The sequence below is a fragment of the Bos mutus genome, chromosome 19 (assembly GCF_027580195.1).
Source record: "Bos mutus isolate GX-2022 chromosome 19, NWIPB_WYAK_1.1, whole genome shotgun sequence".
NCBI lineage: Eukaryota > Metazoa > Chordata > Mammalia > Artiodactyla > Bovidae > Bos > Bos mutus.
This window is the reverse complement of record NC_091635.1, coordinates 8580886-8867559: the sequence shown is the minus strand read 5'-3', so window position 1 is coordinate 8867559 and position 286674 is coordinate 8580886. Positions and strand designations below refer to the sequence as shown.

General features: G+C 53.5%; 1 protein-coding gene and 2 long non-coding RNA genes across 10 annotated transcripts; 2 read left to right on the top strand and 1 right to left on the bottom strand.

Moving 5' to 3' along the window:
- Positions 1-84675: 84675 nt before the first annotated feature.
- On the bottom strand, positions 84676-263854 carry SEPTIN9 (septin 9). Of its 8 annotated transcripts, XM_070389144.1 has the most exons (12): positions 263725-263839; positions 243593-243649; positions 164849-165490; positions 97441-97632; positions 96669-96797; positions 96230-96311; positions 95800-95937; positions 93252-93369; positions 92395-92490; positions 92008-92104; positions 87587-87638; positions 84676-86467 (listed from the first exon to the last, which is right to left on the bottom strand). In XM_070389144.1, exons 1-12 carry the CDS (start codon positions 263741-263743, stop codon positions 86332-86334), a joined length of 1758 nt encoding a protein of 585 aa, XP_070245245.1. In that variant the 5' UTR covers positions 263744-263839; the 3' UTR covers positions 84676-86331. The 8 variants fall into 8 exon arrangements, with proteins under 8 accessions (XP_070245245.1, XP_070245247.1, XP_005908079.1 ...); XM_070389146.1 differs by lacking the exon at positions 243593-243649 and having other exon boundaries at positions 263725-263854; XM_005908017.3 differs by lacking the exons at positions 243593-243649; positions 263725-263839 and adding an exon at positions 232863-233760.
- Positions 193050-196166, top strand: LOC138992007 (uncharacterized). Its single transcript, XR_011467820.1, has 3 exons — positions 193050-193342; positions 194434-194630; positions 194770-196166. It is a non-coding gene; the product is annotated as an uncharacterized lncRNA (long non-coding RNA).
- A 7490-nt stretch (positions 263855-271344) lies between the features above and the next one.
- On the top strand, positions 271345-272777 carry LOC138992006 (uncharacterized). The gene is made up of 3 exons (XR_011467819.1): positions 271345-271641; positions 272183-272331; positions 272644-272777. It is a non-coding gene; the product is annotated as an uncharacterized lncRNA (long non-coding RNA).
- Positions 272778-286674: the final 13897 nt, after the last annotated feature.

The window sequence follows — 286674 nt, the reverse complement described above, 5'->3', positions numbered from 1 at the left end:
GTCCTTAGTCATCTGGTACGTGCTCCTGGGTGGTTGAGGGCAAGCAGATAGCATCCCAGATTGCAGGATTCTGATAAGAGGAGGCAGAGGAGAGCCTTGACTCAGGACTGGTTGGTTTGCATATAGAAGGTATGCTCCCGTTCTCTAGGTTAGTAACCCAGGGAGAGACAGTCCCACCCAGGGTCCCAAAGCCCAGAGAGATCAAAGCATCAGAAAATATAGAAAAATTATAGGAAATTCCCTGGCAGTATAGTGGTTAGGTCTCTGAGCTTTCACTGCTGTGGGTCCAGGTTCAATCACTGGTCAGGGAGCTAAGATCTTACAAGCTTTATAGTGCAGCCAAAAATAAATTAATTAAAAATTTAATTCATTCATACAGTTACATACTGTATGAGTCCATGTATCTAACATTCATGAAATGACAAAATTATAGAAATGGGAACAGAATGGTGGTTGTCATGCTAAGGTGAGGGTCAGGCTGGAGGGAAGTGGGTGTGGCTGTAAAAAGCGGGAGAGAGGTCCTCCTGTTGAAGGAGGTTCTGTATGTTCATGTTCTGTATCTTGACTGTATCAATTGTGACATGGTGCTATAGTTTTGCAAGGTGTTACTATCCGGAAAACCTGGCTGCCAGGTACACAGGGTCCCTCTGCATTGTATTTCACAACTGTGAGTCTACAATTATTTCAAAATTAAGTTTAATTAAAAAAAATATGGCAGAGACTTCCCTGGTTGTGTAGTAGTTAAGACTTTACCTTCCAATGCAGGGGGTACGGGTTCGATCCCTGGTCGGGGAGCTAGGATCCCGCATGCCAAAAAACCAAAACATAAAACAGAAGCGATACTGTAACAAATTCAATACAGACTTTTAAAATGGTCCACATCAAAAAAAAATCTTTAAAAAAGAAGTAAAATGGATAATCGAGTTCATTAAAAAAAACACACACACATGGTAAAGTGAACCACCTTCTCCCTATCTTCTGAACCCCAACCCCACCTCTCACCAAAGGCCACTTATATTAACATCTTCTGTGTAACTTCTCCCTGATTTTTCTCTGTATGTATTTATACACATATGCACTAACTTAGGTGAGTGTTTCACAAATGGAATCAATGGATGGTCCCATGACTTGTGTAATAAGAGCTAGTTGACAACGAAGTCACAGAAGCCCTGAGAAAATGACTCTAACCTCTTCATTTCAAAACGGCAAGGAAAATAACTAGTGTGGACCGCCCAGTTCCCTCAGTTGAAGGAAAACAGATTCTAAAGAGAGACAGAAGCCCGTCGTCTGAGGCTGTCCCAGGACGCGTGACTCATGGAACATTTCTGTAAATGATATCTGGCCTTGCAACTGTGAACCCTCTTTGGGGAGAGATGGGAGTGGCAGTTACAGAAGTGGATGGGGCTGCATGAGGTGCCTGCCTACCTTTAAGAGATGAGCCTGGACAAATCCATAAAGAAAATGTGGTTGTATACTGAATACACGCGGTGGAATATTATTTATTCTTAAAAAAGAAGAAAATCCTGACATTTGTATAATAACAACATGTATGAACCTGGAGGACATAATGCTAAGTGAAATAAGCCAGACATAGAAATACAAATACTGCATAAAACCACTTATCAAAGAATCTAAAATAATCAAACTCATAGAACATAGAAGGTCAGGGACTGGGCGTAGGGAGGGAAACAGGAAGACATGAGTCAAAAGGCACGACGTTTGGGCGTGCAAGATGAGTAAGTCCTAAGATCTTCCGTACAGCATGTGTGCAGGAGCTGTCAGTCACTCAGTCGTGTCCAACTCTTTGTGAATCCATGGACTGTAGCCCACCAGGCTCCTCTGTCCACGGAATTCTCCAGGCAAAAATACTGGAGTGGGTTGCCATTCTTTTCTCCAGGGGATTTTCCCAACCCAGGAATTGAGCCCAGGTCTCCTGTATTGCAGGTGGATTTTTTTTTACCATCTGAGCCACCAGGGAAGCCCACTGTATGGCATAGAATTCATAATACTATTGTAGACTTAAACATTTTTTGAGATGGTAGATCTCAAGTGTTCTGATAATAATAACAACAATAATAAAGAAGGTAGAAGGAGCCTTATGGAGAAGATGGGTATATTTATGGCATAGATTGTGGTGATGGTTTCACAACTTATTCCAAGCTTAAGTTGTATATATTTAAAATGTACAGCTTTTTGTATGTCAATCATACTGCAATAAAGTGTTTGTTTTTTTTTTTAATAAACCAGAAGAGCTGGAGGGAAGAGAAGAGGGTATGTACTTGATGGCAAGCATCAGAGAGCTGGGAACAAATTAGAACCTTCAAAGTACAAATACACACACACAAATACACAATACACACCTTCTAAAGCAGATCAAGGTGAACAAGGACAGCCACGGCCCCCCTCAAGAAGAGAGGGCTGCTGCTGCTGCTAAGTCGCTTCAGTCACGTCCGACTCTATGTGACCCCACAGATGGCAGCCCAGCAGGCTCCCCCGTCCCTGGGATTCTCCAGGCAAGAACACTGGAGTGGGTTGCCATTTCCTTCTCCAATGCATGAAAGTGAAAAGCGAAAGTCAAGTCGCCCAGTTGTGTCTGACTCTTCGCGACCCCACGGACTGCAGCCCACCAGGCTCCTCTGCCCATGGGATTCTCCAGGCAAGAGTACTGGAGTGGGGTGCCATTGCCTTCTCCGAGAAGAGAGCGCAGAAAAGCTCAATTCTCATCTTGTTTCTGCCTATCCCAGTAAAGAGCATGATCTTCAAACTGGAAAGGGGAAAACAAGGGTGATGCCTGGCATCTTATAGGAGCTGGGAGCTGCTTATTGAATCAAATGCAAAGAGGGGATTTCAGCAGACACAGTGAAGAGAGAAAAACAGCCGCCTGAGCTGCTGGAAATGATTCTTTTCCCCAGAGCCTGATGAATCGCATCCTGGTATGTTTAACCAGCCAGTAGCCTTCACTTTCACTTCTCACTTTCATGCATTGGAGAAGGAAATGGCAACCCATTCCAGTGTTCTTCCTGGAGAATCTCAGGGACGGGGGAGCCTGGTGGGCTGCCGTCTCTGCGGTCGCACAGAGTCAGACACGACTGAAGCGACTTAGCAGCAGCAGCAGCAGCAGCAGCCTTCATCTCAGGGCTTCCCAGGTGTTGCTCGTGGTAAAGAACCCACCTGCCAATGCAGGAGATGTAAGAGACATGGGTTCGATCCCTAGGTTGGGAAGATCCCCTGGAGAAGGGCATGACAACCCACTCCAGTACTCTTGCCTGGAGAATCCCATGGGCAGAAGAGCCTGGCAGGCTACAGTCCATAGGGTCGAGCACAATTGGACACGACTGAAGCAACTTAGCACGCGTGCACAGCCTTCATCTCAGGCTGTTACTGGTAATTTCAAGAAATTATGGAAGGTGAGGGAGGTGTGGGAAAACTGACCATGAACCACTCCTGACCTGATCGTCAAAAAGAAAGGAATAAAAAAAATTTCTAGAAATAATAGGCCAGTGAATGTGGTGCAAATCTTTAGAAAAGGATAAGACCATTACAGTGCTGGCTCATGAATGCAAAAGGAGGCATGACACAAAACTGGAAACGCTCTAGAGCTAAAACAGCCGCATGAATCTCATTTCCATTTTCAATGAGTTATCAGATTGATGGATGCAAAGAATGTCTCAGGCAATACACTGATTTGCATAAATGTGTAAATTAGGTGGTCGGACAAGGACTAGAGGATGGAATTGTAGGGAAATTCACAGCTTGTTGAACACTGCAGAATGAATCGGCCTGGAAGGAGGGCCAGAGTGGAGGGCCACAGGGCTCTGTTCTGTCCTGGAGCCAGTCAGCACTTCTATAGCGCCTTGGATTAGAAGCAGGTCTGTGCTCTTCAAATCTGCAAATGGCATGAGCCTGGGAGGGACGCTTAAAATGAATGACGATGAAATCCCAAATCCAGTGGGTCAAACATTGCCAAGATCATTCGCATTTCCTATTGCGTCATTACAAACCAGGGAGGCTTGGCCTGGCAGGAGGAAGTTGCTGATGATGTACAGAGGCGGCCGCCTTCACAGTGGTCACTGGAGACACTGATGGGAGGTGAAGCCCACACAGCATGGGTTACATTGCTAACACTCCTAGAAACTCCCTGCACAGAGCAGATTGCAGCTGCAAGTGGGCTTTCAGATCTGGACTGCCTCGTTTAAGGGCAGGAGCTAGCTAGAGTGCATGCTGGGGAGAGAACCTGGAAGGTGAAGGAAGCAGGAGGGATGATGAAGAGACGATGTCAGCTGGACCTGGAGGAGAGATGACCGCGGCAGGGAGTGGGGTGGGGGACCTCATCACAGGCTGCGAGTATATCAAGGCTACAGAGAAAAAAACAAATGGTTATCAAAAAGTCAAAGTGACTGTGGCTGGACCTGCCTCCCAGGGAGGGTGGTGTAAATCCTGTCGGTGGGAAAATAAATCCCACTGGAGGCAGGGCTGGAACACAGGAAGAGGGACGTAGGTGCTTGGGCTGCTGGAGGGGGAGGGCAATGGGGTGGGAGGGGATCTCTGTTGGGAGGGGGGCCAGCCACAGGGGCTCTGTAAGCCTGAATCCAGGTGGTGCTCTGGTGTGAACCGCCTTCCTTCCTTGCTGCCATACGGATGCTCCTGTGATAATGTTTGGAGAAAACGACCTGAGTTTCTGAATCTCGGAGGCTGTGGGAGGACAGTGAGGGGGAAGTTGAGGTGATCGGTTCCCAGGCCCCAGCCAGCGAAGGTAGGGCATCCCCAGGAGGTTCCAGCGGGAGGTGGGGTGCCACCACGTGCGGAGGGAGTTTGAGGCAAGTTTTTCCAAAGTTCAGCAAACAAAGAGGTTTGACCCGAGTTTGGTGCTGCTCCCTAGAGAGAAGTAGGGAGCAGGAGGAGGGCAGAGCGGGGAGAGCCTTCTGACATCAGGCGCAGGGATCTGACGATGGACCCCCGCGGGCAGCTGTCCATCCTCGTGAAGTTTCAGAAGAAGACGGCAGCCACCTCACATGAATGCTGGAGGGGTCCTTTTTGTTCGTTTCTGAAGATTTTTTTTTTTTTAATGTGGACCGTTTTTTAAAGCCTTTATTGAATTTGCCACAACATTGCTTCTGCTTCATGTCTTGATACTTTGGGCACAAGGCGTGTGGGATCTTAGTTCCCAGACCTGGGATCGAACCCACACCCCCTGCCCTGGAAGGAGGAGCCTTAACCACTGGACCACCAGGGAAGTCCCAGGAGGAAATTACTGGTGATGAAGGACCAAAGACCCGTTCAATTGGCTGAAGATTTAAAATAAATAATAATAAGGAGGTGGGGAGTGTTGCCTCCCATAACTGGAAGTTCAGAATGTCCCACATGACTGGACCAGATGTGCAGAACATACCTTCAAGGACTGCTGTCTGTCTCTCAACTCTGCTTTCCTCTGTCCAGCCTTCCTTCCAGGCAGACCCTGCCCAGGTGCTAGCAGAAACAGCAGCCTCTGGCCCCCATCTCACTGACCCAGCAAGCCCACGTGAAGGCCCAAGGCTTTCTTCTTTGCTTCTCCCAAGGTCCCAAGACCAACCCATACTGATGCCTCCACCTCAAATACATCAGGAGGATGGGGCTCACTGATTGGCCAGTCCTGGGCCAGGGGTTCACTGACTGGCCAGTCCTGGACCAGATCATCTCTGGAGCAGGTGTGAGTGTGAGGGCAGCCCCCTACACCTAGGGCTTGACTGGATGGCACAGGACGAGTTTCCATCTCTGAGTAGAGGACTCTGTACCTCTCGAGTGTTCCAAGACCCAAAGAAGAGCCAAGTGTACAGCAAGACCTGAGCAAATCATGGGTGGTGGTTGTTCAGTTGCTCAGTCCTGTCTGACTCTTTGTGACCCCATAGACTGCAGCAAGCCAGGCTCCCCTGTCATTCACTATCTCCCAGAGTTTGTTTAAACTCATGTCCATCCAAGTCAGTGATGCCATCCTACCATCTCATCCTCTGTCATCTGCTTCTCCTCCTGCCTTCAATTTTTCCCAACATCAGGGTCTTTTCCAATGAGTTGGTTCTTTGCATCAGGTGGCCAAAATATTGGAGCTTCAGCTTCAGCATCAGTCCTTCCAGTGAATATTCAGGGTTGATTTATTTTAGGAAGTACTGGTTTGATCTCCTTGCTGTCCAAGGGACTCTCAAGAGGTTAGCTGACTTAGAAGCACAGTACCAGACTTTCTGTCGTCCCTGTTCACATTCTTACCGGACTTGATCTTCAGATGAGTTAGAGTCTCTTGTGCCTATTTAAATTACTGGCCCTCCCCATTTTAAAAACAGTTTTGCTAAGATGAGGCCAGAACTTTCTTGCTTTGGGCTCAAGGCCATTCCAAAATTCCTGGCACACAGAACAAGCACAAAATACACTTCAGAAGAGTCTTAAGGTTTCAGGCAGGGCAGAGCTAGACAAAGGTTTCAGACTATATGACAGGTGACGTTTCAGAGGAAGGTGGAGGGAGGGTTCATTATGTACCACAGCTGCTTGACTCTGAGCCGGAATGATTCCAGCTCTGACTCTGGAGGCCGAATTGAAAATTCATAGTCTTAACCATGGACTTCCAGGGGAGACCCCATAGGCATTTTTTTGTTTTGTTTGTAACTTTCTTTTTATTTTTTAAATTATGAAAATATGACAACACCTTTATAGGAGACTTGGAAAATACAAATGGGACCTAATTAACCTTAAAAGCTTCTGTACATCAAAGGAAACTATTAGCAAGGTGAAAAGACAGCCTTCAGAATGGGAGAAAATAATAGCAAATGAAGCAACCGACAAACAACTAATCTCAAAAATATACAAGCAACTCCTACAGCTCAACTCCAGAAAAATAAATGACCCAATCAAAAAATGGGCCAAAGAACTAAATAGACATTTCTCCAAAGAAGACATACAGATGGCTAACAAACACATGAAAAGATGCTCAATATCACTCATTATCAGAGAAATGCAAATCAAAACCACTATGAGGTACCATTTCACACCAGTCAGAATGGCTGCGATCCAAAAGTCTACAAATAATAAATGCTGGAGAGGGTGTGGAGAAAAGGGAACCCTCTTACACTGTTGGTGGGAATGCAAACTAGTACAGCCACTATGGAGAACAGTGTGGAGATTCCTTAAAAAACTGGAAATAGAACTGTCTTATGATCCAGCAACCCCACTGCTGGGCATACACACTGAGGAAACCAGAAGGGAAAGAGACACGTGTACCCCAATGTTCATCGCAGCACTGTTTATAATAGCCAAGACATGGAAGCAACCTAGATGTCCATCAGCAGATGAATGGATAAGAAAGCTGTGGTACATATACACAATGGAGTATTACTCAGCCATTAAAAAGAATACATTTGAATCAGTTCTAATGAGGTGGATGAAACTGGAGCCTATTATACAGAGTGAAGTAAGCCAGAAGGAAAAACATAAATACAGTATACTAACGCATATATATGGAATTTAGAAAGATGGTAACAATAACCCGTGTGCGAGACAGCAAAAGAGACACTGATGTATAGAACAGTCTTATGGACTCTGTGGGAGAGGGAGAGGGTGGGAAGATTTGGGAGAATGGCAATGAAACATGTAAAATATCATGTAGGAAACGAGTTGCCAGTCCAGGTTCGATGCACGATGCTGGATGCTTGGGGCTGGTGCACTGGGACGGCCCAGAGGGATGGTATGGGGAGGGAGGAGGGAGGAGGGTTCGGGATGGGGAACACATGTATACCTGTGGCGGATTCATTTTGATATTTGGCAAAACTAATACAATTATGTAAAGTTTAAAAATAAAATAAAATTAGAAAAAAAACAAAAACAAAGTTATATTACCGTTGTTTGTTTTAAGTAGATAAATTAAGATTTTTAGTTGGAGTTTCAATATCAAGGGCTTCCTTGGTGACTCAGATGGTAAAGCGTCTGCCTGCAGTGTGGGAGACCTGGGTTCGATCCCTGGATCGGGAAGATCCCCTGGAGAAGCAAATGGCACCCGACTCCAGTACTCTTGTCTGGAAAATCCCATGGATGGAGGAGCTGGTCAGCTATAGTCCATGGGGTCGCAAAGAGTTGGACACGACTGAGCGACTTCTCTCAATGTCAAACTCTCAGAAATTAATAGAATGAATGTATAAAGAAGTAGAAGACTACAGTAGACCCGAAAAGCATTACCAACCAATCTGGCATAATTCCCCTAAATATTCTTAACACCGTCCTTTCCCGGCAGCCTTCTCCTGGTTCCAGCCTCGGTGTTTCTCGGGTGAGCCGTCTGATGCCCCCTCCTGCTTCCCTGCCCCCTCTCCGCTTGTCATCTGCACCACCATTTGTGCGAACTTTCTCAAAAGTCAACGGTGGCCCTCCCTCCTCATCTGAAAACCCTCCTGCGGCTTCACCCCAGCTTCTCTTTTAAACTGAGATGAAATACATATACGATCACATTAACCACATTAGCCTGTGCAGCCCACCGAGGACTGTGCAGGCGCTAGTACATCACAATGTTGTGCGTGCATCACCACCGTCTAGTTCCAAAACACTTCGCCACCCAAATGGAAACCCTGCACCATTAGCAGCCGCTTCTCCACTTTCTGCTCTCCCAGACCTCAGGCAACCCCCATTTGCTTTCTGTTTCTACAGATTAGCCTATTCTGAACATTTCACACGAAGGGGACCTTACAATATATGGCCTTTTGTGTCTGGCTTACGAATCTGCCTACAATGCAGGAGACCTGGGTTCAGTCTCTGGGTCAGGAAAATCCCCTGGAGGGGGCATGGCAACCCACTCCAGTATTCTTGCCTGGAGTATCCCATGGTCAGAGTAGCCGAGCAGGCTACAGTCCATGAGGTCGCACGGAGCCGGACACGACTGAGCGACTGAGCACGCACACACGTGTGATCTTGGGCTCTGACTTCTTTCAGAACACAGCACTGGCCTGTTGAAGTAGTTTCACTGCAGCATCTCCAGCATCGTCTCTGCATGGCATTTGGGACGCTGTCTTCGCCAGCTGCCAGCAGGCTCAGGGACACCCCCTAACAAGAGTCAAGACGGGTAGTGACAAGGGGTGGTGAGAACGTGTCACCTGCTCATGCAGGTGTCTTGCTCTATAATAAAGAATTGGCTGGCCTTTGTTGCTGGGAGGCAACCTTTGAATTCTTGGCATCTCCTGAGTGGTAGGCATGCCTTCATTATTCATGGTGGGTCCTGATGTTTGTGCCACAGAGCTGACCCTTGGTGAGCACAGACCGAGCCAGAAAGACCAGCCGTGAGGTTAGAGGGAGCTTGACTTCCATCCGTCCTGCCTCCATAATAAAGCCCCGGGAGAAGCTCTGGACATCGGGCGAGTTTCCTGGTCAGTGATCATACATCCTCGTGCCTGGAGGGCACAGAAGCTTTGCGTCTGGAACTCTCTGAGAAGACCTCACGCTGAGTGTCTCTCCTTGTGGCTGGCTTTGATTTGAATGCTTGGTAATAAAATTGTAGTCATCCGGGCAGGGCTTTCCCAAGTTCTGCTAGCTGCTTTAGTGAATTATTGAACCTGAGGGGTACATCTCAGATTTGGGGGGCTAGGTGGCCTGAGATCCCGGAGACTTGTGACTGGTGTCCGAGGGGGGCAGTCTTGTAGGACTCACCTCTTACCTGTGAAGTTGGTGTTGACTGTGGGTAGTCAGGGTGACCATCAAACTCTGGGTATCACCCCCAGGTCTCCCTCCCTGAGGCTGTTAACATAAAGCTGCACAGAATGGACGGGGTGGGGGCGGAGAACAGGGGGACGCAGGGGAAGATACTCACACTTTTTGCCTATTGGCCACTTTGAGAAATCCTTCCTCGTTTGCTAAAAAGCAAACTGCTGGTTAGGATTGAAGAGGAAATCCAGAAACACGTGGACACTGAAGCCTCTGACATTGGGCTGGGTCATTCACCTCCTTAGGTCAGAAAGCAGAACCCGAGGGCGGGTGACCAGTGTCACCATCGCTCCGTTGACCTCCCTCCAAGCAGTTTATCAATGAGGGGAATTGAATGAGCTCACGTCCTGGTCCTCTCTTGGGCAAGTGTGGGGGATGGTGTGAGAGAGAATGCGTGCCGGAAAGATGACGGGGCGTGCAAAAGCTAATAGGAAACACTCCTGCGCCGATCTTAGCAGTTTGCAGTGGTAGCTTGGTAGAGAGGCTGCCCAGTAAAGTCACCAGGAAAGGTGTTGGAGACCAGGTGGGGCCGCAGATGGAAGAGGACGTTAGACAGAAGGAGGGACTGGGGACAGCCCCGGAGGGAGGGATCGGCTTGATCTAGGCACCCCTGGGAGGCGGTAGACACCTGCTGGCCTGAGGGCTGGAGCACCAGGAATCTGGATTCTTACACTGGCTCTCAGAGCAACCCTGGGGTCCAGCATTATTTCCATTTAACAGATGGGAAAACAGAGGCCCAGGGGCATTAGAGGAAGTCTCCTCAACCGGGGTTCACGCGAGGCTCCTGGTGGACTTGAAACTCAGTAAGATGACATCTTCCTCCTCCATCCGCGACAGAGGGCCATCCTATCAGTCTCGAGGCCTGAACTTCAAAACAATTTCTAGAGCAGAGGGCGTGACTCTCCTTAGCGGCACCTCCAGGGTTAAGAAGGTCCTTGAAAGCTCCTCCAGGGCAATGTAAACTGTCAGAGAAGCAGCCAAGTTCTGGAAATCAGACCTGGGGAAAGGGAAACTTCAAATTACACAAGAGACCACAGAAGGTCTCCACATTTCCCAAAGCCCCAAACTCAGCAGGACCCAGGATGCTTCCTGGATCTCAGGGTGGGACTGGTGAGCCCACCTGATTGAGGGGCGAACTGAATACCATCTGGGGCTGCTAATTCTTCGTTCGCCCGATCCAGCTGTAAGCACAGTGCTGACCCAAGAGGGCTGCTCAGAGCCTATGATTGGGGCCACGTGGAGAGCAAATTAAAAGCTTTCTGGATCTCAAGTTACTCTTACAAAACAATGTTTCTAGGAGTTAAGCAATTAATCCAAACACACATGGGCTCAATTTCCTTGAAACAGAAATGGCTTCAAAAGCAAGAAAGAAAAATGCCCAGGGACAAATTGCCTCTGAGTTTTGTGATCCCCAAGCTTGTGGGAAGGATGGCCAAGCTATTACCCTGCTCCCCATGACACCAGAGCCCTCCCCAAACCTGGTCTTGGCAGAGGGAGAGGGGCTCTGGAGTAATCTCGTGCTAACCTGCTGCCCCGCGCTGGGGGTGGAGAAGGGAAAGAGCTCACTTCCCGGGGGGACGGGCAGGGACTCAAGCCCCCCACTTTCATGTGGACTGTCTTTGGGCAAAAAGGATACGAACAAGGACATGAAACAAACAAGCCCCCTGGATCCTGGGGCTTTTTCTCTGCAGAAAGCTTTCTTCCTTCTGATTTTCCTTGAGGCAAAGGAAGGGATTTCAAAGCCTTGTCTGTTTTCCCCTTGCAAAGTTTTATGACTTGGCCTCCACGATTCACTTGGGAGACAAGTGTTTTAATAGAATTACGTCGAGACCTTTAATTGACCTCCCCAAACAAAGGAAATTAAACACAAGATGATGTTTGTATAAAACTTCTAAGGTCCAGCGGGAATCAAGCCATCCACTCCAAGTGCAAAAAGAAGCAAGGAGTTCAGGGCTGCCCTCCACGGGGTCATACGTTCTGGTGAGAAAGAGGGAGGTGGGCTGGGGTGCCTGCCGGGCTCCGCCACCCACAAGCCAGTTCTCAGACAAATCATGTCACTCGGTTTCCATCTGAAAGGTTGGGGAAGAGAAGGTGAAGTAATTTTGAGTTTAGAAAGCTAAATGTGTATGAAAGATTATGTTTCTGTTTTTTTTTTTTTAATGATGAAACATCGGACAGATGTTTGTGATTTTTACCTGCTGAGGGCGTGGGGCCCATGCTCTCTGACCGCCCCCGGTGATGACAGCCCATGATTTATTTATTTTTCATCCGTTCCTTCCTCACCCCACTCAAGCTTCTTTCCCTCCCTTGGAGAAAACAAGCTCAGAGTGTTTCCGTGAGATACTCCACTTCACAGCTGCAAGGAACGGGACTCAGGGCCCAAGGCAGGTCTGACTCCAAGGCTACGGCCCCGCTGTCCACAGAACTGACCCCACCAGCAACGACTCCAAGCTGTGCATCAGTCACTTGTCCTCTGCCCCCTGGAACTCCAGACTCCCCCATCCAACTCTGTCCTCATCGTTTTTACTTGGATGCCGAGAGCTGTTTTAGATTTAACGCATCCACACTCCTACCCTGCCGCCAGTCCATGCCCATACTCCAGCCTGCTCCACCTGGGTCTTTCCATCTGAATTAACAGCCTCTCCAGCCCCCCACCCGCACCCCCCGCCCACTTGCTCTTTAGCCTTCTCCTTGACTGCTATCTGTCACTCACACCCACAGGCAATATGACAGCTCCTTCTGGAATTCAGGGGCTTCCTTCGTAGCTCAGTTGGTAGAGAATCCACCTGCAATGCAGGAGACCCCAGTTCAATTCCTGGGTCAATGCAACGTGGGAGACTTGGGTTCGATCCTTGGGTTGGGAAGATCTCCTGGAGAAGAAAAAGGCTACCCACTCGAGTATTCTCACCTGGAGAATTCCATGGACTGGACTTCCCTGGTGGCTCAGACGGTGAAGCGTCTGTCTACAATGCGGGAGACCTGGGTTCCATCCCTGGGTCAGGAAGATCCACTGGAGAAGGAAATGGCAATCCACTCCAGTACTATTGCCTGGAAAATCCCATGGACAGAGGAGCCTGGTAGGCTACAGTCCATGGGGTTGCAAAGAGTCGGACACGACTAAGCGACTTCCCTTTCCTTTCCTTTCCATACGGTCCCTGGGGTCACAAAGAGTTGAATACAACTGAGCGACTTTCACTTTCACACCTGGAATCCAGTCCTTCCTACCTTCCCCACCCTGGTGCAGCCACCACTACCTCCTGCCTGGATTCTCCCAGATGCCTCCTGTGGGTCTCCTTGCCCACCCTCCCCCACCATAGGCTCTTCTCCAACCTCACAGCCAGTTACATCAGACCACATAACTTAATCTCCAGTGGTGACCCAAGCCCTCACCCCCACCCCGGTCTCCCCAGGCCAGGCAGTTTCCTTCCTCTGAGCCATTGTGCTTGCTGTTCCCACTGCCTTGAATGCTCTTCCCCAAAACATCCCACAGCAACTCCCCCAAACCCACCCCATCTCTCAGACCTCCTCAGTAGGGTTCCCTAGATTCCCTAGGGTTCCCATCTCAACCCTGCATTCCTCCCCCAACTGCAGCCCCCTCTGCTGTGGCTGACTTTTCTGCATGGAGATGCTCACCCTCGGAGATGTACTGTATTTAGAGTTGCTTCTCACTCCATGGGAACAGGTTTGTTTGTTTTTTATCCTTATTCACTATTGTACCTCATTCATGTGTAGCCACTGATGAGCACAAGCATCTGTTGAATAAGGGCTTCCCAGGTGGCGCTAGTGGTAAAAAACCCACCTGCCAATGCAGGAGACATAAGAGACCAGGGTTCAATCCCACAGTTGGGAAGATCCCCTGTAGGTGGGCATGGCAATCCACTCCAGTATTCTTGCCTGGAGAATCCCATGGACAGAGGAGCCTGGCGGGCTGCAGTCCCTGGGGTCGCAGAGTCGGGCACAACTGAGCACACATGAATGCACTAACTTCCACCTGTTACTGGGAGGCCAGGTCCGATGGCTGCAGGCATCCCCCAGCTCAGGGAGGAGCAGTCAGGACAATGCCAGGGGACAGAGGGCTTATCCGACAGCCCTTCTTGCCTCCCCCCACCACCTGGACCTGGGGACATGTCCGTAGGGTCAGAAAGAGTCGGACACAACTGACAATGGCCTAGCACTGCTGAATAAAGACTGCGTGAATGAATGAGTGAACAAATGAATGAAGACAACACTGGCAAAGATCTCCTACTCTGCTAGCTATGAAGAGTGCTCAGTTAGGGCCCCATGCCCTATGGGGTCCTGTGTCTGCCTCTCGTGGGGTGCGACAAGGGCACAGACCTCAGCTGGTGCAAGCTCCCCCCAGACGCAGCCATCTCCTCCCCTGGTCGGGGGGCCTGTGCCTGTTCACAACCCGCTGAGTGACCTGGAGCCCAGCCTCCCATGCAGTGACCGCCCACCTGCATCCTCAGTGCCAGGAGTCCCTTCACCATTTCTGTGCGCTTTGCCTCTTGCTGAGAGGGTTGTCCTCCAGCTGTTGGGGGCCAGATCGCAGGAGGATGGGGAACTTGCCCCCCTCAGCCCCTGACTGACGGGGGAGCTCTACCTCCTCAGCTCCCGAGCCCCTGATCAGGACCGCTCTTGGCCGTGACCATCACCTCCAAACCGTGAGCCTAGCCTAATCCCACGCCGTAGACTGAGCCCCTGATCAGGACCACTCTTGGTCATGCCATCACCTCCAAACCATGAGCCCAGCCTAATCCCATGCCATAGAGCAGCCCCTCCTCCTTGGTCTCACTTCCCACTCCATGGCTCCACTTTCTGGAAACACCTCCTAACAAATGCGTTTCACGTGAATCCTCATCCCAGGACCAGCTCATGGAAATCCCAGTCGAGGACACATCTTCCAGGGTCGTGAGAATTCAAGTGAGACTGGGGGCATGCACACACCAGACACTCTGCTATGCGCCTTCGCCCATAGTCTCCTCCCAGCGTTCCAAGGAAGGGACAGCATGACACCCATTTAAAAGATAAGACAACTGAGGCCCATGGTCCCATGATAAAGGGCATCACCAGCACTTGAATATATGTACTTTCCTGACGTGAATGTCCTTGCCTTTTACCCCCTACAAAGGATTGGCAGCCTTGAAAGGCCACCCTACGTACCAGAAGGCATTGGCTCACATTATGAACACAGTTGTGTGCATTCCTTTCCAACCAACACATTTTTTTTTCTGGTCACGCTGCCTGACATGTGGGATCTTAGGTCCCTGACCAGGGATCAAACCCTCAACCCCTGCAGTGGAAATGCAGAGTCTTAACCACTGAATCATCAGCGAAGTCCCATCCAACCTAACACATTTTTAAAAAACTACGATGTATTTCACCTTTTCGCAATGAAATGGACTCAAAATTGTACCCCATCCCATCCCTAAAGAATTTGCTACATGCGAAGAAAGAAAAAAAATCACCGTGCCATATTTTTAACTGATTGCTTGCGTGTGCCTGTTTGGTGAGATTTATTCTGTCATTAATCATTGCCCTCCCTTCATTCATGTTAAATATAAAATTGATTAGGAAAGATCCCCATCATGGTTAAAAAAAAATAATTAGCTGCTACATCATACTGCCCACAGTGCGACAGAAAGGAGTGATTAAATTAGGAATATTAAAACCCCATTAATCTGCGCTCAACTTAAGCTCTGCTTGTTCATCTCGTGGTGGCGCTTATTATTTCTGACACTGAAAGATATTTGAATTACCAGCTGCAACAAGGTCACTCGCTGAAAGATGTCAGGTCAGCCATTAGTCAAAGGCTGGAGAGGCGACCAGAAGTGAGGGCTGTCCATGTGTCCAGGAGGCCTGTCCTCACAGATGTCACTCTGAAAAGCGGGAGACACCCCACCTCTGGGCTGGCTGGGGTACAGGCACCCGCAGAGCCTTGATGCACACCTGCTCTCTATCACCCTCTGTGGGTCACCTGTGACTCTAGGGACCTGCCAGGCATCCGCTGGGCTGGCATCCTCTGCCCCTGCCCCACCAGGGTCCCTGCCTTTTGTCTGTGGGCACTTGAGAGCCCCGCTTCCGTGACAGGGATTACACTAAATTGGCCAGTGTCACCTGCTGGACGCTTGTACCTGCCCAGCCTGTGCTGGACAGTTTTCATCTTACCTCATTTAATCCATCCACAGGCTTTCCAGTGGTAAGGAATCCAACTCCCAATGCAGGAGACAGAGGAGACGAGGGTTCAATCCCTGGGTTGGGAAGATTCCCCTGGAGATGGAAACAGCAACCCACTCCAGTATTCTTGCCTGGGACATCCCATGGATGGAGGAGCCTAATGGGCTACGGTCCATAGGGTTGCAATGGGTTGGACAAGACTGAGCAACTGATGCCATTAATCAGATGAGGGGCTAAGGTCATACAGATGGCAGGTGTCAGAACTGGCAGTCAGCCCCCAAAGGGGACACATTTAGCCACTTTCTAGATACTTCCTCTACCAACAGACACTGGAGTCCTCCCTTTGAAGGATGCTACAGCGCCAGAGTGAGTGAAGGTGATCAGGAGTACAGTCCCATTTTGCGGGACTTAACCATTAGATCAATAACCGTCACAAACCACGTACCACAGCCAAGCATCAAGTTAGGTGAGCCAGAGCCTCTCCCGGAGCCTAGCAGAGGCCTCACAGAGCCGTTGCCTGGGTAATTGGGGCCAGGTCACCAACAAGGGGAGAGACCGTCTCACCTCCTCGTCTTTCTTTAGAATAAAAACATGCTTAACCTCTGCCTCTAGACGTCTGTGTCTGAATTTATTTCTTCTCTCCCTTTAACATCACTTGCTGCTCTGTAATAGAACCCAAATCAGCCCCCAAACCATTTGTTCCTCAGGCCCTGGAGGGAGGGGTAGGGAAGATTCCTGTCCGGTTGGCAACCTGTGTTCACAACTGCTGTGCCTGCTCTGTGTTTGGGGTTCCCAAACCTCCAACACCACCCTAAGGGACTAGACTGGACCAAGAAGGGGTCTCCCTAGGACAGCTGGAAGTGGCTGCATCAAAAGAGCAAAGGTGAGCAGAGCTGGGGGAGGAAACTCTAGGGTCCACACTGCTGGGGGTGTATAGGGGCCTGAGATGAACAGAGAGTGGGAGGCACTGGATAGATCCTTCCTGAGTGGATGAACAAATGAGTGGATGAATGAGTAAGCGGATGAATCCATGAATGAGTAGGTGAAAGAATGAATGAGTAGGTGAATGAATGAATGAGTAGGTGAATGAATGAGTGGATGAATGAATGAATGAGTGGACGAATGAAATCAGGGAATAGGAACTGGGAAGTCAGGTTTAAGTCAAGGCAGAGAGCAAGAGTCAGGGCCAAAGGTTCAGAGTCAGGAGTCCATAGGGGTGTGCCGGCCTTTCCTATCAAATCATGGCCCAGGGGCTCCAGGGTGAAGGCCTTTGTCCTTGACTGACCTTCGCACATGTCTTGTATCCAAAACTGGGCTGCGCTGACCCTCCACTCGGGCCGAGACTCCATCTCCTCTTCTCAGGCCCCTGAGCACAGTCTTGCTTCCCTCGGAGTCTTCCTCTCCAGGGTTAGCCAGCTGTGCTCACAAGCGAGCAGCCCTCCTTCTCCTGTGAGAGGCACAGCCCTGCTCTGACCTCTGTGGCCGCTCTCCACCCTTGACCTCTTGTCTGCAGGGCCCAGAGCACTCTCTCCTGGTCCCCGCTCCTGGCTGGCTGGGTGCTGGAGTGCCAGCACTCAAGCCAGGCTGTTGAACTGAATCCAAGTGGGGCTGGAGACCTCCAGGGCCGCATCTCTGTTTCACTGGGGAGGACGTGAAGCGCGGTGGGTCATGGGTTTTGCCCATATCCCACTTTTGGCTCGTAACCAGCTGCTTAGAAGAAATGCATGGAGCTTATTTAAGAGTGGAATTCTGACTTGGTAGGAAGGGTTTTCTTATAAGGGACGCCTGGAATGGCCCAGAGTCGGTTCCTGTTATACAGTGTTCTCTATCTCTTTTTGATGCTTACCAGATGTGTTGGTGAGGGACAGGCATAAGGGAGACTGCATGTGGACTTGGGGACCAAACCTTGTCCCACATAACCACGGTCACGAGCTGCCCCCAGCGCCGAACTCAGTCCAGGGCTCATGAGCCAAGCAGCCTGGCAGCCTGGCCACTGAGTCGTCCCTCCTAAATGGCAGGGACAGAACTTGCCCTGCTCCCCACCCCCTTGTTCTTTGCTTGCAGCAGATGTGGGGTTGTCCCCACCCTAGCCATGGTCCAGGAGTGCTCAGCTGGGTTACTGGAAAGACGAAGACACCAACCTGTGAAAACAGGCCACACTCCTGGTTAATGCCTGAAGCTGGCTGTGTACAGGGGTAGTTTGGAACAGCCTGGGGCCCTCCCACAGGTCTCCTCAGAACCACCTCGAAATCAGAACAGGGAGCATGTGACAGCTGGACCAAGAGTTTACTTGGCAGGTAGGCTCCGAAACCCAGGGCCAACTGCCTGGCCATGTGGAGGAGTGGATTCTGTTTAACTTGCCTCTGGCCAGTGTAGCTAAGGGCACAGAGCAGGCGTGCGGGCACCCATTCTCCAGGATGAGGTTCAGAGCAGGGCCAGACCTCAGACCTCTCAGAAAGCTGGTGTTGTCCAGGCTGGAGACCACACAGGGCTGCATTTCTGAGAGTCAAATTTAAGGCCCGTCATCTCTGGCACAAGGACCAGAGGGTGCGTGCTAAGTCGTTTCAGTCGTGTCTGACTCTTTGTGACCCTATGGACTGTAGCCCACCAAGCTCCTCTGTCCATGGGATTCTCCAGACAAGAATACCAGAGTGGGTTGCCGTGCCCTCCTCCAGGGAAATTGTCCCGACTCAGGGATCAAACATGCGTCTCTTGAGTCTCCTGCATTGGCAAGTGGGTTCTTTACTGCTGAGCTGGACCAAAGGAGAATTTAAAATGCCCCGAGGACACTTGGCTTGATAGGTTTGTCAGTGGCCTAAAAGATCCTGGAGAAAATGTATGTTGCGGGTGACTTCTGGGAAAAGGACTTAACAAGAATAAGAGACACGTCTCAGCATCTTGGGGAAGGGCCCAGCGGGAGGAGAGTGCGCATGTGCAGCCTGGCTGCCCCTCCACCCCACCTCCCACCCTCTCCTCCTCAGGAGCACAGGGCTGGCCTTGTTTTCTGGCCCTGGGCCTGCACAGAGCATCATATTGTGGGCATCATGAGGCAGCCAGGAGGAAAGGGCGATGAGGCACAGGCCTGAGGGATCCTCCGAGCGGGAACCCGGCCTCCCGGATGGCTCCCCAGGCCCTGTGTGAAGCCAAAACCAGAAGGAAAAGAAAATGGACACGGTAGCATGCTCCTGGCTCCTCAGATTTGCGAGGATGGAGAATTTGGTGCTTCCGTGTTCTCGGCAGGGGGCATGACCTGGGTGGGCAGGGGCAGCCCTGGAAGGCGATGCTTGGTTTTTAGAGGGGAATGGAGGGGTTTAGTGCTGTCATGCAGAGCAGGGGCCCACGACCTCCGGGATCTGATGCTTGATGATCTGATATAATAATAACAAAGTGCAGAGTAAACAGTGTGCTCGAGTCACCCTGAAATCACCCCCCACACTCCAGTCCAAGGAATAACTGTCTTCCACAAAACCAGTCCCTGGTGCCAAAAGAGCCGGGGACCCCAATTTAGAGTGGTGACATGGGGATGGAGTTGTGGGAGGGCTGGTGGCCTTGAGAGGATGCTTCACAAGGGGGATGGCAGGGACAGGGGATGGGGCGGGGGGAGAGCTGTGAACCCCACCGACACTGAGGGAGCCCCATGCCAGCAGGGGCTTGAGGAGAGGGAGGTCTGTGCCCAGGAAGGCATCTCCTGCTTGTGGATCTCACAGAGAGAGACTAGCCCAGAATGAAGCTGTAAAGTCCAGAGAAAGGGAAGTAACCAGGGCTGAACTGAAAGTCCAGTCTGGGCTGGGGAAGACCAGGGGACCCTCCCCATGAGTCCAGGGCAGGGAGGGAGCTCAGACAGGCCCAGCGGATCCTGAACAAGGGCCTGGGCCTCCAGATAGAAGACCAAGGCCCTGGTCCCCATGCTGCCATTTACCAGTTGGGTGACCCCCTTACCCTCCAGGCCTCAGTTTTAGCATCTGGAAAATGGGTTCATTGTGAGGAATGAGGGAACCTGGCACAGAGCAGATGCCCCATAAATGCTGGGTGAGCCCAACTCATTTGCCTATCTGTGTGTGTGTTGGGGGGGCACATTCAGTTAGAATTAAAGTTATATTTGAAAGTTCCAGAAAGGTGGTCCACAAAGAAAATGGGAGACAGAAATGGACTGGAAATGTGGCCCCAAGTTATAAACCACTTTGGGAAGTGTGCTCTAGAAGGGTGTGGTATGTTGAAAAAATGTCCCCCTGCCCAGCCCCAAGATGTGTCCATATCTTAATCCCCTGATGGCTCAGCAGTGAAGAATCTGCCTGCCAATGCAGGAGACACAGGTTCGAGCCCTGGGTCAGGAAAATCCCCTGGAGGAGGAAATGGCAACCCCTCTTCGATATTCTTGCCAGGAGAATCCCACGGACAGAGGAGCCTGGAGGGCTACGGTCCCTGTGGTCACGTAGTCGGGCACAACTGAGCGCACACACGTGCCTTGCTTGGTAGACATGTGGACGCACCCTGCCGGGGAGAGAAGAGGAAAGTTTGCCCCTAGCAGGTACAGGCCAAGAGGGGAAGCAAAGTCAGAGACACAGTCCTTTAAAACGTCCCAGGGAGAATCCTCCACAACCACCCAGACCAGCAAAGGTGGCTGCTGCAGGAGGCCCCTGGAAGGATGAAGCCAGTGAGCCCAGGGCCAGCCCGGCTCCAGCCCCTGCTCTGTCTTGTTACACACCTCCCCAGGCTCCCAGGCCCCCAGGAGGAGGACGCACGTCTTCGGTAACATCTTTCCTCAACACGACTCTCTCCTGTGTCCAGAATCTGCCTCAGCCCAGCCTGTCCCTGGACGGCACCGTCTCTGCAACCCCTTCTGGTCGCAAAGCCCCAGATGACAAGACTGGCTTGCCTGACCTGATGATGCTGGGGCCACAGCTGTGCAGAGAGGCCTCCTGATGGCCATGGCGATGGGTCAAGACTGGATTCTGACTCCAGGCACCAAACTCATCCCTGGGGGTTAGCAGCCAGATCGTTTGTTTACTCTGTCACTAGGAGGGGATCCCAGAGGGGCTCAGTTAACACTTGTGGATGGGCTTGGCTCTCGAGGCTGCTTCAGCTTGGGGATCCTAACTGCAGCACCCGCCCTGGAGGATGGAGCAGCCTCCCTCCAACTCAAGAATACAGGAAGAGACAGGTCCTGATGGTGCATCCTGACAGAGCAATGGTCCCACCACCGAGGGTATCGCTCTCTGCTGGGGAACGAGAGCCGCATGGGATTGCCCAGGATCGAGACTCACCTGGGGCTTCCCTGGTAGCTCAGTCATGAAAGAATCCACCTGCAAGGTGGGAGACCTGGGTTCGATCCCTGGGTCAGGAGTATTGCCGGGAGAAGGGACTAGCAACCTACTCCGTTATTCTTGCCTAGAGAATTCCATGGACAGAGGAGCCTGGCAGGCTGTAGTCCACGGGGTTGCAAAGTGTCGTACACAACCGAGCGGTTAATACACACGTACAACGAGACTCCAAGGCTCACCTGACCCAGGAGCAGAGGGCGCGGCCAAGCCATGGGGATGCTGGACGCTCTTGAGACTCTGGGAAAGTGTGCTCCCAGAGGATGGAGTCTGAGAGGGAATCACAGCTCACTCTGCCCCAAAGCAAAAAATTATCCCAGCGCAAAATCCTGCTGGGTAGCCTCCATCAGGGGCTTCCTGGAAATCAGCTCATCCCAGGGCTGTCTGCTTTCCCATTACCCCTGTTTCTCATCCAGAGTAGACCATTAGCCCTACTCTCCTGGGAAGCCTACATCTAGGCTAAATTCATAAAAATTATGCAGCAGTTTATTTTATGGTGTCTACCAACTGCTCACTCAGTGGCACAATGGTAGAGAATCCGCCTGCCAATGCAGGAGACACAGGAGAGATTTGGGGTTTGATCCCTGGGTTGGGAGGATCCCCTGGAGTAGGAAATGACAACCTGCTCCAGTCTTCTTGCCGGGAAAATTCCGTGGACAGAGGAGCCTGGCAGGCTACAGTCCATGGGGACCAAGTCAGATACAACTGAGTACACACGCATATACCAACTGCTCATCTCTCTTCCACCTGTTACCAGGAGGCCAGGCCTGAGGGTCACAGGCATTGCCCAGCTCAGGGAGGAGCAGTCAGGACAATGCTGGGGGACAGAGGGCTCATCTGACGGCCCTCCTCACCTCCCCCCACCACTTGGACATGACATGTGTCCTGGGGAGAGGCAGCTGAAGAGGGCCAAGGCCAGGAAGCCTCATGATCTGTCAAGCTCAGGCCTGCACCAGCCCCAGATGGACACTTTTATTATGTGCCCTCTTTGGAGAAAGAAGAGAAGAAAAAAAAGTTTTGAGTCTCATGCCAGTTTTATATTTAAAAAAAAACAAACCCACCTATGATTTGTGCTCTGTCATCCCAGCTAATCTAGCTCCAGCTGGCTTATTAAACAGAGAGTGAAGTCATAGGGACCACTCCGGAGAGTGCGAAAAGGAGCACCATCAGCCTATGGTCACCGCTCACCGTGGTCACCTGAGCTCCCTGTGGTCACCGCTGCAGCCCCAGGGCTGCCCCTCCCTTCTCCTCTCCATCACGGTCGCCTGCATGGCTCCTTGGGAAGTGTCTGATTAGCAGGTACCCGCTTCCCTGGCCCCACGCAGGCTGGCTGCAGGAACAAAAAATGGTCAGGCAGACGCGGCCAGGGCTGCAGGCTGAGGCGTTGATGTGACCAAGGAGGGTCTCCTGCACCTCCTCCAGTGAGAGATGCAGGTGCCAGCTGCCGAGGGCGACAATATTCACGGAGGAAATGAGTCTCCCTAGAGAAGCAGAGGTGACAAGATAACACTTGTCATCTTTAATCAGAGACAGAGCCAGGGCAGCTGCTTCCGAAATAACTGCTCCAGCATCATGGAAAGCTGGACGCAGTGTGGCGAGCTGCCCATTTCAGGGGAAAATCGTCAGAGCCCAGACTACAAACAATAGATGAGCTGCCCTCGCGGTCACTCCTGGCTTCCCCCGCCAGGTGCCTCGTGAGACCTCAGCTCAGTGGGTCAGAGGAGTGGTTTGGGGGTGAAATAGCAGGGGTGGCTTTGCTTGCTGGTCCCCTTCTGGGGTCCAAGGTTGGTGGCTGGATTCACTTTGACCGGAAATAGAATAACCAGCTCCTTGCCTTGGGGGTGTGGATATTGCTTTTCATCTCTCACTGCTCAAAGTACCAACTGCCAGCATCTTTATCAGTGATGACATGGCAGCTGTAGCTCTTGCTGTACCTCACCTCCCATGGCACAGACCTGCGCGGGACTGGGAGGAGAGGCCCTGCAGGCACGAGCAGCTTCTAGAGCTGCCCTGGATTGGGTGGAACAAGCGCGATGCCTGTGTTCAGTTCCCCCAGGAAGGGTCTCCCCCACGACAAAGGACATTGGGGCTTGATGCGGATTCTGTATCAACCGTCCGGCTCCCCCTGTTCTCCCCACCCTGAACAGCCCCCGACACTTGAACCTGCATTGCCAGCCCTCTTTCTTGCTCAGCCCCTTTACTGCCCCAACTGCTCAGAGAAGTGCCTCTGGCAAAAGAGGACACCTTTATCCCCCCCAATTTAATTAATTTATTTATTTTTGGCTATGCTGGGTCTTTATTGCTGAGGGCTTTTCTCTAGTTGCGGCGAGCCTTGGTTACACTCTAGTCGTGATGCTCGGGCTTCTTATCACGTTAGCTTCTCTTGTTGCCAAGGACGGCTCTCAGGGGTGGGGGCTTCAGTAGTCGAGGCTACCAGGCTCTAGAGCCAGTCTCAGTACTTGTGGGTGCAGGGGCTTAGCTGCTCGGCATTTAGGATCTTCCCGGATCAGGGATCGAACCGTGTCTCCTGTATTGGCAGGCGAACTCTTTACCACTGAGCCACCAGGGAAGCCCAGAAGAGGGCATTTTTGTTACCGCAGCTCTGTGTTGCAAAGTGGCTGCCATCTCCTTTAACAGTCCATGCGGAGGCCAATGGAGCAATGGCACCCTGCAAACCAATCCAAGCCAAACATAAGCCAAGCTGACATTTTTTTTTTTTTTACCTTAAAAAGTTCAGCAGGCATGTACTACCAATTGGAGACAACGTGACCAGACTCTCTCTCTTCCCATTTTCCCATGTAGAACTGCGCAGGGGGACAGAGCAAGAGGAATGTGGAGACAATTGTGTTAGCCAAGCACCAGAGAAGAAAATCACAAGAATACTTGACTAAGGTTCAGAATAGGCGATGGGGTGTCCACAGCTGGAGGTGCAAAGAAAAGTGGGTGTTTGGGACCCTGAGCAGCATGCAGTAGAACCAATGGATGTGGCTGGAGGCAAACTGCGGTGCCAAGACACCAAAGCAGGACTCAGCCTGCCACAGCCTGGCTGTGTGGCTTTCTTAAGCCACTTGACTTCTGTGGGCTTCATTTCCCTCTGTGCAATGAGACAGCAGGACCCAACCTCCTATTTTCTTTCCAGCTTGAAGATCTGATTTCATGACTAGGAATAGATGGAAAACAAGGATCGTTCAAGAGAACACATGAGCCTACCTGCTTGTTTCTTTAAATCCTGCTCACCTGTGCTATCTCTTGATTCGAATAATTAGAAATATCGGTTTAAGTTATTTTGCCTGTCATGGTAAAGAGCTCAACTTTCAAACAATGTCTTCTCTTTTTACTATCTTTGATCTAGTAATTCCACTTCAAGGAGTCTGAATAACAGTCGAGATAGTGAGACAAAGAATCATGTACAAAGATAAGCCACTTATCCTTACTAGCAAAGATAAAAAGATAAAAATAACTCCCCAAATGGATATAACCAAAATCAATTGACATCAGGACTTCGCTGGTGGTCCTGTGACTAGGACTCTGTGCTCCTAATACAGGGGGCCCAGGTTTGATCCCTGGTCAGGGAACTAGATCCCACATACTGCAACTAAGAGTTCACACGCTGTAGCTAGAAGAGTCTGTGTGCCACAGCTAAGACTGAAGCTCCCAAGTGCCTCACCTGAGTGGTTCAGCCAAATAAGCAAAATAAATAAATATATTGGCACAGCCGTGAAAATGTCTTCAGTGGTATTTTAAAACATTGGAAAGTATTCATGCTATAAACACACGCATACCCACATATATGACAGATGTTTCTAATGGTACTCAGCCTTCTTCTCCTCTTGGAGGTTGCATTCAGACTCAGCATCCTTCTCAACACAGCTCTCTTAACGGTTGCTATCAATTACAGTTGGCATTCAGATGAAGTCTACTACCATCTCAGTATGAGATCCTTCAGCAATAAGGATAACAGACAAGGTCAGGATGAAAAAAGCAGCTAAGTTGAGATTCAGAGCTCAATTCACAGGAGGTCAAGTGAGGGCATTTACAGGGTTATCATAGCCCATCGGGAACCAGAGATGGGCTGGGATGGGGATGAGACTATTGGAAATTCAATACATTTCCTGCTGTGTTGCTTGGAAACCCCAGGAGCAGAAAGTTGTGCTTTTGAGACAACAAATTGAAAAGGTCTGGGATTTTCCTTGTTTTCCTCATCCTACAGGGGGCAAAGTATCCTTTGAGATGTAGCTGCTCAAGAATGCCAGGCTCCCAGGGCTGGAGTGGATGAGGTGGAGGGCTCTTCTGAGTTGTCTGAGAATTGGTAGACTCCAGGGAAAAATTCCTTCTGAAATGGGTTAGCTGCAGAAGTGCAGTCACCACGTGACCAGCTTCCACTGATAACTTGGGGTGCTGTCCGAGGGTCTCCGGGTGGACAAATGGGGAATCAGTGGTCCCTTTGGGCATCCCGAGGAGGAAGTTAGGAAGAACCATGTGCCTAGTCCCTCCTCACTGAGGACTGATGCCCTCAGGACAGAGAGACAAAGAGGCTGAGCCATGGACATCTACAGAGCTTGCAGAGGCAGGCGGAGAGACTCCTGCAACTGGGGGACAGTGAGCCCACTGCCCGCATTTCAGATGAAGGAGCCACTTTTCCGGGGGGTGGTGTGGATCGTGTGTCCCTTCCCCCCACCCCCAGCAGAGACTCCCCACTCCCCTTGTGAGACTGTCTGACTGCAAGGACTGGATTTTCTAGATTAGGCCCTTTATTAACCCCAGGTTGGGAGGGGGAGACGGGTGGAGACTTGAGTCTGCCTGGCATCTTCATTTCTTCTCTCCCGTCCTCCATAAATCCATTCCAAGGCGATGACATTTGCGGAGTGTATTTTCACGGGTTTCCGTAATCCCTTCAGAATATTAAGGCCACATTACTTTATCTTTGGTTACATTAACTTCAATTTTCCTTATGAGTTAGTATTTGGCTAAAAATTAATATAGTGAAGTTGAAAAGAATCTTACGATAGGAAAAAGACTAATTTCATCTCTGACTGCTCAGATCCTGGAGTACACCGGGGTTAATGTAATTAACTTACAATTTGAGCCCGGGTTGTGTACATACACTGAATCTCCCTGCTGGAAACGAGATTAGATTTTATTACTCTATATATCCTGGTTATCTTCACCGAGCCTGCTCGGTGCTACAATGAAAACGCAGAACCATCTGGTATTGAGCCCGTGCAGTTTATTTAAGGATTTAATTAAATGCTCTAAATGGAGAGCTTCTCTGAATTAACATTTTAAATGTGACTTATTGCAGGTTTAATATTGTCTTAATGCCAACCTGGGAAACTCCATAGTCAAGTTGTTGACGTTCAAATTGAATTCATTTGGGTGGCTCCGGGGGGACCCATTAATTAATCTAAACAACTAATGGGGATTGGTTCTGACTTTTGATGAAGATTATTTACTGAGACAATTTGCAATGAATAAAGAGTCACAGTAGGCAAATGCTTAATTGAATTCAAAAAAGTCTCATTGTGTTTAATATCATGGATGCATCATGTGAGTAAGCTTTGAAATACCATGAAAGGGGCGATTGCTTCAATCTTCTTAGCTGAGCACTAATAACAAAGCGAATGGGTAATTACATTTTCCTGGGTAATTTGCTGCTTGCAAAAGGACAACAGGTCTGTCTGGCTAATCGCTTCCTTGGAAAGAAATTTCTGAAAGCATAAACTTGGCCCTTGGATGGCAGGTGGCCTCACTGGCGGCTCAAAGGCGATGACATGGACAGATCTGGGCTGCACACTGCTGGATTCTCACCCTCATGCGGTCAGGAAGCTGCCTGGATGAAAAGGCCTTCCTCCACCCTGCAAAGGCCCTAAATAGCCACCACTTTCCCTCTGCTTTGCTGTCCGACTCTTGAGTGTCTCTTGTGAATCCGAATGACTCAAGCGAGGAAGAGCTTGTCCAGCCCTTCTTGCTCCAGGTTTCACCTTCTGGATCACACAAGGCAGACCTCTGTTTCCAGGAAATTGGAAGGTTGCCCCAGCAACCAGTACGCCCTCCACCCTGTCCATCCTTCACGGTCGAGGGCAGCATCTCAAGATCGCTTGGCTCACTCTGCCCTTTCCCTCTGTTTCTCCAAGTTCGATTCAGGACCAGCAGCACGGGTCACCAGGCATCTTGGGAATGAGGGTTCTTGGGCCTGCCTTGTCCCCCTGAATCAGGATCTGCCTTTAACATGAACCCCAGGGGACTATGTGCACATCCTAGTTGAGACCCTTGATCCACAGCACTCTTTCTGTGAGGGTCTATGCCATCCTGCTGAATGAGCTTTTCTTCTCTCTGGTCCTCCTGGTATCAGCTCCTGGGGACCAGGGCTCAGGTCTCTACTTCTCCTGGATCTGCCGCGCCACCGGGGACCATGGAGAGCCATCGAAAACGGCTGAAGCGATTGGTGATTTCTCCCCAAATCTCTCTTCAGCATGGCCTGGTGGGGAGTCCTGAGAGCCCACTCTATTGCATTGGGCACCACAGAGACCCAACCAGCCAAGGTCAGACAGCACCTGCCTCCACCATGACCCCCTCCAAGCCCAGGGCCTGGGGGCTACTCAGCAAATATCTGCTGGGGTAAACAAGCTATCATTACTGTGGGACGATTCTTTACATCCACATGCTGACCAACAGCCCAGTGTGCACCAGTTCAACATGATGGCCTGTCCTCAAAGTCAGGGACTTGTGTCCCCAAGAAAGTCCCCGCCACTCCAAGTCCTGCCACCAAGATCTCTCACCTCCCTAATGCAGGTTTGTGAATATTTTCATGGAAAGTACACCTGGATTCTGATTTTGTAAAGCCCGGCCTAAGGTGATCTTACCAAACAAACCATGATGTAAATATGGTCCGGGTGACAGAGGCTTTGTTTGACAAAATCATTCACCGCCCCCCGGAGGAAGTGGACTTTCCACGCCTGCATTTTGTTTCAGGCCACCGCTGGCTGAACCAAGATCAGAAGGATACAGGTCATAAAGAAATAAAACAAAAGTGATAAAAAGCCAACTGACAACAAAGAAAACAATCAACAGAGAGAAAGCAACCTAAGGACAGGAGAGGGTACCACGGACCTGACAGGGGGTTAACATCCACAATAAACAAGGAACTCCTCAACTCAATAGCAAAGCAAAAATAAAAAACCCACACAGCCTGTCCTGCCCCAAGGCCACAGAAGCGGAGCCCAGAACCAAGGTCACCTCTGAAGCTGACTGAGCCCCTTTGTGACGGTTGCCAAAAGCCCCCCGATCATCACTAGCAGGCTTCCTGACCCCATATTTGGCAAAAATGCCCACCCCAGTGCACCCTAATCAATCACCTAAGGTCAACCTTCCAGCAGGAATTTTCTTTGTCTTGAGGTTATGGAAATTGGCTACTAAGCCACAAAATCCACAAATCCATAAGCACTCTCCCTGATCTATCAGGAGGTGGGCCCGCTGGGCTCACAGTGCCTTCATCATCTCCACTCTCTGTTCTTCGTAAACTCACTCCCTTCTGAAATTCTCTGTGTTTGGAAACTCTTTTCCAACCCGAGCTTGGACTGCCTCAACACAACCCAAATAGCCCAGTTTAAAAAATGGGCAAATGACCTGAAGAGACCTTTCTTCATTAAAGGCACACAACCAGCCAATGGGGACGTGAAAGATGCTCATCACTACGTCACTAATCGTCAGGGAAACACAGAAAACCACAAAGAGATGCCTCCTCACGTCTGTCAGGATGGCCGCTATTAAAATAAATAACAGATGTCGGTGAGGATGTGGGGAAATCGGAACCCCTGTGCACCGTTCCACCTGCCACAGAGAACAGTGTGGAGGTCCCTCAAAAAATTAAAGATTCGGGACTTCCTTGATGGCCCAATGGTTAAGAATCACCTTGCAATGCAGGGGATTTGGGTTCAATCCCCATTCAGGGAATTAAGATCCCACATGTCATGGAGCAACTAAGCCTGCTCACTGCCACCACTGAGCCCACGAGCTCCGGACACTGTGCCAAAATGAAAGGTCTCGAATGAGGCAATGCAGATCCCAAGTGCCGACACTAAGGCCAGACACAGACAAAGAAATAAATATTAAAAAAAAAAAACACACACAACTAAAAATAAACTACCAGCAATCCTGCTTATGGGAATTTACCTCAAAGAATTGAAATCAGTATCTTGAAGAGATAGTTGCATGCCTGTGTTCACTGCAGCATTATTCACAATAGCCAGGATATGGAAGCAACCTAAATGTCCATCAATGGATGAATGGATAAGGAAGATGCGATCTATTCATACTGGAAAAATTACGTACTCTGCTTTAAGAAGAAAGAGAACTATGATATATGCCACCTCACGGATGAACCGTGAGGACATTGGGTGAAATAAGCCAGCTGCAGAAGATATACCATGTGATTCCACTTACAGGAGGGATCTGAAGCAATCAAGCTCACAGAAGCAGAAGGTCAAATGGTGGTTGCCAGGGCTGAGAAGAGAGAAGAAATGGAGAGCTGCTGATCAAATAGCATCATGTTTCAGTTGTATAAGATAAAAGCGTTCTAGGCATTCGACCCACAACTATTGTGCTTATCGGTAACAATTATACGTAGTACACTTAAAATTTTGTTAAGAGGGTAAAAGAAAAAAGCCAACCGATAATGGCATTGCACCTGTATCGGCTGCCTAGTTTTAGTGACTGTGCCCTGGTTATTGTAAGATGTGAATAGGAACGATACTGGTGAAAGGTACCTGGGCAGGGCTTCTCAGCCTTGGCACCACTGGTATTTTGAACTAGATCATTCTTTGCAGGGGGCTGCCCTGTGCAATGAAGTGTGTTTAGCAGCATCCCTGGCTTGTATACACTGGATCCCAGAAGCATGCGCCAACACCCAAGATGTGACAACTATGAATGTCTCCTTACCCTGCCGAGTGTCCCCTGGGAAGAATCACCGGTCCACAGAAACTCTCTGTATTATCTTTAATTTTATAATCTAAAATTATTTCAAAATAAAAAGTTTATATCATAAAACCAAAAAATGAACCATGAAAGAAACCACTGATAAGCTGGATTTCATTACAACTTAAAACTTCTGCTCTATGAAAGGCAACATCAACAGAAGGAGAAGACACGCTACAGATTGGGAGGAAAATATTTGCAAAAGACATGTCTGATAAAAGACTGTGACCCAAAGTATAAAAAGAACACATAATTCAACAATTAGAAAATAAGCAATCCAATTTTTAAAATGCACAAAAGACCTTAACAGAAAGACATTTCATCAAAGGAGATATACAGATGGCAAATAAACATATGAAAAGATTCTCCATATAATATTTCATCAGAAAAATGCAAAAATAACAATGACGTCTACATATCTATTGTTGTTCAGTTTCTAAGTCGTGCCCGACTCTTTTCACCTCCACAAACTGGAGTACGCTAGCCTCCATGTCCTTCACCGTCTCCTGGAGTCTGCTTATCCTCATGTCCATTGAGTCGGTGATGTCATCCAACTTTCTCATCTTTTGTTGCCTCCTTCTCCTCCTGGCCTCAATCATTCCCAGCATCAGGGTCTTTTCCAATGAGTCAGTTCCTTACATCAGATGGCCAAAATATTGGAGCTTCAGCTTCAGCGTCAGTCCTTCTGTGAATATTCAAGGTTGGTTTCCTTTAGGATTGATTGGCTTGATCTCCTTGGGCTGGCTGTCCAAGGGAGTCTCAAGAATCTTCTGCAGCACCACAATTTGAAAGCATCAGTTCCTCAGTGCTCAGCCTTTTTGTGGTCCAACTCTCACATCCACACACCTATTAGAGTGGCCAAAATCCAAAAAAGTGACAATACCAAATGCTGGCGAGGATGTGGAACAAAAGAAACTCTCATTTATTGCTAGTGGGAATGCAAAACGGTACAGCCATTTTGGAAGACAAGCAATTTCTTACAAAACTAAGCATTCTGTTACCATCTACCAGTCATGCATTTTGATATTTACCTAAAGGAACTGAAAACATGTCAACATAAAAACCTGCCCACAGATTTTTTTTTAACAGCTCTATTTGTAATTGCCAAAACTTGGGAGCAATCGAGATGTCCTTGGTGAATGACTAAACTGTGGTACATCCAGACACTGGAATATTATTTAGCACACAAAAAAGAAAGGAGCTATCAAGCCATATCAAAGACAAGGCAGAAACTCACACACATGTTACTAAGTGAAAGAAGCCAATCTGAGAAACCTACATCCTGCATAATTCGTTCTGGGAAAGGCAGATCTCTCTGTTTGGAGGCAGTAAAAAGATTGGTTGTTGTCCACAGTTAGCTCATCTTAGAACCCTGTTTTTCAGAAAATACCTATTGGGATTCCATCTAGCTTTGATTTTCCAGGGTCCATCTTGGGAAATGCTGTTCTAAACCAGTAATTCTCAACCAGGGGTAATTCTGTCTCCCAAGGGGCTTCTGGCAATCCCTGAAGACCTTTTTGGTTGTCAAGTCCTGGCAGGAGGGGTGCCATGGCACACAAAGTGAGGTTGCCAACACTTTACAGCAGAGCAACTAAGCCCGCACACCACAACTCCTGAGCCTGCGTGCTGCACCTACTGGAACTCATGCGCCTAGAGCCTTGCTCTGCAACAAGAGAGGCCACTGCAAGGAGAAGCCTGTTAACCACAGTGGAGAGTGGCCCTCACTCACTGCAACTCAAGAAAGCCCATGCACAGCACTGAAGACCCAGTGCAGCCAAAATAAATGAATACATGAATAAAGAAGAGTTCCCACGGTTCAGGGGTTATCTAGCCATGCCAAATGACTTTGGAGGGGCCCTTTTTAGCAGAGGTGGCCATGATGGGCACAATGGAAAGAAAGTTGGCCAGATAAGGTTTTGGAAACTCTCGCCAAACTCTTGCAAAGCAGAGTTGCAAAGGGTTGTAAAAAGTTCGAGCCATGATTGAGGGGCAGAGGGAGAGTCAGTGGGCAGGAGACTTGACGGTGCAGGCTGATGCCTATTATTTTGTTTATTAAAGAGATGTCATGTCCCCCACTCCTATTCACAGGTGTGTGAACCCAACATGCAATAGCAGAGGGGAACTATGGAGCAGAGGTATGACTACAGGGGGCTCCAGGCTGATCTCTGCTCTCTCCACAGGAGTCGGGAGAGTAGAGTCCTAGTGGAGACCCAGCTGAGGACCCTCGCCATCCCTGGGGGGTGGGCAGTCCACGAGCCCACGGAGCACCAGCCTGCCGGTCCAGCCCCTCACCCACTTCCGTCCTATGACAGCCCCGTTCCAGTGCATTAAAAGGAAGCTTTGAGTGAACCTGGATTTTACTACATTTATCTCATTGCCAACCTTCAAAATGCCAAATGCTGCCACTTGCCCTGGGGGAAGTAATTTCATCTCTTACCCCGAATGTCACCGCAGAAATTCACTTCAAACCCCACTGACTCATTGGTTTCTCCTGCTTCAGTGCCGACTCGGATGCCAGGCGTCAGAGACAAAGGGACTCACCTCTTTCTCTCTGCGCTCTCGGCTTCCTTTAGTATTAAAATCACAAGCTGCCACTTCCACATCCTGAAAGAGACATGGAAAATAATTTATTCACAGGAAAAGCTTAACAATGATACATCCACATTATAAAATAGTGTGCAGCCACCAAAAAAAAAAAAGCATTGAAGACTATTTAAGGAAATGGAAAAATGCTCACATTATGATGTTAGCTGAAAAAAAAAAAAAAAGCAGAATGCAATATAACCTCAAGTTTGTAAAAATAAACAGGGAGAGAAAAAAGAGTATAGTGAAAAAGCAGAAAAATATTCCCTCCTATCTCCAGACAGAAAAAGTATAATTTATTCACTTTTTTGTACTATTCTATAATTTTTCAAATTTTCCACACGAGTATGTATTACTTTGATAATACGTAATTAAAGGATGATTTTAGAAAAAGAAAGTGTGCATCTTATTTCTCTCTTCAGGCTCAGGGTGATGATGCTTTCATAAAAGTTGTGCGTGCTGTGACAAGTCGCTTCAGTTGTGTCTGACTCTTCGCGACCCTGTGGACTGTAGCCCACCAGGCTCCTCTGTCTATGGGATTCTCCAGGCAAGAGTATTGCCATGCCCTCCTCCAGGGGATCTTCCCGACGCAGGGATCAAACCTGTGTCTCTTACATCTCCTGCTTTTTCAGGTGGGTTCTTTACCACTAGCACCACCTGGGAAGCCCTTTCATAAGTTCAGTTCAGCTCAGTTCAGTCACTCAGTCGTGTCCGACTCTTTGCGACCCCACGAATCGCAGCAAACCAGGTCTCCCTGTCCATCACCATCTCCCGGAGTTCACTCAAATTCATGTCCATCGAGTTGGTGATGCCATCCAGCCATCTCATCCTCTGTCGTCCCCTTTTCTTCCTGCCCCCAATCCCTCCCAGCATCAGAGTCTTTTCTAATGAGTCAAATCTTCTCATGAGGTGGCCAAAGCATTGGAGTTTCAGCTTTAGCATCATTCCTTCCAAAGAAATCCCAGGGCTGATCTCCTTCAGAATGGACTGGTTGGATCTCCTTGCAGTCCAAGGGACTCTCAAGAGTCTTCTCCAACACCACAGTTCAAAAGCATCAACTCTTTGGTGCTCAGCTTTCTTCACAGTCCAACTCTCGCATCCATATATGACCACTGGAAAAACCACAGCCTTGACTAGACAGGCCTTTGTTGGCAAAGTAATGTCTCTGCTTTTCAATATGCTATCTAGGTTGGTCATAACTTTTCTTCCAAGGAGTAAGTGTCTTTTAATTTCATGGCTGCAGTCACCATCTGCAGTGATTTTGGAGCCCCCAAAAATAAAGTCTGACACTGTTTCCACTGTTTCCCCATTCATAAGTTACATCCCCATAAGAAGAGCCCAGTTACCTTCTCCCCTCATTTATTACAAAGAACCTCTCCCAAATTATCCCACAAAGGACATCTTCAGGAGTCTTTCTTCTGCTAGCAGGAGTGAGTAGAAGGGGCCACTTGGAAAAACACACATGGCTCATTGCTGCCACGCCAGAGGCACAAAAGTACTTTACTAGCATGAACACTTTTCAATCACAGAATAAGAGCCCCGTCCCACCAACTTTGACACCTGTAGAATCTTCCAGACCCAGAAAGATGCTCCCCAGATCCATGAACAAGTCTTAGACCTGATACCAGAGGTCAATGAGAAAGAGGAACCAGGTAGCCCAGTTCAGGGGGTTCCCTTGGGAGATAAGTCCCTTACCCCAGGGAGGGATTGGGAGGTGGCATCTAGCCACGGAGAGCTGGACAAGCAAGACTGCCCAGATCAGAAAGAAAGAGGCTCCGTGAGCCACCTCAATCTAGTCCTAGATCTTGGACCGTGAGCACCAGAAATCCACCTGCTGTTTGCTCACCACCCCTGTCGCTTTGCACAGACGCTGGGGAGAGGCAGGTGAGGGGGATTCCAAGACTGTTGCCCCGGCTCCAATCACAGGTCCTTTTTATTGGGCACCTACAGTTATGTGGTAGATACGTGCTAGAGATGAAATATCTGAAATACGTCTATGAAATACCTGGTCCCTGTCTTTCCTTCACACAGCACTTCTCACACTGGATGGACTCACATCACCCAGGGGGACTCACTAAAACAGGGTGCTGAGCCCACCTCCAGTTTTCCACTTAGCAAGACTGGAGGGAGGACCCCCAAATTTGCATCTGTTACCACGAGTCCCTAGACAATGTGCTGCTGCTGGTGGGGGTCAGGGGACCCCACTTGGAGAACCACTGAGGAAACAGCAGGAAGGCAGCAAGCTTGAAACCCATCAGTTCTGTGAAAGGACATAGCTCGGAGGACTGTCCACTTGGGCTCAGATCCAGAGGGGACCGGCCTCACCGCCTTCTGGGTGCGGGGCTGCCCAGGCTATGTGAGGGGCTCAGCGCCCAGAGGGTGAGTCCCTCCGCCAGGAACTCTCCATCTTGGATCGAGAGGACAGAAGCAAGGCTTGCTCGCTAGCCTTTGTTTCTCAGGGGCGTCTGTGCCCTGAGATGGAGATTCTGCCCAGCCCCAGCCGTCTCTGTGGCAGCCAGGTTGCCTGACTCATTGGAATTCAGGTGGCTGGAAAACAGTTGCAGATTTTGAGATTTTGCTGAGGTTCAGAGCCTGGGGATTTTGCTTGGGGAGTTTATCAGAGTTAAGTCGGCGTAGGTAAAAAGTGGGGGGCGGGGTGTGTGGTGGACGAGGTGGCGGCGGGGGAGCAGTGAAGATTAGTAAATTATTCACACATCTCTTTCTACCAGGACGAAAGCTCGCCTTCCACTCAAGAATGCTCAAACATTATCAACACCCTTAGATTTTTTTTTCATCCATTTTTAAAGGAGGTAGAAAAAAATATATGGAAAAATGTTAATTAAGAAATTAAGCCACCCTCTTCCTAAAATATTGGGTTCTGCGTTAATCGCCTCCAGGAGGGGGGAAGGGAGAGTCCAAGCATCGCAGGAAAATGGTTTTCATCATCCGCAAAATCCAATGCCCAAAATAGCCCCATTGTTGCCCTGGCAACTAGCGTTCGCTCCCCCTTCTCCTCCACCCGCCACCCCCCCCACCCCATCCCTTTGCATATTGCTGCATATTTCTATCATTCTTTCCAGGCACAGTTCATAAACAGGACGGCATAATAAAGAATGTTATCACCAATGACTTACAGCCCAGCTGCGCCCAGCGAGATAGGAAGTGGCAAGCAAATACAATTTCATGCAGCGAGGGTAACAGATTGATTGTGTGCCCTTCAAATGTGATGCCACTTCTTTAAGTCAGTCTAAATTCAGAAATAAAGTTGGTCTCGCCCTTTTCCTGGCCATGATAGACAATACATGCAGGGATAATGCCCGGGGGTCTCATTAGGACTGGAACGATCTTGCCCCAAGACAAGAGATTATTCCAGCAGACTCTCAGCCCCTCTTCCCTGGCTTCCCCTCCTCTCTCTCAAAGGGCCAAGGCCCCGGGATGTGGGTCTTTCTTGAATTAATTATCCTCTCTTTCCGTGGATTACTCGGGCTCTGATGCCAGGGGCAGAGGGGGAGGGGCAGAGACTACAGCAGATGAAGATGGAGTATGATTTTCCTGCGTGTCCGAACCTGGGTCTTCCAGCTCATGGGGTAACAGCGTCGTCCATTGTAGCATCTCTCTCTGCGCTAGTTAATGCAGGGAGAGTGGGCTCTCAGCACTGCCCTCAAGAGCCACTTCTGTTCTGAGAGGCTTCTTTGAGGCCTGGGAGTTAGGGACCTGCCTCTCTTCCTGCTCCCCCTCCCCCAGGCAGGGATGTAATGAAAGAAGGAAGGAGTCCCCAGGGTACAAGGAGCCACTCCAGAAGACTATAATAGGGGACAGGCAGCCGAGATGGGGGTGACGATGGGAGCAGGGCTGGAGGGTGGGGGAAGGCAGGCATCCAGGGTGGGTCAGGGCCTGCACACGCCAGCAGTTCAGTGACCTCTGCTTTCTGTTCTCGCCCAGCCCCCACTGGGGACCTGCAGTTCCCCTGGGCCCCCAGGGGACGCTGACCCAGAACTCCAGGCCATCCTGGGACCTGGCTAGAAGGAGAGCGCTGAGGAATGGTCCCCGTGGGGGATGAACTGGGGGGAAAACATTCACCATTCCTCCAGGAGAGCTTAGGGGCTGCCCCGGACCCAAGTACCCTTAAGACACCATTTATGGAGCCAGCCTGCGGGCGGCCATGGACCAGCTCCAGGGAGGGAGCCGGGTAAAGCAGGAGGCCCTCCTGGAGCCCACAGATGGGAGGAGATGGCCCACAGTCCCTGGCGGGGCTGAACAGGCATTGCATGTGCTCAGCTTCCTGGGGTGGTGCCCCTGCCAGCTTCCAGCTCCCTCACCTGTACCGGCGCCTGCTGATGGGATTGGCGGAAGGCTTTGGCAGTGCTGGCAGGTGTGCGCCTGGGGGTTGTGGTTGGGTGGGGACTTCGCTACAGGCGGAATGACCAGTGTTGGGGGGTTGCCACTCTGTGTCCCCTCCCAGGTACTTGGCTCTGTCCAGACCGGATCCCAGAATTCTCCCAAGGGAGAGTTTACCGATTATCTGACGCCCTCCCCGAACCATCATGACTGAGATGCAAGAAACGAGAAATTCTAGAGGAGGTCTCTTCACCCGACACCGCAGCTCCTCTTGAGTCAGCCTGACACTGAGGCTGCTTCTTAGGCCCCGCCGCACTTTTTTAGACACACCTTTTAACTGGGATGAATTGGTGGTGGTGGTGGTTTACTCGCTAAGTCGTGTCCAACTCTTGCAACCCCATGGACTGTAGCCTGCCAGGCTCCTCTGTCCCTGGGATTCTCTGGGCAAGAATACTGAAGTGGGTTGCCACTTCCTTCTCCAGGGGATCTTCCCGACCCAGGGATCGAACCCGGGTCTCCTGCACTCCAGGGAGAATCTTTACCAACTGAGCTACGAGATGAATTATGTAACACAAAGTTAACTGTTTCAAAGTAAATAAGTAAATCAGAGGTTTCTAGTACATTCACCATGTTGTGCAACCACTCTAAGTAGTTCCAGAACATTCTATCACCTGAAAGGAAACCTCCTCCCAATCCTGTCTCCCCCCAGTTATTGAAAATCACCACGCTGTTTCTACAGAGTTCCTGTTCTGGATATTTCATATAAATGTGATCACACTGATTTCTTTGACTTTTAGGATAGGTGACATCCTATCCTAAGAAGGCAATGGCACCCCACTCCAGTACTCTTGCCTGGAAAATCCCATGGGTGGAGGAGCCTGGTAGGCTGCAGTCCATGGAGTTGCTAAGAGTCGGACACGACTGAGCAACTTCACTTTGACTTTTCACTTTCATGCATTGGAGGAGGAAATGGCAACCCACTCCAGTGTTCTTGCCTGGAGAATCCCATGGACAGAGGAGCCTGGTGGGCTGCCGTCTATGGGGTCTCACAGAGTCGGACACGTCTGAAGCAACTTAGCAGCAGTAGCACCAGCAGCAATGTTTGAGGTTTGTCATGTAGCAGAACTTCATTCCTTTTTCATGGCTAGGTACTATTCCACAGGACCATAAAGAGGGCTGAGCACCGAAGAATTGATGCTTTAGAGTTGTGGTGCTGGAGAAGACTCTTGAGAGTCCTTTGAACTGCAAGGAGATCAAACCAGTCAATCCTAAAGGAAATTAACCCTGAATATTCATTGAAAAGACTGATGCTGAAGCTCCAATACTTTGGCCACCTGATGCAAAAATCCAATTCATTGGAAAAGATCCTGATGCAGAAAAGGTTGGGGGCAGAAGGGGATGAGGGAAGCAGAGGGTGAGATGGTGAGATAGCATCATAGACTCAATGGACATGAATTTGAGCAAACTCCGGGAGATAGTGGAGGCCAGGGGAGCCTGGCCTGCTGCAGCGCATGGGATAGCCAAGAGTCATACAGGACTTAGAGACTGAACAGCAACAACAACACTATTCCGTTGTGTGCACAGGTCACATTTTGCTTATCATTCATCTACTGACAGACACTTGGATTGTTTCCACCTTCTGGCTTTTGTGAATAGCGCTGCCATGAACACGCATGTACATGCATCTGTTTGAATACATTTCTTCAGTTCTCTTGGGTTTGTATCTAGGAGTGGAACTGCTGGGTTCTGTGGTAATTCTGCCTTTAACTTTCTGAGAAACCACCAAACTGTTTTCCAAAGCAGCTACACCGTTTTACATCCCCAACAGCAACAGGCAAGGGCTTCAGTTTCTCACATTCTGATCAACACTTGTTATCATCTGTCTTGACTCTGGCCATCCTAACGGGTGTGAGGTGGTTTTGACGTGCATTTCCCTGCTGATCAATGGTGTTGACCATCTTTTCATGTGCTCCCCGGCCCCTCCGTAGGTGTGATATTGGTTTCTCTTTTTTACCCTTGTTCCCAAAGAAGAGTGGTTTGTCAATGATTTTTACTCATAGCGTCAAGAACTACAAACTGGACTCTGGGGGCACTTGTGGCCCAGAACAGGATCTGTCGAAGAGAGAGCACTTTCTGTCTCTTTCCTCAGACTGATCACTGAGCCAGGACAGGGAACTGCAGCAGAAGAGCCAAAGGTTGTAAATACAATATGTAGCATCAATTTCTCGGTTGTTCCAGTGAAAAGTGAAAGTGAAACAGTTGCTCAGTCATGCCCCACTCTTTGTGACGCCATGGAGTGTCGCCCACCAGGCTCCTCTGTCTGTGGAATTCTCTAGGCAAGAACCCTGGAGTGGGAGCCTGGATGAGAGGGGATTTGGAGGAGAATGGATACATGTGTATGTGTGGCCGAGTCCCTGCGCTGCTCACCAGAAACTACCACAACCTGGTTAATCATCGCCACCCCAGTGCCAAATAAAAAGTGTAAAATTAAAAAAAAGAAAACTGGAGTGGGTAGCCGTTTGCTTCTCCAGGGGATCTTCCTGACCCAGGAACTGAACCCAGGTCTCCTGCACTGCAGGCAGATTCTTTACTGTCTGAGTGACCAGGGAAGCCACAAACCTCTGCCTGAGGGGTGTGAGAAGATGCATCCCTGCCTTCTTCCAAGCCAAAAGGAAGTTTCTAGAGAGGAAGTTCCTTTCCATCTTTTTTACATGCAGAAGGAGGTTCGTAAATCCTATTTATCTTTCTCACCTTGAGTACATATCTTTAAAAAAGCAAAACAAAATCAACTTGGTATTCTACAGACAACGGGGGTCTTTGTAGGACAGAAAGTTCGCAGTTAATTCTTTCGTCTCCTAAAACCTTACACCCTAACACCATAAAGCATCTCTATGGGCCATTGGATGATCAGGCCCTGTAATCTATGGGAACATTAAATGGAGGAAAATCATGCTGAAAAATGACACTAGGTCTCTGTCCCCTCCCCACCTTGGCGGGGGGTGAGGGGAGGCTTCACTGCTCTGCGTTTTTGTCATCCCAGGTCAGACACCTGCCTCCTCTTCATCATTCTCCAATGTGACAAATGCCCCTGGACACTGACTCGGGGTGTCTTGCCGTCTGCCGGCCGGTACAGCCTGGGGGCTGGGCTTTGTCTGGGGGAAGACAGAGCCTGGTGGGGCACAGCCTGGCCTCTGTATCCTGTGTCCTATGAAGGTGCATCAGACTGCGATTCACTCCACCCCAGCGTCAGACGGGGGCACGGGCTCTGATGACCCCGAGGAGAAGCCCGGGGTGTTGGACAAGTATGAAAGGGTTAAATTGGGTGGGTGGGCCACACGACTGCCTCCTGACCTTGAACCAGGTGGGCAATCTGAGACCTAGTCACATCCCTAATGAGCCCCTTCACCCCCACCACTGAGGGCACATTTCTCCTGACGCCTCTCTTCTCTGCCACCCCGGCCCCCCAGGACACGGAACTCACATATGATGCTGCTTTGATGAGGGGAAGGGTCAGGGTACCAAGGAGGGGGCACAGAAGGAAGAGAGGGTGGCCAGGCTGAGCCCTCGGCTCCATCACAGAGGATCGACTGTGTGCCCAGCATTCTGCTAGGCACCAGACTCCTGGAAGGCAGCAGTGACTTATAAGGTGCCTACTATGTGCTGGGCAGGGTTAAGCACTTCCCCGAGCCTAATAAGACACACACGTCACAATCCTAGAGAACGATGAGGTGGAGCAGACATGGGTGGGCGAAAGCGCCACCACAGAGGCTGGGCTGCCCATCATGATGGTCGTTTTAAGGACAAGACTCACGGGTAGCACGCACCATGCACTTGCAGCGTGCCAGGCGTGGCTCTGAGTGCTTCGTCTGTGTTGTCTCACTTTCGGCCCACATAAACTGATGAATCGGAAAACACAGTTACACCAACTGTAAAGGTGACGTCACTGAGCATGATTTTGAGAATTTGGTCATGGAGATAGCAAGGGAGTGAGCTGGGACTTGAGTTCTAGAGCCTGTGGCTTTATCTATTAAATTACTGTCCTTCTGATGGATGGAGGATGGGGAGTAGGGAGGGAAGAGGGAAAAGAGCTCGCAGCCCAAGGACCGACCGTCTCCAGGGTGACCTCAGAGGATGGGCATGGACAGGGGCTGCCAGCTGTGGGGTCCTTTCCAGCAGCTGGAGTGGGAGGGATGTTCCTGATCTTTGGAGACAGTCTGGCTGCTGACAGGGGCAGTGGTCACCTCTACGTGGCCACAGCTGCTCCCGAAACAACCCACCCTTAGCCTGACCTCAACAGCTGGGGTTTTTTCTTAATATATATATTTTATTAAAGTATAGTTAACTTACAATGTTTCAGGTCCACAGCAAGGTGATTTAGTTAAGCATAGGCACATGTATTATATTTGAAATTATTTTCCATTAGAGGTCATTACAAGATATAGTTCCCTGTGCTATACAATAAATCTTTGTTGCTTTGCATATCAGCTTTTTTTTAATTAGAAATCTAGCATTCTATTCATACTAAGTCAAACAAGCAAAATCAAAATGTCACAAAAATTTTAGTTAGGTAAATATTCATAAGTTTTCTGAAATATATATTATACATATTATGTGTATGTATGTATACAAAAGCTTTTCCAATTTCCCCACCTCTTCTCTTTTTAAAATGTTCTTTCTCAAGCCTTTATCAAGTGGAGCAGCAGCTGGTTTTGAACCTGCCCTGTGGAGCATCTCAGGAAAGCAGAGCTGGGGGAGGAGGTGAACCAGAGGCCTCTGGAGAAAGCTGGACACGGGCCAGAGCCTCGGACTGCCGCGCCCATCCGTCATCCCTGGGAGGCCCGGAAGCTGGTCAGCAGGACGACCTTCCTGGAGCAGCTACATGTGGCGGGTCATGAGGACTCACATAGGGCACGCCTGGCCCAACCAGCCATCCAGCAGCTTAGCAGGCACCTGCTAGTGGCAGCAAACTGTTTGGGGTCTTTACGGGTAAAGCTAAACCTTAGCAGGCCCCAGGCTGAGGGGCGAGCGCTGTGATGGCCACAGAGATGGGCCAGCTGCCTGGCCCGGAGGCTTCAGCCAAACAAATAGCTGCCTTGGATGTCCCTGTGAAGACCACACAATCACGCAGCGCAGATGTCATTGACGCTGTTGGAAGGGCACACAGTGTCCTGAGGGCAGAGAAGGGAGGAGATCTCCATGGCGGAAAGGGACGGGGAGGTCTCCAGGAGCAATAATATTTGCAGAAGGTTGTGGGGTAAGCACAGGACCTCCAGAGACCAAGAGGCAGGGGGCAAGGGGATATTATGAGGGGAATCTAAAGTCTAAGCAAGGCCCAGGAGGCGCAGGGGGGTCTCGCTGGGCACTGGCTCCTCACCAGGGTGTGGGGCAGGTGTGGGGCACCCGATGGAGGTGGGGTCTTGCCGGTTCATGAAAGCCGTTGTTGTTCAGCTCCTAAGTCATGCCCGACTCTGAGACCCCATGGACTGCAGCACGCCAGGCTGCCCTGTCCTTCACTCTCCAGGAGTTTGCTCAAATTCAAGTCCATGGAGTTGGTGATGCTATCTAACCATCTCATCCTCTACTACCCACTTCTCCCTTTGCCTTCGATCTTTCCCAGCACCGGGGACTTTTCCAATGAGCCACCTCTCTGCATCAGGTGACCAAAGTATTGGAGCTTCAGCTTTAGTGTGAGTCCTTCCAATGAATATTCAGAGCTGATTTCCTTTAGGATTGACTGGTTTGAGCTCCTTGCCATCTAAGGGACTCTCAAGAGTCTTCTCCAGCACCACAATTGAAAGCATCAGTTCTCCGGTGCTCAGCCTTCTTCCTGGTCCAACTCTCACATCCATACATGACTATTGGAAAAACCATAGCTTTGACTATATGGACCCACATGTAAGGCTAGAGGCTAGCAGCTAGTTCTGATCTCTGCCCCACAGCCATGAAGGTGTCAGCCTGATCAAAAAGGAAGTGTGAAAGGCCCCCCAGCTGTGACCTGGTGACAAGCAGTCCCGTGGCTGAGGTCAGCTGGCAGGGCTGTCACCGTCCTGTGCCCTGGGGAGCACTGAACCCTGAGTCCCAGTGCCATGTGGGGTGCCCTCGGTTTCCCTGGGACCCTGGGATGCTGGGCTACCTCCCTGGGCATATGGGTAACCTGACCTCCCAGATATGATGCTGTATCTGCTTGGTCTCCTCCTTCTCTGGCCTGATCTGTTTCTGCCTGCCTCCAGTTTTGTCTCCTGGGACATGAAGATGCAGTGTATGGTAAGGAGATTCAGACCACAGTGAGTGAAGTCTGTATGTCTTCCCAACTCCAGCCTCAGTGAAGGCCTGTAGCTAAGCTTGAAATGGGCTTTGGTGGGAGTATCTACACCAGAAGAACTGGCAAACATCAAGGTCCCCCCCTACCCCTGAGAGCTGGTTGTTACAGACTTAACAGCATGCCACCGAATACACAGATGTTAGCAAGCTTCTTACCCTGCTGGGCTCAGGATGAGCAGGGCAACTGATCTGGCAGGGCAAGGGAAAGACCCTTGGGCTGGGTCAGAGGGTCTTCCCAGAGAAATGGCGTATCAACCTAGATCTTCTTCATGAAAGAGCTTTGCAGGTTCTGACAATATTTGCAGGTTCTACAGTAGTCTGAGTCCCTGGAAGGCAGAAGGTCCCAACTGTGCCGCTTCACTTCCCTGGACCTTCACCCCATTGTCCACAAAAAGGAAGACCGGCTGCTACATGAGTCCTTCACAAACCTGTGCCTGTGAAACACCAGGGCAACTTACTAAATAAAAATGCAGATTCCCAGACCAGACTCAACTAGTAAAATCCAACTATTGAGAGGCAAGCCTGGGAATCAGCCCTGAATCTGGCGCAGGGGCTCTCAGAACCACTCCGGGGGGCTTCCCAGGTGGCGCCAGTGGTAAAGAATCCTCTGGCTAAAAGAGGAGACATAAGAGACGCAGGTTTGATCCCTGGGTCAGGAAGATGCCCTGGAGTAGGGAAATGGCAACCCACTCTAGTATTCTTGCCTAGAGAATCCTATGGCCAGAGGAGCCTGGCAGGCTACAGTCCATGGGGTGGCAAAGAGTCGGACGTGATTAAGTGACTGAGCGCGTATGCACACACTACGCAACTAAAGAAACCCTGCTTGCTTGCAGCAAGGAAGACCCAACGAACAAACAAGCTTTTTTAAAAAAACAAAGCCACTTTGAGGAGCACCATGCAGTCAGGCCCATGACACCCCCCAGATTCCAGGGCAGTGATGACACAACCTGCTAGTCAGATATCCATGTGAGAATTTGTTTTCTCCGCCCACAGACGCTACAAGTGCAACAGCTGCCTGGAGGGACTTGAGCGTCTTTGGTGTTCAGAGGAGCCACGGCTTCTAAGATCCCCGCCAGCCCGCTGCTCAAAGATGCCACGACTAATCATTGCCATGCCCTTAGTATGCACTGGCCCCTCGTGGGGGCTGCATGAGGACCTGCTGGCCCGTGCGCCATATGTAAAACACTTGGAAGGAACAAATAATCCCCACGCAAACAGCAAAAGGAGAGGCAATTTTCATCAGCCGAGACACCATAAATCTTCATATGTTTTATGAATCTCACTTACATTTCTTGTCCGACTTGTGCATAAAACTTCTCCAGATTTATACAGCCAACTGCATAAGTCATTCCCTTCCCCAACGGGCTCTATATCTTGATGACCTTTTAGAAACCAATGACTGCTTTTCTGTTGTTATCCATAATTGGAAAAGCACTGGAGATAAGAAAATTTATGGCAATGAATGATCTACCTGAGCAAAGCTATAAAGAATGCTGGATATCTAAAAGAGGGGCGGAGGGGACAGCCCACTCTCCCTGTTTATCAAGTGTTATCTCCACCAGCCAGGGTCCTCTGCAGGCACAGCACCCACAGCGGACCCTGGAAACTTGGTGGGGCTCTTGGAAGGCTGGTCAAGTCACTGCTGCTTGACACAGTGGTCCAGTTCTGCTTTCTGTAAGAGGAGGTCAAAAGACACAGTCCCCCTGCCCCCCGCCATCCAATTTCACTCCCATTTCCATGTTGATATAGACCGTGATTCAATGGCAGTACAAGACAGGCAAAAACGGGCAGCAGACCTAATCAGACCGTTCTCCAGAGAAGACCTGCAGACTGTCTACAGGCACATGAAAAGAAAAGATGCTCAATATCGCTAATTATTAGACTATTCAAAACTACAATAGGGTATCATGTCCCAACAGTCAGAACGGCCATCATCAAAAAGCCTGTAAGTAACAAACGCTGGAGAAGATGTGGAGAACAGGAAACTCTTGTGCGTTGTTGGTGAGAATGCCACCTGGTGCAGCCACTAGGGAGAACGGTATGCAGGGTCCTTAAGAAACTAAAAAGGGAACTACCAGCAATCCCACTCCTGGGCATATACCCAGAAAAGATGAAAATTCTAATTCAAAAAGGCTCATATACCCCCGTGTTCATTGCAGCATTATTACAATAGTCAAAACATGGAAGCAACCCAAGTGTCCATTAAAAGATGAATGGATAAAGAAGATGTGGTATATATTCATACAATGGACTATCAGTCGTAAAAAAAGAATGAAAAGTTGCCGCTTACAACAACTTGGATAGACCTAGAGATGATCATACTAAGTGAAATAAGAAAAGGACAAATGCCATATGATATCATTATATGTGGAATCTAAAAAATGATCCAAATGAACTTCTTTACAAAACAGAAATGGACTCACAGACATAGAAAACAAACTTATGGTTACCAAAGGGGAAATGTCGCGCCAAGTCGCTTCAGTCCTGTCCGACTCCTTGTGATCCCATGGATCACAGCCCGCCAGGCTCCTCTGTCCATGAGACTCTTCAGGCAGGAATACTGGAATGGGTTGCCATGCCCTTTTCCAGGGAATCTTCCCAACCCAAGGATTGAACCTGTGTCTCTTAAGTCTCCTGCACTGGCAGGTGAGTTCTTCGGTTGGGGGAGGGATAAGTTAGAAATATGAGATTAACAGATACACACAAGGATTTACTGTATAGCACAGGGAACCGTATTCAGTATTTGTAATAAGCTATAAGGGCTTCCCTGGTAGCTCAGATGGGAAAGAATCTGTCTGCAATGCAGGAGACCCAGCTTTGATCCCTGGGTCGGGAAGATACCTTGCCTGGAAAATTGCATGGACAGAGTCTGGTGGGCTGGACTACAGTCCGTGCATGCTAAGTCTCTTCAGTCATGTCCAGCTCTTTGCAACCCTATGGACTGTAGCCTGCGAGGCTCCTCTGTCCACAGCATCTACCATACAAACCCAGCTTCCTTGCAGTGTTCACCCCCCATCGAGGAGAAGACAGCCTCTTCCCAAATATTTCCTGCCATGGACACTTTCTGCCTGACACGTGAAGTGCAGTGAGGGGCTGCAGGAGTCGGGGGAGGACGTGAGGAGGGGGCAGGATAGGTGTGGGGCCCCCTCCCGTGTAGGTCTCACTGCCTGCCCCACCCCCAGCAGGCACAGCTCTGGACCAAAGCCCCCAGAGGAGCAGAGATGCTTCCAGACTCTACGCCATTTCATCTGCACACCGGCAGGAGCCATCTTTCCATCCAAGAGCCCGTAAACAACCTCCTCAATCTGCTGCCTCGGCAGACACCAGCCCTGCTCATCTCCCTTCCCCCGGGGTGGGGGTGGGGGGCATCTCTGACCCTCCCTTTGTGGGGGCATCTGAGCCTGGGGGTGCGCAGGGGCTATGGGGACAGCAGGGGTGGGGGGACAATGACAGCTCCCTGTGGCACTCGATGTTCCAGTGGGGAGTGTGCATGCATGTGCGTGTGTGTGTGTGTGTGTGCACGCGTGTGCCACTGCGGAATGCTGCCAGAGCAGTTTGGTTTCCAAGGCAACGGTGTGAAGGTGCACAGGCTGCTACCCATGCTCAGCGAGTGAGAAAAACATGTCATCGTAGCCCCGGCTCCCAGCTGGAGCCCGGCCAGTTACTGCCCATTTGGTGGAGCAGAACCCGGAGGGGCTGGGCTGCCGTGGAACTGGAGAGTGGCCCCGGGCCCGGGAGCATCAAACCGCCCCTGGAGAGGGCCTGGTTGGGTCAGTGGGGCCGAAGGAAGGCTGGGTCGCAGGATAAGGATGAATCCTCAGCCACCAATCCCCCCCAGTGAAAGCCAGCAGTGTCCCCACCCTCTCTGCAGGGCTGGGGGAGCCAGGCAGGCAGGCAGCAGGCCATCCTGGGCCCCACTGCACTGCTAATTATTTTCCATGATGAACATGTTATTATGTCTTTCACTCGAAATAATCAATTTGGAATCACCACTCTGATGAGTTAATGGGCACTTGGTGGGTGTCATTTGAGAATCTCTCTGCAAAGTACAATTCTATTTTTAACAGCGGCTACACCAGGTACACAAGAGGACAGGAAAAGTGTGCTCAGGCTGCCAGCTCCCAGGCGTGCACGCTCTCTCTCTCTTTCTCTGTCCAGCTTGCCCTGCTCCTCTGGGCTTTGGCCCCATGGACTGGCAGTGGCCAGTGAAGTGGCTCCACTTCCTCTGCTCAATACATGGGTCCCTTCAGCTCCACTAAGCCCTTGATGTGTGCTATAGAATGCAATTTGGGTCCCAGCCCCGAATTCATAGGTTGAATCATAACCCCCAGTGTGATAGTATCAGGAAGTGGAGCCTTCGAGAGGTGACTAGGTCATGAAAGTGGAGTCCTCATGAATGGGATTAGTGCCCTCATAAACAAGACCCCAGAGAGCTTCCTTGTCCCTCCCACCATCCAAGGACACAGCAAGAAGATGCCTATAAAACCGAAAGTGGGACCTCATCAGATACTGAATCTGCCTGCACCTTTGTCTTGGACTTCCCAGTCCTCTGGAAGTGTGAAAAATAAATGTCCATGGTCTATGGCATTCTGTTCATTGGAACCCTGGTGCTAGGAAAGATAGAAGGCAAAGGAGGAGGCCGGCAGAGGATGAGATGGTTGGACGGCATCACCGACTCAGCAGACATGAACATGGGGGAACTCCGGGAGATGGTGAGGGACAGGGAGCCCTGGCGTGCTGCAGTCCATGGGGTCGAGAAGGGTCGGATACAACAGCGACCAAACAGCATGGTGTTCTGTTCCAGCAGCCCAAACACACAGAGACAACGTGCCCACTGAATCCTCCAAACGTCCCCAGGAGGAAGTTTGGACCAATACTTCCATTTCACAGGGAGAGCGCTGGGGCCCTAAGATTTGAAGGCAGAGAATCTGACCTCCTGCCAAGCAGATGTCTGCATTATCTGCCCCACTCGCATGACCTGATGATGATGAAATAAGAAGCAGAGGAATGTCGGTAGGTAGCATATTTTCATTGCAAAGACAGACAGTGGAAGGATGAGACGGTAACCGTCAGGCATCTAAAGGAGTGTGAGCAGGGGTGGGCGGGCAGGCAGACGAAACCCCGCCATCCGCAGCCAAGCCTCAGATGTTTGAAGCTCAGCATCCAATTTGGAATCAGGGAGGGAAACACTGCAGAAGGAAGTCTTGATGAGGGTGAGGGAAGGGGGAGGGGGCCGTGTTCTCATCACGGGCTCCCCTGCACTGGGATTTGTTCCTATGCACAAGTATTGCTTTGACTAAGAGACACTCTCTCAGGAGGGAGGGACAGGGCTGCTAGAAGTCTCGTTGTTGGTGGACAGAACTGTGGATCTGAGTGGCCCGGGAAAAGGACATCTCATCTTCCCCAGGGCACCTTGGATGAGCTCTCTTGAGGCAAACACAGTTTCCATCTATGTGCTCTTCCTTACCCCACCTGCACAAGGTCACTGGACCAAGGTCATCTTTATGACGGTATTGAATGGATGACGCTCCGACAGCCCATGGGCTATAGGGTACCACACCCCTCGCATCCCACAAACTCACCAATATCCACTCTTCTGAAACTACCCCAACTCCTGTGATCACAGAACTAGCCACCTTTGGTCTTCCTAACCTTAGTAAGACGGACACCTGTTGGTTGCTTCCCTAGCATTCGTATACCCCCTAACCCAACAGACTTCACCTCTCAAGTCGGGGGTCTATGCAGGTCCCAGGAACCCAACTCCATTCCTGGGTCCAGGGAGAATGCACATGATGTAAGCTAAGCCAATGAGTGTGTTTCCCATCACTTTGCCAAGTGAATGGTCCCAAGGTGGGCTAATTAATGCAAACTCAGAAGCTTTGCTTGGAATGTTGGAACAAGAGCCTCTCTTTCTTCCTCAATGTGTGTGACCAAGGAAGCATGGAGCCCTGGGGAGAAGTCATCTGGGACCTGCTGGAGGCAGAACTGAGAGATGGAAACATACTTGCACGCACACATGCATGTTTGTGACCATGGGTTTTTTTTGCATTGGAAGGTTCTGGTTGCAGAATACGCAGGCTCTCTCCAGGAAAAGTGGCCAGCAGATGGCTCCAACTCAGCCTGCTCCTCCAAAGCTGGGCAGCTCCTAGATCCATTCTCTCTGTTCAAAGACAACAGGAGACATGTAGAGAGGCCGGAGCGGACAGGTCTGCTATTGCAGCCAAGCTCTTAGGAAGCCAGGCTACCAGTGCCCTGGCAAGGAGAGGCCAAGGGCTCCAAGGCAAATCCCAGCCCTCTCCAGAGGTGGAGAGCCAAGATGTCTTCATTCCCTGCTTCATTTCTGAGTCCTCTGGTCACATCCCACCCAGGAGAGAGGAGGGGCGTGGAAATTTTTGCAGAGCACCCCTCTCCAGGGTGACTGAGCCCTTAAGCCTGCAGAGCTCATAAAAGTCCACACTCAAGTGCTTGCTGGGCACTGACAAGTTCACAGGCATTTGTGGAACTCATGGGAGCCAGAGTACAGCGAGATCCCCAGGGCACCTTTCCAAGAACTGAGGTTCTGTCCAAGAGAGGGAAGGATCCGGAGAAAAGCAAGTTTGCACTTGGCGTTGTGAAGTCTAGTGGCTCCCACCCAAGGGCAGTGAGAAGATGCTGCAAAAGTTCGCAAAGTCACTTCAGTCTTGTCCAGCTATTTGTGACCCTATGGATCATAGCCTGCCAGGCTTCTCTGTCCATGGGGATTCTCCAGGCAAGAATACTGGAGTCAGTTGCCATGCCCTCTTCCAGGGGACCTGCCCCACTCAGGGATCAAACCCGTGTCTCACATTTCCTGTACTGGCAGGCAGGTTTACCACTACCTCCATCTGGAAAGCCTGCGGTAAAGTTTGCAAGCCTCTAATTCAGGCTGTGACCTATGAGAAACCCAGGAGGGTATGTGGGTGGGTCATGCTGGTGCTCATAGGTAGTCTCACTGAGGAGCCTTGTTTCTGCACCTCAGACACCCAGGTGCAGAGGGTGTGGCTCTCAGTGAGGCTGCCCCAGGGGCACCAACTGGAGTCCCCAGGGCTCCTCCTGCAGGACTGGTAGCTCTCCAGTGCTTGCCAGGTGAGAGAACAGACCTCTGTTGCCTGATGCATCTCACTTGGCCATCAAAGACAGCCTCCCTCGTGTTTCATAGAAGGCTCTCGGGTCAAGCAAGGAGGAACAGAGCAGGATTCCAAGAAGCAAGAGCCTCAGGAACACACAATCTCCCAAGGAAGGACCAGGAGAGAACCTGGGAATCTCTATCCAGAACATCAGACTCCCAGTCTCCATATTCGGAGACTCAACCTGCTGTCAGTATTTGATGGGTTGGAAAAATAAAAAGGCTATGTGTTGAATGGAAAATTCAAATGCTCCAAGTGTGGAACAAGTCACACTTATAAAGAACATAGGTACCCCTGTTACTGATCAGTGCTTGGGTATTAGCACCTTGCCTTATTCAGGAAAGGTAGACAGTCCTCAGTCTACCTGAGCCAGACTGGCATCGTTATTACTAAAGCAATTCATCATCTGTGTAAAAGAGTTTTCATACCTTTATATATGACCCGGAAGTAATATCCTAACACATTTTAAAAAATATTTCCTGTGAAGAGTTTTGTGGATTTTGAACTCTCTTATTAAAGATATGAAAGTATAATACTTTCCAAGACTGTAAGAATGACTGATTGGCATAAGGAAAGACAGAAATTAAGCCACCAAATTTCAATTTTAAAAAACTTTACACAATTGTCAGATGGGGTTGAAAATCAAGTTTCTTTGTTCATTAGCAGCAGCCATCAACTCACTTCCTCTAGATGGATCTACAGGTTTTTATGAGGTGTCATTTTCACCTATGATCACCTGAAAAAAGCTTTCAAATAAACAGTTTAGAAGTAGACCCTCAAGTCACACTATGCATGAAGCCAAAAATTTCAAAAACCAGTATGGTCTACTTATTGTCCACAAAGGCACAAAGGTATTCCAGTAGAGAAAAGAGTCTTTTCAAGAAATGGTGCTGTAAAAAGAAAGAAAGAAATGCTGCTATAAAAACTGGATATCTATATGCAAAAAAAGATGACTCTCCATTCATGACTCACACCATATTAAAAAAAAAAACTGAGAGTGGAACAGAGACTGAAAGTTCTAAAAGAAAACACGGGAGAAAATCTTGGATCGGGGAAGATCGCTGAGATGCAGATGAAATGCACAATTCACTAAGGAAAAAAATGATGAACTGGACTTCTTCAAAACTAAAAACTTCCACTCTTTGAGAGACATTGTTAAGAAAACAAGAAGACAAACCTCAGACTAGGAGCAAATAGTCACAAAACACATATCTGCGTAAGGACGCGTATCTGGGGTACTCAAAAAACTCTCAAAACTTAATAATACAAAAAGAACCCAATTCAAAAAGAAAGGCAAAAGATTTGAAAGACACTTCACTGAAAAAGATATACAATGGCAAGTAAACACACAGAAAAAGATGATCAACATTATTAATTATTAGGGAAATGTAAATTAAGACCACGACAGGATATCACAACACAGATGTTAGAAGGGCTAGAATTTTTTTTAGTCTGACAATAGCAAAATGTTGGTGAGAATGTGGAACTCTCACACAGGCTGGTGGAGATGCAAAATGGTATAGCCATGCTGAACGACAGTGTAGAAGTTGAGCATATGTATTTATTACATAATCCATACTGGCTACGTGTGTTTCCACAAAAACCTGTATGTGAGTCTTCACCATAGCTTTATTCATCATTATCCAAAACTGGAAACATCTCAAATGTCCTTTCACTGAGAGCAAAGAGAAGAAATCATGGTGCATCCACATGATGGAACACTATTCAGCAATAAAAAGGAACAGCCCATAAATGCATACAATATAGATGACTGACTTTCAGATGTATTACGGTAACTCAGGGAAGCCAGGCTCAAGGGGCTACATCCCATCTAATTTCATTCATAGAACATTCTGAAAGACAAAATTATAGGGAAAGGTAACAGATTATTAGTGTCCAGAGACCAAGGGGAGGGGAGCACTTGCCCACAAAGAAGCATAAGGGAAGGTTCGGGGCTAAGGGAATTCATGGCCACACACCTAAAACCCTGTACACAGTTACCAAAGCTCACAGGACCCTCTACTAACAGGTGTAAATTTTATTGTATGCAAATTCCACCCTCAATTTTTTAAAAAGGATACAGTCAGATTAAAAAAAAAAGGAAACAGTCCACCAGAGTGACTGCATTAAAATATACATTTGCAGCAAAAATATTACCAATGTTTTATCAATAAAGGTGGCATGTGGTCAGATCAGGGTGCTGATGCCAAGTCAAATTTTAGCAGTACTAGAGTTATTTTCAAAACAGTTTGCCCTGCAGTTGTACCGTGTGATCTCCACAGCCTCAGAGTTTTCTTCCTTCTAACAGGAGCAAATGTTGAAGGCAGGTGGGTTTTGCACTGGGAGATGGTGGGCAGGAGTCAGGGGAACAGTGGGATGGCCCATAGCATCTCCTTCCGTGTGGTTCCTGCCGTGGTTTATCTGAGACGGGGCGAGCAGGGGAGAAGGAGGAGTCTTCACCTGCCAACATCCTGAAGGTCATCCACAGGGCCAAGAGAGACTCACCGAAGTCCCAGGATTGGTGACAGCCCGGGGGGCCGGGGGTGTCAGGTGCGAAGGTGGGAGCAGAGGGAGCAAGCAGAAGGGACAGGGAGCCTTAAAGAGGAGAGAACACGGCTGAGACATGTTGGGGGGATGGATGGAGACCACCAGAGGGATGCCATTCAGCAGCCCGCCCCAGGCTGTCTATTCCCTCCTTGGTATTCTGTGAACAGAGCTGGTAAAGAGTTGAGATCTATCTACGAGGAGCTGGTTCCCTTCCCCCAGCCCCACCAGGGAGCAGCCTGGCCCAGGAGCAAATCATCTCGTGACCCTGTCACTCCAACTAAGAGGGGGTCACCAGGCCCTTTGACCTCCGTGTAGCTTGATCAAAGACAAATAAACTCTCCTGTTTGTTTAGGGAAAAGTCTGCAAAGCCCAGAGCCCTGGAAGAGACGTCCCTCCCCCTACCTAGAGGAACAGATTCCCCTCCCGCCCCAGTGCCCAGACGGGGTGCAGGCGCTGGCAGAGCAGGCAGGAGGAAGCCCAGATCTCTCTCAGTCAGCATTGTGGGCTCACCATCTCCAAACACAGGCATCTTGCTTTTATTAAAAGCTTCCATGGGGGGGTCCCAGCATCTGGGGACACACTTGGGGACACACACCTGAAACACTGGAGCCAGGGCAGACACTTTTCTGAAACAACAGGCTTTTGTCTTACCCAACTACTTCTGACTCCAGGGAGGGTTGTAAAGACAGGGTCCTGCTAACTTCTTTATGGGCAGATTCTCATCTCAGTGGGACCCTCGGGGGCGGGGTGGGGGGATGCTCTGGAACATTCAGGAAGCTGTAATCCACCTATATATGAGGTTGGGAAGCACCTATAAGTGTCTCTACTGCAACGATGGCCCACCCTTTTGGGCTCTTGATTGGCTGATACAGTTGTCTGTCACCAACCCAGGGAGCCAATAGGGTGGCAGTCTGTGGTCCAGGTGTGAGTGCTTTGGCTCCTGGAACAAATGCCCAGGACTCTGTTCAAAGGACTGTGTACAATGTAGTGTCCACACTCGTTGTTGTGACTTTGATTCCTGGTGGAAGGAAAGTGCACATTCCCTGACCGTGTTCCCATTCACCAACGGAGTGAGTGATGTGGTTCCTGTAAGGTCTTGGGATGCACAGGTGGTCTCACTGGCCCCAACCCTCAGGGAAGGATCCACTTCCCTCATGGATGAGGTCTCCCTCCCTGCAGAGGGACTGGGCGAGACACCTCCTCTTTGCCAAGTGTTTGCATTCACAGTTGGGCAAAGAGGGACTGAACCAGCTCCTCCAACACAGCCTCCTTTCTGGGGGCCAAGGCCAGGGGAGTCCAAGCGGGAGAGCCCTCAAGCTGCCCTCATGGGTGTAGAGACATCCGCTTCTATTTGCACAAGCAGCCCAGCACCAGAAACAAACACAGCATTTCTGTTGCCCTGCCCTTCATAGCAGCATCTTTCCATTCCCGGCGCATTGACATCCTCTGCAGTCTGCGTTTCAAAACCCAGAGGAGGCATTCATGGAAACCCCACCGATCTGGGCCCCGTGGGCACTCTGACTCAGCCCCAGTAAGCCCGTGGCCTTGGGAAAATCCTCGCATCTCCCTGAGCCTTTTCCGTGAGGGGAGTGGGGTCAGGCTAGATGGTTTCTATGGTGTCTTCCAGCTCTCCGTGCATCCATGTCTTAATATCTCTCTGTATAGTCTCCCCGAGTCCACACCTGGGAGAGTACAGTACGCACGCTCGTGTTTTCCAAAGGGACTCTTTCCATCCATGGCATCCTTTTTGCTGCTATTTCCTACTTGTATCTACTGGCTCCCGCTGGAGGAAGAACGGTTTAACCTCGTTGTATAGCATGGTGATTATTAGCTACACTTTGGCCATAGAAGAGATTCCAGCCATAAATAATAATGATGATGATGGAAATAACAGGCACAATCCCCTCCCTGTGTCAAAGTGCTGGCTGTTGCTTTTTTTTTTTTTCCTCACTCCACTCTGTGCCAAAGGCCTTCAGAAAAGGAGTTAATTAATATCCCTTGCTGTGGACTAATTCTCGTTTCAACATGTGGCTGTCATTTCCCTGTCATCATAGCTGATTTACAACAGGGTTTAATTAAATTCTCAGTACATTATTCAGCATTCTCCAAAGACAACACCAGAGAGGCTGGGGGTATTTAAAATGTCACCTGCTGAGACATATCACCTCTTCTTAAATAAATATGACAGTGATCAAACTTTGGCTAATTACAGTGACTTAGTTATTTGTTTGTATGTTTTAATATTTAATTGCTTTCATGTTCATTCAATTATCAAGCAATAGCAAACAGAAATTAACTTTTTATCAGTGCGTTCCCAGCCCAGAATAAGCGCCCCAGAGCCTCAGTACAAGGGCAGCCACCCAGAGTGAGAGGATGGCGGTCTTGGTCTCAGCTCAGAGGATGGCGGTCTTGGTCTCAGCTCAGTGCACGGGTCGATTAAATTAAAGGACAACCCTGCCCGCTTCTGCCCCAGCTCCCAGCCTGCCTGCCTTCAGGAGCATCCAACTCAAGACCGCAGGTTATTTCCTGAACATAATCAGGGATTTGGTTCCACACTGCCACCCCATGGCCACTCAGCGCAATTGCCCCATCTCCTTCAGATGCTTTGAGTCCCCGGAAGGAGGTGAAAGATAACCACTGGACACACACACCTTAGCCAGTGTCTTCGAGCTCTCACAAGGGCAACCTGCGTTCTCCTCACCATGGGAGCGCTGTCTTCATGCTCCGCCAGCTTTGAGGGCCTTCTGCTCCTCGTTAGACATTCCAGCATCTTCTGCCGAGTTCCGGGGACAAAGGCAACACCAGACAACGTGTCGACTGTGTGCCCTTTATACCTCAAATTCCAGCAGCCAGATATACTGGCAGCTAAGAGCCAGGAGCCAGGATGTGCTCATCACTAGCGAGGTTCTACCAAACCCTTACCCAGACCCCAATACGGCCCAGCACCCCACGGCATTATCTCCAAAATTCCCATCAGCTCCCTCCAACACAGCATTTGACACTTCGACATTTACTTTTCTCCCAAGCCTAACTTCAGCATCTCAGAACCTCTGCAGCATATGTATATATATACATATATATATATATATTTTTTTTTTTTTTTTTTAATGGATGGAGAATTAAGCCCTTTCTGGAACTCTTCAGTGATTCCAAATTGGATAAGTAAGCATGGTCTACCTCTAGCCTAACCCCACAGTCTCATGGGATGCTGGCTTAAAACGTTCAACCTTCCAAAAATAAAAATAATCTTTCCAAGGACTTATATCTTATCTCCCCAGCTCAGCTATAAGCTCCTTAAGGGGCGGACCCAGAAACTAGCAGAGAGACAAAATCACGGTAAGAGTGAAAGAAAGTACCCACTGGCCTTCCGCTGAATGGCCGAAGGGTGGCCTTTGCGGAGTGTCTAGCTCATGAGGGGGCAGATGGGGGTCATGTAAAGAAACTGGTGTGTTCATTGAGCAAATGCTGCCTACTATGCGCTGGGTGTTGGGTGTTGGCTGTATAACGGTGACAACTCAATGCAAAGTCCCTGTCCTTGGTGCTGGAGTCTGAGAGTGAACATGAATTATTATGAGTGATTGAGATGTTGTTGGGGGAGGCCACAGGAGTGCAGTTAAATGAGGTGACCCAGTCTGAGGAGCCAACAAAAGCTTCCTAGGGATGTCACGTGTGAGCTGACAGCTGGGGAGAGAAAAAGAACCTTTTTCATTCAGCAAAGAATAGGATATCTTCTGGAAATTTTTTTCTGGGGGCCCAGAGTTTATGCAAATGAACCCAGTCCAGAAGGAAGAATTCTAATTGGTCCCAGCAGGTGCTTCCCTGGTGGGGCCAACACAACAGCGTGGGGCCTGTGTGAGCACCTCCTTCAGGGTCCCCGAGGCCAGAGCGCACTGTCACACCCGCTCTCTTCAGATCCGGGGGACTTTTACATTCACATCCAGCCCTTATTTCCCTTTCCTCACAAACGAATTCCCCTTGGCAGGCAAGTCCTCAGAGAAAGTGACAAGGCTTTAACTCCCATGGGTTGGCCAAGAACCACTGAGAAGCCAGGACTGGGAGTGGACAGAGAGCACAGAGCGGTGGATGCAGCAAGGCCGGGCATCAGGGAGGGTGTGGGTCTCGGGTCCACGCGGCTGCACTTGTTTGTAAGCACCCAGTTACTGCTCAGGTCAAATACGGGCTCCAGGAGTCTAGAAACTCTAGCTGGCCTTGTCTAGGCTCTGTGTGGCCCAGATGATAATGTCCACTGACCTGGGGTGCTTGACTTTTGTGGAAGGCAGCACAGTGTGGCACAAGGGACCAGTTGTCCAAGGGGTTGGGCTTCAATCCCGGTTCTACCACTTCCCAGCTATGTTACCTTGGGCATACACTTAAAATAGACCTCAGTTTTCCCATCTGTAAAATGGGAATAATTTGAGGAGTAAATGTATAGGGTTGCAGGAGGATTAAAAGAGATAACCCACGTAGAGTATCATGTAGCACCTAGTACTGGTACTAGCTCTTTTCATCACACCAGCCATCTTGTGGGGTGGCTATCGTTCCTGTTTCCAGGTGAGCAATCTGAGCACAGATCAGGCAGCTATGAACTTTCTCCAAACCCAGACATGACACAACCTCAGATGTGCCCACTTGCTGTAGTGCACACCAGTGGTTCTTAACTGTAGTTCTGCTACGGATCCCTTTGACTTCTGGTGAAGTCTGTTGTTGTTCAGTTGCTAAGTCCTGTCGGACTCGTCGATACCCCGTGGACTGCAGCACGCCAAGCTTCCCCGTCCTTCACTATCTCCAGGAGTGTTCAAACTCATGCCCATGGAGTCAGTGATGCTATCCAACCATCTCATCCTCTGCTGCCCGCATCTCCTTTTGCCCTCAATCTTTCCCAGCACAAGGGACACTTTCCCAATGTGTCACCTCCTTGCACCAGGGGGCCAAAGCACTGGAGCTTCAGTTTCAGCGTCAGTCCCTCCAATGAATATTCACGGTTGTTTTCCTTTAGGACTGGCTGATTTGATCTACTTGCAGTCCAGGAGTCTTTTCCATCACAATTCAAAAGCATCAGTTCTTCGGCACTCATGAAGTCTATGGGTGTGTGCAGGCTAAGTCGCTTCAGTCGTGTCTGACTCTTTGCAACCCCATAGACTGTAGCCTGCCAGGTTCTTCTGTCCATGGGATTCTCCAGGCAAGAATACTGGAGTGGGTTTCCATGCCCTCCTCCAGGGGAGATCCTCGAACCATGATTCGAAACTGCATCTCCTATGATTGCTGCATTGCAGACGGATTCTTTATGGCTGAGCCACCACAGGAACCCAAGAATACTGGAGTGGGCAGACTATCCCTTCTCCATGGGAATCTTCTTGACCCAGGAATCGAACCAGGGTCTCCTGTGTTGCAAGTGGATTCTTTACCACCTGAGCTACCAGGGAAGACTCGTGAAGCCTATGGACCCATTTAAAAGTATATAAATACACAGAATTAGAGAGTTCCCTGGCAGTCTGTGGTTAGGACTCCAAGCTTCCACTGCAAGAGGAGCAGGTTCCGACCTCTGGTCTGGGAATTAAGATCCTACATGTCATGTGGTGTAGTCAAAACATTAAATAGACAAAAACATAGGATTATAATGGTAACCAACGATACTGAACACCAGTGCTTAAGATACATTTTTCAAGAGCAAGAGATAATAATATGTGCTTCTTTATTCATGCACTAAATAAAGCAAAGTTGCTGATTTAAACCCACCATAATTTCTAAGTCATGATAAGTGTTAAAAGTATTTTGAGGTATCTACAACAATTTTAATGTAGTGGAGAAATAGCTGTGAACACCACAGGGCTGTGTTGATTCCATTTATTATTGGAGGAAACGCTCAATTTCAATAGAAGTTTCCTGAAACTAAAAGCTGTGAATTTGCCTCACTCAAGCTCCTGGACTTCCTGAATTCACTCCGCAGACCCTAACGGGTCATGACCTCAGGTCTCTATCACTTCTCAGGAAATGCCAGCTACTGTTCTTTGGGACACGAATCCTCCTTGTACATCTGTGAAGACTGATGACTCACTTCCTCAGGGAACACAGATCTATGTATGCAGACATAACGATGGCCAGACAATTGCAGGTGGTCCCCAGAAGCTCACAAGTCCCCTTAGGATCCCAGAATAAAGAACCTTCCTTCCTAAACAGACGTCAGAGTCCTTATCCATTTAGCAGTTTCCTTCAAGAGGAAAATGATCATGCTATCCCCAAACATGCACAGTCCTTTGGGGAAAAAAAAAAGGACAAAGCAATGAGGAAAACTGACCATGGGCTTTCCAGGTGGTGGAGTGGAATAGAATCCGCCTGCCAATGCAGGAGATGCAGGTGACACGGATTTGATCCCTGGGTCAGGAAGATCCCCTGGAGGAGGAAATGGCAACACACTCCTGCGTTCTTCCCTGGAGAATCCCCTGGAAAGAGGAGCCTGGCGAGCTGCAGTCCGTGGAGTCGAAAGGTGTCAGACACAACTGAGTGATTAACACTTTCTTTTCTTCTTTCACTTTGCATAGTGTTTTCAAGGTCCATGTTGTAGCCTGTGTCGGTATTTTATTTCTTTTTAAGGCTGAGTGACATTCCACTGGGTGTGCCTACCACAATGTGCTGATCCACTGATGGCTCCGGACAATCTACGCTGTCCCTGACTTGTTCTGATACACCTCGCCCCCGACTCGAAGCTCCCATATTTTAAACATCCCATGTTTTCTATTTCATTCCTCTCTACCTTTACACTGCTCCCTCAGCCTGCATTTGCCCAGCCAAGCCCCCTTGCCTACTAAGCGAGTAAGCACACACACACACAGAATTGACCATTCAGAAAGAAGACATTTTTCTCAGCCATCCGAGTCATCAGGCAGCTTCAACCCATCACATCCCATTTCCAGGTCTGATTATTTCACAGAATCCAGTGCAGAACAAGACATAGGGGCGAGGCCAGCCGAGAGATGGAGGTGGGGGTGGGAGGGACGCGTAACAGGGGTGCGGTTTGATTACACTAATTACTAATAACGGCCCAAACCAGGAACCCGACCACAAGTCAATTCATTTTTAAAGCCGTATAATAATGTTTAGGATGAGGAATTAATTTTTATAGCCACTGGAGCAGTGGAATTTCCACTGCAATACAGATTTATTACAAATTACATTTTCCCCTTAAGTGGTTAACATAAAGACAAAGCAGAAAGGACTCCTTGGCCAGAGCCCCCTCGGGCTAGACTGGAAACCAAGGGTGGATGTTAGAGGGGCAGCCACCCCAACCCGCAGACTGCACTCCCCGAATGGCAGATGCCTCCGATCCAGCTCAGCACCTCTCGTTCCAGGGGGATGCGAGTAGCATCCTCTAAGCTTCCCGAGGACACCAGGGCACTGTGGGACCCCCGGCTGCCTGGTTGACAGCCTGGAAGGGGAACAGCAATGCAGAGTTGGGGAAGTAATTGGTATGGCTCCTCAGGCTCCAATTTTCGGCCCGAGGAATTCTGCCTTCAGAGCATAATTTTTGGTTCACTCTCTACCCGCAAACTCCCCGCCTTTTCAGACTAACCGTTGTCAGGTAGGGCAACTATGGAGACCCTGAGGTCCTCAGGAGGGGCAGACTTTCCTACCCTCCATCTGAGACAACCAAGCCACAGGTTTCCTGGAACGATCCCAGGCAAGGTTTGGGGTCTGTGCCCCCTCCCCTGTCTGTCCAGCTCACACTCCAGCCTCCTTGCTGACCGCAGCTGTGCTCCGGTCAGCAGAGCAGCGTTGAGAGGCAGCACCCCAGCCACGCCTTGGTGCTCTTGTTGGGCAGGGGGCATGGGGCCTGGGGATCTGCGTGTTAAAGCACTTCTGGTTCTGATTATGAGCCTCTATGTGATTCCCTTCCCTGGAAAAGGCTCTCAGAACCACTTCCACATGCACCCCCAGGGCTAGTTGAAATGATCCACTTTGAGCCCTGAATAAATCAGCTTTGATCATAAGGAACCACGAACTCTGACACACCTGGAAACAGGCAGGGGGGTGTGGAGCAGACAGCAGGGTGTCAGGGACTCCTGTGCTTCCAAAACATCAAGGTCACTTCCTTCCGCAAGCCACGGGTCTTTTGGGGCAGAGCTGTAGGGCTCTGCTGCAGGGGTGGCTCTCGCCCAGACTCTGACCAGGCAACAGGGAGGTACTGCAAACCCGGTACCTAAGCACAGAGGGTCCCAGCTGTTGGGTGCAGCCTTTCCAAACATCAAGGCCCCTGACCTCACTCTCTCCCATCCACCGGTCCAGCCATCCCTCACAGACATCTCACGAGATAACTGACCTAGGGATTTTTTTCCTATTTTAAAAAGTTATGATAAGATATACATAACATAATATTCATCATTTAGCCACTCGTAAGAGTGCAATTTGGGGTTTCCCTGGTAGCTCAGCTGGTAAAGAATCCGCCTGCAATGCAGGCAACACCAGTTTGACTCTGGATCGGGGAGTTCCCTTGGAGAAGGGATACGCTACCTGCTCCAGTATTCTTGGGCTTCCCTGGTGGCTCAGATGGTAAAGAATTCACCTGCAACGCGGGAGACCTGGGTTTGACCCCTGGGCCAGGAAGATCCCCTGAAGGAGGTCATGGCAACCCACGCCAGTATTCTTGCCTGGAGATTCCCCATGGACAGAGGAGCCTGGCAGGCTACGGTCCACGGGGTTGCAAAGAGTCAGACATGACTGAGCGACTAAGCACACACACAAGAGTGCAATTCAGGGAATTCCCGGGGAGTCCAGGGGTTAGGACTCTCTGCTTGCAATGCAGGGGGCACAGGTTCCATCCCTGGTTGGGGAACGAAGATCCCACAAGGTGCAGCCAAAAATGTAAAAAGTGCAATTCATCGGCATTAACTACATTCACGACGTCGTTCTCCATTACCTGAGGTTTTCTCATTATCTCACCTGCAACTGTCCCTGTGAAACACTAACTCCCCCACCCCCATGCCAGCCAGCCCCTGAGAACCTCTATTCTTTTCGTCTCTATGAAGTTAACAATGCAGTTTCCTCATATAAGTGAAATCATATGATATTTGTCCTTCTGTGTCTGGCTTATTTCACTTAGTGTAATGTTTTCAAGGTCCATCCATATTGTAAATATGCCAAAATTCCATATCCTCTTATATTCGAATAGTCCATTGTATGTTTATCCATTCATCCATTCATCTGTCGATAGACACTCGTGTTGTTTCCACCTTTTGGCTGCAGTGAATAATGCTGCTGGTGTACAAATATCTGCTCTAGTTCCTGCTTTCAGTTCCTTGGGGTGTATACCTAGGAGTGGAATTGCTGGATCACACGGTAATTCTATATTTTTGGGAAACCAGCAAACTGTTTTCCATGGCAGCTGCATCATTTTACATTCCCAACCTCCAAAGCACAAGGGTTCCAATTTCTCCACATCCTTTCCCACACGTGTCATTTTCCGTTCTGTAAATAACAAGCCACCTTAGTAAGTGTGAAACGACATCAATTTTTCATTTTGCTGTGGACTTCCCTAACAACCAATGAGGCTTCAGTCCGTGGGGCCCCACAGAGTCAGACATGACTGACTTGACCAAGCAGCAGCAGCAGTGACCAATGGTGCTGAGTGACCCGGGTTTCTCTGTGATGAGTCGGACTTTGGGAATACCTGAGAAAGCCCCCAGAAGTCCTCGGGAGCACTTGGCTGATGTGATGGGTGGGGAAGGACTTGCTCCCCAGCCTCCGAGATGCTGTCAGCGGGGCCCACCTGTGGGTGCTGGGCCGGCCACGTCCAGCCCAGCCTGCTGCCTGGCCACCTCTCCCGGCCTGGTTGGGACGGGGCCAGACACTTAGACACGTTCATCTCATTAGACTTCCCGAACTCTCTCAGGAAGCCTTCAGTGAGATTCCCTCAGCCTCCAAACTGGCTTGAACTTAGATTCCAACTGGAGCATTTTCCTCCTTTACCTGAAAAAGTCTAATTAAGCAGAAAAACTGGAGGGTTTTTTTCCTGCCTGCTTTTGCCATAAGGAAAATTTCCCCTCCATTTCCTTTGACGTTAGCCTTTCTGGTTCATATCATAATCAATTTGCCTGAGAAAGCCCAGATAATAAGAACTAACAGCACCTCATCTGTATTCTTCTCCCCTGCCCCCACCCCGCCCACCCCCCGCCAACACACACACATACACACACACGCTCAGCTAGCCCAGCCAGGTAGGAGGGCATTCCCTCCAGCAGGCTGGGTGTGACCTCAGCCATCGAAGTCCCTTGAAGGGATTCATCCTCTCAAGGCATCTTAGACGTATGCTTTCTTAAGGAAAGCAGCCATCCCTGACCTACTTGGTAAGTAGATTCGGACTGGACGTTTTCTTAAGGCTAGATAAGGCTAGACACCCACAGCACACTCCTCCCAGATATATGACCCCATCATCAAAGGGCTTCGCCTCCCCAAAATTTCCCTTTTTCTTTAAAAGGTTTTTCTTAATGTGGACCATTTTTGAAGTCTTTGTTGAATTTGTTACAATATTACTTCTGTTTTATGTCTGGGTTTTTCACTGTGAGGCATGTGGGATCTTAGCTTCCTGAAGAGGGACTGAACCCTTACCCCCTGCATTGGAAGGGGAAGTCTTCACCACTGGACCACTGGGCAAGTCCCTGTCCCAAGATTTCCAATGTGGAATCTTTTGGACGAGCGCCAGACAGCACGAAAGTCACAAATGCCTAACCGGGGCCATGTCACCGAACTTCTCTGCGTCTCTCTCTCCCCATCTGCAAAATGGATATGACAGGACCTTTTGTTTCCTATGATAACGTGAATGAAGGACAGGTGTGCTGAATGGCCAGGGCTGTAGAAATAAGGAGACCCCAAGCCTTTCAGAATCACACGGTCTCAACTGGTCCTCCTTATCCCCAGGTCTCGGGAGCTCTGGCATCTAGGGTAAGCCGTAAGGGCCCAAGATCCCGAGAGGTTTGGAAGTTTGAAGGAAGTCAAAGGGCTCAGCAGGTAAAGCATCCGCCGGCAACGCAGGAGACATAGGTTCAATCCCTGGGTCAGGAAAATCCCCTGGAGGAGGAAATGGCAAGCCACTCCAGTATTTTTGCCTGGAGAATCCCATGGACAGAGGAGCCAGGTGGGCTACAGTCCATGAGGTCACAAAGAGTCGGACAGGACTGAGCCACTGAGTACGGCACAAAGGGCACCTCTGGATGTGGAATCCTCCGTGAGGAAAGGAGGGAGGCTGTGAGGACCAGCTGAGACCGGAAGATTGGGCCATGGCTCAGAGGCAGGACTCTGCCGGCTGCCCCGGGCCCCTGGTGCTGTCACGCTCGGCTGTGGCTCACAGCCCCTGTTCCCTCTCCAGTGACCACACAGGTGGCAGGGCCACAGCCTCTGGTCCCCACCAGGAGGCCCCATCGGGAAGTGGGTCGCAGACCCGACAAGCTGCAGGAGGGAGGGTGCGTACAACTTCTCACATTCACCACCACTCCCCAGGTTTGGGGGAAATCAAACCTCAGAATGGGTGGGTGGGAAGTGGGTCATTTCTCTATCGACTCATTCCCCTGTCTTTTGCTGGAATAACTTCATTCTCATTAGCAGCTAAAACTGAGAGCGATGTGACATTATCATAAAGGTAAATACATAATCACAGCAGGGGCAGGTTTCAGAGCTGATTATTTATCCAACCAACCGGAAACTTGTGAGCGAAACCATCCTTCTCTGACAGGTGGGCAGAGTCAGAATTGCATTGTCAGTGTGTACTTAAATGTTGATCTGTTGGGTTGGTGGCTCAAACAGTAAAGAAGCTGCCTGCATTGCAGGAGACCTGGGTTCGATCCCTGGGTCAGGAAGATCCCCTGGAGAAGCGAATGGCAACCCAGTCCAGTATTCTTGCCTGGAGAATCCCATGGACAGAGGAGCCTGGTGGGTTACAGTCCATGGGGTCACAAAGAGTCGGGCACAACATACTTGGGTCAATACCTTTTTAAAAGAGCACCTTTTAAGGAGCCGTCGTTAGGTGGGGGCATGTTGGTTGGGGCGTGGAGCATGAACACCATTCCTAAGAGCCTCTTGGTGCCTCTCAACCACACATTCACAAAGGGTTTCCCCTGTGACCAGAGAAAAGGTTTTTAGGGACCTGGAATGTGTCTTTAGAAATACATTTGGGGCTTCCCTGGTGGTCCAGTGGTTAAGAATCTGCCTTGCAATGCAGGGGACACGGGTTTGAGCCCTGGTCCGGGAAGATCCCACATGCCAAGGAGTAACTAACCTGGAGCTCCGCAACAGCTGAAGCGCGAGCCACAGCTACTGAAGCCCGCGCGCCTGGAGCCGGCGCTCCCGCAACAAGAGAAGCCACTGCCATGAGAAGCCACACACCGCCCCTGGAGAGCAGCCCCACTCACTGCAACTAGAGGAAGCCTGGTGCCACAACAAAGACCCACCTTGGCCAAAAAATAAATAAATCTTTAACTAAAACAGAAATACATTTTGGATTCATTTTCTCCAACAGATCCTACATGAGCTGGCTCAGCTGTCCTGACGAAGCTCCACGGATGGGGCGGTTCAGACGACAGAGATCTATCGTCCCACAGTCTGGAGGCTGGACCTAGGTGTCCTCAGCGTCGGTGCCCGCGAGACCCCTCTCCTCGGCTTGTTGTCGGCCACCTCCTCCTTGTACATGGTCATCCCTCTGAGTGCCTGTGTCCTGACTTTCCCTTTTCATCAGGACAGCGGTCCTGTTGCCTTACGGCCCACCCTAATGGCCTTATTTAACCTAATCACCTCTTTAAAGACCCCCTCTCCAAGTACAGTCACACCACATACAGACAACCCTGGGGATTACTATGTGAATATGTGAATTTGGGGCAACATCACCCAGACCGTAACGGAGTCCTGCAAACACACATTACCCAGGCTGGGGAGGGTTTCCTGAAAACAATGTCAGACACACTTCTGAGAGCTCTCCTGGTTCTAACCACTGGCTTTACTTATTTTTAAGGAGAAATAGACCAGAGGGTGATTTTAAAATAATAACATATGAAATAAATGCCTCAAAGGCAGAAGGAACATTCCAGAAAGTCCCAGACTTGAAGGATTGTCCTGATAAGAGAGGAAGCAGATAGTTTCCAGGGACAACCCTAGACGCCCCAGGAGGTGGCCAGGAGGGCAGGTGGAGGGGGCAGCCTGGCCACAGGGCGCAGGGGTGCCACTCTGACCCTCTCTCCTGTGCCCCCATGGGCCATCCCTCCGCGGCCTCATTAGCAGGTGTCCCAGATCCTGGGGGGCGGCTCTCCTGCTCTGGGAGCCTCGGCGGCTCTTCCCTGGGGGGACGCAAGCAGGAGGCCAGTGTCTGTCTGACATGTGTCAGGTCAAATCAGCAGCTTTCCTGAAAATATCTTCCTCGTCTATCATCCTTGCCTGCAGCCACCCCAGGCCAGCGGTGGACTGAGAGACAGACAGCCCCCCTAATGATGCCAGGCAGGCAGGCAGCCCCCACAGCACTGTCCTCCCGGCTCTCCAAAGGCCAGTGGAACACTCACCATGAAGGGCACGGGCCCTAGGGACCGCACCCCCGCTTTAGAACAAAGCACAGCCGAAAGCCAGGAACCTAGGGTGGTGTGGCTGGGAATGGGGAGGATTTGCACTTTCCTGCCGGCCCGTCCCTTCCAGGCCGCAGAAAGAAAAGGAGGGACCCGCCTCCTCTGGGGCATATATCCTTGCAGCATCTCTGAACCCCCGGTCCACGATGGCCTCCCCCGTGTGTGCAGCCCGTGGCCCTGTTTTCTGTATCGCTGTCACCAAATTTATTTCATTTGTTACTCTCATTGTTGCTACTTCGGCATTTCAAGCTCTGCACCAAGACAGAGACGTATGCTCTAGCCCATGCCCCCTGCCCAATCCTGAGTGCTCTCTGCTGTTGTATGAAGCCTTCCAGAAGATTCCTCAGCCGGCCACACTGGCCCTGGCCCTCCCACTGGCAGCTGGAGGGGCGTCCAGGTGCTCTGTACCCTGGCAACTGCTACTGCGGGGCCGGCGGGTGGGCCTTCCTTCCTAACAAAGGCCGCTCTGCCCCCACCCTCTCCCTCCCTCGGGGTCCATACTCATGGGAAATGGTAGGAAAGGAGGCTGGTGAGATGAAATGATAGAGAAAGGGAAGAAATGACAGCTCCTGGGCATTAAATGAGGCTCCGTGCACAGTGGATGGAGAAAGAGGGGCCCTAGCCCTGAACACCCGGGATGGTTTTTGGGTTCCTCCCCACTGCCTGGAAGTTCAGTTCAGTTCAGTGCAGTCGCTCAGTCGTGTCTGACTCTTTGCGACCCCATGGACTGCCACATGCCAGGCTTCTCTGTCCATCACCAACTCCCAGAGCTTACTCAAACTCATGTCCATCAAGTCAGTGATGCCATCCAACCGTCTCATCCTCTGTCATCCCCTTCTCCTTCTGCCTTCAATCTTTCCCAGCATCAGGGTCTTTTCCAATGAGTCAGTTCTTAGCATCAGGTGGCCAAAGTATTTTCAGCTTCAGTATCAGTCCTTCCACTGAGTATGCAGGACTGATTTCCTTTAGGATGGACTGGTTGGATCTCCTTGCAGTCCAAGAGACTCTCAAGAGTCTTCTCCAACACCACAGTTCAAAAGCATCAATTCTTTGGCGCTCAGCTTTCTTTATGCTCCAACTCTCACATCCATACATGACTACTGAAAAAACCACAGCTTTGACTCGATGGACCTTTGTTGGCAAAGTAATGTCTCTGCTTTTTAATATGCTGTCTAGGTTGGTCATAGCTTTTCTTCCAAGAAGCAAGCGTCTTTTAATTTCATGGCTGCAGTCACCATCTGCAGTGATTTGGGAGCCCCCCAAAATAAAGTCTGTCACTGTTTCCATCGTTTCCCCGTCTATTTGCCGTGAAGTGATGGGACCGGATGGAAGGACACACACAAAAGATGGCACCTTCGGGCAGTGGCCGTGGCTGGCCTGAATGCCTTGAAAGTGCAAGTCGCTCAGTCGTGTCCGACTCTTTGTGACCCCACAGACTGTCCATGGAATTCTCTAGGCCAGAATACTGGAGTGGGTAGCCATTCCCTTCTCCAAGGTATCTTCCCAACCCAGGGATCGAACCCAGGTCTCCTGCATGGCAGGCAGATTCTTTACCATCTGAGCCACCCAGGGAAGCCTCAACTGGCAGGTGACTCAGAGGCCAGGGCACTACCGCAAACAGCCTTGCAGAAAGAAAGACGTTATAAAGCAGAGGGGCGGGACTTTCCTGGTGGTCCAAGGGTTAAGAATCCACCTCCCGATGCAGAGGATGTGGGTTCGATCCCCCGGTCAGAGAACTAGGATCCCACATGGCTCGGAGCAACTGAGTCCGTGCCCCTCAACCAGAGAGAAGCCTGCACACCACAACTAAGACCCAACACAGTTATAAATAAATAATTTATTTTTAGAGCAGAAGGGAGGGAAAGGTTAGGGAGGGTAGGAAGCAGGGAAAGAAGAACTCCTCTATGGCAACATCTGAACCCCAGAGAGGAGCAGAGGGGCAAGCAAAGGCAGGGCCCTGGCGTGACCTCCCCCACCTGCAGGGCGCTTTGCCATTGCCGGGCACACATGCTCTTGGGTGACTGTGGGACACGCTTCCTGACCACTGCCACTCAAAGTGCCCCCCATCCCGATTTTTGTTCTTCTCTTCCCAAAATAGCCATGCTTTGTTCTAAAGTAGGGGCAAGGGCCCCAGAGACCATGCAAGGGACAGAGGGGTTTCTGCTTGGAGGATGTCAGGGAGAGGCTTGGTTGAAGCAAAAGCCCTTGACTGGCCCCTTGGTTCCCCCCGCCCCCCGCACCACCCACCGCCCAAGACCGAGCATAAATGCACAAGCATGGCTCAGGCTCCCAGCCAAGCAAGGAGCAAGCGCACTGATGCTCCAGTGCCTGGATGGTGCCCCTGGGCACACAGATGGGACTCACTGTCCTAACGCCCTCCGTAGCCCAGCCCCCACCAAACTGGTCTTCCGAGTTCTTTTGTCTCCAATTAAAAAGCAAAATCTACACCCTGAAGGGGAGGCTTCTCCTCTTCCCATTATCCTGCAGGGTGATCGATTGGCACAGAGGAACCCTCAGGCTGCAGTAGAAAAATACCTGGCCCGGGGGAGGGGAGAAGCAGGGCGCAGGGCAGCCCAGATGACTCCACCATAAACGGCCGCGCCCCTGTCACGCCGGGCATGGTAGCATCCCGGGGCCCTCAGCTGGTGGCGATTACCAACTGCATCCCCAGGAAGGGCGCCAGCAGTGGTCTTGGCTTCAGGAGGGAGGCTGTGGTGCTTCTGGGCATGGGAGCAGCAGGGAGGGCACTTTCGGTGGTAAACAGTCCTGCCCCCTGGGATGGGGAGGCTTTGGGACATGAAACACTATTATCACGGGGCTCATTAACCTGACTCCCAGACAGAAAGCCAGGGCCTGTTACTGTTCTCTTCGTAGGATTTTTTTTTTAATCCTCACATATTACAAGAACATGAATTAAGCTCTGATGAAGGCGATATTAATTAATTACATGAAGATCCACGTGGGAGAGGGGAGGTGGTATGGTGGGGGAAGTCTGCTCCGAAGATCCTAGGGAGGAAAGGTTGCCATGTAAACGCACTTCTCATTGTTTCTGCCTCTTTCCAGCTGCAGATGTGGCTCCGAAGGCTTTAAGCTGTGGCTCTGAGACAGAGGAGGAAAGCAGGGGCCCTGGGTGGTGGCATATATGAGGGCAGAGGGGTGGGGGGACCCTAGCACAGGCTACCATCTCCTTGTACCAGAAGCATGGGACAAAATCCATTTCACATGTTCTAAACCGGCTGCTCCCAGCCCCAAGCCCTGCAAGGCTCGAGCAAGAAGAGCCTTCACTGCTCTTTTTGGCTTCCCTGGTGGCTCAGAGGTTAAAACATCTGCCCCCAATGCGGGAGACCCAGGTTCGATCCCTGAGTTGGGAAGATCCCCTGGAGAAGGAAATGGTAACCCACTCCAGTATTCTTGCCTGGAGAATCCCATGGATGGAGAAGCCTGGTAGGCTACAGTCCACGGGGTCGAAAAGAGTCGGACATGACTGAACGACTTCACCTTCACCTTCAAGAACAATCTGGCTACAGGCAGATTGGTCTCCAAAATATTTTGCAGGGGACTCTTTAACCTCCTTCTCCAACTCTGAGTCCCAGAAGTGGGGGCCACTGCCACAGAAGCCCGCCCCCTTCCCCCAAAAAACACCCTTCTAAGGAGAAATGTAAGACTGAACTTGACAATCAGGAGGGGGACCCTGCAGCCTGAGCTTTAAGCAGCTTGGATGTCAGTGGTCACTTCCCAAGTGGCTCTTAGATACCAGCACCTCACCCCCATACCCTTGAAGTGGGACAAGTCAGGGATTTCCAGCACCCCTACCTTCACTGGAAAAGACCCTGATGCTGGGAAAGATTGAAGGCAAAAGGAGAAGGGGGCAGCAGAGGATGAGATGGTTACATAGCATCACATGAATTTGAGCAAACTCCGGGAGACAGTGTAGGACTGGGGAGCCTGGCGTGCTGCAGTCCATGGGGTTGCAAAGAGTCAGACCCGACAAGCTCCCTGGGGAACTGAGCAGACCCTCAGGGTAAGGGGTCTGCCAGAAGGATCTGGGTCAACTGGGGAGAGATGAGGAAGCTGCAGAGAAGGGAGCCAGGAGTCGGTCCAGAGACACCCAGAGGCATGAGCTGCGGATTAGGCCCATCTGAATTAGGTCCTCCCCCCGGAAGGTGAGGGAACCAGGAGGCTGTCACACTTCAGTTCAGCGGAGGGGAAAGCCCACAGCAAGTACCGATGAGCTCTCTCCCTGGTGCTGTCACAACCATCGCTTCAGGGACAGGCCAGACTCGAGTCTAACATCAAGGTCTCCCCTTCGTTTATTAGATATTCTGCTATAGACAGAGTGGGGCTTCCCAGGCGGTGCAGTGGTAAAGAATCTGTCTGCCAATGCAAGGAGATGCAGGAGAGGCGGGTTCGATCCCTGGATCAGGAACCCCCTGGAAGAGGGCATGGCAGCCCACTCCAGTATTCTTGCCTGGAGAATCCCATGGACAGAGGAGCCTGGTGAGCTATGGTCCATAGGGTCAAAAAGAGACACAACTGAAGCGACTTACCAGAGTGGGTAGCCTTTCCCTTCACCAGCGATCTTCCCGACCCAGGAATCAAACCAGGGTCTCTTGCATTGGAGGTGGATTCTTTACCAACCAAGCTGTCAGGGAAGACAAAGCAACTTAGCACGTGAACATAGGTGGAGTATCTGTGTTCCCCTCAAATTCATCTGTTAAATTCCAGTGCCCAGGGTGATAGTATTAGAAGATGGGGCCTTGCGGAGCATGGGGGTGGAGGAGGGGCAGGAAACCAGGCCACAAGATGATGAGATTATTAAAAGGACCCATTGCGTCCTTGCCCCTCCAGCCCTGTGGGGACGCAATGAGAAGGCACCTTCCAGGAACCAGTAAACAGGCTCTCGCCAGGCACCAAATCTGTCAGCATCTTGACCTTGGACGCCCAGAACTGTGAGAAGTGTCTGCTGTCTATAAGCCACCTAGTCTATGGTATTTTTATTAAAGCAGCCCGAACAGACTAAGAGAGATGCTTTCTGCCAGATTGAACCAGGCTTAAACATTCTGAAGCAGCATCCGTAAAATGTCAGACACGGAGTGGATGTTACAAGCCATTTCCCTTATCCACCTGGGCTGGGGGCCTGGGGAAATTCAACACAGATTTGGAGCTAAAGCAGATCCTATTATTCTCTCCATAGACCAGAGGAGAGTTTTTTTTGTGCGTTTGTGCAGGGTATTCTCATTCAGCATCCACTCCCATCACTTTGCATCAGGGGAGCTAGAACGCTAAAAGCCACATCTCCCAGAGGCCTGCCTTTTACAAGGCATCAGATGTGATTTAGGGTCTGCCAACAGATGCACCTGTGTAATATCTGGACAGGGATGTCCTGACTCTTCTCTGCAGGGGTGAAGGTTCATGTGTGAGTTTCCAGGCTCCTGAGCCCGCCTTTCACTGCCTTGTCTCCAGCTCCACACTCATGAAGCAGTGGCGATGCCTGGACCTCTGGATCACAGCTGCAGTGCACGACCTTGTAATTAGCAATGGCCCCCTCATTTCCATTGTGTTAGCGTTCCATTGACCCCATGAGCGCCTGCTTTCCCATATTCAATCTCTTTTGGCTTAAAGCTTTAAAGACACAGCTTCTAACATTTCATCAGTAAGTACAACGCTTGCTGTCAGCTCTTGGTAGACACCCATTACTCTTAGATTAAGGCTTTTAAAATTATTTTCCAAGAGTGGCCATTGAATTGTATCAGGTACCTTTTTCATATCTGTTGAGATTGTTCAGCCCTATGGTGTTTGACCCTTAATCTGATGGAGGTACTTCTGGGCTAGTACAGGGTTCAGGGCTTTAAATATTAAACTGAACAAAATTGTCAAAAAATCAACAGGGACTTCCCTAGTGGCCCAGTGGCTAAGAGTCCTCATCCCTAATGCTGGGGGCCTGGGTTCAATCCCCGGTCAGGGAACTAGATTCCACATACTGCAACTAAGACTCGGCACAGCCAAATAAACAAACACACAAGCATTTTTAAATATAAATAAATAAATAATCAACCTTTTGAGAGGCACTGGGAATCAACCAAAGGCAGACAATAAGCTGAGAAGTTCTTGCTCTTAGAAAACTGCCATAGCTTCAGGTAAGAATAGCAAGGACTGCGGTCTTCTTACTCGGGGCTGCCCCAGCCTCCCCATATGAGGCCAGCAGTACAGGTAGATCAGGGGTGGGGATTGATTAGGGGCAAGGGGAGAAACCCCAGAGTTTTGTAAGCTCAAGGCTGTTTGCTGAGACAAGCAGCAAACCAGTCAGAAATTTACCAGGGAGAGCCTGGAAGGGAAAGAGTGTGTAGAAGTCCTGAAATCAGTTTTCAAAATTACCTGGCTGCCTGGGGAGCTACGTGTATGCAGGACACCCAAGAAGGAGGAGGCCGGCATAAAGGACGAGCCAGGGGAGGCTGGGCTTTGAGTCTGCACCACAGGGAGGAAGGTTAGGGCTCCAGGAGCTCGAGCACAGACTGTCAACATCATTGGCATCCTCTGAGCCATGCAGATGCGGGGGTGACCCTGAGGAAGGCAGGCTGAAGAGTCAAATATTCAAGCCCAGATATGATGAGCAGCCACACACCACAGTGGGGATAGATCCTCCAGACAAGACACCAGCAAAAAAACAAAACTCAAGACATCCAACGTTTAGGATTCTGCAGTTTCACCTCCATGGACCCATGTTCAATCTCTGGTTATAAAACTAAGATACTGCAAGCCCTGCAGTGTGGCCCAAAAAAAAAAAAAAAAGGTAATACACACACAAATGAATATTTCTTGGAATTCCTTGGTGGTCCTGTGGTTAGGACTCCACACATGCCCTGCTGTGGCCAGGGTTCATTCCTGGTCAGGGAACTAAGATCTCTCAAGCCAAGAAGTATGGGAGGAAAAAAAAAAAAAAAAGGAGATGCTTCCCTGGTGGTTCAGTGGTTAAGAATCCACTCTGCAATGCAAGAGACACCAGTTCGATCCCTGGTCCTGGAAGATCCCACATGCTTCGGAGCAAATAAGCCAGTGTGCTACAAATACTGAGACAGCACTCTAGAGCTCAGGGTTGCAACTTCTGAGTCCGCGCACTGCAGCTACTGAAGCTCCAGGGCCTAGAGCCTGTGCTCCTCAGCAAGAGAACCCACTGCAATCAGAGACCTGCACACTGCCGCAGAATGACCCCTGCTTGCTGCAACTTGGGAAAGCCCGTGTGCAGCCACACAGACCCACCACAGCCAAAAAACAGAATAAATAAATAAACCTTTTTTAAAAGAGAGAAAGAAAAGAAGAAAAAAAGAGAACATGGAGATACTGTAATATATTATTGTAAATGTCCACTTTCGACCAAAAATTATGAGACATTCAAATAAACAGGGGAGCGTGAGCCACACCCAGGAAAATACAGCAGTCGAAAGAGACTGACTCTGCCCTGATGCTGGAGTTAGTTTCCAGGCCCCTATTAGAAATCTGTTCAAAGAACGGAAGGATGCAGACACCGTTAAAATGATAAATTGTGTGTTACCTACATGTTGCCGCTGTTTTTAAACTAAATACGAGACGGGGGAAGAAAGAACTAAAGGAAAGTATGTCCACAGAATTAGGGAAAACACGATGACCACTCAACAAATAGTTTCAGTAGAGAAACAGGAATGATCATTCTAGAGATTAAAGGTAACATAACTGAAATGAAGAATTCACAAGACGGGCTCAACAGCAGACTTAAGATCATAGAGGAATCCAATAACCACTTAGAAATGAAATTGCTGATTCACAGAGTCGGTGTAAGATTAAATCCATATGAAATTTTCAGGAAATTTAGCAGAGTTCTGCTTGTTCCTCATCTTTGCCAATAATTGTGATTATCAGAACTTTAGTTGTATTGAATATGAATCCATGAATATTCATGGATATGAAAGTGAAATATGAATTTCACTTTCACTTCCCTGATGATGAATGAGGTTGAGCAGGTGTTGATGAGTCACCTAACCGTTCCTGCATCTTTTTTTGTGTAATAATTGTTTCAGTTGTTTTATCCACTTTTGAATGCTTTTTAATTTAATTTTAGTAATTCTTTATGGGGCTTCCCTGCTGGCTTAGTGGTAAAGACTCCTCCTGCCAATGCAGGAGATGCAGGCTTGATCCCTGGGTTGGGGAGATCCCCCTGGAGAAGGAAATGGCAACCCACTCCAGTATTCTTGCCTGGGCAATCCCATGGACAGAGGAGCCTGGCGGGCTGCAGTCCATGGGGTTGCAGAGTCGGACACGACTGAGTGACTAAACACCAACATTTCTCTGTGGATTCTGGGTTCAAGCCTTTTGTCAGATGTGTGTTTTGCGGATATTCTCTCACAGCCAGCAGTTTGCAGTTTCGTGGTCTCAGTGATACAGCACGGACTGTGTAAAGCTAATGTAATTAGACATTTTCAAAATTGACAAAGTCATCATCACAGTGGGAGACTTCAACATGTATCTCAGGAATTGGCAGATCAAACAAACCAAGAATAAATAACTCCATAGAGAATTTCAATAGCAGCTGTAACCAACGTGATGGTCCCAGGGCGGCTACTCTGATAGGCTTCGCGAATTCTCACTCTATGCAGAGGCTGCCCAGTCATCCAGGACCTAAAGGCTATTTATACTCAGCTACAGAGTAAATCTCAACATTAAAATACCATTTTATGCCAAGTTTGGCAAATTATTCTTTAAATGAGAATATCCAGGGCAATAAGAATACAGAAAGATGAACTGTCCTATCCGTTTTGGGCATAAAAATTGGTCCAAGCCTTTGGAGAAGAACTTGGCAATATAGAATTACAATATGCAATATGCAATTACAGAGGCATGCCCTTTGGCCCAGGTACTCCACATCTAGAACCTACGCTCCTGAAACATTTGCACACCTGTGCAAATATATGTGGTTCAAGCATGCTTTTGCAGGTGACATTAGGTGTGGCAATGCCATGCAATTTGGTTCTGAGCAATTCATCTCTCATCCGTCTTTGGACCTCTCCTGGTGAGCTCCCTGACATTTCCTTATGTCTGCCTCCAGGGTTAGGGCAGCTCTACTCTCTGAGACTGGATTAACACTTTTTAAAAATGTTTTATGAGTTGTTCACAGTAGAATCACAAGTATACAGCCCACAACAAATGTTCCTTCTCATTTTTTAGAAACCCTCCAGGCACTTCACAATGTGGTCCTGCCTGTGTATTACCCTTGTGTGTGCGTGATAAGTGACTTCAGTCGTGCCCAATTCTTCGTGACTCCATGGACTATAGCCCACCAGGCTCCTCTGTCCATGGGATTCTCCAGGCAAGAATACTGGAGTGGGTTGCCATGCCCTCCTCCAGGGGATCTTCCCGACCCAGGGATGGAACCCGCATCTCATGTCTCCTTCATTGGCAGGCAGGTTCTTTACCACTAGTGCCCCCTGGGAAGCTCCGCGTGCTACCCTCTCACCTGCCAATTTCCAGCTGTGCCCTCCAGCTCCATGGACTCCCTCAGCTGACCAACTTGTGCTGCTTCCCACCTTCGGGTCCTAAGGGGAAGGGTCCCGTCCCCTTCCGCCAAGCGCTGCCCCCTCCTCTGCTTCATCTCTCTACCCTCCTCCTCCATCCTTCCATCCCGCATCGCTGCCTGGCACAGCACAGCTCCAACCGATCTGGGTGCCATGCCGTCGGCTCCCCAGCCCTCTGTGTGTGCCAACTCCATCCGGAACTTTAGTTATGATACAGTCATCTGTCTTCCTCACCTTTTATGACTTAGGTTCCCCATAGGGAGCATAGTGTCTGGCACATGGAGTTTCACTTCCGCCTGAAAAAAATTTCCTTTTTTTTGACTTGCATTTTAAAAATTTTTGAATAATTATTAAAAAAAAATTTTTTATCGGAGTATAATTTTTTTACAATGTTGTATTAGTTTCTGCTGTACAACAATGTGAATATATTCTCTCCTTCTTGGACCTCCCTCCCACCCACCCCCAATCCTGCCCCTCGAGGTCATCACAGAGCAGTGAGCTGAGCTCCCTCTGCTGCACAGTCGCTTCCCACTCTTACATATACTACCATATACACGCCAATCCCAATCTCAATCAGTCCCGCCCTCTCCTTCCCGCCTTGTGCCCACAAGTCCATTCTCCACGCCTGCATCTCTAGTCCTGGCCCGCAAATAGGTTCATCTGTACCATTTTTCTAGACTCCATATTGTGCGTTAATATACAATATTTATTTTTCCCTTTCTGACTGACTTCAGTCTGTATGACAGACTCTAGTTTTATCCACATCACTGCAAATGTCAAAATATTTCTTAAATGTACAGCCAATCACATGAGTGAAGAGAGAGGAGCAGGACTTCCTTGGAGGTTCAATGGTTAGGATTCCTCCCTTTCGCTGCCAAGGACTCAGATAGGATTCCTGACTGGGGGGAACTAAGAACTAAAATCTTGCCAGCGTGGCCCCCAAAAAAAGAGAGAGAGAGAGAGGACAGAGGAGCAAAAGTGGGGCATTCGTGCGTCAGGGAGCAGTAAAGAGACCGGCTGAATAATAGCACCTGGGGAGGTGGGTAGATCACGCCTGTCAGCAGGCTTCTGTCCACACGGATGATCAAATTAGCTGAATTCAGAGCTTCAGAGGCAGGCACGGTTGCAAAGAGCAAGTTCGGTTTCCTTTGGGAGCTGCCGAACTTTCAATTAACCTTTTTAATCCCCGAAAAGCAGAAGAGACCCCCATCCGCACACTTTTGTGTGCTCTGCAGCCGACTGAGGGGTGAGGGCGGAAAAATACCAGCCTCCATTTGGAGCGTTAAAGAGAAAACTATTAAAGCGGCATTTTTTCCTTTTTTTAAGAGAGAGTACAAAGAAGAATTACGAGAAACCCCCGAAATTACAAGTGTGGGTTACAGTAATTGCTAAATTGCAGAGCTCCAACTTCATTAGACACACACCCCCTCAGCTTGCACAGTTTTCCAGGGCTGTCTCGAGCTGACAAGCGCCAAAAAGCTCGGTGGGAAGTCTGGCAGGGAGTTGAGTGGGACTCACGGGGGCCCCATCCTGGGCGAGGCTGGAATGCAGAGATGGGCCAGAACTAGTAAGTTTCTGTTCTTTAGTCCTGAACTCCTGTGGGGGGACAATACAGCCTGCGCAAGGGGCAGCAGGCAGAACTGGGAGGTTAGCAGGGTTTGTTTTTTTTTTTTAATTCTGCAGAAACAGCAATGATCTGTGGCCAATTGATTTGGAAGCCCCAGGAATTTGCCTTCAAAGACCCTGGATTCAGGCCGGTCTCCAGCATCATTTTCACCATTCCTAGCTGTGACATCTACAGTTTCAAGGATAAATTCTCTCCTCCTCTGAGGATCATCACCCATCTCTGCACAAACATGGTCTCCTTTGAACAGCATCCTCTTCCATGTTCGTATCCCTGGCACCTCAGACACATCAGCTACATACAGATGTGTTCCACTTATTTCTTTCTCTTTTTTAATGAGTGAATGAATTTGAGACTGGGCTGGGTCCTCGTTGGGTGGCACAGGCTTTCTCTAGTGGTGGTGCTCGGGTTTCTCACTGTGGTGGCTTCTTCTGTTGCGGAGCCCAGGCTCAGCAGTTGTGGTACACAGGCTGAGTTCCAGCACAGCATATGGGATCTTGCCCCACCGGGGATCGAACCTGTGTCCCCTGCATTGGCAGACCGCTTCTTAACCACTGAACCACCTGAGAAGCCAGCCCACATCTTTCACATAGACACACCTTATGCTTTTCACGTTGCCTCCAAGTGCTTAAGGCAAAGACCTGAGTCCCACCTTCAAAATTTCTGAAGTGAGCCAGGAGATGAATCTACAGCTTCGTCAGAGCCCAGAGACAGATCAGATGCATATTAGACTGATGGCCCTTCATAGTCATGGCCTGAAGGAGGAAGGGGCATGTTCTTTTCCGGGGGAAATGTATCTATTTTACATACGACTGTTTTTTTTTTTTTTTTCTTTTTACACACAATATTTGGAGAAAATAAAAAACGGCATGCAAGGAAGCAGTTCACACGCAGGAGGGTGGGGGAGAGGTTCAGGTCACAGCTTCCCCTGAGGGGCTGCCCTGTGGAACCTGGCCCCACCCACTGGGTCCCTGCCTGCTTCTCAAGACCCATGCCAGCAGGTCGGCCTCCTCTAAACCATCCTAGCAGGGACTCCCCTGGCAGTCCACTGGGTAAGAATCCACCTTCCAATGCAAGAGATCCCTGGTTGGGGAACTACGATCTCAAGTGCCATGGGGAACGATGCCCAAGCACCGAAATTGAGACCCTAGGCAGTCAAAAGGACAGACCACCCTAGGCCCTAAGGAAGTGGCCTTCTTGACCAATTTAGTTAATTTCTAGACTTCCCTGTGGTCCAACGGCTAAGACTCCGTGTTCCCGATGCAAAGGGCTCGGGGTCGATCCCTGGTCAGGGAACTAGATTCCACGTGCTGCAACTAAGACCCAGTGCAGCCAAATAAATAAATATTTTAAAAAACTAACCAAGTAACTCATATGACATTTCCATGGGTCCCGCAGGTTTCTGCCCTCATGAGGCTTCTGTTCTAGTGCAGGGGCCTTGGGGCCTCTGGTGAGTGTGGTCAGCCAATGTCCCCAAAATTCACGTCTGCTGGAATCTCAGAATGTGACCTTATTTGGAAACAGAGTCATCGCAGATGTACTTAGTTAAATCAAGAGCAGGTCCCACTGGATTAGGGGGCCCTAAATCTAGTGACAGGTGTTCTTATGAAAAGAGACACACAGGAGAGACTGCAGCAGCCACAAGCCACACGACGCCGGGAGCCACTGGAAGCCGGAAGAAGGGAGGAAGGATCCTCCCCTTGAGGCTTCAGGGTGCGTGGGCCAGCAGACCCCAGATCACCTCACCTCTCTTACCAGCGCTCTCATCTTCCCCAGAAATTACACCCAAAACTTACATTGCCAGACAAGACACAGGCCACCCAGTTAAAGCTGAACTTCACATACATAAGGGCTTCCCTGGTGGTTCAGACAGTAAAGTATCTGCCTGCAATGCAGGAGAACTGGGTTTGATCCCTGGGTTGGGAAGATCCCCTGGAGAAGGGAAAGGCAACCCACTCCAGTGTTCCTGCCTAGAGAATTCCATGGACAGAGGAGCCCAGTGGGCTACCATCCATGGGGTTGAAAAGAGTTGAACTCGATTGAGTGACTAAGAGTTTCACTTCTCACATGCATGATGAATAATATTGTAGTGAAAAAAAGTTCCATGCACTATTTGGGACATACTTACATTTAAAAAAAAATCATCTGTGACTTACCTGAAATTCAGATTTAACCAAGCAACCTGTGATTGTTTCCAGACTCTGGCAGCCCTAGGAATGCAGTTGGGAAGGACTCATTCCCCCACCCCACCCTGGTCACCCCTCTGCTCCCTCAATCTCTCTGCGCCTGGCAGGGACCCTGTGGCTTTGCCAGCCCTGTTCTCAGCAGCCTCTTCTATGGCCCCCGTGGGTTTGGGCTTCTTTTTACTCTGGGATAGGCCCCGTTCCACTCTCACCACATCCTGCCGAGGTGCAGGGGCCCCCTGCCTGCCCCCCGTCACTCCGAGGCACACACCTGGAGCCACATCCGTTGCTGTGAGACAGGCCAGGCCCAGAAGGGCTGAGACACAGACATTGCTTTCACACTTAACTTTCAAGATCGCTTTAAAATGTACATGGGCTTCCCTGGTGGCTCAGGGGTAAAGAGTCCAGCTGCAACGCAGGACACACATGTAGGAGACACGTGTCCACTCCCCAAGTCCAAAAGATCCCCGGGGAAGGAAATGGCAACCCACTCCAGCATTCGTGCCTGGACGGAGGAACCTGGTGGGCTACACGGGGTCGAAAAAGAGTCAGATGTGACTGAGCAACTAAACAACAACAAATACATAATGAAGTTTACCATTTTCGCTGTTTTTAAATGGACAGGACTTCCCTGGAGGTCCAGCCGTTAAAATTCCGCACTTTCAACGTAGGGGGTGTGGGTTCAATCCCTAGTCGGGGAACTATATAAGATCCCACAAGCCACGTGGCATGGCCAAAAAATATATATACAGCTCAGGGGCATTAAGTACATACGTGTTGTTGTGAAACCATTACCACCATCCTCCTCCTGAACTATTTTTCTCCCCAGACTGAAGTTCTGTTGGCATGAAACACACCTCCCCTTGCCCGCTTCCCCAGCCCCGGGCACCCACCACTCTAGCCAAGGATGTTCTAAGGGTTGTTGGCTTTCAGTTGCTCAGTCCTGACTCTTTGCGACCCCATGGACAGCAGCACGCCAGCCTTCCCTGTCTTTTACCATCTCCCGGAGCTTGTTCAAACTCATGTCTATTGAGTCAGTGATGCCATCCATCCAACCATCTCATCCTCTGTCATCCCCTTCTCCTCCCGTCAGTCTTCCCCAGCATCAGGGTCTTTTCCAGTGAATCTGCTCTTCACATCAGGTGGCCGAAGTATTGGAGCTCCATCTTCACCATCAGTCCCTCCAACGAATATTCAGGGTTGATTTCCTTTAGGATGGACTGGTTGGATATCCTTGCAGTCCAAGGGACTCTCAAGAGTCTTCTCCAGCATCGCAATTTGAAAGCATCAATTCTTTGGCTAAGGGTAAGAAGTTCTACAGATGGCGGCCAGCACCAGGCTATGAAAGCTGCCATGTGGTACGTATCCCCAACCCCCCCACCGTGGGGCCCCTGAGGGGATGCAGGAGCTGGGCAGAATCCTGATTCTAGCAGTACCCACCCTGGCTGGGCCAGCAAGGATGCCCCTGGGGCTTGCTTCCTGAGTGTCACGGCCCTAGACTCAATTCCACCTGGGCGGTGTCCTCAGTCTCCCTCCCACAGGGTCACTCCACATGGCTGTTTCCTACAGGGGACTTAATACTGCTTCATGGAACGGGCTCTGATGCTGTCACTAATCAGGGAGATGGAGAGGCCATGGCTGTTCTCCACATGCTGGGACTGCCTGATGCTGATGCACCTGGTACCCAAGGGAGGGAGGGGGAGCGGAGAAGGGGGGAAAGAAGGAATGGGGGGAGGGGAGGAGGAGAATGCAGTGATGTGGGCGACGACGGGCAGCATCTCCCTGGCAGGGCCGACTCTCCCAGTAATTAGTTTTTGAATCAGCCAGATGGTTCAAGCCCCACTCACTCTGGGCAGCTTTAATAATTTCCACTCCCTTTTCATTCTCATTATTCACAGCCGTCCTCTCTGAACTGAAAGGAAGATGCTTTCTCTGCTAGGGGACTCGGCCTTCCTGCAGCTGTAGCTTCCCCAAGGCCCAGAGGAACCCCTTGTATACCTGGGAAGTGGTGGCTACACAGCTGGGCAGGGATGCCTGCAGGACCCTGCAGGGCCGGGTGGGGCCCTGAGCATGGAGGGCGGCCCACAGCCGGTGTGTCCCCCAGGGCCAGTCCTGGGAACCCCGAGGCAGAGGCTCTGGAGGTGGCGGGGCTCACACAGACCCGTGAGGGGATGGAGTGCAGGGAGGTGCCCTTGGGCCTCCGGGGTGCTGCCTCCGGGGTGCAGGGAGGAGAGCTGGTACACGGGTGCTTACCGGCCTGCATCGCAGCCTGGCCTGCTCCCTGCCCCATCTCTGCCGGCCTCCTTCTCTCTCCGGCCTCCTGGCTCCTCTGGCTCCGAGCCCTCCTGGCTCAGAGCTTCACGCATAGGAGGCCCTTCCCGACACCACCCCGGAAAGTGTTGGGTCCCCATTATGTGACCCTGCAGCAGCCATGTTCCCTGTCTAGCACTTGCCCCCATGGACAGCACATCACCGCTCAGCTCTCGGGGCCTCCCCGCTGGCATTTTCCACCTGGTGTATGTTGTGTGTGCTACTTTTATAGTCGGAAGTGGTGTTTACAAACAGGAGAGGCACACCCATAAACAGACCCAAAAGGAGAGCTCTGAGTCGGCTGATTTCCAGCAGGCTTCCTCCCCAGGTGGGGCCCTCCTGCCCTGGGTCCTCAAAGGATGCACACGAGGCAGGGCAGGTCTGGGCAAGCCCGTAGGCTGCCAGTTGATTCTATTCTCTGGTTTGTCCACATCCTGCAGCCCAGAGCAAGGGAGGGGCCGACCCAGGACACCTGGTCCTCCCAGCCCTATTGGGACACCCTCCTCCCCACCCCCAGCAGGAGGCTGTGGCCCATCCTTGGGGCTTCCTGCTCACCCTCTGGGATGACTTGGTGACAGCCCAGAGTGAATCTTAAAGGTCTTTGAGGAGCTCCCGGAGTTGGTGAGTCTGAAGCCAGGGTTCCGAGGGGCAGGAGAAGGCCATGTGGGGTCTACGTGGGGATCAGCTTGTCCGGGCTTCCCAGGATCTCCCTGGGTTTAGCACTGAAGTCCAGAGTCCCTGGAAACCCGTCATTCCCAGACAAGCTGGGACACTCAGCTGGATCTACAGCAGGGGATTTGCTCGGTTGGGCAGGCCCCATCACCAGGCCGTTCCTCCTTGGATGGGAGGGGCAGGTGAGCTAGGTGGAGAGGATGGCCTGGGCCCGTCTTGGTCCCAGAGCAAGGCTGGCTGTCGTTGGACAGGACAGCAGCGTTAAGGGTCAGGGAGCAGGCTGGACATCGTCAGTGGGCCCCTGGGGGGATGAGCAGGATTTCTGAGCCAAGAGCAGGGCTTGGAGAGGGTGTCGGCCCCAGAGGGTCAGGGCCAGAGAGAGACGGTGCTGGGCAGGGGTGGCCGGCAGGGGTGGCAGCGGGGACTGTTTTAGTATGGAGGAGCGAGGTGGGTTTCAGGTTCAGGGACTGCCGAGAATTACAGGGATTGAGGGCCGGGCAGAGCCAGGATGGCCTTGAGATGCCAGCCACCAGGGCTGCAACCCTGCTGGTGGGCCAACCCCCACAACCCCTGCCTGGGCCCACAGCACACACGGGTGTCGATGACACATCTCAGATCCTGAAGTAGAGGCTCCATGTGGCCACGGTCCAACCGTTCATCTGGAGATGAAGTCCACTTGCCTTCTCCCGAACGAGCCAATCTGCCCAACCGAAGGGGTAGGGAGGCCCCAGGGGCAGAGATGGTCCTGGGGCCACCCCACCCGGCCTGTTGGTGGCAGAGGCTCGAGCCCAAGTCACCCAAGTCCCAGTTCAGGGCTTTTCTACTTCCCCTGAGACTGGATCGGGGCAGGAATGGGGGTGTCATGGGTTGAAGAGTGACCGCTCCCAATCCCCCAAATCAACATCCACTTGGAACCTTATGTGGCCTTACGTGGACAGTCCTGGCAGTGTTAAGGTAAGAACCGAGACGAGGTCACCCTGGATTAGGCTGGGCCTGAGATTCAATGAGAAACACCGCAAGAGGACTGAAGCACAGACTGAACTACACAGCCACCGAAGCTGGAAGAGGCGGGAAGGCTCCTCCCTGGGCCTTCAGAGGGAGCCTCGTCCTGCCGACACATGATCTGGGATGTCTGACCCCCAGACTGCAAGAAAATCCATTTCTGCAGGCCTACACACAGCTAAGAAATACCCAGATCCCTGGTCTAGATGCCCCACTCGGGATGCAAGAAAAAACCTTGCAGGGCAGCCTCTTTTATTCCAGTCTTTTGGTGACTGAGTTCTCTTGGAATAAATTGGTATGAAATGATTGTCAAACACTGACCAGCTCATAGGGTTCACTGCAACAGACTTCAATTTTAAGAAGAAAAACACTATTTCCAGGATACAGTCATAGAAGCAGTGCATAGCACCGCCCGGTAGAATGCCTTCAAAGCCTCCTTTTAATGAATAAATTAAGACTCTGTTCGCTTTTCAATCATCCCCTTAAATCAGTGCTTCTAAGTCCCTGAAACCTTTCTTCCTCCCGAAAGGAGATGAAACAATTCCCCAGCAATCACTTCCACGCTATCTTCATACTCATCAAAGGAGTGCCGTGCTTTCGGGGTCAGAAAAGAGGGGATAAAAAAAAAAAAAATCCCCACTCCAGAGTCTTCCGGGTTTGCATTTGGAACATTTATTTCAGGAAATACATTTTCAACACTTTGTTATTTATACAAAAAGAGACAAATTTCTCAGGAGGCACATAGCGAAAGGCCACTGTGGAACAGATCCCAGTGAAACTAACAAGTTTTCAAAATCTGGCTACAGAGAAGGAAGCGAAGGCGTCCCAAGACGGGCCGGGACCCCGACGCTGGCGACGGACGCATCCTTCAACATCTTGGTTTTGGCAAAAATGGCAAGTCGGCAAGTAAACTGTTTCTGCTGAGGGTTCTTCCTCTCTCAGGTGGGGAGGGAGTAAACACACGAAGCAATGACCTACACACACACGCACGCGCGCGCACACACACACACACACACACCGGTTGTCCACACCCACCCCTCCCACCTTCTCATGGGCCGCAAGAAGCCAGCCTGGGGCCTGCAGACGGTCACGGATCGGTGTCCCGAGTCTGAGCTCCCCGGCCTGGGGCCGTGAGGACATGGAGCCCGACTGTGGGCTGTGGACACCTGAGCCCTGATCAATCCCTCTCTGGGGGTCTTTATGATGGGCTCTGGGGGCAGGGGAGGTGCAGGGCCCCAGGCGCCTCAGGGCAACACGCAGTCAGGCTTGCCTGGCCTCCCACCTCCGTTTGTGGCGTCAGCTAGGCCTCCGTCGGGAGGGCTGTGTGTCTGGGGCGGCCGACTGAGCCTTCACTTAACCAGAGCATCTCGGGCTGAATGGGTGTCTAAACAGACAGACAGACACGCTTCCCTGGTCACACGGGGTGGGGGCAAGGCCGGCACTGACCCCACAAGAGCCACTCAGAGCACCCCCAGCCGTGGTTCACACAACCCGTGGCCCCCCACTTCCTTCTAGCACTTCACTTCCTCAGCTCCTCCACCAGATTCACTCGCTTGGACCTTCCCAAAAATCAGGGCGGGGTAGGGTGCATCTTTTGCTTCCTTTGAATCCTCAAATTCCAGCAGGGGTGGGGGTGGGGAAGGGAGCGGGACATAAGGGGAGATGAAGACACATCTCCCTCTCTCCACCTTGTCCCAGTTCCCCGCCCGAGGGGACAGCTGGGGAGAGCTGGTGGCTCGCGTGGACGGCTGAGATAAAGGCACTTCCTGCTCCAGGACAGGCTCGCGGGTGGGTGGGCAGCAGCCAATGGGCAACTTGGGTCTCGTGGAATGAACTGCTCTCCCCCAGGGGCGGGCTCAGGGGCTCCCCAGCAGCGTGCAGGGAGGCGGGGCCAGGAAGGGGCCCCAGGTCCACTGGCAGGGTCCCATCCTCCCGCGGGCACCACCCCGCCATACTCCAGGGGCTCTAGGAGCTGGGGGCCACTCCTGGCCCCAGGGAGCTGGGCCTGGAGTGGGGGCAGGGTCGGGAACTGAGTCAGCGGTCCTCTCGCCCCTTCTGGACCTCAGGGATGGCCAGAGAGCCGCCCCCCCACTCCAAGCTCCCCCCCACCCCCAGTCCTGGTCCCCGAAGTCAGTGGGCTAATAACAAACATACTCAGAGGGCACTCGTCATCTTGTTACTTGGCAGGTGTGGAGGGGCGGAGATCGAGGACACAAGGAGAAAATTATATAAAATAAAAATGGGGCGGGTGGCGGGTGGCGGGAGATGGTAAAGACTCGGGGTAGGGTCCCGGGGCGGGCGGTGTCTACATCTCCTGGGCTTCGGGCGCCTTCTCCTCGACGCCGTTGGCCACGGCGCTGCTGCCCTCGTGCAGACGCTTCACGCGGTAGGCTTCGAAGTGGATGGTGCTGGTGATGTCTTTGATGTTCTGCATGTGTGTCCTGGGAGGGGCACAGGGGAGGAGTCACGAGGCGGGCCAGGAGTCAGTCAGGGCGGGGCTCCTGCTCACTCAGCCTGCCCTCCCCACTCCCAATCCCCACTACACGGTTCCCCAGGGGGGCGGTTCCCCAGCACGGCGCTTTAGCCCCACCAAGACAGACCAAGCCTGGACAGGAGCATGTGGGGGTGAGGAGGTGGATCTCCATGGCAACCCCTGCCTCTCTCAGGACCACGAATTCCAACACAGCCCCCTTTCTGTGACAACTCAATCGCCAGTTCAGGGACAGGCTGAGCAGAGGCCCCCGGCGGTGGGCAGGGCTGGAGTGCCCTTGCCCTGGTTCAGAAGAGCCAGGGCAGCGGCCAGGTGTGCTGGCAGGCGAGGGGCAGCGGCCTGCAGCAGGCAGGTGAGGAGCCTGGGGGTGGCGGGTACTGGTACCCTTGCTAATCATGTGTTCAAGCGTCCCTTCTCCACTGACCATCGGGGCAGGTTTGCAAAGGAGGTGTCAGAAGGGCCCGAGGTCAGAAAGGCGTCCTTCCGCAGCCAGGCTCTCCAGCACAGGGCAGTTAGCTCCTGGAAGCCATATCCTCCCCCAACTTGGAGGCCATGAGAGATGGTCCCATCCCTCCTACTGACTTCGTCCCTAGCATCCATCCTATTGGCTGAGGAGCTGGGAGCCCCTGGCACCCCAGAGGGAGCCCTCATCATCTCTGTTCACCTGCCCAGGCCCAGGCCTTACCACCTAGGCTGAGGACGGGCTCCTCCTTGCCTGGGCTCAAGGAAACTGAGGTGTGGCCTCCACCAGGTCAGAGGACAAGAGGTGGAGCCCCCGACACATGCCCAGCACCCAAGACCTCCTGGGGCTCAGGTTGCAGTGATGCAAACTCAACCCTTCCCCAAGTGGAAGTAAAAAAGATTTTCACTGCTTGCTTCATTTCCAACAAGGCGTTTTAAGACAATGGGGCCCCAAGGAGGAAGGCAGATGGGTGGGGTGCACTGGCTGCTGCTCAAGACCTCTGCCAGCCGGCCCATCACCCTCGCCCACCGCCTGCAGCCCTGATGGAGGCCCCTTCTGGGCTGTCAGCCCCTCCGCACCCAAGCACCGGACCAGCCCGGCTCTCACCTGATAAGGAGGTCCCGCAGGTAAGCAAACTCACAGTGAGTGGTGTTCTCGACTGCAGAGGAGAGAGAGGGAGCTTTAAGATCAGGAAAGCCCCTCCCGGCAATGCTGGGCGGGTAGATGGGCGGGGCAGGGGGGCCACAGGGGCGCACTGGGCACCTCAGCTCCTGCCCTCCGGGGAGATGGCACTGTCACCCCGCAAGACAACTACGGGGGAGAGAGCGCTGCGCCAAGCAGCAGGGGGCCCGGGGGTGTCCCAAGGGAGACCTGAAGATGAGAGGGGTGCTGGGAACAGAACGAGGCAGGAACCGGGGCTGGGGTTTCTCCCCCTCGTGCTCAGGACACACGCAAGGACACACGTGTACAGAGGTCGCACGCTGGGGATGACCGCTCGCACTGAGCTCAAGTGCCAGCAAACCTGAGTCCTGGGCTGCCCGGGAGGCTGCACACGGGGACACACCAAAGCCCTTGGGGTGCCGAGCACAAGCGCAGGACAGCAGCTGGCTCTGGGCACGCGGGAAGACGGGCAGGGAGGGGCCCCACAGCACCCCGGAGTGGGCCACTGACGCCCAGTGCTGCATGGAAACTGCCTGCCTGCTGCGTGGTCGTCAGCTGCCAGTCATCCTTTAAAGGGTGCTGAGTGGCATCACCTGGACTCAGGGAGGCTCTCCTCTGTGGTTCTGTGGGGGCGTCCGGCCTACGGGAAGGAATCCCCAATCTCCACACACCCTACAGGAGAGCGACTAAGACTTCTCATTTGTGGTCGTAGGGAGGTGGGGCTCAGAGAGTGAAAAAAAAAGCACTCTGTCCAGCTTCCACGGCCCGTGAGGCGTGGCTCCCAGGTCCAGGCTTCCCCATCCCAGGGTAGCAGGGCCTTTCTCAAAGTTACAGGGTCGATATAGCCAGCAGATAGATGGGGAAACAATGGAAACTGTGAGAGACTTTATTTTTCTGGACTCCAAAATTGCTGCAGGTGGTGATTGCAGCCACGAAATTAAAAGACGCTTATTCCTTGGAAGAAAAGCTATGACCAACCTAGACAGCATGTTAAAAAGCAGGGACATTACTTTACCAACAAAGGTCTGTCGAGTCAAAGCTATGGTTTTTTCAGTAGTCATGTATGGATGTGAGAGACTATAAAGAAAGCTGAGTGCTGAAGAATTGATGCTTTTGAACCGTGGTGTTAGAGAAGACTCTTGAGAGTCTCTTGGACTGCAAGGAGATCCAACCAGTTCATCCTAAAGGAAATCAGTCCTGAATATTCATTGGAAGGACCGATGCTGAGGCTGAAACTCCAGTACGTTAGCCACCCAAAGCGATGAACTGACTCATTGGAAAAGACCCTAATGCTAGGAAAGATTGAAGGCAGGAGGAGAAGGGGACGACAGAGGATGAAATGGTTGGATGGCATCACCGACTCAATGGACATGAGTTTGAGTAAACTCTGGGAGTTGGTGATGGACAGGGAAGCCTGGCGTGCTGCAGTCCATGGGGTCTCAAGGAGTCGGACACAACTGGGCGACTGAACTGACTGACTGCCAGCCGGCAGGGGGGCCAGGGTGGTAAATGGCCGAGTGCCCCACTCCCAACTCAGGCTTCCCAGGTGGCACTAGTGGTAAAGAACCCGCCTGCCAATGCAGGAGACATAAGAGATGTGGGTTTGATCCTTGGAATCAAGAGCATGGCAGCCCACTCCAGTATTCTTGCCTGGAGAATCCCATGGACAGAGGAGCCCGGCAGGCTGCAGCCCATAGGGTCACACAGGGTCGGACACAACTGAGGTGACTGAGCGTGCACGCACACCCCCCACCCCCATGCCGAGCCTCCAGTGCTCTGATTGGCCTTTCCTTGCTTTGTGCCTGGGCTCTGCCCTCCTTCCTCTCCCATCCCCTACCCTGCAGGACTGCGCCCACAGTAGAATCCTCTGCTGGCTGGCTCTCACGCAGCCTTTCCATCTAACATGGAGAAGCACTGAGAGTTCAGGGAAGGATGGGGCTCTGAACCTGAAATGACTGTCTGACCACTGCATCCCAGGTTGGGCAAGTTATTCTGGCCTCTCTGAGCCTCCATTTCCTCATCTGTAAAATGGGCATAATAATGCCTCCCACCTCTCAGGGGTGGAAGAGGATGAAATGAGTTAACTGTGCGCTTTATCACACCCACCCTCCTCTGAAAACACTCGGGCAGCTTCCAAGGATGAGTAAAGTACCTCAGGACGGTGGTGCACAACCCAGGAGGAGGAAGAGGGAACTGGGCCTGGAGAGGGTGGGGATGAGGAGAGGCACAGAGCAGCCTGCTCTCCGGTCAGCTCTCAATTCACAAGGTCCCAGAGATTAAAAAAAAAAAAAAAAGTCACCAATGTCTTGGGGAAGTTCAACTACTCTAATGGCAGAAACTCCTTCTGGGACCTCACGAAGGCTGCTGGGAAGTCAGAGCTACCCCCCGCCACCATCTTTAAAGGTTCCGTGGAGCTGTTTCTCATCACCACCCTCAACGTGGGCTGGCAGCACCACAGCAAGGCACAGATCATTCAAAGCGCAGGCAGGATCCAGGCCAGAGCAGGGGAGCGCGGACACAGAAAACCAACCTCCCTAATTTCCCAACGATTTCCTTTACCGGATGCCGGCAGGGCCCCAGTTGGCCACCAGAGGGCAGCAGAGGCTATCAGAGGCGGAGCTGCCCTTCCCTGCCCCTCCCCAACGGCCTTTTCTTTTTCTTTTTCGTTTTCCTTTTTTCAAATGTACTTGGGCTGCGCCACGTGGCGTGTGGTATCTTGGTTCTTGACCAGAGATCAAATCTGTGCCCCCTGCAGTGGAAGTGTGGAGTCTTAACTACTGGCCTGCCAGGGAAGTCCCCCCACTGGCCCCTTATCCCAAATCCTCCAACACACTTTACAAAAAGGTTTCTAAACAGCAAGATTTCAGGAAGAAGAGAAATGGAATAGGAGGGGCCAAGACGGGATGAGCCCAGGATGCAGCCTAATTGAGACATCTAGGCGGGACAGGGAGGTGAGGGAATTTAACAATAATCCAGGTAAAATGAGCCTGGGAGTGCTCCACTAGGTCGGTTTTCATCATTTACTGCTAATACAATGAAAGTATATGAAAAATGAAAGTATCTGCTGTCCTGAAAGCTCCGATGGTCTTTGAGACATTCTCTGATTTCACTAAACTCTTGGCACAAGGTGCTCACTTTATGGACGGCAAAAACGGGACCCAAGGGATGATGGGACATGCCCAACGTCACAGGGATATGCCCAAGGTCATGAGCTGGGTGTGGGATGGGGTGGTAGCAGCAGGAGTTGAAAGCAACTGCTGAATTTTCTGCTTCTTTCTCTATGCTGGGCCTTTCAGCCAAGTGAACAAGGAGCAAAGTGGTCCATTTTAATCTGCTCTAGAGAGAGAAGGACAGAACAGAGAGAGGGGGAAGGACACGCCCAGGTCCACCCCGCCTAGGGTCGTGGCCACCTGCGGTGGGTTGGATGGTGTCCCCCAGACGTCCAGCTCCCAACCCTGGGCATCAGTGAATGGGACCCTATTTGGAAAAAGAGTCTGTGAAGGTGTAATTAAAGCAAGGATTTCAGGGACTTCCCCAGTGGTCCGGTGGTTAAGAATCCACCTTCCGATGCAGGGATGCAGGTTTGATCCCTGTTTGGGGAACTGAGGTCCCACATGCCAGGGGCCCCCTGAGCGCCACAACTAGACCTGATGCAGCAATAAATAAATAGATCTACCTCAAGAGGGGATCATCCTGGATTTAGGGGGGCCCTAAGATCAGTGACAAGTGTTCTTAGAAGAAGAAAGACACAGGAGCACAGAGGAAGGCAGAGCAGAGACCGCAGGGCTGAACCTACATGCCAAGGTCAGCCCGCAGCCACTAGAAAGTGGGCAGGGAACAGAGCCTCCCTCGAGGCCTCCAGAACACTGAGGATGAACTTCTGTTTTAAGCCACCCAGTCTGTGCTGGTCTGTTGCAGAAGCCCCAGGACATGAAGACATGGGGGTCCTGGAACTCCGAGGGGGCAGGGAGTAGGGAGGGCATCTGGTTCTCAGCTGGACAGAGCTCCAACCCAGCCCTTTCCCCAGGCCCAGAGAGGCAGGGTGACTTGTCCAGGGTCACACAGCATGCTTGGAAAACCCCAGCACCAGGACCCTAGCAGAGCCCGTCATACCTCCTTCCTGCCTGGATGTGGGGGACTGGGACGGAGGCACGGCTCAGTCAGCTAACGGCTGTGGGCCCGGACAAGACACCTAGCCCCTCATTTCCTCCACCAAGCAGGAACCATGGGAGCCCTTCCTGTGGCCGAATGGGCAACAGACGAGGTCCCAAGAGTACCCGGTCAGGCCCGGGTGCACAGCTCCCGGGTAGCAGAGGCAGCTTTCCTCCTGGCCTGACTGGAGGCCCCGGCGTCAGCTCAACCATTACCTTCGATGGTGCCCCACTTGGTTTTCCTTCCAAGGATCCTCTTCCCGTTCACTTGGTACTCGTGGTCACTGCCCACCACGGCGAACGGGATCATCTCCTGGGGGACGGGCAGGACGCACTGGTCACTTGTGTGTGTGCAAAGGCCGGTCCACTCCCTGGGCCCCTGGCAGGAGCTGCCCTGAGTCAGGCCCCCAGCACCAAGACCCCTCGGCCTGAGAGGGCTGCACGTGGACCCTCTGGCTCCGACCCCTCCTAGACCAGATAACACTTCCTTATGGCTCAAGACCATCCCACCTGTTTTCCTGGACCCCTGGAAAGACCCCCACCCATGTCCTCTAGCAGGAAGTGAGGGGCCTCTGGAAACAGCAGTCTGGTCGGTGCACTCACCCGGAATTTCTCATTCACCAGCCGGTCCTCAGAGTCCTCGTCAAACTCCTTCTGGGGGTACACGTCAATGCCATTGGACAGCAGGTCCGCAGTGATCTGGGGGTCCAGAGGGGAGACAGGTGGGCACTGTCCATGCAGCAAACTGGACCAACCCACTGGGATCTGCCCGTGCTGTGACCTCCACAAAGCAAGTGGCCCCAGGTTCAGTCAGGGGTGGGCTCTGGGGGGCTGGTAACCCTGATACTGTCCAGCTCTTGTGCCTCTGGAGTGGAGGAGGGGCAGCTGCAGACCTGCCTGCCGGGAGACCGCAGCAGCCCCAGGGCCCCAGGTTCATCCCAGGCACAGGGCATCTCTCCGTCCTGAACTCCACCTGGAGACCCTCTCACTGAAGCGGCCCATACTGCACAGGGGCACCTGCTTGTGGCCAACTGTCACCAACCACCGTCGCAGCGACAGCTGCCTGTACAATGGTGCTCGGTGATAACGTCCCCGTGAACAGCTGTCGTTTCTGCCCTGAGCACAAATGCCCGGGGGCAGCTTTGGGGGCTTCCTTGTTCTTTTCCCTCCAGACACATCCATTGCCAGGGCGCTGTCCTCCCCTAAGCATGCTGGGAAAATCCCTGGACCTAAAGGATTGTGGGTGGAGCTTTGGGAATAAGAGTGAGGAGTCTCCCCACTCAGAGGCAGAGGCTCTACAGGGGCCCAGGGTTCACCCTCCTGTTCAGACAGCGACTGGGAAGGAAGTGACCATCTGTCCCCTGATGAAAACTGTCTCTTCCATCCACAAAAAAACTGGGGATTTTGTCTGATGGCCTTGCTCCCACCAAGAGGGATGGCGGGCAGAGGCGGAGCCCTACCCGCTGTTTGAAGTAGACCCTCTCCTCCAGGGTCAGCGTGTCAGCCTTGGCGATGACTGGGACGATGTTGACCACTTTGCTCAGGCGCTTCATGAACTCGATGTCCAGGGGCCTGAGGCTGGAGCAGAGGGACAGGGATGAGGGTGTCGGGGGAGGGACATGGAACGGGGACAGAAACGCGGAAAGGGGGCCCACTCCTGCCTGGAGGGAGCTGAGAGGAGGCCCCCAGGGTGCCTGCGGAGCTCCCAGGTGGGTGTACGCCAAGGTCAAGGCTGTGGACTGAGCGCCAGCCAAGGCACCAGCGAGGGACAGAGAAAGGAAAAGAATCCTGGTCCACGTGAACTGGGAGAGGAAGGAGGGGGGGCCAGACCAGCTCTGAGCAGCCTGGGGATGAGCTCCCAAAGCCCCCAGTGTGTCCACTGGGAGAAGGGCTGCCACTGGCTCAGAGGGCCATCAGATGGTGGGGCATCACCGTCTGGGGGGAGATGGGCGCTCACTCAGCCCCATTTCCCAGGATGAGCTGGGGGCTGCTGTCTGGGGCATCCCCAGCCCCTTGCCCACTGGCTCCAGGTGTCCAAGGTCTGATGCGGGGAAAGGCTACCCCTCAGGCCCTCCTCACACCCCCCACCCCGACCTGAGACAGTTCTCAGCAGCTGCAGGGGCAAGGCTGCAGGGCTCCTGAATGGCAGGCACCGCCTTCCCACCAGGACCAGAGCTCTCCCTGCTGTCCCCGCACAGTCGGTCACAGACTCGGTGTGAGGGTGAGGCGGGCCCCAGGAGGAGGTCTGAACGGTGATGGGGAGGAGCCGCTGGATCCCCTGGGCCGGGGTCTGGGGGAGGGGTGGCGTGGTACCCCGCAGGGTCACCTCAGCAGCAGCAGGGCCTACCCTCAGCTCCCTGCTTTCAGCAGCACCTCAATGGGTCAAAGCCTGGACTGGCTGCTGTGGGACTCGCGGCTGAGCCCCCCGCCCCTGCGCAGACCCTCACCACGGGTGGCTTGGGGACTCGCTTGGTTTCCCACAAAGGCACCCAGGTGAGGCCTGCGGCTCCTGCCGGCTTCCTTCCTGTAACCGGTGCCTGCAAGGCTGGGCCCCAACCCTGGGCTTCCTGCTTCTAGTAGAACTGAGTGCAGAACAGTCAGAGCCAGAGCCTCAGGCCGCGGTGACCAGTCAGACCCCAGGCCCCAGCAACCCACCTCTGTCCGCCCTCGCCGCCCCCTCCCCACCCGCTCCCGACGTCCACTGGGTGTGGGCTCCCCTCCTTCCCACATCCTGATCAGGACGAGCCCGAGGGTGTCCCACCCGGCGGTGGGAAGACACCTACAGGTGTCAGGTGCAGATGGAGCCACAGGGAGCCAAGGACAAGGGGTCTGTGAGGCCATCCGGGGCCCATCTGGGGCTTCCCCGGTGGCGCAGTGGATGAGAATCCGCCTGCCGATGCCTGGGACACGGGTTCAATTCCTGGTCCATGAAGATTCCACATGCCGCAGAGCAACGAAGCCCGTGTGCCACAACCACTGAGCCCGCCGGCTGCAACTACAGAAGCCCTCGTGCCCCGGGGCCTGAGTTCCACCATGAGAAGCCACCGCAACGGGAAGGTGTGCACCACAATAGAGCAGCCCCCGCCAGCCACAACTAGAGAAAGCCGGAGCAGCAACAAAGACCCAGCAGAGCCAAAAATAAATATATAAATTTAAAATATGGGTGTGTTTTAAAAAGGGGCTTCCCAGGTGGCTCAGTGGGTAAAAGAATCCACCTGCAATGCAAGAGACGCAGCTTCAATCCCTGGGTCGGGAAGATCCCCTGGAGGAGGGCATGGCAAGCCACTGCAGTATTCTTGCCTGGGAAATGCCATGGACAGAGGAGCCTAGCGGGCTACAGTCCATGGGGTCGCAAAGAGTCAGACATGACTGAAGCGACTGAGCACGCATACACACACACACACGTTTAAAGAAAAAAATAAATAACACTGGCCTTACTCACATGCACAATTAACATTCTAAAAAATCAAAGAGCCCATCTGCCCTCACGAGGGAGACCGCCCTTGCTCAAAGGAGGGCACCCACCCCATGCCAGCCTCACTGACTTGTGCGTACATCTGTAGCTGCAGATGGCACTGGCAGGAGAAAGCAGCTCTCTCCAAGGTGGCCTCGACTAACAGCCCTTATCCAGCCCTGCCCGGGGCCAAGCCCGCTGTTCTCTGTGCTCTAAACCCTCCTGGGTGTGTGGGGGGGTGGTCCCTGCCGGGGTCTGTTATCACATCGTCAGCACTCCCCTATGGACTAGCGACCCGCATGGAGGGACAGGTAAGTGCTAAAGATACACAGCTGGAGAGTCTCTGCCCACCTGCCAGGCCCGCCAGAACGCCTGCCCTGAGAAGGCACAGCCCAGGCTCCGGACCACCCCGGGCCCAGCCGGTCCTCTGCCTTCCCGGGCAAGCTGGATGCTGACAGGTGGGCGGGACACAGTGTGGGGGCCAGAGGGAGGGTGGGGGCACTCAGGCTGCGGCCCGGGCCCACCCAGCCCCAGAGCGCGCCAGGGGCACGTACGAGTGGCCGGTGGCGGGGATGAAGTACAGGCAGCAATGAACTCGGGTGTCTGGGATGCGCTTCTTCCGGTTGATGTTGACCTCCTCTTGCAGGTACTTCTCGTACTGGTCGTTGATGAACTGCATGATGGGCTGCCAGCTGCATGGAAGGACCCAGTCAGCGGGCATGGAACCCCCACCGCCCCAGCTGGGGAAGCAGCCCCCTGCCCCCTCATCCTCACCTGCAGGTCCCCAATCCCCCAACTCTCTGCCCAACACCGGGAAGCAGGGGGTGGGGGTGGGGTGGGTACCACCTGCAATCCTGAGTGCAACAGAGACCTGACCCCGCCTCCCAGGCTGACCTGTGACCCCAGGGGTGGGGGGTGGGGGGTGGGGCGAGATTCCCAGCAGCCCCGGGAGGGCTCTTCCGCCCGGGGCAGTGGTCCCCTCACCAGTTCTCATTGTTGATGTGGTCCCCGAAGCCCGGAGTGTCGATGACTGTCAGCTTCATGCGGACGCCCTTCTCCTCAATATCTGCACACAATCACAGCCCCCGCCGAGTTCAGGGGGGAGACTCGGGACCTGTGCACATAACCGCCCCCCACTGGCCAGGCTGCCCGACCCAACCTGCCCCAAAGAGGCCCTCCTGCAGCGCCCCCAGGGTGATGCCAGGGAGATGCCAGTGTAAAGCAGTGAAGCTCCCTGCCCATGCTTTTTGGTGGAAAACTCAGCTGTCTCCAGGGGGCACTGACCAGGGCCTGCAGGGATCCTGGAGAGCATCCCTGACCCCTCGCCCTCCTCCCACCCCACTCCGAGTCTCAACATGCCCAGAGGTGCTGCCCCGAGGGACCTGACTCGGTACCCTGCCCCCAGACCCCGCCTGGCTCTCACCGTGTGTGATGGACTTGATCTCTATGGTCTTAGGGATGCGCTCCTCCGAGGTGGGCTGCACTGACTTCCGGCTGATCTTGGATTTGAAGAGGGTGTTGATCAAGGTGGACTTTCCCAAGCCGCTCTGCCCTGGGGAGAGAATGGGGCTGGTCGGCAGGGTGCTCCAGAGACAGCGGCTCAAGCGCCTGGGCGGTGGCGAGGCCTGGGCATCATCCCCCAGCTCTCCTTGGTGGGACTCTGGGTCAGGGGGCAGTCAGGAGGCAGGAAGGGCTGGGTGCCTGGGCACTGGCCAAGCTCTCGCTATACTTTGTGGCAGAGCAGAACACGGACCCCTTGCCTTTTGACCACAGGGAGCCCCATGCAAGGTCCTGGGGCTCCCAGGAGGAGCTGAGATACAGACAGCGTTGGGGAGGGAAAGTGGGGGCTGGCCGCTCCAGTGCGATGCACCCTTAGCAGTGGGACATACCAGGATCCACGTGAGGTTTGATGGAAAAGCCCTACAGAGCCCCCCACCTTGGGACCCCAGTGGGGAGGGTCTGTATCCCTCACTGCTAGACCACCCACACTGCAGGGTTCCGGCCCAAAGCCCTGGGGGCCGGGCTCCCCACCGCTGAGGATCACCTCAGTAGAAGAATCCGCATGCTCGTGTCCTGCGGGCCAGGCCTGTCACCCCGTTTTACAAGAGCCTGTGTGGCCGGCCGGGGAGGGGTAGGGGGGCTTCCTTGCGTGGCTCTGGGCGGCTCTCCGGCCTGATGAGAGCGGGGGAACTCACCCACCACCATGATGTTGAACTCGAAGCCCTGCTTCATGGCCTTCCTGCGCATCTGCTCCAGGATGGAGTCGATCCCCACGTAGCCGAAGTCCACGGGGGCCTTCTCGTTCCGTGGTGCGGGCGGCTGCTTGAGCGCGGCATCTCTGGGGGTGTCGGCCATGTCGCCAGCGCTGCTGGGAGCTGCCTCGGTGGCTGCAGGAAGAGGAGCGGGTGCATTAGGGGGTGACGGTAGGGGAGTGGGGACACGCAAGTGGGGGAAAATGAGGCTCAGCTGCCCAAGAGACCCAGAGGAACGCCCCAGAGCCAGACCCCTCGGCTTGGGCTGTCCTGCCGCCGTCTGCCTGGCCCACAAAGCCTCACCCCACAACTCAAGTCCTGAGCCAGGACAAAGGAGAGGATGACCCTCTGAAGGGAGGATGGAGGGAACCAGCCGTGGCCAGTCCCAAGCACCTGCTGGTGGCCCCAGGCCAGCGGGAGTGTGGAAGGAGGGCCGGGACGCAGAGCTAGCTCCTCCGGGCACAGTGGCTCCGCTGGCCCCTGGGCGATGGCAGGAAGGGGAGGGCCCATGGGCAGCACCTGCGGGTACTGCCCCTGCCTCCCACCCTGGACTGGATTCAAGTGTCTTCTCTCGGGCCACCCAGCACCTGCGGGGCCCCACGCCCACAGCCTGGGAGATGGTTTTGTTTTCAGGTCTGCGGACGGGCAGATGGGACTGAGCTGCTCAAAATAACTCAGGCTGCTTCGGTCTACAGGTCAGAGCCTTCCTCCTCTCCTCCTGGGCTGCCCTCAGAGTCCGCGTGACCCAGCTGGAGGCCTGGAGGGGTGGGGGAGATGCCCAGAAAGTTTCCAGTGGGGACCCGAGGGACACCCGGCCTGCGGGGCTGGTCAGGGCGCTCAGGACCGTGTGGGTTCCCCACCAGGGTCGGCTGCATCCCAGTGAGTCCCCCCTACCACGACAAGCACATCCAGACCACACCCATCCCCGACGGCCCTCCCCACTCCCTCCCCTGCCCCCATGGGTCCAAGCTCTTCCCACCCCCTCTGCCCGCTAAGGATTTTCAGCTTCATCCTGCCTCCCAGAAAGGATCACAGTCTCTTCTCCCAGGGCACCCTGAGCTCATGGGAAGCGACCACCCAGGGAGTCCAAACACTCCCCCTCTGCCTGGGAGCCCCTCTCACAGCCCTCAGGGAGGGCGTGCTGGTGGTTTCCAGCGCAACAGCACCCCTCCCCCCAGATGCCCACCTCTCCAGGGGGCATATCCCACTGCCAAGGTGGGCAAGCAGCCTTCCCAAACACGGCCTGCCACCCATCCCCTCCTGCCCCTGCCAGGAAGGTCACTGCCGAGCTTTCAGATTAAATGCATTTTGGTTTCCTGGGGAAATAACCGGACTCCACCCCACCCACCAGGTCGCACCTCTGCAGCCACGTCCGTCTTCAGGAGCCTCCAAGGGAGCTGAGATGGGGGCCAACACCCTCTCCTCCCCGCATGCCCAGGCCAGTAAGAGGAAAGACGACTGGCCCCATTAGCTTACAAATCCCAGAGACCGGGGTGTTGCTGGTTTATCCCCACGTCAGTCACTAACATCCCGCTATCCTTTGCCCGGAACAGGCAGAGACATTCCTGCTTCCGAGAACAGGGGCGCTAAGCATGGAACGTAACACACATAACAAGGCCAGGGGCCGCCCGGGGTCCACAGATCTCTCCTAACAACAGGCCGATGATAAGAGGTTTTGGTTCCACGTCCCACCTCACCCCATCCCCGGGCCGGGGAAAGGCAAAGGGTCCAGGAGGCAGGGATCCCCGCTATTCGACCGCCATTGCGGGGGCCTCCTCCCTGCATGGCCCGGAAGGAATTGCCTCTGCTCAGAAACACTCTGCCCCGGGCTCCGGCATCGTTAAATAAACAAAGACCAGAGCCGCATCTGGCCCGAACGTGTGGCTCTGGGGCTGCTTCCTGGAGACAGACATGGGGCCCTGTCTTTCGGGACAGCAGTTCAGCCCTGCCCCACGTGACCGAAAATTGCTTCCATCTGTCTGCGGGTCTGGGAGCCATTCTGCCCTGGACCGGGCCAGCCCCCCGCCCCACCCCCACATCTCCCTCCATCCCTCACCCCATCCTGAGCAGCACAGGGTGGGGGTGGGGTTAGGGGGTGGGGAGTGCCCCCTGAACCGCCCCCTACTCCTCTCCAAGGGCTCCAGGAGCAGCAGAGAGAGGCTCCAGCCGGCCCCTCCACAGGCACCAACATCTGCAGAAACCAAAGCGAAACCCCCTGCCCACCAGGACCCTGTTAGAGAAATAATCAGAGAAACGTGACAAGCGCCATCCTTCCCGCTGAGAGAAGGGCCTGGCCTTCTGCACAGGTGAGGGTCCATCTCCCCGAGGCCCCTCCTCTGGGAGGCTCCATGGTGGGCAATCCCCACTCTGTCTGCCTGGATGGCCAGCAGACACGGGACCCTCCAGCTACGCCCACCCTGATAGGAGGCTTTGGGGTCTGCCTTCAGGACCCCATGGGGGAGTGTAGAGGCGTCCAGCAGCCAGCCGGCCCAGAGATGCTCTCTGTGAAACTCGGGGTTTCTGTGACTCTTGCAGCCTCGAGGACTCTAGTCAGCTAGATGGGACAGTGGAGACAGGCGACTCCAGCACCGTCCAGTGAGGCAGCCATGTGTGCCACTTCCTAGAAATTGTGGTGGAATTTACAGAACACAAAATGTACCATCTTAACCAATTTTAAGCATGCAGCTTGGGAGTGTTAAGTCCATTCACGTTCTGTACCCAAGCTCCTAACTCATCCTGCAAAACTGAAACCATGCCCATTAAGCATGAACCCCCACTCCATTCTGTTTTCTGTCCCCATGAATTTAGCTACTGTGCACCCCAGGTCAACAGAGTCACGCAGTATTCATCCTTTCGTGACAGGCTTGTTTCACCAAGGAGAATGCCCTCAAGGTCAGTCCACACTCTAGCAGGCGTCAGGATGTCCCTCCTTTTGAAGGCTGAGTGATACTCCAGTGTGTGGCTGGAGCATGTTTTTAATTCATTCATCAATGGACACTTGGATTACTTCTGTATTTTAGCTAGTGAACAGAGCTGCTGGGATCACGGGTACACAACTCTCTCAAGACCCTGCTTTCAAAGCTTTCCGAAACATTTTTGACCCGGTGGGAATGCTGAGTCAAATGGTAGTCATATTTTTAATTTTCTTCAGAACCACCAACTGTTTTCACAAACATGACATTTGAGCACTTAAAATGCAGCTAGTCTAACGGAGGAACTCAGTTTTTTATTTAATTTTAATTCATTTCAATTTAAAGAATGATACACGCCATGGGGACTTCCCTGGCAGCCCAGTAGTTAAGATTCTGCCCTTCAAATGCAGGGAGTGAGGGTCTGATCCCTGGTCAGGGAACTAAGATCCCATATCCCACAAAGCATGGACAAGAAATCTTTAAAAAATTTTTAATTAAAAAAAAAAAAAAAAAAGAATGACACATGGCAAGTGGCAACTATCCTGGACAGCACAGAACTCTTGTCTAACCTTCTCATTTTACAAATGGGGTGTGATTTTTTTTTTTTTTCCTGAAATGCACTGGAAGCGGTCTAGCCAACCGGAGACCGTCAATGAATCTAGTCCTGTGACTTCACATTCACTCTCGTGATAGCGGATTAACATACGTGTCCCCCCAGCAGGCCATGAGCTCCAGTGAGGATGGCAGTGACGTGTGTGGATCCCCAGTGAGCCTCCAGGGCCCTACAGGGAGGGGACACTCAACCAAACTGAGTGAATGGGGTCTTGGGGGAGACCCTCGAGGCGGGGGACAGGGAGGAGGGGCTCTGCTGCCCGAGCTGCCCACAGACCCTCCACGACAACGGTCAGACCCACCTCCACACCTGCCTTCTCCTGACCCATCCCCACCCCCAAGACCTGTGTCCAGACCACCTCCTCCAGTGACTTCTGCCTACGGCTCACTCTCTTCCCTGTTAGCTCGGTTGTTGTTTCATACCCAGACTTTATCAAATGCTATTAATAGGAAAAAGGAAGCTCTTAACAGAAAAACAAGAAGTTTCACATTTACATCCAAGGTGACTTTCACTGCAGCCTCTGCATGCAAACAGAGAAAGAGGGAGCTGCCCTCTTTAAAAGCGGGAGACGCATGTTCAGGGAAGTCAAGTGACTTACCAAGGTCACACCGCACCACCAGCTGCTGCTCTCCACTGCTCCTACTTGGGAATCCCTGGAAAAGGGGATGGAGGGGGCGGCACAGACTGCCATAGCCTCTCCTTCCCGGAGTCACGCTCTGAGGGGTGCCAGGTTTGCTGGGGTGTGTGTGGCGGGGGGTGACCCCTGGGACAGCCTTGCTTTTGCTCCACTGGGTCAGCCACTCTCTCAGGCCCAGGGCGACATCCCTTCCCACCATAGTGCCACCTTCCTCTGGGAAAAGACAGCCCAAGTGACCAACTGGGTGGGGGTGACCTTACACGCTGGTTTACACCCTCCCTCCAGCCTGATCACTTTCTTTACTGCAGTAAAACAGACGCAAGTTACAACCTCAATCCCTTTAACCATGTTAAATGTTCATGTTAGCATCCTTAATTACATTTACGATGGCATGCAACCATCACCACTACCTACCTCCAAACGCTTTTATCATCCTGGTCGGAAGCTCTGAGCCCATTAAACACTAACTCCCCGTCCCCCAACCCTGTAGGCTCTGTTCTGTCTCTGTGAATCTGGCTCCACTAGGAACCTCATATAAGTGGGAACATTCATAAGTATTTGTCCTTTTGTGTCGGGCTTCTTTCACAAGCATCATGTCCTTGAGGCTCCCCCCTGCTCCAGCATGTGTCACATTCCATTCCTTTTCATGTCTGAATAATACTTCATTGTTCATCCATTCATCCATCAGTGGACACGTACGAGGTTTCCACCTTTGATTATGACAAATAATGCTGCTATGAACACGGGTGGACACGTGTCTGTTACAGTCCTTGCTTTCAAGTTTTCTAGTATCCAGCCTAATTATCAATATTAATAGAACCCAGTTGGTGCTCAGAAAGGCCACGGTTTGGACAAGTAGGTAACATGGTCACCTTGTCAAAGCGAGGGGCAGTGCCCCCTGCAGACTTTGCGGCTGGGAACCAGGGCCTCGGATTCTCACTCTGGCTCCACGTGGCCCTCTGCGAGTCTCTCCACCCTGCTCTTCACTCCCTGATCTGACTTTGCAAGATCTTCAAACCCAAGGTTGTAGCTCAATCAGCGGCACCCCCACCTCCTAGGCCAGGGGGTGGCACAAAGCAGTGATTCAAGAAACATCTGAAAGGCCGTCCACCCATGGATGAAAAGCCAAAGACAATGCGGTAAACTCTACATAACAGATGATGAGCCATTAAAAGGTCGTCCACCCATGGACGAGAGGACAGACAAGTGCAGGAAATCCACACGATGGACGATGAGCCATTCAAAGCACTTATGTCCTAGATGAATGGATATGAAGATGTGGTGTATGCAGATGGTGGAATATTACCCAGTCATAAAAAACGAATGGAATAACAGCATGTGCACCTCCACGGATGGACCTAGAGATTATCAAACGCAGTAGTCAGTCAGCCGAGAGAGACAAATATCGCAGGATATCACTTATATGTGGAATCTAAAAAATAATACATTGACCTTATTTACAAAACAGAAACAGATTCTCAGACAAAGAAAAAAATACCAAAGGGAGAAGAGGGGGAAGCAAACTAGGACTTTGGGATTGGCAGATAAAAATTACTTTAAATAAAACAGATAACAAGGTCTTACTGTATAGCACAAGAAAATATATCCAATATATTGGAATAAACTAAAATGGAAAACAATCTGAAAATTAACGTATAAATGTAAAGAATACGTGTGTGTGTATATATATATATATACGTGGAACTGAATCACTTTGTTGTACATCAGAAACTAACCTGACATTGTAAATCAATCGTGTGTATGCACGCTAAGTTGCTTTCAGTCATGTCTGACTCTTTGCAAACCTACGGACTAAAGCCCACAAGGTTACCCTGTCCATGGGCTTCTCCAGGCAAGAGTACTGGAGTGGGTTGCCATGCCCTTCTCCAGGGGAATCTTCCTGACCTGGGAATAGAACCTGGGTGTCCTGCATTGCTGGTGACTTCTTTATCCCAGAGCCACTGGGGAGGACCCATAAATCAACAGTACTCAAAAAAAAAAAAAAAATTAGCATTGACATACATACTACTGTGAGGAAAAGAGCTAGTGGGAAGCTGCTATAAAGCACAGGGAGCTCAGCTCAGAGCTCTGTGATGACCTAGAGGGGTGGGATGGGGGTAGGGGAGGGAGGCTCAAGAGGGAGGGGATATATGTATCCATATGGCTGATTCACCTTGTTGTACAGCAGAAACCAACACAACATTGTTAATCAACCATACTCCAATTTTAAAAATTTTTAAAAAGTACTGATGTCCCGACACGCTGTGTAACAGATGAACCTTGAAAACAGCATGCTCAGTGAAGAAGCCAGATGTAAAAGGCCACACGTGGTACGAATCCATTGAAATGAAATGTCCAGAAGAGGCAAATCCATTAGGACAGAGAGCAGACGGGGCAGCCGGGGCTGGGCCATCACACCTATGGGATTCCTTTTGGGGGACAAATAAGACCCTGATGCTGGGAAAGACTGACGGCAAAAGGAGAAGGGGGTGGCAGAGGATGAAATGGTTAGACAGCATCACCGACTCAATGGGCATGACTGTGAGCAAACTCTGGGAGAGAGGGGAGGACAGAGGAGCCTGGCATGCTGCAGTCCGTGGGGTCAGAGAGGACACGACTTAGCGACTGAACAACAACATTTTCTGAAACTAGATACAACATTGAGAATACGCCCCACTGATGCACACGCTAAATGAGTGAATTGTACAGGGTGGGGACTCTGTCTCAATGAGCTGCTGTACAAAGAGAGGAAAGTCGCTGCTGGTAGAGATGGACTGAAAAGAACCCACTGTGCCCAGGAGTGCCCACCAGCCAGCTGTACAGCTTGTGGACAGCTGAGGCCAGGATGCCCCTACTCAGGCCTAAGGTTCCTGTGCCCACCCCACCCCCCAGGCTGTCCAGCTGCACAAGCAGCCCCGTCATCTCCCAGCGAGGACGTTCAGACCAGCAGGAGGAAACCTGGCAGTGTCTCTCTGCAGGCCTCCAATTTGAGCCCAGGCCTGCAACCCTGGTGGGCGAGCCCCTGCCCCCTCCTTCACCACAGGGGCCTGTAGGTCCGCCTTTTCTCATGAACTGATGGGGAGGGGGTTGCTCTTAAACTGGGGAGGAAGGGGTTCCATCCTCTTCCATCCACATGCCTTCACAGGGGGCTCTAGGTCGCAGCCCTGAGCCAGCGCCAACTTCAGGCTTCTGCTCCAAGGGACAAATTCTTCCCCCTTACCCTGGGGTCTGTGTATCTCGGTCTGTGGCTGGCTGGGACTGGGACAGTGGGACGCACATCTGGCTGGGATGCAGCCACCAGAGAGGAGCCCGCAGAGGGTTTATACTTCATTGCAGCCCTGGGCGATCATGGGCGGGGCCCAGCAGGCTTGTAACACCCAAGGGTCACTCTTCGCCACCGCCCCTACCTGTCTGTCCTGCTGTCCTTCCTGCAGCTCAGAAACATCCCTGAAGATTCCACTCTCTCCGAGCATCAACCTCTGCTGCGTGACATTGCTCCCAGCCAGAGGGGCACCTGTGTCACAGCCAGGGACAGAACCCAGGACCAAGCTCTCGGGGTAAAGCCGACTCAATGCCCCTTATCTTCCCCGATCCTCCCCAGGGACATTGGCACCATCATCCCCACCGGCCTTGCTCAATCACCGCCCACAGTGGCTGAGCAGAAAGCAAGGCTGACCCATCTATGGAAACCCACGAGACCACCCAACAGGAGCCAGCGTCACCAGGCAGATCCAGGCAGACCCACGCAGAAGCTTGATGTTGGGGTCATAGGGACCTGTCCACCACACATTCTTCCTGCAGTAAATGCCCCCCACCACCCGCCCTTGATGAAGCCTTCCTTCCCCTCTCCCAGCCTCGTCCAGGTGCTTCTCACAGTCATAGCCTCCTGCCTTCACTATGCACACGTGTACCTTGGAGATGTAACTGTCCTAGAAAAGATGCCAAAGAAATGGAAGATGCCAAAGAGCTGGAAGAATCACACTCTCTGACTTTAGACAGTATTATTGATACAAAGCCACAGTCATCAGAACAGTATGGTACTGGCATAAAAACAGACACGCAGATGAACGGAACAGATCATAAAGCCCAGATATAAATCCACACACTTATGGTCAATTAATCTACAACAAAGAAGGCAAGAATATACAACAGGGTAAAGACAGTCTGTTCAATAAGTGGTGCTGGGAACACTGGACAGCTACATATAGAATAATGAAATTAGAACATTTTCTTATGCCATATACAAAAACAACTCAAAATAGATTAAAGACCTAAAAGACCAGGAACCATAAAACTCCTAGAGGAAAACATGGGCAGAACACTCTTGGATATAAATCATAGCAATATTTTTTGGATTTGGCTCCTAAAGGAAATAAAGCAAAGGCAAACAAATGAGACCTAATTAAACTTTAAAACTGTTTCACAGTAAAGGAAATGATCAATAAAATGAAAAGATAATGCACTGTGTGGGAGAAAATATTTGCAAATGATATGACATACAAGGACAGGGAGACCTAGCGTGCCGCAGTCCATGGGGTTGCAAAGAATCAGGCATGACTGAACGACCGAACAACAAGTGATGTATAAGGGATTAATATCCAACATATATAAACAGCTCATACCGTTCAACAATCTGATTACAAAATGGGCAGAAGAACTGAACAGAAATGTTTCCAAAGAGGAGATGCAGATGGCCAACAGGCAGAGGAATAGATGCTCAACATCACTAATTATCGGGGAAATGCAAGTCAAAATCACAAGGCTATAGCACCTCACACGTGTCAGAATGGCTATCCGCAAAAGGAATACCACAAATGCTGGCAAGGGTGTGCAGAAAAGGGAATCCTTACACACTGTTCATGGGAATGTAAATTGGTGTAGCCAGTGTAGAAAACGGTATGGAGGTTTCTTGAAAAATTAAAAATAGAACTATCCTATGACCCAGCAACTCTACTTCTGGTATATATCTGAAAAAGCCAAAAACACTAACTTGAAAAGATGCATATACCCTAATGTCCACAGCAGCATTATTTGCAATTGTTGAGTTGTGGAAGCAACCTAAGTATCCATCAACAGATGAATGAATAAAGAAGATGTGGTACTCATACACACACACAAGAATATTACTCAACCATAAAAAAAAAAAGAAATTTTGCCATTGGCAGCAACACAGGTGGGCTTGGAGGGCATCACGCTAAGTGAAATAAGTCACATAAAGAAAGACGCACACTGTATGAGATCACTAACATGCGGAACCTAAAAAATACAGCAAACTAGTGAATACAACAAAAAAGAAGCAGAGTCGCAGATACAGGGAACAAACCAGCAGTTACCAGTGGGTAGAGGGAAGCGTGCAGGGGCAGTAAAGGGGTGGGGGATTAACAGGTACAAACTGTTATGTATAAAATAAGCCAGAAGAATATACGGCACAATATAGGTAATATAGCCAATATTTTCTAATAACTATAAATGGAGTATAATCTTTAAAAAGTGTGAATCATATATTATACACTTACAACACATAATACTGTCATCACCTATACTTCAGTGATAAAACATGGTTATAAACAATTAACAGTAGAAAAAGATCCTGGGGTCCCAGTGGACCAAGACCGTAACAATGATACATTCAACGAACATTTACTGAGCACGTATTACATAGTAACAAAAAGAAGACACTGTATAGGCTTGAGGTCAGTCTGAATGAAAACTATGGTGCCACACAGGAAGAAGTTTATTTATTCAAATGTTCATCAACCAAAACTTCCAGGCAGATTCATGGTAATCCCTTACAAGTAAGGAACCCAATCTGGCACAGGATTCTTGTGTTGCGCATCACAAACCTCTTTTAGGAGCTGTTAAAAGATAAGGAGTCTCTCCCTAAAATAAGCACACATGAAGACAGGCAATAAATTGTGAATAAATTTGGACAATCTGTGGGGTTCATCAAAGAACCCCGTAGCTTTCTTCATGAAACTAACTTGGTCTAACGAGAACTTGGAATTTAATCATTTTATTTCTGAATTGAACTTCTCAACATACAAAGATATTGTGGGTTCCATGGTCAGAAAAGGGTGAGGAAGAGTTTTTAAAAAAATGATCAGGGAATCCTATGGTGGTCCAGTGGTTAGGACTCAAGAGCTTCCACTGCAGGGACCCTGGGTTTGATCCCTGGTTGGGGAACTAGATCCCCTACGAGGCACAGCCAAAAAATGAGAAGAAAAAAAAAAGATGAAAAATAACAATAAAAAAAAATCAGGGTAGGGGGACTTCCCTGGTGGTACAGTGGATAAGAATTCACCTGCCAATGCAGGGGACACAAGTTCAATCCCTGGTCCGGGAAGATCTCACATGCTGCAGAGCAACTAAGCCTGCACGCCTGCAGCTACTGAGCCTGTGCTCCGCAACAAGAGGAACTGCTGCAACGAGAAGCCCTTGCACCCACCGCAACTGGAGAACAGCCCCCGCTTGCCACAACTAAAGAAAGCCTGAGTTCAGCAGCCAAAACTGCGACCCCACGGGCTGCAGCCCGCCAGGCTCCTCTGTCCATGGGGATTCTCCAGGCAAGAACACCGGAGTGGGTAGCCTATCCCTTCTCCAGGGGATCTTCCCCAACCCAGGGGTCGAACTGGGGTCTTCTGCATTGCAGGCGGATTCTTTACCAGCTGAGCTACCAGGGAAGCCCAAAAGAAATAAATAAATTAAAAAAAAAAAATTTTTTTTTTTGATGATCAAAGGCAGGAAAAGAGGAAAAGGGCAGAGGCTATGAAGCTGGTCTCCATCCCTGAGCCCAAGGAGAAAGCTGTGAGGGATGGGCAGGGAGATAAGGGCTGTCATTCCCTGCGGGGCTTTGAAACAGAATCTTTTCCCATTTACCAGATTCCGTTTTTCCTCGTGTCCCCGTGAACCTACCCCAGCCACTACAAACTCCCCATAAATGTCACAGGGGAACTTCCTGTTCCCTTCTAAAGATGGAAACACTGAATACAAATGACTGAATTTTGCAAATTTGTGCAGGCGGGGAATCAAGGCATGCATTTTTAAAGCGTACACGGCTCATCTAATTCAATAAGTAGTTCCAAATCGAATTACACTTCACACTTTGTACAGGGCAGAAAGTGTCTCCCCAAAGCCTGATGAGGAACCAGGAGGCCAGAAATCTGAGAGCCTGCCCTCTGGCCTGAAAGCCGGCTTAGAGATCCAGCACAAAGGCGAAGGCCTCTCTGAAGAAAGACGGGAGTTTGCAAACGCCAGGAGTTGCATCTCTCTCCCCATTGGATCTTTCCCAAGAGGAGACTCAAAACAAGGTCGCAGCTTTAGGGTTTCTGTGCAGGGACAGATTGGGTGGAAAGACTTCCCACGACCCCGCGCCCTTTGCAAGACCTGGGAGGGGACAGGGTAGGAACAGCCCCTGCTCCCACCCGACTCTATTCATTCAGGGGCCCAGGGCGCCCCAAAGTCCGGCGGGGGGTGATTCCCCGCTTCTACTGCCCGCCCTTGTCTCTTGCCAAACCCTTTAAAGCAAACTTCTTCCCTTTTGTCCAGGAAAGAATCTCAAGAACCTCTTCGCTTCTGCCAACACGGTTTCAATTGGCGTCGGTCGGTGGAGCCAGATTTGGACGGCATCCAACGCTCAGCCCGCACCCCCCACCCCCTTCTGGAAGAGGCCCCCTCTGTTCTTTCATTTCCAGCCTGCCTCCCGCCCCGCTCCTCCAGCAGAGTTCCTCACCCGGGTTCAGCAGCCTATTGAGACATCAATCTTTGGTCAGAGCAGGCTCCAACCTGCACCACGTCCTAGGCGCTCTCCTAAAACGCGGTCTGCAGAACTGAGTGCCGCCGAATCCGCGAGGCGGAGGAGGCCAGGGATGAGGCCTCCGACTTCCTGTGTCAAGGGATTTATCTTTCATTCTGTGTTCCGCCGCCCACACTCGCCTCGAAGACTCAGGGAATGTGCCCCCGAGCCGCCTCCCACCCCAGGGAACCTTCCAGCAGGATAGACCCTGCCCCAAGGCAAACCCGAATCCAGCCCGCCCACCACGTCCAAGCGGTCAGCCACAGAGAGATTCCGTTAGTTCTTGGCAAGTGCTCGCAAAGTTAAAGAGAGAAAGAGAAGACCTTCCCCCACAGATGGGTGGAAAGTGGCCATTTGTCACGGGGTGGAGTCCCCCGGGCCCCCTCTCCTATCAGCAGGACTGTCAGCAGACGCACACCAGAGCTCCGTGCTGGGGAGGCTGGGGGCGCCCACTCCAGCAACTGATGAGATCATGTAAAATAACAAAAACTAGACAGGGTCCTCTGGGGTGCAAGAGAGCGGCCCCCTGCCAGGAGCTAAGTAGGAAAAGAGCTCCCCCGCCCCAGAGATACCAAGCAATTCTCCAGTCAGATCATCTGCTCAGGCTCCAAGGTGCTGCCTAATGAGGTCTCCTCCCCCACCCGCCAAAGGACCCCCTACCCACCCTGATCCCTTCAGAGAGGCGGGAGCTGAAGGCACGGCCAGGGAGGGGGCCAAGCAGGGAGGGGCAAGTTCCTAGGCCAGGAGCGGAAGCCTGACCAATGACCCCGTAAGGAAGGAGGCCCCCTCATACCACTAGTTGGAGGGGCCGGGAAGGTTGTGGGGAAGGCGGGAGGGTCAGCAGCTCTGGACCGCCTTGAACCATGTCACCGTCCGCCGGCAGCTCCAGCTCCGGGCTGATGTGAGTCGAGGCAGCTGGCATCACATCCCCCCCTCCCCACCTCCAGCTTCTTCCTGCTCGGGAGGTCAGGGGGTCAGGAAGCAGTGTGCGCAGAGCCTGGGAACCCACGCGGCCCCTCACACGGCTCGCTCCATGTCCACTCAGCAGAGAGCCCGCCTAGACTGTGCCCACCTGCCCACGGGGTTGCCCGGAGCCCTGCCTGCTGGAAAGGCACTCCTGCTCCCCACCCCACGCAGTGCTTAGCCTCTGCTCTCCCAAGGGAGCCCCTGGGCAGAGGGGATAAGCCGGGGCATGTCTGTGACATCTTGGGCCACGCCATGAGCCACAAGGTCAAATGCTCCCTGAAGTGAGATGGGGATGGTGAGCTCAGGTATGTACACGCACTGGTCAACCACAGGCTCACCCCAGAAAAAAGCAGTGTGTGGACAGCATGCCTCACCCCCTCGGAACACATGTGCAACACCCATGGAACACTGCCCACAGGAGATGCTGGCCACGGGCAGGGTGCACAGACACCCCTGAGCCCCGTGTGGGTCGGACACTAGGCAGAGTCCCACTTCCTGCGCCTCCTGCACGCTGGCGCTGTGCATGATACGAAGCTTGGGTGCACCACTGGATCGGGAGCTCTGACCAGATGGAGCCCTTTGCAGGGGTCACCCCCCACCCCAACTTCTCCTCTGCTGCTCCTCCTCTGTCTCTGGGGTCTCCACTGCCTCGCTGGCTCCTCCTCTGCCTGTAGAACCAGTCTGGTCCCAACTGGACACTCTTCCCAGTGATCCTGCCCATCCTCTGAGCATCAGATGCCAACCTCTGTTCAGAATCATACACCAGTGCCAATCATGACTCAGCAGAGATGGCCCACTGTGCCAGGCCCCCTGCCCAGAGCCGGGTATCCTCGGCCCCTGCCCTAGTGAAGCCTGGATGCCTCCCACTAAACATGCCGCCAACTGAGCTCTGGACCCATCCGTGCCACCCGCCCCCATGAGCAACGGCATCTCCACCCATCCAGTTACTACAGCTGGAAACCCAGGGGCCAGCCTTGGTCCCTCCTTCCATTGGCCCACGTCCAGTCATCCACCCCAAATCCTATCAATCTGAATCCAACACATCTGAAGGCAGTCGCCTGGCCTCCCACCTCCATGGCTCCCACAAGCCAAGCCATCCCCATTAAGTCCCCCACCCACCACCCCACCGCAGGGTCCATCCTTCTCAAGGCACCAGGAAGGCCTGTTTAAAACAAATTAATCGCATTGCTCCCCTGGCTTGAAAGCCTGACTGGGTCCCCCTGCACCTGGTATAACACAAGATCCCTGAGGCCCCAGAATCCTGCAGCTGGGACCCTGTTCCATCCCAGACTCCCTGTGTGACCCTGAGCAAGTAACTTAACCTCTCAATACCTCAGGTTTCTGATGGGTAATATGAGATAATACCTGCCTTGTAAGAGTTCTGTGAGGACCAAACGACATATTTACAAAGCACAGACTAGAGCCTGGCACGGCCGAGGCACAGAGCATGTGTCAGTAAAATAGAAGCCCGTGCCCGGCTCTCCCGTTTTGACATGTGCACCATCTCCCTGGCTCCTTTCCTCTCCTCAAACAAGGCTCCCCAGGGAGGTCCTCCCTTGGCTCTGCTCCGGGGGACTCCCGGTGTCCCATGGTTCTCCTCCTGAGTGCCCCTGCTCACAGCCTGCAATTGCAAGGTCTGCCTCCTCTGCTCACACATCCCACAGCCTGGTACGTAAGATGTCGAATGAGTGAATAAAAGGACAGTTCGCTGCTTCCCGCCCTCCTCTCTTCCCAGAGCATTGCGGGGCCGCTGCTCCCAGGTCGGTGCAGGCAGCCCCTCCGCGAGGCTCCCGCGGTGCTGGCCTGCATCCTTTCCCACGGGCTTCCCGGGCTTCCCTCCGCTCAGCCTTCCGCGTGTGCCAGCATGTGAATGAGACGTGAACGATTTCTGGTTTCCATCCCCCTTCTGGAACCACAAAGCATCTTGCGAAAGGATGGATGCACTTCCTGGGACAGCTCCTGCCCATTCAGGAAATTCTGTTCAGGAAACCGTCAGTGAGGGCATGGGGATGCCCACAGGGGAGAGGAGACTGGGCGGCCCCTAATCCCTACCCCCTTCCTCGTGCGTGTGCCCTAAGCTGCTTCAGTCGTGTTCAACTCTTTGCCACCCTACGGACTGGGGCCTGCCAGGCTCCTCTGTCCATGGGATTCTCCAGGCAAGAACACTGGAGTGGGTTGCCATGCCCTCCTCCAGGGGATCTTCCTGACCCAGGGATCGAACCCGTGTCTCTTAGGTCTCCTGCCTTAGCAGGTGGGCTCTTTACCACTAGTACCACCCAGGAAGCCCACACGCCTCCCCACCTACCCCTAACTGGGGCCTCAGGGCACGTGAGGTCTCCTCTCCCTGAAGCTTGGGCAGAGCAGGCAGGGGTGCTGGAGGGGGTGGGCATGGGGAGCGGGGCCCTCAGGTCTGAACACCTGGGCCCACCCGGGGCTCTGTCTGAACCCTGAAACCTCACCCACACCGCTCTCCACACTGCAGCTGACCTGGCCAGTGCCACGGAGAGGAGTGGGTCCCCTACGTGCAGTGGCCGGGCCACCAGGCACTAGGCATCCATTAATTTGCTGTCCAGCAGTTAAAGGTGACATAGCAGCAGCCTAAACTTAAGAGTGATTGGGTCAGCTGGCAAAGTATTAATCGCGACACCAGCAGGGCCTCTGCACAAGGCCCCTAGAGCACTCAGTCCTGGCCCCCAGGAGCTTGCCAAGAATACAAGAAGCCGGGCCGGGCCATCAGAGGAGGGCTGACAGCCATCCGGGCTGGCCTGCGCACAGCACTTTACAGTTTACAGAGCGCTCAGACTTGCTTTATCGTATCTGATCCTCGCCTTCACATCCTTCCTTAGACTCTACATTTCCTGCCGTAATTAGCTGACACTTTTGAAATCAGACCAAAATAACAACAGCTATAGTAACAACACATTCTCCTACAAGTTGAGACGAAAGATAAAGGAAGGGGCTCGCGGGTCCCCAGGGCCTCCCCCACTTCCTGGGACCCAGCAGACCCCCCAACCCATCATCCCCTACACCCTCTGCACGCGGTGGAGACCTACTGTGGACCGAGACTGTCCGGCGTCCTCCAACCGATCAATTTGTGCCTCTGAAGGAGCTTCGCCTCAGTCAGCACAGGACCTGGAGGCGCCTCCAGCCCCCGAGGGTGGGAGCCTGTCCCCTCCCAGGTCTCCCCAACCCGCGCTGTGGGAAGGAGCCACATTCATATGGTAATTTCTGCCTGTGAACTGCCGAGGAGCAGAGGCCCCCTCCAGCTGCCCGGAGGGCGGGGAGGGCCGGGAGGAGGGAGGAAGCTGGACCGCCCCGCCGCCTTCCCGGGACCGCGCGCCAGTGGGCCCTCCCCAGCGCGCTCCCGGGCGCCACGCTCAGAGTGGACCCAGCAGGCGCCCAGACGTGCGCACGGGTGAGCCTTTGCTGGATGCACTTGTGTGGTGGCTTAAAAAGACAAGCAACACGCATTCATTCCGCAGCTTAACTTTCTGCCTGTGATGCACACAGCCGTCCAGAAAGGGTGTACCTTGTTGCTCCTGCAGATTCTGGGGGGGACAGCAGTCACCCTCACACCCTCCCTGGACCCCAGAGGCCGACCTCCCCTAAGTCCTGCATTTCACCCTCCCAGGAAGGAAACACCTCCCCCCTGGCCAGGAATGGAGACGGGGGTGCATCCTCGCCCCCACCTTCCCACTGGGGGAGGGTACTCCAACCCCGCCCACTCCTTCCACCCACTTCCTCTTTCGCTGCCTCTACCTCACTGTCACATGCCCCCCTGTCTCCCCTGGAGAGGACACACAAGCCTTCCTTCTCCCCTTCCTGCCTTGTCCTGGGCCCTGTGCAGGCCAAGGAAACCAGAAGTCAGTGGCAGGACCCAACAGGCTCCTCTGCTCCTTGATCCCACCCCCAACTCCTCCCTGCATTAATTCCTCATTGATTCATCCTGTTCCGCCAAGCTTGGCCCTGGACTCACAGTGAAACCAAAGAACCCCCAGCCAACTGCACAGAGACACAGATTCAAGACTTGACACACAGTGCTCACAGCCACTGGGAGTGGGGCCCAAGAGACCAACAGTGCTCCCCTAACTGGGTGCTGGTGAGCCAAGTGCTCCCCACTGACTGTGCAGGTCCCCAAGAGAAACAAAAACACAGGTGCCCACCCAAACCCGGACCCCAGTGTTCACTGCAGCACGATTCATATGAGCTACAAAGTGGACACAGCCCGAATAAATGCCCATCAACCCATGAATGGATAAACACCACATGATGCAATTGTTAGAGTGGAATACTGTGCAGCCATAAACAGGGATGGAGTGTGGACACATTACATATGGACGAACCCTGAAAACATTACACGGGCTGAAAGACGCCAGATACAAAAAGCCACCCACTAAAAAAAGAAAGCCATTCACGACATGATTCTACCGATAGAAGTTACTAGGATAGGCAAATTCACAGACAGCAGGCAGATTCGTGGCTGCCAAGCGCTGAAAATGACCAGTAATGGACTTAAGACCTCTGAGGGGGGGTGACAAAAATATTCTGGAATTGGTGATGATGGTAACTTTGTAAGTATACGGGAAACCACTGAATTGTACACAATAAAAGGGTGCATTTTCTGGAATGTGGATTATATCTCCATAAAGCTATTATCAGCAACAAGCCCGATGACTGTGGTCCCCAGGGAATGAACCAGAACAACGGTGTCCTCTGGCCCACGGCTGCCCCCTCCACCCCCCGCACCAATCCAGCCTGCACGCCCCTCCCCCCTTTCCATTCAGCGGCCTGTGTGTGTATGTGTGTGTTGGGGGGTGATTCCGGTGACTTCTCCACCTGTGCGGCCGCTCCTCACACCACCAGTGCTCATAAGGACTCAACATGAACTTTTAAGAAGGGGCCTCAGCGTCACAGGCTAGAACCTGTCAAGTCATAGAATGACCCAGGAGCAAGCCCTGTTTACAGAAGGAAGCCTCACCCTGAAAGGAGGGGGATGTGGCAGCAAAAGCAGCCAGTCAGCAATAAGAAAGGCTGAACGTGGCTCATCCTGGATCTCTGCACAGGAGGGACAAGGGGTGAAAACCTTTGCTACCCAGGACACCCACTCAGACCCCTTCCAAGTGCCTGAATCAGTGGGGTGCAGCCGACGTGGGCCAGCGCCCACCTGCACCCTGCCACCGCCTGCCTGACCAGCCAGGTGCTGAGGCTGGTCGGAGTCCTGAGCACTAGCTAGTCCGGAGGAAATGATTGCAGAGCTGCTGGGGGGCCACTGCCGGATTTCCTGGGCCCACCCCAAATCCGTTAGAGGCCTAAGTCCTCCCTCTACCCCCTGTCCCAAACCTTCAGGATGCCGAACAAGCCACAACGAGAGAGAATTCAGTGAAGCCTGACTTTTATGAGGTGGTGCAGGCCTCAGAGGTGGGGGGGCCCCCAGGTTTCTCAAGGTTTAATTATAACTTTAGCACTTGGATTTTGGGGTGCCCGTGGTGTGAATAAGCTCTCTACTTCCAGCCATCCTCGGGGAGCCCCACGGTGAGCTGGGGGGGGGAGCTCACAGAGAGGCCTCTGGCCTCAACTGTACCCACCCCACAAAACCCGAGGACTAGCTCCCCCACCCCTGACTCACACGTCTCCCCACAAGCCGGTGAACTGGAGCACGCTGAATGCAGAAACTGAGGTGCACGGGGTCACCCGCCCATCTCTCCGTGGCCCACGAGGGGCCTGGCCCCCAGGCACAGTGGCTCCTCTTCAGCAGACGGAGAGCAGATGGCTCCCCCGCCGCAAAGCGTTGCTGGATGAACACACGAAGGAGTGAGAGTGAGGGGGACAGAGCCGGCTGCTGGCACACAGACGGGGTCCCAGGAGCCTCGGGGAGACGAGACTGGGCCGTCCGGTTCCACGGTGGGCCCCAGAGGAAGCTGGGGAGGCAGCCAAGAGTTTGGAAAGATGGAAAAGGACAGCTGAGCAGCTTTGTGCCAGGCAGGCAGGAAGCAGGAAGTAGGCATCTGCGGAGGGGGTTCTGTGTGGGGGTGGCCCTCACGGAGGTGAGCCATGTGAGAAGCAGCTGCCACATGGACACGGGGCGCCCCCCTCACCTCCTGAGCCCCCTCCTCTGCCTGACTGTGCTCCTCACCATCGCACTCCAGCCCCGGAGGGTGGCCATGGAGGCCAAGAGGACACCAAGGCGCCTTCCTACCTGCCCTCAGCACCTCCTGGGCATTGGGTGACATGCGGAGGACCTTCTGTTTTCCCACTTTTTCAACAACTGCACTTAAACCAATGAAAAACAGATGCCTCTTAAAACGTGTTCTCCTTCCCCTGAGGGAGGATGGCGTTTCGTCACGGACCTGTCCCAACCCAGTGTTCCCCTCGCTTCGGTGCCCACCTCGGTCATGTGGGGAGAGAGGCAGGCAGCCCCCCTCCCCGCTGGTGACGAGGGTCCCGTAAGCGACACTCACTCCTGGACGTGGAGACTGGGGACCCCAGGCACCTGGCCCTGAGGAGCCCACGCTTGGGAGCCGGCGCCGGTTGTGGGGCTCCTGGCCTGATGGGCCGACTGAAAAGCCACTGGGGTGACTGAAGGGACGTCAGCAGAGCGTGCGGTTTGCAGTGGCCCCAGGACCTCTGCTCTGTGTCCTCTGTCACTGCAGGGCCAAGGGAGGGCTCCCCTGTGGGAGGCTGTGCGGTGCCACCCTCCACCGCTCTCTGCACTCCCTGCCCCCCCCCACCAGTCTTCCCCCCCAGCCCCCAAATGACAATCAACAAGGATTCTCACTCCAACTCAACGGGGCTGCTGTCCACCTGTCGCTCGTCTCCGGGGCCCACAACTGACCCCAGCAACTGGCAGCTCTTCCTTGGTCCTGGGCAGCCGAGAAACAAAAGACTGGGATCCTGTCCTCACTTCCCAACGGCCCCCACAGCACCAGAGCTTGTAGGCAGGCCCGGGGTCATCTGATCCAGTCCCCTGGCCCAGGAAAATGTATTCAAATCACCAAAGAAACACTGCTCTTGGGTCCTTTCTCTTTAAAAAAAAAAAAAAAGGGCTCCAAGAAGCGCTCGTGAAAAGAGAGCAAAACAAATGTCTGTTCTTACAAGGCTCTCTGAAGCTTGTCTCGTCTCACAGGAACCACAGAGCGTGTGAATAAAAGATGAAACACCACGATCATGCGGTATTGCTCGTGCCTCCACGGAGAAACAACAGGAGCATCCAGGCCTCCACGAAGACCGAGAAGGCTCAACCCAACACAGGGGCATGGTCGGGGCAAGACACACAGGCAGGACACAGACGTCCTCACCTGCTGTGTCCTCATTGAAGGAGGGAGACTCACTTTCTTGCCCCGGGAAAGGGAAAACCTTATCTGTCGTCATCAGAGGCCTTGTCGACAGGCCTGGGAGATAAGATAAGAGATAAGGGTGTGGGAGGCGGGAGGAGGTGCGCGCGCATTCCACTGGGGACACCAGCAAGGGCGCTCGTCGGAGTGACCGCCTCACTGGGCACTCGGTGCCTGGCACTCACAGGGCAGGACAGGACCAGGGGTTCCCCTCCAGGGCACATGACTGCGGAGGGCCCTGCGGCACGCATGCCAGAAGCAAAGAAACAGAGGGTGGAGCACCCCTCCTCCACGAAGGCTCCGTGGGGGTCAGTGTGGGTGACTGAACCTCAACCCGTAGCTTCTGAGAACAGCCAGGATGCTCAGGGGTTGACATCTCATGGGGTGCGTGCTGGCCCACCCCTCCCACTCCCCGCCAGCTTCAGCAGGGCAACAAGAAATGGGGTGCTTCTGCTATGATCTGGCTACTAAACCCAGGTTAAAAGATTTATTTACGCTGAAATGGCCAGGAAGGGAGAGGAAGCAAATTGGTTCATCTTCCCTCTTTCAGGCCCTTTGCTTTGAGTTGCCCTTCCCCTGCCACCAAGGGCCAGCCCCGCAGCCCAGATGGGTGGGTGGGGTGACGCAGCTCAGCTCCTGTGGGGGACAGGTGAGCCCAGGTGAGGCCAAGTGGCCACTCAGGCCCCTGCAGAGGTGGAATCAGAGCTCCCCAGGCCTCTCAGCAGTAAGCCCTTCTCTGCCAGATCTCAGTAGTGATAAAAGAGAAGAGAGTGGCAAGTTAGAACCCCACCCACCCACCCACACCCCAGGGCCAGATGTTCCACCTACCGCTCTGCGAGCCCCAATACAGGGCCCGCGGGGAGCCCGCTGGGAGGTGGGCAGGTTGGAGGGCCCACCAGGTGGGGCAAGGTGCCCTCCTGGCTGTGGATCAGACCCGCACCTTTGCTGGCCACCCCCCCAGGCTGCACAGCCAACAGGCTGGCCTGCGGAGCTGGCTGCCTGGCCACCACCTCAGGGGCGCTCCTGGGAAGGCGTCAGGAGGCTTCACTGAGCTGCTGAGAACAGGTCCCTACCTGTCCCAGGAACCAGGCTGGTACTCAACAAACAAACCCAAGCCTGGTGCTGGCAGGCAGAAGTCTGGGAGGGGAGCCCCGGCCAAGGGCTATGATGCCTGCTGGAAGCATCTTCCTCAAGACCCCGGCTGAAGGGAGCTGGGACTCCAGCTCCAATCCCTGAAGCATCTGTGGCCTAAGCCAAGGTTGGGGGCAGGCGAGAAGAGGGATGGGGCTGGCACAGCGGGTGTGGAAGGCTGACCACCACTGCAGAGGGCCCTGGCCAGGGCCTCAGGGGCCAGCAAGCGTCTGTCCTCACCCTCACAGGGTGAAATAAAGTCCTGCTTCCTACACACCCGGCCAATGGGAGAGGGAGGGAGCCCAGAGCGCCATCGGCAGTCTGGGAAAGACGGCCAGGAGTGAGCCGTGCCGGGGGGTGACTGTGTGGGGGTGACCGGCGTCCTAAGAGACCTCTGACACCACAGGAAGCCAGCGCCGCTCCACGCTGCTGGGGCAGGGGGGTGCTCTCCTTCTGCCGAATGCATCTCAGCCCTAGGACGCCTCCCTCCTGCAAAGCTGCCCTATCTGACGAGGCTGGTGGTGACACAGCAGGAAGTGGGGAGAGCACAGGGTGGCCGTGGAAGCAGGCAGGGGGTGGGGAAGTAAGTCAGCCCCAGGATCCTGGTTGTCTTAAGGGGTTCAGGGCTTCTGGGGTGAAAGCCCTGGTGAACCCCAGCCTGGAGGCCTGGGGCGATGGACCTGGCACTCAGGGAACAACCCCAAGGGCCCCCTCAAGGCTTGGTGTTGGTGGGGGCAAATGACAGCATGGGCTGTTGTTCTGCCTCATGGCAGCCCCCTTCCCGGGAGAACAGGGCTCTGTCTCCTCCAGGACAGAATGCCCGGTGGCCCCCCACCCCACACACACAAAGCAGGTCCTCCCCATGTGCCAGTCTTCCCTGTCACAGTGCCGGCCTCGAGGAGCAGAGCCTGATGGAAATACAGACACAGACCAGTAGACCCAATAGTACTGCACATGTCACAACCCGGAAATGATGGGAGGCGGGCAGCAGGGATGCCCAGGAGGGGTGGACAAGGGTCAGTGACCACACAGGTCCCCTGAGATGGGCGTAAAAAGAGGTTAGCCACAGAAAAGGCCTCCTTTCCCAGCCACGTTCTAACACAGAGAAGACCCGAGAAGAGTCAGGCGGGCATGACACCTTTCCAAAGAGACCTCACGTGGACACCAGCTTCCCGCTCCCAAATGGTCAGACAAACTTGTTCTTCTTTCTAGTTCCTGAAAAGGAGCCTATCCGTTGCCAAAGAGAAATGACATTTATGTAAACATCCATGCAGGCCCTAAGTCTGAAGGCAAAACAATAATGAACGAAGGGTTGGAAGCATACCATTATGAAAAAAGGGGCCTTCTTTTCGCTTCTCCCCAGCAGGACTTTCCAAAGCGGGATCCAAACAGAATCCCAACCAGGACGCTGTCCCCACGGGAAGAAACCCACTGCATGGACCAGAAACCCGCCGTATAGACTGCTTCTGGGTGGCACATTTTTCTCCAGAAAAGGAACCTCAAACTTCTCTTTGGTGAGCAGAGATGCTTCCCGAAACCTCGGACAAAAATGCAGCAGAGTTCATGGTGGAGGAAAGAGAGGGAGACGAGAATGAAGAGCAGCAGCCTGGGCGCCGAGTCGACCCCCAGGGGACGTGGGGGATGAAGTTTCCGAGCAGATGGCCCTGCCTGCGCGGCACCTCACACCCCTGCCCCTCGTCTGGGTGCGTGAGAGGACATGCTGGCCCGGCTACAGGACTGGAGTCCGGGGGGCTACGGGACCAGGGTCCCAACTTCTCGCAGCTAGAAAAGCCCTTTGGAAGACACATCCTGGAGATGCTGCTCCCCGGCAGGGCATGGGCAGGGCATGGCGAGGCAGACACCTTCCCATCCTCTAGCAAAGCACATGCATGCCAGCGCCCCAACCCACTACCCTCTACTGCCCCCTCCCCAGTCCGCTCCCAGAACATCGAGAACGTCCCAAACACCTCCCAGGAATCCAGACAAGCTGCAGCACAAACTCCCCCGGAACACAATTCTGTCTGCGAGGTCTCCAATTCCGGCATTGTCTAAGCGCCTGTTGAAACTAATCTTCAGCCGGTCCTCCGCTAACCCGCCTAGCCCTAACGGTTGACAATCTGGATGGGACGGTTTGAACAGGCAGCGGTGGCCCACCAGCATCTCCTCCCGGCCCTCCAGGAATATGAGGGAAGTCCCCTTGCGAAAGGGAAATGGGCTCCAAGAAACTGCTGGCCGAGGCGTACTTAACCACTCGGGTAGCCGGCCAAATATTTACAAAGCCTCGGCTGTGACACACAAAGCCGTACTCTTCTGCTCCGCGGCCGAAAATCTGGGCCCCGCGTGGAGGACCGACTTCCCGCCGTCCCGCTACTGGGGCCAGGGGGGCTGTGCCGCCGGCTGTGGGGGGCAGGGGGTGGCCGGGCCTGCGGGGGCTCCGGGGAGGCGCCGTTCCTGCTCAGCCCTGGGGCGCGGGGGAGGGGGCTTCCCGGCGGCCAGACCACCTGAGAGCCCCCTGCGAGCCGAGTGAGGCTGGAGGGAACAAAGGGAGCGCGGACTCACCCAGCAGCTGAGTCGGGCTGCGCCGGCCGCCTGCGCGCGCGGCCCGCCCACCGGGTCACATGGCTCGGAGCCGAGCAGAGGATCAAAGGGGCTTTGTGGCCGAGGAACAAGGAGCCTCCCAGAGCGCGGGCAGAGGTAGGGAGGGACCGCGACGGCCTCCCTGCAGAGGGAGGCTCGGCGGGGCAGCGGGTCCGAAGGGGCAGGGCGAGGGGTGCGGAGGGAGTGGGTGGGGGTGGGAGCAGGCGGAGAGAAGGGGCGGTCCCGGCAGCCACCCCCACCCCGGGTGCGTTAGCTGTGCCCGAGGAACGCTAAGAAGCCCACTCCCCAAGCCAGCCTGAGTCACCCCAAAAGGAAAAGTGACATGGTTCCCCAGAGGGAGAGAGAGAAGGCGAGAGGCTCACCTGGACAGACGACCAGGCTGCCCTTCCGCCCAGTCCTGCTGGGGTGGAGGGACGGGTGATGCCAAGAACCTGCTGCTGCCCACGGGCACCCGCTCCCTGCTGCCCCGCCCTGGCTCCTTCTCTGCCAGGTGTACCTCCCCCCTCTCCCGCCCCCATCTGGTTCTGAACCCCCCTCCCCTACCCCAGCAGCTCAGATGACAGGCCACCCTCCCCAGGAGGTCCAGGTTTCCCGGCAGCTGAGGGTGGGAGCAGAGCCAGCCCCGCTGTGTGTGCCCTGGTGGAAATGACCCGGGAAGGGAGCGGAGAGGAACCGGCAGGGGCTGGGGATGCGGCGGCGGTGGCCAGCTCACCCTGAGCTCGGTCTTCTTCCTGGAGCCTCGGAAGATTACTATCGGATCCCGCTCCGGCTTCTCCAGCCCCTCAGGGCCTGGGGATGACTCACGGAGTCTCCTCCTCTCTCTCCCCTCCCTGCGGGCCCCGGGGAAGAGCTGAGACCCCCTCAGGGGATGGGCTAGGTGGTCCCCAGAGGAGGGAGCTTGGGAGAGTCCCTGTCCGGGGCTGGGCCTGCCGGCTGGGATCAGCCAGATCCATCCTGTGCCTCGACCTCTGACCCCCGAGGGAGTGAGTCACTCCCAGGCATGGGCGGGGCCAACTTGGCTCAGGCCCACTCCCACAGGAGGAGACAGCTCCTGGGGGCTGGTGTGGGGTCTTCCTAGGGCAGAGAGTGGTTAGTTCAAGTGCAAAATGGCAGTCCATCCTCCTGCCTCCAGAAGGAAGATCCCCACCTCAGCCTTCAGGAGCCAGGCCACACCCAAGGTTTCCCAGATCCCCCGCATTGTTAGTGGGCAAGGACCCAGGGGCACCCACCCCACCGGCCACAGGGGTAGGCTGACCACGTCCCCCACCACGTCCCTCAGCAGCCAGCCCTTCCCAGCAGCAGCCACTCCTACCCCTGACGGCCAACTTGCCCCCCAGTGGCCTCTGAGGTCTGGGGGTTTGCCACAGAGGCTTCAGGGGCCTGTGCTGCAAACCCCTTCCAACTCCGACATGGAGTGGCCATGCAGAGCTGCTGACCCCGGTCTCCAGGCACTTGGCCAGAGCTAGGGGAGTGCCCAGTGGGAGGAAATGCATGTCCGGAGCCCTTCTTCGCATCTCACTGGGAGGGAGGCCGTAGTGGATCCCAGGCACGGGCCTCAGAGTCAACATCAGATGGAGGCCCCTTCCCTCGAACCATCTTTGACTTATTACTCAACATCTGCTGGCCTGGATCTTCCCCATCTGTAAAATGGGCAGATCAACTCCAGCTGCAAGAATTAAAGTGAGACACGTGTGTGTCCAGAAACAGGAAAGGCAGCCGCTCCCCAAATACAAATCCTTTTCCTCCAAGAAGGCGATTTCCAGACAGTTGCAAGGGCCCAGCCCCTCCTGACACCCCTGCCCACTTGTTCAGTTGCTCAGTGTCCAACTCCCTGTGACCCGATGGACTGCAGCACACCAGGCTTTCCTGTCCCTCACTATCTCCTGGAGCTTGCTCAAACTCATGTTCATTGAGTCGGTGATGCCATCCAACCATCTCATCCTCTGCCGCCCCCTTCTCCTCCTGCCTTCAATCTTTCCCAGCATCTGGGTCTTTTCCAATGAGTTGACTTTTCTGCCTACTTGGCTGGGACCTAAAAAGCAGGTCCAGGAACCAGCAACAAGGGAGGCCAGGCCAGGCGTCAGGGTTAATTAACATGAAGCCTGCACTCCACGCCTGCCCTGGCAGCCTCCTGGTCCCGCAGCACTCCCCTCGAAGCCTCCTTCCAGCCTCTGGCCTCGCTGTGTCCCCCAGCTTTCTGGCCCCAGAGTCCACTCCCAGGGCCCACTACCCCTCCTGGGCGCCCACCACTGCTCTCCAAGCTTATCCCTCACCCTGCCCGCCGTCTACCCCCGACCCCCAGATCATGGGTCCAGGAGGCAGCCTGGGTACTTTGTACACATGCCAGGCTCCTCTTACAACTTTTCCTCACTTGTCACTGACCAGGGCCCCCAGAGCACAGAAGAGGGTATTCTTGTGCCCACCAAGCCCCCCAGTCCAGGGGCTTCTCCAACACAGAACATCTGCCGCCCGGCACTGCTCACAGTCCACCGCCGCTCAGGACACACTCGGCATCCAGGGAGAGCGGCCTGACACCTGGGCAACTGCCCGTCCAATCCTCCAGTGGAAACCGAAGGCCGGCCACAGACAGCCCAGCCACAGACGTGATTTTAACGTTTCTAGTAGCCACAGTAAAAAATATAAGAAGAAACAGGTAACATTAATGTTAATGCATTTTATGTAACCTAACAGAGCCAAGATATTATCCACCCAACATGTGACCAGTATAAACACTTTTGAGATTGTTAATGTTTTATTTTGTTTTTTGGCCACAAGGCATGTGGGATCTAGTTCCCAGACCAGGGATCAAACCCACGCCCCCTGCACTTGGAAGCGTGGAGTCTCAACCACTGGACCACCAGGGAGGTCTCCAGTGTGTGTTTTATAACTATGGAACCTCTCGATTTGGACTGTTCACATTTCAGGTGGTCAGTAGCCACAGGTGAATGGGGCTACTGTCCTGGACAGCACAGCTCTCTATATTCTCAGTTTCACCCTGAGGTGACAACAGACCCTTGGAGAGAGGTTTATCCGGATCATTTTTCACACCACATATGGAGCCACCCTGGGGGTGATACAAGACACACCACAGCATCTACTGTGAGATGCCGAGGCCTCTATTGATGCCACTGATCCCTACGTGACAGTGTCCCGTTTCTGGGGACATAGAGGGACATGCGGGCTTCCCTGGTGGCTCAGATGGTAAAGAATCCACCTGCAGTGCGGGGGGCCTGGGTTCAATCCCTGGGTTGGGAAAATCCCCTGGAGGAGGGCATGGTAACCCACTCCAGTATTCTTGCCTGGAGAATCCCATGGACAGAGGAGCCTGGTGGGCTACAGTCCAGGGGGTCACAGAGAGTCAGACACAACTGAGTGACTAAGCACAGCACAAGGGGACATGATTCTCAGCTTCCACCGTCAGACACAGCAGAGCTTCTCCTAAGAAATCGCTTTGCCAAATGTGCGCTAAGTATCGGTCAGACAGTTTTCTGTGACTGCCACACATCCCTTTCTGGGCTTCCCTTGCCTACCTGGCTCACGGTTGCTCAGGCCAGGATGAACCCCTGACTCAAAGGCAATGGGGCTTCCCTGGTGGCTGGGTGGTAAAGAGTTCACCTGCCAACTGCATGAGACATGGGTTCGATCCCTGGTCCGGGAAGATCCCACATGCCACAGAGCAACTAAGCCTGTGCGCCTCAGCTACTGAGCCAGTGCTCTAGAGCTTGGGAGCTGCAACTGAGCCCACGTGCTCGAAAGCCTGTGTGCCCTGCAACAATAGAAGCCACTGCAATGAGAAGCCCAAGCACCGCAACGAGGAGTAGTCCCCACTCGCCGCGACTAGAGAAAGCCCGCACGCAGCGATGAAGACCCATCACAGCCAAAAATAAGTAAATAATTAAAAAAAAAAAAAATGAGTTGGGCTGTTTAAGCTTCCTTGGCAGCCTGGAGCCAGGAACCCTTCTGGACACCCAAGCTCCCTCAACTGCTCCTCCCACTCAAGACACCCAGGCACTGGCCTCCCTTGCATCCAATAAGTACCTCGACACACTTCTGGTTACTAACTTCAAAGTCACCCAGAACTGCACTGATTAAAAAACAATCTATAAAGAAAGCAGCGGTCGCCGAGGCGGGGGCAGCCGTGGCTGGGCAGTGATGCTTCATGGATCTTGGGTTTCCACTGAGGTGAGGAAATATGCTGAAAGTAGACAGCAGCGACGGCTGCACAACAAGCTCTATGTGCAGATGGTCAATAAAAAAGAATTTAACGTGTCCTCCTTTCACTGGAGCCAGTCTGTTTTCTTGTTGTATATCTTAAAGCCAGGGGGGCCCCAAGACAAATCGGGAGCCCTGGGGGAGACTGTATCATGCCCCATCTTCCCGGAACCTCTGAATGTGATCTTACACGGCAGGGCCGACTGCAGAGATGAGGGTCTGTGAGATGCAGAGGCTCTCCCGATTCTGTGGCTGGGCCCCGAACGTAATCATGAGGGTCCTTAAGAGAGGTTTGCAGAGGGCAACTTGAAGAATATAGGGAAGATGACTGTGTGATGACGGAGGCAGAGAGTGGAGTGGTGTGGCCACAAGCCAAGGGCGCAGGCAGCCACCAGAAGGTGAAGGAAGGACGGCTTCTCCCCCTGGAGCCTCCAGACAGAGCCAGCCCCGCCCAGTGCCCCTGATTTCAGACTTCTGACTGCCAGAACTGTAAGAAGAATACATTTCTGTTGTTTGAAGCCATTGAGTGTGCGGTAAGTCGGGACAGCAGCCCCGCAGTCTGCAACTCGACCCGTGTAAGTTTAGGAGCTTTCTGGAGAGATGAAGACACAAACTCTCAGAGTGGGATGGGAACTTGTTCCAGGCCACGCACCTGTGAGCCAGACCCTTCCCAGACCTACAGGATATTAGTCGGGGTTTGGGAGAGAGAGTCGGACTCATCCACGGAAAGCTAAAGAAACCCCCTCGCCAGGTTCCAGCTGATGTGCAGTCGGGCGGAGGGGGCGTGGGCTGCCCCATGGTGTCCTTGACAACTCGACAAGGGTGCTGTGGGCTGTTTCCACATGTCCATGAGCAGACCCCACCATCGGGAACGCCGTGGGGAAGGTCACCGGGGGCAGCTGCACTGATCGGCTGTCCAGCGGGAGGGTCCCACTCTGGAAGCCACAAAGGGACACGTTGAGGCTTCCACCTCCAGCCAGGCCAACTGGGTGAAGAGCACAGCATCCTGTGGGGGAGGCACCCGCCCTGCAGAGTGGGGCCACTCATGTGGAGCCAGCGTGCAGCAGCAGCGGGAGAGAAGGAAGTGGTTACACAGTGCCCTCCCTCCCTCCCTCTCTCACGCACTCATGCACACACGCACCACCCCCACCCCAGTTCCCAGGTCCCAAAAGGTCCTCCTGCCAAGCCCAAAAGCCTGGTGGCGAGCACACAGCTCAGCCCTCCTGCCAACTCCCTTCCAACCCACCCTGGGCAAACCCCCATGGGATGCAGCAGATGCTTTCCATCAAAGGCCAAGAAAAATATCCCTCCGCCTCTTCTGCGGGCAGGTCGCTGGGCTCCACACCCCCACACACACCCAGGAGGACAGGGGAAGGGCTGGGCGGGTTAGAAGTGTGGGGCTGGGGGCTGAAGTGAGCCAGGAGCATAAGCAGCCACATGCCCCCAGGGATGGGGGGCCCAGGTGCCCAGAGGCAGGCCGACCTCAGGAGGTGCTGCCCCACACGCAAGCCCCCCCCCCTTCATTCCTGGGGTAGGGGAGGACCCCACAGCCCCAGGGCAAAGGCCCCGGCATGCACGGGGGAGGGAGGGGACCCTAGCTCAGTTTCTGCTCTCTCTGCAGTAGAGCAACGCTTGCAGGGGCTGGTTTTCACCTTGGGTTTACATCTGTGTTTTTCCCAGGTCCCTTTCAACTTGACCTAGAACATTCAGGCTGCCCCTCATCTCAAAAACAAGGCCACCCCCACTTCCTTTGGCCCCGCCCCCTCCTCCAACTGTAGGCTTGCTTCCTCTCTCAACAACCCGACCTCACCTCCTAACAGTTGGTCTACACTTGCAGCTTCCACCTTCTCACCGCCCACTCACTTCTTAACCTTTGCTCTCTGGCTTCTGCCCATTTCACCATTAGAAACGACCTCTTGAAACGACCCTCATGGCCGACTGATCTCGGGGGGCAGTACGTGGCATGCATTAACCACCCCTCCTAGCAGGATGCTTCTCCCAGCTACCTTCCTCACCTCGTCCCCCAAGACACAGGAGTCTCCTCTCCCCGCATCTCAGGAGAGGCTGGCCTTACTTTTGTCACCAGCTTCAGCCACACCCCCCCAGGCTGCTGCCTCTGGTTCTGACTGCCGTCGGACTCAGCCACACCTCTAGGCATGCTTGTGTTCTAAGGGCCCCTACGCTCTTCACCTGGGCCCCATAGTCTTCCAAACCATACCTAAAATCCCCTGGTAAAAGTCACCACTTCCAGGAAGCCCTCCAGGTGTTCCATCAGCTAGGATCACCCCTGCCCGCTTTCGTGTTTCCCACCTCACATCCTGACCTGGAGCACTTGTCTGGCTGACTCACTCATCTTTTTCCCCGGCTCCTGGGTAGCGGCCCCTGTAAATGTTTGTGGAACTCCGCGGCCGGAAGGCCCCATTTCCTCCTTTCTAAGAAGCACTCCTCCCAGCCTCACTGTCAGGTTGCCTCTTCCCCTGGCAGGCACCTTTAATACACATTCCCTTTTCCTCTTGAAAAGCTATCATTACATCAACAATGTGTCAGAAATTATTTGATGATAATCTTAACTCTCACTCGCAGCCAACTCTATTATTCTGGTTGGGATGGATACTTTGTAGCTGAGCAGTAGCCCCAGGCACACTTCCAACCCCACTACTCCATCCTCCTTCCAAAATCCCGAACTCCCAGCAACAAAAGGAGCCAATCCCGCACTGATTTCAAACAGAAACCCAGCCTGTCGGTACTGGAGAGCTCTCTCTCAGGGGTGGGGTGGGGGTGGGGGGTGGTGTCAAGAGGGAAGACCTCCAGGTGGGGGCGCTCCAGACCGGCGTTACGAGCGACACTCTAGACTTCCTAATCCTCCACTGAAATTAGGAGCAAAACAAAAGCTTAAGCAGCTAAGATGGTAAATTGTTTCAGTCCAGCAATACACAATTTGGTATTTAGAGGCAGGAGTGAGGGTCTAGAACTGGGAAGTAAGGGGACAAGCAAGTAGAAAGAGCAGGATGTTTATCTGGCTTCTGCTCAGAGGTTCTCAAACCTAAGGGGAGCTTCAGGGAAATACAGATTCCCAGGCCCCGTCCCCAGCGATTCTGATTTAACTAATCTAGGCGTCGGTTAAACATTTCTCAGGAGATTCCAACGGACAGCCTGGGTTGAGAGTAGCTGGTTAGCACTGACAGACACATACAATACCCTTGAGATTTGGCAAGATGCTGATAACATTTGAACTTAAGCTAGGTGTGTCCAAGAGACACACAGGGGGTGAGTGGGGTGGGGGTGAAGTGTGAGTTGCTCAGTCGACTCTTTGTGGCCCCAGGGACTGTAGCCCGCCAGGCTCCTCAGTTCACAGAATTCTCCAGGAAAGAACACTGGGGTGCGTAGCCATTCCCTTCTCCAGATCTTTCCAACCCAGGGGTCAAACCCAGTTCTCCTGCATTGCAAGCAGATTCTTTACCATCCGGGTCACCAGGAAAGCCAGGGGTGGGGTGGGAGTGTCAGCAGTCCCCACAGTGGGTGTAGGGCCAGAGCTGCTAAAGTGCTGTCGTGGCCGACTCTCTGCGACCCCATGGACTGTACCCGCCAGGATCCTCTGTCTATGGAATTTTCCAGGCAAGAATACTGGAGTGGGTTGCCATTTCCTTTTCCAGGAGGGCCAGAGGGGCTCTTGGCAATTCCATGGGCAACACGGGGCCTTTTTATAAAGGGCCTCCACATTGCCCACTGTCTGGCTGGGACTTGGAAGAGAACCAGAGAAGGATACTTGGAAAGGTGTCCAGGATACACTACTGTGGCACAGGACCTGGGACAGACGGCATTTGAGTCCCTGAAGTCTCATCTGCCTAAGAACAGAACCTTCTGGAAGAACTCAGTTGTCAGCAGTCTCCTCCTCTGAGCAAGCCCGGAAGACTGACTATTGCAGACAAGAAGTCTGCACACCACACCTACAGATACTGTGCCACAAAACCATCCTAGCTCTCATATCCCCGCTTAAGGGTCCATTTATCTTTCCAGAGTCCTTTGTTCTCCAGTAAGTGTCCTTCTCCGCCTTCCCTTTTCCTATTAAGAAGGTGTGTATATAAGCCCTAAATCCTAAAGACCCTTTGAGTAACATTTTCCTGTGAAATCCCTTACTTATGTGCTTACGTCTATCTTTTCTCTTACTGGTATGGCTCTTGGTTTAGTTTGCAGACCCCCAAAAGACTGAAGGAGAGACATTATTTTGCCAACAAAGGTCCATATAGTCAAAGCTATGGTTGTTCCAGTAGTCATGTATGGGTCTAAGAGCTGGACCATAAAGAAGGCTGAGTGCCGAAGAATTGATGCTTTTGAACTGTGGTGTTGGAGAAGACTCCTGAGAGTCTCTTCGACTGCAAGGAGATCCAACCAGTCCATTCTAAAGGAGATCAGTCCTGAATATTCATTGTAACGACTGATAATGAAGCTGAAGCCCCAATACTTTGGCCACCTGATGCAAAACGCAGATTCATTATAAAGACCCTGATGCTGGTTCCAAATAGGAAAAGGAGTACATCAAGGCTGTATATTGTCACCCTGTTTATTTAACTTATATGCAGAGTACATCATGAGAAACGCTGGACTGGAAGAAACACAAGCTGGAATCAAGATTGCCGGGAGAAATATCAATAACCTCAGATATGCAGAAAGTGAAGAGGAACTCAAAAGCCTCTTGATGAAAGTGAAAGTGGAGAGTGAAAAAGTTGGCTTAAAGCTCAACATTCAGAAAACGAAGATCATGGCATCCGGTCCCATCACTTCATGGGAAATAGATGGGGAAACAGTGGAAACAGTATCAGACTTTATTTTTGGGGGCTCCAAAATCACTGCAGATGGTGACTAAAGCCATGAAATTAAAAGACGCTTACTCCTTAGAAGGAAAGTTATGACCAACCTAGATAGCATATTCAGAAACAGAGACATTACTTTGCCAACAAAGGTTCGTCTAGTCAAGGCTATGGTTTTTCCTGTGGTCATGTATGGATGTGAGAGTTGGACTGTGAAGAAGGCTGAATGCCGAAGAATTGATGCTTTTGAACTGTGCGGTGTTGGAGAAGACTCTTGAGAGTCCCTTGGACTACAAGGAGATCCAACCAGTCCATTCTGAAGGAGTTCAGCCCTGGGATTGCTTTGGAAGAAATGATGCTAAAGCTGAAACTCTTTGGCCACCTCATGCGAAGAGTTGACTCATTGGAAAAGACTCTGATGCTGGGAGGGATTGGGGGCAAGAGGAGAAGGGGATGACAGAGGATGAGATGGCTGGATGGCATCACTGACTCGAAGGATGTGAGTCTGAGTGAACTCCGAGAGTTGGTGATGGACAGGGAGGCCTGGCGTGCTGCGATTCATGGGGTCGCAAAGAGTTGGACACGACTGAGTGACTGATCTGATCTGATGCTGGAAAAGATCGAAGGCAGGAGGAGAAAGGGACAAAAGAGGACGAGATGGTTGGATGGCCTCACTGACTCAATGGATATGAGTTTGGGCAAGCTCCAGGAAATGGTGAAAGACAGGGAAGCCCGGTGTGCTACGGATCAAGGGGTTGTAAAGAGTTCTCACGGCTGAGCAACTGAACAACAGGAAGAGTGAAGCTAAGAGGGTAGAGGAAAAGTCTTCCCTCCCTGTGTGTGTATTAAGTCCCTTCAGTCGTGTCCGACTCTTTGCGACCCCATGGACGGTAGCCTGCCAAGCTCCTCTGTCCATGGGGATTCTCCAGGCAAGAATCCTGGAGCAGGTTGCCATGCCCTCCTCCAGGGGATCTTCCCGACCCAGGGATGGAGTCCACCTCTCCTGCATCTGCAAACCACACCTACAGATACTGCCACAAAACCACCCTAGTTCTCATCTCTCCTCCTAAGGGTCCATTTATCTTTCCAGAGTCCTTTGTTTTCCAGTAAGGGCCTTTCTCCTCCTCCCCTACTATGAAGGTGTGTATATAAGCCCTAAATCCTAAAGCCCCTTTGAGTCACATTTTTTCTGTGAAATCCCTTACTTATGTGCTTAGGTCTGTCTTCTCTTACTAATGTGGCTCCTGGGTTAGTCTGCAGACCCTCAAAAGACAGAAGCTAAGAAGGTAGAGGAAAAGTTTTCCCTCCCCAATACTTGTGTGTGTGTGAAGTCGCTTCAGTCATGTTGGACTCTTTGCGACCCTATGGACTGTAGCCGACCAGGCTTTCCTGGCGTTCTCCAGGCAAGAATACTGGAGGGGGTCACCATGCCCTCCTCCAGGGGATCTTCCCAACCCAGGGACCAAACCCGCAGATTCTTTACCACCGAGCCACCCAGGAAGCCCCAGGCATTGGTACAGGTCACCTCATCACAAACAGAGGCTGCTGACACAGAACAAGCTGGGTATGCTGTTCTGCAACATGTAAAACACTAGCATGTAAGACTGGGAGAAACAGAGCTGCCCAGCCAAAGTTCTAAGTAAACATGGGAACGATAAATAGATACGAACGCATGTTGAGTCTGGTGAGAGGAAGGAAAGAAGACTGGCAGAGCTTTGCTTCTCAGGCTGCATGGAGGCGCTCAGGTGCTGTGTTCACAGAGATGGTGCATGGTTTTTGTTTTCTTTTTAATAATGTTTAATTTTTATTTATTTATTTTACAATTTATTTCCTTTTTCTTTTTTTTAAACTTTTGGTTTCACCGCTCAGCGTGTAGGATCTTAGCAGCCAACCAGGGGTCAAACCTGTTCCCCCTGCATTGGAAGCTCAGAGTCTTAACCACTGGACTGCTAGGAAAGTCCCAGGGTGAGTGTTTTTGTTGCTGTTGTTAAATGCAAGCAGTCTTCGCAGGCCCTGGGGAAGCAAAGCCCCGAGTCTGTGTGTGGCTCACTGGCCAGGTGGCGTCCAAGACGAGGCATCACCTCCTGAGCCTCCGCTCACCCTCCTGAGCCTCTGCTCACCCACCTCAGCCCGAGGGTGGTGAACCCACCTGCTGTTTGGCTGCTCGAGAGGAGGTGCCTCAAACCTCCTGCCCTCCTTGCGGCATTTTGGGGAGGGTGCTTTGAACTAACCATGTCAAAGTACTCTGAAAACCACAGAAAGCCTCTAACCAAGAGGAGCTGGCGACTCCGGGCCTATTTTCATGACCTGGCAGAAAACGCCCCAGCCCAAGAAGCCTTGTTTTCCCCTCTGGGGTGGAGCCCTCAGTCGGGTGTGAGGGTTGAAGGCTTTTGCAGCTCCTTAAGATGCCTGATGTGAGGTTCTGTCAGCCCCAGGCCCACTTTAGATGGGGATGCCTGAGACCCCTCTCCCCTTTAGCGAAGACCGGGGGCAGGTAACACTGCCACTCATGGGAAACTAAGCGGCTTGTTTAATTGGGAATTGGGCCCAAACCAGCCCAGCCCAGCTCTTTCCTCTCCTCCTTTCTCTCCTCCCAGACCTGGAAGCTCAGGAAATTCAAGGCTGTGAAGCAGTGGGCACATGACCTCCGGCTATTTACACAGACTGGGGTTGGGGAGGGGGGACACTGATCCTTCCCAGCTCGCCCCACAAACCTGGGGAACCCCTGTGCCTGACCCTCCTGGCCCAGGGGCCAGTGGTCCAAGCCACCCAAGTTTTCATTTCATCCAGGAAACTCAGGCTTTGAGGTCAGAAGGGTGTCCAAATCTGACACCACCACCTATCAGCTGAACGATGGGGTGTGTGTGTGTGTAAATTTCTTTATCTCTTGAGAGTGATTTTTCTCATCTGTCAAAAGGGGGAAGGGGTTCACTGGAATTCAAGGAGAATGAAAAGGAAAAAGATGGCATGTGTACAGACTGGCGCTGAGCCTGGCACCCAGGCAGACACTCCATAGCACTGCCCCCCGCCTCTTCTCGGGCATGGGAGTGGGGAAGACAGCCCACAGGCAGGCAGCATCTGCCAGCTCCCCAGCGGAAGCACAGAAAAGAATCAGCAGAAACTGTTGATGGATGCGAAGAGTCTGGATTACCGATGACTTTCATGTATCTGTGCTTGTAAAACCTTAATGGTGGATCCAAAAGGTCTTCTGGGAAATTTTGCTTTTAAAAGCACATTAAAAAAAAAAAAGGAATAAATCCTGCAAACATAATATTCAGTGGAAGAAGCCAAAAATGAAAGTATGCTACATGGTAACATGGTAATGACTCAATGGACATGAATTTGAGCAAACTCTGGGAGACTGTGGACACAAGAGCCTAGCGGGTTGCAGTCCTTGGGGTTGCAGAGTCGGATGCAACTTAGCAACTGAACGACAATTCAGATACAGTTCAAAACCAGGCGAAACCCTCACTGCTGATGCAGCATTTCTGTTTCCTGATTCCGGTGGTAACTGCATGAACCTATGTACGTGTTAAGTCTCACTTCAAAGAACCACAATGTCCCCCAAAGGGACATTTCACCTGTAAAACTGGCGAGAGCGGAGTCAAGTCTGTAGCTGAGTTAACATCCTTGTACTCCTGCCAGCTTCCTGGTTTTGATTCGTACTGTGACAGGTCATTAGGGAAGAAGCTGGCAAAGGGTACACTGGCACTCTCTACTATGACTTTTGTGATCTCTGGCGAGTCGAAGATTATTTCAAAATAGAGAAAATATTTTAAGTACATTCAAAGGAGCTCCCTTCTAGTTGCTAAAGGAGGTGTTGCCTACTCGTGAACTGTGTAACAAAACCAATTTAATCTTTCACACACCAAAAAAGGTATATTCAAAATGTGAAATGCTTCACATGATGTACCAGTTAGAAATGGGAACTGGATGGTTTCACGACATGTCTGTTCATTCCTTCATCTCCTGTACACACATAGAGCATACAGGCACCTTGTCAGGTACGGGGAAGGGGCTAAGCCTTACCGACAGAGGCCCTGCCTGCCCAGGTCCCGGCCTCAGGACAAAGCTAAGGGATCCGGCACCGTGTAGCAAGGGCCAGTGAACACGCCACTGAGGCTGTTCTTAGAGAAACCTAGAAGGGGTCCCACCCCTGTGGAAAAGCAGACCTTCCAGGCCAAGGGCCTGGCAGGCAATAGGGCTGGCAGCAAGCCTCAGGTGAGCCTCAGCGAAACCATTCGGGATGCCACGAGAGGTGTGAGCCGCGGAGGGGCAAGCTGATGAGGCTGGAAGACTATCACTTCGTGTCATCCGGGCTGTTTCTCCAGACCCCAGGAGAGAACGATCACAGTGGTCAGGAGGTAGAGATTCATTCATTTGGCCCCCACGCAGCTCAGAAAATGACATTTCATGGCCAGAAGCAGGAGCCTAACTCTTGCGAGCTGCTGGCTCTGGGTGCTGATGACGGAAAGTACAGTTTGCAATCTGACCCACCAAGGTCTCTGAGAGCCCCGGGCAGGCTGGCAGCATCTGCAAAGGAGGTCTCCACCTAAGGCAGCACACCTGGCACTTCCCTACCTCATCTCAGGCCACAGTCCCCAAGCCGGGGCATCCTGTGGTCCCCAGGTTCTAGGGCTGTGAGGCAGCTGCTCCTCCAGCTCCCCAGAGCCCACCTCCCACCCCAAACACACACAGCCAATCTGCTTTGCTCCCTGGCAGTCCCCACCCACTAGCCTTCCACCCACCACCACCACCAGGCATGCCCTAGCCATGCAGGCTCACTTCTCTGGGCCTCAGCTTTCTTCTTCATTGCAAACAAGCTGATGAACCCACAGTCTCTTTCAGCTACAGAATTCTAAGTCTAGGGGGGGAAAAGGTCACAAAAAGGAGACAGGAACATCGGCCCACAGCCTTGCCTTCACTTGTGAAAGTGGGAAAGAGTTTCACAACTGTTTTCTTTCCTGCCCGGCCCAGGGTGGGGAGCGTCCTGTGGACTCTAGGGCTGGGAGTGTCTAGGGGAGCCCAGAACCCCCAGGGTTCAGGATACAGATGGAATTCCTCCTGAATTCTTCCAGAAGAGGACCACCACTTCCTGTCTTCGCTTCCCATTGCTGCCCTAACAAGTCACACAGCACGGGAACTCGGAACAGCGCAGGGTGTCCTCTTATAGTTCTGGACTCAGAAGTCCAACACAAAGTTGCTGAGCTAAAACCAAAGGCTGGTGCCCTCCAGAGGCTCGGGGGAGAATCCCTTTGACCACCTGTCCCAACTTCCAGAGGCCACTGCATTGCTGGGCTCCTGGCCTCCCCACCCCCCGGCAACTTTACAGCCGGCATGGCCTGTGGAATCTCCCCACATCCCATCACTGATGCTGACTCGCCTGCCTCCTTCCCCTACTTCTAAGGACCCTTGTGATTACACTGGCTCTGTGTGGATTATCCAGGATCATCCCTCCAGATTATCCAGGATACTCTCGCTACTTTAGGGCCAGCTGATCAGCAACCTCGATTCCCCTTTGCCTTGTGGGCTGACGTAGTCACACGGTCTGGGGATTAGGACATGGCCGTCTTTGGGAGTCATCTTTCTGCCGACTCAACTAACCCAGGTCCTGGAGGGAGACAAAGGGTGGAATCACAGGCCCAGGAGACTGCCTGCTTGGGTTCAAATCCTGGTCCCACTACTTGGTAGCTGAGGGAATCAGTTATCCACATCTGTAAAATGGGATAATGTGTCCCCAACCCTTGGGTGCCAGCCCATGGCCTGTCAGGAACCGGGCAGCCCAGCAGGAGCTGAGTGGTGGGTGAGACCCAAACCATCCCCCAACCCAAGACCATGGGAAGACTGTCTTCCACGAAACTGGTTCGTGGTGCCAAAAAGGTTGGAGATGGCTGCCTAAGAGGGACCGGGGGTTAGGGGTGGGGCAGGCAACAGAAGGCCCTCCCCAGAAATTCCATCCTCAGCTCTTGAACAGTGATTCTTCCAGGACAACACTGGGGTTCATCTGGGCTCTCCCAGCACGGCACCAGGCTGCCACAGAAGGGTAACAGACCAGATGGTGCAGCCGGCTCGTCATGGCCCCCTCCCTTACCAGGGCAGAGGAAGCCAGTGCAGTCAGCTGCCAGCTCCCAGGGTGCCAGCTTCCTCCAACCTCACTGTGGGACCCTCTCGAGCACAGAGAGCCCCCTTTCCTCACCAGGAAGAGCTGGTCACATGAAGGCAGTCTTGTGTGAAGAGAGACGAATTTAGATCCCCGAGCCCAGGTCACTCCAGCTTCGTGGCAGAGAGGTCCCAGGGGTTTGGGGTGGAGGATGTGGGTGAGGGGTCAGTGTTCTACCCCCCGGGAACCAGGCCTGGTTCCTGACACCCCAAACCACAGGCCTCACCTCTCTCCCAGGCGTCTTGCTTTCCAAACACTTCAGCATCAGGCGTCTAAATCACAGTATGACAGCAGCTGCCACATGGGGAGGCACAGAGAGAGGGCATGCTGGGCTGTGTGGCTTTGGGGAAGTCACTCTGCCTCTCGTTTGCTCCTCCAGAAACTGCAGGATCAGGGTCAGGCTAATCCTAAGTGGACACCCTGACTTCTGCATCCCCAGCAAACAGCTCACCAACCCCAGACAAAGCTTCCGGAGCCCAGGGGCACCCCCGGCCTGAGAAACGCTCGGGGACATTCTTTATGCCATGTCCCACATAGTGGCCCCTGGCCTTTCCCCCAGTGTCCTCCCAGCGCCAGGAAAGGGGTGCCGGTGGCCTTCAGGGGCTCCCCAGGACCCAGCCTGGCTGCCAGGAAGTGGCTTTTGCCCACGCCTAGCCCAGCCTCCATGGAGAGAGGCCAGTGCAACCAAACAGGAGGCCGTAGGTGGCAGGGGCCAAAGGGGCCAAACCATTCTCTCCCGGCAGGGCAGGGGCGGCGGGAGGGAAGCGGAGGGAAGCGGCACGTGACTCCAGCCTGCGGTTCTCAGGGGAAGGGCGAGCCCCAGGCAAAGGGAAGCAGGGCCCCCCCACCCCCCGCCCCACCCGGGGGCTCAGCTGTGGGGGAAGGGAAGGGACTCTGGCCTCACACCCCCACCCTCTGGCTCCAGCCCAGGGCCTCCTCCTCGGACCCTGCCCCCCTCCTATCTCAGGGGAGAAAGTGAGGCTCTGTGTGTTGCCAGATTCCTGTAATGAATCCCACATTCATTCCGTCCTCTGCGCCTATTGGAAAGCCTCCCTCTGCCTTCTGGGTTCGCTCTGAACAGCTGGTCTGCAGAAGTCGGTGGAACTGAATGTGCAGGAGGTGACTGCAGAGGAACGAGCTCCCTTCGCGTCCCCGCCCACCCCTTCCTCTGAAGAGGAGGCCGCTAGTTCCTGCCCTTTCCCTGGGAAAGCTGGGGAGGGAGCCAGGGACGCAGGATCCACCGTTAACTCTTTCACTTCCTGCCGGCATCCATCCTCCTGGCGAGGATGGACTCCACGGCTTCCTGAGCGTGGACAGCAGAGGCCCCCGGCTTCCCAGAGCCCCCACCCCCACTCCCAGGCACGAAAGCGCACAAGGTCAAGGCCCAGAGAACACACGCTCTGCTGGGAAAGGGCTTTTCTGCACCAGTTCCCAGCTCTCGCCTTGAAGGAGGTCCACAGGGCATGGATTTTGCAGGTGGAAGCAGGGAAGCCCCGAGAGGTCGGCATCTCGCGGATTACACAAAGGCAGGGCTCAGACACCCACAGCGCTGCTTTCAAATTTGTGCTGCTCACAAAAATTTGTGCTCCTCAGACAAATGCAAGCGGTGAGGAGCTGGGAGACGCAAAGGCACCCACGGAACAGTAACGGTTCATTAGCCCAGAGGCGTCCTGTCTCCCCCAGCTGCCCCATCCTGGGCAGTGCAGACCAGCCACCCCTGGCACTTCCGGCCCCACCCCAAGGATGGGTGGGCCATTCCGCCTCCAAACAGGCACTGGCTCAAGGAAAGACATCAGCCCCAAGGCCTGGGAGACGTGACTCCACCTCTGCCACTAAACCGCGTGTGTCCCTGGCAGAGTCAGAAACCTTCTCTGAGCCTCAGAGACAAGAGGAAGCAAAACCAGAAATCGGAGGAGGTTTAGAGGCTCTGGAGTCAGGCTTTCTGAATCCAAACCATCTAGCTGCATGGCCTCGGGCAGGTTGTTTAACCTGTCTGCGCCGAGTCCCTCATCTGTTAAATGGGGAGAGTGACAGAATCGAATTCACAGGTCTGTCAGGAGGACTCACTGAGGTCAAGAGCCCTGGGACCATGCAAGTTACCCCAGGAAGCCCTGGCGGCTGGGGACACCACCACTGCCGTCACGGTCATCGGGGATCCTGTCTGGCCCCAGCAGCCTGAGGCCTGGGAGAATGGAGGGGGAGCATCCTTGGTCCTCTGCCGCCCCCATCCTCCGGTCCCTCTGCTGACGGTGGCCACGGCTGGAGTCTAGCCATGGTTCCCAGTGACCCAGCACCCTCCTGCATCAGCAGTCACAGAGGCTCCAAGTCCAGATGTGAGAGGATCAAACCATCCCTCCTCGTCTTCATCAAACCCACGCCTTATATGCCATTCTCCCATGAGTCTTTATGTGCAGCGGACATGTGGGGTGAGGGGAGGCAGGCAGAGACCCAGTGAGGCCTCGGACTTGAGGCTGTGGGAGTAAGCCAGGATGCAAGGAGCTGCCTGCAGCTGGGGAGGGTCTCTTGGCAGGCGGAGGGGGCCCTGCCGCCCAGGCCCGCCACGCCGCTCCCTTCAGTGGCGTGTCCTCTGCCCTCTTCTGCCCCACCCTCAGGGATGCTCCCTACAGCCCTGCCAGGAGGACAGGGAGAATGTGGCCCCAGTGGGTGAAGGACACCAGGGCCCAGCCACATGGCCAATAAGTAACAGGGTCGGGGGCCCAGAGCCCGAGCTGGCCCTGCCTCCACTCTGAGCGGCTCTGTTCTAGGGAACCTTCTGTAGAAAGCGGGGGCTGGAGAGGAACAGCCTAGATCGAGGGGGACGGGCCCCATGCCTCTCCCACGAGCACAGGGAGCTCGGCTTGCAAACACCAAGCCAAGGGCCCTTCCCCAAGTGGGAGAAGGGAGAGAAACACACACACAGGAGTGCTGCAGCTTGGTATTCCTCCTGTAACACACACATGCACGCACACACAAGTGCAATCTGCTTTTTAAACCCAGGAGATGAGGGCTCTGTGCTGGGGAACCCCACCCCACTGGTAGGGGAGGCCCAACAGCAGCTCGCTCTGGCTGTCCTAGGAGCAGGGGGCGGAAGGCACTAACTGGGGGGAGAGGAGAGAGGGGCAGGGGGAAGGAAGCCCACAGGCGCATGAAGGGGCCCGCGAAGGCAGGGCAGGGGCCAGGAAAGAGCCGGGTGCCCGCCCGGCCACCCCGCAGGGAAGAGGGTGTGGAGGGACAGCCCACCCATTTCCTCCTCCAGCGTTTCAATAGCTACCGGTCGTCCCTGGGACAGCTGGATTCCCCTCGGAGGTCAGGCTGCAGCCCGCGTCAACCCTCACCATCCCCCCAGTTGGTGCCATGGGCACAGCACTACCTCCGGTGTGGACGGCCGCCCACGTTTCAGCTGGGGGTGCAGATGGCGCCCGGCTCATTGGCTCGAGGTGGCTGCTGCAGGCCTGGTCAGAAAGGACTGGCCATGTGGACACCGTCTCTCCTTGGACCCCAGCTGAATCAAGGGGCCCCCTCGTCCCTCCCTGCTCCCTCTGCCAAGGGAGGGTGGCCAAAGTGGACCCCCAGGCTGCCCCACCTTGCCCAGCCAAGCCTTTTGGTTCAGGGCTTCGTTCTCCTCCCTGCGCTGCTGGGAAATGCCATGTACTTCAGAACAGGAACCCCCAGGTTGGGGAGGGGGGTCAGCTGACAGTAGGGGGCTGAGGGAGGGCGAGAACCCCCTAGGGGCTTGGGGGAAAGGTTTCCTGGTTCATGGACGAGGCCCAAGGGGAGGGGGCTTCCCTCCCTCTGAATGCTGCTGTGTCAGCGAATGCTGCAGCACCTCTGACCCTGCGGACAGCTGGAAACGAAGCCACACGGAGGATGGCCGAACCAGGGTCCTCCACGGCACCCTTGAGCTGCCCAGGCTCCACACTTCTCACTGTGTGCAGCAGCAAATCCGCCGTGGAGCTCAGGCCACTCTGAGCCGAGGTTTCTACTCCTCGCCTGCGTGCTAAGTTGCTTTTGTTGTGTCCGACTCTTTGCGACCCTGTGGATGTAGCCCACCAGGGCTCCTCTGTCCATGGGGATTCTCCAAGCATGAATTCTGGAGTGGGTTGCCATGCCCTCCCCCAGGGGATCTTCCCAACCCAGGATATCAAATCTGCATCTCCAGCGGCTCCTGCGCTCCAGGCAGATTCTTTACCGCAGTGCCACCGGGGAAGCCCCGGGTTTTCTATTACTCGAAGCCAAAGCCTCCTGTCAGAGCATCCAAGAGCACAGCAGGCCCAGGCAGGCAGGGAGGGAAGGCCCTGCACAGCACAGCAAAAGCTGACCAGACTCCTGCCGAGGGCCGTCCAGACACACCCCCTCCGGCCCCCACTGCTCCCTGTTCAAGCCGAGAAGGACAGAGGTCCTGGGACAGGGGACTTCAAGGGAGCCAGCCTCCCTCCTAAGAATGGTTGACTGCTCTGGGCCATGGCTCCCAAGTCAGTAACTGTTCCTGCAGCCGCTGAGTCCCCCCTTTGATGGCTGCCAGAGACAGCATGCCACCCACAGGCCTCGGTACCCCACAGGCCTCGGTACCCTGGGATCCAAGGATATTCTCAGAATGGCCACCACAAGCAAAGCGCATGCTGAGTGAGGTCCTCACAACAGCCCCGTCCGGGCCTCCCTCTGGCGTCCCTCTTTTAGCAGATTTGGGAAGTCGCGTAGAGGAGTTAGGCAACTTGCCCCAGGTCACACAGCAAGAAGTGATAGAGCTGGCTGCCTCCCTGCTAGCTTTCCAGTGGCCCCCGTGAGGAGGGGCGATGGGGCAGCCTGGCGGGCCAGTCTCCAAGGTCCTCACACTCCTCTCAGAAACCCCCGGGGGCCCGGGAGCAGGGCGTCATTCTCAGCTCCAGTCCTGGCACAGAGAAGGCCTCAATAGGTGAACGAATGAATGAACAACTGAATGAAGGCCTGGCCACAGATGAGGGCCATGGGGACGAGGAGAGGACACAGGGAGAAGAACCATGTCCCGTGATGGCAGTGGTCACGCCAGGCCGGCCCTGGGCCCTTTGTGTGGATGAGCAGGCTAGCTTCTCACATGGGCCTCTATGACCCCATTCTACAGAGGGGAACCAAGCACCTCAGCCAAGGTCATGCTGCCACAGGAAGGGCCGTGGCCCAGGGTCGGGGTCAGGGCACTGTGACCGTGCTCTCATTCACACCGTCTCAGAGATAACCCCACGGAATAACATGAGAAAGCGTCCAAGGGCCCCCTCCCTGCCCACCACCCCTGGCCGGGATCTACCCTTTGCTGAAGCTCTCCAGCCACTTTCCAAGTTCCACCAGCCATGAGATGGTTCTCTAACTGCCAGTCCCCTCCTAGAGCAAATTATCCCGATCACCTTTCGAGGCTCGGCTTGAGTCACGAGTAGGGAAACTCTCCTGGGGGTGGAGGGGCACCCTTGTTAGCGGCAGGGAGGTGTCAGATCCCATTTTTGGTTTTTTAATTCTTTGTGTTAAGTACGCATGTAGGGAAAAGACTGGAAGAAAACACCAAAATGTGAACAGCGCTGATTTCTACAGTACCTAATTAACATCCATCATCTTCTTTATAGCTTTCTAAGTAAATTATTTTTGTCGTAAGTAGGCATAATTTTTAAAATTGCAGTAAGATTGTTTTTCAGCCAGGAAGATAGATGCTTCTTAGCCCGTCAGCTCTCCTAACACCTGCCCGCTGCCTCATCTGGCCAGGTGGATGAAGCATTCCAAGGAGCTGTCAGCCAGGCACTGGGCAGGGGTCTTCCCCGGGCGGCTCTGGGGGCCAGGATCCTTCTCGTCCACTTGTGGAGCTGGGTCCCGGCTCCACCGGCTCTGCCACGACGCCACTTCCCGCTGGGCTGCAGGGAGGATGTGGGTTCAACCGGAGACTGTGTCAACAGAGCTCTGCTTCGTCCACATCCTGGGAGGCCCCCCGCCCCACCCAGCGTGACGATCCCAGGGAAAATGTTAGCAGGGTGTGATGGGAGAGACTTCCCCGGACCAGATCTGTAAACACTCAACACTGTGCCCAGTTGTCTTGGGGGACTTGAGGCCTCCACTGCCCCCTATTGACCAGCCAAGGCTCAGAGAGGAAGCCAGGGGTGGAGTGGCCCATGAGGCCACAGCTGAGGGGACAGTGGGCACCATGGGGGCAAGGAGGGGAGCTGGAGGCCCATGGCACTGGAACGGCAGCCTCTTCCCTAAGCCATCTCTTGTCTCCAAAAAAAAAGTCATGTCCCTCTTTCTCCGGCCACAGAATGGGGCAGTGCCAAGGGCCGTGCACAAACTTCCCAGGTGAGAAAGCCAGGCTCTGCCTGGGCCGTGCACCCCATGGTCAATCCCCCAGGAGCAGGCTTCCGGGGCGCGCTGTTGCCACAAGGAAGAGGCTGGAGGACACCGACAGAACCTGGACACGCCCAGGCTCAAGCCCACTCCCTGGGAAAGGGTCTGACAACTGAGAGTGGTGGGCAGGGGGTGGTGGTCACAGTTCTGCAGCAGGAGAGAAAGCAGGCAAAGAGAGCTCTCGTCCATGGTCCTCTAGTGACCCTCACAGCTCCAGGCTGGTCTGGGACCACCCCTGATGGGCCAGCCCGCTGCGAGGTACGTACAAGCCACGAGCCTCCATGGGAAAGAAGGCAGGCTGCTTGGCCCTCCTTCAGAACCTCTATTCGCACATTCAGACCCTCTATTTGCCCTGCACAGGGCGGTCAGCTGCAGAGAGAGCCCTGGGCAGGCATGATATCTCAGCCTCACTCTCTCCTGCAGAAGGAAAGCATGAACAGTATTCACATCACAGATGAACCCAGCTCACAGGTGAGTGGTCCTGGCACCACCAGCTGCCCACACACCGAGAGCACCCACAGTTGCAGGCGTGAATGCCGAAATGACAGCATAGAGTGGGCACCAGAAGCCTGCCCCCCGATCTGCCCTTGGCTGCTATGTGGCAATCGCACCCCTTCCCCCTCTCTGGACTTGAGTCCCATCAGCTCTCAGGGTCTCTGCCTGGCTTCCGGCCTTACTGCTTAGAAAGTCAGCTTGAAAGCAAACCTCGATGATGCCTCCCTTGCCAGCTCCATCCCCAGCCTTTTATTCCTCCAACCCTTCCTCCTCCAGGAAAGAGATGGTCCCCAGACATATCCCCAGAAGGGCCATCCCTTTCCGATCACAGAAAACTGGAACGCAGCTTCTCGCCTTCCTGACCCCTTCAGGAGGACGGACATCACCTGGACGCCTGATGTCTAGAGCTGAGCATCCACACCAAGAAGCCACAGCCTTCTCTGAGGTCCCCTCTGGTTCTCTGACCACCCCCACGGCTCCATCCTCCTGCAGCCCCTCCAGCAACGGAGCAACTGCAGCCGAGGCTTCCGGTAACTTCTCATCGCACAGTCTGCACGGGTGCCAGCCCAGCACTCTGCCAGGCGGCTGCAGGAGCCAGCGGGCAGCCCGGGCAGGAGGCCTGTGGGTGCCGGCAGCAGCGGCAAAGACAGTGAGGCTTCTTCCCCGCACATGTGCCCACTGGCCTGTCCAGGCCCCGGGTGGACACAGCTAATAGCCACCAACCCACATGCTCAGCCTGGGGAAGCAGGTGCTTAGAGCAGGAGCCTGCCTGACACCCCCGTGAAACAGGGCTGATGTTGTCAATAGTAGCAGCCTTAGCATTTATTACACACTGACTGAATGCCCAGGGCTGCGCCATGTCCATCCCTTACACTACCCCATTAAATCCTCGCGTTTGTTCCCCATCTACAATGAGATGAGTTCAGAGTAGTTAAACAGCCAATCTGCAAGAGTAAGTGGTGGAACCTGAATCTGAACACAGGCCCAGCTCCAGCCTCCCTCCTTCTGCTTTCCTGGAGACTACCAGGGGCCGCAGGCTAAAGTCCGTGCTTCTTAAATATTCGTGAACTGCTGAACACTCCCCAGCTGGGAAGCACTCCCTCCCTCCACTGACACCCCGCCCTCACCCCCAGGCTTCCAGCATTTTCCCTTCCAGCACTGCCATCTGTAGCCCAGGCTCTCGCTCTGTGACTGGGGTCAGGGCCCCAACCTCTCTGGGCCTCTTGAAAATGAGGACACAGCCACACCAGATTACTTCAAAAGGTCGCTGGGGGAGCCCAGCTTTCTCCAAACCCAGTGTGTTCCCCCCCTGCCCCACTCTGGGGGATAGAGACCCTTAGTTCCTCTTTCCCTAGATAAGAAAGCTGAAAGCTTCTGGAAGGCTCCCAGGGTCAGCCAGTTTGCAAGTGGGTGCACAGAGCCCAGAGCCCACGCTCCTGTCTGTCGGTGGACCAGCCTGCTGCAGTCAGGGTTGGCCACCTTGCCTACGCTCAGCGGGGGGCCAGTCCTCATACCTCGCTTCCTCACCAGGGTCCCCCTGGGGCCCCGAAAAGGTCCTGAGGCCAGAGGTCCCGCTTGAATCTCGGTGCCTGCTGTGTGACTACGGGCCAGTGACTCAGCCTCTCTGGGCCTCCTGAGTGGCTGTGAGAGCTACGGGAGACTTAGGGAGAGCGCTGAGCCCCGTGGCCACACCCTGGAAAGTCTGGACACGTGGCAGCTGTGGGGTAGGGATGACAGTGATCAGATGGGTCAAACTGAAAAGGCAGCTGAGCCTGGGGAGAGAGGCCAATGAAACAAAGTGGAGCTGACAGGGACTCTCCGACATGTCAAGCAGAACAACCGAGACAGGGCCCGGGGTGGCAAGGCCTGGGTGCTGTCCAGGGGCCCCTCTCCCCACCCCCACCCACTGGTCTCCTCATATTCTACACATGGGAATCCCTGGGGGCACCCACGGTCCCCGCTTCACCCGAGGTGGGCACTGCCAAACAGAGCAGGTTTTCCTCCTGGTTTCAGAATCCTTCTTAGCACAGTGCCACAGGCAGCCACAACCAGGGGCGGCAGCCAGCCCCACACCTGAAACGCATCCACCGAGCTGGGCCGGCTGGGGGAGCGGGAAGCCAGGTCCTCCTCTTCCCTCCAGGGGCTTCCGGAACGCATCCTGCCCTTTCGGTTCCCAGGGTTCGACCCTCACTCAGTCTCCCAGAACCTTGGGTGGGACCGGCTTTGGGGCCACTCCTGTCCCTGCCGTTCTGTTCGACCGTTCCACCCACGCTGGGTTAGTTCCTCAGGAACACAGCCACTCATCACCCCTGAGGAGCCTCAGCTAGTTGGTTTGAGGGCTGTCCCTCATCTGGTCGGGCTCCAGGCCCACCCCACACTGGGCTGCACCCACAGGTGTCCTTCCCACCTCCAGCCTTTGCTCACCCAGGAGCTCAGCCTCCCAGGGGCCTCCGGCTCACAGTACTTCTCTCTCTGCCTCCTGCCTGTGTTGGCCACCAGCAAGCCGTGTACCAGCAGCCATCACTGCTCAAGGCTGTCCGCCGAGTTATAACAATGCCCCTCGACCCTCTGTCTTAATTTGGCACCAGAAAAACTCATCACTTTCCAGGGCTCACCAGATGCCACTTCTTCCAGGAAGTCTTCCCTGATTGTCCCAGCTGGACAGACCCTACCCTTAGAGTCCTCTCACGCTAAGTGCTCAACAGGCATGACCTGGGCACCACCAACATGCCAGGGCCTGGGGACAGGGCCAGCTTCCCCTGACCTCATGGAGCTCACACTCCATGGGAACAAATCAGCACTAAGTGTCTAGGGATAGCACATAAGCAGGCATAAAGGCATTTAAGCAGGGACCCAGGAAAAGATCTGGGGAATGACATCCCAGGAAGGTACAGGCTCACTGGGGACAAACCTCTGTGTCTCCAGGAGCAGCCAGGCCAGAGGGCTGCATACCCATGAGCAGGGAGTAGGCACCCACTGGGAGGTTTAAGCTGAGGAGCGGTTTGAACCAATGCCAGACCCACTGCGTCCAGCCACTGCACACATCCAGGAGGTGCCCTTCACAAACATTACAGGTGTGGGTGCTTGTGGGGAAGGTGGGAGGGCCTTGTGGGCCACTGTGGGGAGCAAGCTGCAAGGGGAAATTCGGGGGGGACCATCTGCCCAGGCAAGGCCTGGGGCTGCAGCAGGGGGGCACAAGGAGCACACAGATTTGGGTCTGTTTTGGAGGGGGCTGTGCCTGGCAGATGAGTCCCAAATTTCTGAGGCCCAGGCAATATAGTGGGTGGAGAGGGTGCTGTTTCCCCGATCAGGAGGCCCGGGGTATGGACTCAGGAGGAAACGGCTGTGCTGAGAGGGGTGGAAGGCACCCAGGGCAGCTCAGAGAGGGCTGGGGCTGAGGAGGTGACTGAGGACCTCCCCTCCCTCCCCTGTCCCCCCAGAACCCTGGCTCATCTGGATATGTGGTTCTCTGCCACGCCCGCCCACGGGCGCTCACAGACCTTAACTTCTCAGAGGGAACACCTCCCCTTGCATCACACTTCATACCTTAGGACACACAGGCTGGAGCCCGGCAGAGCTGGGCAAACCCTACAATATCACAGCTCCAAGCTAGACAGAGGGATGTGCTCCACACACAGACCCTGAGCATGGTGCGTGCGTCTGCTGGTCGGGAGGACCGGTGGATGGCCGGGTAACTGGCAGATCGTGTGCAGAGCTGGGGAGGCAGGTGGCTTGCCGGCCTACGGACGTCCAGCGTGCAGAGTGGATGCTCTGCCTGGAGTGACTTCCCCCTCCATTCCCGGGAAGTGTGACCCCAACCCCACCCCCGCCTGGGCTGTTCCTGGAGCCCTGCCCTCCCTCTCCCAGAGCAGCGCTGACCCCGCACCATGTGTGCCGGGCCTGGGAAGATGGACCCGGCTGTGGGAGGTCGTGCCGCCTGAGGACTGAGTGTGCAGGAGGACCCAGCTGCACAGGAAGCTGGGCCACAGGCCTCCGGAAGCCTCTGGGTTTTACAGGCCAGACTCCCAGGGTCTGTTGCTGTGGGGCCCTCTCCTGCAGCCGGGGAGCCCTTGACCCACACCTGCGGGCTCCATAGATCCAGGAGACGGGATGTGGCTGTGTCCCCGGGGTGGCCACCCCCCCAGACAGCAACTCTGCCTACAGTCACCACCTCTCCTGGTCCGTTTCAGCTGTGGGGACACTGTCCTGGAACTGCCTGCAGAAGGGGCCTCAGTCGAGGTGGCCGACCAGAGGCTACCAGAGTTGCACAGAAACCACACACCTAGCTCCAAACCAGCCCTGGCTCGGAAGTCAAACAGCCCCTGCGTTCACATCCAGAGCTGGGTCAGCCACTCCCAGCTGTGTGGCCGGGGGCAAGTGACTTAGCCTCTCTGGGCCTTGGTACCTTCTTTACAAATCACAACAGCAACTGTTTCTAAGGCTGCTGGGCAGATACATCCCATGAAGCACATAAAGCTGCCTCCAGGCCGGCACTGGAGCGTGTAAGTACGCAGTGAGCGGTCACTGTGATTAATGAAATATTAATAAAGGCTAGGAAGGGAGTGACAGCCTCCCCACAGTGTCCCTAAAATGGAAACAAATCTGCGCAGCTCTCAAGAGCTGCAGAGCTCGAGCCAAGGGCAGGCTCCCAGGCCTCGCTTCCAGCCCCGTCGGGCGATTCCCCTGCAGAACGCTGGCTCCTGGTTGCAAGCTGGGCCCGGGTCAGGACGCCACCTCCAGATGATCTCATAGCTGGCACCTGCTTCCCAAGCACATGGCCGGACTTTCCAGATCTTTCCTCCCCTCTCTCTGACCTTTCCCGACTCTCTCACCCCCACACACTTTCTTAGTCACTCTCTCCTTTCATTCCTGTTCAAAAACAAAAAACAGAGGCCAAATGTGACAGCTGGCTCCCTGGAAAAGCTTCCCTGTAGCATGACCGAGTGGCAGTTACACGGTGGGGGACGTGGTGCTGGGAGGGGTCCTCACTGCAGAGGCTCATCTCGGGGTGGAAGGGCACAGTGAGGGGGTCACCAGGACCCCCAACCCCCCATCAAGACCTGGCCTGGGACCATGTGGCTAAAGCCTCCTGGGCAGACTACGTGCACGCACGCACGCACACACACGGTCATATGGTCACAAACACTGCATCAAGTTCACCATCTTTTAGAGTGGGATGAGGGTTGACCTGGTGGGTTCCCAAGCAACCTGTACACAAAACTTTCAAGGGGACTGAAGTTTCTCATCTACCCACGGCATGGCCAGGAGGCAGATGTGACCTCAGAGCCCACGGGTCTCCCCAGTGCCCGCCATGGAGCTGAGCCCTGACAAGGGTCCCAGTGGGAGGAGGGGAAAGCATTAAAAGGCACAGGGGAGGGGTCAGAGCCGGGTTAGTAACTTTCTTTGCAGAGTTGCTGCCTCCATGCCTCCCGCACAGACGCTGGTCCCTAAAGACTGGATTTGGGCCCAGGAAGCTGCATTCAGATTCAGAGGTAACCGCCCCGCTTTGGAAACAGACCTGGAGAGTAAAACTCAGACCCAACAGGTAGTAAGAGCTCTGCCACAGGGTCTCAGCCCATGGGTATCAGGGTCCCCAGGTCCATGAAGCCAGGAGGCTCGCTTCCTCGGACCAGCCCCAAACAATTCTGGGGAAGGGAGGGCTGCAGGGGTATGCAGGGGTTGGGGAGATGCCTTTCCAGGGTCCCCTGGCTCCTCTAAGCCCCTGCTTTCTCTCTGGTTGCTCCCACCCTGAGCTCCCAGGCAGAAATGTGGGGGCCTGCTCCCAAGGCCCAGACAAGAAATGAGGGGAAGTGGAGACAGAAGCACCCCTCCCAGTCCCCTGGGCCACGCTGATGGGCTGACCTCCCAGAAAGCCACGCTGTGGCCGCTACTGTCCTGGCCGCCCTGCCCAGCCCCGAGGCAGTGCTGACAAGAGTGGAGATGCTGTGTTTCTCGCTGCTTCTCCACTTGACTCTCTTCTGTCCTGAGGGCCCCACCCACGGTGTCCAGCAAGAAGGGACATTACCCTGGGCTGTCCAAGGTAATGGCCATCAAGACCCAAGCCAACCCCTGGGAATAAGACTCATCCACTTCATTCCCGGGCCCTAGTGCAGTTAGAAGCCCCCAGGGAGAGGCGCCTATAGAGGCCCTGCTGTATACAAAAACAGCTGCTCTGGGACCCACGGGGACCCCCAGAGCCAGGGAGCAAACCCGGCAGGCAGGGACTAGAGTCTTCCCCCTCTTCCAGGGCCCACCAGGAGACTACAACCGGGGGTCTCACGTCAGCCCCTCTCCAACAAGGAGGCACACCACGCCTGCTCCCCTCCTCCCCCTCCCCCAGCCCAGCCTGAACATCTCCCGTTGGCTCTTCAGCAGAACTCAAGCTGGTCTTACAGGGAGGAGGAGGAGGAGGGAAGATGAGGAAGGCAGGGCTGGGCGGAGCTGGGCTGGGCTGGGCTGCAAGCCATAGCAAGCTCCCTGCAGCTGTGATCAGCGGGGAGAAACGGGACTTCCAATCTGTTCCCGCTTTCCCCGACAAATTATTTTAAACTCCAGGACAGGAAGGGGGCTAGAGGAAACGGGGGAGTCCCAGAGTCCCTCATTTCTTCTAACTGGAGTTTTCTTTCACTCCATCATCTCGTTCTGCCTTCTGAAAGAAGGAGGCCAGAGGAGGGTCCCAGTCTGGGTTCTTCCACATCCCAGCCCAAGCTCTGGGGCAGGCACCCGGTTTCATGGGTCAGCCCTGCTCCCTAGCCCTGGGGTGGCCAGGGCTGGCAGAGAGCCTCTCCCAAGGTTCACATCCAGATTATTAACAACTGTGGGGCCTTAGGCAAGTGGCCGGAGCTCCCTGTGCCTTGGTTTCCTAATCTGGAAAACAGGAGCAACGGGGCACCCAGATGCCAGCCTTATCTTGCCGGAGTGGTCAGGCCAGTCATTATTATCAACTGCTCGGTCTGCTTCCCTGGCTGAGATCAGGATTTCCCTACCTGTCGCTACCGGTATCTGGACCTGGAAAGTCTTTTAGTGTCAAGCCCCATCCGGTAGGTGCCTCTGCCAGCTGGCCTGCCGCAAGGGGAGAAGGAGAAAGCCAAGGGAGGAGCCGAGCGTGTGAGGAAAGAACAGGCGACAGGGAGGACCCACCCAGGGCCCCATCACCCACGCAGCAGGAAGGTGGCTCAGAACAGTCCCCCGGCCCCAACCAAGCCTCATCAGCACACTGGACCTTATGGGTCCTATAACAGAATCACCCACCCCTGGAGCCAGAAGTCTCGCTGGCTTGAAGGCCCAGGTGGGGCCAGTACAGGTGGGACTGCCCAGGCGTCATGCGGACAGGCACCGAGGCCTGGGGACCCACGCCAGCCACAGAGCATAAATATCTGCCCTGAGCAAGCATGCATAATAAGCAAGGACGTGGGCGGAGGCAGCCTTGCTGCTAAATTCAATATCAAGAAATGCCACTTCCAATTCACTGACCGAGGCTTTCTTGGCTGAACAGAAAGTCCATTGATAGAGCCACTAAATAAATCACCCACCTCCCTAAAAGCTGGGATGGGGGTTCAAGGTCTGCCCCATTCCTGCACCAGCTCTTCCACACAGCGGCCCTGCAGCCTGTCCACCGCCTGTCACCCTCCCTAGAGACACAAGAGTGGCCAGGTCTGCCCCCACCAGCCCCCAACAGCCACAGAAAGAAGTGGGGACGTGCCTACCCACTCACCCTCCTCCATCGCGGCCTCCCAGCCCTGCCCCACACTAGAAAACCAGGGCCCCCACGTCCTGGGGCGCCAGTCTGAACTTACCTGATAGGAGGTGGGGGTGCCTGAAACCCAGGCGGGCGGTGGAAGGCCGCGGCTGCAGGGCCGTGTTTCGGGAGGTGCCCCAACTCTCTGTAACTTGAGCCCTGGGTGCCTCACCCATCAGGCACTAGATAGGCATTACTCAGCAGGTAAATAAATGGGCAGGGAGCCACAGACCTCAGGAAAGCCGGCCTCAGGCCAGAACTAAGGAGCGAGGCTCAGCCTGGGGGTGAAAACACAGCCCCTTTCTGGGCTGGGCTACTAGACTGTGCAGGGAAGCTGACTCCGAGGGAGCATACAGCGGTTATGTCATGACTCAGGCGTGCCCTGGGGTCACCAATGACAATGATGACCATGGGTGTTACCCCCCGTCCCAGCTGGGCTCCTCGTCCCCACGCAGAGGAGAGAGAGGACTCGCTGAGTTGTGCCTGAGGCTGCGTCTGCAAGGGTGACCTGCCCAGGGAGGGGCCAGAGCCCCGCTGTTCACACAGCAGCCTTCTTGCCCACTTCGGGGATCTCCCAGGGTCTCTGGATTCTGCTCTGCCAAAAGTAAGGCGAGGCGTGAAGTCTGGACAGGGCCAGACGAGAGGAAGTGGGCCTGGAGACACTGAGGAGAGAGGACTTTCTCGGGCTGGACTTTGCAGTCCAGGGACCAGGAGACTGGGGGGTGGGAGGGTGGGGAGCTCAGAGGCAGGCAGGCAGCTCCCTGGAACGTGACAGGTAGCCCTCCCCAACTCTGGGCTGTGGACACCACAGTTAATGATTTCCAGCTCCTCCTGAGCCACAAGAGCCTCATCTCAGACCAGACACGCCCCTCGCAGCCAGTCCCATAGCCCTGCATGGAAGGCAGGATCCACAGGGCTCAGATGAAGGGCAGGGCTCCCGCCAGTGCCTGACCATGCAGAGGCCATCTGGAACTGAACCTGCTGTTCTGCCGGCTCGGGAGCCCCCAGGAGGAGGGAGCTTTGGGAGGAACACATGAAAACCTCAAGGGACAGGCAGGAAGGGAGGAGACCCTGTTGCATCCTCAGGGTCTCAGAAGGCAGAACAAGCAGAGCTGGAGACCAGGGGGGCAACTGAAGCCTGCCAGGACTGCCTTCCTCCCATCAGTAGCCCAGGACCCACGAGAGGGTGCCCTGCAGCGGGACTCCCAGTGGGGCAGGGCTGCTCCGTCACCGCCCACGTCCATAGCAGGGCAAGGCCACCCACTGCAGACAAGAGGCCACAAAGGCGCCATGGGGGCGGCCCGACCTCAGAGCTGGGGCTCCAGCACGGGTGATCTCAGGTGCCACCTCCCCACCGGGAAACGGAGGACCGAAGAGCAGCCCCTACCCACCGGGTCCCACCGATGGGAGGTCACCCGAGCGCCCACCTGGCGCCTCGTGACACAGGACAAACCCAGCGGTCACAGCGGACTATCTTCTTCAACCTTCCCGGCCAACACTCGAAGCCCCCTGCAGGAGGCGCTCTGCTGGTGGGGGGGAATCACCAACCCACCAGGAAGGCTGGTTCCTGGAACCCCAAGACTTGGGGCTGAGGAATATTCAGATACTTGCAGTTAGGGAATAAAGTATGGGGGTATACCTAAGAAAACCCCCAAAGGAACAAGAATATATACATGCGTGTGTATATGTTACTTTTAAGATAGTAACCATTTGTGCAACATTAATGGCTTCTGTATAATTAATTTCCATTTGACATCCCCTGTCTGGTCTAAAGTCATCAGGAGTTCCCTAACAGTTTCAATAAGAAATCCCCACCTTCTTCCCATTCCATGGGAAATTCTAGACACACTAGGATACACTGTTTCCATAGCTGACTCCACACCAAGGTTCAGCCCCTTTCTGATTTCATGACTTGGACTCTATTCCGGCGGCTTCTGTCTCAGAGCACAGTGAACTTGGGGGAAACTGATTCGTCTGTCAGAATCACTGCCCCACCCCAGGGCCCAGTTCTGAGAGCCCACCTGGGCCCCCTCGATCTCCTCTCTGTCCTGCAGCCTCGTCCGCAGCCCCACACACCTGCCTCCTCCCCACTCCTCAAGGCTCAAGCAGCCTCTATTTACCTTCTGCAAATCATCAAGGGCCTTCCCCCCATCACCCGGAGCGTGGCTGCACCGGGAGACAGCCAGGGACACAGAAGGCAGTAATAACCACAACTAGCATTTAGTAATAAGCACTTCCTGTGCGCCCAGCTCAAAAATAATAATAATTTTAAAAATAAAAACAGTAGCCCTCAGGGCATAGTCATGACACTCCAGGCCCTCACATCCATTCTCTCTACGGCTCCATGAGATTGTTCGGTAAGTGGGGAAACTGAGGCACAGGGGGGCGATCAGCCTGAGGCCACAACTACAGAAGCCTGCACACCCTAGGCTCACACCAATGAGCCCCAGTGCCACAACTACAAAGCCCACGGGCACTGAGCCTGTGCTCTGCAACAAGAGAAGCCCGAGATGAGAAGCCCGCGCACAGCAACAAGAGTAGCCCCCATTCACCCATGAAGAAACAAAGGCCCAGCTCAACCATAAATAAATAAACAAGAAAATACTGACATTTATTCATCTAGGATTTTCTTGCATGATTGTGATTCTGAAAAGCATTGCATGAAAATACTATTTTTCTTGATTCCTAAGTTTTTTGGGTGCCCCCTCCCCCATAAACTCTGTGAGTGCCTCACTTGCCCCATCTCTGCCCTGCTCTTTTTGCTTTCCCCACCGACCTCCAGGTCTCCACACCCATGACCTCCAACCCAGGACCACCCTGGTTATAGTCACAGCCTCCTGGTGCCACGAGTAATTCCGGAGCAGCCTCGTCTGCGTCACTGGCCTCTTTGGCCCTCACCACGGCTAACGTGCGTTATGTCACTGTTTGCTCTGTTCATCCTCTGCTTCCTCCCCTGAGCACATCACCCCAGGAGGACGGGGTTTTCATCTGTACGTACAGCATCCGCACATTCCTTAGTGCTGCAAACAGAGCCTGGCACATGTCATCTCTCAGCCTTTCTCGAATAAACAAACACTCCTGGCATGATAATCTCTAGGAAATCTGACCAGGCCCTGGCGAAACACTTCTGATGGATGGGCCCCACAACACAGCATCTGGCCCCATCTCTGAGCTGGCCCTCCTTCAGCCCACCATCTAAGCCAGCATACAGTCACAGCCTCCTGGTGCCACGAGTAATTCCAGAGCACCCTCGCCTGCGTCAGTTGGCCTCTTTAGCCCTCACCACGGCTAATGTGCGTTAGCCCAAACTCTAGGTCCTGAAAACTATTTAGTGGGTCATAACCAGCCATTTTTTTTTAATGTTTAAAAATAACACATTCATAATAGGCAAAAGGTAGAAACAACCCAAATGTCCCTCAACTGACAAACAGATCAACACAATGTGTTCCGTCCATAAATGGAATATTACTCAGCTAGGAAAAGGGATGCGGTTGGGAGTTCAGCATGCAGGAACTTTGCAACGCTCCACAAAGGGAAGGAAGCAAGTCACAGAAGACCACAGGTCGTGTGACCCCAACCCTAAGAAATGTTTAAACCTGCAGACAGAAAGGTGGCCACTGATTAGACCTGGGAAAAACGGGGTGGGGAAGAGGAGGTGACAGCTTGATGGTACAGAGATTCTTTTCGAGGTGATAAAACGGCCTAAAATTGGATGTGGCAATGGTTGCACAATCCCGTAAATAACTAAAAACCATCGGATTGTACGCTTTAAATGGAAGAACCGAATGGTATGTGAACTGGATCTCAATAGAGCTGCTTTTAGAAAATAAGTAAAGCTCCCCCACCCAACCCAAGAAGCACAGCAAGTATCGGGGCACAGCAGGCACACCCCTGAAGAATTACTCCATGGAAATACTGTTTCATTTGTATACACACCACACACACACACACCTACACACGTGTGTCCTGGTCTGTGGTGTAAAACATACTTCTTATTGGGGGCTACAGTCCAAAATAAGTTTGAAAACCATTCTCCGGGCAACATCAAACTTGGGATTCCAGCGTGCCAATGGCACTTCACCTGCCTGGACCACTCTGCCCTCTTCAAGACCAAGGTTCCCTAACCTCCCCCACTCACTGCCTTCAAGAGTCTCTGTTGGCGGGTTGGGGGGGCCTCCTGCTCAGGGTGCCACAAGCCTCTGCACTCGTCCTTCTCAGAACACATGTCCATGGGCCATGTCCTGGGCACCTATGCACACTTTCCTCTGCAGACAATGCCAGGCCTGGGGCAGCAGCTCAGGGGCACAGATTGATGGTGGCAATTACGGGGGCCTGACCCCAGTCCCCCCCTCCACGTCACTGCCCCTGAACAATCTGAGGGTTTTTTTTTAAATTTCTGGTTTATTTATTTATTCATGGCTGCACCGTCTTTGTTGCTGCACGAGTGCTTTTCTCGAGTTGCAGTGGGGGCAGGGGGCTACTCTCTGGGTGTGGTGCACGGGCTGCTTACTGCGGGGGCTGCTCTTGCTGCAGAGCACAGGCTCTAGGGCGCGTGGGCCTCAGTCGCTGCGGCTCGCAGGCTCCAGAGCACAGGCTCGGTAGTTGTGGTGCGCAGGCTAGCTGCTCCTCAACATGTGCCATCTTCCCAGATCAGGGGTCACACCTGCAACTCTTGCGCTGGCAGACGGATTCTTTACCACTGAGCCACCAGGGAAGCCCCTGAGGAATTTTACACAGCTTAAAGAATAACTTTCTAGAAAGAAAAAAAGATACAAAATAGGAGAAGAACCCCCCCCCCAAATTCAAATGAACCTATGGAAAAAAAGACCTTTTAAAGGACAAGTCTCCCACAAAAGTATCTGGCTCAGATGGTTTCACTGGTGAATTCTTTAAAAGTTTTAACACAGAGATGATTTTGTAGCTGCTTAAAATGTTCCAGAATACAGAGGGAGGGGGAAAGAAACGCATCCAAATTATTTTTGCTAAGCCAGCAAGACACTGACACCAAAACTGATGGAAAGAGCAGGCGCACACGCCTGCCCGCTGCGGACCAAGCTCACACGTGCATCATCTGTGTAAGAACTGTGCGTCCCCACCTCTCACCGCAAACCCAGATAAGTTCCAATGGGTTAACGATTTCAGTACATAAAGATGAGACCATAAAAGTACCAGAAGAAAACTTTAGTGAATTTTTTCCCTATGATTTGGGAATGCAGGTGGCCTCTAAGCAGGACATAAACCCTTGCAAGAGAAAAGAAAAAGAAAAAACTTGACAACCTAAGGGATCAAAAATCTCTGTTTAGAAAAGCACACTAGAATTAAAAGTCAACGACTGGGAAAAAGACGAGCGACAGCTACAACAAAGGTGTATAGGAACTCTTTAAAAGAAAAGTCAACGAGAAAAGGACTAACCACCCAGCTGGGGAGAAAGTAAACCAGGGACAGGAACAAGAGTTCACAGTGAACTGCGGGCCCTTGACCTGTAAAGAGAGGAAAGCTACTGGGCCCCTCACCTAATAAGAGAGGCACAGGATAAAACACCCATCAGACAGCCTTCTGCCTCCCCACCCACAGCAAGGGTCAACCTCTCTACTGTCACCACGAAACACTGATGGAGCTACTTTAGATGCCAACGTGGCAACAAGACCAACATTTTCAATATTCTTTGGTGCAGAAATTCCACCCCTAGAGGTCTATCCAAAAGTCACATGCGCACTCATATAAGCATGAGAATGTTCATAAAGCCTTGTTGATCACAGATGAAGCCGGACAAGAAGGGCGGGACTGCGTAACGGCCGAGGACACAGCTATTACAAGGAATGCACCAAACCCACAGTATCATTAAATGGGAAAAACACACACGAGCAAAATCCAGGACATAGAGCACGCCCCACTGACCACACGGGCTCTCCTGGGGAAAGGGTTCGTTTTCACATTTCATGGGACCCTGTCTTCTCTTTTACCAACAGCCATGCACTGCTTTTAAGAATTGGAAGAGGAAAAGGCGACGGGGCAGAGAGGGCAAAGGGGACCAGGAATACAGAGCGGCACGTGACCCACAGGCTCAGGATAAAGGGGCAGCGCGCAAGGCCAAACCGCGCCCGTTCGTTCAGTAAGGCTGCCTTTGGTTTTCGTTTGTGAGCTTGTTTAACCAAACCTCCCGGGGGGCTGGGGCCACACTGGCGGTCCTCACGTGTTAGCACATTTGTTCTAACAACACTGTGCAGGAGGAGTTAGGCCCATTCAACAAGGAAAAAGGACTCAGCGAGCACAGGTCATCAGACCAGGGCAGGACAGGCAGCCTGAGGGCCACTTCTCCCACGGACAAGTGGACAAGGCCTCCCGGATGGCTTCCTGCTCGAACATTTTGTTTTAGAAGGAGGAAGATGGAATAGGTGATATCCGAGGCCACTTCTGCTTCCCAACTCCTTGCTGGGGCCAGCGCAGGTTTCTCTGAATTGCGCTGGACAGAGCAGGGGTTCTCAAATCAGGTTCCCTAGAACCCTGGGGTTCCAGAGGGGGTGTGCCCAGTGGCAGCCTGGGAACAGGGAGGGGAGGTCCCCCTGCTCAGAGAACTGGATGCTCAGTCCTGGGCACGAGCTGCCCCTGCTCATCAACTACAACCAGTAGTCTGGGAACCCCTGGAATCCCAGGGGGCTCCTGTGACACCACAGAAAGGCCTGGGGCAGGGAAAGCCAAATCGGATAAAACACGGAAAGGAAGTCACACCTAGACCAGAGAAGGGTCCCCTCCCCCACCCCCCATCAGCTCTCGGACCCGCAGCCCTGGGTCCACACTTGATCACGTTGGGCCACCGGGAACCACGTGGCACCATCCTTCAGGCCTCCTGTCAGAACCTGGGGTCGGGGCAGGGCCGCCCACCCTGCGGGGCGCCGGGCAGGGGTCCCAGCTGCCCCCGCCCCCGGGACGCTGAATGCGTCCTCTGTCCACAGAGCGTGGCTGTCTGGAGCGAGCGCGTCCCCCGGACAGCAGCCCCATTGTGCAGACACTGGCTCCCAGCAGCTGTTGGGCCTGAGAGGCCGCAGCTACGGACTCAGCCCCTCTCCTGGCAGCTGCTCAACTTCTCAGGACGGGCACCCGGGAGGCCTCGCCCAGCTCCATCCCGGGGCCCATCCCAGGCTGGGTGGTCAGGGCCACAGCCTGCAAGCTGCAGGGAGGCAGAGCGGGGGCCCGCCTGCAGCCAGCGCCTGCCTGCCTGCCCAGCCCGCGCCCGCAGCTGTGCCCGGCTCTATTTAAGGCATTCCGCAGCTGCTCGGCTGCATTCCCTGGATGCACCCTCGCTCCTACCCCTCACCACCGGGCTGGGCTTGGCAGACAGCTGGGAAGGCCAGCAAGGGAGGTGGGTTGCTTTCTCCTGGGTCCTGTGCTTGTAGCCCCCATGGTTCCCCGCGTGGGCAAACAGGTTCTTCCCTGCTCTGCCCCAGTTCCCAACACAGGCACCCAGGTACACCTGGAAGGCGGCAGGCTCACCTGGTCTGCCAAAAAGCCATACCCACCACCAGAGGCGTGGAAGGGGTCTGATGTCCACCTTCCTCAAGGCTCTACGCATGACCAAGGATATTCCAGAGGTTTTAAGTCGGAGGAAGACCCTACCAAGACTCTTGCTGCGTCTGCCCCACCCCAAGGTCATGGCCACATCACAAGGGACCCCTGGCACCACACCTGGCTTGGCCATTGGGGGCTGGGCAGGTGCAGCTGCACCGGAGCGTTCAGACCATGACCACCCCTCTCCCTGCTACTTGGGCCAGCAGGGCCCACTCCTCTCTCATTTGACAGATCAAGAAATTGAGACTGGGAAGTAGTGGGGTAGGGGTGACGCGAAGCGGTGGCTCAGAACCAGTAGGCCCGTGGACTGGAGCCAGGACACGCCCAAGTACTCAGCAGGGCGCCAGTCTGGGGACACTCCACTCGTCACTCTGTCCGGTCACCCCGGCCTCTCCCACAGCCCCCAGTGAGCATCCAGAGACGGCAAAGAACCAGACCCACGAGTGAGCGGCCAGTGCCCGCCTTATAAGGCAGCCTCGGGGAAACTTGGCTGGTGGAGCCAGGGGGGTGGCTCCCAGGGGAGGCAGAGCCAGGAGCCCGCCAGGCAGACGTGGGTCTGGGTCCTGGGGCCTAGCCCCACCCAGAGCCACCCAGGCAGGGGCAGGGGGGCAGAGCAGGGACCTGGGAGAGGAGGCAAAGCCACTCCCACCCAGAGTCCAAGAGAGAAGCAAGAATGGAGATACCAAGTCCACGGACAGGCATCATCAATCTCAGAAACGAAGAACTCAGCACGCCAGAGTGGATCAGACCTGTGGGTTCTCGGTTGACCCAAAAAGTATCTGCTTGGTCCTTGGGGAGGTCCCATGGGGTCCCTGAAAGTCCCTGCATGGTAGACCATGAAAGGACCAGAGCAGGAAGAGCTGGGAAGCAGAGAGGTGTGAGCTACACAAGACAGTGAATCCACTTGGGGCCACCCTGGCAAATGAACAGTGAAGACTCAGAGTGGACATAGATTTTACTAGTGCTGTACTTTAGGGAGGTCAATCTAAGAGCAACTCAGCTGAGGTCCCAGGAGACCCTTTCCTGCAACCATGTCACAGTCTGGAAGGCTTCCTGGAGGTGGAGGCAGAGGGCTGAGTCTGATCAGAGGGCACAGAGCTCCCAGTTTCCCTGATCCTTTGCCCCTGCAGCACCAGCTGCTCCCCTGCCCCGGGGGGGACGGGTAGTGAGCACACGGAGAGCAGTCAGAGCAGGGCCTGCAGGGTAGGGGGCTTCTGGGAGCTGCCAACCCAATTCCCCAGCCCCAACCCATGGAAGGGTGGAAGGGGATGGGAGCGCCAGGTCTGCAGGACAGATGGACAGGAAGTGAAGCCAAGGTGCCTGGAGAGGCTGGACAGACCAAAACCAGGGGAGGGGAAGGAAGGAAAAAACCGATGAAGCCTAAGAACAGGGACTAGGAGTGGGGGCGTTCAGACCCGGGGTCCCCCAGAAGCCCCAACAAATGCTGGGAATACCCCTCCATCAGGCCCTGACCTTCACCCGCACTTGCCCAGGACCTCAGGACTGGACGCACAAGGCCGAGCAGGTGAAGGTCGAATCCCCCAGCCCCCGGCAGGCCTTGCTTCCTCCTCCCAGTCCACGTCTCACCCTGTGTTACCTCCAGGCTCGCCCCACAGTGACTTCTGAAGTGCTATTTTAAATGGAAAGCGTTCTCCCAAACAGACTCATCCAAGCCCTCACCTCCTCCAAACCCAAGCATCGTTCCTCGATAGCATCTGTCCAAGAGTTCTCAGCCTGTGAGCACTGCTCTCAGGGAGCTGCCTCCCCACCCAGCCTGTAAGACATGGAGGAGCAGGCTCAGCACACATGTGAATTCACACACAGGTACACACTCAACGGGCATGTACACCGACCCCCCAGGGCAGAGGACAGCCGCCCTGGCCCATGGACCTCTCCATGCAGAGCCTGACGCCCATCTGCACAGAGGAGCTGTGGGTCTGGGCTTCGGTACCCCGCTCAGACACTGAAATTCTTTCCCCTGGAAAAGCCACACAGCCCCAGCCCCGACACTAGGTCCCCAGAACCTCTGGACTGGGGCCTCAGCCAGGAAGGCTCCTCCCCACCCCTCTTTTCCTGGTTAAATCCCAGCAGTGTCTGCTGCTGGAGGAAGACGTTTCTGGACGTGCCTGAGGCCCCACCCTGCCCACCCTGATGACCCAGGCCAGTGCAACCCTGAGGGGACACCCCCTGCCTGTCCCACCTCCCGCCCAGAGTGGGACCATCTCCTCGGGTATCCAGGGCCAAGTCTCATCAACAGCTGGATGGTTGACGACCGTCTCCCTAGTCACATCCTGTTTGACTCAACTGAGCGTGAACACCTCACCCCCAGGAGCGAGCCGCATCCGGCAGTAAAGGCCCTAGACCAACAGAAGAGCAGGAGGAAACGGCCTCCCGGCCACTCCCCAAACACAGGCCATGTGTCCTGACACGGTGCCTGGGGGGTGGGGTGGCTCTGCAGGGTCACGTCTGGGTAGACACAGACTCACACAGCAGGGCTGGAAGGGACCTCTGGTCCTGCCGCCAGACTGTCGCCCAGCGTCACGGGAAATTCAGTCAGCCCCTTGCCCCACCCGACCCTCTCGGTCAAATGCATGCCTTGAGAAGAAAGCGGCTGCTCCACCAACACCCCTACCCTCACCCTATCACAAGTCCCCATCACCACGGGAAAATTCTCATTTAAAAAGGAAAGTTAGGGACTTCCCTGGTGGTCCAGTGGCTAATACTCCCTGTTCCCAATGCAGGGGCCTGGGTTCGATCCCTGGTCAAGGAACTAGATCCCACATGCTGCAACTAACACCTGGGGCAGCCAAATAAATATATAATTTTTTTTTTTTTAAGAAAGAACTTAGAGCAGGAACTAGCGATATCTGTACACCCAAGTTCACAGCAGCTTTACTCACGACAGCCAAGCAGTAGGAGGACACAGGTGTCCATCAACAATGGATGGATAATCAAGTGACCAATGGCATTTTCCACAGAACTAGAACAAAAAATTTCACAACTCATATGGAAACACAAAAGACCCCAAATAGCCAAAGCAGTCTTGAGAAAGAAGAATGGAGCTGGAGGAATCAACCTTCCTGACTTCAGATTACACTATAAAGCTACTGTCATCAAGACAGTATAGTACTGGCACAAAGACAGAAATACAGATCAATGGAACAAGACAGAGAGCCCAGAAATAAACCGCTGCACCTATGGGCACCTTATTTTTGACAAAAGAGGCAAGAATATACAATGGGGCAAAGACAGCCTCTTCAATAAATGGTGCTGGGAAAACTGGACAGTTACGTGTAAAAGAATGAAATCAGACCACTTCCTAACACCATACACACAGATAAACTCAAAATGGATTAAAGACCTAAATGTAAGGCCAGAAACTGTAAAACTCTTAGAGAAAAATACAGGTAGAATACTCAATGACATAAATCAAAGCAAGATCCTCTATGACTCACCTCCTAGAGTAACGGAAATAAAAACAAAAGTAAATAAATAGGACCTGATTTAACTTAAAAGCTTTTGCACAGCAAAGGAAACTAAGCAAGGTGAAAAGACAACCCTCAGAAAGCGAGAAAACAATAGCGAATGAAACTGACAGAGGATTAATTTCCAAAATACACAAGCAGCCCATACAACTCAATGCCAGAAAAACAACTCAATCAAAAAGTGGGGAAAAGACCTAAACAGATATTTCTCCAAAGAAGACATACAGATGGCTAACAAACACATGAAAAGATGCTCAACATCGCTCATTATCAGAGCAATGCAAATCAAAACCACAATGAGATATCACCTCATACTGATCAGAATGGCCATCATCAAAAAGTCTACAATAAATGCTGGAGAGGGTGTGGAGAAAAGGGAACGCTCTTGCACTGTTAGTGGGAATGTAAATTGATATAGCCGATATGGAAGATGGGATTATGGAGATTCCTTAAAAAACTAGGAATAAAACCACCATATGACCCAGCAATCCCACTCCTAGGCATAAACCCTGAGGAAACCAAAGCCGAAAAAGACACATGTATCCCACTGTTCACTGCAACAGTGTTTAAAATAGCTAGAACACGGAGGCAACCTAGATGCCCACAGACAGATGAATGGTTAAAGAAGTTTGGTACATATACACAATGGAATATTATTTAGCAACAAAAAGGAACTCATTTGAGTCAGTTCTGATGAGGTGGATGAAGCTAGAACCTACTATTCAGAGTGAAGTGAGTCAGAAAGAGAAAGATAAATACCGTATTCTAACACACATACACAGAATCTAGAACAATGGTACTGAACAATTTATTTACAGGGCAGCAATGGAGAAACAGACATAGAGAATGGACACGGGGAGAGGGGAGGAGAGGGTGAGATGTATGGAAAGAGTAACATGGAAACTTGCATTCCCATATGTAAAAGAGATAGCCAACGGGAATTTGCTGTATGGCTCAGGAAACTCAAACAGGGGCTCTGTATCAACCTAGAGGGGTGGGACGGGGAGGAAGCTGGGAGGAAGGTTCAAAAGGGAGGGGATATACGTATACCTACGGCTGATTCATGTTGAGGTTTGATAGAAAACAACAAAATTCTGTAAAGCAATTATCCTTCAATTAAAAGAATTTAAAAAGGAAAAAATAAGAAATCGGCTTTCAAAGGAATTTTCAAAACAATAAATATGTATTGAGTACCCACACACACACACACACAAAAAACCAATGAATGGGTACGCAGTGTGGTCTATGCATACAATGGAATATTATCCAGCCTTGGAAAGGGAAGGAAATTCTGATACCTGCTGCAACATGGATGAACTCTGAAGACTTGCAAAGTGAAATAAACCAGACACAAAAGGACAAATATTCAGGAGTCCACCTACAGGAAGGACCCAGAGTAGTCAAACTCATAGAGACAGAAAATGGGAAGGTGGGCGCCAAGTGCCGGGGACTGGGGGAAGGTAATGGGGCCAGAGATTCAGTTGGAAGATGAAAAGTTGTGGAGATGGATGGAGACGGTTGCACAGCAACACAGTGTATTTAATATGCATGAACTGTACACTTAAAAACGGCTACAATGGTCAATATTATGTGTGTTTGACCACCATGAAAAATAATTTTTAAAAGGTTAATCAAAAACCCAGAATGTTCTGCCTGTCCAACCCAAGGGACACTTACTGAACATTTACTGAGCTCCGAGTCCCAGGATTACAACTGGACCCAGCTTTCATCAGGATCACAGCTCAGCCGGCACCTTAACACAGCCTGTGGGGCCAAGACCCTCATTGTGGGGCAGGGGGCAGCAATGGTGTTTCACGGGACAGCATCATGTCCCCTGTGAGCTCCCCGTGAGCAGAAGTCTGGGTCTGGACCCTCCAAGGACAGTAGCCACGCCCTCAATCGCCCCCCAGCCAGCAGAAGAGCCCTGAACAGAGTCATGGGCAGGAATCACGGGGCTCCCTGGCCTGGGACCCCTCCTGGCAGCCCTGAAAACCCCAGCGTGCAGAGATGAGACGCTGTCATCTTCCCTTCCCGTCTGGGCACAACCCTCCCTCCTTTGGGAGGAAGACCCTCCAGTGCAGGAACCGCCCCCTCCCACCTCCCGCAGCCTGTGCCCTGGGGGCACCTGCAGGGCACTTGTCACCCTTCTAGAACCCGAGCCTGCCTCTCCAAGGCCCAGGGACCACCGACCACCAGGACCGTGAGAGCCTCTCCTGGGGTCTCACAGCCATCCCACCCCAACACGAGCCTGTCCTGGTTCCTGCCCCCACATCCTGGGGTCACAGCCATGGTTACACCACGACCCTGTTGACCAATTAAAAGGGGACCCTCACAACCCAGAGATTCTTTGCAGAGTCTAACTGAAATCCAACTTGCTGCACTGTGGTCCACTATGGGACGGAAAGAGCCCCCCAGTCCTTGCCCCTGAGATTTCAGAAGTATAAGCCACCCCTCAACTCAATATTCAGCTTCTTTCTCCAAGATTCCAAGGCAAATACAGCTCCCCACTCCCCAAGTCATCACAGCACAGGTGACCGGCACCTTGCTACTCACCCTCCTGGCTCTTGGGTGGGATCTCGGCCACGGGGGGCTGGGGCTTGGGCTCCAGCCTGCTCTGCAGCTGAGACATCGGGGCGAGTTCTGAATTCTCCAGGGTCTGGGGTGGGATGGGGGAGGCGGGCCCCTCAGCTGGCTTGGGCACCTGGATCTCGACCCTCTTGGGGGCTGCGTCAGCGGCAGGGGCAGCGGGCACCTCGGGCATCTTAGAGGCCGGGGTCTCCATCCTCCGGTGGGCTGACTCCTGGGGCTTGACTATGGTGATCTCCGTCCTCCGGGGGGCAGGCTCCGGCGTCTTGTGGCCCAGCGCCTCGGCCCGCTTTAGCCCGAACCGGGACGGCCCGGCGGTGCCGGCGTTCTCTACCTGCTTGGACGAGATGTCGATGGAGATCTCGGTGCGCCGAGACACAGGCTCAGCCTTGGGCCCAGAGAGCTCGACCCTCCGCAGGGCGGCCTTGGGGGATCGCTGGCTCAGGGAGTCTACATGGCGGGCTGCAGGCTCTGAGTTCTTCACACCCAGGTCCTGGAATTTCTGTGTGGAGCTGGCCACAGAGGACCGGAGCAGGGGCGTCTGGACCCTCCGGGGTGGGGTAGAGTTGGGCGTCTCGACCTCCTCGACCTCAAAAGATCTTTTCAAGGCTGGAAGATAAAGCGAGGAGAAGGTGATGAGCAGATGGCTGGGGAACATCTGGAAACATCCTGCTAGCGGTGAGCATCAGAAGGCAGCCGGCATGGGGCTAGTGCACTGGGACAACCCAGAGGGATGGTATGGGGAGGGAGGAGGGAGGAGGGTTCAGGATGGGGAACACTTGTATACCTGTGGCGGATTCATTTTGATATTTGGCAAAACTAATACAATTATGTAAAGTTTAAAAATAAAATAAAATTAAAAAAAAAAAAAAAAGAAGGCAGCCGGCGGGGAGGCTACAGCAACGGCCTATTTCACAGAAGAAGATGGGACAAGGGTACAAGAGGGAAGACTCCTGTGCCCTTTCACCTCTCAGGAAGAAAAGGTGACAGTCCCATTCTACTAGGGGCTGAGGCACGAGCAGCCACATGTTCTGGGAGAGACAGAAAAGACTGAAGCTTGGAGGACTTCTCTGTCCTGACGTGGCAGTGGCCCCACCAGCTACATTTTCTATAAGGATGCTCCAGCTCAAGAGCGGATTTTGATTTCTTTCCTGTCATGGCCACAATTACCCTTCATCACCTCCACCCAATATGGACAGCATCAGCAACCACCACCACCACCAACAGATGGGAAAGTGAAAGTGTTGCTTGCCTAGTCATGTCTGACTCTTTGTGACCCCATGGACCACAGCCCACCAAAGATTTCTTTGTCCGTGGAGTTCTCCAGGCAAGGATACTGGAGTGGCTTGCCACTTCCTACTCCAGAGGGTCTTCCCAACCACAGGATCGAACACAGGTCTCCCGCATTGCATGCAAATTCTTTATCGTCTGAGCCACCAAGGAAGCCCATCAGATGGGAGATGCCCCGAATAACAACAGCCAGTAAGAATCGCGATGGGAATGACGCCATCATATCAATGTCAGCAGGAACAGCCAACGCTGGGACGTTTAACAACAGGCAAGGCACTGGGCTTACCATGCACAGCCACATTTGCTCCCTACTCTAACCCCATAGTGTAAATAACGCTACAATCCCCTGATACGGATGGGAAAACTGAGGCCTGGGCACTTAAGTAACGTGCCCGGCAGCGTGGAGTGAGCAGCAGAGCCGGAAGACTCATCTACCTCCGAGGCCCAGGGTTCTAACCACATGGCTGTCCACAGAGATCCCGGCGAAGTCCACACCACTGTGGATTTCTCAGTCCTCGGCCCCGGTGGCATCTGCCTCCACCCTGTACTACTTGCCCCAGCCGGACCCAGGCCCATGTGGGACGGTGACCACCCAACTCCCACCCCACACACAGCCTGGCGCTTCCGCCTGGCCCCCCGCCATCTCCACCAGGGTCCGTCCACTCCCTCCAAGGTGCTGGGGACGGTGCCTGAGAAGCGGCCAGCCCCATGGTCCCTGCAGCCTCACTGCAAACGAGAACCAGCTGCTCCCGGTTATAAAGACCAGAGCAGGAAGGGGCCCACGTGGCAGGAACACTCACCAGCTCCATCCAGCCTGGGCCCTCAGCGACGCACAGGGTCTCTCCCACCGCCTCCCCACCTCGCAGCCGCAGTAACCCAGGGTTACAGGGACCAGCCCCGCCCCCGTTTCCTCCCCTAATTCTCAGGGCATCTGAGCATCCCCTCCTGTCAGTCTTCCTTCCTCCAAATTCCCAAAGAGCCCTCACCTCTTCTCTATAGACAGAACCTCCTTCAGAAGACCAGGGTGTGATGGGTGGCTAAGTGGGTGGGTGGCCAGGGGAGTATCTGTTGTGAAGCGCTGGATGTAAGAGGAAGCCAAGGGGACCCCAGACTCTGACACCCGACCACCAGTACTATCAGTTCCTCAAACGCAGTACCCCTGGGGGGACCCTCTCTAAGCCCTAGGCACACCTCCTTCTCAGTGGACAGAGGGCACAAAATCCTGGCTTGCAAAGCTCAACCCTCCCTGAGGCCCTGTAGGGACGACCGGAGAGGGAACTGTGCAGATTCGGGGAGAAATCTGGATCTTGTATTTTTTAATATGTAATCTCTTGATTTTTAAATGCTGGCACAAACGAAGCAAAACAACCTCTTTAAAAACGCTGTGCAGCTGAACAAAATCACGTCCGTGGGCTGCAATCAGTTAGTGGGCCCCACCGTGACTTGACTTCACTTCCGGATTGATCAGTTTCATGGCCAAGGGCGGCAGGGAAGGCCCGTGCAGGGACCCCAACCTGGCACAGCTCCGCCTCTCACCAGGGGCTGTCCAGCAAGATACCGCCGGGTGCAAACCATGCATCCAAAGAAGCCTGAAGTGCCGGAGAGAGAGGTCAAGTAGCTGCTAAACTGGCCAGAATGTCCAGGGCCGAGTGCCCGGAACTGTGATCTCTAGTGGTTCCCAGGGCCTCCCGTGACATCTGGTCTACCCCCGCCCCGAGAGCACTGTCCAAATTCTCCTCGATAGTGGCTCCTGTCTGTCTGTGAGCTCCCTGAAGGAGGGATCCATGCCCCACCCACCTCAGCACATGCATGTCCAGGACTCCTTGGTGTTAACTCCTTGGGGCTGAGTTGGGAAGAACAGGAACTAGGTGGGGTGAGGGCTCTTTGCCAGGTTTGCCCACAGGAATGAAACGACCTGTGAGGCCTAGCGAGGCCTGTGCCCCTGTTTGAAAGAGCCCCCTCCCTGCAGAGCCCCCTCCACTGTGACTCACAAAAATTAAGACCCTGCACCAAAGCAAAAACCTCTCTGCCCCAACCATCCACAGTCCCGCTTTGGCAATGAGTTGGAACCAGACCAGCATGTGCACAGATCACTGCTCCCCAGGACACAAAATCTCCACCAAAAGCACACGCCTAGCCCCACCACCATCCTCTCCTTTCTCGGCTGTTCTTCCTGGCTTTGGTGTTTCTTCCTCGCTCACACCACTCCCTGGCCCCACGCTATCAGCAAGCTTAGCATTCGGCTATATTATCCATCCAGACATTGACTGCCCGGCACCGCCAGCCACCCTGGTTAGTCTAGTTCTCTCTGAGAAGACAGGGGCTGTTTCCACCATCAAGACGGTCACTGCTCAGCAAACCTCCAGGGCTGATGGGGTACACTTGATGGCTTACACCATGCCCACAAACGAGCACTCCTCTTCCCCTCCTTCGAGGATTCCAAGTCACCCCAAAGCCAGGCTCACTCTTGCCTCCTCCCAGAGCCTGCCCAGGCCCCTGCAGTTCACAGCACTCTCTCCTGTGTCATCCTGGTCACCCCAATCCGCTAGGACTGGGAAGAGAGCCGGGGTCCTCTCCTCCGTTACACGAGCCAGCTCTCCATCCCTTCCTAGGCCTCAAGTGCGTTCTCTTCACAACTCAGAGGCCAGACTGGACCACAGGTTTGTAACTGTGGGCCCAGGGAAGGCAGGCACCAGGACTTTAACCCCCATCTCACACTGAGAAGTTGCACTTTGAACAGTGTCCCCCCAAAGATTATATCCCAGTCCCTACCCTAGAACTGAGAGAGTGACCTCCTTTGAAAAAAAAAAGTCTTTGCAGATGTCACTAAGGTGAGGACTCAAGATGAGATTGTCCTGGATTTAGGATGGGCTGTAAATTGCATAATTCCCGGATGGTTCAGTGGTAAAGAATTCGCCTGCAATGCAGGAGCTTCAGGAGACGCGAGTTCAATCCCTGGGTCAGGAAGATTCCCCTGGAGGGGGAAATGGCAACCCACTCCAGCATTTTTGCCTGGGAAATTCCATGGGTAGAGGAGCCTGGCGGGCTACAGTCCATGGAGTCACAGAGAGTTGGACACAACTGAGCGACTTAGCATGCACACACGCTAAGTCCTAAAAGTGTCTTTATCAGAGAAAGAAGAGGGGGAGCTGAGACACACAGAGGAGAAGGTAATGTGATCCCAGAGGCAGAGACTGAAGTGGCGCAGTCCAAAGCCAACAATGCCTGAGCCACCAGAAGCTGGAAGAGGCCAGGAAGGATTCTTCCCTAAAGCTAGCCCTGCTGACACCTTGATTTCAAACTTCCGGTCTCCAGAACCATGAGAGTCAATTTCTGTGTAAGCTATGCGGTTTGCTGTCATCTGTTACAGCAGTCACAGGAAGTTAACACAGGGACCATTAGATGGATGAAACCTCTGGGCTACAAGGTTGTCTGGGGCCCTTCCTGCGGGTGCTGTCACCCAACTCTGCACCCAGCCCCAATCCAGCCCCAACCACACTCAACAAACGCCCAACAGCCAGAAGGATGGAAGCGTGGCCGAGCTCCAGAAAACTGCTGCATCAGGGACCCAGGAGAGGAAAAGCAGCCTCCTTTTTCCTTTCCCAGAATCACACGAAACCCCAGCCGGCAGAAGTCATTACAGAATAACATCGCTCTAGATTTGCCCCAAAATATTCGGTGATGTAACCAAAGATCATTTTTTTTAAGGCAGACTCTGCAAGGGACGCCCCGGGAGCAGCTGTCTCTACACAGAGGATGTCGTGACATGATGAGCACCCAGCTGGGAAAAATTAGGAGGCGGCTTGTCACGAAGCTGGCAGGACAGGGTCCTCTAGTATCCCATCCCCCACGGGCATCCTAGAAACATGCTCCAGTCCTGCCCACACACGCACAGCCACCTCTCCCTTCCCAGGGTCAAACTCTCCCTGCCAACACCCTCCATTCCCTCCTTGGAGAATGGGTATAACTCACCATGGCAGCGAGTATTTTTTTCACTTTACTCTTCTCCTGCTCCCGGTAGAGAGGCAGGCAGCCCAGGGTGTCCACATGTGGCTGTGGAAGCCAACAAGAGTGTTCAGGAGCTGGTCATTTTGCAGAATGGACGCCCCTAGGTGACCACATCTGATGACCGGCTGGCTGAGGGACTGATGGGCAGAAAGTGGCCTTTCAATGGACCAGGCCAGTGGGGAAAGATATGAGGCTGCTTCCTCTCTTGCCTGCAGGATGTTAATGCCCCCAGTAGGCAGGCTAGAGGTGCCCAGCTGGACAGGATGAATGCACCGTTGCAGGGCATCTGACAAATATGGGGCCAGGCTGTACTGGGAGGGTCCCCACACTGCCACTAGGAGGGGAAAGGACTGCCATCGCCCACAGGGCACAGGGGCCCATCCCTGCTCACACCATTCCCAAGTGAGTACGCCCCCTTCCTTCCTCTGGTGAATGCAAGACCCCCGCCCACAAAACCAGGTTTGAACCTCCCTTGCTCTCAAAAGCTGTCCTTGGCCCCCACCTGCCCACCCCATGTGCACAAGAGCCTGAAGACCTTTGGCCCACTGCTGGGAATTCACCCCCCAGGAAATGATCGGATCTGCAGAAAGATTTATGTATGAGACGTTTGCATCAGCATTAAAACAGCAAACGCTGGAAACAATTCGAGGTTACGGAGATTTTCTGAATCCATGTGCCGGAGTCCTGCAAAGTCATCAAAATCATGGTTCTGAAGATGAGAAATGCTGAGCATACTGAGTAAAAATAGCAGAACAACCCAAGATGCATGCACGGGCCTGACGTCATCTCTCACACACGCACGCACGCGTGCACACACACACATGCGCCCACACACTCGAGGAAAACAGCCATCTCTGGATGGAATTAAGGTGGCTGTTTAATTCATTACACTTTCCTGCCTTTTCCCAAGGTGCCTACGCTAACGCAGGTCACTTCATATTTTCAGGGGATAAAACCATCAACACTGCTCTCAAAAAACAAACCCTGCTAAGAAGAAGGGGAGGGTGTGGATCACCGTGCCTCCGGCCCAGCCTCTCCTGGTCCATCAAACACTTACAGTCTCGGCTGCCTGCCGCACAAGCCCGGCCGCCTGTCCAAATGCAAACCTCCCGGCATCGTGCCCGTGGGGGTCGGGGCGAGAGCAGCCTGGATCTGGGCTTGTTTAAGGAGGAATGCACCGCAGACAAGAGGCCATTGTGAGGGCGCAGCTGTGAGCAAACCTCTCCTCGCTCCGGAGCACTTCCTGGAGCACACCTCAGTCTGGGTAGGGGACGTGGGACGAGCCATACAGCCCTGCTCCAGGCTGGGACCAACGTCATGCAAAGAACAAGGTCAAAACCAAGTTCAGCTCCCGTGGGAGGAGCATCCCTGCCACAGCTCAGGGAGGTTCTGACCCCAGGCTCAGGCTCCAGAAGCAGCGGCCCTGGTCAATGTGAGTCTCTTCCGGGAGACAGCAAAGCAAGTTCTGTCCTGAGGTCCAGTGGCCACGTGGGAGCCAGGGTCAGACACCCAGGGAACCCAGGGTGCCAGGTGGAGGGCACCTCCCTGCTCCCTGGCCTGAGGCTGCAGAGAAAGAGCACAGAAAGACCCATCAGAATGAGTCTGGGGCATGTGTGACCCCTGGGGTGGACTCAGTTCCTCTGGTTCCAGTCTCCCATGGGGACCAGAAGCTGGCGCTGCAGCTGGGTGGACAAGCTCCCTCCAGGGCAGCAGAGAAGACGGAAGAAGAATCAACAGGCCAACGGACCGGTCCCTGAAATAATACGCCTGCAAAGGAAAGGAACCCAAGGCCACAAAAGCAAGATATGATCAGCGAAAGAACAAATTCACTGGGGAAAGGGGGGCTGGGCGGGGCCGGTTCCAGGCAGAGGACAGGGCAGGACAACGGCTCTGCGTGCCTCGGACGAGCTGAGAGCTGGCCGGGTGTGGGGGCCTTGCAGCCTGGACACGCAGTGGGCTCCTGCCTCGGGACCAAATAAACGCAGAGGTTCGAACAAGGTGGCGTGACCACTGTCACCTCTGAGCCTCCGCTTCTGCACGTGCCGTGTCAGCTGCAGGCGGACACGGCGATGCCCGGGCAGCAATCACAGCTGTTGGTATAATTACCATCTGTCTGTGCACCTCGGGGGTGGACAAGGCTGCACAAGCCTTCCTTCCCGAGTCCATCACACCCACGGCCAGTATCTGCCCCTGGTGCCCACCTTGAGCCCCACACAGGGAAGGCAGGAAGGGGTTAGCACCCTTCCCCAGGAAACAGCCCTAGGGCAGTAACTGACGGGTAAGCACTCTGGGGTCCCCCAGCACCCCCAGTGGAGTCTCAGTGGGAGGGGGTGTCCTCTGGAAATGAAACAGTTCCAAAGGAAGCGCTTAAAATAGACACCGTGGCCCAGCAGGGCCCGGGACAGGGACATCGGTAAACAGCAATGGCAGCGGGTGGCCCTGGGTTTCCCACCGAGAAACACGTTTGTTTAACAACGACCCAGCCAAAGACAAAGTCCAAATAAAGGAAGAGAGGAGGCCCACCACTGGCACCCACAGCTCTGGATCCTCCTTTGAGGCCTCTCCCTCACCCTCCCGGAGCAGGCCTGGCCGGGCTGTGGGTCCAGACGTGGCCTAAGAACCTTGTCTGGCGCCAGCCCCATCCTGCCTCCCACTCCGGCTCAGGGTCCTGGGGGCCCAGCGTGGTGGCTGAGGACGCTGGCCACCCTGGGCTTAGCCACACACGTGGCTGAGGGCAGCACACGGCCCCTGCTCCCAGCCCTGACCAGACACGGGCCTGCACCTCCGCACCCCGCACTGTTTCACACTGGTGGCCTGCACCCTCTGGGCTGGAGGACCCAGCTGAGCCACTTCCACTGAGCCCTGAGGGGCCATGCAGGGCGAGTTCAGTGCCCCTGAGAACTGTGGGTTCACCAGGCACTCTAGCAACCCAGGCAAAAGAGTATGAGGTCAGCTTCTCAGTGTGTGCGTGCTAAGTCATGTCCAGCTCTTTGTGACCCCATGAACTGTAGCCCACCAGGCTCCTCTGTCCATGGGATTCTCTAGGCAAGAAAACGGGAGGGGGTTGCCATGCCCTCCTCCAGGGGATCTTCCTGACCCAGGGATCAAACTTGTGTCTTCTATGTCTCCTGCATCGGCAGGAGGGTTTGTTTTTTTTTTACCACTAGGGCCACCTGGAAAGCCCCCAACCTCTCCACTCCTCTCAATTAAGACTTTTTTTTTAATGTGGACCATTTTTAAAGTCTGTATTGAATTTGTTACAATATTGTTTCTGTCTTATATTTTGGTATTTGGTCTAGAGGTATGCGGGGTCTTAGCTCCCCAACCAGAGACTGAACCCACATACCCTGCACTGGAAGGCGAAGTCTTAACCACCGGACCGCCTGGAAGATCCTCCCCCAACAGTCTGAGGACTGTCTTTTCCTTCTGCTGTTAGGACATGGGCACTCTGGGGTGTGTTCTTGCTCCTCACAGTCTCCCCTCGGGGAGGCCTGGCCCACCGCCTGCCCTGGAACAGCGACGTGCGAAGGAGGTTGGCTGTGCCCGCCAGCTGGGTTGCCTAGTTGGGCCAAGAGAAACAGCAGGCGCCCTCCTCCTCCCCCGCCAGGCTGCCACTCACCACAGGGACACCCTCCACAAAGCTCTTCCCACCCAGGATGCCTCCAGGCACCGAAAAGAGTGCAAAGGTGACCCTGGCCCCTCAACTCAGGACATGAACAAGAACCCACCCACGACGGGCAGGGAGCCCAGTGGCAGCTGTGGTCAACAGCCAGCCCTCGGATTCCAGACCCTTTCTTAATCCCCAATTCATCACATTAATTTCTCCCTGGAAAAAGCTCTCTCCAGCATGCTGGCAAGCAAGGACACAGGCAGAACCTGCCCTCCCCAGCCCAGCTACACAGTCTAATCCACCTAGAATGCATCCTGCCTGATGCCTGTACAAGGGCATCCAAATCTAAAGCTGTCTACAGAGGACACTGGTCCCACAATGGCCCCAAGATGGTACGTCTGAGTCTTAACTCTGGTACCTGTGAAAGCGATGTGGAAAAAGGGCCCCTGGGCTTCCCAGGTGGCACTAGTGGTAAAGAACCCATCTGCCAATGCAGGAGATGTAAGACACGAGGGTTTGATCCCTGGAAAGATCCCCTGGAGGAAGGCATGGCAACCCACTCTAGTATTCTTGCCTGGAGAATCCCATGGACAGAGGAGCCTGGTGGGCTACAGTCCACAGGGTCGCAAAGGGTTGGACGTGACCGAAGTGACTTAGCATGCACCCACAGCACACAGATGGACTCAGGGTAGACTCTCAAGGTGAGACCATCCTCGATGAGGGCGGGCCCTGAACCCAGACATGTGTCTTCATAAGACACAAAAAAGGAGATGACAGAGAAGCCGTGTGAAGATGGAAGGGTGCACCCACGAGCCAAGGACGCCGAGGATTCTCGTCGCTGGAGCTGGGAGAGGGGCCTGGATGAGACCTTTCCTCGGAGTCTCCAGAAGGAACCAGTGCCGCCCACACCTGCCTTTCGGCCTCTAGACCCGGAAGAGAGCACATTTCTATCACCTGAAGCGCCCCCTGGTCCGGGGCACTTGGCAGCTGCAGAAGGAGGACCCAGAACAGGTCTTTCAGCTGCCACGGCCTCTCCATTCAGCCTCCTCAGCCTCTGTTGATGTGGAAGCCACGTCCCGCAGGGCCTCACCAGCTCTGGCGGGGCACACGGGCGCCCTGGAATCGGACAGGCTGGCGGGAAGGCCCTTTGCCCTCTCAGCCTGCGCCAGCCGCCAGCTCAACTCCGGCCCTTCACAGCTACCAATGCCTTGGCCCAGTGACCGGTTCTTGCTGCTGGCTGCCACTCCCACCCAGCCGCTGAGCCTCCCCACCCCATCTTCCTGGGGCAGGGCCACCTGGGACGTCCAGCATCCCGGGACGTCCCCACTCGCACCTGTTGCTTCACTGTCCTCCATCAGGGCACCCTGTTCACTCCCAACAGAGTTCCCATCAAGCCAACGAGTTCAATCGGCTAAGGTGGGTTCATTACCCGTGTTCCCCCCCACCCCCCTGCCAACAGAGAAGGGTCCTGGGTGACGGCTCTCAGGGTCAAGGAGCTGCCTGAGAGAAGAGACCCTGGTAGGCATCGTGGGACAGCCACGTAGCAACTTCTGCTTCAAGAAACTCCTCTCTACAGAGCAAAACCACAGCAAATGTTACAAGGAGCCACTTCTTAACTTGGGGCCTCTTCCCGCTCCGGCCATCTCCCAGTTGATTCCCCGGCTCTGGTGACACTGGGGTCATTCCAGGCCAACTCTAACAATCACCCTAAGACACTGCACTTCCTTCTTTCCATAGTAAAATTAAAAGTTACAGGAACGTGAGTGCATTCAGACCCATCTGTCCTCCCCCTCTGAGACCAACTGTGAGCTCTACTCTGCAGAAAGAGGAGAGACAGAACACGGCCGAAGCTACACGCACGGAGATGCGGGCAGACAGGCGAAGAATAGCCTGACCCGGGTGGCGACTTGGGAGGAGGGCGGTGAACCCAGGCTTCCTGAAAAGCCGAAGAGGGCCAAGGTGCAGCCCTGCCTGCAGGGGACCAGAGGGGACAGAGGACCTTTCTGGCCTCCGTGGGTCAAAGGTTCCCTGATGAATGGCAGCCGAGGAGGGCAGGAGGCAGCCCCTGAGAGGAAACTGAGTTCAAAACCTGAATCCCCAGGCTGCGGCTCTGAGGGCCCTTTAATGCACACACCCCTCCCCCGCTGCCCCAGATGCCCCAAGGGGGTCCTGTCCTGCACAGAGGACTGAGGAGCTGCTTCCAGGTTGGAGCACCGCCCCTCCGCCCACCAGAGGGTCCCATGCAGGGCTGTTCCCTGGGTGCTCCCCCAGACCCACCCCTGACCATGGAGCAAGAATCACCCCGTCCACAAAGAGCCTGCGGACAAGCTGGCTTGCTCACAGCCGTCTGTGACCGCGCCAATTCTTCCCCGCGACTGGGCGGGGGGCAGAGCAGGGCCCGGAGACCCCTGGTCAGTCTCAGCTCCATGGCACCGGGCTGTCAAGGCGGTGGTCGCTGTGATGGCTCCTCCTGGCGAAGCTCCAAGTTCCCTTCTCTGTTCTCAGCCCAGAGGGGGTTGGTCGTTCCCCAATCAGCGGGCAGAGGAATCACCCCGCTGACTACAGCAGGAAATGGTAGAAACACTTAAAAAATGCAACAAAAACAAAAAAATCCTAATACCAGGGTCTGCTGGGCCCAGGTGGAGCCTCCATTAATCACACCAGAGGGACAGATGGAGCTCTGCATGTCTCTGGGCTGTGGCCTGGGGGCGGCAGCTGGGTGCTGCCCAGGCCCATATGAGCTCCGGCCTAATTACAGGGGACAGTGACCTGGGGAGCAGAGTTCAGGCCCCGGTCAGGGCAGCACCCAGGAGTCCAGCTGCTCCCCCAGGCCTCCCAAGGAATGGAGTGGGTCACAGCGCATGACCCCAGACTGGCTGAGCTGGGCTGGGCAAGAGAAAAGTGTCTCAGTGATCGCAAAGCCCTACAGGCTCCAAGGCTGATTAGCGGGTTCAGGGCAACCTGGTCTCTACACTCAAGGACGGGGTGAGCTTAGGCCAGGGGGAGGGTTGGCAGAGGAGGAGGAGTCCGGAAAACCAGAAGGAGGAAGTGGGTTTGTAGAGAGAGACAGGCCACATCTGGACCCTGAGAAGATTCTGGAAGGGGCTCCCAGGGGCCGCCCAGCTGTTCCAAAGAGCCCTGGTGGGGGCTGAGTGAGGCCGCCTCCAGGACTCCCCTCTGAAGGCCCTACTGGGCACTCACCAGAGACAGCAAGCTCCTGGCTAATGCCACACAATAATCTGGAACTTGGAGAGAACCTTGTGGCTCAGTGGTAAAGAATCTGCGTGCAGTTCTGGGAGGCCCAGATTCGACCCGAGTCAGGAATATCCCCTGGAGGAGGAAATGACAACCCACTCCAGTATTCTTGCCTGGAAAAATCCATGGACAGAGGAGCCTGGTGGGGCTGCAAAGAGTCAGACACGACTGAGCAACTAACACTTATCACTTTCACTGAAGACCTAAAGCAAGCCGGGCACAGCCTCCAGGCTGGGCTATACTGTTGGGCAGAGCATCAGGAACGGGATGCCATCACCCTCTGGGGACACAGATGAGGAGTCTGAGACCCAGGGAGGCCTTCGATCACTCAAAGTCATGCCATTAAGCCCATCTAAGCCTGGTCTCTAGATCCACACCCAGACACTCTGCTGCCCCTAAGGTCGGCCACTGCATGGGGCAAGATCGGTGGGTGTTCTAACTCCCAGAAGCTGTGCACGTGCCCTTGTTTGGAAAGAGGGTCTTTGAAGATGTAATTAAGAGCCTCGAGAGGGACTTCCCTGGTGGCCCAGTGGCTAAGACTCCATGGTCCCAATGCCAAGGGGCCCAGATTCAATCCCTGTCAGGGAACTAGATCCCACATGCCACAGCTAAATATCCTATGAGCTGCAACTAAATAATTAAATATTAAATAAATATATATATATATATATATAAAAAATAAGAGCCTCGAGATTAGATACCCTGGATTTAGGGAGGAATCTGCCTGCCAATGCAGGAGACGCAAGAGATGTGGGTTCGAACCGTGGATCAGAAAGATCCCCTGGAAGAGGAAATGGCAACCCACTCCAGTATCCTTGCCCGGAGAATCCCATGGATAGAGCAGCCTGGCAGGCTACAGTCCATAAGGTCTCCAAGAGTTGGATATGATTGAGCGCGCAAAATCTGAGTGAGGGTCCCGCCTAAGACCAAAGACAGAGAGACAGGGAGCAGACTGGACGGATGCTTCCACCGGCCAGGGCACCAAAGTCGGCGGGACCCCACAGAATCTGGAGGAAAGGCTGAGCAGAAGGAACCAGCCCTGCCCACACCATGAATTTGGACTTTCTGGGCTCAGAGCCCTGTGTTAAGCCCCCAGCCTGCGGTCTCTACTGTGGCCACGGGACACCTACACGCTCCCTCTGACTCTTCCTGGTCTTTGCACCCCGCCTCCCTGAGCTGACCATGCAGCTGTTCTGTTCTTCTATGGCTCCGTCCAGAGGCCGCCCAGCCCAGGTTATCAGGCAAGCACCTGCTTATTCTTTTCTCTTTACATTTGTTCTTTGAGCCTCTGAGTGTTTTCTGGCTGATACACGCTTAGGGAAAACCTCCCTAAGGACCGAACGGACCTGTCTTCTGAGCAGGGTGGGCACTGTACCCTGGGCATCCTTGGAGGTGACCAGCCTTAAATGTGACCCCTAAGGCATCCTCCTGTCCCCTGCACTTTCTTCTCAAAAGAGCCAGTGTGGAAGCCTTCAGCCACGGTTGCAGGTGGACAGATAAAGTACCCCCAACCCTTCACAAAGCCGCACCCTCAAAATAGACAACTTCTCAAGTCTGCTTCTGGCCTGCGGGAGAGGGAAAAAATGAGAGCTGTACAGTGAACTCCAAACCCTCCGTGCCAGAGACCGCTCCGGGAGACCTACCCCCACCCCCACCACCCAGCACCACCAGCTCCACCAGCTCAGCCTGATAACCTCTGACCTGCCTGCCGGCCACGCGGGGCCCAGGCTACCAATCAGTACCTCCCTGATTCCCACCCTAGGAAGCCCCCAGAAAGCCAGGCCCTTCCAGCCACCAGCAGCGAGGACCAGGCGGCAAGGAGAGGGAGAGGGCCCTCTTATACACACACCAAGAAACTTCCCAGTTCCCCTACATCACCAGAGACACAACCTACCCAGCCTGAAAGCCCCTCAGTTGGGGGAGGTCCGGAGCAGCAGAGAGAAAGCGCCTCCAGGAAACTTTCAGAGCTGCAGGCAGGAGTAATTCCTTTCTTAACTAAAAATGGAGAATTTCAGCCAAGTTGTCTCAGCAGAACTGCTGGGTGTAGGAGAGTCTGGGAGGGTAGGGGGGTCTGTGCAGATGACCCAGAGCTGGGGGCTGCCGGACGAGGCATGGAGTTGTCACGAGTCACCTCTACACACCACCTGAGCTAGGCAGCTGACCCCTCTAGCCTCAGCACACTGGTCTCTTCCAGCTGGGACACCCAATGACCCCATAAGGGCGACCTCGGGGGCTGCCACCAGCTCCAAGTTTCTCTCATCACTCCTGCAACCACAGGCTGAGTGATTCCAAACACTTAGCAGAGCTGGAGAGGCCGGGAGAGGCCACCTCCCCTCCTAGTCTGAGGTCGAGGACTGAGGCTCCGGCCACAGTCCTCTGCAGCCGAACATGCAGCTGCCGGTGCTGTCTGCAGAACTGGCCCCATAGCCTGCGTGTTTGGGCTTCACTCCACTCAGCACTCCAACCTACAGCCGGAAAGAATCTGCGGGACCCAGAGGTCCTGGCTCGGCCACCATCAGCCAATGGAATTGGCACTTTGAGTCTCTCAAACTGGGGTGGGAAGTTGCATTGGGTGAGTTTTCTTTTTGACAATGAACCTTAAAAAATAATATCTATTGCTCTTTTCCTTACTCTAAAAGCAATACAGAAAGTGTATGTGAATGCAGAAAATCTGCAGAACATAAGCACTATCAATATTCTGGCAAACATCCTTCCAATCTTTTCACTGCACGCATATTTGTAAAGCAGGCTCACGGAGAGACACAGCCTTGGGTCTTTCTCCTGCAGCATCAGGTAGCCTGCATCGCCATATATTCTTGCATTCGTTCTCCAAATTCCTTTGTGGTTCTAAAGTTCTGGTTCCAGATCACTCTCAGCTCTAGCTGACAATCAGAATCATTTCCAGAGCTTCTTAGTAGACAGATTACTGGTCCTCGCTTCCTAGAGCTCCTGTCAGGAGGGCTGGGTGGGCCTGGCACCCCGAGACTGTCTGGAGAGAAAGTGAGCAAGGACCTCTGCCCTCCGGTGGACTCACAAGCCTCCTCTCCATCCCCCTCCTGGGAATCCTACAAGAATGACATCTTGGCATCCAACCCTTCCAGAGGCAGCCCCAGCCAGCGGCTCCGCCCGCCCCATTGTCCCCCGAAGGCACCCAAGATCTCTGTCCAGCTTCAGTAGCCACCACTCAGCCCCTAAGCCGGTCACAAACCAAAGGAAACACTTGGGCACTGCTAAGGCAGAGCCCCATGGGATGAGGGAGCGTGTCAGTCAAGGCCCCCAGATCTGCCCAGGGCCCCTAGCAGTATCCCCTTAGAGAAGATTGACAGGGACCTCCCTGGCGGTCCAGTGGTTAAGACTTTGCCTTCCAATACAGGAGGTGCAAGTTCAATCCCTGGTCAGGGGGCTAAGATCCCACATACCTCCTGGCCAAAAAATAAAACCATAAAACAGAAGCAATATTGTAACAAACTCAATAAAGACTTTAAAAATGATCCAGATCAAAAAAAAACAAAGAGAGAAGGTCGAAGCCGCCCAGGACCTCCATACTAACTCATCTGCTCCAGGAACCAGGCAGAGAGAGGCCCAGTGCTGGCGTCCAGGGTCCCAGCCAGCCTCCCTTCCCCTCGACTCCCAGAACAGCCATCATGTTCCTCCCAAAAGACCATCACCATCCTGCAGGCAGGAGCCAAGCTCATCCGTCCACATTGGGCCCTGCTGCAGAGTGTGTTCCCTTAATTCACAGGTTGAATGCTATCCCTCAAGGTGATGGGGCCTTAGAGGTAGAGCCTTTGGGGGTGATGAGGTCTTGAGGGTGGAGCCCTCGTGATGGGATTAGCAGTCTTCTAAAAGAGACCCCAGAGAGCTCTCTCTCCCCTTTTGCCCTGTATCAGCACGGTGAGGACACGCTGTCTGTGAACCAGGAAGCCACCGCCAGATAATGAATCTGCCGGAGTCTTGACCTTGGATGTCCAGCCTCCAGAACCGAGAGAAGTAAACGTATGCTATGCAAGCCCCCCGGTCTGTGGTCTTTTTGTTACTAAGACGAGGGCCTGGGAACAAGCCTCGTGTGACTTACGAGCCTCTAGGAAATGCTTGTTGCCTTGAATCTTTAACTCATCGTTTACCGGTGCTCACCACACACCAGGCACAACCCTAAGGGCTCATTCACCTCCCAAGACCTTCAGATGAGCTATTTCCCTCTCGTCCCCATTTTACAGATGGGAAACCGAGGCACAGAGAGGCGAACAACCAGCCCAACATCCCAGCACACGTGAAGTGAAGTGAGACTGAGCCAGCATGCTAAACCATCACACCACACTACCTCCACAGCCCACCCCGCCCCCTAAAAGCCAGACTCTCAGTAACAGTACAGCACCCGCTACATGCCACACCAGCATGGCACCTGTCTTGTGCTAAGCCTCAGACACACCTGCAGGACAAACCCTGTGATTCCAGCGTCACTAACGTGATCACCAAGCTGGAAAGAGATGAGGCCAGGATATGAACACAAGCAGCCTCTGCCAGACCCCAAGCTCTGGCCCCCCACTGCTAGGTAGACTGCGATTTCCATTCCGGCCCGGCAGGGTCAGCCAGGGAGGCGGCCCAGGCGAGGACCGGGTTGTAGTGCATGAGGGTCTCCCTTCCAGTGTGGCCTCAGGCTACCTGTGACCTTCAAGACTTGCCCACCTTGCTGGCTTCCAGGAGGACCAAGAGCCCTTGAATACAGAGTGCCCAGCCTGGGGCATGGCATGTCGAAGGTGCTCAAGACAGAGACGGTTACGAAGAACAAGAACCAGCGCCATCAGAGGAAGTGCCTGTGAGTGAAAGGGGAATAGCTGGAAGAGCCGGGACTTGGATCAGAGAACAAAAAATTCCGGAGGGAGGCCGGAGTCCAACAGCTGGCTCCGGGGCAGCTGCTTGCAGGAGCCCGGCTCCATCACGTAAATATTAGGAGAGATGCAAATATCTGAGCACCCCTTCCAGCCCAGCTTCACAGGGAGGCTGCAGCCAGGGCAGGGGCAAGGTTTCCCCCCTCACCAGTGTCCCCACCCCTCCCCCAGCCGCCCCCAAACTCCTCTACCTGGGCAGGAGCTGGGGTGTGGACAGCCACCAGGAGGGAGGGGACACAGCCCCATCTGCCCCCTCTCCTCTGCACAGGGCCTGGAAAGGCGTGAATGAATGAGTGCCTTCCCCATCTCTCCCCCTCCTCATTGCTTCTTTTGTAGTTTAGCAGGAAAGTAGAGCAGCCCCTCCAGAGGTCTTTCTGATGGAATCCCGGAGGGAAAAGCTCACCACTCCAGACCCACTACCCTCACCACAGAAACACATCACGTGCCCCTCTTCCACATGGACTACATGCACCACCCAAGTCTTTCCCCGCAATCTGACCAGGAGGAAAGCTGGAGCCTGGAGCTCCTCCACACCCCGACCTATGTCTGCAGGAACAGCCCCCTCCCATACCCTCCGCCTGAATGCCAAGGGTACCTGTGCCAGATGTAGGCATAACACGGTCTTCCAAACCAACTACACGCAAGCAGAAATCGCAACAGGAGGCAGCCAGCACCATCTGTCTGGAGACCCTGCCTGGTAAACTCCTACCCAGGACTCTGCTTGGTGCCCCTTCCTCCAGGAAGCCTTCCTGAACCTACCCCTCTCCTGGGCTCATGCCTGGAGCCCAGAATGGAGAACAGAACTAGTCCTCAGCTGGCGCCCACAGTTTACTGCTGAGTAAACAAACGAATGAGCTGGCTGCCTCTCCCACCCCGGCCATCCTCCTCCCAGCCCACCAGACACAGAAAGATTCTAGCACTTACTTCATTTTTGAACTGAAGGCTAAAAAAAAAAAAAAAAACACAGTTTTCTTACAGAGCACTCCTCCCCTGACTTGTGATGGGGGACAGGAGGCAGGGGACAGCGGAAAAGGCCGCCCCTCCGGGCCTGGGATGGAGCCAGGAAAACTTGTATGCTTTTACTGTAGATGATATCGGTCTCCAGGGACTCAGGGCAGGGGCCTGGCCTGCCCCTCAGAGGGAAACTGCCCACCCACGTGGAAAGGAGGGCCCGAGAGCCCTGCTGGGGGCTGGCTTTCTGCACCCAGGGAGGGGCCGACCGGGCTCCAGGCTGAGGTCCTGCCTAGGAGAGTCTGGAGAACTGGCAGGCTGCTGGCCACCGACGGTCAGAACCAGAAACTTCTCCATCTCACCGAAGACGGGGGAGGGGAGAAGGTGAGGTGGCCGGAATCTGGGCCACTCTGCCTGGGACACCACTCCTTCTTCCCACCAAAATAAAAAAAAAAAAGAGACCATTCCATAGGTGAACTTCCCGCAGGCAGAGAGAGGGTGGTCGGTGTTCCAGTGTCTCCCTTCCCATTCCCACGGGATCCTCAGCCACAGCCTCCCACATGGAGGTGCCTGGGACCCCCAGGCCTTGCCCCAGGGGACAGTCAAAGCCCACGGCCAGAGGAGCCATCAGCCTGCACTCCTCAAAAGGCAGGGGAGGGCTGTGAGTTTGACAACTAGAAAGCTGTACTAGAAACTCAGAGGAAGTGCCTGTGACTGGTCATAAAAGACCAGACACCGGCTGCAAAGAGCTCACAGTTCCAACCCCTCCTTGTACAAGTGAGGGAAAAACCAGACCCAGGAACTCCCAGATCAGACTTGCTAAGACCCAGGCGGCAAGACAAACTCAACTCCCTATCCCTGCCCCATCCCCAGAAAGAGCCACGTAAGGCCCCCCCGAAGGGGTGCCCCTGCTCCCCCTATTTGTACCCAGAGGGACCTCCATCAAACCCCTAGCCAGATAGTCCCTCAGAGGCTGCAGTAACCAGCGGACATGTGGGGGGGCTGGGGGTAAGGAGCTGGTCACCTCTTCTGCCTCCCCTCCCCCATCCCACCTGGACCCCCCTGGAGGTGTTTGAAGGCAGGGCTCCCAGTCTTGGGGACAGAGACACGGCAAGCTCTAAGCCATGCATGCGGAGGGCACACTAATGTGTTCAAGGCCAGGTCCCTCGATTTTCTTAATTTTGCATCTCGGGATAGAGATGGGTTCCCCAGATGGCCCGGAGACTGGGAGCAGAAAAGGCTGGAGACTGTGGGGCTCAGCATTCCAGGAGGGACTGTCAGACTCAGAAATCTGAGAGAGAGGGTCTACCGAGAAAAACCACACGACACAAAAAATAAAGAGGCAGGTTGCCCAGAATGGGAGAAATAACTGCAAATGAAACAACTGACAAAGGATTAATTTCCAAAGCAACTCAGCAGCTCAATATCAGAAAAATAAACAACCCAATCAATAAAATGGGCAGAAGATCTGAACAGACATTTCTCCAAAGAAGACATACAGATGTCTAATAAACATGTGAAAAAATGCTCAATGTCATTATTGTTAGAGAAATGCACATCAAAATTATTAACACAATGAAGTATCACCTTATACTAGTCAGAATGGACATTATCAACAACAACAAAAAAACCTACAAACGATAAATACTGGAGAGGATGTGGAGAAAAGGGAACCCTGTTGCACTATAGATGGGAATGTAAATTGATACGGCCACTATGGAAAATAGTAAAGAGGTTTCTTTAAAAACCAGGACTAGAACTACCATCATTCAGTTCAGTCGCTCAGTCGTGTCCGACTCTCTGCGACCCCATGAACCGCAGCACGCCAGGCCTCCCTGTCCATCACCAACTCCCGGAGTCCACCCAAACCCATGTCCATCGAGTCAGTGACGCCATCCAGCCATCTCATCCTCTGTCGTCCCCCTCTCCTCATGCCCTCAATCCTTCCCAGTATCAGGGTCTTTTCGAATGAACTACCGTTTGACTCTGCAGTCCCACTACTAGGCATATACCCTTAGAAAACCACAACACAAAAAGACACATGTATCCCAGTGTTCACTGGAGCACTGTTTACAACAGCCAGGACCCAGAAGCAAGCTAGATGTCGATCGACAGGTGAATGGATAAAGAAGTTGTCTATATATTTGAGATATACCGTGGAATATTACACAGCCATAAAAGGGATGAATTTGAGTCAGTTCTAGTGAGGTAGATGAAACTAGAGCCTGTTATACAGAGTGAAATAAGTCAGGAAGAGAAAAACAAATATTGTCTATTACACATAGATGATGGAATCTAGAAAAATAGTACTGATGAGCCTATTAGTATGGCAATAATAGAGATGCAAACAGAGAGAGCAGACTTGTGGCCATAGAGAGGGAAGGAGAGGGTGGGACGGATTGAGAGAATAGCATTGAAACATGTACATTACCACGGGTAGCTAATGGGAACTTGCTGTACAACACAGGGAGCTCAACCTGGTGCTGTGACAACCTCGAGGGGTGGGATGGGCTGGGAGGCGGAGGGGAGGTTCAAGAGGGAGGGGACATGCACCTGCCTGTGGCTGATTCACGCTGATGTATGGCAGAAGCCAAGACAACACTGTAGAGCAATTGTCCTCCAATTAAAAATACCTTTTTTAAAAAAGAGAGAGGCAGGTTGGAGTGTCATTCCTGGGCTACTCACCTCCCCTGCAACCCCACTCTGTGCTACGGGGGGGAGGTGCTCGCTGTGTATATTCTCCAATCGCATGGAGGCCATTCTCTTGTCCCTCTGCCTAAATTTCAGGGCATTGGCAGCACTTTAAAAACTGACAACAAACTTGAAGTGTCCAGACCATCTCCTGGTCTAGGCTGAACGGAGCCTCCGGGCTCTGTCCAGACCAAATTAAACAGCCGGAGCCCAGAAATGCCCCCAGCACCGGGGGGTGTCTAGGGGCCAACCGCTGGGTCTGTTTGGCCAGAAAAATTACAAATCCTCAGTCTTCTGGGACCGGGTTCCACAGACTTCCAGCCCGTTTCATCTCATAAGCAACTCAGCCTCCAAATTTGGGAAAAACCAAGAGGAGGTTGGAAAGACAGCTGCTGTTTGACCACGTTTCCTCGGTGGTGCCGCCAAGAGAAAGCAAAGGAACTTGCTTCCCGGCTGGGTTTCTGGGATGAACCCAGGAAATGACATCCTCCGGAGGGTCTTGACTTCTGATAAATCTCTCCCGAGAGCCCCCTAGCTTGCCCAGCACCCCTTACCCTCTACCCTAGCCCACCATTCTAAACACACCACCAGACCTTTGAAGGTCTACACCATGACCCGCTGCCACCTGCCCTTGGGGACTCCAAGCCCATCAGAAGCACTTGGTCTGGCCTGGCAGGAAGGTGGGACTCCTGGGTTTGGGGGCCACCACGGATCCCTTGAGCCTGGCCCTCAGGTCCTTGTTGTTGGCCTGTGGTCCTGTCTGTACCCCAAGGAGCCTTCTATTAGCAGCCAGCCCACCCCCAGCACAATGAGTGAGGGGCATTCAGCTGGTAAACAGGCGGTGGCGGGGGGAGGATAATGGTGATGCCTGAACTGAACCGTGGTAGGGGGCTCCATCTCTGAACGTGACATTACCCTGACTGCCGGACATTCAAGGAGAAAAAGAAGGTGAGGCCCCATTCTGCTCAGCCAGCACCAGGATGAGGGAGCACCAGGCACTCCCTTAGGGGCCTGCCAAGGCCGCGCCAAGGCCACGGTCACCAGGCTGAGAAGTCTCCAGCCCTGCAGGGTGAGTGTGCCATCTGCCCTTGGCAACGTCACGTCATGAACAGGCCGCAAGGCCACCTGCTTCCACCGGCTGGACAGTCTCGCTCACAAACATGGCCTGAGCAAGTACGCCCACTGTGTGTCCACCCACCATGTTTCGGGCCCAGGGATGTCCATGGCTGCCACTGAGCCTGGGGGCTTGAGCTCCAGGGGGTTCCTTTCTCCAGACTCGGAGGCCCCAGCCCATGCCCATCTGCTTCCCACATTGGCACAAGGGTGCAGGGCTAACCAGCCCCTGGGGGTGAGCTCGAGGCACCCAGCTCTGGCCTCCAAGCCCTGGCTTCTCCACACTGGCCCCAGAAGGGACGATGCACCAAGTTCCAGATTTGCAACACAATCAGGAGTAGCATAGGGCCACTGGTCAAGGAGGATGTTGCGGTCAGCAACCCCTATCCCTGACACCAGCTGCCAGTTCCGACTCTCTTTCAGGAAGGCTGGCAGCCAGCAGAGGCATGGGCAAGCAGCCCGACCCCACTGTCTTCAAAGCCAGGTCATACAGCATATGCCTGTGTTGTCATCTGCCGGGTGGGCCCATAGTCCACCCATCTGGGATGCTCCGGGGTGAGGGGAGACGGGGATGACATCCCCAGTGAAGGAACCCTGCAGGCAGCCCACCTGACCCGAGTCTCTAAGTTCTGCCTGTGAGACAGCGTGACACCTCCCAGGCCCGGGCAATGGCTCCTGGGCTGGCCAGTAACACAAGTATCTGCTCTGAATCTTCTGTGCTGACCATGGTATACAGCCTCACTCACCACCACTCCCCCCAACCACTCGGGGACCCAACAGACCCTTGCACCCCTTCCCTTCCATCACCCAGATTCCTGCATTTAGGTATCCACACCCACCTGATTCGGCAAATATCTGACCCCCACCTCAAGCCCCAACAGCAGCAGCACCTACCATACTCCCAGGAACAGGAAACAGGCTCAGGCTGTTGGCTATCTCCCCAAGATGATCCTTGGACAGAGGCTGTTTATAACCCCACTCAACAGAAGGGGAAACCGAGGCTCACGGGCCAAGACTCCTTCACCACCCAGCCATCACTTCCCTCCAAAGGCCCTCCCTCTCCTTCGGGATATAAACTCTACCCACTCGTCCCTTTCAAACCTTCCTACAGTGGGTAGGATTCCATGTGTCCACTGCCAAAGGCCCAGGTTCAATCCCTGCTTGGAAACTAACAGCCCACAGGCTATGCGGTACAGCACCCCACCCCCACCCCCACCAAAAAAAAAGACTTCCTGGAAGGATCTGTGTCCTCCAGGAAGCCTTTCCAGATAGACACCCCACCGCACGGGATGTCCCTGCCCAACCCACCTCTCTGGCCCACGTCTAAACCTCAGCCCCACTGATGATGGGGACCCTTGTGCCACCTGGCACTTCCTCGCAATCAAGACAGAGGGTGAGTCTAGCCCCGGATCCTGGACCCAACAGCACCAGGCCAACACAGCTGGTGGTGGTCAGACCCATGAGAGCCACCCCCTCGTAGCCACGAGCAGGTACCAGTGGAGTCCCAGGAAGGCTGGTTCCTTCCATCCAGCGAGTGATCTCACACCACCACGGTGCCTGTCTCTTGCCACCAGGGGAGGACTGTGGGGACGCTGTATTCTCAAGAGGCCTCAAGTCTCGCTGAAAAGCAGGACTCATCGCTCAAGAAGCCCAGTGGTGTTAATTAGGGGCAGATTCACACCCATCAGCAAGCTAGACCTTGTTCTCCTGGGAGGAGAGGGGTACCTGGACGCAGCCGTCGAGGGAGCCCTCGTCCAGGAGGCGTCTGGGCTCCCAGACAAGCTCCCAGACAACTACAGGGTCTCGTCTCCCCAGGAGACCCTCTCCCTGCCCGCTGCCCGCTCCATGCTCTGGGGCCAGGGCCTGCTTGGGCTCCAGGACCCAGCTGGCAGGATCCCATAATGAGACGTCAGAGGACAGACGTCAGAGGTTCAGAAGGGCAGACACCTCCTCCAGGTGGGAGAGACGGCTCTGGGACCGGAACTCCTGGGTCCTGGGCCAGATTGCGTCTCAACCAACATCGAGGACTTTCAGGATTTTTTCAGCCCATGCAAATCCGGTTACAGCCAACCCTGCTGGGAAAGTAGGCCAACAGCTGGCACTTGGAAGGGCTTTTGTTACACAAAGACCCGAGTTGTAATAGCGTTTGCGATAACAGATTTGGCCTGCCTTCGTTAGAGAACACGCCGTCCGACTGCCCTGAACTCCGCCAGCTGGGAGCCAGATAGCAGACGGGGTCGCCCTTCCAGCCACCCCATCACACAGGGAGTGACGGTGCTGAGATCACCTGCAGCCCAGCTCCCAACAGGGGAAATGAAACTTTAAAAAAATCAATCCAATCCAGCAAAACACAAGATGTTCCTCCTGCCCCTTCATGGGGGTCTCCACGGAACCCTGGGATCCTCCTCAGAGGGAGGGCAGGGGCCATCATGTGGGAGGTTCACACCTACGGAGGACACTGCCCCCCAGCCCGGCAGTCCCCAGGGGAGACCTGAATCCACAGACACTTCCAAAATAGGAGACAGGCTGCATCTCCACGCCACCTCGGTGATGGCTGTGGAGCTTAACAACCTCACCCTCAGTCCTCCAGGGTAGGTAAGGGGATGAGCAGAAACAGCAGGGTGAAAAGAGAAGAGTGTTCCCCAGGGAAGGGAGAGGCATGTGCCCAGGATATGGGGTGTCAGCAGAATTTAACTAGGGGTATCCACTCCACAACCCCCCCAACACACACACACCTCCACTGGGACAGCTTTCTGACTGCCCTGCAGGGCCTGCTACTTTGGCCTGGATACTGCCATTGCCCCAAACCTCCAGGGAACACCCCAACAGAGCCAATGGGACCCAATCGTAGGACTCCAGTCTGCTCTGGTTGAAAGTCACCCCCAGCAACTGCCATGGCTCAGAACTCTCCAGCCTTTGGTGGTGGCCCCTGGGGCCTCCATCTTTAGCCACCAACATATGCAGCTGTCGAGGAGCCAGGATTTCCTCCCACCTCTTTGACCCTACCTTGCAGAAACTGAGATATCAAGCAGGCAGCCCAGGCAGAGGCCCCCCACCAGCCCCATGGAAACAGACCAGAGCTCCTCCGGCTCCAGTCTCGGCCACTCCAGCAGCTTCCCCAGGATGGTTTGGGCTCCCGGCGGGCAGGCACACCTGGTCCTCCGTGACCTTGCTCGTCTGACTGTCACGAGCTGGCCCCTCTCATGCCCCAGCCCTAATAGGCCAGCTCATTCCGGCCTCCCCTACTCAGCTCACTGTCCCTGGCTCGAGCGGGCTCCTCCTCCTGCCTGCAACCAGATTTCCGCCTCCTCCACCACCACGACCTTTCTCTGTCCTGGCTCTGCCAGCCAGTATCACCCACAGTTGCTCCGGGTCAGACACCCTCCTCCTGCCCTGATCTCTCCTTCCCACGTCTGTCTGTCCAAGGCTGTCACTCTCAACACCCAACTCCACTCCAAGTTTCGGGGGCTCCTGGGGAGGCTGCCTTTCTGGTCTCCAAGCTGGCCATGTGTACAGAGCGCACACACGTACACACACACAAACAACCAACGTGCACGCGAGAGGCTCTAACTCGCCTGCCTTCAGTGCATGAGTCTGCGGGGTACACAGTGGGGAGGCTGCCGCACACCAGGAACCAGAGGGTCCAGGCTCCGCTCCCTCATTGAGAAATCCCCCTGAAAGCACAAGCACGGGGCTGCCAACCGCCACACCAGGATGGTCTCAATGAGGCCATTGTCTCCACCAGATGAGAGGGTTGAGAAGCTGCCTGAGAAGCAGCTGCCGAGGCTGCTGGCATCTCCAGATGGGGCACTTCGGGAGAGGATGGAGTTGCACGCGGGCCCCGAGTCAGAGGCACCAACAACCTCCGGGGCATGTACTGTGACAAAGCGCACGACCCCTAAACCTCCTCCTCCTCCGGCTGCCTCAGGGCTCCTGACCTCCTGCTTTCATGTCCGGGACCGCAAGCCAACCTAACTCACACAGGCCTCAGGAGAAAAGTACACAGAGCGCAGGACCTGAAGCAGGCAGCCATCTCCAGGTCGACCAGTTCTCCCACTCAGACTCTTGGGCATAAAAGGCCCTAGAAGTGTTTTCCTCCTCCAGCAGTGGCTGGGGGCAAGCTGAAGGCAAAACAGACTCAGAGAGACCTCGAGTATGAGCACACACCCCCAAAAGATCGGGACAAGCCATCACAGCTCTGTAGACCAGAACTCCTCTTAGCGTTCAATGTCACAGTCAGAAAAGTGCTCCAACCAGACAGCCAGCCCCCAGCAGGCACGTCCCTTGGACAAGGCAAGCCAGAGCTGGACCCCACCCCCTCCTGTCTCTCCACCCCCTGCTAAGCCAGTCCAGGCCCAGCCCAGAATTACAGCTGTTGGGGCTCTGCCTGGGGTCCAGCCAGGCTCTGGTCCCCAGAAGTGCCCCTGCAAAAGGAGCTGACCCCAAGTGGGCCAAGTGCCCAGCTGGGCTCTGGGGCCCCAGACCCCAGCCTTGACTCTGCCCTAAGGACCAGCCTGGCACCTGGACTTTTGTTCACTCCTTTCAACCCAGCCTTCCCAGGTCGGGGCCCACCAGAAGGGTCTGCCCAAAGGCTGCCTGGGAGCCCCTCTGAGGGGCGGGGGCTCCAGATCTCAGCAGAGACAGACCCGCCCCTCCGAAATCTGGCCCCGAAGTGCTGGAGACTATTGTGTGAGCTTCCCTTCCGACCGCTTTATTCACTCCCCGGGAGGCAGGACGCAGAGCCACCGGCAGGCAGGAGGGCGCACGAAAGCTACGCACATACACGAGCCCAGGAGCTGGACGTCCTACCGCATCCGGCGGGAGAAGCTCCCCACGTCCCCTCACACTTTTCTAAACCCCGGAGGGAGGAGGGGACCAACACGCGCTCCCTACCGGCAAGCAGGGCCCCCTCCCCGCTACGGCCGGAATCTGGGAGGCAGCTGACGACGTCCCCAGGCCCGGATGGGGGCAATGGGACGCGCCTCCGCCCCCGCCTTCTAGACTCCTGGCGGCCTGGACCGTGTCCCCTCGGGTGCCTCCCCAGCCCGGATTCTCTGCTCAGCCCCGGCCCCGAAACTGATGTAGGCGAGGGGGTGGGAGGCGGCTGTCCTGCGGGCCGGACGCTGGGGACGGGTAACTAACTCCCCCAACCCGCCCCAAGGACCAGGCCCCCGAGGCCGACGGGAAGAGCGCAACGGAGAGGATTGAAGGACAAGCCGGGAGGGAAACTGCGCGCCCGGGTCCTTCGAGGACGAGCCCTCGAGGAGACTCGTCGCTCGACAAACACAAACAACAATAAAAGGAAGGAAACCCGGCGGCAGCGCGCAGGGCGAGCGCGGGGGCCAGCAAGGGCGCGCGGTCCCCGCGTCCCCCTAACGGGGTCCACCTTGGAGGCGACGCGGGCGCGGGGCGGGGGGGAGCCGCGGCGGGAGGGCGCCCCATCGGGGTCCCGCCTCCCCGTCCGTGCCCCCGTCTCGCGCGGGGGTCCTCCCCGAGAGGCCCCCTGGCGTGCGGTGGGCGGCCAGCACCCACCTTCGAAGTCCGAAATGATCCCGTCCAGCTGCGCATTGACCGCGGGGTCGGACATGGTGGCTGTGGCGCGGCGCGGCGCGCTGAGGGCGGCAGCGAGGAGGCGCCCCGGGCCGGCCCCGGCCCTGCGCGTTGGCTGGGGGGGCGGGCCGCCCGCGCTCCCGCCGTGCAGAGTTGGCCGCCGGAGCCCCTCGGCCCCCGGGCTCCGCTGAATGAATGGGGGAGGCAGGCGAGCGCCGTCGCTCCCGGCTCCCCGCGCCCCAGCCCCGCCCCGCCCCCGCCTCCCGGGCGGATCAGGTTCCCCGCACCCGGGGCCCGGCCTCCCCGTCTCGCACTGGCTGCTCCGCCCGCCTGTCAAGGCCGGGCCTGGGCGGGGGATGGGGCGGCGGGGTTGAGGTGGCGGGGGAGCTGGGGCCCGAGCAGCGGCCGCGGGGATCGGCCGAGTCCTGGGCGCCCGACCCGAGCGCCCCCCTCTTCTTGCCGCCTGGCCCGCGCCCAGGGGACGGCGACGGACGCGGCCCCGGCGCCCTCTCCACCCCCTCGGAGGCCCCGCTGTGGCCAGATGTGGGCGGATGTGGAGGCCGGGCGGCGGCGCGGGGGCGGGGCCGGGGTTTGGGGGGGGAAGAGATTCCTCCCCTTCCCTGGGGTGCAGGGATCCTTCTGCGGGAGGTTTTATTTACGCAGCCAAACAAAGTTCGCCGCCGCCTTCGCGCGCTCAGCGCCCGCAAGGGTTAAACGCTCGGGCCGGCGGCCGGCAGGATCTCGGCCTGTAGGCCTACAGCCGAGGTGGGGGGGCGCCGAATCCCACCCGCTCGGGGCACCCCTCCAGCTGCTCCCTACCCTCCCCCAACCCTCCATCCCCGAGGTGCCTGCTGTACCCTCGGAGGTTGGTGTCAAAAAAGGCGCTGGCCCAGCGAGGACGGAACACCCTGATCAGAGCGGCCAGGGACACGTGCCACCCCCACGCTGCACAAGGGGCTTTCCAAAGGCTACGCGTAGACCCCGGGTTCTCCCCTAGTAAGAAGCAGATTAGTTCAAAGTATCTGAAGGCAGGAGTTGGGGGAGGGGACAGGGAGCCAGAAGCCTGTGGGTGAGGCTCCGCCCCATCTGGCCTTGCCCTCCAGGGTAAGTTAATTTCTACCCTTCTCCAACCATTCGACAAACTCTGATTAAACCCTATTACCTACAAGGCAGGCAGGTCCCCGGGACTGGGGACAAAAGGATGGGCTGGAACTTGAGAAGCAACCGGGGAGGGCCCCGAGGTCTGGCACCAACAGTGGGGGAAGGGGTCTCTTCCAATCCCCCCAGCCAGTTAGGCACTCCTGCCTTTTCTCCCGCCCCACTCCATTTCCTTAAACCCAGGGCCTCTGCCCCGAGTCAGGGGCCAGTGTGATAATTTATAGCAGGGAAAGATGCTCCCTAAGCTGATGGGCAACTGGGGCAATATGGTGCCCTCAGTGTGGCCTGTGAGTGCCGGAGGGCTTGTCCTGGGTCTCAGGCTGGTCAGTGCTACCCCCTCCCAGCCCCCCACCCCCCTAGTTCTAAAAGATCCCAAATGCACTAGTGCAGCTGAGCCCTGAGTGCCATCCTAGTTATTCGGGCCCTCTCACAGAGAATGAGCTAGGTTTGAGGAGCTTTTTTTAAGTTGACAAAATCGAGTCCTTCCTTTTTAAGAAAAGCAGTCTCTCCCTCCCTCATGCCTTGGATATTTTGAACTATTTTCAACCAAGTGAGTTTGTGGACAGGGAACTGCAAAACCACAGACATTTCAGATGCGCGCACACCCTCTGCCTGGGAGCGGGGGTTTCAGAATGGAGTCGCCACTGTCATTAAAAGCACCCTGACGGCTTCCACACCAGCCCACGGCACTACTTGTCTGAAACCAGCACCTGGGCCTGCCTGGTTGTCCAGTGCTCTGGCCACCTGACCGCCCCGTATTTGGGAGTGTGGTGGTCCACTCCGTCTAAGAAACAGCTTTATGCCATAACCCCCTGGGAAGATGCTGGGTCCCAGAGATAGGGCAGCGTCCAGCCTGGGCCATAGCATTATTCTTCAGTGTTTTTATAAAAAGCACTGGTGAGTGTAGACACACCCATGTGATTGTTCTCCCAGGGAGCTGGCTTGGAGTTCTACCAGATTCGCACAGGGTCAGCTTATAGTGTATTATTCATTTCCATTCACAGTGGAGCTAAACATACTTATGCTTATCTCCTCAGGGAGGCCTGCCAGGGTCCACACCTCACCAAAATGCTAGCCTATGGGAACCCAAAGGACAATGGCAGGAGGGAGCAGACCTCCGAGGCCAGAATGTTGGCACGACTGTGCTTCAGAGTCCAATGAGTGCATCCCTCTGCCTCTGGCCTTCCTCCACTTAACCACCGAGGCCGCCGATGCCAGGCCTAGACACCTCCAGGTAAGGAGATACCCCCACGTTCCCTCAGGAAACCCAATGCGGCACTTTGGCCACACTCCCAGCCAGGAAGTTCACCCTTGTATCTAACCAACCGCTCTAACTGTACATCATTTATTTCCTCTTTTTTTCCTGTCCTCAGAGGAGATGGGAAACAGCTGGGCACCACCCTTCAAGTAATAATTACCTTCTCCGAACTCGAAGACAATCCAGTTGCTCCTTGGCCTTCTCTTTCTCGGCTTAAATCATCCATCCCAGCCCTTTAATCATCCCCGATCCTTTGATCACTTCTGATGACTGTGTCCAGATTGGGGCCCCGGGACTTTAACAAGGCCTGATCCCAATTGGATGGGGGAGGGCTCCCCCCCAACCCCCTTTCCCAGGGCATGAGCAGTCAGGGCTGGGGTCTGGACAGACAGTCCTGGCTGGGGCTCTGGGCAGATAAAACAGCAACAGCAGCATAGAGAAGAAAATGAGCTTAAATTTGGTGAGACAAAAAGAACCACGAAGCCTCCAAATTCTGTGATGGTAACGCTCTCCCAAGGCCATGGGCGAGGGTGAGACCGTTTGTAGGTCTGATCTAAGGGGAAGGTATAATTTGGGGAACATCAGAGGGGCCACCTACCTCGCAGGTCCACCATGAGACATATAATGGAGTGAATGGTGAGCCCTCAAAAGATAAGTCCATTCCAAACCTCGGAATGAGAACTGGCTTGGTGTAAGGATCTCTGCAGATGTAATGAAGCTGAAGGTCTTCAGCTTCATGGTAAAGAACCCTCGTGCCAATACAGGAGACAGAAGAGGCGCGGGTTTGATCCCTGGGTGGGGAAGATCCCCTGGAGGAAGGCATGGCAACCCACTCCAGTATTCTTGCCTGGGAGATCCCATGGACAGAGGAGCCTGATGGGCTACATACAATCCATGGGTCACAAAGAGTCAGATATGCCTGAAGCAACTTGGCATGCACACACACACAAGGGCCTTGAGATAAAATCACCCTGGGTTAGAGTGGGCCCTGAACGCAACAGCCAGCGTCCAAAACGAAGATGCGGAGGCCCAGAGAAAAGGCCCACATGAAGTCAGAGGCAGGGATGGGAGCGATGCAGCCACAAAGCAAGTAACACTTGGGACCCTGGAAGCTGGAAGCCCCAAGGTAAGACTTCCCCAGAGCCTTCAGAGAGAGCTTGCTCCGGGGCCTCCTTGCTGGTCCAGCAGCTACGAATCTGCCTGCCAATGCAGGGGACACCAGTTCAATTCCTGGTCCGGGAAGATCCCACCTAACACGGGCCAGCTAAGCCCCTGCCCGTAACTACTGAGCCCTCACCCTAGAGCTGAGAGCTGCAGCTACCGAAGCCCACAGGCCCCAGAGCCTGTGCCTAGAAGCCCCTGCGATGAGAAGCCTGCGCACGGCAACCGGAGAGTAGTCCTCACTCACTGCAGCTAGAGAGAGCCAGTGTGCGGCAACAAACATCCAGTGCAGCTAATAAGTAAATATATATATTTTAAAAAAAAGAATGCTTGCTGTGCTGACACCTTGATTCCAGACTTCTCATCTCCAGTTGTGAGAGAATAAATTTTTGTTGTTTTAAGCTCCCTGATTTGTGGTTCTTTGTTACGGCAGCCCCAGGACACTCCTGTGGATCTTAAATCCCATCCAAATCATCCCTTTAGGCCAAAGCTGCCTCTCCCCAAGGACGTCTCAGGAGCCACAAAATCCACAGCTGGTAATGAACGCTGGCCGGCAGGTGGCAGCCGGAGGGAACTGGGGGCACGGGGCACTCAGACAGCAAGTTTTCTCAAGGAAACTGGAGGCCAGGGCTGGTGAGAAAGGTGTAGTGTGAAGCCCTTCTGGAGATGGAAGGAGCAAGCCTGAAGGGAAAGCCCGCAGGGCCAGCCCAGGTGGAGTGGCCTTTGCGAAGCATGGGAAGAGAGGGAGGAAGAAATGGATGGGCGGAAACAGCACTCTGGCTCACCTGGCTCTGGAGGGGGCGTGGAGACCGACGGGAGGACAGTGGCTGTGTGCCCGGCAAACCGGGCCTTTGGACCCCATGAAGTGGACCGTCTGTCTCCTCTGGGGCAGGGGCCATATGGTCTCAGCTCTGTGTGCACCTGGAGCCCCATATGGCCTCCCTGAGCCTCCAGTCCATCAGCTGCTGGGCCTTCCCCAGTCCCCAAGCCCCTTCAGGCCATCATCTCAGTAGACAGCGCCACCATTCACCTAACAGCTCAAGCCAGGCATCGGGGCATCACCCTCAAAGTCTCCCTTTCCCTCCCCTGCCCCTGTCATATCCAAGCCATCAAAAGTGTCTACCTCAGAAATATCAGTTTGTATCTGCTCTACTCGAGCATCCCTCCTCCAGCCCTCTCCCTCCACCAGAGATAGATAGGTTGTTTAAGGATTAACAACCAGCAAATACAACTGTACCCGATATATAGCATTTGCCTGTTTCTGTGTTATAAACAGTCCCATCTTGGACAATTTGGAGGCTGCCAAAGGCTTCCCTGGTGGCTCAGAAGGTAAAGAATCCGCCTGCAATGCAGGAGACCTGGGTTTGATCCCTGGGTCAGGAAGATCCCCTAGAGAAGAGAATGGCTACCCACTCCAGTATTCTTCCCTGGAGAATTCCAGTATTCAAAAACAAAGATGATAGTTAAATGTAATAAGATCCTTAGAAAGCGGAGAATTTATATTTATGTGTATTTATTATCTTCATTCTTAATATAATTACCTGTAATTTAATTCATACCATATACATCTCTGATTTAATTTTATAATTTTCTCTAATAGATCGATGCATTTTTATTGTGGTAGAATATACATAATATAAAATTTACCATTTTCACCATCTGTAAGTGCACAGCTCACTGGTACTAAGTACATTCACACTGCTGTACAACCATCCATTTCCAAAACTGTCTGCGATCCCAAACCGATCCTCTATTCTCGTTACACAATAACTCCCCACTTTCCCCCCTTCCTCATCCCAAGCTCTGGCAACCACCACACTTCTTGCTGTCTTCTACAAATTTGACTACCTCAGGTAAAATGCAATTGTAATACTTGCCCTTCCGTGTCTGGCTTATTTCATTTAGCATAATGTCTTCAAGATTCATTATTCAAGGTGTGCATGTTTTACCATGTGTCAATTTCCTTATTTTTACAGGCTGAATCATATTCCACTGCACATATATACCAAATTTTGTTTATCCATTCATCAACCGAAGGACACTTGGATACATCCACGTTTTGGCTATTGTGAATAACACTGCTACAAACATGGGTGTACTAACATTTCTTTGAGTTTCTGCATTTAATTCTTTTGGGTATAAATTTAGGAGTGGAATGACTGGATTGTGTGATATGTGTGTGTGTGTGCATGTGTGTGTGTGTGTGTGTGTGTGCTTAGTTATGTCCAGCTCTTTGTGACCCCATGGACTGAAGCCCCACCTGGTTCCTCTGTCCCCGGAATTTTTCCAGGCAAGAATACTGGGGAGTTACCATTTCCTCCTCTAGGGGATCTTCCCAATGCAAGGATCAAATCCACGCCTCTTGCGTCCCCTGCATTAGCAGGCAGATTCCATCCCTGGGTCAGGAAGATCCCCTGGAGAAGGGAAGGGCTTCTGCGCCACCTGGGAAGCAGATTGTATGACAATTCCACAGAATTTAATTTAAAATAATAATTTATATACAGAGGATGGATGAGTTGGTTAAATAGTATCACTGACTCAATGGACAAGAGCTTGAGATAACTCCAGGAGATAGTGAAGGACAGGGAAGCCTGGCGTGCTGCAGTCCATGGGGTCGCAAAGAGTTGGGCATAACTTAGCAACTGAACATTTCCCAAAACGTACGTTGTATGAAATGGAAATCCCATATTTTATAACATACAATTTTAATGACGACTGTGTTTAACAACCGGCTCACAAAATGTCTCAAAATTCAACAGCTGGCTCTTGTCCTACAGCTGTCCCCTCTCCCCAGCTTCCGGCAAAGCCTCCCGACGGAGCTGCTTGCTCTGCCTCTCTCTTCCCTTTGCCCCAGAACTCATGGTGGGGCTTTCAAAGTGAGGTCAGACGATGTGACCCCCCACAGCCCGGTCCATACTTAGAGTGGACAGACTGCAGAGTCCTCGCCGAGGCTGCCGAGGTCCCGGGTGGCCTGGCCTCTACCCACCGCTGCAGCCTCACCTATTCACTCACCGCCCCCCCCCGCCTCCGTCTCCCCTCTGCCTCCCGCTGCCGGACACCCGCCTTAGCTGTCCTCTCCGCCTGGACGGCCTCCCCCAGGTCTTCCCCTGCTGACTCCCTGTCTGTCATTTCCTTTCAAACATCAGAGCGACCACCCCAGGGTCCCCCAGGAGACACCTTGAGCCAGTTGCTCCTTCGCCTCCAGGCTTGCAACGGAGATCCCCTGAGACTCCCCCGAGACCCTGTTAGACCCTGTGGAATGACAGTGTTCAGTTCCCTTTGTGGGGGGCAGGGTCCCTGACAGGGAACTGCCCTAGCGGGGCAGAAGGGCCCTTGGGGACACTGCCCAGACTCTGTGCGTCCCTGCCAGCACCATACAGACCAGCCCCCGCGTTCAGGGTGACAGGCAGGATGCCATCTGCCCTGGGCCAGGCCCCCAGGCCCCGTGGCCCTTTATCACCCCGAGACATCAGCAGCAGCCATGCTTCTGACCACAAAGTCTCTCAGGCAGCCAGATTCTGAATCTTCCCGTGAAGCCCGTCTGAGGGTATAGCTGACATTTAACCGGTGTGTAGGCTCCAAAACCCCCTTACGCCATCTGCTTGGCGGCTTAAATGCAACCAGAAGGTTTCACTTCAAAGGGGAATGCCGTTCCCTTAGCACATGATCAATCTGTTCCCCAAACTTCCCAGTTCTCACTCCGGCCTCCTTTGCTTGGAACACTTAGAGCAAACTCTGACCACAGCAGCCTGGCCCTTATCTTGGAGGCAGGGGGACTTTTTAAACAAAAATCTTACTCTTCTAAATCATGCTGTCGAGCCACCGAAGGAAGCTCCTGGCCTTTGGGCTCCAGGCACACAGGGCTCCCCATCCCTCTGTGAGCCCAGAGCCCTCCAACTCCAGTTGACAGCCCCCCCAACTCAGGGCTGAATCAGCTGAGGTTCCCCCTGCCTCCCGGCTCTGAAAATGTGACCGAGACGGCAGCATGGCCCGCCCCTCCCATCTTTCAGACTCATGGCACATTTCCCTGCAGTGATATTAAACCCCGTGGGACACTGGGAGCCAGGACAGAGGGAGGCGGCTGCTAACACAGGGGGCAGAAGGACCAGGGGGAAGTCATGACCCTGCAAGATGACTCCCCACCAGCTGAACCCAGACTGTGGCTCTGGAGAGTCATTTGTTTATCCACGCGTCCAATGGGCTTTGGATGGGCACATTCAGCTGTCTGGGATGCTGGCGTGGTGAGCTATCACCCAGATATGATGGGGGAGGAGGAAGTCTCTTCTTTTGAGGACTCACATTTTATTCTTGATTCTTCCCTCTCTGCACAGCCTCACGAACCTCTGCTCCTACCCCAAGTCCCCTGGATCAGGCTTTGGAATGGATTCGAGTCCCCAGCTTCCTAGCCACCAATTGAGGCTGGAGATACAGAGATGAAGTGGGGGACACAGCATCCCACATCCCCCAGCTGATGGGAAACTCCCTCGGGCCCTTCTGATAGCTCAGCAAAGTGACACAAGGGGCCTCAGAGGAGTGGCTGGCCTGGGACCAACCCAGCCTTGAAACAGCCAGTCAGTGTGTCAGCCTGCAGACTCCCCACCCCCACCAGGGCAGCCAGGAGACTTGGCCAGGCCACATCCCAGGAGGGGACAGGCTGTCCCCAGGGGCCATCGTTGTCCTGGCCTCCTTGCCACTTTTCTCTAGCAGGCGCCCTGCGCTGAGGGCTCAGAGGCTTGGAAGCAGCTCACCACTGCTGCAGTGTGGGGACAGGCTGAGTCACCCTAGTTCCACGTCAGCAGGAACAGCAAGAACAACGGGATCCGAGCAGAGAAGAAGGGGCAACAGGACCTCTGCGGCCACACTTATTTTGAAGTCACCACAGTGATCAAGGCGACACTGTCCCTGGGGAGCTGCCAGCCAGCCTGGCTCCTTGGACAGTGGCCACCTGCCCTGACAATACCCCAGCCCAATGCCCGGAGTGGTGGCCAGTCAGCACGGGAAGGGCAGGGAAGCAAGCTCCCTCCCCTGTCTTCTGCACCCTCTCAGAAGGTTCTTCAAGGCTTACCCTGCAACCACAAATTCTACTGGCATCTCCTTCAATGCCTGCTCCTTCATAATCTCATCTGCTCTACCTTTGCATACCTCCGGTGATGGGGAGATCAGTACTTATTGTGCTTATTGTGTTCACTCTATCTTTAGCCAGTTTGGGCTATTTTAAAGAGATGGGGGGACTTCCCTGGTGGTCCAGTGGTTAAGACTCCATGCTCCCCATGCAGGGGGCCCTGGGGTTCAATCCCTGGTCAGGGAACAAGATCTCACATGCCGCAACCAAGAGTTCGCATACCGCAGCTAAAGAGCCCGCATGCCAAAACTAAGACCTGGTGCAGCAAAATAAATATTTTACAAATAATTAAATAAAAGTTTAAAAATAAAAGAGATGGCACGGGGTGTGGGGGTGGGAAAAGGGGATGAATTAAAGCCTGCCTAACGGTAGCTTTTGCCATGGAAGAGACAGCCACTGTACCCTCATCCAGAATACAAACGTGAAAGGTGATGCAGAGATGTGGACTATAGTTTCACCACCAGATCTTTCTGGGGGCCTGCGATTAGGGGTTTCCGCCCTCACCACAGCCAAAATGTGTGTAGCGGGGCTTCCTGTTGGGCTGGATCTTTTTTTTTCCACCCCGTTCCCAGTCCACCATGAATGTGAGAGGATGTTGTGTGCCCCTGGACGTGCCCGTTCGCCTTCCATGACCCCCACGGGAGGAGAGGGTACCTGAGATGCAGGCTCCCGATGCTGGGCCGCAGCCCTGGGAACAGAAAGCCCCACGTGGGAGGAAGAGAGACAGGAAGAGCCCGCGTGTTGGTGGGGCAGGGACGGGGTGGGGGCCTCCCAGCAATCTGGTGCTGCTTTCCTGGATAATGAAATCTCCCCACCCGGGGTGCTGCTGGAGCCAGCCAGCAGCCAAATCAACCTCAATGGACCATTTGTCCCCCGTGTGAAGTGACTTCGGGACGTAATGTGTTTGCTATTAACTCACCCCATCCCCCGCTCTTCCCCTCCCCCCAGCATGAGTCATTCGCCCAGATGACTCTGCCCGGCAGGGCCCTTGCCAGGGGGTTGCCAGCTCCGGTTGGGCCTGTGTGAGGGGAGAGACCAACACAGAGGGCAGAGGCAATCCAGCTGGAGGCCACCAGCCTAGGGCCCACACGGCTTCCCTGGGACTGTCTATACCCCCGGCCCCCGAGGCAGGGGTAGGTCCCTCTGTATCTCCCTGGTTCCTGGGGCTCTGGGCAGCCATGTCCTTACCCATCTGGGTACCAACAGTCCTCCAGCAGACCCTCATAGGCAGGGAGCCGAGAGGGTGAACTCTTCGTGGAAACTGGCCCCAAGGCTGCTAAGGACCAATTACCAGCCTTCCCATCTCGGAGTAGGATTGGGGGGTTTGTTGGCTTGCTTTTCATTAATACTAAATGCTCAGGTTTTCTCAGCCACTCAGCCCTAGGCTCTGGGGAGGGGAGCTCCAAGCTGGCTTCCCTGCCTGGGGTCTTGGCTGCCCCCAAACCGAATCCTTTCTAAAGGCAAATGTGGACTTCCCTGGTGGTCCAGTGGTTAAGAACCCACCGTGCAACGCAGGGGACATGGGTTCGATCTCTGGTCTGGGAACGAAGATCCCACCTGCCACGTGGCAACTAAATGCGTGTGCCACAAGCACTGGGTCCGCGCTCCACAACTAGAGAGTCTACATACCGCAGCTGAGACTCAAGGCAGCCAAATAAAGAGATAATAAAGAATAAATAAAGGCAAATGTGACCGGTCACTCTCCAGATCCAGTGGGAGCCCAGCAGGGCTGACAACCAGGCCTCGGTCTGCTGCCAGCCACTCCTTCCCCTCTCCCGGTGCTTCTCCTCGCCCTCTGCTCAAGCCTGGCCGCTCCCTGGCCGCCTGCACAAGCCGGGTGTCACAGCTCTGTGCCTGTCCTGCTCTATTCCCTCCACCCGGCAAGCCCTTCCCACCCTCCTTGGCCTAGGTCACTCTCAATCCTTCTGCAGGTGCCTCCCTGAGCCCCTGGGTGGGGCAACTCTCTTCTGGGCACCCCCATGGGTTTTCCCAGTGGCCGGGGCAGCCTCTAACCCAGACCATTCACTGGAGGGGGACGCCAGGCAGCGGGGAATCCATAGGTGGGCTTCTTGGAGCAGAGAATCAGCATGGAGGGTTAGAAAGTGGGACGGGGCACCCCAAGTCTGAGGAGAAAGGAAGTCATGAGTGTCACTCCTCCCGTCCCACGCCCCAGTAATCCTGCCAACCAGATGGGCCACCTTCTCAGCACAGCTGTGCTTCAGCAGAGAGAAATTTCTCACCTTCGGGAACAGGGTGGGGACATTCCAGATGGGGCCTCATCTACCCTGGTCACAGGGCCCGTGGAGTCTGCATCTCCACGGCTCTTTCATCCACGTGGCCACAGACATGAGCCCGCCATCTCTGGCCGAGTGAGCATACATCTGGAGCTTCGTGGTCCGAAGGGCAGGGCAGGGCAGGGAGCCTGCCTTTAGCTGCAGCTGCTACACCAATGGAGAACAGACCTGCACACACACCGAGGCTTTGGGGGGACGTCACTTCCAAGGAGGTGAACGAGGACATTCTAGGTCAGTGAATCACCAAGTGCTCACACATCTAGACAGGCCACAGGCCCATCCCCCCACCACCGGAGAGAAGGAATTTAACACAGCTTACATATGGTGCGTGGGGCCTTCTGGGCCAGCAGGGTATGCAACCCAGAGGCTGAGAGGTTTGACCACTTGCTAATGAATAATCTAGAACGTTTATCCAGGAAAAGGTCCAGCGTTGTCCAAATCTCAACACACATCCCCTTTCTGCAGAACCATGTCACTTTCCTAGCTCCGCCCTCTCACCCCGTCTGCCAGCCTCAGTTGTCCAGAACACAACACAACAACAACCACCGTTAATCCTGCGGGTCTCCCAAATCCCCCTCACTCATGACTGCACCTCTAGTTCTCAGCAGGAGCTGACATTCAGTTCAAAACAGAGCAAGATCTTCCAAGGAGGGTGAGCTCTATTCTGTCGGAACTCCCCATAGAAACAGAAATCAGTCCTCAAACTTTCAGCAAGATTTTTGTTAAGAAAGGATGAACAGGACCTCCTTGGCGGTCCAATGGCTAAGACTGTGCGCTCCCAATGCAGGGGGCCTGGGTTCAATCCCTGGTTGGGGAACTAGATCCCACATGACACACCTAAGACCAGATGCAGCTAATTAAATAAATAAAAAAATATATATATATATATACATAAAAGAAAGGCTGAACGGCCAGGCTGAAACAGGGGCATGCTGGTAAATGTTTAACAAAGTGCTCAGTGGACAAGGGAAAGAGTGATTTATGATGTTTATCAGTTGCCGTGATGTCAGTACTCCCACCATGGCTGAGTTCAACCTTCCAACGTGACCTAACTGTACACAGAGTTGGCAAAAGATGTGCATACCACTGGCTGAAACTCTCAGATCACTACAGCTGATTCTTTCATCTTCAGAGAGTGGCAAGTCTATGAAGTTCTTTGCTGGGCAAAACAGCAAACCCAAATAGGGTTCAATCAGCAGGCTAATCCAATCAATGGCCCACCATCATGATGTGGGGCAGATTTCTGAGGCTGCCTCAGAGATCAGGGAGAAAGATAGTGGTGATAATTGACTAGTGATGTCTGCCCTAACCTCAGGATGGGAGATTATTGCACGGATTTGTCATTTGCCTTTCTCGACCTAAGACATTTCTCTTGCCCCTGAAGTTCAGTGCAAAGGTCACCTCCTTGGTGAACTCTTTCCCAATCTCACCTTTCCCCTGAGTAATCCCTGCCACAGAATTTACTACCATTCTGTACATACCAAGAGAGTTATCAGTGTGTGTGGCACAGACCCTAATTGCTCCCCCAATATCTGATCTCCCTTTCTTCTATGGTAACAAAGGTTTCAGTTGGGCATATGTCTGCCCAGATAAAGAATACATTTCCCAGCCACCTCTGCTGCTAGGAGTGGTCATGTAATTAGGGTCTGGCTTATCAGGAGGGAATTTGAAATGTCTAACTTCTAGGACACTCTTCCCCTTCCTCCCCGCCATGGCTGGAATGTGGACATGATGGATGGCAGGAGCTGAAGCAGCCATCTTATTTCATGAGGTGGAGGCTGCATATTGAAGATGGCAGAGTCACAAAGGAGGAACTGAGTCCTGGCTGCTCGGGGGCCACCATGACTGCTTATACTTGGACTAGGAAGCAGAAGAAAAAGGAACTTCTCTCCTGCTTAAGCCTCTATTGTGTTAGTCTTTGTTATGCAGCCAGATGGCACTCCGACTGATACCACGTGTGCCCATCATCCTGCTAGTCTGGGCAGGAGAGGGCAGGGCAGGGTTTCCAGCTTTATGCACTGAGCCCCTGGCAGAGTCTGTCTGATACCATAGGTGTGGTTAAAGCAAAATGAGTAGACGAGTTCGCCCAAGGTTTGTTTTGTTTGTTTTGATGTTTGAAACTCGAACAGAAAGACCTGTGCCTGATAGAGGATCCGTTCAGTTCAGTCGCTCAATCACGTCTGACTCTTTGCAACCCTATTGATAGAGGATATATGCTAACAAACGTAAAACAGAGAAGGCAGCAAATAAATACACGCCCAGCATAGGCTGGGACTGCTCTGGAGAGTGACGTGTTGGGATAGGTTGTGAAAGTCACAAACACAGTCAGATGTGTGCTGGACAGAACAGAGCAGCAAAGAAACAATGGAACTGGCAGGAACATCAGGAACAAAGCACATGCCCAGAACATGAGGAGCTGCTGAGCCTCTGGTCAGACGGTGGGTGCAGACCCAGGGCAGTCATTCACCAGGCTGAGATTGAGGGCAAGTTACTGCACCTCTCCAAGCTCTCGGTGACTATGTTAAGAACAATACCTAGATTGTAAGGATTAGTAAGTGGAAAGTGTCTGGCATAAAATAAGAGCTTGCTAAATGGTAGCTTTTATTATCTATAATATACAGTTTAATCCCTTTGTTTTACGGGTATGAAAACTGGACCTAGGGACTTCCCTGGTGGTCCAGTGGGTAAGACTCTGTGCTCCCAGTGCAGGGACCCCAGGTTCAACCCCTGGTCCAAGAATTAGATCCTTTATGCCACAACTAAGAGAGCTCATATGCTGCAATGAAGGTCAAACATCCTGCGTGCCGCAGCTAAGACCCAGCGCAGCCAAACAAATAAATAAATACATTTCCAAAAAAAAAAAATACTAGACCTAGAGAGGCAGAATGGTTTGCTGAGGGTCACATGGCTGTTACTGACAGAACCAGGATTAGAACACTGGGTCCCTACTCCTCCTGCAGTGCCCTGGAGTGTAAGAACTTGTCCTGGATGAGTATAAGGACTAGGTAATCACGGAGAGCTCTTGAAAGTGAGACTGGAATATTTGGCAGTGATTGTGTACAGAATCAGGACAATCACAACTTTTTAAATTAAAAAATAAGATTGCAAGAAGGTGCTTATTGAGCACATGTGCCCTAAAGGTCAAAGGCTGCCTTGCTTCTTCCTCCTGCCCGCCCTCTTTGTGCCAGGACCTGGAGGATCCGACAGCGAGTGTGGGCCAGCCCAGGCGCCCACTCTCCCTCCTGCCCTTTCTGGGCATATGACAGATTCTGAGGGCCTGTCAGCTCCTCCCCTGATGCCCATCTGCCTGCCTGAAGAGATGCCCCCAGCAGCCTGGTCTGGGCACCCAACTGACCCTTGTGTACATCTGGCCAGCAGCTTCTTCAGCTATGCTCTGGCCCTGCAAACATCCTAAATGCATAAAGCCATGAGTGAAGGTGTCCTAGCCTCCTCTCCCACGGCATTCAGTCCTGACCCTGGGGATGTGGCCCCCGAGGCTGGCCTCCTCCCCCAGCAAGCACTGCCATCAGACCCACTCAAGCTCTGGCTGCCAGAGCCCCATCCTGTGCTGGAGTTCCCACTTAGAGAACCCAAGAGAGGAGAGGAGTGGAGGGCACCACTGGGGGGGCATCAGCTCTAGGGCTGGAGGTTGTGCAGGGAGGAGGGGGAGAAAAAGATGGAGGAGGAGTAAGAACCGGAGGAAAGACAAGAGGAGGCGCTTTCCAGAAAGCCACTCTCTTCTACATTCATTATCTCCTTTCATTATAAATTCATTATAAATCATTCATTATAGATTCATTATAAATCACCTCCTTTATTCCTCATGAACCCCCAGGATGCAAGCTCTCCATACCCCCGTTTCTGCACAGGAGTGGAGGTGCGAGGAGGACAGGGGCCTGCCCAGGTGGCCAGGTACCAGAGGCGCTGCTGGGACGTGGGCTCCACCTGTCCAACCCCTGCATCCACTGGCGTGAACCTTAAAAGCCTCCAGGGCAGCAGGGGACTCGGCTTTGAGTCTCCACAAGAGGGTCTAAAGGACAGGGAGACTGGACTAGAGGCCAGGCCAGGTGCGGTCCCTGCAATGATGCTTGGGAGAAGCTGCGGAGGGGGCGGATCATGGAGGGTGCTCACAGTATCCATGCAGCGGAGGGTTAACAGAGCCAGAGGCAGCATCAGTTCAGTTCAGTTGCTCAGTCGTGTCTGACTCTTTGCGACCCCATGGACTGCAGCACACCAGGCTTCCCTGTCCATCACCAACTCTCGGAGTTTACTCAAACTCATGTCCACGGAGTCGGTGATGCCATCCAACCATCTCATCCTCTGTCAGCCCCTTCTCCTCCTGCCTTCAATCCTTCCCAGCATCAGGGTCTTCTCCAGTGAGTCAGTTCTTCATATCAGGTGGCCAAAATATTGGAGTTTCAGCTTCAACATCAGTCCTTCCAATGAATATTCAGGACGGATTTCATTGAGGACTGACTGGTTTGATCTTCTTGCAGTCCAAGGGACTCTCAAGAGTCTTCTCCAACACCACAATTCAAAATCATCAATTCTTCGGGGCTCAGATTTCTTCATAGTCCAACTCTCACATCCATACATGACTAATGGAAAAACCACAGCTTTGACTAGACCTTTGTTGGCAAAGTAATGTCTCTGCTTTTTAACATGCTGTCCAGGTTGGTCATAGCTTTTCTTCCAAGGAGCAAGCGTCTTTTCATTTCATGGCTGCAGTCACCACCTGCAGTGATTTTGAAGCCCAAAAAAATAAAGTTTCTCACTGTTTCCATTGTTTCCCCATCTATTTGCCATGCAGTGATGGGATGCCATGATCTTGGTTTTTTGAATGTTGAGTTTTAAGCCAATTTTTTCACTCTCCTCTTTCACTTTTATCAAGAGGCTCTTCAGTTCCTCTTCACTTTCCGCCACAGGGGTGGTGTCATCTGCATATCTGAGGTTATTAATATTTCTCTGCTGCTGCTAAGTCGCTTCAGTTGTGTCTGACTCTGTGCGACCCCATAGACAGCAGCCCACCAGGCTCCCCTGTCCCTGGGATTCTCCAGGCAAGAATACTGGAGTGGGTTGCCATTTCCTTCGCCAATGAATGAAAGCAAAAAGTGAAAGTGAAGTTGCTCAGTCCTGTCTGACTCTGAGCGACCCCATGGACTGCAGCCTACCGGGCTCCTCCATCCATCGGATTTTCCAGGCAAGAGTACTGGAGTGGGGTGCCATCTCTAGGCAATCTTAATTCCAGCTTGTGCTTCATCCAGCCCGCATTTTGCATGATATACTCTGCATAGAAGTTAAATAAGCAGGGTGACAAGAGGCAGCATAGCTTCCCCCAAACGAAGCTGGGCGGGCAGCCTGCACCCAGTCCTGGGGGATGGGAGTCCTTGTTGGCAGCAGTACCTCTGGGTCTGGGAAGACCCTCCCAGCAAGCAGCGAGGACCACACCGTGCATTATTCAAAGATTCAGATGCTGGTTTTCTCCTGAGCATGGAAACTCCAAACCTCAACACGTGCTTCTAAAGCCTCCATGGATTTTGCACAGATCCCATCACGTCCCTTGCTGTGAAGTCTTTTCAATGCTGCGGCCACCATGGGTGGGATGTAGGTCTCCACCCACCAGGCAGGAGCATGGGATGGGCACGTGACCCCGGAGCCACTGTCAGGCTCTCTACAAACAGCTGTGCGACACACACGAACAGGCACAGCAGCCGGGACACAAGACAAGACCGCTCAGTGGCCAGCGCCGCAGAGCGGAATCCTGGCAGCCATCTACGGGGCTGGGGGGAAGGCGGGAGGTGTGCGTTTGCACAAGCTCTTCGCACACGTGTGGCTGACAATCACCCCCACACCCAGGCCCGGGAATCTGGCCCAGAGCCTGCCGGCAACAGGGTGCTGGTAATCCCCAGCTGCTTCCCTGACGCCACTCAGAGACGCTGTCCAAGGCGGAAAGGAGAGAGTGACTGTTTTCAAGGTCACACACCCAAAGGGGGACATGGAACCAGAGGACAGAGACAGGCGTTTGGGCCAAAGCCATCAGCTCTCCGTCATGTGGGTCAACGGGCAAGCACAGACCCATTCGTTCAGCACTTTTATTGAGCAACTACCAAGGGCCCAGCAGCTTAGAGCATCCGGGTAACCCAGCTCCTGGGAAACATCTTGATCCTTTCCTGGGCCTGATGTCCTAGGAAGAACTGGGCTTTGGGTATCACACGGACCTAAAAGGAACTCTTGGCTCGGCTAAACTGCTGGAGGAGTCCGCACAACTTACTCAACCTCTCTGAGCCTGTTTCCTCGTAACATGGTACCTGTGCCTGCTGCACCCTGTCTCAGCAAGATGATGCCGCAGGCACCCAGCACTGGCCTGAGTCCCAGGACTCGTTGAAGAAAGTGTGGCAAGCAGGCGGCAGGCCTTGCACTGCGCTCTGCTCCCTGTGGGAAATACTCAAGTGATGATCCATCCGGGCTCATCTGAAGGCACGGGGAGGTCGCAGCAGGAGGCAGGCCAGGCCCCTCCAGCTGCTTCTCCTGAAGTTTGCCCAGAGAGGGGAAATTAACACCTCAAGTGCCTTTTCCTCCCCGGACAGCTGCCTGGATCCCTGAGCAAGCCCGCTGGCCAGGCGGCCGGCTCCACGATGGCAGGAGGGGCTTGTGAGGGTGGGTTTGAACTTGACCAGTGACCTCCAGGGAGGAGGGGCTCATTCGGCCCTCCCCTCCAGCTGGGAAGGAGGGTCCAGGCTGGGCTGGGACACTGGAGAAATCCACTTCCTGGGAGCGGGGCCACACTGGAGGGACCAGGCTACAAGGAGGTCCCTCAGTGCCTGAAGCAAGATGGGGCCAAAGGGTCTCCCTGACAGGGGCCCTGGCTGGTGGGACACTGCTTCACATCCGAGAAGAAAGAGCAACAAGGGGAGAGCATGGGAGTGCGTGTGTATGAACGGGGTGAGGCTGTGGGTAAAGGAGACAGGAGGAAGTCCCTGACCCTTCTATGCCTCTGTTTCCCCATCTAAAAGTGGGACAACACTACCTACCTTCCAAGAGCTGTCACGGCACAAAAATCATTAATATTTATTACAGGCTTAAAACAGGGCCTGGCACAAAACCACTACTCTAGATTTGCTAAATAAGTAAAAATAAGACACATGTGGGACTTCCCTGGTGGTGCATTGGTTAAGGCTCCACGCTTCCACTGCAGAGCACACGGGTTCGAGTGGGACACCAGTTCAATCCCTGGTTGGGGGACTAAGATCCTGCATGCCGAGAGGCATGGCCAAAAAAAACAAAGGCACGTTATCATGTGTTTAACAACAGAGCTTGCATATCGTGGCATTGATAGCTAGTGGTCTTGAATCCTCCCATTAGAACCAACACAGCCTCGAGTGCTGAGCCTTGTTCTAGGGACCCTGGAGCAGGAGGGTCTCTGACTAGAGGGAATCTGTCTCTATGATTAGAGCTGCTTCAAGCAGCTCTAACAAGCCCTCGGGTGCATGTGCATGCGTGTATGCATGCGTGTGCATGAACATGTGCAAGGCACAGGCATGTGTTCATATATAGACGGGACCCTCTGCACATGCTTACCCAGAACCCATCTGACACAGCTCTGAATTATGGTGTCAGAGCCTAGTGAGTGGGCCATGGGGCTGAGGCTCCGATTCCCTAGGAACCAGGCGAAGCAAGCTTTTGGTCAGAACAGACAGCCAAAGAGAAAGGGCAGATGGTAGGATCAAGCCCAGCCTGACACCCTGCCCTAAAGACAAAGCAGAGTGTGCGGATATTTCCAACAATATTACACTTTGAAGTTCAAGTTCTCATAAAATAATAGATGCCCAGTATTGGCAAGAACCTGAGGTCCCTTCTACAGCAATCCTGAACAATCTTCGCACAGTCCCTGATTGAATACTTCTCGGCGTGGGGGACTCACTACTTTGCAAAAGAGCTCACTCCACTGTTAGAAAGTTAAAACTGTGAGAAAAATGCCACTTTCTGTTACCTTCCAAGTATCTGGTTCTGGTTTTCTATTTTAGAGGAACTAAAAAAAAGCCCTCTGCGGGACTTCCCTGGGAGTCTAGTGGCTGACACTCCAGGCTCCCAATGCAGGGGGCCTGGGATTCAATCCCTGGTCAGGGAACTAGATCCTGTGTGCCACCAGTAAGAGCTCACATGATGCAACCAAGGACTGCTGCAGCCAAATAAATAAATATTAAGAAAAACAAATCCTCTGCTTCTTCTACATGATAGCTCTTCAAATAGTTGGAGACAGTGACCATAGCTCTCCTCCTCTCTGCATTTCCTGTCCAGATAATCACCTTGACCTTCTCTGGCCCATCTCAAACGGTCTCCTACGGTCCTCACTGTCCATCTACAGCCTCCTTCAACACTGAATCTTGGAGAGGCCCCTCTGTAGCCAGACCTCACTGCAAATTGAACTGTGCCCCCCAAAACATGCTGAAACCATCCTGCCCAGAACCTGTCAACATGACCTCATTTAGAAATGAGGTTTATGCAGATATAATCAAGATGAGGGCATCCTGACTTAGAGTGGGGCCCTACACCCAGTCGCTGCTCTCGTTCTAAGGAGCAGGTGATTGGACCCAGACACACCCCAGGGACACAGCCCAGTAGGGACAGAGGGAGAGCCTGCAGTGACACGGCCCCAGGTCCAGGAGTACTGACAGCCACCAGGAGCTGGGGAGAGGCATGGAAAGGATCCTTGAGCCTCCAGGAGGAATCAATGCTGATTTCTGCTTTCAGAGCCCCTGGATTGTGGTCACTGTTATGGCAGCCATAGTATCAACCCAGGGCCTAAGAAAGGGTGGCCCAGCTGCCACAGTGTTTCCCTGCCCCGCTCCTCCAACACTGCAGCCAGTCTGCATCTGTTATCTTGTCTCATTGGCAAGACGAAGGGGCAGGTCACCCCGAGTCCCAGTCAGCAAGCATCTGTGGATCTCTCCACGTCTCCGGTAAGGGCAGCCCCGCCACTCGAGCACCTGCTGTCCAGGGTCCCCCGCCGTCCTGGCTCCCCCAAATCTGACTCACTCTGGGGGCCCCAGTAACCTTCCTGCACCCCATCTGATCCTGGGGTCTCAGGACCAGCCCAGAACCCACATTTTAGCAGTTTCCCAGTTGACTTCATCAGCCAGCTTGAGGGGCTCTGGGCCAGAAAACCTTAGCCCAAGACTCCAAGACAAGGGCCAACCTGAAGTGTGACCCCTCCCGACCTCAAGAGACTCCCTGGGGCACAGGCGGGTCTCCTGAGCCCTCCAGAGCTGGGACATGCAACGCCAGGACAGGCCCTCAACTGCGCTGGACGCTTCTGGCAAAATCTACTCTTCTGAACGTGAACTGTTCCCACCCACCTCCACTGAATGAACAGCAAAGAAAAAACATGACTTTGTGCCAAAGGTGGGGCCGGAAGTTTCCCAGAGTCCAGTTTCCTGTCAGGCCTAGGTACAACCCACAAGAGTGCTTTGTGTATATGTGTGTGTGTGTGTCTGAGTGCACACGCGTGCATGTGTGTGTATGTGTGTGAGAGTGTCCCGCCACGTGCAGCCTGGGGAAGGGTGGAGAAGCTCATGGAAATTCTTTCTGGTGTCAGGAAGATAGAAAAATGGGAAATGAGACTGTGAGCATGTGCGCGCAGCACGCGCACACACACACACACACACACACAGAGCCCAGAGGGAAGGTCTTACTTTCCTTCACCTGGAAGGATCTCTGGGCTTGGGAAACAAGACTGGATGAAATAGAAAATAATACGAGTTGCAGAGGATGTGGAGAAATTGGAACTCTTGGGCGCTGCTGGTGGGAATGTCAAATGGTGCCACTTCGACAGAAAACAGTTTGGGGGTGCCTCAGAAAATTGAAAGCAGAAAAGCAAATGGAGCATGATCATTGTTCTTTGTGCCTATTCGATCAGTGCCACAGGACGTGCAGTGGACGGTCTGCCTTGAATGTCTCTGCCGTCCATCCATTAGCCCCTGTCAGGAGTGGAAGGCATTTCTACCAGTGTCCGCTGCGCTCCCTCCTAGTCTCACCCCCATCTCATTTCCTCCTCCAGGCTCCTTTAATCCCTCAGCTGCATGCTCCAACCCCCACCTTTGCACTTGGGTGTGAACCATTTCCTCTGCAGGCACGTGCACTCATACACGGTGCGGGGGTACGGGGTGGGGGGAGGTGCAGGGAAAGGCGTCCTTCTGCAGAGCAGAAGGGGCTGCTCTTCCTGGTCGCCTGGGACTTGTCCCTCCTCTGGCACAGCTGTACTAAGTCAGCAGCCAGCAGGCCCCTTCCCTCGGACCAGCTCTAGCCCCGCCCCCCAGCCCCCCAGCCAACACTAGGACACTGGAAGGCACGCCCTCTGCACCAGCTCCATCCAACCTGCTCACACCCTACGGAAGTTTCTCAGCCACCCAATAAGCTGCTGCTACAGACCAGCTCCAGCTTCCCAGGTGGCGCACTGGTAAAGAATCTGTCTGCCAGTGCTGGAGATGCAACGGACGTGGGTTCAATCCCTGGGTCAGGAAGATCCCCTGGAGAAGCAAATGGCAACCTACTCCAGTGTTCTTGTCTGGAGAATCCCATGGACAGCGGAGCCTGGCGGGCTACAGGGCTACCCACGAGGTCACAAGGAGTCGGGCATGACTGAAGCAACTGCACACGCGCATGGTCATTCTATGGCTCAGCGGATAAAGAACTTGCCTGCAATGCAGGAGACACAGGAGACTGTGGGTTCAATCCCTGTGTTGGGAAGACCCCTGGAGGAGGAAAATGGCAACCCACTCCAGTATTTTTGCCTCAAAAATCCCATGGACAGAGGAGCTTGTAGGACTGCAGTCCAAAGGGTCGCAAAGAGTCGGGCACGACTGAGTGAATAAGCACGAAGCACAGGGGTCATTCTTCGTTTAGTTTTCTGAGGCACTCCCAAACTCTTTTCCCTCGAAGCTGCACCACTTGACATTTCCATCAGCAGCGCCCACGGGTTCCTATTTCCTCTCATCCCTCCCAATTTGTTATTTTCTGTTTTTTGTTTTGTTTTATTATAATGGCCTTTCTAATGAATGAGAGGTGGTATCTCATTGCAGAATTGATTTGCATTGCCCTTATGATAAGACTTCCCTGGTGGCTCAGACAGTAAAGCGTCTGCCTATAATGCGGGTAGACCCGGGTTCAATCCCTGGGTTGGAAAGATCTCCTGGAGAAGGAAATGGCAACCCACTCCAGTATTCTTGCCTGGAAAAATCCCATGGATGGAGGAGCCTGGTAGGCTACAGTCCATGGTGTTGCAAAGAGTCAGCACGACTGAGCGACTTCACTTTCTTTCTTTCACTTTCATGATTAGAGATTTTGAGCATCTTCCCATGTGCCTGTTGGCATCTGCATGTCTCCATTAGATAAGCATCTATTGAGGCCCTTGGACAATTTTTTAATTGGGTTGTTTTTTGTGTGTGTGTGATTGAGTTGTAGAAGTTTTTAATATAGTCTGGATATGAAATCCTTATCCGCTATATGATTTGAAAAAAAAAAATTCTATGGATTGCCTTTGCATTCGGTTGATAACCATCTGTGATTCACAGAAGTTTTTAATTTTGATGAAGCTCAGTTTACCTATTCTTTCTTTTGTTGCCTGTGCCTTTCAGTATCAAATACAAGAAATCACGGCCAAATGCAACGTCCCAACGTTTTCCCCTATATTTTCTTCTACAGTAGTTATTTCATGTCTTTGCTGTTTCTACGTTCTTCAGAGTCCTCTTTCAACCTTGCAATAGTTAACCACCTTTTACCGGTTAATAATTCTTTACTTTTCACTTTGCTGTTCAAATTAACTGGTGTGGTTTCTGTTTCCTGCCTGGCCCCAACTGATACACCAAGTAAGTAGAAGGAAGGAAGTAATGAAGATAAGAGCAGAAATCAAGGAAATGGAAAATAGAAACAAAATACAGCCAAAAGCTGATTCTTTAAAAGATCTACAGATCAATAAACTCAGAGCTGGACTGATAAGAGAGAGAAAAAGAAATGAAGACCATAAATTTTCAATATTAGGAATGAAGAGTTATCCCTAAGATCCTATAGGTATACAAATTACAATAAAGGAATACTATGAACAACTTTATATGAATAAATTCAATAGTTTTCATGAAACAAATTCCTTCAAAATAAAACTTACCAAAACCCATATGAGGAAGTAAAAAACCTGAATAGTTCTCTTTATATATCAAATGCATATTTAAATAATATTTAATATATAGTTAAATCTTTATTTAATATATTTAATACTTTTTTAGCTTCACGGTGTTGCCTGCAGGATCTTAGTTGCTTGACCAGGGATGGAACACAGGTCCTCGGCAGTGGAGTCCTAACCACTGGACCCCCAGGGAAGTCCCTAATATACATTTTTAAATTAATGTTGTAATTAAAAAAAAAAACTTTCCAAAAAGAACTCTATAGTGAAAGATGGCTTCCTTGGTGACCTCTATCAAACATTTAAGGAAGGAAAAAACACCAATCTTATACAAATTTTTACAGAAAATAGAGAAGAGGGAACACTCTGAACTCATTTTATGAGGCCAAAATAATCCTAACCAAAACATCACCAAAACAAACTAACAGAAAATACCACATCAGTATCCTTCATGAATCTACACACACACACACACACACATCCTTAAAAAAAAAAAAAAAAAAAACGAAGCAAATCAAACCCAGCAATACATAAATAATTGATCAGTTGAGCATCCTAGACTTACTCCAGGAAGGCAAACATGGTTTACTATTCAAAACTCAATCACTGTGGGACTTCCTTGGCTGTCTGGCAGTTAAGACCCGATGCTTCCACTTCAGGGGGGGTGGATTCCATCTCTGGTGGGGGAACTAGGATCCCTTATGCTGCAGGATGCAGCCAAAAACACCAAGTCAATCACTGTAACATATCTTCAATAAGAATAAAGGAGAATCATTTCAACAGATACAGGAAAAGTATTTACTAAAGTCAACACCCATTCTTATTCAAAACTCTGGAAAATTAGGGATAGAAAGAAATCTCTCCAGTCTGACAAAAAGCATATATGGAAAATCTATATTTAATATGATATGTTCCAAAACAAAGCCAGGATGTCCATGTACCACTTCTATTCAACGCAATACTTGCAGTTTCAGCTACTGTAATAAGGCATGAAAAATAAAGTCATCAAGATCAGAAAAAGAAGTAAAACTATTTTCAAATAACATCATTGTTTACTCAGAAAATCATGAAACATCTATAAAACAAGTATTAGAATAACAAATGACTTTGATAAGCTCACAGGATATAAGATTTATATATAAAAATCCACTGCACTTTATATAATCTTTATATACTAGCAGCAAACAACTGCTGCTAGAAAATGAAATTTAAAATGTATATTCAATTTATAATAGCACCAAAAAGAAATTAGAATAAATTAAACTTTTGACATGAAGAACTTTTCATTGAAAATGACAGAACAACATAATTCTGTAGAGATTAGAGATATATATAAAAAGCCCTTTAAAAATGGAGATATAAATAAATTAATCAAAATTTTTTTAAAATTAGAAGACTCAATGTTATTAAAACATCAGTTCTCCCTAAGTTGAACTACAGATTCAATGCAATCTCAGCCAAAATTTGCACAGTGTTTTGTAGAAGCTGACACTTTATTTCTAAAATTCATAAGGAAACTCAAAGAACCAAGTATTCTTGGCCCAAAACAATGTTTTGAATATATTGTGAGATCTTATTTCAAGGCTTATTTTTCAGTCACATTAATCAAGATACTGCAGTACTGGCAAAGAAAAAAAAAAAAGGACAAAATACCAATAAAACAGGAAAACTGAAATAGAGCCACATATATAAAATTAATTGATTTTCAACAAGAGTGCCAGGAAATTTAGTGGGGTAAGAATGTCTTTTCAACAAATGGTTCTAGAACAACTGAATGTCCACACAGAAAAGATAACAAAATGGACCTTAATCCCCTGTGTCTCACCATACAGAAAAATTAATTCATAGAAGTTCTAACTATAAAGCTTCTAGAAGAAAACACTGAAAATACCTTCACCACTTGGGGGTCAGCAAACCTTTCTTATAAAGAACATGAAGTGGTAACCACAGAGAAGTAACTTTGTTAAATTAAATCTAGCAGTGGCCACAGGACAGGAAAAGGTCAGTTTTCATTCCAATCCCAAAGAAGGGCAATGCCAAAGAACATTCAAACTACCGCACAATTGCACTCATCGCACATGCTAGCAAAGCAATGCTCAAAATTCTCCAAGCCAGGCTTCAACAGTGCATGAACCATGAACTTCCAGATGTTCAAGCTGGATTTAGAAAAGGCAGAGGAACCAGAGATCAAATTGTCAACATCCGCTGGATTACAGAAAAAGCAAGAGAGTTCCATAAAAAACATCTATTTCTGTTTTACTGACTATGCCAAAGCCTTTGACTGTGTGGATCACAACAAAATGTGGGAAATTCTTAAAGAGATGGGAACACCAGACCACCTTACCTGCCTCCTGAGAAATCTGAATGCAGGTCAAGAAGCAACAGTTAGATCCGGACATGTAACAACAGACTGGTTCCAAATAGGAAAAGGAGTACGTCAAGGCTGTATATTGTCACCCTGTTATTTAACTTCTATGCAGAGTACATCATGAGAAACGCTGGGCTGGAAGAAGCACAAGCTGGGATCAAGATTGCCAGGAGAAATATCAATAACCTCAGATATACAGATGGTACCACCCTTATGGCAGAAAGAGGAACTAAAGAGCCTCTTGATGAAAGTGAAAGAGGAGAGTAAAACAGTTGGCTTAAAACTCAACATTCAGAAAACTAAGATCATGGCACCTAGTCCCATCACTTCATGGCAAATAGATGGGGAAACAATGGAAGCAGTGAGAGACTTTATTTTTGGGGCCTCCAAAATCACTGCAGATGGTGACTGCAGCCATGAAATTAAAAGACCCTTGCTTCTGGGAAGAAAAGCTATGACCAAGCTAGATAGCGTATTTAAAAGCAGAGCCATTACTTTGCCAACAAAGGTCTGTCTAGTCAAAGCTTTGGTTTTTCCAGTAGTCATGTATGGATGTGAGATTTGAGCTATAAAGAAAGCTAAGTGCTGAAGAATTGATGCTTTTGAACTCTGGTGTTGGAGAAGACTCTTGAGAGTCCCTTGGACAGCAAGAGATCAAACCAGTCAATCCTCAAGGAAATCAGTCCTGAATATTCATCAGAAGGACTGATGCTGAAGTTGAAACTCCAGTACTTTGGCCACCTGATGTGAAGAACTGACTCACTGGAAAAGACCCTGATGCTGGGAAAGATTGAAGGCAGGAAGAGAAGGGGACGACAGAGGATGAGATGGTTGGATGGCATCACCGACTCGATGGACATGAGTTTGAGCAATCTCTGGGAGTTAGTGCTGGACAGGGAAGTCTGGCATGCTGCATTCCATGGGGTCACAAAGAGTCGGACATGACTGAGCCACTGAACTGAACTGAAATTAAACTTCAGCAAAATTAAAATTAAAAACGTCTGCTCACCAAAGGTTATACCATAAAGAAATGAGTAGGGACTTTCCTGGTGATCAACTGGCTAAAGACTCTGTGCTCCCAATACAGGGGACCAGGGTCCAAATCCCTGGTCAGGGACTAGATCCCACACGCTGCAACGAAAGCTCCTGCACGCCGCAAGTAAGACTCCTGTGTAGCCAATTAAATAAATATTTTTTAAGAACAAAGGAGTAGGCAAGCCACGGAGTGAGAAAAAAAAAATATTTGCAACTCATGTATCTAACAAAAGACCAGTATCCAGAAAGAATGTAATAACCCAATTTTAAAATGGGCAACAGATTTGAAAAGACATTTCACAGAGGAAAATATACGAAAGGCCAATAAGCACATGGAAATGTGCGCCACAGCCTGAGTCATCAGACAAATGCAAATTGAAGCCAGAATGAGATACCACCACACACCCACCAGAAGGACTACACTGTGAACCAGAGAGCACCGAACGCCAGCGAGGCTGTGGAGCCTCCGGAATGCTCAAACGGTGCTGGTAGGCGTGTGAAAACACAGCAGCCGCTTGGGGTACAGAATGTGGCAGTTTCTTATAAATCTAACCACATTCCTCTCCTCCGACCCGGCACAATTCTACTCCCTGGTATTTACACAAGAGACATGGAAGCGTATGTCCACAAGAAACCTACCCAAGCATCTTTATTCATGAGCCCTCCAAAATGGAAACGGCAAGGGGCCCGCGAACAGAACGGCTAAATGTTCATGCAATGACGCTACGCAGCAATCCTAGAACAACTAGTGTGACCTGCAGCAACGTGGGTGCGCCTGAAAAATACACATATGCAAACTGGCAAAATTAATCTACCCTGGCAAAAGAAAAATCAGAAGTCAGGGAGGTGCAGGCAGAAATTAGCCAGGAGAGGGATTCATGCCGGGCTGATGGTGATGCTCTATGTGCCGATAGGAGCTGGGATACAGAGAATAGTACTGTTATGACCTGTGCATTTCACGGTACATCAGTTTTACCTCAAAGAAAGAAAAAGAAGCACAAACAAATACTGGACTCTGGTTGCTGTTGTTATTATTGTTCAGTCGCCCAGTCCTATCTCTTTGCGACCCCATGGAATGCAGCACGCCAAGCCTCCCTGTCTCTCACCATCTCCCCAAGTTTGCACAAGTTCATGTCCATTGCATCGGTGATGCCGTCCAGCCATCTCATCCTCTGACGCCCTCTTTTCTTTCTGCCCTCAATATTTCCAACGGCAGACAGGGACTCTGATTAGTGAGAGGCAAACTGGAGTCTTTGCAGGGTCACGTGAACCGCTATCAACAACTGATTTTGAAACACATCCAAAAAACCACACGGGCTTGCTGGTGGAGGGAGGGATGGGTGTGTGATGAAGCCAGGAGCAGAATGAGCCCTGAGGAATCTAGGTGGTGGGCGTGGGGGTGTTCTCACTGTAATTCTTTGATCTTTCCTGCGTGTCTGAAATTTTTCACAGTAAAAAGTTGGAAAATTTTTAAAGAGACTGAGATATATCAGCCAAAAATAGAAAAGTGAGAAGATGTAGCAGGAGACTCCTCCCTGAAGCCCTGAGCTCTCGGACATCCCTTGTCTGGTGAGGGTTAGGACCACCTTCTGCGAGATCTGCAGTGCTCCAGCCCCGGTGCCAGGGTAGGTGCCAGCCTCACAGTACTTCCCAAGTGAGTGGAAATAACACCAAGGCAGTGTGCGTGCGTCCGTACGTGTCAAATCACTTCAGTCGTGTCCGACTCCGCAACCGTTTGGACTACAGGCTCCTCTGTCCATGGGATTCTCCAGGTAAGAATACTGGAGTGGGTTGCCATGCCCTCCTAAAAGGGATCTTCCCGACCCAGGGATGGAACCCGCATCTCTTAGGTCTCCTACCTTGGCACTAGCGCCACCTGGGAAGCCCCACTAGGGCAGCCTTTTCCCGCTAATTTCATGAAAATGAAAACCCAGCAGGAGCTGGGCTCTCGAGAGCCTGCATCGCCACCTCCTGGAGGAAAGGCTACCTGCACCTGAATTCCTGCCCCTTTTTGGGGCTGGCTTCACAGCGGTCCCCTCGCTTCCTCCCAGGGCTCGGCCAGGCCCTCACTGCAGTAAATCTGGGGGTAAGATGCATGGACGATGCATTCCTCCAGAACCTGGGCCCTCGGTCCACAGCTCCTGAGGAGGTGTGCGCTCCCCTTCCCCTCCTAGCTGCTCTCTACAGGCTGGGGGGAGGCGGGCGCTACAGGGAGGTCCTGGAGGTATGCCCCCCCAAACACACGTCACAAAGGCACAGGCCAAGACCACCCTCTCAAGGTGATGAACAAGTCCCCAGCCTGCTATCAACCCCAACCCCTTCCCTCTGCCTTGGACACAGGCCACATCAGGATTGGTGGTGGTTTAGTTGCTGCATTGGGTCCAACTCTGTGACCCCATGGACTATAGCCCACAAGGCTCCTCTGTTCATAGGATTTCCCAGGGAAGAATACTGGAGTAGGTTGCCATTTTCTTCTCCAGGGGTTCTTCCCAACCCAGGGATCAAGCCTGGGTCTCCTCCATTGCAGGTGGTCTCCTGCATTGCAGGCAGTTTCCAAAAAAGAACCCGAGGCACTGAGAGCTGGAGTCATTTTCAAAGATCACACAAGTAAGGTGTAATGGGAGAGGACTCTTCGTCTCAGCCAGACCTTACGCTTTTTGTACAATAACACACTGCAGCCCCATGAAGTCAAAGATGCATGCGTGCGTACTTGGTCCTGCTGATTCTTTGGGACCCCGTGGACTGTAACCCACCAGGCTCAGGATTAGGACACTCTAAAGACTGTTGACGTTGGAAAAACACTGAAAACAGTCATTCTAAAGATATAGTTCTTGGGATTGCCTGGTGGTCCAGTGGCTAAGACTCTGCCAATGCAGGAGATGCAAGAGATGCGTGTTCGATCCCTGGATTGGGAAGATCCCCTGGAGAAGGGCGTGGCAACCCACTCCAGTTTTCTTGCCTGGAGAATCCCATGCACAGAGGAGCCTGGTGGGCTACAGTCCATGGGGTTGCAAGGAGCAGGACACGACTGAGCGAGTAACACTATTTTTAAAGATGTAGTTCTTTAGTTATTATCAGATAACAATACATTGACACCTCCCACGGTGGGCATGCCTGAGTGCCCTGCATCCTTGGATGGAATAAGCCACCTGGAGAAGGCACCTGAGCCCGGTGGAGGGACAAGCCAGCTAGAGCCGGGCTGGGTGGATGGTAGGTGGGCAAAGTCCAGACTGAGGTGCATCAGGGGCAAGAGGACCAGACAGAGACATGAGCCTGAGCAAAGCCACAGGAAGGGAGGTCTCGGATCGTGCACTGAGCCCCGTGCTCGACGGTCACACTGTGCCACCCCCCATAGGTGCCCTGGGGTGGGCAGGAGTCTTGCTGGCTCTCGAGGGGAGCGGGGTATCCTATCAGAGGGGCTCTTTGATCTCCTTTGTCCCCACCTGGCTCTCTCCAAGTAAGCAGCAACAGTGTCAGGAAAGGACAGAGGGAAAACCCAGGACAGGCTGCAGGAAGGTCAACTCCAAGATGCCCCGGAAACAGAAGCTGGGGGAGCAGCAGCTCAGGTCACACCAGCAGGAGGGGGGGTCGGTGCCCTGACCCATGAGCCGCAGCACGGTCACACCTCCCCGGAACCACCTCCTCCCTGACACACAAGCCCTGGGGGCCGTGGCCAGCAGAGCAGGCTGGGTGCCTGGGCTCCCCGGGTGCCTCCTTCCTGCCGCACTAGCTCTGGGTGCAGGACACAGCCAGCTCTGTGAGGAGGAGCTCTGTGCTGGCTCGAGGGGTGCCCGGAGCAGGAGAGGAAGATGCTCGGTGCACACACAGTGCCAGCACCCCCAGGTTCCCAGCACCTGCCTCTCTGGGTGACACAGGACACAGAGGGGACACAGTGGACCCCGGGGGAGCGGTGGAGGGTCTGAAGGAGAAGAAGCAGGGGGCTGGGAGAGTAGCCGGGAGACCCACTCTGGACTAGAGAAGAGGGTCAGCCTCAGAGGGGAGAGAAGGGATGCAGAGGCGGTGAAGGGAGGTGGCACGAGGGGTTCCCAGCGGGACCAGTGGCTGGGACAGAGTAGGAGGGGGCCAGGCTGCAGCCCAAGGTCACACTGGCTCCTCGGTGCCCGCCCAACTCTGCCTGCCAGGCCACCTCTGCTCTCCTGCCCTCCTCCCCCAGGGACCAAGCCAGATCCCCGGGGCCTTGGCTACTGCTCCATCACAGAAGGAGGCTCTGACTCACCCCAGCTCTGAGAGCCAGTGGAGAACATTCTGTATTCCTGTGCCTCCCCCAGAGTTAGGAGCCCAGAGCTGGGAGAAAGCTCAGAGGCTTCAAGGGGGCCGGTGGGATGGGATGGTGTCCTCAGACACTCTGGGCACACAGGGCCACCACCCCACGCAGGGGGCATGGGCAGGCACGGAGGCTCAGAACCCAGGTCTCAGGCCACCCCTGCCCCCCAGCCAAGCATCCAGCAAACCACAGCCTCTGCACTCAGAGACCGCAAGCACTCCATCCTAAAGACAGGCAGTGGCGGGGCAGGGCGGGGCAGGGCTGGCCACCACGTCAGCACATCCAGTGGCCTCTCCAACCACCAGGGTCCACCCAGCAATCAGAGGCCCCCCTCTGCAACTGCTAGAGCGACGGTCACGGCCACCCCTTGGAGCTCCCCGGCTTCTCCTCCCTGCCTGGCAGGCACAGGGCATTCGGGTCCTGTCGCTTCCTCCACGTGGCACCAATCACACCACAGGAAAAAAAACACACCATCACCAGGGCCTCTGAGGCCGGGCCTGACCTGAGTCCATCTTGCTGGACTCAGACTTGCCTGTCTCTTCCAAAAACACAGCCCAGCCACTGGCACCTCCACGATGTTCTGACCTCAGGCCCTTTGCATCTGCTATTTCCTTTGCCTGAATGTCCTTCCTCAGGATCCTGGCCTGGTCAGGTCCTTCTGGACATGTATATTTCAGCTCAGTGTCACCCTCTCAAGGAAGGTGTCCGTTAATACACGTAAATACACACATACACACACATGCAACTGGCAACAATCACATCACATCACCTGTTCTTTGCTTTTCCATCTCAAGTCAGAAATTGGTGTGTTTATTGGTTAGCTGCCTGACAGCGATTTCAGATGACCAGTCCCAAAGGAGCAAGGGACTGGCTGTCCCTTACCTCTTACTTTAGGCCAAGTACCTAGGGGATGCCTGAACCTAGCAGGACCTCCAGAAAGATTTGCTGGCTAACTCGGACGACTGCTGTCAATAGTTATCCTGCAAACAGGAATTTGGAGATGTCATGACCTGAGATGAACTCAAAGGTCATGACCTGAGATGAACAGACAGAGGTCACTGATTGGTCACTCGTGCTGGTAGGAGGGAGAACCAGGACCGTGGGGAGGAACAAGTGCTGGGGTGCAGGTTGCTGCCATCCGGAGCCGGGCGGCTCTTCACACCGGCAGACAGCCCAGCCCCAAAGCATTTTCTTTACTGTCTGAGCCACCAGCGAAGCCCTCCAAAAGCATTTTCAAGTTTTCATAGTAAACTTTCAGAGCCGGCGCTTCTTTGCTATTTCCAAGGGGTGTGTTGCTTTGTTTATTCAGCTTGCAAAAGTCAGAGTTTCCTCGTTTGTTAAAAAAAGAGAAGAAAGAAAGAAAAAAAGGAGGGAGCATGGGAAGGCCTAAGGCAGATCCCAAGCCCGAAGGCAGCAGGGGGTCTCCAGGAGCTGAGACCTGCATTGCTAACTGTCCTGAGTCCCAGCAAGGCCACTGGTTGGAGGAAACCTCCCTAGTTTCTCCACTGTGTCCCACCCCCACCCCACGCCCAGCCCAAGGGGAGTGGGATCCACACTACAGAATCCACATGAGAGCGGTGGAGGCAGGACTGTGGTCCGCGGGACTTTAGGCAAAGCGCTTTCGGTGGTGGCTTCCATTCAGAGATTTGTGCCCAGATGGGAAGGGAGACAATGGGGATGACCAGCTCTGAGCAGATGGTCATCGGAGACGTGAGGCCAGGATGGCAGAAGCAAAGAGGAACAGGGCTGGAGGAGGCTTCTGAGACAAAGCATGGGGATAGAACAGACACAGCCACAGCCAGTCTCACATGCAAGCTGGGCCGTGAGACTGCCAAGAACAGAGGCCTGCCTGACAGTGCGGCAGAGGCCCTGTTCAGCCGCGCTCTGCACCAGAGCGGAGGCCCCCCGGCTGGCCTGAGAGGGCATGGTCAAGGCCAGACCCAACCCAGAATCTCCCCCACTTCTTGCCACCCAATGCAGTCAACTTAGGTCTGAGACGGGGAAAAAAACAAAAGTAATGAATCAAGAACCCAGGACGTGAACTTGGAGCCTTACCTCACAACATGTACAAAAATGAACTCAAAATAGAGCAAAGGCCTAAATACAAGCGCTAAAACTATAAAACTCTCAGAGAGAAACACAGGGGGAAAGCTTTGTGACATTGGGTATGACACCGAAAGCCTGGACATTAAAAGGAAAAAGTTAATAAATTGAGCTGCATCAAAATTAAAAATTTGGGGGGACTTCCCTGGTGGTCCAGTGATTAAGAATCCACCCGCCAATGCAGGGGACACAGGTTCCATCCCTGGTCTGGAAACTAAGATTCCCCACGCCTCGGAACACCTAAGCCCATGCTCCATTCACAGCAGGAGAAGCCGCTGCAATGAGAAGCCCGCACACCACTACGGAGAGTAGCCCCCGCTGGCCGGAACCAGAGAGAGCCTGTCGGCAGCGGCAAAGACCCAGGATAGCCAAAAACAAACACACAAAATGTAAAACTTTTAAGCTCCAAAGGAGCCGATCAACAGAATGAAAAGGCAACACACAGAATCTTATGTCTGATGAGGAATTCATATCCAGAATATTTTTTTAAAAAAAAACACTAGGACTTTCTTATCGGTCCAGTGGTTAAAACTCTGGGCTTACACTGCAGGGGGCTCAGGTCCGATCCCTGGTGGGGAGGAAGGAACTGGGATCCCACATGACACAGAGCGAGGCCAGGAAAAAAAAAAAACAAACTTCTAGAACTCAATCACACACAAAAACAAACCACCCAATTAAAAAATTGACAAAGGGCATTTCTCCGAAGAAGACATACGGATGCCAACAGGTGCACGGGAAGATGCTCCACATCACTAATCATTAGGAAAATGCAAATCGAAACTGCAGTGAGGCACCCCCTCCCACTTAATAGACTGGCTGTTGTTTAAAAACATAACAGAAAATAACACGTGCTGGGGAGGATGTGGAGACACTGGAACCCACGTACCCTGTTTGTGGGAACGTAGAATGGTACAGCCGTGGTAAAAAGCAGTATGGCAGTTCCTCCCAAAATTAAACATAGAATTACCATGTGATTGGTGGCTCAGATAGTAAAGAATCCACCTGTATTGCAGAAGACCTGGGTTTGATCCCTGGGTTGGGAAGATCCCCTGGAGGAAGGCATGGCAACCCACTCCAGTATTCGCACCTGGAGAATCCCATGGACAGAGGAGCCTTGTGGGCTGCCGTCCACGGGAATGCAAAGACATGACTGAGCGACTAACACTCTTACTTTCTCCATGCGATCCAGTAATTCTTCTGGGTGTGTACCCAGAAAAATCTGAAAGCAAGGACTTAAGCAAATACCTACACACCCAGATTTATGGCAGCACTTTTCTTAAGAGCCAAAAGGTGATTCTTGATAGACCATGGATAAACAAAATACAGCCTACAACGGAATACTATTCTGCCTTAAACAGGAGGGGACTCTGACACCTGCTACAACATACAGGAACTTTGAAATTATTAAATGAAATAAGCCAGTCACAAAAAGACAAATACTGAATGATTCCATTTACATAAGGAACCTGAAATAGTCAAATTCACATAGACAGAAAGCAGAAGGGTGTTGGGCAGGGTCAGGGAGGACGGGGGAATGAGGAAGTAGTGTTTAACAGGGCTTCACTTTGAGAAGATAGGGGCTTCTCTGATGGCTCTGTTGGTAAAGAATCCACCTGCAATGCAGGAAACCGCGGTTCAATTCCTGGGTCGGAAGATCCTCTGGAGAAGGGATAGACTACCCACTCCAGTATTCTTGGGCTTCCCTGTGGCTCAGCTGGTAAAGAATCCACCTGCAATGTGGGAGACCTGGGTCGGGAAGATCCCCTGGAGAAGGGAATGGCTACCCACTCCAGTATTTTGGCCTGGAGAATTCCATGGACTGTGTAGTCCGTGAAGTTGCAAACAGTCAGACACGACTCAGCAACTTTCACTTTCACTTCACTTTGAGAAGATGGAAAAAGCTCTGGAGATGGATGGATGATTGCACAACTATGCGAGAGCACATAGTGCCCCTGAATTACACACCTAAAAATCGCTGAAAAGGCACACTTCATACCATATGAAATCTCTTACATGTGGAATCTTTAAAAAGGGTTGTTGTTTAGTCACTAACTCATGTCTGACTCTTTGTGACCCTGTGGACTGTAGCCCACCAGGCTCCTCTGTCCATGGGATTCCCCAGGCAAGAATACTGGAGTGGGTTGTCATTTCCTCTTCCAGGGCATCTTCCCGACCCAAGGGTCAAACTCAAATCTCCTGCATTGGCAAACAGATTCTTTGCCGCTGAGCCACCAGGGAAGTCCTAAAAAAGGGTGCAAATGCACTTATGTACAAAACACAAGTAGAGTCACAGGTGTAGAAAACAAACTATGGTTGCTGGGGAATAAAGATGGGGGCGTGTACACTGGGAAACTGGGTTGAGTACACACATATACATGTGACAGATAACTAACAAGGACCGGGAACTTAGCACCCAGACCTCCACCTGATACTCTGTAATGGGATTTCCCTGGTGGTCCAGTGGCTAAGGCTCCATGCTTCCAGTGCAGGGGGCGCAGGTTCAATCTCTGGTCAGGGAGCTAGATCCCACACGATGTAACTAAAAATCCCGAATGTCGCAATGAAGTCGAAAGATCCCACGTGCTGCAACTAAGACTTAGAGCAGCCAAGGTAACTAAAATAAATATTATTTTAAAAATTACTCTGTAATGACCTACTTGGGAAAAGAATCTAAAAAAGAGTAGATTATAACTGATCCACCTTGCTGTACACCAGAAACTAATACAACATTGTAAACCAACTATAATAAATCCTTTTTAAAAAGGCACATTTTATGTTATGTACATTTTACCACAATTTGTTTTAAATGAGTCCAGAGCCCTGGGCACCCGAGGTCCTTACACACAAGGAGTCAGTCCCAATCTCATGATATACTGTTATTGAAGGCGGTTCTTTATTGTATAACAACGTGATGGTCATGCCATTCCTTAGTAGGACTTTACATTGAAATAAATCCTCTAATCAGGAAAGGTTTTGGACAGACCTATTTGGGGCACAAATAAAAAAAATTACAAAGCACCAGGCGAAGGTGACCGTATCAGGCAGGCTGCCCCAGGTATCCACTCTGTCCTAGGTCCCTTCTGTCCCCAGAGCCTGTCCCAGGCCTCACCCCACTAGCAGGGGACACAAGCAGCTCCCAGCAGGAAGGTGCCTGGAAGCGGGGCAGGCAGGCTTCTGGAATTCTCATGGGACTGGGCTTCCCACACCATACCAGGAGTAGGGGACCCAATGGCAAAGGCTTGCAGCCAGACTCGGGGACTTCAAGGCATCTTAGGATATGGAATTATCCTGTGCATGGAGGACGCATGAGAACTGGAGTGGGTTGAATGGCGGCCTCCTCAAAACTCATGTTCACCTGGAACCTCTGGACATGGTCCTATTTGGAGAAAAGGGTCTTGCTGATGTCATTAGGATAAGGATCTGGAGTTGTGGTCATGCTGGGTTATATGTGTGCTCAGTCCCTCAGTCCTGTCAGACTCTGCGACCCCACGGAGAATAGTCCGCCAGGCTCCTCTGCTCACGGGATTTCCCAGCAAGAACGCTGGAATGGGTTGTCATTTCCTCCTCCAGAAAGGAAATGACCTTTTCCCAGGGATCAACCCTGCATCTCTTGCATCTCCTGCACTGGCAGCCGGATTCTTTACCACTGAGCCATCTGGGAAGTCCCAGTGGATTACTGGAGTGGGCCCTAAATCCAGGAACGAGTGTCCCTATAAGAGAGAAGCAGAGGGAGACCTGAGACACAGAAGAAGGCCCTGTGACAACAGAGGCGAAGACTGGAGTGAGCATCCAGCAGCCAAGGATGCCAAGGTGCACCATCCACCACCAGAGGCCAGGAGACTCATGGAGAGGATGCTGTCGCAGGGCATCCTGAAGGAGCCAACCCTCCAACACATTGACTTCAGACGTCTGGCCTCCAGGGCTGGGAGAGGATCCATTGCTGTCGCTGTAAGCTCCCCAGGCAGTGGTACTTGGTTACATCAGCCCTAGGAACCTAAGTGGTACTGGATACCACTACTGGATACTGGAGTGGGTAGCCTTTCCCTTCTCCGGGGCATCTTCCCAACCCAGGGATTAAACCCAGGTCTCCCGCATTGCAGGCAGATTCTTTACCAGCTGAGCCACCAGTGAAGCCCAAGAATACTGGAGTGGGTAGCTTATCCCTTCTCTAGCAGATCTTTCCGATCTAGGAATTGAACTGGGGTATCCTGTATTGCAGGTGGATTCTTTACCAACTGAGCTATCAGGGAAGCCCTAGGAAACCAAGGCCCAGGTCAATCAGAGCTACAAGAGGAAGAGGACCAGGCAGGCCTCGGGCCAAGCCTCTCATCCTGGAGACAGGAAAATCAAGCTCTGGCAACACGGGTCCAGGACACTGATGACCGCAGCGAGTCAAGGGTATGAACTGCCCAGGGACCCAGAGACAAGAGGAGCCATCAGAGTGAGGCCCAAAGCATGCTTCCCATGATGGGGGGCTGTCCAGCCCCCAGCCCGCCTCATGGCCATGACACAGGACCCCCTGAGCAAGTCAGAGAACCAGCTCTCTCCTCCCTAGTGAGCCTGGGACAGACATCCAGTGACAACGTGACCTGGCCCTCCCCGCCCCCCAGACCAGCCTCCATGACCAAGCAGAGAAACATCTACATTCTCTGCCGACAGCTCACCACGCGGCCATTCCCAGCCTCCCCGAGGCCCAGCTGAGCTAAGTCACTGCCCCCCCACCCTCACCCCGCCCCAGTGGAAAGTTCCCTTCCTGGAGATTCTCCCTGCTGAAACACAAGCCCTTGGAACGAGATAAAACTGCTTGATTTGTAAAAGCCACAAAGCCAGTCCAGAACAAGGAAAAAAATGCCGACCCTTGGCTGGAAGGAGGCCGGTGTCTCAGCGGCCAGTCACTGCTCGGTGACTCATCCCGGCCTGCTGACAAGCCCTCCGGCATCTTCCCAGGGCACAGCCTCAGCCTCAAGGGAGCTGGAGACAGCGTGGCTGCCCCAGAGAACCTGGACCCCAAACCGGGCAAGAGTTGGTGCTCCCGGGAGATGGAGCAGGGACACCTGAGGTCTCCTGAGATAGCCCCCAACTGCCCCAAGCCCCTTCCCCACCAACCCCTCCTGGACAGCTGCTGGGCAGTGGCCAAGAGCCAGCCAGACCCTCCTTAAATGCCAGCCCAGAGGGTCATGAGCAGGAACAGCTGATTCTGGAAATTGGCGGGTGGGGCGTCTGGCCAGACAGGCCACCATCCACACACGCTGGGCATCGTGACTCCAGCCTCACTCCTACTCGGTGTCCCGCTGGGGAGGGAGGCAGCTACCTCAACTGCCTAATGGGGTCCCAGAGGGGCAGGGACTGTGAGCGGCAGCCCCACAGGAGACGGGGACCCCCAGAATCAGCTCAGAGCCCACTGGTGGCGGGGGGGCAAGGCCTGCTGCTCCGTCTCCCCCACTTTACAGATTAGGAAATGGAGCCTAGGGCCACAGAGCGACTTGCTCGAGGTCCCAGCAGGAACAGGGTAGAGATAGCTTCCCCAGGGGTCGCTGAAGCTCTGAGTTACAATTAAAGACCAAGGTCAAGGTCCAACCAGGTTTGAGGAACTTGAGGGACAGCTTGAGGACCTGCATTTTCTGGAACCAGGTTTCTAACCCAAGCTTTGAAAGAAATAAGTATCTTTGGATGAAAACGCATTTAAATGAGGATTTCTTAGGAAATCCCAATTTCTCCTCAGGCGTAGCCCGGGGGAAGGCACCCGCTCCACTTCTCATCACGAGGGCGTGGTGCTCAGCGAGGCTATAAAGGCACAGAGCTGACTGTTTATTCAGTTCCTGAAAAAGTTCCTGGAGTTTGCTCAGCCTGGGAGGTTCCAGGACGTTGCCACCACTTCTGACTCCCCAGAGACCCCTTCCCAGCCCTTGTGCTCTGGCTCTCTGGTCGCCTGTCACCCAGCTGGGCCTTGGCTTGGTCATCCGTGAAAGTGAAGGCTGGGTGGGAGGCCCTTGACCACCAGGCCAGCAGAGTGATCATCTTCCCAAGTCCTGCACCCGGCAGCCCCTGCCGAGGCTGAGAGCAGGGAACCCCGGCTCCCACCCCGTCCACCCCGGCCAGCCCACGTCACTGGTGCGGTTTCACCAGTCGTGCCTTCTGGTGGTCTCCGGGGCCACCCCAGCTCCCGTGGTTGGTTGTGGTGCCCATTGGTGCGGGCCCAGTGGCATGGATACGCACGTACACCCACCGCCCATCAGCAGCTCCCCTGCCTGTGGGTGCCCCATCCGCCCTGACACCACACTGGGATCTGATCAGCCCCTGGAGCAGCAGGCAAGGGGCCACCTTCAGAGGAGCCACGGAGACATGGCTTCCTCCCCTATGGCTTCTTGGGGAGTCCACCATCCCCACCACAACACACGCAGTGACAAACAACAGAACAGTCTGATGACACCTGTGAAGACACCCAGGGGCCAGCTCAGAGCACCTGAAGCCTGGACGCTGATGCCCAAGACGTCTCAGCCTGCGCCATGTACCCCAGCACCTGGCGCGAGGGCTGCGCCGCAAGCAGCAGGCTGGGGAATGAATGGGAACTACTCCTGATGACGTCAGATGCTGACCCAGGACACACGCCTGGGAGAAGGATCTTAGGAGGTCCACCTTGGAAACAGGGGGCTTTTAACCGGGGTGACTTAGGAGGGGCAGCCTCTTTTCTCTCCTCTTGTCGGTTCTTGCCCAGTCCTGATGGGGCTGAGCCCACTCGGTGCGGGGCTACCTTAACTCAAAACGTAACTCAAAACGCATGCTGTGTGCAGTGTGAATACCAATCCAGGGACCTGGAAGCCCCCTCCAACCCAAGGACCAGGCGTCTGCCCTCACGCCTTGCCCCGCCGTGACATTCAGATGTTCTAATCAGTGATTCTACCCCAGAATCTGAGCAGAGCCCACAGATCTGGTCTCTCTGTCCTGAAACGTCCCATCCAGACAGGGATGCTCATCGCTACCCTCCTCCCTGTTCTCTGTGCCCAGGTGAGGACAGGACCCGGATGACGCCAACCCCGCAAGTGGGGGTCACCTTGGTCAACTCCCCCAAGCTTCCGGCAGAGCAGGAGGAGTTCTGTCCACTGTGTGTGCATACACACGCACACACACACATCGGCACATCTTGTCTGGGCACTGGGAGCTCCCAGCCCTGTAATCAACTCCCAGGAAGGCACCAAAATGCTATTTCAGGGAGGAGACCAAGGCGGCCTTGAAGACTTTGGCGAGCAGCGGACAAACAAACCACACGGTGGACAGACAAACCAAAGCGGCGCCCCGGTGCCGCCGGACCAGACCCCAGCGCCAGAATCGGGTCCCCCCCACCAGACCGTTTCCTGGACTTCAGCGCCCACTGTCTCAGCATTCACAGCCGCCTTCAGATGCAAAAGTGGCACACTGGGAAATGAAAGAGAAATAGTGAGGGAAGGGAGAGGCGAGTTTAAATAAAAGCCAGACTTAGCGAAGCTCCGCTTTTGGAACATTATGGAACATTATGTCCCAGGACCTCAGAACAGTAGAGAGGAAAAGAAATATGCCCGGAAAAATGAGCCGAGGTGACCCCTGGGTGCTTATGTCCCAAAGCATAAAGAAAGTTTTGAGTTAAGGGGAAGGGGCAGCACGGGGCAGGGAGGAGGGCCCCTTGCCTACCTGTGATCCGGTCTCTCTCCATCATTACGGATATATTTAGCAGCAGGCGGGAGTCCCAGCGTCCCCCTTTCCAGAGACGTCCTCCCCTTTCTCACCCCGTCGCCCTCCCTCTTTCTGCCTCCTCCTCCTCCTCCTCCTCCAAAAACACTCTTTGTCTGGTCTAATTTCTTCAATCTGTTGCAATCACGAATGCCTCCAAATTACCACATTTCCATGTGCTGATCATATGTTTGTGCTCCAAACTGAAGTAGCATTGTCTCTTGGAACCGGGAGGGGAAAGGGAGCGAAGGAGAGAAATAAAAAGAAGAGGCGGGAGCGCGGGCCGGACGTGGGCCTTGAAAGGCTCCCGCGGTCCCCGGGGTCCTGCGGCCGAGGACCGGCCGGCAGGGGCTTTGTGCGGTGGCTCCCGAGGTGCGGCGGCGAGTGGCTTCCGGCGCCTTCTCTCCACCCCCTCCAGCCCCTCCGCCCGGGGCTTCTCGTCTGGCTGCTCCTTTTTAATATCCACTTGGAGAAGCTTAACTTAGCCTCTTGGAAACCAGCTCACAGAGTCAAATTCCTGGCGACTCGCAGAGTCTTTCATTCCGCCCCCCGGCCCGCGATGCTGCGATTTCCTCTGGTTTGAGCCTTTGCAAAGCCTGGTTCCTGCCTGCCTGCCCGCCTGGGCTCCCCTCCACCTCCGCCGGCCCTGCGCCCCCACCCCGGCCTGGCCGGAAGGAGCGGTGGTCGCGTCCCAGGCCGGCTGCCACGGGGAAGGTTCAGGAACACCTGCCAGGGATGAGCCGGAGAAGTGCCCCCCTGCAGATGCCCGGGTGTCCTGTCAGCTTGCTGGGACAGAGGAGGCGACAGAGGAGCTGGCTGGCCCGCCCCGGCGGAGAGGGGAGCGCGGGAAGGAGACTTCCTGGAAGATTCCTACCCCTTGCTCGTGAGTCAGTGAGTCTCCAGCCGTCCCCTGGGAGGGCGCGCAGTTCCTCACCACAGATTCCCCAGACTCAGCGCCTCTCTGGGAGGAGGGGACAGGGGCCTGGCCTGGCTGGGGGCTCAGCTGTTGCTCGGGTCTAGAGGGCTGCTCACCTGGCAACTCAGGGGCAGTGGGGGGAAGGGCAGCACGTGGTCAGAGTGAGGGCTGGGGGTTGGTGGGGTGGGGCACTGGGGCTGGTGGCATCTCCTCTGCTCTTTAAGTTTCATTCACTTCAAGGGTTCAAACTAGCAGCCCTCCACTCAAGGAACACAGAAACAGGCTCTGTTTGCCTGCCTGACCCTGCCTAAAGAAATTGTTGTATCTGTGCCAATGTTGAACACTTGGGCAATTTCACCAAGAACTGCAGATTTTCCTCTTGGAAAAGGGAGGGCATACAGCCACACGGAATGAGCCCTCACGGGGCGGGTTTGAAGAGTGCTTCCCTCTTTAGATGAAACTGCCTTTTTTTGGCTTGCTGTGGTCCCCACAGTAAAATGATGCACTCGGTCTGATTATCTGCTGGCGCCTCCCCAGGTGGTCTCTCAGCTTGAGGTCTCTGCCCCACGGCCACACGGGCAATGTGTCACCGGAAGAGGGCCACACACCATTCTCTGTCGGATGGCTCCCTCTGCCCAGGGCAGGACTCCAAATGCAGTTTCCAAAGTATCGAGGGAAGGAGAAGAGGGCAATAGAAGATGAGACGGTACGATGGCATCACCGACTCAATGGACATGAATTTGAGCAAACTCGGGGAGACAGTGAAGGGCAGAGGAGCCTGGTGTGCTGTAGTCCATGGGGTCACAAAGAGTCTAACAGCAAGAACAACAAAGTGGCAAGGGCATTTTCTTGGGGGTGGGAGTGGGGGCCGACACCTTCTGGGAGACACCGAATCGCAGCTCCCAGCAGAGTCTGGAGGACAGCTCCAAAGCCGGCCACCTGCACAGTGAGGAGAGGTGTTTCGGGCAGCTTTGGGGCACCCTGTAGGCTGAATAATGCTCCCCCCCCCCGACAAGATCTCATAACCTAATCCCCTGAACCTGTACATGGGAACTTGTTAGCATAGAGTCATTGCAGGTCCAATTAAGTGAAGGATCTTGAGATGGGGGGAGACATTACTTTGCCAACAAAGGTCCGTCTAGTCAAGGCTATGGTTTTTCCAGTGGTCATGTATGGATGTGAGAGTGGTCATGTATGGACTGTGAAGAAAGCTGAGCGCCGAAGAATTGATGCTTTTGAACTGTGGTGTTGGAGAAGACTCTTGAGAGTCCCTTGGACTGCAAGGAGATCCAACCAGTCCATTCTGAAGGAGATCAGCCCTGGGATTTCTTTGGAAGGAATGATGCTAAAGCTGAAACTCTTTGGCCACCTCATGCAAAGAGTTGACTCATTGGAAAAGACTCTGATGCTGGGAGGGATTGGGGGCAGGAGGAGAAGGGAACAACAGAGGATGAGATGGCTGGATGGCATCACCGACTCGATGGACGTGAGTCTGAGTGAACTCCGGGAGTTGGTGATGGACAGGGAGGCCTGGCGTGCTGTGATTCATGGGGTTGCAAAGAGTCAGACACGACTGAGCGACTGAACTGAACTAAACTTGAGATGGGAGACTATTCTGAATCACTGGTGGGGAGGGAGGGGTGTCCTAAATGCCATCATGTGTATTTAAGAAGGGGACAGAGGGAGATCTCACACACACACAGAAGGGGATGCTCAAACAGAGCAATCAGAGATGCAGAGATGGTGGCCTTGAAAACCAGAGGGATGCAGCCACAAGCCAAGAAAGGCCGGCAGCCCCAGAAGCTGGAAGAGACAAAAACAGCTTCTCCCCTGGAGTCTTTGGAGGGACCTGGGCCTTGCTGAGACCTGGGTTTCAGGCTTCCGGCTTCCAGAACTATGAGAGAAGACATTTCTGCTGGTTTCAGCCCCCCAAGTTACTGGTAATTTGTTATTTACAGCAGCCACAGGAGATTCAAACAAGTACCACAGACGGACAAAAGAGCCATGGCTCCCTGGGCAATGCTCTCTGGTGAATGTATTTCATTCTAACGCATTACAATAAACCAACCACCGACAACCGAGCTAGAACAATGGGAATCATGCAGGGTTTTTAGATGCGCTTACTTCACCTCTTTTCCGATTCTGAAAAAAACTGTTTTTGTTTTTTTCTGATTATACATGTACTATATGCTCATTACACTTAGGAACTACAGAAAACGGATTTAAAAAGAAACCCCTTTAAGACAGGGGGCTGTGTGACTCCAATCCCCACTGCAGCGAGCAGGGCCAGGAAGCCCCACGAGGCGGCAGACCAGTCCATGGGGTCTCCTCTGTCCTTCACTATCTCCCCGAGTTTGCCAGCTGGCGGGGGTGGTGGGCAGATGGCTGGGCCAGGACGAGGAGCGCAGTCATGGCCTCGGGAAACCTGGCCACTTCCTGCAGGCGTCAGTTGCACACGCCGTAGATTTTGCTGCTGCGGTCAGTGCAGCTGCTGAGCGCAGCTTTGACCCTCGCTTCCCGCCCCACTCCCCGCCCCGGCATAATCTGGCTCAACGTCCAGTCCCCAGTCATGCCTAAAACTCCAAGCATGCTGGCCCAAGCAGGGGATGATTTGAAACCGAAAACCTGGCCGCACCGATTGGCTCCGACAGGGCTGTGTTAGTTACGAGCCGTGCAGAGGCCGGGCGCAGAGGCAGCGTGAGGCCAGGCAGGGGAGAAGGGGCAGCCGACCCCCACTGTTTACTGAGTCCTGGCCTCGTTCCCAGCATCGGCCACTCGGGGCGACTGGCCAGGTCAGGGCTCCCCAAATGACTCCTCCCTCCAGCAGAACACGGAGGGAGCTCTGTGGTTCTGAAAAACTTTGTCCTGGTCTTAGATTCACCAAGCACATGAGCGCAGTAAACCAGTGAGCAGTCCCAGTGAGGGGGTCAGCGTTTGAAACCAGCACTTCTCCAAATCAACTGACGCCTGCTGTCCCGGGGAGGGAGGGCGCCCCCCCAACCCCAGGCCACAACTTTGGGGACCTCCCCTATGCCAGTCAATGAGTCCCTGCTCCCAGCCACCTGTGCCTGCCCGGATGGGGTTGCCCAGCAGCCCCTTCCAGACAGTTCTAAAGGCAGTATCTCTACCCTTGACCTCCACAGACCTGCCCCTGTGACCTGCATACTCCCTGCCACCTTCTTTTTGATGTCACCATCATCGGAGAGGGGCCCAGGGCAGGTAAAGAGGAAGAGTGAGGCCTGTTTTATCTGTGAAGACAACACTAAGTCCCCTTCCACGAAGCCCCCGCACCCAGCTGGAGGGGACACAGGAGTAAGAGGCGATCCCAGTGAGCCCTGAACTCCCAACACAGTCCAGGAGGCCTGGGCTGACCCAGCCGTGAAAAGGGGGCAGGCGCTCCAGGTAACTCTGACACGGGCAGCAGGGGCCTCAGGAAGGGGGTCCACAAGACGGGCACATTCTTGTTCCTGGGGCCCATTCTGGGGAGGGGCCTGTGAGGAGGTGGGAGGAGAGGATTCTAGCTGAAAGGACACTCTCTGAGGCTCTGGGCTCAGATTTCCTGCCACCTCTCACCTCTCCCACCCCTCAAGCAGGTACCTTCTTCGAGAATCCTCCATAATTGCCTCCTACCTATGGGAGACGCAGGGCTTCCCTGCTGCCTCAGTGGCAAAGAAACGGCCTGCCAGTGCAGGAGACGCGGGTTCGATCCCTGGGTCGGGAAGTGCCCTAGAGAAGGAAATGGCAACCCACTCTAGTATTCTTGCCTGGGAGATCCCAGGGACAGAGGATCCTGGTGGGCTGCAATCCATGGGGTCGCAAAAGGGTTGGACACGACTAAGCGACTAAACACCAACAAAGTGGGGGATACCAACCGCTCACTTTAAAAACAGACTTTTCCCTTCATTTCCTGCTCATCCTTCGATTCAACCACTGAAGTGCGCTTTCCTTAGTTAAAAATAAAGAAGCTCCATCCCTCCGGCCCCCTCCCACTGACCGTCCTGCAGTCATGGCTACTGTACCTGCCAGCAGAGTGGGCAGCCGGCCGAGACCCTCCAGGGCCGGCCCCAGTCTGGCCGCCTGCAGCCTCCCAGAGCAAGACGATGAATTCCGGGCCTGGGGCCGGCCGCATTCCTCTCCGGAATCTTCTCTCCACTTTTTATGGTGCCTCAAGTTTCGGCCGTTCCTAAATAAATACGATCCAGCTACTCTCTGCCCTGGGGACTGCTGCAGGGTTTACTGGTGCAAACAGCCTGGGCTGGCCTGTTGCTTTGGGAGTTCTTCCAGGTCAGCGTGGAAGGAAATCTAGACAAGGGAGAGAGACGGCCCAGACGGGGCCAAATTCCACCACTAACAGCCCTCGCGCTCAGCCATCCATCCCATCCTGCTGGAGCCGGGAGCTGGCGCTGTATTCCTGAAGGCCCCCAGCTCCCTGTGCAGAGCAAGGGGGAATCCAAGAGCGTGGGGACTAGAGTCCTCAGGAGAATCTGTCCCAAGGCCCCTACGTCTGCAGAACACACCAAAACTCCCCCAAAGGCCTGGTGTCTTTCACTTCCCGCTGGAAATCCCAACATTCTGCCTGCTCATGGCACCCAATAAAGGCTCCCAGGAGGAACAAGGGATTTGAGGATCGGGTGTGTAGATTAATCCAGACCAGCCCTACCCCAGAGAACTTTCTGTGCTGATGTAGATGCCACGGTCTCTGTCGCGTTCAATATGGCAGCCACGTGTGGCTGACGAGGGCCTACAGCGTGGCCCATGCTACTGAGGAACTGAGTTTTTAATTTGTGTTAAATAAATGCTTTAAATGAAAATAGCTACTGTGCCTACAGGCTGCCCTGTCGGGCAGGGTCTGCCTCTCCTCTGTCGCCTCTCTGGAGACCTGGCATTTTCCATAAGCCTCTCCCCCATAAGCAAACAAAGAGAAAAGCTACTTCTCAGCCAAGGTAAAAGAAGCCTGATGTTTCTATTTTAAATATGTTTTTTTGGCCAATCACACTCCCCCACCCCCCACCCAGCTTCTCCTATCAAGTTCAATTCGGCAACATTTACTGCCTGCCTGCCAAGTGCTGTAAGAGCACCCAGCCCTATGGGATGGGAGGACAGAGCAATGCCTGCTGCCCACCTGCTAACAGGATGGACAGGCTGGGTCAAATGACCAAATCACCCTAGAAAGAGATAGCTTCCAGAGCTGTGACCCCTCAGGGTAGGGAGGGGAGAGGCTGGACAGGGGGGAGGCCAGCAGGACTGGGGGCATTAGGCTAGGTTTACCAGGCGGTGCTAGTGGTAAAGAACCTCCCTGCCAACGCTGGAGATGTGAGAGACGCGGGTTTGATCCCTGGGTCGGAAAGATCCCCTGCAGGAGGGCATGGCAACCCACTCCAGGGTTCATGCCTGAAGAATCCCGTGGACAGAGGAACCTGGCGGGCTACAGTCCATGGGGTCACAAAGAATCAGATACGACTGAAGCGACTTAGCACACACGCACCTTTACTCTGTGGGGACAAGGGAAACTAAGGTTCTCTCAGTCAGAGGACCAGGCCCAGATCTGTTTTAAGGAATCCCGTGCGTGGAGCCCATTGCGCAAGCCCCGGCACACAGGTGGAACTTAGTAAAGCCCCCCGGATGCGGACCAGACAGGGAGGAGAGAAAGGGTGGGGAGAAAGGGTGGGGATAAGGGGAGACATGGAGGCCTAACTGAGACACGGAGGTCAAGGACGACACTGAGACGTTTGCTCGCGTGCCCAGGTGGATGGCGAGGCTGAGACATGAGAAATGAAGGAGAGGGTGTCAGCAAAGGGGGCGGGGGACAGCAGCTGGGGATCCCTGTGGGGGCCCAGGTGTCTGGTGAAAAGTGGCCAAGACTCTGGCCAGGTCTCTTCCTGGACCAGCCCCCCCGCCGCCGCCTGCAAAGGACACGCCCCCTCCCTTGGTGACGGGGAGGGGGGCCTTCTGTACTGCCCTGGAGAAAGGGTGGGCAATGAGCCATACACCCCCATACTGTCCATGGTGGGGGTGGCGTGGGGGGATAGCAGGCAGGCAGTGCAGCTGAGTGACAGGGGCGGGGCCCTTCCCCGCAGGAAGGGGTGTGTGAGCCGGGGCGGGGAGGGGGCCGCAGGGACACCAGCCGGGAGCTCACGCTGGGCACCCCCTATAAGGACAGAGACACAGCCCAGACAGTGGCATTTTAGAGAGTGCCTTGCGTGGGTGGGTGGAGACCACTCTCGATCTCGGAGGGAAGGGGCGCTAGCTTCCTGCAGCCGCTTTAACGAATCACCACATACCGGGTGGCTTAAAAATAGCAGAAATTAATTCTCTCACAGTTCTAGAGACAGAAGGCCAAACAAGGTGTCAGCAGGGCCGTGATCCCTCCAGGGGCTCTGGGAAAAAATTCTTCCCTCGTCCGTCTTCCCGTGGCCCCAGACATCCCATGGCGTGTGACCGCAAAGCTCCCATCTCTGCCTCTGTCTTCATGTGGCCTCCTTCCTGTGCGTCTGTGTCTCTCTTCTTATAAGGAGCCCAGTCATTGGATTTAGGGCCACCCTACTCCTCTATTACCCCATCTCTAGGCCCTGAACCTCTAAAAGCCCTATGTCCAAATAAAGTCGCTTTCTGAGGTTCTAAGTGAATATGAATCGGGGGTGGTTGGCACTGTTGAACCCACGACAGAAGGGACGAGGGCGGGTCAGGGGACGAGGCCACCACCCCCAGCAGCACTTGAAGGAGGAAAAGCAGGACCCAGCCACACACCAGATGTCAGGGCAGAAGGAGAAGGCCCCAGGGATCCCAGCCAGGGGACAGACCAGCATGGGCCGGGCAATGGAGGTGAGGAAACAGACAGAAGGGAAATGCCGTGGGTACCGTGGGAATCGGGGCAAAGTTCGGCAGGTCTGGGAGGCGGCCGCTCAGGGTGGCTACTCAGGGCACAGAAAGGGAGAGCAGAGTGGAAGCCACTTGCAAGGACCCAGGGCAAGCATCCCCAGAGCCCAGGCGACTTGCCCAGGGGAACACACATGCGTGGGACCCAGGAGAATGTGTCCAGCGGTGTCTGCAACAGAAGAAACCTTCCATGGACCCCTAGTATCTGGCCAAGGGGTAGAAAACTCGCCCTCCCCACACGGGGGCACTACCCACCCGCGGTCAAATAAACAAACTTAAGAGATACACTGGTAGCTCAGCTGGTAAAGAACCCACCTGTAATGCAGGAGACCCCGGTTTGATTCCTAGGTCGGGAAGATCCCCTGGAGAAGGGATAGGCCACCCACTCCAGTATTCTTGGGCTTCCATGGTGGCTCAAACAGTAAAGAATCTGCCCGCAATGTGGGAGACCTGGGTCCGATCCCTGGGTTGGGAAGATTCCCTGAAGGAGGACATGGCAGCCGACTCCAGTATTCTTGCCTGGAGAATCGCCATGGACAGAGGAGCCTGGCGGGCTATAGTCCGTGGGGTCGCAAAGAGTCGGACACGACTGAGCGACTACGCACAGCACAGCACAAGAGCTACACAGAGCTCTGTGGGTAAGTGGGCAAACCTCAAGGTCGTCCCATCTCGTGAAAAAGCAAAAGGCAGCAGCCAGCGCCCCTCGCACCCGTGATTCGACGCTGCCAGTGTCAGGAGCAGACGGAGCGTCGGCTGCAGACGCAGCACACGGTACAGACACACCCGGCAGCAAGCCATTCTGAATTCAGGTGGGTGCTCACCTCACTGGGGACGAGGGTCACCCAAGCGCTGGGGCTGCACCTGTAACACTTTATTTCTTAAGCGGGATCTGGGTGTACAGGTGTCATTATATTCTTCACATTTTAAAAACCATATTTATCACGTATTTATTTATTTGGCTGTGCCAGGTCTGTGTCTCTGGCACATACTATGGCATGTGGGGTCTAGTTCCCTGACCAGGGACCGAACCCAGGCCCCCCGAGTTGGGAGTATGGAGTCTTAAACACTGGACCACGAGGGAAGTCCCCTTCACATTTTTTAATATGTCCAACTATTCTATTTTTTTTTACAAAAAGGACATAAAGTGAGTGAGCTGGCCATACAGTTACCCGTGGGTAGTCTAAGCTGATGGGCTATGTGGCTCATGCCAGAAACAGCCATCCCTACCCGTCTCGTGAAAACCTAAAATAAAGGGGCATCACAAAGAAGGCCCTTGGCCTTCTGGGGAGGAGATGGGTGTGGGGTCCAGACACAGGGGATCAGGCAGAGGGAGGGACAGAGGAGAGGAGGGGGTGGCAAGCTCCAAATGGGGGTTCTTGTGAGGTCAGCTGGACTGGGGTGTTGAGAGGCTGGGGGTCCAGGAGAGAACCCCGCCTAGACCCAGGTCTTAGCCGCAGGGGGGCTGGGACTGGAGCCAAGAGCAGGGAAGATGAGGGAAGGGTGTCTGGGCCGGAGCCCGCAGAGGCCCCCAGAGACAGGATTCCGTGTGTCAGCAGGCGGCTCCGTGTGAAACCCAGATCACGGCTTGCAGCTTCGGGCTTGGGCAAATTATGCCTTAGGCTTCCAAGTGGAGCTGCGGTCATGGCTGCCAAGTGCTGATGGCACAGAACTGGCCGCCTTGGGCACAGGGAAGTAAGAGCCAGGAGCAGACTGTGTCCACCCAGCCCAGGGAGCTAGCCTGCGGAGACCTCGCTCCTGGAGCGCATGGGCCTCCTCCAGCTCTGAGACGAAGGGAGATGGAGAGGCAGACGGCGGCAGAGGCGAAGAGCTCCAAGAAAGGTCCCAGGAACAGAGCGGCATCTGGGCAGCCCAGGGGTTAGCGGCCCATGTCTGCAGGGGGCGGAGCCTCCCCTTAACTGCGGACGTGATTCATTCCCCGACCAGAGGCCTCCTGCCTGCGTCACCCTTCCTGTCCCTCCCACACACTCGTGTGGAGGCCAGCCTGCACGTCCCTTGGCACCTCAAGTCCCACCCCTGACCCCACTCCCTGCAAAGATCCATCCTCGGCCACCACTCAAGCCTAGCGGTACCCAGCCCACTGGCAGGGGTCACCTCCAGAGGGCGGACTTGGGGAGAGGTTGGGCTAGCCCCTGAAGTGGGCCCAGGAACATCTGGGTTCAGAATTCTGGGGTCCCAAAGAGCCGGCCTGGTCTGGAATTGTCTAATTTCATAGCCACCAGCCACATGACGATACGAAGTGGGAATTAATACAAAATAAAATTAGTTAAATTCTATGCAGATGAATGAATAAAACAGACAACGTACAGTTCAGGTGCTCCACAGTCACGTGTGGCCAGTGGCCACGGTCCTGGATGATGCAGATATAAAATATTTCCACCAACACAAAAAATTCTGTGATCAAGAAGGTGGGGGCGTGGGCTCGGGGGGGGTGGGCTTCGGTGGGACAACCCCTCCTTCTCCCTCTGCCCGTCCAACCTGGGTCTGGCACCCAGCAGGTCCCCAGCACACCCCTGTCATCTCCAAGGGGGGCAAGTCCCTTCATCCCTGGGCCCCAGTGTCCTCTGACAAGAGGCCATGAATGGAGCTCAGCCCCTGGGCCCGGCCAGTGGACGTGACCACAAAGATGTATGGTCAGTTCCTGTGATGACTACACCAGGGCTCAGGTCTGGGAGGCCAGAGACACCCAGAGGGGAGAAGTCACACAGACTCGGCGGGGGCACCAAGGTTGAGAGGTGGAGGCCCGTACCCCCTCCACCCCCTCCATCCCCACCCCTTGGCCCAGGCCGGGTCATGGTTGGCAGAGTCTCTTCAGAGCCCGTGAGCAGTAACTCCTGACCCCAGAGGAACCAAGTGGGCCAAGGCTGAACTAGCCACTTACCCGGGCCAGTTGGGTCACCAAGCTTCCGGAGACGGCCGCTGGAGGTCCGTGTGACTCCTAAAGACAGGGGCAGAGGGCAAAGGTCACCCAAGGCCACCAGAGGAAGGTTAACACTGGGCATATCCTCACCTTGGCTCCTGTCAGGGGGTTCAGAACCAGAAACCCACTCCTTGTGGGGCCAGAGGTCCTCCCAGGTAACACCTGGCCCCAGCGGCCACCTGCAGGAATAGCTTCCACCGTCTGGATGCGGACCAGGCACTGGGTCAAACCCTTGATGCACATTTTCCCACCCGACCCTTATTACCCCATTTTGCAGACGAGATAACCAAGTCTCAGTGGGGTTGCGTCACTTGTCTGAGGCTACACAGCTATGAGGAATTGAGCCCAGAACAAAGTGAAGTCCATCGAACTCCAAAACCTGGGCTGGGCTCCAGGGTGCCGGCTGCCAGGACTGTCTGCAGGATGAACAGGTGCTGGCACGGGTCAGGCACACGCCGGCTCCGGTGCAACCTGCGTCTACCTTGTTGGGAACTGGGGTTTCCCTGTCCTGGGTCTGCAACACGAGGTAAGCCGGGCTGGACTGGGCAGAGTGGGGGGCGAGCTGTTCTTGTCCCTCCCCGCCCCCCAGGAGGGAGCCAGAACAGAGCTCCGGGTGAAGTCGGCCTCCTGCCTCCCTGCACACGCTCCTCGGCCCAGCGCTTGATCCCTGGGGAGGCTCAAGGCAGGCAAGTCCCAACTCGAGCAGATTTGCTGAGGTGCTAAGCCGACCAAACTCGAGAGGTCTCTAAGACGAGGAGGCAGGTGGCTGTCCTACTGCTGCCAAGGTCATGGTGCCCTGGGGTCTGCTGTCTGGGCGACCAGGGCAAGCCCAGCAGAAGCCTTCCCCGCGGACAACAACACACGCTGGAGAAGAACCTGCAGCCCAGGACGGGCCCAGGCTGGACCCGGACACCTGCCTGCAGCCTCCACCGTCTGACACGCACCCAGATTGCTAGAGTCAGACATGCCAGCTCCTCCCCTGCAGTCTGCCAGAGAGACTCATTCATTCATTCATCACTTACTGCACAAGCCCACTTCTAAACTATGACCGACCAGGAGTGAATGCAGTCAGCTTTGTTTTGAAAGTTTCCAGAGCCCTGAGCAGGGCAGCCTGCAGGCTTGGTCTTCCTGTCCAGCCCCAGGGACGCAGACAGTCGTCAGGTCTGCAGGATGACTCAACAGCTGACAACAAGATGGGAAGAGGGCTGTCTTTCAGGGCCTGGTGTTGGCAAATACCTGCCACTAAGCCCTGGCCTCCTTCAAGGCTGGGGAAGACCCCAAGACGGCCCCAGGTTGAGCTGAACTCACCTACCATGTAAATGGGCTTCCCTGGTGGCTCAGATGGTAAAGAATCTGCCTGCAATGTGGGAGACCTGGGTTTAATCCCTGGGTTGGGAAGATCCCCTGGAGAAAGGAATGGCAACCCACTCCAGTATTCTTGTCTGAAGAATCCCATGGACGGAAGAGCCTGGCAAGCAGTCCATGAGGTCGCAAAGAGTCAGACACAACTGAATGACTAAGACAGACACAGACACAGACACACACACACACACACACACACTCCCCATGTAAACAACACTGCAAGAGACGCACTTGACTTGCAGTTCCCGAGAGTGGTGAGCACTGGGAGCTAGGGTGACTGGTAAGGCTTTGAGGAGATGAGGACTGGAGGGTCCTTGAAGGAGGGCCAGGTGGACACTGGGCTCCCACAGCCACTTCCAGCACCAAGGCTCCATGACAACCATGGGCTTTAGGTCCATTCTCCTACTCACTCAGTGTGACAGGCCCATGAGGCAGGTGCCACCACCCCATTTCATAGATGAGGGAAGTGAGGGTCAGAAGCCCTGAAGCTGTCAAAACTCCTACAAAGCCCCTGGCCCCACCCCAGTCATAACAGAGACCACTATGGTTGACTGTATGTGTCATTTTTAATCGGATCCCAGGGTGCCCAGATATTTGGCTAAACACTATTTCTGGCCTTGTCTGTGAGGGTGTTTCTGGATGAGATGAACATGTGCCTGGTGGTCTGGGAGAAGCAGATCATCTCCCAGTGCGGGCGGGCATCCTCCAGTCCCGAGAGGGCCTGAACAGAACAAAAGGCAGAGGGAAGGAGAATTCTCTCTCTGCCCGACTGCCTGAGCTGCAGCCCTGGTCTCCTCCTGCCCCAGGACTAGCATTGCCTCCCCTGGGTTCTCAGTCCTCAGACTTAGACTGAATCCACCAGTGGCCTCCCTAGGTGTCCAACTTGCAGAAGGCAGATGGTAACTGCATGAGCCAATTCCTCATCACTCCCTCCCTCTCTCCTACTAGAACTGTTGTTCTGAGGAACTTTGACTACCGCTGGCCTCACACAGCAGAGATGGGAGCATCCTTCCATGGGCACCCATGTGACACTGATGAAAAGTGATAAAGGCGAATCACCCTGCTGAGTGATAAAGGCAAATGGTGATTCCAGGCTGGCCCCGCCAGACAGGCTGGATGGAGCACAGGCTCTGACCTGTGGGGGCATGAGGTGTCGGCATCCGGCTCCCAGAATGCGGGGAGGAGAGGGCAAACCTGGAGTGGCTCTGATTCAAGAGCTGGGGGGAGAGCGAGGTGGAGGCAGGCGCTGCCCCCAAGGCTGCTGAGAGGACAGAAGAGTGAGCATGCGCACCCCTGGTGCCAGCTCCAGCCTCGTCTCCGTGATGGCTGCGACCTCCTCCACACCCTAACGGGGAGCTGCACTGCATTCAGTGACACAGGAGAATTCTCAACATCTGTCCCACCACCACCCCCAACATACACACACACACAATGAGCTGCTTGGAAGTCAGCTGTCTGGGCTGAGAGCGACAGCTGAGCCCACAAGCCCAGTGAATCCTCGATACGGAGACAGCGTGGTGTGGAATGGAGAAAGACCAGACCCCACATTCCTGTGGGTCGAGTCACTTCCGGCTGCACCTCCCCCCATGCCAGCTGGACGCCCACCCTCCCGGACAAAGATTTTAAAAAAAGAGAGAGAGACAAAAGGGTCCATTCAGGTTAAACCCCAACCCCAGGCATCTGACCCCCAAGAACCAAACCCACAGTGGGGATAGAGCCATGTTAATAAGGAAGACAGCCCATGTCTCAGATGTCTTGGGTGGAGTTATGGTTTTATTTACAGTTTATTTTTCAGATTTCCCGAAATGTACGGCTGGTGCCAGGCAGCCCCTGGCACAGAGAAGATGCCAGGCCTGCTCCCTTAAAAAAGAAGGGGAGGCAGCCACCCAAGGTTCCCGAGCCTGGGGCCACCTCCACCAGAGCCCTGGAAGAAACCCCAAACCTACAGCAGCTGAAATTCAGTTCCTCGGACCTAACTCCTCAGGTCTGTGTCCGAGACCGGCGAACAGGTAGCCGGAAAAGCCTCCAAGACATCGAATGGCTCTCTCCAGGGGAGAACAGGGTGCTTTTTATGCGATTTTAAAATAAAACATACTCGGAAAGAGGGGAGATGATTTGAAGTTCAGCTCTCTGGCATCATCCCAAACCAAATTATTTGAGGGAGGCAGGAAAGCCTGCAGCCAGATGAACAGGGCTTGAATCCAGACCTCGCCAGGCACTCACTGTGGATCCCAGAAATGACCTCCCCTTTCCAAGCCTCAGCTTTCCCATCTGCAGAATGGGGACAGAAATGGGGATTACTCACAGGCGACTAAGATTAAATGAGGCCACATGTTGCAGGCACTTAGCACAGTGCCTGCCACAAAATAAACACTCAACAGATAATATCATTTTTAGGATATCAATGATATACTAATATAAATTATTATTATAATAATTATTGGGACCCTTCTGGTGGTCCAGTGGTTAAAAATCCACCTCCCAATACAGGGAACACAAGTTCGATCCCTGGTCAAGGAGCTAGATCCCATTCGTCTCAACAAAGACCGAAGATCTCGCGTGCTGCAACTAAGACACAAAGCAGCCAAACAAATATTTTTTAAAAAAGAAAAGAGGCTTGGCTGCAGCCCTGTTTAAAAATATATATATATATATAATATGACTAGAGAAGGAAATGGCAACCCACTCCAGTATTCTTGCCTGGAGAATCCCATGCACAGAGCAGCCTAGAGGGCTATGATCCACGGGGTCGCAGAGTCAGACACAACTCAGGGACTAAACCACCATATTATACGACAGCCACATACATACACCAGCCTGGACCCAGGGATTTACAGTCGGACATTCACAACCGCTGGCTGCCCTGTGCTTATGCATTTAAACAAAATGTAAGTTATAACCATGGAGAAGGGAACGGCTACCCACTCCAGTATTCTGGCCTGGAGAATTCCACGGACTGTATAGTCCATCGGGTCACAAAGAGTCGAACACGACTGAGCGACTTTCACTTTCAAGTTATAACCCACACACCTTGCACGTTGCAGCCAGGGTGCTGCTACCCCAAGAAGAGCTACCAGGAGTCCTATTGGATTCCCTGCCAACTAAGGGAAGCTGACAGCCCTCCCAGCCTCTAGGATGGACTGCTCATTAGAGGAAGCCAGGACAGGGTCTGTGATCCAGAGAAAACAGTGACGATTTGGGGGCTGTGAATCCCACTGAGACCCCATACTTGCCCCTCTGCCCCCCGAAACTCCCCATCTGGCACCTGTGCTCACCTAGGCAGGGCCAAGGCCACTTCCCAAGTGTTCACGAGCTATAGGCCAGTGACGAACACTAGTCAGGTTTCACACGTGGAGGCCACAAGATTAAAATACACTTCTGGGACTTCCCTGGTGGTCTACTGGTTAAGAATCTGCGCTTCCGTTGCAGGGAGCGTGGGTTCAGTTGCTGACAGGGAACCTAGGATCCCATATGCCACACAGCACAGACAAAAAATAAATTAATTAAAAAAAAAAGAAACACTTCAGATCAGATGAAGCAAAAGATAGGAGGAAGCTGTGAGTAGGGACAGGACTCACTGCTGGTCCGTGTCCCAGAGTGAATGAAAACGCAGCATTTCAATCAGGAAAGGTGGCCAGACACGGAGATGGGGCTCCTTGGTCCTCGAGAGAAAGGGGCTGAGCCACTGTCCCACCCATGATCGAGGTGGCCAGGGGCAGGGGGAGGATAGCTGGGGTGCTCTGGGGAGCATTGCCTTGTAAAACTACCATGGGGTGGAGAGCCATTACTGCAGCCTGATGGCAGAGCCCACGCCCAGGTAAACAGCCCTGCATTCTCCCTGACCCTTCACCATAGACCAGCCAGGTGCCCCTCAACTGGGCAGACCAGTGCTGGCCCCCCAAGTCTAGGGGCCTGGATGCCTATCTCATGGGCGTTCCCTGTGCATATAATTTGGGGAGTCTGGAAAAGAGAGAGAAAGACACAGTTACTGTGAAGACCTCTTATATTTTTTCCTTTCAGCCAAATTTTTATGAGAGAATCTGGCAAAATGCTAGATTAAATGTGCACTGGGAATCTAAACAGACTCTGGAGCTAGTGTATTATTGTTTAGTTGCTGAGTCGTGTCTGAGTCTTTTGCGACCCCATGGACTGTAGCCCACCAGGCTCTTCTGTCCATGGAATTTTCCAGGCAAGAATACTGGAGTGGGTTGTCATTTCCTCCTCCAGGGGATCCTGCTGACCCAGGGATCGAACTCACGTCTCCTGCATTGGCAGACGGGTTCTTTACCACTGAGCCATCAGGGAAGCCCAGTGTATTATTATTATATTAGTGACAGGGGACTTCAGGCACCATCATCTCCTATTGGGGTCGCAGAGCCACTGTCCCACCCATGATCGGGGTGGCCGTCCTCAACCCCTCTGGGGTCTCACACACCCCAGACATCTTAAGCCAAGGAGGGGGCAGAGCAGGAATCAGGCTGTCCCCGGGGGAGGGTGACGTGGCCACACGCACACACACATCCTTTGCTCTAGTGCCAGCAACGCATGGGACCGGGCAGCCCTTCCCAGCCAGAAAGCCACCATTTTCTCAAAAGGGAGCTTTGCAGGAAGGAGCACCGTGCACACTCGAGCACAAACACCCATCTTCAGTAACGACAGGAGATTATCTGCGGAAAGGAATCAATACTCAATTTTTTCTTAAGAATCACACGAGTCCCTCCGGAAAGGACAAAGTCATTTGGACCTTGGCCAGGAGCCTCCTGCCACTCCGGCTGCCCCAGCACCACAGTCTTCCCCTCCCCCTGAGGTTCCTGTGCTCACAGAGGCTGTGAAGAGCTGTCTGGATCAAAGCCAAGGGCTTCAGCTGGCAGTGAAGAGTCCCATTCCAGGCTTATCTTCAGAGGAACCTGAGATAAGGAGATAAGCCTCCTTCCTCTTCTCCCTCTTCTGCCCTTCACCTTTGCTGCCCACTGAGGTGTGCACTCAACAGGTGAGCAGGGCAGCCTTCCTCCTCCCTCCAGGCTGGCAGCTGGGGCTGCGGATTAAAAGGAACCTCAAGGATTCAGCCTTGCTGACCTGCTCCGGCATAAGACTAAAAAACTGCAGAAAGTTCCGTTTTCAGCAAAGCTTGGGGTCTCAAAGCCACAGGTTCTAGTCCCTTCTCTGACTTCTGCCCTGACCTGCCATTCCCCTTTTCAAGTGGAGGGAGTGCTCCTGGCCCACAGCCCACCCAGCTGCAAAGCCCCAGCCCAAAGGGGGCCTAGCCCTTGATGCTGACGGCTAGGGTGGGGCCAGGCAGAGCCACACCCAGGGGAGAGTAAGCGACACCAGGGTGCAAATCTGCCTCCAGCTCTCACTGCATCGTCAGGTAAGTTTTTAGTCTTTCTAAGCCTCGGTTTCCACCCCTACAAAATGTAGACTCATGAAAATATTGGTGAGCATCTCCTCCGTACCAGGCACTGTGTAAGGAGATGGGGACACAGCCGTGACCAACAGTGAGCTGGCCACCCTCTTGGTGGCGCTCCCGGCCCAGCGGGGAGGCAACACGGATACCACAGGCCGAGGAAGTGCCCGCAGAGGGCCTGGGTCATCACCGCTAGAGGCCAAGTTCATCACGTGACATCAGTGCTGACCAAGAACGCACGGGGCCCTTCCCTTGAGGGTTCACCAGCCCTGGGAGTCTGCACTCTGGGTCCCATTCACATAAAAGACCCTGCCATCCAAAATACACGATACTTGGGAATTCCTGGTGGTCCAGTAGTTAGAACTCCATGCTTTTGCTGCCAAGGATATGGGTTCAATCCCTGGTCAGAAACTAAGATCCCACAAGCTGAGGGGCACGGCCAAAACAACACAAAAGCACGACAGCTAAGTCTGAATTTCAGCTAAACAACAGATAATTTAAAGCAGAAATGTACCCCTCATCCTTCTCCCTTCCCAGGCTCTCTTCAGTGGCAGAGGAGTTGACCTCTGCAGGCTGAGGTCTCTGGGTCCCCAGGTCTACAGCCTTTTGGCAGGATTCCACCTATAGGAGGAGACTGGAAGGTGAGAGTCAGGGAGAACCAGGGTAGATCTTTCCCTTGGAAGGTTTCTCCAACAGCAGATTTTGTCTGCTCTGCAGCTGCAGCTCCAGCCGGGCAGGTTCACCTTCGGGCAGGTTCACCTTCGTCCAGCCTTCCATCAGGTAACCCTGATCCCTGGACTCTGATAACACGCCTTCCTCCCTCTGATCCTTTGATGGGGGGTGGACGGGGAGTAATGACTTCTCCCCTGCTGATCTCTGATTGTCTCCAAGAAGCTAAGAAACATCAAACACCAGGGTCCTTAGTTCAGGTACATCCCACTTCAAGGTACTTGACAAGGGCCATAGAAATACGTTCACACAGTCAAGTGTTTTTGCAAAATTTGCAAAATGGAATAAATTTTAACCCCAGTCAGCTACGATTGCTTTCTCCTGCTCAGAGTTCCTGCCCCCTGTCCTTTCTCCAGTGGCTGGCCTTCGGGGGCTCCTGCTGGTGAAAAGCAGAATTGGGAGAACAGTTCGGCTCTCAGTGGGCTTTATTTACAAGGTTTACAGTTATTTCCGTGCATAGTTAAGTGACTGCTCGTCACCCCCATGTTAAGGCCAGGAATACTCCTACTTACTTTCCCAAATCTACTGTGCAAAATCTGAAGGAATAAGATAGGAATGTGTCTGCTGTATTTAAAATGGATACTAACAGGGACCTACTGTAGAGCCCGTGGAACTCTCCTCAGTGTTCTGTGGCAGTCTGGATGGGAGGGGAGTTTGGGGAAGAATGGATACAGGTATATGGCTGAGTCCCTTCGCTGTTCATCTAAACCTGTTGCAACATTGTTAATTGGCTATACCCCAATACAAAATTAAAAGTTAAAAAAATTATAATAAAATAAATGGACAAAAAGATATGAATGTGTCCTGCAGTACCTGTTGCCAGAAAAATGTGGGCAGTGTGGGAGAGCAAGACCTGAAGCATATGGAGCCAGAGGTGGTTTGGTCGCTAAGTCGTGTTTGACTCTTGTGATCTCATGAACTATCGTTCACCAGGCTCCCCTGTCCTTGGGATTTCCCAGACAAGAATACTGGAGTGGGTTGCCATTTCCGTCTCTAGAGGATCTTTCCGATCCAGGGATTGAACCCTGGTCTCCTGCAATGCAGGCAGATTCTTAATGATGGAGCCACCAGGGAAGACCTAGCCAGAGGCTGATCTGTGGGAAATTATTCCAGTCACCAAATATAACGTTGTAAGCAGAGAATCCAATTCTCTTCAACTCAAAACAGAAAGTATCTCTGGTCAGAAAAAAATGTAATAATGTACCACATAAAGTCGTGGCTTCCCAAGTGGGAAGAACCTGCCTGCCAATGTGGGAGACATAAGAGACTCAGGTTTGATCCCTGGGTAGGGAAGATCCCCTGGAGGAAGGCACGGCAACCCACTCTAGTATTCTTGCATGGAGTATCCCCATGGACAGAGGAGCCTGGTGGGCTACAGTCCATGGGGTCGTAAACAGTCAGAGATGACTGAAGCAACTTAGCACACGTGCAAACCACGTACGGTTACAAATGCCCTGTACTTGTCTCTTTCTTTCTGGATGGGAATCACATGAAAACGGAATTTATCAGAATTCTTGTGTTTATAGGATGAAAAATTGCAGCAGGTGCCACAAGCTCTGAGTTAAGGTACCCTTTTTCACACATCCCAACAACCAAAAGTAAAAATTAAAAAAAAAAAAATTATTTGGCCACACTGCACAGTATGCAGGATCTTAGTTCCCCAACCAGGGATTAAACCCGTGTCCCCTGTAATGGCAGGGCAGAGTCTTAATTACTGGACCCTCCCCGCTCAACCAGGGAAGTTCCTAAATTTTGATTAACTAAGAGATGAATTATCTTTCTAGTCTCTCAGTAAAAAACCATATTACACAGTCATCATATAAAGAAGTGATCAAGCAGTGTTCAGCCAAAAAATATAGGGAAATAAATTACTTTGGAGAGACAGGACAAGTAGTTGATTAATAAAAAAAAAAAATAATATTAGCTTTCTGAATTGGGAGGATGCTTATGAAATTTGCCCACTGTTTAAAATTTATAATCTCAAATGTCTTTTCTCATTCTCAACAAATAAGTGAAAGTGAAGTTGCTCAGTCGTGTCCGACTCTTTGCGACCCCGTGGACTGTAGCCCACCATGCTCCTCCGTCCATGGGATTCTCCAGGCAAGAATACTGGAGTGGGTTGCCATTTCCTTCTCCAGGGGATCTTCTTGACCCAGGGATCGAACCCAGGTCTCCCGCATTGCAGGCAGATGCTTTAACCTCTGAGCCACCTGGGAAGCCCCAATTGTCTCAACAAATAATTCCATGCGTATTATTAAAGAGCTGTTATAAACCCCCCACACACACCTGGCTGCCTATTTGTGCCCTATGGCTTCTCCATCTTCTGTACATTTAAGTCCTTCTGTTCTAAATCCTGGAGTGGTTTTTATTTCCTGGTTAGACCCTGGTTCACATGCCATGAGCAAACTGTTCATGTGAGAAAGATGAGCAGACTAACAAAGTAGGGCCCACGGACCAAGGGGGAAATTGTGGATAAGGTGGAGGATGGTTAGCGATCAGAAACCAATGACAACAACAAAAGGGGCAGCAAGGGGACACCCCGGAATATGAGAAAGGCTGAACCATCCTTTGAGTCCTCCTGCCTAATGGGCAGCAGGTCACCAAAGAGGCGGATGTGTCCCACTCAACCTGTCAATGCTTATGAGATTAAATCCAAGGATACTCATAGGGAGGTGTGATCAGGGACTGAGGGGCAGAGGGCCTGGGAGGGGAGCTGGGAGGGGAGAGAAACAAAGGAGCAGCCACGGAAGGTCGGCCGGACAGGCAGCACTGTGGCCTGGCCTGGGGAGCCTGAAGGTTCCAGAAGAAACTGCGGCCCAAGTAACCCGGCAGCAGAATGAAGGATCTCCAGGAGAGGTGGCTGCCTACCTGGGGGCAGGTGGCCCATCTCTAAGACTAAGGCATGCCCAAGGAAGCAAGGAAACCCCCTCCGGCAACCTGTAGGGGCCAAAGAAGAGAGGGAGAGGAGAGGTGGGGGCTGGGGGGGCAGTTGGCATCATATGCCAGCCAGAGAGAGGAACTGCAGACTGTAGGCAACAAGGCAGATCTTTTAAAGGACAAGTAAACCCTGGGACTTCTCAGCGGCTATAAGCAGGCTGATAGTTGGGGCAAATGGCATTTTCTGTTCATTAAAACTCTTAATAACTGCTGCGTTGAGAACCCTTGCTTGGAACTTCTCTGGCAGCTCAATGGTAAAGAACTCACCTGCCAACGCAGGCTCGATCCCTGAAATGGGAAGATCCCACAAGCCTCAGAGCAACTAAGCCCGAGCACCACAACGGCTGAGCCTGTGCTCTCAGAGCCGGGGAGTTGCGACTACTGAGCCCACGTGCCCCGACCACTGAAGCCCCAGCGCCCTAGAGCCCGTGCTTTGCAACAAGAGAAGCCACCGCAATGAGAAGCCTGCACACCACGCTCCCCACAACTAGAGAAAAGCCCGGGCAGCAACGAAAATCCAGCACGGCCAAAAATAAATAAATAACATTGTATAAAGAAAAGAACACTTGTTTGGTTTCTGGAGCCATCCCAGGAATGCTGGGAATCATCTTGGGCAGTATTTTATTAAATTAATTGCCTCCAAAAATTTCCAGTATCCAGCCAGTCCGTGTCTCACAGCTGTAAGCACGGCTACTGTTGTAAGCACGGCTACTGTTAACATCTCCAGCTCAGCTCAGCATTCTCGGTTGAGGGTCACGGACGCCCACCACCAAGGAAGAGCGCCAGCATCCGCAGACCGTTCAAGCGCTCTGGCGAGAGGATGGCTAAGTAAATTCGGCAACACCCACTCTGAAGAGCCATTCAAACTGTAATTAGGGGATCCATGCATGGGATCTGATTTTCATGTGAAAAGAGCAGAATTAAAGATGATCTGCAATGGAACAAAATAGAAAGCCTAGAGATAAATCCACGCACATATGGACACCTTCTCTTTGACAAAGGAGGCAAGAATATACAATGGATTAAAGACAATCTCTTTAACAAGTGGTGCTGGGAAAACTGGTCAACCACTTGTAAAAGAACGAAACTAGAACACTTTCTAACAGCATACACAAAAATAAACTCAAAATGGATTAAAGATCTCAGCGTAAGACCAGAAACTATAAAACTCCTAGAGGAGAACATAGGCAAAACACTCTCCGACATACATCACAGCAGGATCCTCTATGACCCACCTCCCAGAATATTGGAAATAAAAGCAAAAATAAACAAATGGGACCTAATTAAACTTAAAAGCTTCTGCACAACAAAGGAAACTATTAGCAAGGTGAAAAGGCAGCCTTCAGAATGGGAGAAAATAATAGCAAATGAAGCAACTGACAAACAACTAATCTCAAAAATATACAAGCAACTCCTACAGCTCAACTCCAGAAAAATAAACGACCCAATCAAAAAATGGGCCAAAGAACTAAATAGACATTTCTCCAAAGAAGACATACAGATGGCTAACAAACACATGAAAAGATGCTCAACATCACTCATGATCAGAGAAATGCAAATCAAAACCACTATGAGGTACCATTTCATCCCAGTCAGAATGGCTGCGATCCAAAAGTCTACAAGCAATAAATGCTGGAGAGGGTGTGGAGAAAAGGGAACCCTCTTACACTGTTGGTGGGAATGCAAACTAGTACAGCCACTATGGAGAACAGTGTGGAGATTCCTTAAAAAACTGGAAATAGAACTGCCTTATGATCCAGCAATCCCACTGCTGGGCATACACACTGAGGAAACCAGAAGGGAAAGAGACACGTGTACCCCAGTGTTCATCGCAGCACTGTTTATAATAGCCAGGACATGGAAGCAACCTAGATGTCCATCAGCAGACGAATGGATAAGAAAGCTGTGGTACATATACACAATGGAGTATTACTCAGCCATTAAAAAGAATACACTTGAATCAGTTCTAATGAGGTGGACGAAACTGGAGCCTATTACACAGAGTGAAGTAAGCCAGAAAGAAAAACACCAATACAGTATACTAATGCATATACATGGAATTTAGAAAGATGGTAACAATAACCCTGTGTACGAGATAGCGAAAGAGACACTGATGTATAGATCAGTCTTATGGACTCTGTGGGAGAGGGAGAGGGTAGGAAGATTTGGGAGAATGACACTGAAACATGTATAATATCATGTATGAAATGAGTCGCCAGTCCAGGTTCAATGCACGATACTGGATGCTTGGGGCTGGTGCACTGGGACGACCCAGAGGGATGGTATGGGGAGGGAGGAGGGAGGAGGGAGGAGGGTTCAGGATGGGGAACATATGTATACCTGTGGTGGATTCATTTCGATATTTGGCAAAACTAATACAATATTGTAAAGTTTAAAAATAAAATTAAATTAAAAAAAAATAAAGATGATGTGTACAGAGAATATGCAACACTCTGAAAAAACATTATATCCCTTTGATAATTAAATCAAACAATACGACCGGTGCGTGTGGAAACAAGTCCAAAGGGAACCCAAAAAACAATGTTGTAACCGATGGGATTGGAGAATCTGTCCTTTTAATTTCCTGTTCACATTGTTTGGTAACAAGTAACGAACAAGATTACCTGGGGCTTCCCAGGTGGCTCAGTGGTAAAGAATCCGCCTACCAATGCAAGAGATGTCAGAGACGTGGGTTCCATCCCTGGGTCGGGAAGATTCCCCCGGAGTAGGAAATGGCAACCCACTCCAGTGTTCTTGCCTGGAAAATCCTATGAACAGAGGAGCCTGGCAGGCTACAGACCACGGGGTCACAAAGACTTGGACACGACTGAGTGACTGAGCTTCACCACCATGAACAAAACGAACAACTAAAGGAAAAAAGGCAAGAGAGAAAGAAGAGATACACAGTGTCTTTTATAAAGTTTTCCTTTTTAAAAGTAAAGTAAGGCACAGGCTTGGCAGCTAGAGCGTCAGGCCCCAGGGACCAGGAAAACGCTGCCGCCTGGAAGATCCTCTCCCCACGGCTCAAGAGTTTGTTCACCAACCCTCGGGGCCCCTGACATGGACCGGAAGTCTACCTCCCCTGCTCCGGCCACCTATGTGCACGCGGCTGTCATTCCACCACCTGGCGTTGTCCCCACGACATCTACACTGGGTAACCTCTGCACGAAAACCCAACACCTGCGCCTGGGCCCTGCATCTAGAGTCCAAGTCACCTGTTCATTAATGAGGTTTGCAAACCACCCCCTGACAGCCCTCCGGGTTGATTAGCCCAGTCCTTCGGCTGGAAGACGACAGGGGTTGTATTTAATAAACCACTTCCAAGTGGCTTTGGGTTACAGGAGCCTTACTCTCTGGCTGAGCCCCGATCCTGGTGGAAACAGGAGGCACAGTCCAAGGGAGGGCTGTGAAGGCCCCAGGATGTGGATCAGATTGATTGGCAGGACAAGCCCAAGGCAGCCCGCCAGCTCGCCTCTGCCCAGGTCTGCCCAGCCCCTCCTGGTAACCATGTTTGTGGGAGTGATCCCCGGCCAGGCTGCCCCAACACGCCTGGCCCAGCCGAGACAAGGGGCCCAGGCACACTCTCAGGGAGGTCTAGGGTGGACGCAGCCAGCCCCTGGTTCCCAGGTACAGCCTTGAGGGACCCCGCAGGGCCAGTCACAGCCCAGGCTTCACAGTACACCTACCCTTGAAGAGCTCTGGGGGGAACAAGGCCTCCCCAGGAACCAGAAAGAAGGCAAAGTCACCCGCATCTCTCACGGGGATCCCTCTTGCCTCGGTCCGGCCTCTGAAACCCTGGGCCAGAGAGGGCACTCCTTCCTGGGGAGGGGGTGATCTGGCCCTTCTCACCCCACCCAGCACTTCCAGGGGCCCTTGGGAAGCTGGGGGCCACACATGCAGGCCGGAGCAGCCATCCAGGGTTCCTCTCCCCCGTCACAAAGCCAGCATTGCTCAGAGGATGACCAGGACTCGAGCTCCGTCCAGAGAGGGCAGGCAGCTGGCTGCCCTATGCGCTGGGATCATCTTCCTCTCCCCCTTCCTATCCCAGAGGCTTGCAGGCTGCCAGCAGTCACGCTTCGCAGAACCAGGTCAGATTAGGCCCGGAACAAAGCTCGGTTGTTGCAAGGCTTCCAAGAGGCCACTGACAGCAGGACGCCCGGAGCCGCCTGCCCCTCCCCTGGGCAGCGCCTCAATGCCCCCCTTCACGTGGGCTGCAAATGGACCCGGCCCCCAGGGTAGGGACAGGGAGATAAGGCAGGGAGAAACTGGGCTGGGAGCAGAAGGCCACAGTCAACCCAGGAGACCCGAGGCCAGGACGCCCTTCCAGAGCGGTGCTGAAAGCCACCAGCCCGCAGGAAGGAGCCAGCCCTCAGCGACGCCCAGCAGACTCTTCTAGGAAGAATAACTGAACCTACAGGGAGGCTCGAAACAGGCCAAGAACTTGCAAAATGGGCACCCCCAGCTCAGCCCAGCTGCTCCAGCAAAACCATGGGTACTTCGCCTCTCGACAGAGTTTCTGGGCCCAGTTACAGCTGCCCAACAGGGAAGGGGCAGGCTGACCAGTTACCGGCATCAGGGTAACTGGTTCTCCTGACAGCCTTCAGTTCTCCTGTCAAACTCAGGGACCCATGGCCCCAGGCCTGACCTCAGGACCCCCGGCCCCAGAGGCCTGTGACCAGCAGGACAGGCTCCCTTCCATCAGTGCTTCTGGACAGGCAATCTCTTGTAGCTGCCATGGGGACTCACTGGCCAAGGTCTCTGCTGGAGCACTGTGGGGTCTGTAACCTTGCGTGCTCCTCTTTGGGTCCCCAGGGGCATCCCCAGCCACTCATACCCACCGATCCCCCATGAGTCCCCTGACGATGCCTATGGCTGGGGTGTTCCAAAGTTACAGCTCCAGGGACTTCCCCGGTGATCTAGTGGTTAAGAATTCACCTTGCAATCAGGGTATGCAGGTCTGAGCTGTGAGGGGGGAGCTAAGATCCCGCGTGCCGCAGAGCAAGTAAGCCGGCAAGCCACAACTAGAGAAAGCCCGCATGCCACACGGAAGACCCAGCAGAGTCAAAAAAAAAAATTATAAAAAAACAAAGCAATAGCTCCTGTAGGGGTGCAGGAACCCAGCATGTCACCTCCCTCCCCACCCACCACTTAACCCCCCCACCTGCCCCTCCGCCCCCCAAGGCCTGGGACCTCTCTCTGCAGCCCCCCTCCCCCAGGCAAGGCCACCAGCGGGATCCGCCCAGGAACTGGTGCTCAAGGCCCCAGGGGCCGGGCCCTGTGCCGTAGTGTGCTGAACCCTTCTTATCAAGTACATCTTAAGCAAACTGCAGAGCCCACACAGCGCTGCTCATGGACAAACAGCAGTGCGTGCAGAAACAAGGTCCCACCCCCAGGTCCCATCCCTGTGGGGCCTGGGATGGGCAGGGAGTCTCAGAGGACGGTGGCCCAAGAAGCTGGGCGGAGGATGATGGGGGGTGCCTTTTCCGGCTGTTGGGGTCCCTGGTGAGATGCCCTCTGTTGACACTCACACACAGGAGCTCCGGGCACATGGCCGGCCCATCCTTCCACGTTGAGGGGCCATCTCGTGCCCTTTCTGCACCGGGGCTCACCCAGGGGTTTCCAGGACGGTGGGTTGTCTCAAACTCAGGTGCATTGCCAGATGCGTGGCACTCCGTGTTTGGAACCCCTCTGGGCAGGCTGGGGAGATGCTGACAGGCAGGTGGCTTTGGCAGGGGGTGGAGGGGGGGCAGTGGGGGAAGAGGTGAGCCCAAGGGGTGGGCAGATAACTGCCAACAGGCTGAGGAGGGGAGGGGCCGCAGGATCAGGCTCCGCCAGCTCCCCAAGGACTGAGAGGGCCTCTGGGTCCATAAGGGTCTGGGACCCTGGGCATAGTCCAATGGAGGCGTAGACAGACTGCCCGAGGTGGCTATTTCTCTCCGCCCAGGTCCCTGCAGGAGCCCAAGCGAGCCAGCAGGCTGGGACCTGAGGAGGCAGAGGTGCGGCAGCCAGAGTGGGGCGGAGGGGCAGGGCCAAAGAGGAAGGAACCGGCCTTCCACCCGTGCTCCTCGCCCTCACCCCTGGCTCCCGCTCCAGGACTTGCTCCTCTCCTCTCCGCTTCCCAGAACTCAGCTCCCCAAGCGCTGGGCGTGGGGAAGACTGCTCTACCGGCTAATCTCTCGAACTGCAGCCTCCCGCCCTGCCCAGGGCTCTGCGTAGCAAGTGCAAGAGCTTTTCAACCTTCGGTAGGCCAGGTACTGATTCGGAGATCTCCTGAAAGTCACCAAGCATCTCCGAATGATTCCCCAAGTGCACACCAGCTGGATTTTATTCCGCATTTCTGTGGCTCGTGGACCTCAGCTAAGCGCCCTGAGCACTGAGAATTCCCAGGGGATCCGGGGCCACTGAAGGCACAGTGGCACAGTATGCCACCAGAAGTCCCAAATTCAGGACACCGGAAAGGTTTCGACAGCAGCCCGCTCTGACACCAAGGGGCTGAGGGGGAAACCTGGGCCACAATTCTGGTCTCCAAACCAACAGAGGCCCAGGGAGGGTGCCAGCAGCCCCCTCAGGCATCCTGGCAAAGCTGGTGACACACAGCCTCGTTGTGTGTGCTCCCTGCGAGTGATAAGGATAATGAAGCGAGTTACGAATGGCGCAGGCATTCAAGCCTTTCACGCATGAGCTCATTTCATCGTTACAACAAATCAGCATTGCCCCTGTCTACCAGATGAGGCAAACGAGACACATGACAAGGTGGAGGAGGTGGCAGCCTAGGATTTAACTCCGGGAGCCCGTGCTGTGAACCACTGAGCCACACTGCCCGCAGCTCTGCCTGGCTGGAACACCGAGCGAGGCGCATCCAGGAAGCGCCTGGAGCAGAACTGGAACTGCCAGACACAGAGCTGTTCCCACGCAAGCCCCTGGCACCCTGCAGCCTCAGCGGGCACTCACTCTATTCCCCACCTAGAAGGACCCTCTTTATTCTCCACCTTCTCAATGCTGCTGATTCTCCAAGGCCCACTCAATCCCGGCTCCCCCAGAAACCTCCCCTACCCAGGGCAATCCGGTAGCTTTTGGAGACTGTACCGCTGGGGTCGGGGGGTGTTAACTAGCCAGGTTAACACTCTGCATCCTGCCTCCCATGAGAATGCAGCTTGCTTGCAAACAATGCCCACGTCTTTCCATCATCTTTGTACCCTCAAGGCCCTGGCTGCACAGGCCCCGTGGGTAATGCGGGTCCAGTGAGTGTTTATCTAAGGCACTCAGGATCCCCTCAAACATATTTTTAAAATTCCTCCCTTTTCAGAGACTCATGAGCGCTCAAGCCAGCTCTACTGAGAACATATTTGATTTTTTTCTTTCTTTTTTAGCGTTTAAACAACATTTATTATTTACTTGGCTTCGATGGGTCTTAGTTGCAGCATGTGAGATCTAGTTCCCCGACCAGGGATCGAACCCAGGCAGATCCCCTGCTCTGGGAGCACAGAGTCTTAGCCACTGGACCACCAGGGAAGTCTCTCAATTTATTTCTGAGCCCACAAATAGGTCCCAAAGGAATAATCCCACTCAATCCAGGTGAAAAATAAAAGCGCTCCTGGTTGGCTGTCCTTGAATTTTTTGACACTGGGGATCCTTCACAGTTTGATGCTTTTCCTAATTTCAGGGCACTGATGCTACATGGGAGTCAGTCTGACTTTGCAACGAGAGAGGGCACCAACAGAACTGGACCCCCCTCAGGAGGGGACCAAGCGGCCACCCTGCCCCTGGGCAAGCCCCCTCCAGCCCAACCCCACACAACGGCAACAGAGTGACCCAGCTCGCCTTGGACCATCGCCAGGAGGAGAAGCTGGAAGAGGTCCAAGCTCTCCCAGGCCCGTCCTCGAGGGCCCTGCCCCTTCAGGTAAACACCAGAGACAGGGAGGCTGCCTTTACAAGAGCTGGTTCCTACCCACCTGTGAACACTACTTTGAAACCTTCCTCTTTTTTTTTTTTTCTTTTTTTTAATTTGCCAGGGCAGGAGGGAGCGGGCATGGAAAAGACACATCCAGCCTGCCTCAGAGGCCCTCTTGCATCTGTGTAGGAGGGTCTCAAAGTCCCCCTAGGAAAAGGCCAGCTCACCAGGGGGACTCTGGTGGCCAGACTGATCAGCAGAAGGCAAAGTGTGAGGAGCCAAGGGCAAGAGCCAGCTGGTGTCCCTGGGCCACACCGGGCTGTTGAACTCAGGGGAAGGGCGATGCCCACAACCATCTCAAGTATGTGGAACACGTTGGAAAGAAAGGCCCAGCGCCAAACCCTCGCCTATGCCACCTGGAAGCCCCCTCCTCCCCCACCATTACATCAACGCCCCCACACTCCAGGGAGGGAGCTGTGTTCAGGATGGGTGAGGGCCATGCTGTTTGCAACAGGAGGTGAAAGTTGAAATTCTAAGCCACTGACCCGGAAGGCCATTTTAGGGGAAGTTCTGAGTAATTCTCTTTGAGACGAGTTATTCTTTATTACTTGTTTTGTTTCTGAAAAACATGGAAAACAGGAGAAGACTGGGAAAATGTCCCAAAGGCAGGGGGATGGCCCAAAAGACCTCTTCAGCTCCAACTAAGTACCGTGACTCTGTCCTCTTATCAAGAAAAATTAATTCATGAGTCCTTGGCAGAAAACTTCATGTCCAAGAAGATTAAGGGGAAGAACATGAGGAGAAATTTTGCAGGGTTAGCACAAGAAGAGATGCCGTTTATAACTTGACCACTAAGGAAGACAAAGGATCCGGCCTGGATCCTTTGGGGAAAATCACAAATTAAAAAAACAAAGGGAAAAAAGAACAGATCTAGATTCCCCTTAACAAGACCTTCAAGGCTTGTGACCTCAGTTTACCCATCCTCAAAATGGAACTTCAGAGTACCCAAGGGGAAAATGCTTATGAAGGATCCTGAGTGCATGGTGGGAACTGGCCAGGCCCCTTCACCTGTCAAGCCTGCTAGTGAAGCTGGGATGCCAGCAAACCAAAAGGCATCCTGACACCCTAAAGGTGAACCCGAGTGGGCTGCAGGTGTAGCTGGATAGTCCCATTTGGGAATTTCCGGTGCTCCACTGGGTAGAGGAATAACAGGAATTCACCTGAAGAAAGGATGCTAAGACCTGGACCACCAGTCCTAGAAGCTGACCCCAAGGAAATCATCCACACAGCCCCCTCCCACGCACTCATACGCACGGAGGGGGACCCAGAACGCCCGGACTCTCGGCCCCTGTCAAGTCAGCGATTCTGGAGAAGGTACAAGGGGGAAGGAGGGGGAACCGGAAGGATGGCCAGCCCAGGGCAGCGGCTCCCACAGTGGCCCCTCCAGACGCCTGAGCGAGTAGTGGCCGACAGACGGGGGCAGGAGACTCTCCGCCAAGGTCAGAATCGGGGCCCAACCGTCTTGGGGGTCAGAGAGTTCGAGCACCCGGACTCCCCAGGACACCAGTGGTCTCGGACTAGCGCGCGGGCCGAGACCCTGGAGCGCCGACGTAGAAGCAGAGGAGAAAAATGTGGTGGGGGGGCCCAGCGTCTGGTCAGCGATCCCGATCCGGGGTGCAGCTGCGTCAGCTGGCCGGTGGGACGCCCCACACCTCAGAGCTTGCCCCGGGACCCCGACCTCCCCCTCCCCGCTCCGGGCGCGGCGCCCACCTGTGTAAGACTTCTTCATGGTGCCGTCGCGGCCGCCGCTCCCAGCAGAGTGTGGCGGGGAGGCCGTGGGGCTCGCGCTCCCAGGTCGCTAATCCCGGGCCGGGAGTGGGAGGGGTGAGGGCCGGGAGGAGGGGTCGGGCCCGGCCCCGCCCCGCCCCGGCCCGCCCCGCGGAGGTGTGCGCCGAGCCCCGCCCCGCGCACTCACACCTGGCGGAGCCGCGCGCCCCGCGCATCCCGACCCCCGGCCTGAAGCGCCAGCCCGGCGCCGGGTCCTGAGCTCGCCCCGGTTCGGCCCGGGCGCGGCCCTGCACTGCACCCCGGATGCAAGCTGTCCGAGGGTGGGGGTCGCCAAGGTGGCGACCGTCCCCAGCAGCCACACCCGCCCCCTCCCCGCAGGCACGAACGGTTCCTTCCGGGGCGTCGCCGGCACTTTTCCCGTCCAGAGTCTGGGCGGGGCGTGGCCTTGCCAGGTGGCAGCGGGAGGAGCGGCGCAGGGAGCGGCCTGGGGCCGGGTGGTGGTCCTTATGCACCGCCCGGGGGGGATCGGAGTCCGCAGACCGGCTAAGTGGACCGGGCAGGACCCGGCAGGCGAAGTCCCTACCGTATGTGCCCCTCTACTTTCTTGGTAATCCAGAGGGCAGACTGCCTTGACTGCTTTATGAACTGGGGCCTCAGTTACCTCATCTGTACAATGGGTACGTTGGACCAGATGATAACTTATGTTGCATCTGAGAAATATCGAACACCTTCCCGGCATCAGGTACTGCGCGCGGTCAGGGCCTCGACGTCGGAGCGCAAATACGAGGGCACGCATCTTTATAACCTGGGTAACGCAGTAAGGAGAATCTGAGTTCCTGAGCAAAAATTGTGCAGAATTCTCTCTGCTTTTGTATGCCTAAAGAAGTTTCCATACGAAAATGATTTTTTAATACAGAGGGAAAAGTGATGAATTTTGTCAAGCGGGTGTTGTCAGAATTTTACTGAGGTAATTCCAAAACAAGGTTTTAAAGAATGAGCAGGAATTTGCCAGGCAGCCAAGGTGTTCCTGGAAGAGGGAAGGGCGTGGCGGAGCGGGAGGCGCTCGGCATCCCAGAACCTGCGGAAACAGATACGCAAGGGCCGCGCGGTCCAGGGATGAAAAAGGGAGCAGAGGAAGCGATCCCGGAAGCGCCCCCAAGCTCTCAGCTGGGGCGCAACGCTGCCTTCTGCCCGACAATCCAAAGCCTGTTCGGAAAATTAACATCACCAAAACACCCTCTTCCCTTTTCCCTCTTCTCAAAGATCCAAAAGCAATTCCATTGCCTGCTAGAAAGTAGAAAACCAAGATTTGAGGCACACTTGATTCCACCAGATTGTTCCACCTGCTCCCCTTCTTAAGAAATCTGTCCAGCCACAGGCCTGCAAGTCTGGCCACATGACCCGTCCCACACCCTCTGGCTAGACTGATTGAACCAGAGTGGACGTTGGACTCCACTTGGGTCAACCTCCGTCTCCTTATCTGGGGACCTGGGGAGGAGGCGAGGGAGGGAAGAAGCCACAGGCCTGGAAACTGGAGATGAATTGTTAACATCTGTCTTTGGGTTCTGGGATAGCCACACATACTCCCCCAAGGGCCACTTGGACAGGTTCCTGCCAATTTTGCTCCAGCCAAGGCAGAAATGAGCTCTGTCCTGATTCTGGCCAGTAGTCATGATGATCGCACCCCCATCCTGATGCCTGACCTTCCCAAGGCCAAACTGCCTATCAGGAATTTGTCTAATGGGCACATTAGGGGTTGGTCGCTTCACTTAGCTCAAGTCAGAGGTGCTCTGGTGCACATGCATCCTCTGAGCAGATAGATCCTGGAGTTGTGGAGGACCCTTGGGTGTTCTCTGTGTGCGGTTGGCCCCTTCATGCTAGCATTTCTGCCTGGGTTATAATTCACAGACACCTGGGCACCTAGGAATGAAGACCCATGTGCTGTATTGATACCGTGTGTGTGTGTGTGTGTGTGTGCATATGTGTGTCTGTGTGAGCACTCAGTCACTCAGTCATGTCCGATTCTGTGCGACCCTATGGACTGTAGCCCACCAGGCTCCTCTGTCTGTTGGATTCTCCAGGCAAGAATACTGGTGTGGGTTGCCATTTCCTACTCCAGCAGATCTTCCCAACTCAGGGATCAAACCCACATCTCTGGCATCTCCTGCATTGGCAGGCGTATTCTTTACCACTGAGCCACGGATGGGGAATTAGTGATACTGCACATACAAAAATATACCAAAAATCTGAAGGAAAGACAGGAGGAGGAATGAAGAGAAAGGAGGAGGAGGAATGAAAGCATTTTCAGGATGCATGAAGGTTAATAGTTTAAGCATGAAATTCTAATTTTATGGACAACTCTCTTTAAAATGTATGATGTAATCACTTGCCTTCATGACTTGTTTTTCAGTCACTAAAGCCAAGTTCGACTCTTTGCGACCCCATGAATGCAGGATGTCAGGCTCCTCTGTCCTCCACTATCTCCCGGAATTTGTTCAAATTCATGAGTAGAGTATACCAAACCTTAATCATTTTCTCGTGGCTCAAGGTCATCATAAATGACATATTTAACTGTTACAGACTCACATCTTGCTCCTTCAACATAAATGCTTTCAGACACTTTTTGAGGATCTTCAGAGGATGCCTTGCAGTAGGTATTATACTTCTCAAGGGGAATCCGCCCACTGCATCCTCATGTGAGGGTAGAGAGGGCTTAACTCAAGACGCTTTGTGGTGCTGAATGAAAGAAGCCAATCTGAAAAGGCTGCAGAATGTATGACTCCAGCTATACGACATGCTGGAAGAGGCAAAACTACAGAGACAGTAATCGGTGGTTGCCAAGAGGTGGGGCGGGGGGGCGGTGAAGAGGTGGACCACAGGGATTTTTAGGGCTGTCGGACACTGTAGGGGTGGCTACGTGGCAGGAAACATTGATCCAAACCCATATGATGTGTGACACCTATGTAACTCTGATGCAAACTATGGACTTAATAATAATTCATTAATAATAATTGGGCTTCCCTGATAGCTCAGTTGGTAAAGAATCCTCTTGCAATGCAAGAGGCCCCAGTTCGCTTCCTGGATGGGGAATATCCGCTGGAGAAGGGAAAGGCTACCCACTCCAGTGTTCTGGCCTGGAGAATTCCATGGACTGTATAGTCCATGGGGTCACAAAGAGTTGGACAAGACTGAATAATTGATAATCAAATATCAATATTGGCTTATCAGTTGTAACAAATGTACCACTCTAATGCAATGTGTATCATAAGGAGGGAGACCCCCGAGGGGGTGGTGCATATGGGAACTCTCTGACTCATTAAATTTTTCTGTAAATCTAAAACTGTTTTTTTTTTTGTTTTTTTTGGCTGCACTGTGATATACACAGCATTTTAGTTCCCCAAGCAGGGGAACCTGTGCCCTGCAGTGAAAGTGATGAGTCCTAACCTTTGGACCATCAGGGAGTTCCCTAAAACTGCTTTTTTTGGGGGAAAAAAAAAAGTCTATTTAAAAAAAATAAAAAAGTTTGTGGGTAAGGTTTTTATCTCATGGAGTGGATTTTAAATTAACATGTAAGCTTTTAAGGAATTAAATTAGGTTCTTGGACTCAGAGGGATAAAAGCAGGACAAAATGAAAAAGAGGCTTTTGGACTCAGTCTTTTAGAAGGAGGACCCAGGCTGAGAAAGTTATTTAGTTGCAAACTCAGTTTTCCAAAGAAAAAGGAAGTCTGACTCAGAGGACTGCGCCAAGGCTGAAAGAACAACCCCCCCAGGGCGAAGTCCTTGAAGAACCCTTGTGAGGACCCATCTGCACTGATTTATAGGGTTAGAGCCTGCGCCTGGAGTCTGAGCCCACACCACGATGGCTGAGACTTTCAGGATCTTGGGGTCGGGTGAGGATATTTTCCATGTGGGAAGGATGTGAGCTGTGGCCATGGGCAGCTGTATCAGACTGTATTTTCCCAAAACCATCACAACGGCATCTCCTAGCCCTTCCGGCTCCCTCACCTGTGAGCTTGGCATTGTGTCCCCCTGTGTCCCCTCCCTTTGCAGCTGGGAAGGCTTGTTGTTTGATTGTAACCCTTGACCTTGGAGCCCTGAGCCACTCAGTAAGGGTCTGTTGCATACACAGACCTCTGTATGCAAGGAAGCCCAGAGCATGGGGGGTGTATGAGATAACTGTTGCCACATAACAAGTTAGCATGAACTTAGTGGCGTAAAATGACACACGTTCATCATGGCCCAGTTTCTGTGGTCAGGAACCCGGCCACCACTTAGCTGGGTTATCAGCTTCAGAGCACCTCCCGGACTGCAGCCAGGGTTATTGGCAGAGGCTGAGTCTCATCTGAAAGCTCAGCCGGGGATGTGTCCACGTCCAAGCTCACACGGTTGTGGGCAGACTCAGCTCCTCAAAGCCTCTTAGATGGAAAACCTCAGGTTTTAGCTGACTGAATCTGAGTTTCTTGCCACAGGGGACTCCCAAACTTAGCAACTTGTCTATCAAAGCCAGTAAGAAAGATGGGTCGCTCAGTCGTGTCCAACGCTTTTCGACCCCATGGACTGCAGCACACCAGGGTTCCCTGTCCTTCACCATCTCCCTGAGTTTGTTCAAACTCACGTCCGTGGAATCGGTGATGCCATCCAACTGTCTCATCCTCTGCTGCCCCCTTCTCCTTCTGCCCTCCTCCTGCCCTCAGTCTTTCCCAGCATCGGGGTCTCTTCCAAGGAGTCTCCTCTTCGCAAGAAAGATGGTCGGCTGGCAAAATGGGCATTACAATCTCGTGATCTGTTTGTGAAAGCAGCCGCTCGTGAATACCAGGAGGTAGAGTTCCCTGGAACCATCTCAGAAGCCATCTGGGACGGTCACAGCAGCCGCTCGGGTGGGCAGTCCTGGATTTCCCAGCCCAGGTGCAGAAACGTGAGCACAGGGCCTTCCTGGGGTCCCCTTACTGTACCTTCTCCCATCTTCCTGCCCCAACCACGACCTCTGCTCTCTGCCTCCATTTCTGAGCTCTGCGGCTTCTGCTCACTTTTTTCTTCTCTCTCTTGTCAATTTCTTTCTGGTCCTTTCCCTGACCTATCCCCTCAGGATTCCAGGCCCGAATGGTCAGACTTGGCTTTGGCAGGCCACCTGGGGGTCATTGCTTTTGTCTCCTGACCCCAGAGGGGCTGGCTCACACTGGGTGGTATGGCCACCTTTGCCTGGCCTCAGCTCAACCCCGTGGCTCTGTCCTCTGCTTGGCTCAGCGTCTCTGCTGAGTCAGACTCTTCTCTGACTTGTGGCTGTCCCCGAGCTTGAACTTGTCAGATGACTGGGGCCTTACTGTGTATGTATGATTTACGGTAAAGGTGTGGCTCTAACAACATTCTCCTGTGCAATGTGGGAGTGAATCTGCCCCCAGCTTTCCAGAAAGCACTTGGCAATGAAATTTAAATGACTTTAAAAAGCACCCAGGTGCTTTATCCCAGTGATTATACTGTTTTTTCTCATTGGTTGATTCAATATGTATTTCTTGATGACTCATGATGGTCCCTGCCCTCTGAAGCTTATACTTTAGTAGGGGAAACAAACATTAACCAAGGAACCAAATAAGAAGGTACAGTGAGGATGTCCCTGGTGATCCAGTGGATAAGACCCCATTACCTCAGAGGCAGGGCGTATGGGTTCGATCCCTCGTCAGGGAACTACGATACCACATGCCACAGCTCAGCCAAAAAATAAAAATATAAATAAAATATGTTGTATGCAGCTTAAGTTTTATGAAAAAGAAGAAGGTACAGTGAGGGTGTACACTAAAAGGTTCACATCTGGGGTCTAGGGTCTGGGGGAGCTTCTTTGTAGAAGGGGAGATTGGGCTGAGATCAGAAAGATGAACAAGAGTTAACCAGGAAAAACAAAGGGGAAAGAGTCTGCAGGCAGAGAACAGCCTTGCAAAGGCTGTGGGAAGAAATATGGTCCATATAAGGAACTCAGATATGAAGATGATAACCACTCTAATAGCAGAAAGAGAAGAGGAACTAAAGAGCCTCTTGATGAGGGTGAAAGGGCAGAGTGAAAAAGCTGGCTTAAAACTGAATATTCAAAAAACTATGATCATGGTATCTAGTCCCATGACTTCATGGCAAATAGAAGGGGAAAAAGCAGAAGCAGTGACATCTTTTATTTTCTTGGGCTCCAGAATCACTGTGAATGGTGACTGCAGCCATGAAATTAAAAGACACTTGCTCCTTGGAAGGAGAGCTATGACAAACCTAGACAGCTTATTACAAAGCAGAGACCTTTACCGACAAAGGTCCATATAATCAAAGCTATGGTTTTTTCAGTAGTCATGTACAGGGGTGAGAGTTGAACCATAAAGAAAGCTGAGAATTGAAGAATTGGTGCTTTGGATTTATGGTGCCAGAGAAGACTCTTGAGAGTCCCTTGGACTACAAGGAGATCAAACCAGTCACTCCTCAAGGAAATCAGTCCTGAATGTTCATTGGAAACAGTGATGAAGCTGAAACTCCAATACTTTGGCCACCTGATGCAAAGGACCAACTCAATGGAAAAGACACTGATGCTGGGAAAGATTGAAGGCAGGAGAAGGGGGCAACAGAGGATGAGACGGTTGGATGGCATCACTGACTCAATGGACATAAATTTGGGCAAACTCTGGGAGATCGTAGCTGACTGGAGCCTGGCGTGCTGCAGTCCACAGGACTGCAAAAAGGACTTAGCGGCTGAACAACACGGCAGTCATCAGATGGGGCCAGGAAGGGCATTCATCAGCCAGGGCTGGACTTTTGAAGGACACACCTTAGAAGGCGCCTCTGAACTTTGGCCCTTGTCCCCTCAAGCTCGCCTTGCCTCCTCCTCCTCCTCTATCCCTCTGCTGCCCTGCGGGAGGAGGAGCCAGGGTGAGCTTTCTGATGGGAAAACTGCAGCCCAGGAATGAGGGACGGGAGGGGCTGGCATCCTCGCTGACATTTCACCAGTGACTTCAGCTCAAGGGGAAGCTGGGACTCTCTGGGAAGCATCCGTAGGAAATCGCAGGCCACCCCGTGTCTTGGGTCTTGTCTTCATCACGGCCTTTCTTGTTCACTCCACTGCAAGCCCATTTACAACCGGCCCCCGACCCCAACCCCTTAACGCCCCTCCCCCCGCTGCCTCCCCCAGCCCACCCCGGTGTCTTTGCTCCTGCTGCCTGCTTCACTTGGAACACCCTTTCCAGGAACTCAAATTGGGTCTTTGGAACCGGACGGAGTTTCTCCTCCCCCTCCTCCCCTCCCCCACCCCTGCCCCTCCTCCCCTCCCCCACCCCTGCCCCTCCTCCCCTCCCCCACCCCTGCCCCTCCTCCCCTTCCCCACCCCTGCCCCTCCTTCTCGGTGGGGCTTCTCCTCTCACTGAGCTGTTTCCTCTGCCCTTATCTCCGTAGCCAGGTGAAGCTAGAGTTATCTGGGTCCGTTGGAATCTCACAGGGAGCGAACAGCCACCCCCACTCAGGCCCCGCCCCCGGCCCATTCACTCGGAATCTGTGGGGCGGAGCTGTCTACGGGCTCTCTGGGCTGAGCCCGCCTGTCTGCTGGCGGGAAGCCAGAGGTCCGGGCTGAGGTCCCTGTGCCACAGGCTCTCAGCACGATGCCTTACTGCGCGAGCCCAAACTTGTGTGCCTCAGCTTCCTTGTCGGCTTCGAGGGGATAAAGATGCCTGTCCTGGGCTGGCCTGGGGTTGGGTGGTGCCCCTGCATCCCCAAGTGGATGGTGAGCCAGAGGGCAGGAGCCACAGCTTCCTCGGTGCTGCGTGCAGAAGGGGAAGAAGGGCAGCCGGTGGGAACCGGGACCCAGGCGGAGAGGAAGGCCAGGTGTCTCCACTTATCATAAGAGTCTCCAGCGTACAGTTCTCGGTACAGTTCTCCAGAGTAAGTGAGTGTTCATTGGCTTTCATTTAAAACATAAATAAATACAGGGCCTGCCAGACAGGGCCAGTGGGAGTGTTGGCAAAGGGCTGGCAGCCCTCAGGGGCTGCAGGTGGGCGAGGTCACAGAGGGGAGTCGGGGACACACACGGGTCCCCACCCCATGCTCTGGATCGCCTTGGGCAGTCCTCATGTTATAAAAGTACCCCTCACGGGGACTTCACTGGCCGTCCACTGGTTAAGACTCTGCACTTCCTCTGCAGGGGGTGTGGGTTTCGAGCCTAGCAGGGAACTAAAATCCTGCAAGCCACATGGTGCGGCCAAAAAATTAAAAGTGTCTTTTGAGAAGTTGCCAGATAAAATACAAGCTGCCCAGTTAGGTTTGACCTTCAGATAAGCAAAATGTAATTTTTTTGTAGTATAAGTATGTCTCATGTAGTATTTGGGATATACTGGTGCTAAAAAATGATTATTTGTCTGAAATTAGGATTTAACTGCACATCCTGTCGTTATACTTGCTAAATCTGGAAGCCCCGTGTTCTCAGTCCCCAGACCTAGACTTGCAGTCCTGGAAGGAAGGTTTGACCATCCCCCACTCGGGGTTCCCAAACACCAGGCTGGGGCCTGGGGCCAGCCAGTGACAAGCCCTCACCCGTCAGAGGCGAAATGAAACCCATGAGCACAGCGCAAAGAGGTGAGGTTCTGCGGGTTTGTTTGGAGCTTTTTTTTTTTTTTTTTGCAAGCTGAGATGTTCAAAGGACTGGTCTTTTTTTTTTTTTTTTAAGATTTATTTTTTATTTATTCATTTATTTTTGGCCGCGCTGGGTCTTCGTTCTTGAGCACAGGCTTCCTCTGGTTGTGGCTCTCGGGAGTTGTTCTTCGTGGCAGAGGATGGGCTCTAGGCACTCGGGCTCTGTAGTTGTGACACATGGGCTCAGTTGTCCCACGGCGCGTGGGATCTTAGTGCCCAGACCAGGGATCGAAACCATGTCCCTTGCATTGGCAGATGGACTCCCCACCACTGGAGTGCCAGGGAAGTCGCAGAGGGCTGGTCTTTATCCTGAAAATTTCCCTTCCTATGTGTACAGATGTCCTACATGAGAAAAAGTCCTTTAAAAAAATAAACGATGGTAATAAGAAGTAGCATGTGTCTTTTTTTAGATATGTCTTTTTGTCAAAATTAAAACATAGTCTCTCCATCTTAAAATCTCCAATTAACAGGACTTCCCTGGTGGTCCAGTGGCTAAGACCTCGTGCTCCCAAATGCAGGGGCCCGGGTTCGATCCCTGGTCAGGGAAGTAGATTCCGAATGCTGTAACAAAGAATTCTCACTCTGCAACTAAAGATCCCACGTGCCTCAAGTAGAAAACATCCCACATGATGCAACTAAGACCCAGCACAGCCATGTAAATAAACAAGTAAACATTTTTTAATGTCCAATTTGAAAAGCAAACAAAACTGGATTGTGAAATCTCAAAGCCAGGGGAGGTAAAATGATTGTCCGAACACCAGATTCAAGGGGGAATGTGCCAGGGTCCCAGGCTCCAGCCTTACAACCTCCCACTGTGCGCCCCTCTGTGAGTCCCTGTTCAGCCCCTCCTTTCCCTGTTCCCAGCCAGCCTTCTGGCAACACCTGTTCACCGCCCCACACCTGCCTCTCAGAGCTGTTCTCCAACCGAGGGACCTTGCAGCCTGGCTGTGACCTCCCTGCTGTGTTTCTTCCTAGCTGGGATCCTCAGGAAAAGCCCTAACCTCTCTGCTCTTGTGTTTTCTTTCCCTTGGGATGGAGACGATGACCCCATTGCTCAGGAGGCTTCACGGGTGTGTCCACGTGCCATGTTCTTCTTGTTGCACACTTAGAATCTGCGCAGTTTTCTAGTGTCGATGCTGCTGCTGCTAAGTCGCTTCAGTCGTGTCCGACTCTGTGCGACCCCACAGACGGCAGCCCACCAGGCTCCCCCGTCCCTGGGATTCTCCAGGCAAGAACACTGGAGTGGGTTGCCATTTCCTTCTCCAAGTGTCAATGCTACAATTCAATAAAACCGTTTATTAAAAATTAACAGCTAAGTTAAGGCCCCATTAGCAAAGAGGCTTCCCAATCGAGAAAAGCTGACACGCTTTATCTTGCTTGGAAATGTTGTTATTTGTTGTTGTCATTACCTCCAACTTTTAAAAGGGAACAGTAATTTATTATTTGTTGCCTGCATGCAGCTGGCAGAACCCACCACTAAGGAATAAAAAGATCTTCAGCTAAGCTCACACTTAGGGCAGTTTAATGAGGTCTTATTCTTCAAAATTAACCTTCAAACCCATTACATTCCAGGAAACTAAAAATTTACACTAGTTTTCCATTTTTAATGGGCTTACAATAAAAGGAAATATTTACAGCTCGAAATAAAATAGATGGCACTTTAAGTTCATTTTTCAAGTCATCCCAAATAGACATAAAAGGCAGAGAAAGACACATAAACCATGTAAAGAGAAACTTAAAAGACATAACCATAATAAAAAACCAAAATGCCCATCTCCATGTAACAGACAGTAAGCGAGGGACAGTCTGGAGCCACACTCAGGCAGGGCTCTCAGCTCTGCATGTGGACAAGTAGTAGGAAGCAGCCATCGCTTCCAAGCCATGACACCCAGGGACTGAGCCACTAGGTCCCCAATATGCCCAACATCCCTCCACGAGATGAGTTCTCTGAGCCAACAGGAAATGCCTTCATTGTTCTGGAGTGGGACCACCAGGAGGCCGAGTGGAAACAGCTGGAAAACCAGGGAAGGCGGTGGAATGGGGGACGATTGAAGAGAAAGAAACATCTACTCAAGATGAGTCTAGGGACCTACCCAGTGGTCTAGTGGTTAAGAATCCACCTTGCAATGCAGGAGATATGGGTTCAGTCCCCAGTCAGGGAACTAAGATTCCACATGTTGCAGAGTAACTCAGCCCATGAGCCACGACTACTGAGCCTGCACACTCCAGAGCCTCTGTGCCATGACAAAAGATCCCACGTGATGCAACTGAGACCCGTGCAGCCAAATAAAATACATACTATAAGTAAGACATCTGAAAACCTGAGCCCCAAAACGCAGGCACAGTTAATGCTAATAGAGACACTCAAGAAAAATCAACCATGGAGATGTGAAATCACAGCATGATTTCCATAAGAAATGCAAATAATAGAAGAATCTGAAAATGATATGTAGGACTATCAAAGAAAGTTTTAAAATTATGAAACCCAAACAGGCTTAAATGAAACAAATATAGGCGATCATGAAAAAGAATCAGCTGGAAATCCCAGAGTTTTCGGGATCTTAATTCCCTGACCAGGGATGGAACCTGGGCCCCGGCAATGAAAGTACTGACTCCTAACCACTAGACTGCCAGAAATTCCCACCAAAATTGTTCGAACACAAAATTCAGCACAGGATACATAAATATCAGTTCATACTCACATACTTAAGAGTGAAACTATAACACATCCAAGGATAAAAAGAAAATCTGAAAAGCTGTCAGAGATGAAAAGACAGATTATCCACAAAGAAGTGAATAGATTTTAGCAGATTTCTTGTAGTCCGAAGCAGTATTTTCAAGGGCTAAAGGAACACAACTATCATTCTAGAATTCTATCACAGTCAAACTATCATTCAAGAGTGAGAACAGAGAACAGACATTTCAGACATGCAAAGTCTAAGCGTTCCCTTACCACAGACCTCCCCTGCAAGGAGCATGGCAGGGTCAGGAAACAGAGCTGGGAATGGCTTCACCAGATGACAAGGCAGGACAGAAATAGTACAGGATGTGGAGGTGGAAACGGAGGGGTGATGTGGATGACGAAGCCCAAGATGGAGGAGGTCATGGGGATGGGGAAGAGGAGGAGGTGATGAAGATGGGGATGACGGAGGAGGAGGAAGGGATGGGGCTAGAGAAGACTGAGGAGGTCACAGGGATGGAGGCGGAGGAGATGATAAATGTGGAGGAATCCACGGGGTGAAGAAGGTGGTGAGGAGGTGGGGATGGAGGGAAAGCAGGTGATGGAGCTGCAGCTGGAGGCTGGAGTCGACTTCATGGGGAAGGTGTCCAGCTTTCTGAATGGGTGCAAACAGCTTTATTTTCTCCTTTGTCACCCTCATTGCCCCTTAGGCAGTTGGAGAAGCTTTTCCTTCACCTTCAGCACCCAGAACCACCTGATCTTTGCTCAGCTAGACCCACTGGGGCATATTCAAACAACTAGATGATCCAACCTAAAATGTCAATGTCACACTCCATTCAAAGGCGCAGGACCAGAGATGAGACTGCTCTTCACCTCCCAGCTCCGCTCTACCCCTCCACATACCCTCTTCCATCACTCTGGCTTCTGACTCCTCTATGGGGCTGGAGGGAGAAGGAAAAGGGGCACAGCCGCTCGGGGGGTGCTGGCACGGTGTCTCCTGCCCGTGGATTCCTGAGACGGGGTGGGTGGGTGTTCAAGCACAGGCTCTGCCGTGGGGACCCCTCCAGGCCCCACTGCAGCCCCGGCCGGGGGTTCAGACCTGGCCCACCCTGAGGGCCAATAGAAATGCAGAGTGTGGCCACCCAGGTGACCTTCAGAGCCGTCGCTGATCGTCTGCACACAAGGCCAGGCCTCCCAAGGACACCCCACTTCTCGTGTCCCCCGGCGCAGTTCTGAAGCTCAGCAAACGCCCAGCTGAAGGTCTGCCCTCAAGGACTGCCTCTGTTGGCTGGGGTGGGATGGGGTATGCCCTCCCCCACTCCCCACCTCTGTTCCTAAAACCTTGCCTCCAGCCAAGCCCCTGTTAGCTTCTAGCATCCTCTGCTCTTGTGGCCTTGACTTGGGCACTCTGTGTGCTTTGAAAAGTGAGAATCAAAGTCACTCAGTTGCGTCGGACTCTTTGTGACCCCGTGGGCTATACAGTCTGTGGAATTCTTCAGGCCAGAATACCGGAGTGTGTAGCCATTCCCTTCTTCAGGGGATCTTCCCAACCCAGGGATCAAACCCAGGTCTCCCGCATTGCGGGTGAATACTTTACCAGCTGAGCCACCAGAGAAGGCCAGGAATACTGGAGTAGGGTAGCCTATCCCTTCTCCAGTGGATCTTCCCAACCCAGGAATCGAATCAGGGTCTCCCGCATTGCAGGCAGATTCTTTGCCAGCTGAGCTGTGTGCTTTACAGGCACCAATTCATTGAAACCTCATCACAGTCCCATTTCACAGATGAGGAAACAGAAGTCACCTGCTCAGGGTCACACAGCTGCTCACCAGCGCAGCCTTAACCCAATCCCGGGCGGCACTCCTCCTGGCACTGTGCTCGTAACCACTCTGCTGTCCTGCCTGGCCCTCCCTGGACTGCTCTGCAATCTCTGGGCAAGTCTGGAATGGAGTGTCCAGCCCCCCATCTGACACGTGCAGGCTCTGTCTTCTCTGCTTCCAGACTTCACCCAGACCCCGGGCATGGGGGAAAACCGGTTGGATGGGGGAGCCCAGGGGTTTCTGGGGTGAGGGAATAAAGGAGTGGTTATTCTTAGCCTGGACTCTTAGTATCCTATTCATAGGCAAGGCCTCCCGGGGGACGGGCCTCCGGGCTCTAACCCTCTAACCGCAGGCACTGGACTCAGCAGATCATCATCGCAGGGCCTGTGCAAGGCGGTCTGCTGACCCAGCCCTGGGCAGCCGGCGGTGACTCAGCCCTGGGAAATTACAGGCTTCCCGGGATCAGCCGGCCGAGAGGGGCCTAAATACAGGTTGGGGGAAGGAGGGCGGGGCAGAGCCAGCGTGGGGGCAGGGCCTCTCTGCGCGGGACCTGGGTTACACCTTATGGGGGCCACAGACGGGCCCCAGCAAGGGTGGGGTGCAGGGGACAGACAGCCGTGGGAGGTGGGGGACAAGGAGACAGGCCCCAGCAGGAAAGAAGGGGAGAGAGACCAGGACAGGCTTGGGGACTGGGCCCTGCCTCAGCTCCTCCTCAGGGATGTTGGATGAGCCCCTTCTCGAAGGCCACATGTGGACTGAGAGAGATTGGCCCTGTCCATACGCTGGCGTCTGGAACCTTCCAGTGCTCCGAATCATGACCACCCAGGAGATCACACCCGTCCATCCCAAAGGAAATCAGCCCTGAATATTCAGTGGAAGGACTGATGCTAAAGCAGAAGCTCCAGTACTTTGGCCTCCTGAGGCCAAGAGCCTACTCATTGGAAAAGACCCTGATGCTGGGAAAGATTGAAGGCGGGAGGAGAAGGGGACGATAGAGGATGAAATGGTTGGATGGCATCGCCGGCTCAATGGACGTGGGTTTGAGTGAACTCCGGGAGAGAGTGGAGGACAGGGGAGCCTGGCTGCTGCCGTCCACGGGGTCACAGAGAGTCGGCCAGACTTAGCAGATGAACACACGCAGGGCAGGCATGGGAAGCGTCTCACCTTATTGCATTCCTGAGCCCAGGGCTGGGCTGTGGGTTAGGATTTGTGAATTGGCAGGAAGAGGAGGGGCTGGAGATGATTTCTCCCTGGTGCCCCTCGATCCCCACGACCCGCCTTCCTCCCACCAGGGAGTTGGGCACAGAAAGGGACTTTCTGCACATTTCTGGCAGGAAATGGAAAAGAAAGAAGGACTGGCCTCCAGGCTTCCTTACTTCCTGTCCTAATTCCCTCAAAGTGGCCCGCCTCCTCCTCCTCCTCTGCTTCCCCTGGGCCCCACCCGGCGGATGGGGGATGTTTACACATCTGACCCGGTGACCCATATTCCAGGCGGTAAGGAGCTGGGAGGGAGGCTGGCAGGTTCTGAAAGGCCGCAGCCATTCCTCCGGAAGCAAAGGCCGGTGATGGAGCTCTGAGTGTTGGGCCCACGGAACTTTCTAGAGGTGTGTGCAGCCTCCACCCGTGTTTGCTGTGAGGTCACCGGGCTCAGCACTGGGGCAGTAGGAGAGGAGCAGAGCCAGGAGATTTGGGCTGCAGCGGTCCCTGGGCTCTGGGGTGCGCAGGGCTTGCGCCCTAGCTTTTCCTTCTCCCAATCCAAAGGGCACAGCCATCCTCACTCACCACCCCCACTGCCAGAGTGACCATCATCCGGGGCAGAGGCCGCCTTCTGGCTGGACCTCTCCCTTCTTCTCTCTGTCCCTCAGCTCAGGAGCAGTTGGCTCTGCCTCCCCGGCTGGTGCCTCTCAGTGGAGGGCAGACGAGCAGTGCGTGCTCAGGACCACCCTGCAGCCTGGGCTCCTCGCCCGTCGCGGTCACTCTAGCATGGCACCCCTCCAGCTGGGGGGAGCTGGGGGAAGCTGGCTAGATTGCGAGTCTGACCCTTGACTCGTGGGTCCAGCAGGAGACAGTTCCTCGAACTTTTCACAGAGGACCTGCCTGGGCCCAGGTCCTGTGTCCATAACTGTCCTTCAAATAGACGCTGCATCATTCAGTCAAATAATTAGGGACATCCAGGCCAGGCGCCACAGTGGTAAAGAATCTGCCTGCCCATGCAGGAGATGCCAGAGACGCAGGTTCGATCCCTGGGTCGGGATGATTTCTCCCTGGTGCCCTGGAGAAGGAAATGGCAACCCACTCCAGTATTCTTGCCTGAAAAGTTCCACAGACAGGGGAAACTGGCGGGCTACAGTCCATGGGGTCACAAAAGAATCAGACACGACTGAGCGACTGAGCATCCTCACCCTGGATAAGACGGTGTAGACAGGTCCCTTCCTGCTCCTCTCTGCAAAACACAGCTGCAAACCCTGGGGTGATGCAGGAGGCAACCAAAGGGGGTTCTGACGACTGGAAAGAAGGTGAGCTGATCAGGGATCGCAAGGCTGAGTCTGAATGGAAAACAGCTGGGCATCTATGATCCCCCAGGCCCCTGTCCCGACCCAACAGAAGCAGGCGACCCAGGTGTGCCTTCCTCAAGCAGGCTCACTGCTCTCCTGGACTGACCCGGAGCCTCACCAAACACAAGCTCTACCAGGCAGAACCAGCCAGGGGACCGACCCGGAGCCCCTGACGTTAAGTGGCCCGGTGTCAGGTGGTGGTATGATTTTTGCTTCAGTCATCACATTTGATTTAGAATCCTCATTGAGGAGGAAAGTGTATTGTACCTACATTTTCTGCTCTTTCCATTGTTTGTTATGCCTTCCTGATGGTTTAAGATTCCTTCTTTTATTATTTCCCTTCTGTCTTAAGAGTTTCCTTTCACCATTCTTTAGATCTGTCGGCTGACAGAGGAGGCCCTTCCTTCTGGAACGGCCTGTTCTGGAATTTAAAATTCACAGTCGAGGGACTTCCCTGGCGGTTCAGTGGCTGGGACTCTGCGCTTTCAATGCAGGGGACATGCATTCCATCCCCGGTCGGGGAACTAAGATCCTGCACGCCGCACAGAATAGCCAAAAAAATTCACAATCAACAGTTGTTTCATTTCAGGCTGCCCTCAGACCTTGCTGGGGACAAGTGTCCTGGCACCCATCTGTGAGCTCAGCCAACACGGATTCTGCCACACCGCTCAGAGCCCAGCTCCACGTCCTCCTTGGAGGCACACCCTGAGGTACCCCCCCAGCCAAACCCAGCAGGAGCTGGGCTTCTGGTGCTTCCTATGACCTTCCTCCTCCTCCTTGGCTCCTCACTCCCTTGTAATTGACTTAAAATTGTGCAATTAAAAGTCTGGTTCATGACAGCAGACAGGTGAACGAAACAGACAAGGTGACAGCTTCAGGAGCTCACAGACTGGGGTAAGGTGAACCCAGGACAAGTGAACGACGATGGTACAACCTGGTGAGAGCTCGGAGGGGGAACAGCCTGCTAGGTGAGCACAGAGCAGGAGCACACGTCCTAATGTGGAGGAGTCAGGGAAGGCTTCCTGGAGGAGGTGGCCTCCTAGAGGTCAAGTTCCTCAGGTTAGGCAGAGGGAGGGAACATTCCCAGCAGAGGTGACCATGGTACCAACCAGCCTGGGTGGGAATCCCAGGCCCTGAGCCCACCCACAGGCTGTGACTTCTTTGGGCCTTAGTTTCCCTGTCTTTAAGACTGAGAAGGAACTCGGGGCGGGGGAGCGGGGAGGGCAGGGGAGCGCAGTGTCACCTGCCTTGCAGTGAGACTCAGTGAGGACCACGCCTGAGAAGGAGGCCCAGTCCCCACAGGCCCCGGGAGTGTCCACTGAAGGTCCCAAGGCCCAGCACTGGGTATCAGACCCTTCCCCTCGTTGCGCAGTCTGCTGACCTCCGTGCTTCCTTCCAGGATCTTCTGCCGGTGGGAAGGGCCAGATAAGCCCCCAGCCTGCCCTTGTTCAAGGCTGGGGGATGGCCGGCTGCCCTCCACCTGCAATCCAGCAGGTGGCGCTGTGGACTTAGCTGGGGCTGCCTCCCCCTGCCCTCCCCCTGCGCTCCAGCAGGTGGCGCTGTGGGGGCCGCCTCCCCTGCCCTCTGCACTCCACCAGGCGGCACTGTGGACTTAGGCTGGGGCCGCCTCCCAGGGGGGACGCATGGAGAGCCCAAGAGAGGCAGGGCGGGTGGTGTTTCCACTTGCAAAGTGGGGAGAGCATCCTTCATGGTCCCCATCCCCCCTAACTCCAGAGAAGAGGAGGGGGCTGAAAATCCAAGCCCATTTTCAAGTGCTTCGTTTCTAAATTATCCTGGAACGGTGGCTTTTGGAGTTGAGAAGAACCTTCGAGATCTCCTCCCAGACAGAACCGTGCACATTCCCTGATCTCTGAATATAACCCCCACCCGGCGCTGAGGTGCTGGGGCTTTGGTTTCACCTTCAGAGGGATCCTCCCTCTGCTGTTAGGTCTCCATCAGGCAGATGAGAAGGTCAGGTCTCAGAGAGGCAGAGAGACTCACACCAGGGCCTGCAGCCCGTGACTGGGAGGCAGGGCTGGAAGTCTGACCCCACACGCCCAAGCCGGATGCTCTCCATTATGCAGTCTGCAGCCCCGAGGCTCCTGGAGGGCTGGACACCCCAGCTCCCTGCCCTGCAGCCTCCTCCAGTAGTAAGGACCTTGATGATCCATCTTCATCCTCATTCAACCAGGCCCACCTCTCAGACTCCAGAACTGCAGCCCTGAACAGAGCACACAGGGCCTCCGCTCTCCTGGGGCCTGAGTCTGTGGTCCCATCAGAGGAGAGCACTGGGGTGTCTGGGCAGCTGGTGCTGTTTAGATCAGGAGGTGAGAGCAGGTGGCGAAGACCTGGTGGGGAGATGGCAGGTGCAAAGGCCCGGGGCAGAGAGCAGCCTGATTGGCTGTGATAACATCTGAGAAAGAAAGGGAACCATGGGTGTGACTGAAAGGTTCGCAGGTCATTGTGATCATCATCATTGGCCTCCTCACAGTAGCTAATGTTTATAGAACGCTTGCTCAGCACAGGCTCAGTGCTAACAAAGTACACCATACACTTAATTTTTTAATTAATTAATTAACTTATTTATTTGGCTGTGCCGGACCCTAGTTATGGGATGCAAACTCTTAGCAGCAGGGCCTGTGAGATCTAGGTCCCTGATCAGGGATCAACCCAGGCCCCCTGAATTTGGAGCTCAGAGTCTTAGCCACTGGACACCAGGGAAGTTCCATCATGCCCTTAAAACCTTGAGATTGAAAGAGGTCCCACGGCTTCCCCGCTGCCAGGCAGGCAGCCTGTGGCAGAGCTGGCGCCCTGGCTCTGGGGTGCCCACAGCTTAGTCTGCAGTTGTCCAGCCCGCAGGCGGGAGATGGAACAAGAGCAGACCCCAAGGCTGCGGGACTCGCCTGGAGGAAGATGAGAAACCCCCATCCGGCTCTGATGCGGCCGCTCCAAGGGAGTCGGAGGACAGGCTGAAAACAGAAGCAACATTCTTCTCATTTGTAGGCAACTTCCCTCCAACCTGCATGTCACGTGCGGGGCCGCTGACCCCAGGGTGACAAAGTCAAATGCGTGACCAGATTCACGCGCCCTGTTCTGAGCACACGGGCCTCACACCTCACACACACACTTCTATCACTGTCCCCCGAATAAATGTGTTTGTGATTTAGGAAATTCCACACCGTGTCTAATTTCATTCATTAAACAAAATCAGGAAGTAATCACAAGGGAATCTGGCATTACTAGAGGATTCTGGCCGGGGGCTCCTGTCAGCAGCCTTTTCCCAGAGCGCGTCTTCAAATCCGATCTGGCCGACTGGGAAGGTGTTTATTGAGGAGCCTGCAGTCATGTCTGGATCTTGCTGATGACAATGACAATGAAGACAGTCCATGAGGCTCAGCGAAACAGCTGGAACTTATCCGGGCATCATCTGGAGGTGAGCCCGTCACTGTCTGGTCCAGATGTCCAGGCCTGGATCTGCAAGGCTGTGTTCTCTGTGTGGGACCAGGCGGGGGAGAGTCTGTGTCGGGGCCTGGAATCCAAACGCACTTGGCTCCTTGGTCCAGCCAAGGAGGCTCATTTCTGCCCAGCCTGGGTGTCTGCCGTCTCAGTGACTGCCATGGGAGAACTGGACTTTGGAGGAATTCACGTTGCACCCTTCATTAAAACCGTGCTCTTCACAGCTGCTGCTGTCTTTGCAATGGGCAGAGCACCAATCTAGGGGTGCAGGGCCAGAGGTCGAGCTCCAGCTCCACTTTTATGGACTCACTGTGTTACTCTGGGCAAATGTCTTTACCTCTCTGGACCTCACTCTCTTCCTCCCAGTCGTGAGAGTGTTGGATTAGAACAATGAGTTTCAACTGGGGATGGTTTTGCCCCTGTAGGGGATAGTGGGCAAAGTCTGAGACATCCCTGGTGGTTACAGTTGAGGGTTGCTATTGGCACCTGGAGGGTAGGGGCCAAGGATGCTGCCAGACACCATATAGTGCATTAGACAGCCCCCTCCACAAAGAGTGAACCCCCCTAAATCCCACCTGGTGGCTCAGATGGCAAAAGTCTGCCTGCAATGCAGGAGACCCAAGTTCGATCCTTGGGTCGGGAAGATCCTCTAGAGAAGGGAATGGCTACTTGATCCAATATTCTTACCTGGAGAATCCCAAGGACAGAGGAGGCTGGCGGGCTACGTCCATAGGGTTGCAAAGAGTCAGACACGACCGAGTGACTAACACGTTCATTTTCATGATGTCAGTGGGGCCAAAGTTGATGCTGGTTGTCCAGATGACAGGAGAGGACCGAGGCCAGCCCTGGCCAAGCAGGACTCGAGTGGAGAGGTGGAGAAGGCCCGCTGCCCGATTCTTCCCCCGTCCTTGAAGCTGTCCCAGGGAACACAATGACATTCCAATGGGTTCCCTTTGGCTCTGGGAACAGCGGAGGTGTGAGGAGCTGGCGGCCAAGCCTGGAACTTGTGACTGTGAACCCTGGGAACTCGGGGTCAAAACGTCATCTCAGGGCTCCTCAGAGTGTGGGGTGACTTGACACCCAGACCCGCCCTCTCTGCTCCATCCGCCTTCATTTGTTCGTCTCCTCACAGCTTCAGAGACAGGCAGGCGTCCCTTTAACCTGATAGATATTCTCTGCCTATTTCCAGAGGCAGTGGAGCCAACATTCATCTTCATTTATAAAAATCTGTGTTCCCCTTTCAGATCTGTCCTGGAAGGTGACCCTGCCCAGGAGATGGCCACTCACTCCAGAAACCCCAAACTGACCCCTAGCAACTGACCCCCAACAGAGCCAAGCCGGATTCCAGGGAAGAGCCGGGCAAAGCTTTCCCCACTTGTCTCTAGTTTGTGTTTTCTCTTCAGCTTCCTCCTGTGATTTTCTAAACCAAACAGCTTCCTAGGACGCACACGGAAGTGTTTTAAAATGAGACAATAAGAGAAATCACTTGTTCTCTGACGACAGCTGGTTGGTTGTTTTAATAAGGGTTAAAGTCCCGCGTTTCTTGGACTCAGCGCTGACTTGGGAATGCTGCCGGCTTTGTGTCCACACGAGGGCGCTCTTGACCGTGGCTGCTGGGTATGGATCGTGTCCAGGGTCAACACTGGAGCCCCTGGAATCAGGGCATTCATTTTCCTTTCTTTCTTTATAAACTATGTATTTATTTATTTGGCTGCACCAGGTCTTGGTCGCAGCACGTGGGCGCCCTGATCTTCACTGTGGCATGCCAGATCTTTAGTTGCAGCATGCAGGATCTAGTTCCCCGACCAGGGATCAATCCCTGGACTCCCTGCATTGAGGACATGGAGTTTTAGCCCCTGGACCACCAGCAAAGTCCCAGGGCTGTGATTTTTCAACCCTTACTGTTGTCTGATTGTCTATAGGTGGCTGCTCAGCTGACCCTGGCCCTCTGTGAAGACCTGCTACTTACTGTCCACCTCTCTCTCCACATCCTTCCCACCCATCACTCGGCACCAGTCCCTAAAGGATTTCTCATAAGGGTTTCAAAAAGCTTGAAGTGAGCTTGGTTCTGAAGCTGCTGAATCTAGAGAGTCACTGAAAATGAATCAAAAGTCACTACACAAAAACCAACATCAGGACTTTCCTGGTGGCTCAGTGGATAAGAATCCCCATGCCAAAGCAGGGGACATGGGTTCGATCCCTGGTCGGGGAAGATTGCACATGCCCAAGAGCAACTGAGCCCATGCACCACGACCACTGAGCCTGAGCTCTAGAGCCCTCGAGCCGCGATTACTGAATCCACGTGCCCCAGGGCCAGCAGCTCTCAAATCCTGAGCTTGCATGCTCCTGAGCCCGTGAGCCTAGAGCCTGTGCTCTGCGACGAGAGAAGCCGCCACAGTAAGAAGGCTGTTCACTGCAACTTGGGAGAAGGCCCCATTCTCCGCAGCCTGGTTGCAGCAACGAAGACCCAGCGCAAACAAAAATTGTTGTTCAGTCGCTCAGTTGTGTCCAACTGTTTGCAACCCCATAGACTGCAGCACGTCAGGCTTCCCAGTCCTTCACTATCTCCTGGAGTTTGCTCAAGCTCACGTCCATTGAGTCAGTGATGCCATCCAACCATCTCATCGTCTGTCACACCCCTTCTCCTCCTGCCCTCAACCTTTCCCAGCATCAGGGTCTTTTCCAATGAGTTGGCTCTTCGCATCAAGTGGCCGATGTATTGGAGCTTCAGCTTCAGCATCAGGATAAACAAAAATAATTTAATTTTAAAAAACCAACATCTGATGCATCAGAGATTTAAGCATTAAAACAAAAAGTAAAGCCATGAAAGCAACTTAAGAATGTAGGAAAATGTTTGTTGCTCTTGTCGTGTTGTGTGTGGCTCGCAGAGTCTCAGTTCCCCAACCAGGGACTGAACTCGGGCCACTCCAATGAAAACCTGGAATCCTAACCACTAGGCCACCAGGGAACGCCCCAACAATATAGGAAAGTTTAGCATGTGGAAATCCTAAGCAAGATGTAAAACCCAGGAACTGTTAAGGAAAAGAAAATAGAGTTGACCTCATAAAGATTAACAGTTGCCCCATCTCATTCAGAGCTTAAACCAAAAAGCTGTGGCCTCGCAGGACCCATAAGGCCTTTGGGGACCTAGCTGTCCCTCCCCCCGCCTCTGACCTCCTCCCTGTATTTGTCAGGACAAGCCCCTTTCTGCAGTGGGATAAACGGATAAACCCTGACGTCACGTGCAGTGGGGACTTACTGTAGTCCAGTGAGAGGCAGGCAGAGGCCACTTCCCGTGGTGACTCAGGGGTGCTGTCCATCCTGGACACGGGCCATCACCCTTTGAGTTTGTCCAGGGGCAGCCCGTCTCCTCGGTACCGGATCCCTGTCCCCAGCAGCCAAGTCCTGCGGTGGCAGAATCCAGGCACAGGTGAGGCAGGTGCCCGGCCACACCTGATGCCCGTCCTCACTCGGTTTGCTGAGCGGAACTCAGACTTTCTCTATTTGGCTTCCAAACACAAAGGATCTCCCACTTGCTTGTCTATCCGTGGGTCAGCAGAGAGCGGTTCTGAAACCGGGTGACCAGGTCCCAGGGGGCTAAGCATCACCCCCACCCCTGCCCACTGACCACCAGGGACCCTGCCCCTCCTCCAGGCTTCTGCCACACCGTCTATACTACATGGATCCCCCAGACACCTCCGCAGTGTCAACACAGACCCAGCACTCACACACGCACGCACACATAAGCATCCCTACACATGACAATGCCCGAGGGGGT

Excerpts from the sequence above, each read along its gene's own strand:
- SEPTIN9 (XM_070389144.1), bottom strand. Across the intron at positions 95,938-96,229 it reads CACATCAACAATGAGAACTG|CTGGCAGCCCATCATGCAGT; the intron begins GTGAGGGGACCA and ends CCTTCCATGCAG. Across the intron at positions 93,370-95,799 it reads ATCCCCGCCACCGGCCACTC|CCTCAGGCCCCTGGACATCG; the intron begins GTACGTGCCCCT and ends CCTCTGCTCCAG.